We start from the raw sequence: 288,358 nt of genomic DNA on the forward strand, positions 1-288,358 counted from the left end.
TTGCAAAGAGGAGTGGAACAAAATCCCTCCTGAGATGTGTGCAAACCTAGTGGCCAACTACAAGAAATGTCTGACCTCTGTGATTGCCAACAAGGGTTTTGCCACCAAGTACTAAATCATGTTTTGCAGAGGGGTCAAATACTTATTTCCCTCATTAAAATGCAAATCAATTTATAACATTTTTGATATGCGTTTTTCTGGAATTGTTTTGTTGTTATTCTGTCTCTCACTGTTCAAATAAACCTACCATTGAAATTATAGACTGATCATGTCTTTGTCAGTGGGCAAACATACAAAATCAGCAGGGGATCAAATACTTTTTTCCCTCACTGTATATGAAGGTGTTTTTAGACTAAGCTACACATTGATAGATATAGCCCCCTGGGCAGCTGGATTCCATTTAATTTGAAACCTATGAAATATAGCAAAGTCCACTCTGGTCTTTCCAATTTGATGTTTCTAGGAGATATACTATTTAGACCATCGATCAGCATGAAACATTTGATCTTCGGATAAGTCCCATCCCCCTGATTTAGCAATAAACCACACATTGCAGAGCTGATGGCATTTACAAACTTTGGCAAGCGCTTCTTTATTTATATCCAGGCTGTCTCACAGAGTCACAGCTGTAGTTGTCATTTTTCCATTTTTTTCTTCCTTTTTTTGTAGAATGGGGTAACCCAACACATTTGCACAAGTGAGAGCTATATCTCCATGGTGGTGACCAACAGTCAAAACAGTGTAGTAGAGAAAGAGAGCTGTGAGGAACATGAGCTCTCCTCACAAAGTCATGCAGAGACTGCGGTTACCAGCTATCCATTCAGGTAGACCAATATGAATGCTTTTTGTCAGCGAGAGAGGAGCACACAGTTTAGTTACAGTCTATAGTCAGATGACACAAGGTTTCCATCGTGTCAGACTGAGAGGGTGTCCATGAGTTGTAGTTTCTAGAATGCCCAGAAAGGGGAGCCCTAGAGTCAATAATGCTCCATGACTGCCAACCATACAAGACCAATCTGGGTCAAACACAAGTATTGATTGACACATAATTGAATACAACAACGATTATGCTTCCTTGCTTAGTGCGGTTGAAATACATGTAACCTGTAGTAACAAAAACTCTTATGCAGATAACATCTATGCTGGCTGGGTATAGCACACAGGTTTTTAGCAAATGGTTGAAAAAGGCCCCTTCACAATGGAAATTGTGTAAAATCCATTGCTCTCCAGATCCACTTCCATGCATTAGTGAGAGTATTTACATGTCCTGTTTTAAATGTATAAAACCTGTCCATGCAGCATGCATAGGTCTTTAAGAAATCCAACCTCTTTGTTTATGCTGAGTTAGGTCTCAGCCATGTTGAAGAGAATGTTGACACAAAAGAGATGTCACAAGGACACAATTTTGATGTGACTGAACCTTACAGAAGACAGCAGTGTTGACTTCAAATCAGAAACTGATTTCTGAGAAGGCTTATCCCATCGGACACACACACAAAACTAGAAGGGCCCAGAACTGAGTTGCTGTGGAAGTTAGTTAAAGAGATGGGCGATCCCTGTGGGTGGGGAGACAGGGAGGCATCATCACACCCAGCATTACATTTTGTGGTTCTACCCTATTAAAACTCAACAAGAAGGGCCTAAAATACACCCCCCCCAAGTGTACACAGAGGGACACTAGCGTCCCTGTCCTACAGCTTTAAACATATGGACCCCGATCCTTCCCACCCCATATGTCCCGCCGTTCCCTAAACCAAACACACTGACACAAACAGACAGTCATATGCTGTACAGTTGCTTCTCCCTGAAGAAAAGAAAAACTGATTTACATTCAGATGTTTCCTTTAAAAACGTTGTCATATTCACCCTTGAACAATTTCAACTGGTAACGTAGCTTTATCGGGCCTAGACAAAATCACAGTAATCGTTGTTCATTGTCTATTTTAACCATTCTAATCGAGACCATTGGTGACTCTGTCAAAATGTTCAAGGACAAAATATTGTCAGACAGATCCACTTGGGACAGGTAGTTCACAATAGATGTTAACTAAAAATACAATGAACAAATACCTATTTCCCCATTCATTTCGAATAATAGGATTACTAAAGTTACTGGCCAACATTTGTCAGGCTGCAGTTTCACTGCCCACCCCATGATTCTTTAACATAGAAAATGGTGTTGGTTACTCTCACATCATATTCCAAAATGTGTCCTTCGTTAACATTAAAAACACTGATTTGAGTATTGAGAGGGATCTGTAACTAATACCGTTCCCAAACATGACTTTTGTACAGTTATTATGACAGGACAATGAGCCCCTGAAATACATATCTGTCTAAAATAGCAACACAAACGTTATTCCATCTGCACAGTCATTTACCGTGGTCAAAAAGTGCCGTGAGGGGACAAGTCTGTCTGGGTGCTCTGTGTTACAGAGAGTTAGTCTGTGTAAAAACATGCAGGCTGTACTGACTCTAAGGCGCCATGCTATGGCCGCCAAGTGTTACTACATTACTTTGCCTTGCGCCTACCATTACCTCCTCACCTTAACATCTATCCTCTACAGTCAACAGATATGAGTCTTATTCATCTTGATCCCTTTCACCTTTTAATCTGATGGAATATATTCACTTATACAGAGATCTACTTTTACTGTTACACTGTTTAAGGGAATTACTGTAGAAAGGTGGAAAAAATAAGCTAATCTTCGATTGCATCTTGATTAGTTAATAAGGGGGGAAATCTCATTCATGAAAGCTGCCTTCCTTGAACAAGTTCATTTTTTAAATGACAGACCTCAACATTTGAGCTTCAGAAGGGAAATTAGCCCAAGTCCCGACCCATTACTTCATACTGTAATCTTCATTCTGCTGGTGTAAATTTGGTTCCACACATCAAAACACTCATGCACACTCGGAGCATATTGCTCACATGAACTGTACAGCTAATGATACACTAAAACAATGGGCACAATCCAAACTGTGTGTGAGTCAAGACACTTGAAACATTAGGTTACAAACAACCACTTTGGGCTCATCTGAATAAATCGCAGTGGACCATTATGACCGTTCTTTATGTACAGTACTGCTGGACTCAGCAGAAAAGTCCATCTGGTTGAGATGAGAAGGATCTAAAACACAGTGATCATTCTGCAGGCAGCTGGTACAATGACTTCTAGTCTCTATGGAAAGACAGTGACATGCTAGTAGGTCCTAAGTGGTTGACATTAAAAGCAACCCACTGTGTTAGGGTTCTTTTGAGAAACAAAATGTCCGCCGAGGGCCTGTGTTCACAGGAGTATGGAGAGAGATGTTCGGTCCGTCAGAGCTGAACAGATTGAGGGACGTTTTTTGGACACATGCAATTGGGGGATGGGCCAGAGGTCATAGGTCACTACTACAGCGATTTAAAAAACAGACAAAAAACAAACACAACACACAGAAACACAGGTCTGGGGTCAGATAAAGAGTGCAGAGAGAGAGATGTCTGAGACAGGGCATTTAGGTGTTCCTCACGGCCAAGGCCTGCTCCAACTCCTGTCTCCTCTGCTGGATCTGTGAGAGGGTAGAATGGAGGGGTGTCATCACCATTACCATCACACACACAGAGACCACCTGACATCAATACACCTGAGGTCGATACCCAGTATCAATCAATCTGTAAAAAGGGTAATTTAAATAAAGTTGGATTACTTGTGTTATACAGTAGTGGTAAGAATAGTGTAACAGAGCAGGCACAGCTTCAAAGCTAAAGATGACTATTCCACGCTGATCTCAATTCCCAGTTTGTGTTCCTACTTGGATGCTGTGTTGTGTGAGTTGTTGAAAGGTTTTAAGGTGCAATGTTTGACGTGTCTCCTCACCTTGCTGTAGAAGTACCGGCTGACAGCCTCCTGGGACCAGGGCTCGTGGTAAAACTCTGCCCTCCTCTCCTCCTCGGGGTTCCCCACCACATCCGTCATCAGCTGCAGACAATAAGAGAGCATGGTTAGTGATATGTGTGTGTGTGTGTGTGTGTGTGTGTGTGTGTCTGTGTGTGTGTGTGTGTGTGTGTGTCTGTGTGTGTGTGTGGCCCTCACCTTCAGGTCTCTGCTCTGGGACTTGAGCCAGTCCTGGATGTAGCCCTTAGGATCCCTGGAGAAGCTGAGCATAAAGTCCCTCTGGATCTTTAACTGGTTGATGGACTCAATGGTCTCATGGATCTAAAGGGTTCATAATGATCACTGATGTCAGAGGACAGCTTACACAAATCTACTCTACTAAGCATATGAAAATGACTTTCCAATTTCAATACACCAATTGATTTGAGTCACTGCGTTTTCTACGGATTTGTATTCAGATAGTGTAAGAAACGGTGGTGGCAGTGTGAAGAGCAAGGCTTTTCACACAGGAACATGAAGCCACAACACCTTGGTGTCACACACATGGTAAAGATAGATTTACATTGCGGAGATGCGGGAACAACAATCCCGCTTCCGACACCTCAGCTTTTCCCTACACTGCATTGTATACTGGTGAGATTAATGGTTACCCAAGGCGTGCGTAAAAGTGTTAGCAAGTGTTGGGGTCAATTCCATTTAAATTCCACTTAAATTCCAATTCCAAATTTGCCCCATTGAAAAGCATTAAAGAGAATTGGAATTGGAATTTCAGTGTTGAAATGGAATTGACCCCAACCCTGGTGATAGCATGTCAGGCGACAAGATTCTCCGGGAGAATCAGATAGAAATGTATCCAACAGAGTCAGACTGCTCTGAACGGTACTTAGTCGTCCCGCATCTCCGCAATGTAAATCTACCTTAAAAGTCATCTTGGGTAATTGTGATTGGCTATCCTTCCTGTGTGGTTGTCCCACCTTGTTGTCCAGTGAGGCGATCTCCTGCTGGTTGGCAGTGGAGAGCAGGAAGCTGCTCATCTGGCTCTTCAGGGGGTCCTCCACCTCCACGTCGATGTCATAGCACGCTGTCTTCTTCTGGTCGTTAGGGTCCACACTGTAGGTAAACGGGGGGGATGATGGTGAGAAGACTTTGAGGTTGTTGGCAGCATTTCAAATGTAATAAAAATGTATTTAACCAGGTAAGAACAATGAAAAGGTTGGGAGGCGAGAATGCTGGTGGTCTTTCTGTATCTTACCAGTATTCTTGCCTCCCATGCTAGCCTTTTCATTTGTATTGTAATATCTGCCCTTTGGGACGGCATTACCTGTGAAACACTGTACCCACATTCTTATTAATCAGCTGGATTTTTATACTGTATCTTTTTCAACTTTTTTTGTTGAAAGAATTTGTAATTTTTCATGTCGCGTTTTATGACCCGGCATTCACCCTTAAAACCAGGAATTTGCCATGTAGGTATTAAGTGTGAGCTGCTCACCTGATGACGTGGTTGATGACGATGGGGTCAGGGGGCAGGAGTAGGTTGGTGAGACGCTGGGGGATCTCCGAGAACTTGAGCCGCGGGCAGTCAAAGATCTGAGAGGAGACAGTAACATCTCAGAATACAGGCCTAGCACCAGAGATGGGCAAATGTGTGTCCCAAATGGCACCATAGTACCTATTTAGTGCACTACTTTTGACCAGTGCTCCTATGGGGTAGTGCACTATATAGGGAATATGGTGCCATTTGAGACACAGGCAACAACATGGCAACAGCTAACAGGTAATACAGTACCAGAGGAGAACTAGAAGAGTGTAGTCTACCTGCTGAAAGTACTTGTCACAGTTTATGTACTCCTTATCGTGGGAGTCCTGCAGCTTGTTGGTCTTGACATACTGCCACAGGGCCTGGATGATACAGGAGCGGGTCTGGGTGTGGATACCCAGCAGGCGAGCAAGACGAGGGTCCAGCTTAAACTGGGGGGGCTGGGGAGAGGTCAGAGAACACCATCAGTACTAGCCCAGACAGGAACTAGGAACCTCAGACAGGAACTAGGAACCTCAGACAGGAACTAGGAATCCCAGACAGGAACTAGGAACCTCAGACAGGAACTAGGAACCTCAGACAGGAACTAGGAACCTCAGACAGGAACTAGGAACCCCAGACAGGAACTAGGAACCTCAGACAGGAACTAGGAATCCCAGACAGGAACTAGGAACCTCAGACAGGAACTAGGAACCCCAGACAGGAACTAGGAACCTCAGACAGGAACTAGGAACCTCAGACAGGAACTAGGAACCTCAGACAGGAACTAGGAACCTCAGACAGGAACTATTACAACTGCCAGATGACAGCTGCTTTGGGGACACGTTTGACACACTTCTGAATAGCTTTTAGCCTCATGTACTACTGAAACTAGGAAAGCACATGAGTGGACAACAATGTGAATACCCACTGGGCAAAAACTGGTTGAATCAACGTGGTTTCCACGTAATTTCAACCCCAAATTCAATGTGATGATGTTGAATCAACGTGGAAAACTGATTGAATTTGCAAAAAGTCATCAGCATAAGAGATTTTCGTCTTTTTTTCACCCAACTTTTAACCTAAATCCAATGACAGGGTGACATTTTTGGTTGGATTCACGTTAGTTGACAACTCAACCAAATGTAAATCAAAACTAGACATTGAACTGACATCTGTGCCCAGTGGGTAGTGTCTCTATGGCGCCCTCACCTGGTAGTCTAGCATTAGCAGCAGTGTGCAGCGCACGCTCACATCCCCTGGCCTCTTCACCTGGAAGCCGTCAGTCTCCTGGGTGGTGGGAGTGCGGTGCCACTAGCAGGAAACACAGAGACAAAAACTCCACCTTGAACACTACCTACAGGCACCGGCCACGGACTTCCAGAACATTCTGAATGTGTACATACAAACGTGCACACAAAGACGATAAAAGAATACAAAACCAAATGTGTACACTTTCAACGAGCAGCCTTGCTCTCGACCCTTTGTGTTTGTTGTCTTTTGGAAGGCTGAATCGCTGTAAAAGAATAGATCATGCATGGTGTGGTAAGGAACTGAGTGAACTACCAAGACAGCAGAGGGTTGATCATTTGTTTTTGCAGAGTCGCTAACTGATATGTTGGCAATAATGGTCAGATTGAAAATGACAATCTGCAGAGATATTTTGGAACCTAACAAGAGCATGGCTTATCAAGTTGAGACTGTACCCTACCCAAATGAAACCTCTATTTGGCATTACAGTCATTATGTATACATTTTCTCCTCTGTTATCCGGGTCTCAAACCCTCCTTGGTATTTTATCTATGTGGAAATGTTAGTTGAGTCTGCATCTTACCTTCGCTTTACTGGTCAGCAGCTAAAAAGAAAAACACTTAAAGTTCCCTGCGTTTCAGTGCATTGTAGCCACTTAGCATGCAACACTGGGAGGGAACTGGGAATGCTTTTCTACTTCTTTACCCACTAACTCAATGTAGGGTTTCCACAAAGATGTTTTCATAATTGTGTTATGGTACTTTAGGGTCGTGAAACATTTTGTTAAATGGACAGATTCATTCCAAGCAAAGCTTTATCTATGTTGTTTATCCTTGCTAAAATCTTCTAAGGTATTCTCTAAGGTGGGAAACCTTGAGAAGTACTCTTACATCTAACACTCAAGGAAGCATTTTGTCAATCCATAACACATACTGCAGTGCTGGGTGAATTTGATTCCAGTGTCAAAAACATGATTTCTCTCCAAACCATGTTTTTACAATTCAAAGGTCACAGAATTGTATGGTTGGAACCCCAGACACCATTCTCTGGTAAAATCTTCATTCTCTGATAAAAGTGGATTCCTCGAGATCCTAAACCCCTTTAATACTAAAATCAGATGTCATAAACTCGCTATATGAGAGTAATAAGGTGAATAGGACTGGCTGTGATTCTACTGCCTCTTAAGTAAAAGATCTGTTCTCGGATGATGGCATCATCCAGCTAACTGAACAACAGTGATGTCAGGTCTTCCAGTAGCCAACAATACCAAAATAGGCTAAATACATGAGAATAGTGTATTTATTTTCTCTGAATCATAACTAAATGCAAACCATCTGGTATCACTAAACCACACATGTAGCCAATGGCCTAATCTTGTACAGCGGGAGTGCAGCAATATTGTGAGCTGCATTGTAACTAAAGATACAATGCCAAGAGTCTTTAGTGGTTAAAGACTACGGTTAACCCCTTGTTTGCCCAAAACCTGCTGAATAGATCTGGATGAGGCTGAATGGCGGGACCATAGAATTAGAATGAATAGAACGGACGTCTCCATTCAGGTTAATTATGCCATAATGGGTGGACTGGGGGCCATTTTGAGGGTCCCCAAAGCAGTAAAGCACAAAGTGACTACAAAAAATACATTTCATTCTCATTCTATTTCTATGGGCGGGACACAGACAGGGTAGAGGAGACGAGGGTGAGACAGAGAGGACAGAGGGTGCAGGCATACGGTCATCGGTCATCAGAGAACATGAACTCACCTCTACCAGGTGGTTGTCAGGACCATACAGGTCTTTGTCTAGCTCGATCACCAGGCTCTTGAAGAATGAGGAGAATTTCCTCTTCAGCTTCCCAGGCTATGAAACAAAGCGAGGTGGTGAGTTAGTTTAACATGGATGGAACATTTGGGCTGATATGAACATTTTAAGAGTGTAACAAGCAAAAACTCTCACATGCACACATGCACACACACACACACGGGCAAACATGTCTACATTGTAGATAGGGTTTCCCCCTTTTGTAAACCAGTTTGTTGTAGTCTGACCCTATCTTTTTCCTGGCTACTGAACATCAGTCTCCGGGAGTAATTCCAACTAAACCACTACGAAGTACTGTTCAACACCTGCCTTAGAAAACTTGATATATACTGTTGTCATTGACTATAGCAACATTTCTTGGACACCAAAGTAGTGATATCATTGTATCTACTGTAAGCCCTAGGGGACGACCAAAGACGTAGAAGGAGACCACATACAATGTGAAAACAGGATATTCTCAGGGTCCACTTCCTTAAAAGTTGATTCCAAATATATGTGGGCTCTAAAACCTTAAATGGTCCAAACCGCTATGAAATGACAACCCTGCCTCGAAACTGATGAGTGCATTTGAGTCGAGCCACCATTTGAAGTCGAGCTAACTCTGCAAAAGCAATCTATGGCCATCTTGCGTTTCCTGCTGCAGGCATAATCTGTGCAAACATTTTGCGAAACATTGATCATTCCTCCGAAGGCCTAACCAAACAAACAACTCTTGTTGCTGACTGAAGTGGGCCGACGGTGGAGTCATGGACATATGTTAGAACTATACCAGACTGCCGTACATGACTGTGGGGCAAACACACCACAAAGCAGCTCCTGGATCAAAGAGCTAGCAATTTTCATACTTGGTTGAAGGATTAAGACATGGCCTCAGTTTTTATTAAGGTATTTCACCGTGGTCAAAAGTAATTTTAACCCACCATGCTGCCACATTCAAATACCAACCACCAGAAAATATGTCCTGAGGAGAAAATGTAACTGACTTAGTGGTAGGGATACAGTTGAAAAATAACCGTTCATAACCACCAACATCCATAGAGGAGACTTTACAATAAGAGAAAATAGGAACTAAACAAAATCAAAGGATATTTTGCTGAATCGAACAAACCAGTAATGATTAATTGATACAGTGGCATTGCATTGTACTACAGGAAGTAGAACACTCACATCATCCAGCAGCTTCCCCTCAACCCGCAGCTCCCATGATGCAATACTGCCGTCCGAGTCGTCAGCATCAGGCTTGGCAGGGTTGAAGGTGTTGGAGATGTACAGCCTCAGTTTACGCTTTTGCTGTCAACACAAACACAAAGAAGGTCATTTCTCTACACATCAGTCTTGGCACTTTGGTACTAGTATGTACCAGTATCGTAATGATTTATATAAACTGAAGAGTAAAGTATAGTAAACTATACAGTATAGTATAGTGTAGTGCATAGTATAGTGCATAGTATGTATGTAAAGTATAGTATAGCATAGTATATTATACCGTGTTGGGGAAGCTACTCTGAAAATATAGTTTACCAAGCTACCAATTACTTCACACTGGAAGAAGTTAAGCTACACTAAAGCTACCTTTAAGAAAAATATAGTTTACTTAACTAAAGTTACTTTAAAAAGTAGTTTACTACATCCAAACTACTTCATGAAAAATAATCATATGTAAATCTGAAATGGTGGACCATTCTTGATACACAAGGGAAACTGTTGAGCGTGAAAAACCCAGCAGCGTTGCAGTTCTTGACACAAACCGGTGCACCTAGCATCTACTACCATTCCCCGTTCAAAGGCACCCTCTGAATGGCACACATACACAATCCATGTCTCAATTCTTGAACCTGTCTCCTCCCCTTCATCTACACTGGCTGAAGTGGATTTAACAAGTGACATCAATGGAAGGGATCATAGCTTTCACCTGGATTCACCTGGTCAGTCTATGTCATGGAAAGAGCAGGTGTCCTTAATGTTTGTACACACAGTGTAGTATAGTATAGTAGTGAGATACTTTAGGCCTATGATTTGTTACCTTCATGGGTCTCTTCAGGGCTTCCTGGATGTCCACCCGTTTACGCATAATGGTCTGGTCCAGTTTACGTTCAAAGGCCAGCAGGTCCATGTAAGCCTGGGACTCCGGGACCAGCTCCCGGATCTTATCAGAGGGGGGGGAACAAGAACCAATTCTCTCAGTCAGAGTCTCTGACAGCCCACACAGTATACTGTATCATATCCAATGCTATACCTTGCTTTAGAAAAAAAAAATAACTTATATATTTGAGCTTTGGTTTTATTAAGGCACGGTAAGGCATACTGCCATCAAAGCATGTCTGGTGTCTGCACTGCAGCTGTGACTGTATTCTCTAAAGCCATCATTTGCCCCAAAAATATTTTTGTCCTTCTCTAACAGAAGGAGTGACACCTAATGAAGGTGATAGAGCCGGCAGTAGTGCCCATAGGAGCTGTGACTGCCCAGCACCGCTCACTAATTGGTGCACCAATCCAGCTTTTAGTGCTGCTAAGTCCGCATTTGAAATGCAGAGGGTGCAGCAGAGCCAAGACAACCCACCGCCCCTACCCTCCCTGAGGGAGTCGGCACACTGCCAAGGCTGCTTACCAAACTGGGCACAGACTCCCAGATTCTCCCACTGCATTACCCCTCCCTTACTCTTTCTCTCTACCTGTCTCTCCCTTCATTGTTCCCTCGACCATCTCATTCCTTCTCTATCTGCATGTCTGTCTGTCGCCAGGTTGAGGTGTAGTGCAGACAGAATGCATTGACAGACATTCCCTGTCCCTGAGTCATCGTTGTGGCGCCTGAGTCATACAGCTATCTCCATTCCCTGTGTCTGGCTTGTGTTACGATAAGACCCACAGACTACAGAGATGCCTATAGGAGCGACTGAGAGTAGCATGGGGCTCCAGTCCACTGTCACCAACAGCAGCCTTTACAAAATCAACGGCCAACCAATGCAACCACAGGCTGGGCCGAGCTGAGACAGGGCAGGGAGTGGAGAGCGGAGGCTATGGCTCAGGCAGGCAGGCAGAGGACAGAGGCTCGCTGTGGGTTTCTTTTGCCCTGACTGGGACCACACACTGGACACACCCTCACCTATGGAGAGAAGATCAGACCCTACACCCAAACGAGGGCACTACGTTCATCCACCTCTGGCCTGCTAGCCCCCCTACCTCTACGGAAGCACAGTTCCCGCTCAGCCCAGTCAAAGCTATTCGCTGCTCTGGCACCCCAATGGTGGAACAAGCTCCCCCACGACGCCAGGACAGCGGAGTCACTGACCACCTTCCGGAGACACTTGAAACCCTACCTCTTTAAGGAATAACTGGGATAGTATAAAAGTAAAAGTGGTTGTCCCACTGGCTATCATAAGTTGAATGCACCAATTTGTAAGTCGCTCTGGATAAGAGCGTCTGCTAAATGATATAAATGTAAATGTAAGATGTGCCCACTCTATTGCCTCATTCGTTGTGTCATATTCGTTCTGTTTCCTACCAGTCTATTGATTGTTCCATTCGTAAATAAGATGAACAATTGAAAAGCGGCGCCCACTGCCAAGCCTGCGCCAAGCCTCTGATCACCCGGGCATCTCCTTTCGCTCCATTTCTATCAACACATAATCATCTGCCCCTCCAAGCCCTGAGATCAAAACACACACACGCGGTTTCTATTCAACAGAGAATCGCACACACAAACACTCCGGTAACGGGGGGGAAAAAGCAAAATATATGCAATCTCACCCTCTGTGGAAGAATTTTGTCGGCCATTTTCCTTCTCTTGGCGCTACAGAGGGAGAGAAAGACAGAGAGAAAAAGGAAAAGAGAGCATGTTACTATGGTGACTGATAGTGTAGCGCCCAGGCCATCTGCTAAAATCCTGGGCCACATCCAGCACCCCAGTGTCCCAGCTGTGTGTGCGTGTGCGGTGCGCATGTGTGTGCATGCGTGTGTGTGTACGCAATGCAGATGTGTGTATGTGTTTTGGGGGATCCAGCAGAGGCAGGCGTATGGTATGCCACCTGGAGAGCAGGAACCCGTGACATTCAAAGTGTCACATTAAAAACCTCATGCACTAACCCCTCATGACTCATGCTATACCATCCACTGCATATAGATTGTGTGTATGTTTGTGAGTTTTGGCTCCTATGCCAACAGTGGCTGTCTCCAGAGCCCAATATGCTATGTGACCACCAATGACAATGCTTCCGAATCCAACTTTCTTCTTTCCGATGAGGAATAAGATAGTTTCCTATTATCTTTCAGCAGCTCACAGACATTTTCAAATTCTTTGGGTATGAAAAAGTATTGAAAATGTATGGAGAGATATTTCCATTTCCTGTCTTGGACATCATTGTTACGACACCTGATGGGTTACTTACCATGGATCCCTGCTAAGGCAAATGAGGTGTGCTGGTTTGGTTTAGATGCCTTCAGACTCTGCTTGGCTGTCTAGGTAGTGTCTGCAGCTGCAGTCTGTGCCTCCTCAGTGAACTTCGGCTTACATTATGCTTTTGTTATTTTTGTTACAAATCGGTTATCCCCGAAACAGTGGTGCATTGTTAATATTGGGCTCAGACACTGATTTGAGAGAACAAGTTTGAAATAGTATACAGTGTCATTGGTTTGTGCTCTCTCAAGCTCCTCAGCACATCTGGTTGGGGTCCAAGGGAAGCCATTTTGGAAGCCCTGCGTTTAGTATACCATAGGACGGAGACGGACATGTATAATCTAACAGTTTGGGATAGATATAGTGTGAGGAAATGGGAGTGCTGTAAAACTGTATTAGACATTGGTATACCAGCAGGGACCTCAGTCTCACTCAGAAATCTTTTAACGGAGCAGGGCAAAATAATTACGGTATGTTAACGGGCCAAATAGTCAAACACTTTAGAGCAATATCGGGGTCTGGGTTACATTTCAAAGGGATCTGAGGGTCTTAAACTGGGAATCAGTCTAGAGATCATATCTTGGCAAAACAGAAAAAGTTGTAGTTGATAGGAGAGGTTAGGTTAGGGCATCCTTTGGTGTTCAGCTGACATTCCTAAAAGAGACACAGTATAATTTGTTCCCATCATGCCATGCTTCAGTCTACAGCATGCATCAGCACATTCTGATATACCGTTATGAACACCTGGTTAAGCTTTCCTCATGGGGAGAGAAACACAGGGGTTTGTTTGGGGTTACATGTGGGGGTGGGGTGACCGCGCCTACACTAGGAAGTGCTAGGGTCGAGTGTCGGGGGTCAGGGGAGAGGGCAGAGGGCAGAGTGGCGAGAAAAAACCTGTGAAAAAACGGACATGCAGCAGAATATACTCCTACTTTGATCCGAGCGTTGGATCTGATTGGGCATCTCTCATGTCCATCTGCCTCGCTGGCATCTCATTGGCTCCAGGGAATCCCACTGGCTTCCTAAGGGTTGATGGGATTTGAAGGTTGTCCGATTAGAGAGGTTGGTTGGTGTGGCAACACACTGGTAGCAGCAAGCAAGATGTCTGTACTGAAGGACACACTCTGTGGTCGTGTGTGTATGTGCATGTATGACAATGGGTGTGTTAGTATCGGTGCAAGTGTTTCGGTAGTATGTACAGGCAGCAGTGTGGGGGTGCATCTGTGTGCATGCACACACAAAGTGAGAGAGGAGGACATAGTGGATTCTGGTGATCAGTGGATCTGGACGTCTCATTGGACGCTTGTCCAGCAAGGAAGGTTCTCATTGGACCATGGGGAATCATGCTTCACTCACTTCAGTGTTTCAGTGTTTAAATGGCACACTAATAACAGGCAGACACACTGGTAATGAACACACTGGGACAAATACACAGAGTAGCACACGAGGAAAAGGACAGAGAAGCAGAGAAAATGTCACCTCTCTAGTTCTGCTATGATCCAGGTAGTATTGATGAAAGTAGCTTGTGGGCAAACTGGGCATATCTGGATGCTTCTATGTAGGCAGTGTGCTTTCTCTGTAGTGTTGAATATCTGTGGTGCTGTAGCTGCACCTGAACTTTTTCACGACTCAGTATGGACTGTCCTAGAACTCTCAGCCAAAACACCCTGCCTATTGTCTAATGTATACACTGCAAAAAGTATCACATTAAAACTGATCTTTGACTCCACTGCAATTACACAAAACTATTTCTAGCATTTATGTACATTTACATTTGAATATGGCCTATTTTTCAAAGCAGTGGCAGGTTTGTGTGGGTAGGAAAGCGCTGTCTCGACACGGCGAGCTCACATGGGTCTAGCCAATAGCCATATGGTCTCAATGACACTGCAAACTCAGGTGGCTGTGCTCTGCTAGGCAGTTGACTGGGGAGGGGGCCGTCGATTACCAGAGGACAAGCATACACTTTCCCAGAGATAGTGTCACCTACTGGGTCACCCTGGGCCATCGATCAGGCAGGCCCGCCACAGGGAGGGAGCCATGGAGGTGGGGGGTGGAGGACCGAGACAGGACAACATTTCCCTGGCCCTTGTTTGACAAGGCTGCTTAATTGTGAGTGGATCAATTGCACTGCAGAGAGAGGAGTGCATTTTGATCTTCTCTCTAGTAACTATACCTGGCTAATTCACCACCCTCAGGAATTATTCATGAGTCATAACTCTTGGTCTACATGTGAAGCACAACACACTCTGTGGTTGTTCATTGGATAGACTGATTTGTTATGATTATTATTGGGATAGACTGATTTGTTATGATTATTATTGGGATAGACTGATTTGTTATGATTATTATTGGGATAGACTGATTTGTTATGATTATTATTGGGATAGACTGATTTGTTATGATTGTTATTGGGATAGACTGATTTATTATGATTATTATTGGGATAGACTGATTTGTTATGTTTATTATTGGGATAGACTGATTTGTTATGATTATTATTGGGATAGACTGATTTGTTATGATTGTTATTGGGATAGACTGATTTGTTATGATTATTATTGGGATAGACTGATTTGTTATGATTATTATTGGGATAGACTGATTTGTTATGATTGTTATTGGGATAGACTGATTTGTTATGATTATTATTGGGATAGACTGATTTGTTATGATTATTATTGGGATAGACTGATTTGTTATGATTGTTATTGGGATAGACTGATTTATTATGATTATTATTGGGATAGACTGATTTGTTATGTTTATTAATGGGATAGACTGATTTGTTATGATTATTATTGGGATAGACTGATTTGTTATGATTATTATTGGGATAGACTGATTTGTTATGATTATTATTGGGATAGACTGATTTGTTATGATTATTAATGGGATAGACTGATTTGTTATGATTATTATTGGGATAGACTGATTTGTTATGATTATTATTGGGATAGACTGATTTGTTATGATTATTATTGGGATAGACTGATTTGTTATGATTATTAATGGGATAGACTGATTTGTTATGATTATTATTGGGATAGACTGATTTGTTATGATTATTATTGGGATAGACTGATTTGTTATGATTATTATTGGGATAGACTGATTTTTTAACGGGGAGACAATGCATTACAGCCCAGAGCCCAGGTCAGCTCTCATTCTGAGGAGTGTAGATGGTAGACAACAATATACCATGACAGCTAACAGCTAACAGACCACAGACCACAAAACAGACCGAAGACAGCGGTCATACATTGGCTTAACCCAACCGCTCAATGTAGATGAGGGGTGAGCAGTGTCAGAGAGAGTAGTGGAGAGGTTGCAAGACTAAAGCAAGCAGAAGGGGGAGCCCACACAGAGATACTCACTGTACAACAGTGACAAACACTCAGTCTGATAAATGCAGATGGTGAATTGCAGATATCACACACAGAAACATGACCAGAGGCATGGAGAAAACAGGGCTAGGGGACAAACCACAGACACAGAGCCATGCAGTGGTGAGAGGGGACGGGGTTGGATCTTGGATGGATCCTGGACGTGTGACTCACTTTCTGGCCCGGTTCTGGACGTTCTGCTGTTGCTGGACCTGCTGGGAGGGGGCAGGTCTCTTACGGCTGGGCTCCATGACCGGGGCGGGCAGGCCGGGCCGCACCGTGGGGCTCCCACCAAACGGAGGTCCGGGGGGGCCCATGGGAGCACCCTGGTGGGGCATCCTCGCTCCAGACGGCATTCCAGGACGCTACGGAGAGGCGATGGGAGACACAAGGGTTAGTTACTGCACATATCAAATACACAAACATCCTGGTTCGGTAAGTAGTGTACATTCATATGACTGGACTGTATCAGGTGTTTTAATGCAGGGCTGGAACAAAAGCCTGCACATACTGATGCCTTCCAGGACCAGGATTGGGAACAAGCCCAGGATTGTCCTAGCCCAGGTGCAATTTACTCCAGTTATTCCGTTAATAAGACATTGAATGAATGAAATCAAGTCTCATTGTATTAATGTGTGATGATTCCTTTTTCACTCTCTCATCTCTAATTATTGGTGATATCAAGAACACTCAAAACATATCCTGAAGAAAGGGCCAACAGTGCTTCCACACACACACCTGCTGGGACATTAGACTGAAGCCAAATGTCCAAGTGGCTAACAATCTAGCAGTGTGTGTGCTGTTGTGTCTGATGCCCGGGCCCCCACTAGCAGAGAGAGGCCTGCCTGACAACCTTGTGAGTCATGGGAACAGCTGGGTTGCCCAACACCTGTGGCCGTCTATCTGTTGGTCTGTCTGTCTGTCTATCTGTCCCATGGCAACAGCTGTTGTCCCAGGAAAAAGGCTCTGCTCAACGCCTCAGCTAACTGTCTGACTAGAGATGGAATCAAAATGTAACCCAAAGAGCTACCCAAATGAGAAAAGAGAACCCAAAGAGCTACCCAATGAGAGGATCGAACCCAAAGAGCTACCCAATGAGAGGAGAGAACCCAAAGAGCTACCCAATGAGAGGAGAGTTCCGGAACCCTAGGACTCTCTGTGCAACAAGCATGAAAATACAAAGGAACGTGGTTCTATCTCAGTTTTATTACGACATCAACGCTCCATGAGATTAGAAAATAAATAATTACTTTTTTGAGAGGGAAACATTTCCTAATACGGTATTTCCCTAAAATTGTTGACATTCCATTTGAGACTGTGGTAAATCCAACAAAACTACAAAGGAAACACCACGTCATTTTAAGAGGACATTGTATGCCAATTCTAATGACTGATTTTGCTTTTCTTTGTGGATAATATTGTATTATAATAATCATTCCACAAGGAGGAACTGTGTCACATTGGTTATTTCACTGCATTCTTTGAGTGAGGCCTATAATAACCTATTCTTACATACACCTCCTGTCCTGACTCCTTCAATAGCCACTTCTTATTCATAACAAATAGATGACAGAGGAGCCCTTGTGATCTGGCAAATAATCACCTTTACAACTTCGTATCAAAGTGGTCTTGGTAGGAGAGTTTAAAAGCCTTCTAGGCAGCATTCCATATGGTGCCCTATCCCCTATATAGTGCATTACTTTTAACCAGAGCCTTAAGAGCCCTGGTCAAAAGTAGTGCATTATATTGGGAATAGGGTGCTATTTGGAACGCAGGCCTAGTCATTATATCAGTCAGGAAGTGAAGAGTTTCGTTCCAAAAAGCTATATCCACCAATTGTTCATATTTGTTTTTTCATCAGAAATGATTGCGTGTGTAAAATATTACTGCTCTCAGATTTTTTATTCATAGATTTTAAATGTGTATTAATATAGGGTTTGTTGCAAAATGCTATATAATGTTTGTTTCCTGTATATTTGACTGTGATATGTTGTTATCTCACCTAGCTATCTTAAGATGAATGCACTAACTGTAAATCGCTATGAATAAAAGCATCTGCTAAATGACTAAAATGTCAAATGTAAATATTTTACATACAGGTGACAGGTCTCATGTTGCTGTATTGATTCATTTTTTAAAACACTTTTACAAATATTAATGCCACAAATGTACCGTTTGTACAGTTCTTTATTACAAATGTAGTTATTTGTTACATTTGACTGTGTAAAACCTAGCAGTACTACTTATTTCTCTGAGAGTGAGGCGGATATATAGCGTTTTGCAACAAAACATTATTATTTGTCTCTTTAAAATGAAACCATCAAGTGATACATTTACATTTACATTTACGTCATTTAGCAGACGCTCTTATCCAGAGCGACTTACAGTTAGTGAATACATATTTTTTTTATACTGGCCCCCCGTGGGAATCAAACCCACAACCCTGGCGTTGCAAACGCCATCCTCTATCAACTGAGCTACATCCCTGCCGGCCATTCCCTCCCCTACCCTGGACGACGCTGGGCCAATTGTGCGCCGCCCATGATTCTCCCGGTCGCGGCCGGCTGCGACAGAGCCTGGATTCGAACCAGGATCTCTAGTGGCACAGTTAGCACTGCGATGCAGTGCCTTAGACCACTGCGCCACTCAGGAGTTGATAGATTTCAAACAAATACATGTCTGTCATTGAACAGACCAATCTTTTTCAAAGTTCTTTAAAAAGCAAAAGCTAATTCACCAACATTTCTGAAAATGGATATATAGCGTTTTGGAATTAAACTCTTCAAGTGGTTCTGCAGTATGGTGCCCTGGTGGCTGTGAAATGTGGCACCTCACAGAGTAGGAAACTGAGTGACAATGGTACCACATTACTGACCACCACCTCCCTAGTTCTCCTGGGAACAATAACAGACATAACACAGTAACAGGCCATACAGGACTAGCGGTGTACTGCCAAATAAGATCTCTGGGATTATCTCCTATCACCCATGCTCTATTAAGCTAGTGCTTCTGGCATTTCTCATTGGGGAAAGACTGCAGGTTTTCAATAGGCTCTAAACTGTTGTGAAAGCAAGATAAACCCAGTTGGTGTGTATTGGGAGAAAAGATAACATAATGTATGCACATCTACAATTAAAATCAAACAAAGACACTTACTGACATCTGAACAAGCACACCCAAACACTATGAATCAACAGCACTCATAACTATATCTGTTTATTAACTCCACTTATTTGTCTGAGTGACTGTGTGAAATAGAGTTGTGGGAGACGGTGGGAGTAGACAGAGCCGTTTGTGTCACTACTGTGACCTCGGGTTCCCACTGGGCACACCATGTCATTGCAACGTGGATAATTGGGTAATATTTGTTTGAGACGTTGATCAATGAGATTACAAACACATAAAAAAGACAGCCAAAAGTTAGTTGAATTTCCAATGTGTTTTCACTATGCTTTCAACCATCTACAAGCACAACCAAATTCCAATGGAAATGTCTGATATATCGTTTGTTTATACAACAGATTAATGTGTTATCACTGTGCTTCATCTAAAAGCAGAACCAAATGACCTGAATTGCAGTTTAGATTACATTAAAAGTACATGGTGCAAGTGATCAATGCCGTTTGGGAATCTGCACAGATTATTACAGCAATTGTGAAGATCTCCACAGACCTGCGACGGCCTCTGCATGCTATCTTGAACATGATCGCTTATATGATTACCTACATTTATGTTTGGTTGATTTGGAGACTTCTTTAAACTTGTCGACAAGTTAATAGGCTATTTATTGTATTTCAAAAGTGATATTGAATGTTTTTTGGTTGTCACCGCAACCAAATATCAACATTTGAAGGAGATTTATATTCTACTTGGATAGTTCCATCTGTGCCACTGACTTAGTCTGGCTTTAATTCCAGTTTGTTTAGAAATTAATAATTGATCTGAGGACCCATGCCAAATCTTTTCAGTCTCCTGAAGGGGAATAGGCTTTGTCGTGCCATCTTCACGACTGTCTTGGTGTGTTTGGACCATGATAGTTCGTTGGTGATGTTGACACCAAGGAACTTGAAGCTCTCAACCTGTTCCACTATAGCCCCGTCGTTCCACTACAGCCCCGTCGTTCCACTACAGCCCCGTCGTTCCACTACAGCCCCGTCGTTCCACTACAGCCCCGTCGTTCCACTACAGCCCCGTCGTTCCACTACAGCCCCGTCGTTCCACTACAGCCCCGTCGTTCCACTACAGCCCCGTCACCATCACAACCAAGAATCGAAGTTAAAGAGTAGGACTAAATGTAAAAAACTTTAAATGTACTTCAAATAAAGTTTGATTTGATTTAGTTCAATATCACTAAATTCAATCACTAAATATCATTACATTTTAAATTAACCAGAGGTTGAAACACTAGGCCTATTGTATTGTCTATTGTTAGTTGAATTCTGGGTTGAATTGAAACAATAACTGTTGAGGACTTTGCAAACGCTATATAGGCCTAAATAGCATCATTGATGATATATGAGCGATAAAGTTTGTTCACATTTCATTTGCTCTGTTAAACCTACCTTTTGGAATGACTTTGATAGCAACAGTGAATGTATTTCATTTTTAAATGGAGATCTCTCCACAATCATTCTCACAATAGCACTAATAATCTGTTACAAATATCATAGCTAAGCAGGGCTTGTTTAAAACCCTGGATGGGAGACCAAAGGGTAGCTGTAGATAAATTCTCCAGTAGGAGGTGTTGCCCAACCTATAGTTTTTTTTCTTATAGTGGATATAACGTTGAAGATCTGACGTTGTTTTAAAGGTACAAATTCAATATATTGTCTATGTGGTTACCCCGATGACATAATCCTGTGGTTGAAATTTCACCCTCAAAACAACAGTTTGTGTTGGTTACTTTTTTCAAATCCAAAGTAGATTCCAAATTGCACCATATTCCCTTCATAGTGCACTACTTTTGACCAGGGCCCATAGTGCTCTGGTTAAAAGTAGTGTACTATATTGGGGATTATGGTGTCATTTGCAACCATACTAACAGCAGGCCCACATTGGAAAACAGTCGCAAAAACAGCCATTTTATAACCAGTATAACTTGAGGAACAAATGGCAATGGGAAGTAGGCCTACAGTGTCTGTATTTTTTAAAATATATTCTACGCTCAAAGTGCTCAGATAACACCAATAGCCACAACAATGCCATAGTCTGTGACTGTGGCTTTAAATTTCATATGACCTAGTGCCCTTTAAAATGTACATGGAGGGCGAATGTCAATGACATGCCTGTCAATCGTTTCTGGCTCAAAGTTGAGGAGAGATTGACTGCATCACTATTGGTCTTTGAATGAGGCGTTGAGGGTACCAAACTATTTGTTCAAGCAGTTGGCACACAGTTTGGACACTCATCAGTACAACACAAGACATGCAACCAGAGGTCTCTTCACAGTACCCAGGTCCAGAACAGAGGCTGGGAAACACACAGTATTAAATAGAGCCATAACTAAATGGAACTCTCTGCCACCCCAGGTAATTCGAGCTAGCAATAAAACCAGATTTTAAAAAACGGATAAAAGAACACCTTACGGCACGACTGGGACTGTGAAGAGACACACAGAAATGTTTATGCATTTGGTATTGTATTATGTATTGTATTATGTATGTGATACGTGGTTGGGATACGACTGTGATATGTGGTTGTCTCACCTGGCTATCTTAAGATGAATGCACTAGCGGTGGGTTGCTCTGAATGGGAGCATCTGCTGAATCAAATCAAATCAAATTTTATTGGCCACATGCGCCGAATACAACAGGTGCAGACATTACAGTGAAATGCTTACTTACAGCCCTTAACCAACAGTGCATTTATTTTTTAATTAAAAAAGTAAAATGAAACAACAAAAAAGTGTGGAGAAAAAAAGAGCAGAAGTAAAATAAAATAACAGTAGGGAGGCTATATATACAGGGGGGTACCGGTGCAGAGTCAATGTGCGGGGGCACCGGCTAGTTGAGGTAGTTGAAGTAATATGTACATGTGGGTAGAGTTAAAGTGACTATGCATAAATAATTAACAGAGTAGCAGCAGCGTAAAAAGATGTGGTGGGGGGTGGGTGTGGGGGGGCAGTGCAAATAGTCCGGTTAGCCATGATTAGCTGTTCAGGAATCTTATGGCCTGGGGGTAGAAGCTGTTGAGAAGTCTTTTGGACCTAGACTTGGCACTCCGGTACCGCTTGCCGTGCGGTAGCAGAGAGAACAGTCTATGACTAGGGTGGCTGGAGTCTTTGACAATTTTGAGGGCCTTCCTCTGACAACGCCTGGTATAGAGGTCCTGGATGGCAGGAAGCTTGGCCCCAGTGATGTACTGGGCCGTACGCACTACCCTCTGTAGTGCCTTGCGGTCGGAGGCCGAGCAGTTGCCATACCAGGCGGTGATGCAACCAGTCAGGATGCTCTCGATGGTGCAGCTGTAGAATATTTTGAGGATCTGAGGACCCATGCCAAATCTTTTCAGTCTCCTGAGGGGGAATAGGCTTTGTCGTGCCCTCTTCACGACTGTCTTGGTGTGTTTGGACCATGATAGTTTGTTGGTGATGTGGACACCAAGGAACTTGAAGCTCTCAACCTGTTCCACTACAGTCCCGTCGATGAGAATGGGGGCGTGCTCAGTCCTCTTTTTTTCCCTGTAGTCCACAAGCATCTCCTTTGTCTTGGTCATGTTGAGGGAGAGGTTGTTATCCTGGCACCACACGGCCAGGTCTCTGACCTCCTCCCTATAGGCTGTCTCATCGTTGTTGGTGATCAGGCCTACCACTGTTGTGTCGTCGGCAAACTTAATGATGGTGTTGGAGTCATGCCTGGCCATGCAGTCATGGGTGAACAGGGAGTACAGGAGGGGACTGAGCACGAAATCCTGAGGGGCCCCCGTGTTGAGGATCAGTGTGGCAGATGTGTTGCTGCCTACCCTTACCACCTGGGTGCGGCCCGTCAGGAAGTCAAGGTTCCAGTTGCAGAGGGAGGTGTTTAGTCCCAGGATCCTTAGCTTAGTGATGAGCTTTGAGGGCACTATGGTGTTGAATACTGAGCTGTAGTCAATGAATAGCATTCTCACGTAGGTGTTCCTCTTGTCCAGGTGGGAAAGGGCAGTGTGGAGTGCAATAGAGATTGCATCATCTGTGGATCTGTTGGGGCGAAATGCAAATTGGAGTGGGTCTAGGGTTTCTGGGATAATGGTGTTGATGTGAGCCATGACCAGCCTTTCAAAGCACTTCATGGCTACAGACGTCAGTGCTACGGGTCGGTAGTCATTTAGGCAGGTTATCTTAGTGTCCTTGGGCACGGGGACTATGGTGGTCTGCTTGAAACATGTTGGTATTACAGACTCAGTCAGGGACATGTTGAAAATGTCAGTGAAGACACTTGCCAGTTGGTCAGAACATGCTCGGAGTACACGTCCTGGTAATCCGTCTGGCCCTGCGGCCTTGTGAATGTTGACCTGCTTAAAAGTCTTACTCACATCGGCTACGGAGAGCGTGATCACATAGTCATCCGGAACAGCTGGTGCTCTCATGCATGCTTCAGTGTTGCTTGCCTCGAAGCGAGCATAGAAGTGGTTTAGCTCGTCTGGAAGTATTGTGTCACTGGGCAGCTCGCGGCTGTGCTTCCCTTTGTAGTCTGTAATAGTTTTCAAGCCCTGCCACATTCGACGAGCGTCAGAGCCGGTGTAGTATGATTCAATCTTAGTCCTGAATTGACTCTTTGCCTGTTTGATGGTTTGTCGGAGGGCATAGCGGGATTTCTTATAAGCGTCCGGGTTAGAGTCCCGCTCCTCGAAAGCGGCAGCTCTACCCTTTAGCTCAGTGCGGATGTTGCCTGTAATCCATGGCTTCTGGTTGGGGTATGTACGTACAGTCACTGTGGGGACGACATCATCGATGCACTTATTAATGAAGCCAGTGACTGATGTGGTGTACTCCTCAATGTTATCTGAAGAATCCCAGAACATTTTCCAGTCTGTGCTAGCAAAACAGTCCTGTAGCTTAGCATCTGCGTCATCTGACCACTTTTTTATTAACTGAGTCACTGGTGCTTCCTGCTTTAGTTTTTGCTTATAAGCAGGAACCAGGAGGATAGAGTTATGGTCAGATTTGCCAAATGGAGGGCGAGGGAGAGCTTTGTAGAAGTAAAGGTGTGGAGTAAAGGTGGTCTAAGTAAAGGTGTGGAGTAAAGGTGGTCTAGAGTTTTTTTTCCTCTGGTGGCACATTTAACATGCTGGTAGAAATTAGGTAGAACGGATTTAAGTTTCCCTGCATTAAAGTCCCTGGGCACTAGGAGCGCTGCCTCTGGATGAGTGTTTTCCTGTTCACTTATGGCCTTATACAGCTCATTCAGTGCAATCTTAATGCCAGCATTGGTTTGTGGTGGTAAATAGACAGCTATGAAAAATACAGATGAAAACTCTCTTGGTAAATAGTGTGGTCTACAGCTTATCATAAGATACTCTACCTCAGGCGAGCAAAACCTCGAGACTTCCTTAGTATTTGATTTTGTGCACTAGCTGTTGTTTACAAATATACACAGACCGCCACCCCTTGTCTTACCAGAGTCAGCCGTTCTATCCTGCCGATGTAGCGTATAGCCCGCTAGCTGTATGTTGTCCATGTCGTCGTTCAGCTACGACTCGGTGAAACATAAAATATTACAGTTTTTAATGTCCCGTTGGTAGGATAACCGTAATCTTAGGTCATCCAATTTATTCTCAAATGATTGAACATTGGCTAATAGGATTGATGGAAGAGGCAGTTTACTCGCTCGCCGTCGGATCCTTACAAGGCACCCCGACCTACGTCCACGATATCTCCGTCTCTTTCTCATGCCAATGACGGGGATTTGGGCCTTGTCGGGTGTCTGTAGGATATCCTTCGCGTCTGACTTGTTGAAGAAAAAAATCTTCGTCCAATACGAGGTGAGTAATCGCTGTCCTGATATCCAGAAGCTCTTTTAGGTTATAAGAGACGATGGCAGAAACATTATGTACAGAATAAATTACAAATAACGCGGAAAAACACACATAATAGTACAATTGGTTAGAGGGGTGTAAAACGGCAGCCATCTTCTCCGGCGCCATTCTAGTAGATGGCTAAATTGTAATGTAAATGTAGTGCTATGCATGTACAGTCGTGGTCAAAAGTTTTGAGAATGACACAAGTATTGGTCTTCACAAAGTTTGCTGCTTCAGTGTTTTTAGATATTTTTGTCAGATGTTACTATGGTATACTGAAGTATAATTACAAGCATTCCATAAGTGTCAAAGGCTTTAATTGACAATTACATTAAGTTTATGCAAAGAGTCAATATTTGCAGTGTTGACCCTTCTTTTTCAAGACCTCTGCAATCCGCCCTGGCATGCTGTCAATTAACTTCTGGGCCACATCCTGACTGATGGCAGCCCATTCTTGCATAATCAAGGCTTTTGCCTTATGGAAGGTGCTCCATCATGCTGGAAAATGCATTGTTCGTCACCAAACTGTTCTTGGATGGTTGGGAGAAGTTGCTCTCGGAGGATGTGTTGGTACCATTCTTTATTCATGGCTGTGTTCTTAGGCAAAATTGTGAGTGAGCCCACTCCCCTGGCTGAGAAGCAACCCCACACATGAATGGTCTCAGGATGATTTACTGTTGGCATGACACAGGACTGATGGTAGCGCTCACCTTGTCTTCTCCGGACAAGCTTTTTTCCGGATGCCCCAAACAATCGGAAGGGGGATTCATCAGAGAAAATGACTTTACCCCAGTCCTCAGCAGTCCAATCCCTGTACCTTTTGCAGAATATCACTCTGTCCCTGATGTTTTTCCTGGAGAGAAGTGGCTTCCTCGCTACCCTTCTTGACACCAGGCCATCCTCCAAAAGTATTCGCCTCACTGTGCGTGCAGATGCACTCACACCTGCCTGCTGCCATTCCTGAGCAAGCTCTGCACTGGTGGTGCCCCGATCCCGCAGCTGAATCAACTTTATGAGACGGTCCTGGCGCTTGCTGGACTTTCTTGGGCGCCCTGAAGCCTTCTTCACAACAATTGAACCTCTCTCCTTGAAGTTCTTGATGATCCGATAAATGGTTGATTTAGGTGCAATCTTACTAGCAGCAAGATCCTTGCCTGTGAAGCCCTTTTTGTGCAAAGCAATGATGACGGCACGTGTTTCCTTGCAGGTAACCATGGTTAACAGAGGAAGAACAATGATTTCAAGCACCACACTCCTTTTAAAGGTTCCAGTCTGTTATTCTAACTTAATCAGCATGACAGAGTGATCTCCAGCCTTGTCCTCGTCAACACTGTGTTAACGAGAGAATCACTGACATGATGTCAGCTGGTCCTTTTGTGGCAGGGCTGAAATGCAGTGGAAATGTTTTTTTGGGATTAAGTTCATTTTCATGGCAAAGAGGGACATTGCAATTAATTGCAATTCATCTGATCACTCTTCATAACATTCTGGAGTATATGCAAATTGCCATCATAAAAACTGAGGCAGCAGACTTTGTGAACATTTATATTTATGTCATTCTCAAAACTTTCGACCACGACTGTATATTTATGTATTGTATGTATTTTATTTGTTGTGTTGTTTCCTGTTTGGACCCCAGGAAGAGTAGCCGCTGCCTCGACAGCAGCTAATTGGGGATCCTAATAAGTACTAAATACTAAAAAAATGGAGGCCAGCCAGTCAGTGAGGCAGAGAGAGGCTGTGGTGCAATGGAGTCCATGTCCTCTCCCAGTCACAGTCACACAGGTGCTGCTGTCACTTTGCAGCCTGGGGGCTGGGGCCAGGTAAGGAGGTAGGGAGAAGCAGATGTGTGGTTTCTCTGGGGCCTGGGCACAGAGAGACAGAGAGAGTAGCTCTTAAGGCACGGACAGACTGGTAGGATTGTCGAGCGTCTGCCGGCCGAGAGTACTTAGCACCTCTGAACATAGTACCGGCTGCAATTTGCAAACGCGAGTGCAAACCAATTCTACATGTAGAAACGGGCGAAAATGACATCTGTTCTCTATAACACACCGCAAGCGAACAAACAGTGAACTAACACCCCCCTACTGTATAGACCGACAAAGCGGTCTGGTGAGTTTCCTCCAGAACCTTTAACAGCTCTGTGGGGTTCTGGGTCTGGGTGCTGTTGGCTGGTCTCTCTCTGGTTACCTTGACAAGAGGACCCTGGCGCTTCTCCTCCCCCACTGTCCACTTCCTATCTGGGCTGGAGTGTGGAGAGTATCCCCTTACACTGGGCGTGTGGCCAGACCTCAACGTGCCGTGTGGCCACCCAAGGGACTGGGAGCACATAGGGAGAGACTTGACTGAAGTCTAAAGAAGGATGTGCCCTATTGGACAATAAGATGTGCCCTATTGGACAATAATATGTGCCCTATTGGATAATAACATGTGCCCTATTGGATAATAAGATGTGCCCTATTGGATAATAAGATGTGCCCTATTGGATAATAAGATGTGCCGTATTGGACAATAAGATGTGCCCTATTGGATAATAACATGTGCCCTATTGGATAATAACATGTGCCCTATTGGATAATAAGATGTGCCCTATTGGACAATAAGATGTGCCCTATTGGATAATAAGATGTGCCCTATTGGATAATAAGATGTGACCTATTGGATAATAAGATGTGCCCTATTGGATAATAAGATGTGCCCTATTGGACAATAAGATGTGCCCTATTGGATAATAAGATGTGCCCTACTGGATAATAGGATGTGCCCTATTGGACAATAAGATGTGCCCTATTGGATAATAAGATGTGCCCTATTGGATAATAAGATGTGCCCTATTGGATAATAAGATGTGCCCTATTGGATAATAGGATGTGCCCTATTGGATTATAAGATGTGCCCTTTGGATAATAAGATGTGCCATATTGGATATAAGATGTGCCCTATTGGATAATAGGATGTGCCCTATTGGATAATAGGATGTGCCCTATTGGATAATAGGATGTGCCCTATTGGATAATAAGATGTGCCCTATTGGATAATAGGACGTGCTCTATTGGATAATAAGATGTGCCCTACTGGATAATAGGATGTGCCCTACTGGATAATAAGAGGTGCCCTATTGGATAATAGGATGTGCCCTATTGGATAATAAGATGTGCCCTATTGGATAATAAGATGTGCCCTATTGGATAATAAGATGTGCCCTATTGGATAATAGGATGTGCCCTATTAGATAATAGGATGTGCCCTATTGGATAATAGGATGTGCCCTATTGGATAATAAGATGTGCCCTATTGGATAATAAGATGTGCCCTATTGGATAATAAGATGTGCCCTATTGGATAATAGGACGTGCTCTATTGGATAATAAGATGTGCCCTACTGGATAATAGGATGTGCCCTACTGGATAATAAGAGGTGCCCTATTCGATAATAAGATGTGCTCTATTGGATAATAGGATGTGCCCTATTGTATAATAAGATGTGCCCTATTGGATTATAAGATGTGCCCTTTGGATAATAAGATGTGCCATATTGGATATAAGATGTGCCCTATTGGATAATAGGATGTGCCCTATTAGATAATAGGATGTGCCCTATTGGACAATAAGATGTGCCCTATTGGATATAAGATGTGCTCTATTGGATAATAGGATGTGCCCTATTGTATAATAAGATGTGCCCTATTGGATAATAGGATGTGCGATGTGCCCTATTGGATAATAGGATGTGCCCTATTGGATAATAGGATGTGCTCTATTGGATAATAGGATGTGCCCTATTGGATAATAAGATGTGTCCTATTGGATATAAGATGTGCCCTATTGGATAATAAGATGTGCCATGTGCCCTATTGGATAATAGGATGTGCCCTATTGGATAATAGGATGTGCTCTATTGGATAATAGGATGTGCCCTATTGGATAATAAGATGTGCCCTATTGGATAATAAGATGTGCCCTATTGGATAATAAGATGTCCCCTATTGGATAATAAGATGTCCTCTATTGGATAATATGATGTGCTCTATTGGATAATAGAATGTGCCCTATTGGATAATAGGATGTGCTCTATTGGATAATAGGATGTGCTCTATTGGATAATAAGATGTTCTCTATTGGCTGGTCCTCCTCATTAGTATTGTCCCTGAGGCATTTTATCTGACCCACAGCCCACCACGATGGTGGAGAAGCTCAGTAATAGAATATTCTAGGAGGGCAGGGCAAAGTTCATGATAGCAGTCACACACACATACACACACTCCCACACAGAGTGCTGCATGGCCTGTATTCCCACAGACAAAGGCCCTCTGTGACCTCCACATCTAAACATGTACAGGAGGAGGAGAGAGAGAGAGAGAGAGAGAGAGAGAGAGAGAGAGAGAGAGGCTCCAGTTCCCAGGGCCGCCTACCCACCAGGCCTCCAAGACCATCTCCAAGAGACCTCTCCCCCACTGACTGAAACACACACACATGCACACGCACACGTACACACACAGACACACAGACACACACACACACACACACATTCCTGCAGGAGGCTGGAACATCACGACCTTCACAGCTCCACATCAGTGCAACAGTGTATGTGTCTGTTTCAGAAGGAATGTGGCTGGCCTTTCTGATGTTCTATCTTCGGAGGGAGGGTAGTGTTGTCTTTACCTACTGTGGTAAATATTCATAGGGATGAGTCTCAAATGGCACCTTATTCCCATTATAGTGCACTACTTTTGACAAAAGCCCTATTGGACTATAGCCTATAGGGAATAGGGTGCCATTTGGGACGCATCGTGGGAGTGAAACAGAAAGTAAAACGTCACTGCTCCCCACAAATTAACAAACGTTAAAGATTCCTGCACATAAGTCGAAATAGTTCCCTACTCGGCAGTCTACACAGTGAGCCGGAGTCTCGTAACTCGCCGGCATTGCAGTGAATATGATAATCAAGACGATTCCACTCCTCCAATTCTATTGAGAGAAGAGGCAGGCATGAAGGAAAATAAGCAGGGGAAATATTTGGCCTGGAGTAGTGAGAGAGAGAGAGACTCATCAAGGTTAATTGGTCTGTTGAGAGGACAGTCATCTGCTCATTCTTTCCCGAAGTCTGTGCTGGCCTATACCTTATACAGCCCCTACAAAGCCTGAACACAGCCCTGGCAAGGTACTGTACACTTGCCCTATTCCCACTACAAGATATGAAGGAGAGTCTGAGGAGTAGCGTGGCGAAAGATAATTCTACTTTTCAATTGACATTACATCCTTGTCTTACCATTCGTTGTGGCTGGCAACGTCACATTTTTAGTCCGCAGCTCAATTGACCGTAAATATCACAGTAGCCACTAGCCAGTAAGCACAAACTATTTCACAATGACCGAAACTTTTATTCTAAAACATATTACACTATTGAATAATGCAACCAAACCATATTACACTCTTGAATAATGCAACAATTCAAAAGCATGTATGTGCAGACCACAGGCGGCAGGTGGCACCTTCATTGGGGAGGACCGGCTCATAGTAATGGCTGGAACAGAATAAATGGAATGGTATCGAACACACAGGAGGCTGCTGAGGAGAGAACGGCTCATAATAATGGCTGGAATGGAGTGAATGAAATGGTTCCATGTGTTTTGATACCATTCCATTCACTCCATTCCAGCCATTATTATGAGCCGTTCTCTCCTCAGCAGCCTCCTGTGTTGCAGACAATTAAAGGGTTTATTTTCTGGTCTGTAGGCTACACTTTTACATTTTAGCTTCAAGACAAAAGCATAGAGTTGCTCTAAGAGCATGTCTTCATCAGGTAACGTTAGACTATCAAAAATGAACGATTAACCCTCTCATATGAATATAAAAGTACAGTAGGCCTACCTTCAACATTACAACAAACCAGGCTTAATTTTGATCATTTTAGGCTTCAATATCATTCAAATTGTTACTGAAAACATGAGTATAAGTGAATTCACCATGACACCATGCTGTTTTATATGGAAGCCCATACCCACCACCAAAAAAGAAGATATTGCCTCATGATATGTCAACGTGTACAATTAGTCTGTGCTTCATTCTAATCAACTGTAGCCTACTGATAACAAGCACAGCTATATGTAGCCTATGTGCTCTGATCCCATCTGGGCCTGGCCAGGGAAAAAGTAACGTCATGTTTTTATAGCCGAAGCTATGTATTTATAGCCTAAAATAGGCCTATTTATTTGTGTTCTGAGAAAATGTGATCAAATTTGGTTGACATTCACACGTCGGGTGGCTAGGCTACCTAGGCTTTTTTAATCCAAAATAATTGACTAGAATTAATCAATCAACACAATAGTGATGACATATTGTATGAGTATCTTAACTACAGATGCAAAGGCCTACACGATACAACCCTGCATACAGCGAGCTCAGCCCTGTTCGTTTTTGTCTAATCGCAGTTGTTGTCTCTTTGTCGTGTAAAGGGTTTTAATGTTTTCATCCTCCATAGGGCCAGGATTTTTTCTAGGATTTTTAAAAAACCATATGACCTGATTAGAAAAATAATCTGGTCCTATTATAGCCCATTTATATATAATTATTTTTTACAGCTGATTTATTACTACTTCATACGCTACATTTAGGGTCCGGAGTTGGTTAGATTAGCCTATTTCCAGATCAGGAAAAACTCTGGGGCCCAGGAAAACTATTGGATGACCTCGTTGGATAATGCTGGGTAGACCCCTTGATAGCTGTAACTCAAATGCGAGGGGCTGAAGCTCATTGGCTAGAACCTGAATTATTAGGGGGCTGGCCCACGTTGGGGAATTGTAGGGAAAATGGCGTGGCACAGCTTCAAGAAAACAGTCGCTTTCAAACTAGGGATTTCGTTGCTAATTGAGGTAAGACAGTAATTCTGCTCATAGATCACCATGTATGAACTACATATTGACACATCCAGCCCAAAGCGCGAGGTTTAATAAATACTTTCTTAGTCGCCAAAGTACTGGAGCATGTCTTTAATCTTATAGTGCATGAATGTGTCCAATACAATTGATATTATTTAGATGTATATAGTCATACGCCTTATGATTTGTAATAGATGGGTAAGGATTTGCGAAGACATAGATGCCCACTTCGTGGGCTAGATAGGGAACAACTCAATAAATTGACAGTGATCTCTATGAAAGCCTGATGTCTTTGGGTTTTAACTATGTCAGTCTAAACAAAACACACACCCATTCATAACAACTCCACAATCACAGCATTCTGCTTATCATAATTGTACTACCAAAACAAGTCACTATGGTATTCCCAGGTCAGTTAATGCTCCATATGTTATGACAGCAGTGACAACCCTTAGCCTTTCCCCCATGTGATATTCGCTCACTACTATTTATTTTAAATGAGATTAAATAAACTCAATTTCCTGCATTTCAAGCATTTGTTATCCCCACTGAAGCATGCTCCAATAACATTCATTCAAACATTAGCCACATGACCATATATGTTCAAATTATCATAGCAGCGTGCTTATCTTACGACTGCTCTGAAACTGTTTTGAATGAGCTGGTCACTTCCCCCACTCACTCGCTGCCTTTGACTCCAAGCATGCTCAGTGTGCTCTGGTAGCCAGGGGGTTGGCTGCTACTAGCCCCTCTCTCTCTTCTTTCCTTCTCTCTCTTTTTTTGGGGATTACAAAAGCCTGTGACCCTCTGCTCCTTCTCTCTCTCCTTCCATCTCGTCTTCAAAAAGAAAAGAGTGTAAGTTTCAGGGGGACTGGAAATAACCTTCACATGGACGTCTTTCCCAGCGATCTCTCTCACACACAGACTGCCTCTGCTCTGTGCCAACGCTCTCTCTCTCTCCCCCTCACACACACTAACACACACATGCTTGAGTAGTCACACATAACACACGCACACACGCCAGGGTCTCTCAGTCTCAATGAGAGACAGCGCTACTAGGCTACTCACCACACCATGGACCAGGAACTCGAACAGTTTGCTCTTGGTGGCTTTGCGCGCTCCCCCTGCCGTCTCCTCCGTAGCCATTTGCTCTGTCCCCTCGCTTCCCCCTGCTCCTACTACGTCTCCCTCTCTTTCTTTTGTCTTTCCCTCTCCCTCTCTTCCCCTTCACCCGGGCTTTCAAATCCCCTCCCTTGCTCCACTTTCCTCCTCTTTGTGCTCTTTTCCAGCTCTCTCTCTCTCTCTCCTTCTCTCTCTCAACCCTCTCCCCCTCTCTCTCCCTCTGTGTTTTTGCCGTGCAGCCCTGCCGAGGCTCTCACTGTCTCGCAGCACACTTTTTAGTTGAGCTGCCTTTCAGGAGCAGGAGCCCGGCGGAGAGGGGGAGTGGGGGCCCCGGCAGGGGGGTTTGAGCCGGCCCACCCCGCCGGTCCCCCGCCACAGCTGTTGCATTCCATTGGTAGATAAGGGCATGCTGTGTGACTGGCTGCCTGTGCCTGGCTGTTTGAGCACGGGGACTTGGGAGGTTAGCCTCAGTTAGCCATTCCCACCCACTAGCGACGAGCCCAGAGGCCACGGTCAACCCCTCAGCACAACTGATTCTCAAAAAAGGACAAGTGGCTCTTAAAGGGGACACACTGCATATTACAAACCTAGGGCAGACAGTGTCAAACCTAAATCACTACAACCTATGTGTCCGACTGTCCGTACCCCATTGCCTCTCAAGTAACAGGATCACAAATGTAGCGGAAAAGACATCTTCCATCTATACACAATATCATGATATAGATAGACTATCATGGTAATACGGCCTATAGCACAGTCATTGGTCAGTGAGGAAAAGATTCAGACTGTGTATCCAAAAACAAAGAACAGTTCCTGGTTGGACACAACTGTGTGCACCACCATGTCTAATGAGCCTGCTAATATCCATTCTGCCTCCAAAGCCCACTTCACAATGGCTCTGTTGCAGCCGGCCGCGACCGGGAGACTCATGGGCGGCGCACAATTGGCCCAGCGTCGTCCAGGGTAGGGGAGGGAATGGCCGGCAGGGATGTAGCTCAGTTGATAGAGCATGGCGTTTGCAACGCCAGGGTTGTGGGTTCGATTCCCACAGGGGGCAGTATAAAAAAAAAAATGTATTCACTAACTGTAAGTCGCTCTGGATAAGAGCGTCTGCTAAATGACTAAAATGTAAATGTAAATGTAAATGAGAGGGCCTCATTCAGAACACCTTCACTTCCTGTCTTTCAATGGCTGTGTCCCAAATGGCACCCTATTCCCTATATAGCGCACTCAACAGTAGTGGACTACATAGGGAATAGGGTGCCATTTGGGACGCATCCCATATCTGGCTTTAGCCTGGCTTTGTCCGAGGGGCATTCAAAAAGGTCCAGGGGTTCTTCCCCCTCCTCCTTTTTTTAGGTATAGGGTGAAGTTGCCCCTAGACAGTGATCCTGGGTCAGTTTTGCATTTCCCCACTAATGGTTAAGGTTAGGATTGGGGGAGGGGAAGCTGATCCTAGGAATTTCCTAGGGGAAACTTCATCCCGGAGCCTTTGTCAGTCTGTCTCATGGTCGGGTTACCAAAAAGTGAAGAGAGAGCCCTGCCTAGGTTGAAGACATGGCTGCAGGTCATATTTCTGACTCACCGACTTCTCCTCCCCCCTCTTTCTCCTCCCTCCTTCCCTCCATCCGACCAACCGTGGGGTTGAAATATTAATGAGTTGATTTGAATGACAAAGGGCTGTGAAGTGGGGCAGGATCAAAGGGCATCGGCTTATGACACATGCCAGTTGTTACCATTAATCACCAGCAGCTCTGTGATATGTGGCCAAGATGAGAAATGGTAGTGGCCGTGGTGGGTTAGAGATAGGAGGAGGGAACAATATCAACCACTTCAATGAATAAAGGTTTAAAACCAGATGCCCCAGAGTGAAGGATTCGAACAGTTCCAACAAATCCCTATTTCAAACGGATCACAAACCTGACAGCAGAAAAAATTGACAAATAGTCTACCCCAATGCTCTCTGTCATCAGTCTCCTCCTAAATGGATTTGATGCAAGGTTTTTCAATTGAAATGGCAAAGGGGATGGGAGGGGATGGAACAGCACTGGGGGAGGAGAGTACTGTCTGTATTAAGGGGCATCTAGTTCCCACTTCACTCCATACTCTGAGCTTGGTCTGGCAAGCGAGGGAGCCTGTCTTGAACAAGTGACAGCAGCGCGGTTCAGTTATTGTAGTAAAGGGCCAGCTGGTATGTGGGCCTGTAAACGTCTAGGTCAGAGGTCGCAACCCGTGACCTTCGTAGAGTGGCTCTGACCCCTATTGTGGGACTAGTGGCACAAAGCACCCTTCATCATTTAACTAGTTGGTGGAAACTGAGAGAGAGATGTCTGCATGGTCATTATAAGTGTGTCAGAAACACTTTCAGAAACAGACAACCATGTTCAAAATAATAGCATACAGAATCATAAGATAGGTCAGCTAATTGTGTCAAATTATAATTCAATAAAAATCCTTCTTTCCCAGTTATTGACTGGTCTTTCAATAAATGTAACCCATCTATTGAGCAGCGTGCTCTGTCCTCCTCATCCCTGTTTTATTGAGCCCTTGTGGGTTTTCCCTTCTTGGTGGCGACACCTACTGTTGAGATGAGTGAAGTGCCACCTGACGTTGTGATCTACAGTATCTGCTCTGCAAAGCCTCCTAAATCTTGTGGTCTAATGGTTGACTCCATCAATCAGCCCAATAAAATATGTAGTGATGATTATGTTAGTTAACTGTGCATCTCTTTTATACATAGAATAATATAAAATAATATATTATATAACATACATATATATAACATACATATCTGCTCTGGTGTAAGGTCAAGCAAGCACCAAACAAATAACCTTAAAACAAGCAGAGTCAGAGATAAATGTTGTCCTTGTTTCTCCAGCAATGGCACGTGGGCGTCAAAAGATAACAAAGGGATCCAAACGTTCAGGAAGGGGGATTGACTGCTTGTGCGCAGAAGTACCCCTTGCTGGACCCCCACAGTCTCCCTCACCAATAGGCCAACCAGTTTCACCAAATGTCCCATTCTGTAGGAGACAGGGGAAAGGGGGGCTAACAGGGGGTAAGCGCTTGCTGGGAGCAGTTGTAGTACTATAAATGGCCAGTAGAGGAGGCACATACTGCTGCTATATGAGCAGAAAACCCTGTCTAGGAGGGGAATATAATGAGTCTGCATGAATGAAAAGGACCCATCCCTCACTGTCTGTGTGATGCAGTGTGCTGTAGGAATATGTGGAAATATACTACACCCAGTTATGAATAATTTATTTCCAGACTCTCTTTTTTGCCATTTAAAGGGGGAACATACCTTTTTTAACTTTTAAATTAATTTAAATTGAATCACAGATTGCCCCTTTAGTGCAATGAGTACAAGAAATTACCATTCCAAAACCGAACCACCATTCATTCATTCATTCCTACAGTGTCTGTCTGCCTGATTGGGCAGACAGACACTATTCTTGTGTGACCACTAGGGAGAGACACTGAGCACACAGAAGAGTGTGTTGAGCATACTGCAGTACAGTTTCATCAAAGCATCATCCTTAGATCTACTGCTAATTTTCCACACGAGGTAATTGATGACAGTGGTCATCAATGACATTGTCAACATCCCAATCTAAACATAGAACATATCCAACAGGCTACATCTGGTGAATAATTCAATAAATTCAATAAATACTTGGATAAATAATTGAATGGGCTAGAATTACATTGTTCTAAATCTATCATAATCTATTCACAACTATGAAAGTAATCATGCCTTCCAGTATGTAGCCATAAACTAACGCGATTCCCGAGACGCCAATAGCAACTCACTGGATAACGACTTATTTTATTTGACAGCGCTGCTCAAAGTGGTGGTGCAGCAGTGTAACAATAGACTTAGCAAAGAAAAGGGAAAATCCATACACAGTCTGGCCACAGCCAGTCTCTCAATACACCCGCTTTGTCTACATTCTCCAAGCATTCATTAGAGAGAGGCAGGAATGAGAAGAGAGAGAGAACAGAGAATGAGCGAAAGAATGAAAATGAGAAAGGAGTCAGAGAGAGAGAGAGCGAGAGAGAGAGGGGGAGAAATAGGGGGAACATAATAGGTCTTCCAGAAAATGCTGACGCGGTTTCGTTTTACAGTATGCTGCCCCCTTCACATAATTATACCATATATACACAACGTTAGAGTACACACTACACACAAACTCAAACCACTTTATTGTCACAGTTGGGGTGCGAGAGGGGGAATGTAATAAAGACTGGATTCCCTCCTGTCGGGCCCCTTCTCTTTCTTTCTTCAGTGTGAGAGTTGCAAACAAACCCCTGCTCAAGCTGTTTGAGGGGCTGAGCTCAAGGACAGCAGCGTCTCTATAGGCCTTTGGGCCCCACCATCAAAGGAAGGACTACAAAAGCACAAGGAGCTGCACCTTTACTAAGGACTCAGGATTAAGGAGGGAAAAACTCGGGGAAAGATTTCTCTGAGCCACAAATTTGTAATAGTCAGTCAGACTGGTAGAGATGGGAATTCAAGCTGCACAGAAAATACTTGCATACTAACAGGATATTATACACTCCCGGTCAAAAGTTTTAGAACACCTACTCATTCAAGGGTTTTTCTTTATTTTTCCTATTTTCTACATTGTAGAATAATAGTGGAGACATCAAAACTATGAAATAACACATATGGAATCATGTAGTAACCCAAAAAGTGTTAAAGATTTTTGGTTCCAACCGCAGTGTCTTTGTGAGACACGGTGTGGGTGAACGGATTATCTCAGAATGTGTATTTCACACCATAAAGCATGGAGGAGGAGGTGTTATGGTGTAGGGGTGCTTTGCTGGTGACACTGTCTGTGACTTAACCAGCATGACTACCACAGCATTCTGCAGCGATACGCCATCCCATCTGGTTTGGGCTTAGTGGGACTATCATTTGTTTTTCAACAGGACAATGACCCAACACACCTCCAAGGGCTATTTTAACAATAAGGAGATTAATGGAGTGCTGCATCAGATGACCTGGCCTCCAGAATCCCCCGACCTCAACCAAATTGAGATGGTTTGGGATGAGTTGGACCGCAGAGTGAAGGAAAAGCAGCCAACAAGTGCTCAGCATATGTGGGAACTGCTTTAAGACAGTTGGAAAAGCATTCCAGGGGAAGCTGGTTGAGAGAATGCCAAGAGTGTGCAAAGCTGTCATCAAGGCAAAGGGTGGCTATTTGAAGAATCTCAAATCTCAAATATATTTGTATTTGTTTAACACTTATTTGGTTACTACATGATTCCATATGTGTTATTTCATAGTTTTGATGTCTTCTCTGTAGTGTATATACTGAACAAAAATATAAACGCAACATGCAACAATTTCAATGATTTTACTGAGTTACAGTTCAAATGAGGAAATCAGTGAATTGGAATAAATTCATTACGCCCTAATCTATTGCTGGGCCTGGGGGGGCATAGGCCCACCCACTGGAGAGCCAGACCCAGCCAATCAAAATGAGTTTTCCCCACAAAAGGGCTTTATTACAGACAGAAATACTCAGCACCCCCACCCTCAGACGATCCCGCAGGTGAAAAAGCCGGATGTGGAGGTCCTGGGCTGGCGTGTTTACACGTGGTCTGCAGTTGTGAGGCCGGTTGGACGTACTGCCAAATTCTCTAAAATGACGTTGGAGCTGGCTTATGGTAGAGGAATTAACATTCAATTCTCTGGTAACAGCTCTGGTGGACAATCCTGCAGTCAGCATGCCAATTGCATGGAAAACTTGAGACATCTGTGGCATTGTGTCACGAGTTCCTCCGAAGCTGCCTCCCCTCCTTGTTCGGGCAGGCTTCGGCGTTCGTCGTCACCGGCCTTCGAGCCACTGCCGCTCCATATCTCATCATTCCATTTGTCTTGTCTTGTCAATTACACACACCTGGTTCATATTCCCCTCATTAGTACGTGTTTAAGTGTTCCCTCTGCCCCTTGTCCTTGTGGGTGATTGTGCATTGTGAGGATTAGTAGCTCGGTTGAGCTCAGTATTTTGTATTGCCGGGGTATTTTCCCGTGTGCATGTTTGTTCCAGTGCGCCTGTTTTGCGCACTGGACTGGTTATGCTGGATTACAGAATAAACTCTGTATACTGTGATTTACCCTCCTGCACCTGACTTCTTCAAATCACGCATCACACATTGTGTTGTGTGACAAAACTGCACATTTTAGAGTGGCTTTTATTATCATGCTGTTTAATCAGCTTCTTGATATGCCACACCTTTCAGGTGGATGGATTATCTTGGCAAAGGAGAAATGCTCACTAACAGGGATGTAAACAAATTTGTGCACACAATTTGAGAGAAATAAGCTTTTTGTGCGTATGGAAGATTTCTGGGATCTTTTATTTCAGCTCATGAAACAAGGGACCAGCACTTTACATGTTGCGTTTATATTTTTGTTCAGTATATAAGCATAAAGCAGTCATAGGGTAGCAATATGATAGTAATAGAATACTGTATATATTATCGAACTCCATTAGGAAAAAGCTTGATGCTGTAAATGCAGATTAAGCATCATTCTATGTAGAATAAGCATAGGCCTAATACTTTTAACAGGTGGATGACTGCATGCATTGATACCAGTATAAAAGTCCAGCTAATCATCATTCCAGGAGTGGTTTCAGCACCTGACCTGGGCTATTACAGATTTGGGACTAGTTTAGAATAAGACCTTGGGTTGCAGCAGGAGTTGTTTGGGACAAAGCATCTTTATCCAGGGAGCATTTACGGTTGAGCTGCTTGGCAGGAGCCCCCCTCGCACTGAAAGGGAGCATTGTGAGAGTGGATGGAGACTCCGTCCACAGCCTCACAATGAGCTGGTTTTCCCTGCACTGCAGCCTTAGGCAGGCGACAACAATCAACACAGTGCAGGAGCGCTTCTGGACACTACCCGAGGGCATTTCCTGTTTGCTGTTGCCATAGCAACCGCTTGTCCTACCTTTTCATTACAGGTAGCAACTCAACCTGCAGCCAATGAGAAACTGGGACATGGAGGAAATATTGCAGCCGATTTACTTTAACTGTTACAGTAGCTGCTAGTGTAGTGCAAATGTAGACTAGTACAAGCCCTAACATGCCAAAACTTGAGTTGGGTGTTGAGCGAAACCACATACTGTATATGGAGGTATTAGCCCAAATAAAATGGACAGTTTTCTGACAAGCTTTGTGTCTACAGTAAGTCCCATAGTGGAGAGACACAGTAGCTATAACAAGAAACATAGCTAGCCACTGTGGTTACTACGGCTACAGTTCAGAAATCCAGTAACTGGGCCTCCCACCCCTCCCCTACAGGACCTCAGAGCCCTGTGCTGCTAGGTCACCCAATACACTACACTAATCCACAGCGAAACGCAGAATCACAGACAGTCAGCCATCATGAATGTACATGAACTAGCCAGGCGTCTCATCTAAGAAAAATAGCATTGGGACAGAATATTCCGAATATGCACTGGCAACCCTCTCCTTTCGCTACAGAAAGCCTCTCCTCCCCCTCTACTGTAACCTAGTTTGCATTCAGCTATCTAGCCCAGATCCTTCAGCACCACTCTGGCCAGGCAAACAGAATGAGGCCAGGGCTGTGTCCCAAATGGAACCCTATTCCCATAGGGTGTGGTCAAAAGTAGTGCACTATGTAGGGAATAGGTTGCCATTTGGGACGCACTCCAGGTGCTGAAGGACTGTTCCCAGTCCAAGATAGGAATCTAAGGGAGTCTGAAGAGAGACAACAGCAGTGGAAGGTATACCAAAGCAACTGATTGATTCTATGATTAAAGTATCTGGGATAATTCACCATGCCAAAATGGGACATTGGGAGGGAAGTGGTTGAAGTAAACTGGAAACAAGGGGGCAGACAGGACTGGCGGTGGTTCCCCAATCCAGATCTAATGCTGCATGCGCTTGAGACCTAATGATACTCATTAAATATTGTATACTTAACAGTGTTGGTCCCATGATTCATGAGCTGAAATAAAAGATCCCAGAATTTTTCCATACGCACAAAAAGCTTATTTCTCTAAAATGTTGTGCACAAATTTGTTTACATCCCTGTTAGTGAACATTTCTCCTTTGCCAAGATAATCCATCCACCAGACAGGTGTGGCATATCAAGAAGCTGATTAAACAGCATGATCATTACACCGGTGCACCTTCTGCTGGGGACAATAAAAGGCCACTCTAAAATGTGCCATTTTGTCACACAACACAATGCCACAGATGTCTCAAGTTTTGAGGAAGCGTGCAATTGGTATACTGACTGCAGGAATGTCCACCAGAGCTGTTGCCAGAGAATTAAATGTTCATTTCTTTACCATAAGCCGACTCTAACGTCTTTTTAGAGAAATTGGCGGTATGTCCAACCGGCCTCACAACCGCAGACCACGTGTAACCACGCCAGCCCAGGACCTCCACATCTGGCTTCACCTGTGGGATCGTCTGAGACCAGCCACCCCGGACAGCTGATGAATCTGAGGAGTGTTTCTTGAATAAAGCCCTTTTGTGGGGAAAAACTCATTTTGATTGGCTGGGCCTGGCTCCCCAGTGGGTGGGCCTATGCCCTCCCAGGCCAACCTATGGCTACACCCCTGCCCAGTCATGTGAAATCCATAGATTAGGGCCTAATGCATTTATTTCAATTAACTGATTTCCTTATATGAACTGTAACTCAGTAAAATCTTTGAAATTGTTGCATGTTGCGTTTATATTTGTGTTCAGTATAAAACCTAGTGTTGCTCAACATGCACTGTCTGAGTCTGACAGTATGGAAAATTACATCAAAAGGTAATGTACTGAAACTGCTTCTGTCTGTGCAGGTTGGCCGTAGAAAAGTGGTAACAAATACCACACCCACCAACATAAATCAAACCAAATTACAAATCACCCTTACCGCCAACATCAATCCATACAGCTGCTGCTGGCCATATTTGGATGGTTTTCATTTGCAACTCGGCTGCACTGCACACTCTCTGGGTGCACACTCTTTATGGATGCATGGCTCTGGGTGCATGGTGTTGGTGCAGTATTGAGTGTTTGCATTTAAATGGGTGAGCCTTGGTGAACCCAGACAGGCTGTCTCAGACACACAGTCACCCGAGCCTTTCCTGCATCACACCACTGCTCCATATGCCTTCACTACACAGCATGCCTGCTACCATTTAAAGAGAGAAGTACTTTAAAACATCCAGTTTCAAATTACAAAATAAACACTTATGGTAGGATAGTAGTGATTAAGAACACATGTATGTAATATTCTGGCAAAGATGGGTCTTTGCCATCTGTAATTAGGTTAGAGAAATATAGTACTTTTAAACTAAAAGTACATTACATTTCTTGCCCTGAAGTCGAAATTGCATCTCTTTTTTTGTGACTGGTGGTGCTGGTGTATAGCCAGTCTACTGAAACTAGACTAGAACCAAATACATACATTTAACTGTATTTCCAGCCCTGTCTTCTTTGACCACAGTCCTGTACCACAGTCACAGTCTCCTCAGCCATGTCCCATGCTGTATGTGCTGTAGCCAACTGTATTGTTTGTTGTCATGCCACATACAGCATATGAGCAAGCTACAGTCTCCCTGCTGTATTGTACGACTTGCACACTATGCTAGCATGTCATTTCAGTACTTTCAGCGAGTTTAGCGTTTCCTATCAAGCCCAAGTCTACCAAACCAATAATGTAGTTTGTTTCCTGGGTAACAAAAGCTTGGCCCTTCTTTCGTACAGCCAGGGCATTCCTTGCCAGCCAAATAAGGAAGTGCTTATTGTCCAGATCTCCCTGCAAGTAATCCTAAACACAAAAGCCAAGGACCATTCAATAGGGTTACCTAATATTTGGGGAGAGGGGTACAAATTTGTTTTAACTGAGGGCATATGAGGGCATAGTTTCATAGACCCATCTTATCCAAGGTCATCGCAGAATCTGAAATGCCTTGAACATAATGACAGAAAGTGGGTCATGATATGACCAATATCGTACTTATATTCAGGTACCATATAAGCCATGTTCTCAAGAAGTTCTGCTGTGAAGCCAAATCATGGCTCATGAGCAAAAAGAAAACTATGGGCACTCGAACAAAACTTTCATCCTACATCTCTCCCCTGTTGGGATGATGGGTCATCTATCTACCGGTATTTTAAATTCAAGAGAACAGAGAGGGAGAGATGAAGAGAGAGGGAAGGAGGGAGAGGGGAGAAAGGAGAGAGGTAGATGTAGAGGGGTTATATTACTGTTCAGCCATCCTTTAAGTGTCTCTTGTGAAAAAATAGCTGATATTTTATCAGGCCTCTTGAGGTGTGACAGTCCCATGCATACTAATGGCACTTTTTCTTTCCCTGCAGACTTGAATGCAGCAGGGTGGACCATCTGACTCCCTCTCAGGGCTCGAGGTAGAGGCTGACCCTAACTACAGATCTAGGATCAGTTTACCTTACTCACAGCCCTGGCCTTAACCATTAGGTGGATGAAAAAAGATCTGACCACTGGTCTGTACCAATGGCTGATGCTGACCGTCAGGGCTAGGGGTCATGCCTCACCCCTCTAAAGTGACATGTGCCACGCCTCTTCTGTACATAGACAACAACACTTAAATCAAGCTTACGCCATCTTTAAGAAGTTAGTGCGATATGTTACTGCCTTGAGGAAGTTTTCTCCCTAGCACTTATAAGCTACATAAGCAGTTGCAACCCGTTTTCCAATGAAAACTTTTCGGCAGAGCCACAGTAAGTTCACACATTGCAAGGTGAAATGCTGACACTGCACGAGGGACAGTGCAGAAGCCACACATTCCAACAGGGTTATAGCATGGAAATCCACTGTTTTCTTTGTCTGGATGGAATCTAAGCACAAGGGAGAATGAAATGCCGCTCATATATATCATCAAAATGTATTGGATGGAAAACTTCAGTACGACCACAGCAGTTTTTGTAATAATGCATAACGAGTTTGGATATTGAATTATAAAGCTGTAACTGAATCGCCCTCTAACTGACATGCTTTGTAGTAAAATAGGACAAATGATGATCAAGATAAATGCCACCACTAGCCTACATTCGGGCAACAAATCTAGTTCACAGTGTTTTACTAGAAGACCAAGTGAAAGTGCCTTATATCTCACACATACCGGTAACCGACTAAATAAATTACACACCAACATAAAGTGTCTTAACAGGGCGTTGGGCCACCACGAGACAGAACAGCTTCAATGCACCTTGGCATAGATTCTACAAGTGTCTGGAACTCTATTGGAGGGATGCGACACCATTCTTCCACAAGAAATTCCATCATTTTGTGTTTTGTTGAAGGTGGTGGAAAACGCTGCCTCAGGCACCACTCCAGAATCTCACATAAATGTTCAATTGGGTTGAGATCTGGTGATTGAGACGGCCATGGCATATGGTTTACATCGTTTTCATGCTCATCAAACCATTCAGTGACCACTCGTGCCCTGTGGATGGGGGACATTGTAATCCTATAGGGGCATAGCCATGGTAGCCAAAATAATGGCATGATGGGATGTTAATTGCTTAATTAACTCAGAAACCACAACTGTGTGGAAGCACCTGCTTTCAATATACTTTGTATCCCTCATTTACTCAAGTGTTTCCTTTATTTTGGCAGTTACCTGTAGCTACTCCTCGCACTATCCTCACAATGAGTACCACCATTACTTGATTAGTATAGAAGCATTAGTGTTTGAGTTTTAAAATAATCCCAACACATTGCACAGATAATCAAGCCCCCTACATACAGTAGATATAGAGAGGAGCTTGAGTCTCTGCTCCAAACCTTTTCATGAGATGCGATGCATCCATGTAGAAGGCTTCTGAGGCCAGAATGCTATAATGCATTCCACATGCCCCTGTCTCTGCAAACACCACTGAGCCACAGGCAAAGGAAAGTTTTGCATAGAGGCCTACCAAACTACAACCCCCTCACATCACTATCACTAAACCAACACAATCCTAACAGGATTAAGAGGCCAACCTCCAAATATAAAATATAGGTTGAATACATTACATGTTTTACATTTACATTTTAATCATTTAGCAGACGCTCTTATCCAGAGCGACTTACAGTTAGTGAGTGCATACATTTTTCATACTGCCCCCCGTGGGAATCGAACCCACAACCCTGGCGTTGCAAGCGCCATGCTCTACCAAATGAGCTACAGGAGGAATACATGTTGTAGTATATTGGCTTATGTTGTTTCAAAAATATAAAGTAATTTTTTGGGCCTACCACTACACTACACCTGAGAAATACTGTATATCTACCAACCATAAAGAACTGGATCATAAACTTGGGATAATCCTCAGAGCAATGGGTTCAATTACTTACTGACCCATAGTGGTCCCACATTATATTAAGTTCCCAAAAACCACATAGGCAGTTTAGGTAAAGTGAAATAACAATTGTTACACAGTACTTATTACTTAGAACTGTCATCTGTTTGTGGTATACATAATCCCAAGCATTTGCAAATGGAGATAACTGAATATTCTAATCTAAAACACTAATTACATAGTGAGAGGATGTGAAGATATTTGTGTATTGTATAATTACACAACCTACAAACATGGCAGTAAGTAGCCTACAACCTCGATTTTACACTGTAATTACAATGTACCATTTATGTAGCTACAATGTAAATAGGTTTTAGGACACTTCATGTAACATGGGAATTGTATTCATACAACACAACAAATAAAGGCCATGTCAATTTCGTCTAGCCTATTTTATAGCCATAGGGCATAGACAGAAGAGAGCAGTGAATGAGAGTCATTTCACACTTTGGTTGTTCTACATGCGGCAAACAGAGAAGGGGAGTGTTGTCTGTCGGTCTACTCTCTGGTCGGATACAGTGTGCATCTCCCCTATTGCTGCTTAAGTGTCTATTTCTTACACTAGTCAAGGTTAACAAGCCGGCCGTGTCTGCAACGGCGGAAAACGGGGCTGGGTGGTGGTTCAGGGGAGGGGTGAGGTGAGGTGCAGGCTACAACTATTGTATAGCCTTGTATAATTAATTATGTGATGCACTGATGCAGACAGTTTACATGCGGTCGGATGTCAATCTTCACGTTTCAATAAAATACCTAGATAGCATTTTCAAGGAATAAACATGAAAATGAAAGGATAGTTTCAACAATTCATCAAAAGATTTTCAGATACACAAACTAGACCCAGTCGGAAAACTCCCGTGCGCACTAATCCGGCTGGCAATGCGCCTTCTGATTCCGTGGGCTGGGGAGCTCTATAATGGTGGAAAACATTTTTTTCTCACTATGCAGGGGTGAAGCACTGAGCACATAGTATAAAAGAAAACGAATGTCAAGACAATAAAAAACCGTGTGCTGCGGGCACAATTCTTACCTTTCTCTCCATTGCTGAGATCCAGTCCGAGCACTGAAGGCAAACTGTAATGTTTGTAAAGATCTGTCCGGTGTTCACTCCTGAACTTGCTCACGGCTTCCAATAGCAACTCTCGATCACTCCCTCATTAGGTAGACTGGTTCATCGGCGACTGTAGACACAGGGGACGCAGTCTCGGGGATGGAGCCGGGTCTGGTGATTCTTAGTTCGGTTCAAGAAGCGCAGGCGCGTGCTCTGCTGGAGACGGGATAAAATGAAAAATTGGACTAGCAGGGGAATGTCATCAAATTACCCATTCTACCGTTGAAACACACTGTCTGCCCACCAATATTTCACAAGGGATGTAAACAGTCAAGGACTAGTCTCCTATATAGTCCATGGTTGGGTTGCCACCTGGTCTCATACCATTTCGTATTATTCTGTAGGTATATCCGAGACACCATTTAGTATATGTTTCATTTCGTATGGTTACATAAGCAAAAACGAAAGTAGGGTGGTTGAGTGCTAACGCGAACGTCTAGCAACCTAAAGGTTGCTAGTTCAAATCTCATCACACACAATTTTAGCTAATTAGCAACTTTTCAACTACTGACTACTTTTTAGCTCTTTTTCATGTTAGCTAACTCTTCCCCTTTAACCTTAATCTCTACCCCAGCTAACGTTAGCCACTTAGCTAGAATTTGTAACATATCATACTTTTGCAAAATCGTGACATATAATACATTTAGCATTTTCGTAACATATTGTACGTTTCACAAACTCATATATTGTACATTTTTCTCATTCGTAATATAGAATACGAATTGTAATTCGTAACATATCATACGAAATGGGTGATGGACATCCACAAATTATAAATGTAAGGTATAATACTAAATGGAGTGTCTCGTATTTACATACAGAATAATACGAAATGCTCTGAGACCAGGTTGATGAAAAAGGCACAAAGGATGAAGATCTGTCTGCAGCTCGTTTTTTGAAAGATGCAGGGCGTTTTGATCCTGCCCCTTCCATCACCTGAGCATCATAATGTAATTATTTATATACCGGTAGTTAAATGCAACCCAGTTTATGTCCTAAAGTACCAACACATAATGTACTTTAAAGACAGTAGCCAAAGATTATAGCATATAATAAGCCTTCCATCTCAAAATACTTCATTATAATGTAGTAGTATGTTGTGTATAGTTATATTTCATAGTATCTGTCAGTGCATAAGCAAAAACGAATTTTAGCTAATTAACAACTTTTCAACTACTGACTACTTTTTAGCTCTTTTTCATGTTAGCTAACTCTTCCCCTTTAACCTTAATCTGCAATATATCAGCAAGTAAAGTATCAACAAAACCATTGAAAAATTGCTTTATTTAAATAAGGTGTAAGGTATGTCCCCTCGTAGAATACAAAATACTGGTAGTCCTGCGTTGAGAACTTGTGAAAATTGCTACCTATAAAAACGCAATCAATTATTATTTTCAAAGTCTGGAGAGTACGCATTTGCGTAAAGGAAGCGCTGTAATGCCACTGAACAATGATGCTCATGGCACAGTCTCAAACATTACACTTTTACCATGGTTACAAAATAGTATTGTAGTGACATGTTGGCCTTCAAGAGCTAAATAACCTAAATGAGGGAGGGGAGATAGCATCACAGATTTCCCGAAAATCGACGAGCAGCAGAAGCATTCTTTATTTAGTATGATTGTTACACCATGAGGCTTGCTTCTTTTGTTTCTTTATTAATCCTGGACATCGAAGTAGTCGATCACCGGTTCTTCTTTGACTGACTTGGACCAGCTGCTCACACTGTCAGCCCTGATGACAAAAACAACCACAGGTAACTAGCTAGTTACAAGTCATTGGAACATTGAGATGCTACGAACTAAGAACCAAGTGTGTGTGTGTGTGTTTGTGGCGTGATTATATGGACGTTGTGAGAGTGAAAAGACCCAGGCTTACTTGCTGCTATGTTTGATATGGGCAATGGGTAGAGGAGCCCTCGGGACGCCAGTGTCTCTCTCTATCAGGGAGGTCAGGGTTGAGTTAGGACAGGCAGACTTCCCCCTGCGCACAGCAAGAAGCACAAAGTTACTGCACATCCTCAGAATGCCAGACTTCACACATTTTGTCAGTTGTTCACAATACACATCTATTGATACAAAATATACCCAGCTGATACTGTTGCACAGACAGTAATTATGTAGTCTTTTCAAGTTAACAGAAATTTGTCTATTTTGAGGTGGAGTGTAACTTGCCTTACTAAAGAAACGTTTTCCTGTCGAGGTGTTTACCTGATGGCGGTGATGACTATGTTGCGTTTGGGCTCGCTGTCGTAGCTCACACTCTCCACGTTGTAGGCCTCCGCCAGCTCGTGGACCAGCTTCCTGTGCTCCCTGTTCATGGGGGGGAAGCAGTGGCTCCTTTTGGACTGTTTACCCTGCAAACGGGTTCCACACACAGTCCCTTAACAGACTTCATGTTTCCACTACGAAAGATAGTTCCGAATTACCCATTTAAGGTTTAAATAAATACATTTGCATTTCCACTCAGTTCATGACATTTTGTCCTAAACATTGCAAGCTACCGGAGCCGATTCACTTGACGTTATGCTGACTAAAGTAGTCTTTTTCGAATGTTTTCAGAACCAAAAGGGATAACTGACGACAAATAGAACCCATCGTGGATATTATCAATACCCATCATAATAACCAAGGACATTCAAATGTGTTTCAAGCCTTTCCAGCACTCCTTCAACTAAGTGGACCAGAACCTTTTAGCCAAATTCAGTCTCAATGCAAACTGAAGGACCTCTGGTAAACTGGTAGTGGTTTAGGGAAACCCAATCATGTATAGGGAAATGCTGGCCCTGCATTAAGCGTTCCAATCTAGCCCCATTACATCTAACTGCTCTTAGGTAATGCTCTTAATACACATTGTTCTCCGTTTAAGACGTGGGTGACATTTCCTATACCTGTCCTTTTCGAAGGTCAAATCAAATCTTATTCGTCACATGCGCCGAATACAACAGGTATAGCCCTTACCGTGAAATGCTTACTTACAAGCCCTTAACCAACAATGCAGTTAAGAAAATAAGTTAAGAAAATATTTACTAAATAAACTAAAGTTAAAAAAAGTAACAAAATAATAACGAGGCTATATACAGGGGGTACCGGTACAGAGTCAATGTGTGGGGGTACAGGTTAGTCAAGGTAATTGAGGTAATATGTACATTTAGGTAGTAGGTGTAAAGTGACTATGCATAGATAATAAACCGCAAGTAGCAGCATTGTAAAGAAAAAATATGCAAATAATCCAGGTAGCCATTTGATTAATTGTTCAGCGGTCTTATGGCTTGGGGGTAGAAGCTGCTAAGGAGCCTTTTGTACCTAGACTTGGTGCTCTGGTCCCGCTTGCCGTGCGGTAACAGAGAGAACAGTCTATGACTTGGGTGACTGGAGTCTTTGACAATTCTTTGGGCCTTCCTCTGACACCGCCTAGTATAGAGGACCTGGATGGCAGGAAGCTTGGCCCCAGTGATGTACTGGGCCGTACGCACTACCCTCTGTAGCGCCTTACGGTCGGATGCCGAGCAGTTTCCATATCAGGCGGTGATGCAACCGTTCAGGATGCTCTTGATGGTGCAGCTGTAGACATTTTTGATGATCTGTGTAATTCTGTGTGAAAATCACTGTCTGCGTGCAAAATGGCACCCTATTCCCACATTGGGCTCTGGTCAAATGTAGTGCACTATTATTATAGGAAATAGGGTCCCATTTGGGCCACAGATCATGTCTATTGGTCCCTTACCTTGCTGGCGAGCTCAACCAGATTCTTGATCTCCTCTTCTACCTCGCTGACAAACTTAAAATCTTTTCTAAAATGTGAAAAATACAGAAATGACGTGATCGTGGTAAATATTATCCATCAATGAAAATGTGAAAACATGTCTCAAAAAGGGCACCGGTCTTGGCTCGAAGTACATCAGCGCCATAAATCCGCCTTCAATTGGGAAATATAAGCACCACAACAACATGCACATATATATATATATTTGAGAACTTTTTCAGTAGTCATTGTGGTGAAGTCAGACCTTGGCATGCAGAGAAAATACTCTATGTATTGGTACACCACCTGGCATCAACTCTGAGGCTGTCACTGTATGTTGAGGAGGAAGAGCGCATGTTGAAGGGGTTCACTGACGGGTCAATCTGCAAGGCCTCAGCCAATCGCCTGTCAGGACACAGACACACACAGCCAGGTCATAAAACACAGGCAGACAAAGGTCCACAGATCTAAAGATTACAGTCTCTCTCAAGACAGGAGAAGGCTCTCAAGTTGACAGTACATTGAAGGAAACAAATCAATTTGACAGCCTAAAGCTGTGCATATTAAATGTCACGAGAGCTACAAATATCAAGTGTGTGCATGTGTAATAGCAGTGTAACAACTGACCTGTTCCTTTCCAGTGCAGCACAACCCTCGTCACACTCCAACCTGAGCCAGAACACACACAAAAATAAGTTGGATATGGCACACTCATATTTAGTACAAGGTGATTTACTGTAAGTGTTGTATGCTGTAAGCTTGGAGTCAGGTTTGGTCCCATCTTACTTGGTCTGTTTCATCGCCTTCTTAGTGATGAGACCGATGTCTACAGAGTCACCCAGCTGCATGTCAGACAGCTTACTGGCCATGGCAATGGCTGCATACCTACAGTACATTGCTACAGTTATACCCGGTCTGACACCACACACAGTCAAGTTCTGAAAATGTCAGGTGGAATAACAGCAAACTCTGGTTTAGTGCACGCATTCAAGATAGATCTAAAAACCATTGATTCTACTGCACAGGCACGCACACCGACCTCTGATGGGCGCTGGCTGCCTCCGTGCACACTACCGTTTCCTTTCTCCGACCGCAGTCACACTGTAGGGCCACCTGTGGGACAGAGGTGGAAACTCACACAAACCCTGGCCACAAGAAGACTTCTGCTGCTGTCCAACAATGCTGCCTGTATTCCATCTCCATGTCTGATCCATGTGCCCAGTATTTGAAGAGTTACGGTCATTTTGTGGAAAATCTCCACGTTTACTGTCAGAATGTCACCCTAGATGTAGTGCAGTCTCTCTATGGCACAGGGTCAACATATATTTCATTTATTAAGCCTTTTTCTTTTTAAATCCCTTGAGTCAGATGGTTGAACATCTCATTTTCTGTACCTTGGCAGTGCAGGTGCTCCGCGGGCAGCTGCTGCCCTTGTGGCAAGGGGCGTCGCAGGGGTGGCCACAGTCGGGCCGGGGCAGCAGGCAGGGCTGGCTGCAGACGCCCTCGGCCAGACACTCTGCCCGGTGGCAGATGCGGCGGCAGCGGTGGAGGTCACACAGCAGCACCCTGTTGCAGGTCAGGCCACAGGAGATGTCCTGAAGGTGGCACGGGATGTTGCTCCTTTGCTGCAGGGGGCAGGAGAAGAGGGGACGGCTTTAGTGGAAGTGTCGTGACTATGGACGCGTCCCAAATGGCACCCTATATAGTGCACTACTTTTGACCAGGGCCAGTAGGGAACAGGGTTCCATTTGGGATGCACCGTATGCCTTTAAAGGGGTGAAGGTTAGGTAGAGGCAGCTAACATCAGCAACGTTACCTCATGCTTTCCCATGCACCACTTCTGAGTGAGGTAGGTACAGGGTGGGCACTTCTCTTCACTGTGGCAGTTGTGGAACACTGTGGACAAACATCAGAAAGTATGAACCAATGAGGAATAAACTTTTGCAGACAGTTTTGTCAAAGACAGAGACAGTAAAATAGATGGCATATGAATGATGATTCCTAAATGTACATGTATATGCATTTATATTTCTGCTCTCTAATACAGCATATTTGAAACAAAGAGGTAACTAAGTGAAAAAGCAGTAGTCACTACTGCAGGGTTTTACCTGGGTGGTCACACTCGTGTCTCCTGGTACACAGGTTCTTACACTCTGGGGGCTTGGTGCCACAGGCGATGGGTGGGAACAGGATACTCATCCCACAGTGGCAGGCCAGCTCATCAAAACCTACATACAGGAAACAGGCAGAGACTCAGAGGGACGTGGCCTATGAGAACCTACAGTATGTTTGGGGTGTGATGTTTTATTTTTTTATTTTTTGGGGGTGTGACTTTGCGACTGGGGCCATGTGATCTCAATGATCAAGCAATAACATACTGTATCACGACAATTAACACGTTGGATGTCAATAGGAGACTACAGTAAGTGAACATTTGACTGAAGTGGAAGTTATGATTCACAGTCCGCTGGTATAGTAAATGGCCTTCCTAGGAAGTGCTCTAGACTTAAGCAAGGTAAGATAAGGAACATTTGAACTACAAAGAATCCCAAAGACCGGGTAAAATGAGTCAATTGACTTTGGCATCTGCTGGCATGTGAACATCTGTGTTGGCAGTGCCACTGGGAGCAGCACTGGGACCTCTGATTGGAACTCACTGGTTTGCCAGCAGGGTTGGCAGTTCCCACGGTGACAGAGCTCTTGGCAGCGGTGGAGGCCACAGTTGAGCTTGTAGCCACAGATCAGAGAGCACTTGTGTTCCGCGCCCTAGGGAGTGGGGGGGACATATGTCAGTGTGACACTAGTTAGATAGTAGGTAGAGGGGGACATATGTCAGTGAGACACCAGTTCAGCTAATTAGAGTATGACTTGTGGCTTTACCTACTGACTGTGTCCTTTCATAACTGGGTGACACACACGAACGTGCGCACGAACACCTTTCGGTTACTCACCACACAGCACAGCTCGCCACATTTGTGTCGGCCACAGGAGCGTTTTTTGAGGCAGCGCTTCTCACAGGTAAAAATCAGTTCATCTCGAATTGGGAGGAAAGGAACGAGATTTAAGAGAAGAGTTAAGTACAGGAACGTACAGTACAGGAATGTACAGGACCGTATAGTACAGGACAGATCTACTTTTATGAAGTACAGTAGCTATACCCCCTCAAAGAATGATCAAAATCTCACCTTCATTCTGGATAGCTGCACAGGGAACATCCTAAAAACAAAGAGCTAGTCTTCAGTGGTGCTCTTTGGTAGAACAGAATTACACCTCCATTTACAACGGTGCGCAGTCTATACAGAACATTACATTTGAAGATTTGCACTCAAGATACAAGCATGATACAAACACCATAGGTCCTTGTTTTTGAGGACTAACCTTGGTCTTAGAGCCGCATTTGCATTTGATGGTGGAGGTGAGCGAGCAGGGACCACAGCTGCCCTCATGGCACAGCTTCTCACAGATATGGATGGTCTCTGGAATGAAGTGGAGAACAAGTCAACACATTTGAATCCCATAGAGACACTATACATGTGGACACAGTGTCTTGTGTTACCGTTGGAGCCGCAGGGCAGAGGCTTGCTGCAGGTCTTGCCACAGGAGGGGATGGGGTCGGAGCAGCTGCGGCGTTCGGGGTAGCCCAGCTCCAGGAGCTTGGCCAGGGCCGTCTGCCCACAGGGGCAGCTCCTCACCAGCCTGGGGGAGCGCGGGCACGGCAGGCACGGCCCAGGGTGGCACACCTGCTGGCACTGGTGGGCCTCACAGTCCAACATCCTAGGGGGGGGACATATCACAAATCAATAACAAGTAAATCTATGAATAAGATGCAATAGATAATCTATATCTATAATATTATTCTCACAGGAGAAAACTAATTGTATTTTCCTATTAATCTGAAGCTGCTGGTTAGAACTTACTTGCCACATGCTTTCTGACAGGAGAAGTGTCCTGAGCCGTCAAAGTTGTCTTTATCCGTCCCACAGAGTACCTCCCGAGAGACAACACCGCAGTAGCACACTGCAACAGCAGGAAACAACAGATGAGACAAAAACACCAGAATGCATTAGAGTGAAATCCATCACAGTGGCTAAAACCATTAGCCATCATTACTTATCACGGAGTTCCTCATTATTGTCAAGGAATGCCATTTTACTGTTAAGGACAGAAACGTTCTTGGTCAAATCACATGGTCAGGGAGAACTCCTGGCCCAGTAATAAGATATATTGGGACTGAGTATCTCACCTTGCTTGACCTGTAGCGGGCAAGGCTGGCACAGTCCGCTGTGGCACACCTGGATACAGGTGTGTTCCGAACAGTTGAGGATGGCTTCACACTGCTTGTCACAGTGAATGGCAGTGGCCTGGCCACACCGCATTGGCTGACTGCAGAGAGAAATATGGAAGTATTTTACCGTGAGTGGAAGGGGGCACAGGGTTTTTCTTACAGTACCTTCGGAAAGTATTCAGACCCTTTACTCAGTACTTTGTTGAAGCACCTTTGGCAGTGATTACAGCCTTGAGTCTTCTTGGGTATGATGCTACATCAGGGTTCTTCAATTCCGGTCCTGGAGGGCCGAAACACTTCTGTTTTTTATTTCTACCTGGTAGTTAATTGCACTCACCTGGTGTCCCAGGTCTGAATTAGCCCCTGATTAGAAGGAGAGGATGAAAAACAGAGGTGTTTCGGCCCTCCAGGACCGGAATTGAAGAACCCTGCGCTACATGCTTGGCACACCTGTATTTGGGGAGTTTCTCCCATTCTTCTCTGCAGATCCTCTCAAGCTCTGTCAGGTTGGATGGGGAGCGTTGCTGCACAGCTATTTTCAGGTCTCTCCAGAGATGTTAGATCGGGTTCAAGTCCGGGCCACTCAAGGACATTCAGAGACTTGTCCCGAACCCACACCTGCGTTGTCTTGGCTGTGTGCTTAGGGTCGTTGTCCAGTTGGAAAGTGAACCTTCACCCCAGTCTGAGGTCCTGAGCGCTCTGGAGCAGGTTTTCATCAAGGATTTCTCTGTACTTTGCTCCGTTCAACTTTCCCTTGATCCTAACTAGTCTCCCAGTCCATGCCGCTGAAAAACATTCCCACAGCATGTGCTGCCACCACCATGCTTCACCGTAGGGATGGTGCCAGGTTTCCTCCAGACGTGACGCTTGGAATTCAGGGTAAAGAGTTCAATCTTGGTTTCATCAGACCAGAGAATCTTGTTTCTCATGGTCTGAGAGTCTTTAGGTGACTTTTGGCAAACTCCAAGCGGGCTGTCATGTGCCTTTTACTGAGGAGTGGCTTCCGTCTGGCCACTAACATAAAGGCCTGATTAGTGGAGTGCTGCAGAGACGGTTGTCCTTCTGGAAGGTTCTCCCATCTCCACAGAGGAACTCTGGAGCTCTGTCAGAGTGACCATCAGGTTCTTGGTCACCTCCCTGACCAAGGCCCTTCTCCCCCGATTGCTCAGTTTGGCCGGGCAGCCAGGTTTAGGAAGAGTCTTGGTGGTTCCAAACTTCTTCCATTTAAGAATGATGGAGGCCAGTGTGTTCTTGGGGACCTTCAATGCTGCTGAAATGTTTTTGTACCCTTCCCCAGATCTGTGCCTCGACACATTCCAGTCTTGGAGCTCTACAGACAATTCCTTCGACCTCATGGCTTGGTTTTTGCTCTGACATGCACTGTCAACTGTGGGACCTTATATAGACAGGCGTGTGCCTTTCCAAATCATGTCCAATCAATTGAATTTACCACAGCTGGACTCCAATCAAGTTGTAGAAACATATCAAGGATGATCAATGGAAACATAACGCACCTGAGCTCAAGTCTCATAGCAAAGGATCTGAATACTTATGTAAATAAGTTTTTTTTGTTTTTAATACATTTGCAAACATTTCTAAAAACCTGTTTTTGCTTTGTCATTATGGGGTATTGTTTGTAGATTGCTGAGGATTTGTATTTATTTCATCCATTTTAGATTAAGGCTGTAACGTAAAAACAAGTGGAAAAAGTCAAGGGGTCCGAATACTTTCCGAAGGCACTGTATACCAATTGTTATACTTCAGTAATAGTGACACAGAAATTGAGCACATTTGGCAGCCTAAGCTAAGGCATGTAAATTAACAGTCGGTTATTATTTTAGAAATGATAATGGACCTATATGTTTTCAAATAACTGCCCTTTTTCTGGCCCGCAAATCTGTGCAGCCCTCCGCTGAATTTTTAAATCTCGTTGTGGCCCTTAAGCCAAAATTATTGCCCACCCCTGCCATATATAGTGCACTACTTTTGACCAGAGCCCTATGGGCATCATATAGGGAAAATGGTGCCATTTGGGACTCAGACATTAGGTCAGTAGGATATACAGTACCTGGTTCTTCCGCAGATGCAGGCTTTGGTGACAGAGGCAGGACACTGGGGACAAGGTCCGGGGTGACACAAGCTGGTGAGACACAACCAGGGATCTAAATTAACATTTTTCATTGGTAGCACTAATGCTCCCAACTTATACAATTTAGAAGCACCAGAAAATATTTTATTTATTTATTGAGATAGCCTATATTGGGTCTATATGAATTCCAGATACTGTACTTCTGAAGCACTTGTTGTGCCGTAAAACTATTAAGTAACCCTGTAAATACATTTTTGTTTATTATAAAAAGCTTAAATGTTGATACAAATACCTGTCATTGAAATTGCAAAGTCATTTGTGGAATATTAGGTTTCTACATTGTGTAAAAGCACTACTTACCTATTGAGATGCATTACATTGAAAATTGTACACTGTCTCTTTAAAAACATAAAGTTTGTGAGTGATGACATGAAGGAGATCAGTCATTCCTTCATTACTATAATCATTGATCTCCTTAAGAAGCTATCCCTTTTCCTTTCTTTCTTTCCCCCAAATGTTCGGATATAGCCTACTAGTAAAGTTACCAGGTTGTTAGCTAGCTAGCTAGCTAATGAGGTAAAATGACTGAACAAGGTGTAAACAAATGGCCCCCCGGAGTAGTTTTAGAACGTCCCGCGACATGGTTTTTGAATGTAAAATGCGGCTCACCAAACCGCCAAAGGAAGAAAAAAATGTTGTGCCGGTAAAAAGGGTCATATCTTTTCATCTGTTTGGGCTAGAAAATAGCAGTTTCAGCTGTAGTAATGGTACAACCATGATGCTAACGAATATATGCGCTCTAGGGCACTCGGAAACAACGGTAGAGCAAAGCCTAATCATTACAACAATTATTATCTGGGCGAATTTTTTTTTTCTATGCGCACTGGTGCACCCAGCAAAAATATTTAGGAGCATATGCAACCAAAATGGTTACACTTTAGAGCCCTGGACACAACCACATAGGGGACACAATCAAGATAACGACTTAATGTTGTAGAACAACAGATTGTTATGTGGTGGTGGGTTGAGGTGTGTTCTGCATGTATTGGGTTGTGGCTTACATGTTACAGGGGTGCCTGCAGTCCGCTCCGCTCCTCTTCTTCCCACACATGTCTCCACAGCTGTGTGGGATCTCACTACGCTGGAACTCAGGGTTGGTCACTTTGCCTGTCAATCATACCAGAATAATTCAACACAGTATACGGAAATAACTCCAGAACTCGGGACAAGGACATTGATTTCTACTACTTGTTTATGTAACCTTTATTTTACCAGGTTAGTGTCATTGAGATTAATAATTATTTGTAATGAAACTTTCTATTAGTTATAATTCACAAAGCATCTCAAAGAGAGCGAAAGACTAGGGATGCACTACTGTCTGGGAATAATGGCTAAAATGGGCTATTAGCTAATCCCTTACCACAGAAGCACTTGTAGATGTTTGGGGGTTGGAAGACAACATTCTGACAGGCCGGACACCTCCACCCGTCATTTGTTTCTGCAAATGAGAGCAAAGTTTGCATATTACATATACCAATTTACATAGCAATTCATTAGCTAAATGGTGAGTCACAATATTGTACACTATATCTTAGATTGTAATGTTGTACTCTAAGAACCTCAGCCACCCGAGCCACGGTCTGTTCACACTGCTATTATCTATCCTTTAAACTACCACTACTAGTTTGATGATTATAGCTATCAATCGTCCCATTAACAATCACCCATATTAGCAAACATTTAAAGCTTCACATTTCTCTATTATAGGCTACTTATCTTAATGAACGATATCAGCAAAATGCCTGCGATAAGTGATTGGTGTCGATAATTTTCGGTTTATTGTCCGAGCTCTACGAGACTGAAAAACAGCTTCTATCTGCAGGCCATCAGACTGTTGAACAGTCATCACTAGCCGGCTACCTGCCCGGTACTCTGCCCTGAACGTTGAGACTAATGCCCCATGTATTTAGAGTCATTGAACGCTGGTCACCTCATATTCTGTTTATATACTGTTGTTTACTCACTGTGTATGTATATACTGTATTCTCAACATAGCTCATCCTAATATACCTACTACTGTACATACCATTTTCTTTCCAAATACTGTCTAATCACACCACGTATTTATATTCTGGATTCTGACATGCTCACTCTAATATATCTACTCTTTATTGTTAATTGGACTCGTTCAGTCAATTCTTGATTAGATTGTTTTTATTTGTGTACCGTATTTTCCGCACTATAAGGCGCACCGGAGTATAAGCCGCAGCAGCTAAATTGAATGATATTGAATGATGTGTACATATATAAGCCGCACTGGACTATCAGCCGCAGGTGTTTTAATGTTTAATTACCATATGTAAGGGTTCGTGCACAGAGGGGATTGTCGGGAAAGAGACAAACTGACTCGCTCTCGTAATGTCTGTCTGTCTTGCTCTCGTTCTGTCTCTCGTACCACTCTCGGTTCCACTTTTACGCGCTACCTGTCTCACTCTTTTCCGGCCTCCAGCTTTTCCTGCTGGAGCCCGCCGCTTAAAGGTGGGGGGCGCGGACCGGTCATAGAGCCCATAGAGTTAAAGTTGGTGGACTGTAACCTGTAAAATCCATAGATTTAGGAGGTCTTCTAGTGGCCGTTAGCTGTAAAAATCCATAGATTAGCCGCACCGTTATATAAGCCGCAGGGTCGAAAAATGGGGGAAAAGGCGCGGCTTATAGTCCGAAAATTACGGTACTTGTATTGTATTTGTGAGACATTCTACTGCATTGTTGGCGCTAGTAACATAAGCATTTCGCTGCACATGCTATAATACCTGCAAATCGGTGTACGTGACCAGTAAACGTTGATTTGATTTTTAGTACAGTAGTAACATCACTGCACATTAGCTGCCATTAAGATAAGGTCACTGGGATCACACTTTTGCCACAGTGGATATTGTAGCATCATCAATGTACAGAAGTACCATCTGTCGAGCAGAATTTGCACTCCTGTATTGTCTGTGTGGGGGAGCATTGTGCCATCTATAGAAGACTATTGTGTTGAAACTCATGAATAAATGAAGAGCTGAAGGGACTGTTAGGCAGTGCCGAATCGTCTGTGTGTGTTAGGCCTACCATCTGCCTGTGAGGCTGGGGAGCGGGCCCACTTCTTGATGCAGTTGAGATGGAAGACATGGAAGCAGCTGTGGCAGCTCCAGACTGGAGCCATGACTCTGATCACCTCACAGCACACCATGCACTCATACTTCTCCTCAGACAGCTGCTCGATCAGGCAACCTGGACAGATATGGAGGAGAGAGTAACTAGACCAAACGATGGTATCTTCTCAAATGGCACCCTATTCCCTATATAGTGAACTATTTTTGACCAGGGACCATAGTAGTGCATCATGTATAGGGTGCCATTTGGAACACAATATGAACATGATAACTACTCTCAGAACAAACTCATTTACAAATGACAGATCCAATCAAAAATGTTTTCAGATTTTCTTTAGCTTGGCGTTATTTTTATTTTTTTACTGTGGGACTTATTGAAAAGCCATGAAACGTTGTCCTCTCACCTGTCTGAGTCTCCTTGCTCTTGATGGGCACGTTGTCCCACCTCTTCTGTCCAGGCCTGTGGTCTGAGTTAGGTGTTCTCCTCTGGCCTCTGTCCTGCAGGGGGGTGCGTCTCCCCTGGCCTCTCCCCTGACCCCTCCAGCTGGGCTCTTCTTCAGTGCTGGAGCCCGGTTTGTCACGATGGCCAGAGGGGGTGTCTCTGGCTCCCCTCTCAGGGTCCTTCCTCTCCTGGGGATATACTTTGATAGGCCCCTGGCGTCGCTTGGGCTCGGGGAATTTCTTTTGAGCGTCGACGTGGCGGTTCCTTTCCTCGGCTCTCCCGCCTTTCCGGTTTCTGGCCCCCATTTCTGATGGTCGTGTTTCTTCTCTGGGCTCAGCAGGTTCCCAGCCTCCTCCTCCTGTAGAATGGTTTTCCTGGTTCTCCTGCTTTTCCAGAGAGTGAGGAGGTCCTTTAGCGCTCCTTTCCCCTCTCTCTTCTCTCCGCGGCTCCTGGCTGAACCATCTGGGCTTTTCAGGGGAGGTGTCCTGGTGATCTTCGTGGGCAGGCCCTACCTCTTCACCCAGGCCGCCAGGGTCTCGTCGACGCCAGCTAGGCCCGTCTATGGGGGGTGTTCCAGGCCTGTTGCCTCCACCACCACCAAGCAGTCCATGGTGGCCCCCGGGTAAGGCAGGGGGGCCAGTTCCAGTGTCAACCCCAGGCCTATTCCACCTTGGAGGCTGACCCATTGAGCCTCGGCCCCCTCCCCCACCACCTCCGTTACCCCCTCCTCTTCTTCGACCCCTTGGTACATCCTCTTGGTGGTAGGGAGGAGGATGGAAATTTACAGGGAGAGTTAAATTGTCATGGACATGAGATTGTTTGACCCCATGGTGAAAATGGCCTTGCTGCTGCTGTGGTGCTGGGCCGTAATTATTAGAACCACTCCAGTTACGGTTGTGGTTCTCTCTGTTCCAACCCCTCCTGGATTGCTGCTGGTTACGTTTCTGTCGTGATGAAGTCCCATCTGGATTCAAATCCAGAGAGTCTATGCATAAAAAAAATATAGCCTACTTATTAGTGAGTGGCTTGGCATGAAAGATGTGAAGCCGCATCGTAACTAGAGTGTAGACGCAGGCAAGACAGGCTTGACAAGTGACTCCAAAGACAAGGCGTTTAACAGTATTTATGTCTTTAAAACGCCTTGTCTTTGGAGTCATGTGTCAAGGCTATGAGTATGACAGCTCTGAGTATGACAGATATCCTCTTCAGGACGGCCTGGACTTTGATACGAGAGCACGTCATCTAACTAAGTTGGCCTCAACTATCATTACAGACAAGTAAGCAACAATGTGCGCTATTTGTTTGAGGCGCTCACTGGTTGACCTTAGACAAACAAGGCCAGAGCCATTGCTAAAAAAATAGCTATCTGGCTAGCGCATGAGTCAACCAGTACTAGCCTAGGCTATGTAGCGAGCCAGCTTCTCAGGCTAAAGTTTAATGAACATGCATCTCACATAATGTGGCAATAGCAATGACTGTATATAATTGGGCCACACTGACAGACTAGCGAAGTGAGCAGGGTATAAGTGACCAAAAAATAACTAATACATATTATTTTTAGGAACTCAGTTGGGGTCACAAGCTACTGTTGAGTTAGAATAGTAGAATACACAAGGTGCAATTTCGAAATTGTGCATCAGCAGTTTTTCTCATGTTATGTCAGTCACTGACAGTTACTCAATTAGCAAGTCAGCAAAACATTTTAGATTGGTAATTTACTCTAACCAGCTATCTAAACCTGTATCTGCCCAGGGGCCCTGACCTCCAGGGGGCCCCATTTGATATTATTAGTCACGCTCACTCAGATATCACTTACATGGCATAAGTATTGGCAAAATGTGTAGAATTGCAGGACATTAGCTTTAAAATTAAACATTTTATCTCCGCCATCAAGGGGGGGGTGACTAAAATCTTGCTTAGGGCCCCCCGAAAGGCTAGGGCCGGCCTAGCCCCATCATAGACACTAAATAGGGTCAGGGTTAGTGTTCCCACACAGCAATATCTCCATGTTAGAGCGCTTGTTTACGGAAGACAGACAGAAGACCGAGACGACCACCTGCGCTAATTAGCTATCTAGCGTGCTCGAACACCTGTGTGTAAGCGTAACTGGGGAGGAAGTGTAGCGGAAGTATAGTTTGTTGGCTGGAGGCACACAGCCGTTTGGATCTGACCTAATACAGTAAGTGTATATTTTCTATTCGAAAGATTATTTCTCACTGATATGAAAGATAATTCCATATGGTTTTGAAAACTGTATCGCAAGTGATAATTATTGACGTTTGTAAATGTTAAAACAGAGCGTTGGGATTGTTGTTCACATGGTCCCACCGGTAAGCGGTGATTATAGCCAGAGAGAAAGAAGCGAAGCGAGATGTTTTTCTTCGCCCAAAATCTGTGCACGAAAATAAGCATACAAAGTGAGGAATTTTTGTATGGAGGTCAATGAGTGTCGAATTTGGTCAACAAAAAATATATAAAATACAAATACCTTACACTGAGTGTACAAAACATTAGGAACACCTGCTCTTTCCATGACAGACTGACCAGGTAAAAGCTATGATCCCTTATTGATGCCACGTGTTAAATCCACTTCAAAATCAGTGTATATAAAGGGTAGGAGACAGGTTAAAGAAGGATTTTTAAGCCTTGAGAATTGAGACATGGATTGTGTATGTGTACCATTCAGAGGGCGAATGGGCAAGACAAAAGATTTAAGTGCCTTTGAACAGGGTATAGTAGTAGGTGTCAGGCGCACGGGTTTGTGTCAAGAACTGCAAAGCTGCTGGATTTTTCCACGCTCAACAGTTTCCTGTGTGAATGTGTATAAAAAAATAGTCCACCACCCAAAGGACATCCAGCCAACTTGACAACTGTGGGAAGCATTGGAGTCAACATGGGCCGGCATCCCTGTGGAACGCTTGACACCTTGTAGAGTCCATGCCCCGATGAATTGAGGCTGTTCTGAGGGCAAAAGGGAGGGGTGCATCTCAATATTTGGAAGATGTTCAGTGTATATCGGAGTTGTGCCTGTTGTCATAGAGATATATTGAGGACTCATGGATATAACCCATTTAAGCATGGACATTTCCATTGAGGGCTTCCACCATTTTAAAGTAGTCAACCGGGTGGGGATTCCTATGAGTTGGGAGCAATCAGCCAATGAAGATGAAAATGTACTACTTTCAAATGGAGATAGCTTCATTGGCACTGCCCACGCTATAATGTCACGGATAAAGATGAGTCCTCTATCTATCTCTATGGCCTGTTCACAAGCGTATCTGCCCTCTCATTGGCTAGAATGGTCCAATAGACACTTTGTTATAGCTGAGAACCCTTGGGATAAGGCAGAATGCCTTGTTAAAGGTATACTCAGCGAAATGACGTTGCCACGAGCATCACCACAGATATTGAGATGGACGAGATGCAAGACTTCACTCACACACTGTAAATGCACATGTGCACGGGTTCACAGCGTGGTAGCCAGGGCACCAAAACAGCGGAGAAGTTGAGCCTCGTGGTTAAATGTTCTTTGTTGTTGCAGAAATTGACCCACTATGCTGTTTACTTTCTGCATCTACATCATATCGCTGAGTCTACCTTTAATGCCTTGGGTCTTCGAGAAGGGCTAGAAGGGATACAGCTTTTGTCAAATTAACATCAAAAGTTGATTTATTTAGCATTTTAGCTAACCTTAACCTAACCCGCTTCAAAAAATCAAAATCTGACAAAAGCTGTATACCTTCTAATCAAAACCGAGCAAGGGCCGGCCGGCATTGCAAGTGAGTCACTGGGCTTGTTTGAGTGGTAAGGCTGAAGCAACCGACTGCAGACGAAAGTCGAGGAGTGAAGTCGGGGGAAGTGCATCTGCGACAGCTGAAAGTCGGACACTGATGTGGTTTTCCAACAGCAAGGCTCAGTGCAACGTGGCAGTGTTTATAAAAGTTTTTCTTTGTAATGTCGAAATAAACATGTCTCCAACCCCCCTATCACACAACTAACTAAATATAGGCAGTGTGTAAATTGTACCAAAGACAGTACAGTATGACAATAGGCAGAAAGTGCTTCTACAATAGAACACCCCGATCACACTTGTAGGCGATATCATGGCGACGTTGGCTAGCTAAACACATGCATAGAAACACATCATCGGGTCTAACGGTCGTCACCCGCTGAACTGCGCATGTGTAGGCCGTCAAATCAAAGGCACTCCTTCGATATAAAGTTGAGTCAGACGAGTAGTGTGTTTGAAGTAGAGGAAGTACAGAGCTTAGCATGTTTCTCGAAGTGGCTAAAAATAGATTTTGGCTTGGAAAAGTTGAATATTATCAGGAGTCAGGTAATTGGTTAAGGGAGGAGGATTGGAGGGAAAGAGAGAGGAGGTTGAAAAGACTGAGGAAGGCAGACGATGGGTTTGCATCTGTTGAAGCTAGCACTAACAAGGAAGAGGGTATGTCGAGGAGGCTAGGTGTCAAGTTCAAACAGAGTGAGCCAGACGCCAGTTTGAGTTCTGGAGGTGAAATGGAAGGGGTAGAAGATGTTGTGAGGAGCTCGGAGCCCGAGCCCTGCATTGATGGACATGGTTATGATAAAGATACATTTGGTCCAGCGGGAGTGAGATTTTTGAAGAGGGTGGAACCAGGCCTTTTGGCTGATCCATAGGTGGTTTCAGGTTGGGTGGAAAAGATGGTGGGTGCTGTTGAGTCGGTGAAGGTAACCCGACGTGGACTTGTGATGAATGTTTGTGTTTCTTCAGATCAGAGGGAGCAGGCGCTCCATGCGACACAACTTAGATCAAGATCTGTTTCTTACTTTGCCCTTAGGAACAGGGCACCGTTGAAAGGAGTGATTTCTGGGGTAGTGTTAAGTGTGGAGGTGGAGCAATTGAAGTTGAAGATTTCTGGTGTTTGTGATGCCCGCCGTTTGGTGCGACGCAGACCTGGTGGTGAGCATGGTGAAACAGAGGAGTCACTGTCAGTCCTTTTGAGTCAGTCTTTACCCGACAAGGTCATTTTAGGATATATCATTTATCCAGTTAGAGCGTTTGTGGTGAATCCACTGCGCTGTTTCAGGTGAAACGTTTATGGTCATGTTGCAGCTGTGTGTAGGAGGGAGATTCCAAGATGTGGGAAGTGTGCAGGAGGGCATGGGATAGAGGATTGTGTAGTTTTGGTGGATAAAGTTGTGTGTGTCAACTGTAGGGGTGCACATGTTGCTGGGGATCGGAAGTGTCCGGTGCGAGAGAAGCAGGTTGAGGTGGCTAGTCAGAGTAGTGCAGAAGGTGTCGTATGCTGAGGCAGTGAAGAAAGTAGAGGAGGATGGGTCAAGGGTGAGGGATTCTAAGAGGATCCCTGTGAATAGTAGATCTGTGCCAGCACAGAGAGATAGGCCAATGAGTGATATATGCTTCAGTAAGTTTTGCTTCTTCGCATTCATAGCAATGGTTATCAACTGTACTGCAGAAAAGGAAAGGAAATCACAGAAAATAGATGTGTTGGCAGCTGCAGAGAAGTACTTGGGGGTACGAGATGACTTCAGATGAGTTACATGGTGTGTTGAGTGGTAGTATCTTGTCCTCTCAGGCCGTTGGCAGGATCAGATAGGGTTAAAGTAGTGGAATAAGGTGGTGGGTTTTAATGAGTATAGGGTTAGTTGGTATGGTAATTAAAATATGTATTCTTTAGATTTTTCCCCAGTTCCGCATTTGTATCACAAAGTGTAATGGATCTATACTATAGTTCAGTTGGGTGTGGTAATGTAACATATTGGATGCCAACTTCCATTAAACCTCCCCGAAGATGATAGTTGTTTTTGACACAAATGAAAACGTGTCAGATTGTTGAGTAATAACATGTTCAACTACTTAAAGACATTGGCTCGAATCTAGGTTGTGCCTTTACATTTCGAGAAAATTAACTACTAAGGAGGAATTTAACGTCTCTTATTGACTTCTCTAACACTGGTCTAGTCTGCTTGGTCTGTTTCACAAGCGTTCCGGAAGTATCGCGATGTTGAGTCTCTCGGCTTTCAAACTGTACTATCAATTGGGGAGAGAGAGAGAGAGACTCAAATATCATATTAATTTGTACACTGTATACATATGAATCTCGGAAAATTTGCTTCCTGTTTCAGTCATGGCTTTGGTCCTGTTCGCGTGTGTCAAACAAAAACACTAGTTACAGGCCTTTGATCACATGGTTGTAAAGTTCATGCAGTCGACATGTAGGTCAATTTTTATCCCCATAATGAAACACACTGAAAGACGACTTTCCAAAAGTGACCCGCTCGAACGCGTGCACTGAGTGAGCACCCTTAGCTGTCTTGGCAGAAAGCAGAGTTCTGGTTTTCAGGGATACAGTGTTTGTCAACCTAACTTCCGTTTCCCCTGAAAAACAACTCGCTCTGGCGTCTTTCTACGTCTGCTATATTGGGTTACTCACTGAGAGATGGGTGACACTGCCAGTTAGCTTGATAACATTAGCGGAGTGCAATGTGACAACTCAAAACAAACCCTGTAACTTGACTTTGAATTTCTATTTGCTATGATTTAGCTAAATAGCATGGGAGCTAACTAAATGATTAGCCACTCTTAGTTTTAACTAAAGGGAGTGATCTAGTTAGCTAGCCAGCAAGCTAAATTAGCTAACTGCTAGCTAAGCTACTTTACCTGTGACTGAGCCCTCAGCCATTCAATCACACAGCTGGTGGTCGCTCACGTTCTTCTCCCACGCGAAGTTTGTAGCTACGGTTTTTAAACAGCTGTTGGGAGATTAACAACCAGAGATTAAGTGCCACTTTGTATTTATTATTCCCACAAAAAGAATAACATGTCTCCCCTCCTTACATGATTGATTGAGATATCTTGTCTTGTGGTCATTAGGGTATAAACGAAATGTTGTGTGAGGCACGAGCTTTGACGATTCTTCCTGCAAAGGGGTTTGAAGTTATGGAACTTTATTGAGACTCACGGGCAGGACAGCCAAGCCTTCTGGTCGGAGGGGGACGGACCCGTCCCTATCCACAGACAGTGTCACCAGATACCATTGGCTTTTCCTGGAGGAATATAATAAAATATAATTGAACTGGACTGGACTGAATTGAACTTAAATAAATTAAATAGAACAGAAATGAAATGAACTTAAATAAATATAATACAATAGAATAGAACTTAAACGTAGACTCGGTTAAATAACGTTACCATGAGCAGCACCGCAGATATTGAGATGAGCGAGATAAAAGACAGGGTACCAAAACAGCAGAGAAGTTGAGGCTCGTGCTTCAACGCTTTTAGTTGTTGCGGAAATCGACCCCATTATGCTGTTTACTTTCTGCACCTGTCATATGGCTGAGTCTACCTTTAACTGAAGTAGAATATAATAGCATGATCTACTGTCGTCCATGCTAGGTTCAAAATATACCCATCTTCAACCTAGCCTCCATGGAGGAAATTCTTCCCACAGTATTGTACAGACAAAGGATCACACCCTTAGGCCTACACATCCATCACAGCCATAGTGTCTAAGGGAGGCCAGACAGACAGTAATGGAAGGAATCAGGGTCGTCAGAGGCTATGATGGATGTTTTGTGGACTTGGATCACTGGGCTGTTGATTTAAAAATATTTCAGAGATAAAGCAACTCTGAAAAAGGTTAACTCTCTCTGAGATGATACACCAGGCTAAAAGTTGATAACGAGCTAGGTCAAACGCAGTCTATGCTTAATTTTCAGTCAAGACTTTTCGGATAATGATTTGTTATCATGTTAACCTCTCATCATTGTCTTTATATAGATGGAGGTGTCTTAGGGTTGAGTCACTCAGTTATTGTGTGAAGATCAAGATGTCTGGTCAGACAGTCACCACAGTGAAAAACAGTACAATTACTGGAACAACCACTTGTGAGGGGGGAAAGATAGAGCACTGCACTGTAATGGAGAGTTGCCAACTGAGGAGTAACTCAGGGACAGAAAAGGGAAAAGTTAAAAAATAATGTTTTTGAAGAATATGATCCCCCAAAAAATGGTACAACTATTTTTTCCAATAATTAACTTGTAGTTTTTGTAAAATAAATAAACATTTTTAACAAGGAAAATTGGGATTGTGGTTGTGATCAATAACCACATAAAAATAATGTGGTTCAGTTGGTAGAGCATGGCGCTTGCAACGCCAGGGTTGTGGATTTGATTCCCACAGGGGACCAGCACAAATATGTATGCACTCACTACTATAAGTTGCTCTGGATAAGAGTGTCTGCTAAATAACTCAAATGTAAATGTAATAACCTTGACAAACAGCCTTACTTTCGCCCTGTTAAGTGGTACGACCAATCATTTAGTATCGGACCCGCCTTTGCCTCCAGAACAGCCTAAATTATTTGTGGAATGGATTCTACAAGTCGGAAACGTTCCACAGGGATGTTGATCCATGCTGACGCAATGGCATCATGCAGTTGCTGCAGATTGGACGGTGGTACGCCACCAGCCTGTGTCGTCGTCTGCTGCAATAGCCCATCCATGACAAGGATCGTCGAGTTGTGCGTTCCGAGATGCCGTTTTGCACACCACTGTTGTACTGTGCCGTTATTCGTCTGTTTGTGGCCCCCCTGTTAGCGTGCATGATTCTTGCCATTCTCCTTCGACCTCTCTCATCAACGAGCTGATTTCACCCACAGGACTGCCGCTGACTGGATGTTTTTTGTTTGTTGCACCATTCTCGGGAAACCCTAGACACTGTTGTGCATGAAAAGCCCAGCAGGGCTTGCACCTAAGATCATACCACGCTCAAAGTCGCTTAGGTCACTCATTTTGCCCATTCTAACGTTCAATCGAACAGTAACTGAATGCCTCGAAGCCTGGCAGGCTGATTTATATAGCAAGACACGGCCACGTGACTCACTGTCTGTAGGAGCTTTCTGATAACCAGGTGGCGAATCGCATCTCTGCATGTCTGGCAGACATATCAGTATGGATGACGGATCACCACCTCAAGCTGAACCCTGGCAAGACGGAGCTGCTCTTCCTCCCGGGGAAGGACTGCCCGTTCCATGATCTCGCCATCACGGTTGACAACTCCGTTGTGTCCTCCTCCCAGAGTGCGAAGAGCCTTGGCGTGACCCTGGACAACACCCTGTCTGTCGTTCTCCGCTAACATCAAGGCGGTGACCCGATCCTGCAGGTTCATGCTCTACAACATTCGGAGAGTACGACCCTGCCTTACACAGGAAGCGGCACAGGTCCTAATCCAGGCACTTGTCATCTCCCGTCTGGATTACTGCAACTCGCTGTTAGCTGGCCTCCCTGCCTGTGCCATTAAACCCCTACAACTCATCCAGAATGCCGCAGCCCGTCTGGTGTTCAACCTTCCCAAGTTCTCTCACGTCACCCCCCTCCTCCGCACACTCCACTGGCTTCCAGTTGAAGCTCGCATCCGTTACAAGACCATGGTGCTTGCCTATGGAGCAGTGAGGGGAACGGCACCTCCGTACCTTCAGCCTCTGATCAGTCCCTACACCCAAACGAGGGCATTGCGTTCATCCCCTTCCTCTGCGGAAGCATAGTTCCCGCTCAGCCCAGTCAAAACTGTTCGCTGCTCTGGCACCCCAATGGTGGAACAAGCTCCCTCACGACGCCAGGACAGCGGAGTCACTCACCACCTTCCGGAGACATTTGAAACCCCACCTCTTTAAGGAATACCTGGGATAGGATAAAGTTATCCTTCTACCCCCCCCCCCCAAAAAAATTTTTTTTTAATAAAAAATAATATTAAAAAAACGAAAAAAATAATAATAATAATAATAATTGGTAAAGTGGTTATCCCACTGGCTATAGGGTGAATGCACCAATTTGTAAGTCGCTCTGGATAAGAGCGTCTGCTAAATGACGTAAATGTGCCCTTGAGCAAGGCACTTAACCCTAATTGCTCCTGTAAGTCGCTCTGGATAAGAGCGTCTGCTAAATGACTAAAATGTAATGTAAATGTAATGTCCGTGAATGGGGTGGTGTACCTAATAAACTGGCCGGTGAGTGTATGTACACTAGATGACGGATAGGGGGCGCTGTGTTGAAGCCACTGTGCCACCATCTTGGCACTCTCCCACCATCGTATAAAAACATTTAGGAAGCTATAGAAATTCATTTATGAATGTCTACCTTTGTTTTTGCCACATTTATTCTATAAATACACCTTAATGCATCATTTTAAATTATATTATGTGAGCTTAACATAAAAATTAAAAATTAAAACATATATTAAAACAATTTCCTTAAAGTATACTTTTTTTGAGATTACTAATGTTACTGTCCCCACTAAAACAACAAAATACTTATATACATGTAATTTTGTACTTGAAACATTTAATTGAAATAATGTAGAATTCCATTCATTCCTATGCTCCTACTGGAGAGTGCCAACTGCAATATGGCCGACCAGTGGCTTCAAAGCCTCTCAATGGCCAATACATAGCATCAACAATCCAGGGTTTATATACATCATTGGGTACAACAGCTGTAGTTAAAATCAGCTCGAGGGAGCGAAGAAACTTCTTGGCTTCTTCTGTTTACCCAGATCCCACATTTCCTGTTTGAGTGCCTTCTGGGTTTCCTCAGTTCCTGTAGGCCTAACGTTACCAATAGATCCAGCTCATTGTAAGTGGCTATTTTCCTGCTCACATGGTGGGTTTCTCCCTTCCTGCCCCGCGCTGTGACTGATCTTCACGGGATCCATTGCTGGAGGACATCACTCTCTCCTTCTCTCAACTCTTAGGTTAAAAGTATAGCCATTACTGAACTCTTTTGGATGACTATTCAAAATGAACCTGATATGATGCGCCCAGCAAGTATTCTCTTCTGCATCAATCAAGTGTACATTCACTCTGTTCAGATTCCAAATTTGATGTGCATCAATTTCGGTAAGTTGAGGCGTGGCATATAGCCCGTGTTTTTCTTTTTCTTTGGAATTTGAGTGCTCTTGAATGGGTAGAGATGGACATGATATTATTTTCAATAAGTCCAAAATTATAACTTTTATGTTGGCTAACAAATGAACCTATTAAAATATATTTATTAATGTATGCAAAACTATGCTTTCTCATCAGAGTATTATTCCTGTGTGGTAAAATTATTTATGAATATACTATTAGTTGCCTATAGGCATTTTATTAAAGTTGTGTTGTTGTGTTGTCTTGATTCTTCCCCCGGCTATACCACACTCTCTGATGTCTAGAGAGCAACATAACTCTGCTCATGTGATTCTTATTTGATTTAGGTTATAAGGTGACAGTCAAGTCATGAGATCCTCCTCTTCCCGTCTGTCAAATTTCTCCTCTAAAGATTCTTTATGGAATCCGAGTCGGTAAGCCCCTCTAAATTCTGTTGATACTGAAACATTGTATCACCTCATAATATTCAGAGACTATTCTCTTTGTATCTAAAATCCTTAAATCAAATTTCTGTGTGGTATTGCTTTAGTCTAGTAGTAAGTGTACATTGACCAGGAGCCTATGCTATCTGATTGAACACTTATGTTATTCACCACCAATGGTTTTTCTCAATTTTGCAGCGCTAAAACTACAGGCATTCCAAGACTACAGGGACGCACTTCAATGTATCACTTGTAGGACATATTCTAATCCCTGTTATGGGCTATAGAATTTACCATCAATGTTTTACCTATGGATGGATATTTTTTCAGACCTCGTACAGTAACTCAATAGATCTGATAAGTATTTATAGACTTTGCAAGTCCCCAATAATTAGTGTCCAATTAGTAGCCTACAAGAGCCACCATTTAGGTTTTTCAACCAGCTAAATTATGTTTAAATGCGTTTCTTTAGGCTTCAATTAATATAAACTATTTTACATGTTAATAAATAAGCGCCTTTTTTATGAATAACGCAGTAGTACAGTCAATTGCCATTTGTAAATATATCTCATTGGTAAATATCTATAGCTAGATAGGCTATTATGATCATAAACAATAATGTCCATAGCATAGGCCAAATAGTCTTAGAATATTAATTATTGGCCACATTTTCCTTTTCACATAGCATATTATTCGATGACTTCAGTACACCCTCGGTCGCATATGAAACAGCAGTAGAGTTTTTACTGCGGATTGTCTCTGAGTATTATGTCCGAGATCATAGACATGCGCAGAGTTCTTCCTTGTTTGCCTCCGTCATCCGAGGTGGGTGGGTGAGAGAAAGCGCGAGAGAGAGGGAGGGAGAGTGGTTGTGAATGTCAAGACAGCGTTGTGCATTAAAAAGAGAAACGGAGAGAAGAGAAGAAAAAATCCGAAATCCAGCAATTGGAGAGAGCACATATTATAATTGATTACATAGAAAGATTTCTGATTGTAGAAAATATTATCGGGAAAGTATCGTATTGAACATCAGCAAAACATGATGGAATCCGCTATTCTATTTTTCAGCAAGGCAGCATAGGACAGTAATTAAGCGATTGTGTTTTGGTTATATGCGCAAGGGATACGGCGGAGAGGAGAAGCGAGGAAGGGGAGGAATTGTGTCCATTCCATTTTCCCTTGGGGACAGTGAAGTCATAGGAGAACCAACCAAGTAATTCGAGAAGAGACGCATTTTTGTCATTTCGTTATCTAGTTAGTATCCTAAACTATCAGTTTTCCACCCAGTCACACCGTTAGACATCACGTAATTTTCCTCGCCAGTTGTTTTTTCATGATTTAGGATTTTCTCAACAATTGTTGCCATCCTCTTCTGGGCGATTCCCTGCTGAAGGATGCCTGATCAAATATCGGTGTCCGAGTTTCTCTCGGAGACAACAGAGGACTACAATTCTCCTACCACATCCAGCTTCACGACCCGTCTGCAGAGCTGTAGGAACACAGTCAACATTCTGGAAGAGGTAAGGCCACATCATGTTATAACATTGAGTCAGCCATGGCTGCAGATGGAATTGCGTGCAAGAGCAACCATTGCGCATTGATGAATCATGACACCACAGATATGGCATAGATACAAAATGATACAATGTATGTTATTATCCTAAACTCCATATAGTAGTAGAAGGGTCCACAGTTGGTCATTCAAATAGACTCTGCATCTGTGTCCAAATGCCCAAGCCAAAGCCCAAAGTTGTGCTGTATTCTGCAGAATAACCTCAGAAAGGGTTCTACACAGAGAGCACTGTTCTGATGTGCAAACAATACAAAAACAACATTTTCTGTGATGAGCATTCCACCATGGCAAGGTTAGATTGTGAAGGCTAGAATTTGACTGTTTACATGCCTATTATTATAAACTTCCTGTTATCAATTGGCACTGTCTGGCGCTATTGGCAACTTTGTAACACTTCTGTTGCCATTTACACTGTAGCAACAGCACATCAAGGACCATGTGATAATACACGTCTGTTTACTGTCCCTTACAGCAATTGGGATCAGTTCTTTGTCCCTGTACAATCACAAGCTATTATAAGCAAAATAGCCCATTTAACCAGTTAATATGCATTCTATTCTTTCCAAACTGAATCATTTCAACATGCGCCGTAAAAACATAAAGAAATACTGTCATAGAACTTAGTAGTTACATTGTTACAACATACAATAATGGTATCCAAAGGATCAGCGCAATTGTGTTTTGCTTTTATAGTGTAGTGATGATGTCATGATGGCCTCCTGTGGTTTGCTCATACTGAAGCCTATGTTAATTCTGTGCAGTTCGATTGAGCTAGTTTTGCTCCTACTGCTGCTGGCTGGTGTTGCCAGGCAGAGGGGGAGGATTGGGTAGGATAGAGGGAAGGAAGGAGGGTGTGCTTTAGGCCTACAGCTCGCTGGCCTCCCTCTGTTGCATAACTCTGAGCAGAGCAGCCAGGCTGTAACAGTGGAGTGTGCTGGCTGTCTCCACACAGAGTGGGGGTAGGGATGGATGGATGGAGCAGCAAACCCTCCAGCCTCCAGCCACTCTCTGACAGAGATATTGACATTTACAGTGATTCCGAATTAGAATGGCTCCCTCCACACATATGGCGTTAACATCAGCCTGATTCTAAACCTTCTAAGCCTGTTCTTACAATCACAATCAGTGCTGGAAGAGCTCACACGCATGTAGCCTACACACACATGCGCAAACATGCACACACACACACACAAACACTCACAGGATTGCATGTCTGATCAGTGAGGTGAGTGTAATCAGGTGAGCCAGGTGGAGACCATGGAGAGCCATGCTCCCTCACCCCACCCCCATCTGCACTGGCTTTACCATGAGAAAATGGGACAACAAAGAAGTGCAGCAACATGCACATTTGCCATGCCCTATTAAAACCAACACATTACCTTCTTTTTTAATTGAATAAAATAGGAAGGAGGTCTATGTTGCATCTCTTGAAGTCACTGGTTTCATGTTCACACATAGTGTAATAAAATGGCAGCCATGGCAGATGATCAATGCTGATAATCATTCATCTCCCTCTCCATGCTATCACAGGTTGTGTCCCAAATGGCACCCTATTCTCTATATAGTGCACTACTTCTGGGCAAAAGTAGTGCACTACATAAGGAATAGAATGCCATTTGGAACGCAGGCACAGTGTCAGTGGTTTCATCTTCCATTTATGAAGGAGGCAGGAGAGCGAGAGTAGTTCCTGAGATCTTTCAGAGATTTAGAATTTGAATCCATTGCATCGTGCAACTCCTTCAAGCTAAGAAGCAGGGGTTTGTCATGTGTTCTACTGTCATGTACTCTACTGTCATGTACTCTACTGCCAGGCGTGCTGAGAACTAAGAAAGATGTTAGGATGTTGCTGCATCCTCTGAAAATGAGGCTGAAGAAACACTCTAAAGTAGCCGAAAGCTTTGGGTTCAAATGAATAACATAAACCTGTAGGACAATCTCTGTTTATTGTTTCTAACCCAATAGTGATAGCTATGTTATTATCATGTTGTTACAACAGTGTCTTCAAGGAAACTAAGTCCTTCACATAGAAAGAGCCATAGTAACTTGACTTTACAGTATGCTTAAATGATCAATGATATCTACATGATAGTACGTGCTGCACGGTTCTTCGAAATGGTTGACACATTTTAGCATTTTCTCTCTTCATAGATAGATAGCGTAATATGCAGAATGGCTGGTCATGGCCTATGTGTCGTAGCATTTAGAAGTTTTATAGTACAATAATAGAAAAATCTGTAAAACAAAAGCGAAGCCATGTTAATTCTCATTTTACATGATGCTCTTATCCAGAGCAACTTACAGGAGCAATCCATGCTCAAGTGCACATGGACAGATTTTTCACCTTGTGGATTCGAACCATCAACCTTTCTGTTACTGGCCCAACGCTCTCAACCACTAGGCTACCTGCTGCTTCACCACACAGAGCACATTTTTGTTAATTTAGTGTAACAAGAAAAGGCTTGCGTCATGGATCACCTCTCTGGCTCGGTGCCTCCCAGCTCAGAGAGAGAGAGACTGCAGCACAAACTAAAAACATCTGTTAGAAGGGCCGCCATGTGCGCCGGCCCGGGCTGAAGCAGTAGCCACTCTGGAATTGTAGCCCGGATCACATGACGGGGACCATTATACTGGCAACAAAAGAGCAGCAACGTATAATCTTTCTTATTTAAGCAGACAAGATGCCATAGAATCAAGCTTTTCTTAAACATTGATCTAAAATCAGTAGAGAGCAGAACACCTCGTCAGGGTCCTGCACTGGGATACTACATACAGTGGGGGAAAAAAAGTATTTAGTCAGCCACCAATTGTGCAAGTTCTCCCACTTAAAAAGATGAGAGAGGCCTGTAATTTTCATCATAGGTACACGTCAACTATGACAGACAAATTGAGGAAAAAAAATCCAGAAAATCACATAGTAGGATTTTTAATGAATTTATTTGCAAATTATGGTGGAAAATAAGTATTTGGTCACCTACAAACAAGCAATATTTCTGGCTCTCACAGACCTGTAACTTCTTCTTTAAGAGGCTCATCTGTCCTCCACTCGTTACCTGTATTAATGGCACCTGTTTGAACTTGTTATCAGTATAAAAGACACCTGTCCACAACCTCAAACAGTCACACTCCAAACTCCACTATGGCCAAGACCAAAGAGCTGTCAAAGGACACCAGAAACCAAATTGTAGACCTGCACCAGGCTGGGAAGACTGAATCTGCAATAGGTAAGCAGCTTGGTTTGAAGAAATCAACGGTGGGAGCAATTATTAGGAAATGGAAGACATACAAGACCACTGATAATCTCCCTAGATCTGGGGCTCCACGCAAGATCTCACCCCGTGGGGTCAAAATGATCACAAGAACGGTGAGCAAAAATCCCAGAACCACACGGGGGGACCTAGTGAATGACCTGCAGAGAGCTGGGACCAAAGTAAGAAAGCCTACCATCAGTAACACACTACGCCGCCAGGGACTCAAATCCTGCAGTGCCAGACGTGTCCCCCTGCTTAAGCCAGTACATGTCCAGGCCCGTCTGAAGTTTGCTAGAGTGCATTTGGATGATCCAGAAGAGGATTGGGAGAATGTCATATGGTCAGATGAAACCAAAATATAACTTTTTGGTAAAAACTCAACTCGTCGTGTTTGGAGGACAAAGAATGCTGAGTTGCATCCAAAGAACACCAGACCTACTGTGAAGCATGGGGGTGGAAACATCATGCTTTGGGGCTGTTTTTCTGCAAAGGGACCAGGACGACTGATCCGTGTAAATGAAAGAATGAAGGGGGCCATGTATCGTGAGATTTTGAGTGAAAACCTCCTTCCATCAGCAAGGGCATTGAAGATGAAACGTGGCTGGGTCTTTCAGCATGACAATGATCCCAAACACACCGCCCGGGCAACGAAGGAGTGGCTTCGTAAGAACATCACTGCTCTAGAGGAGATCTGCATGGAGGAATGGGCCAAAATACCAGCAACAGTGTGTGAAAACCTTGTGAAGACTTACAGAAAACGTTTGACCTGTGTCATTGCCAACAAAGGGTATATAACAAAGTATTGAGAAACTGTTGTTATTGACCAAATACTTATTTTCCACCATAATTTGCAAATACATTCATTAAAAATCCTACAATGTGATTTTCTGGATTTTTTTTCCTCATTTTGTCTGTTATAGTTGACGTGTACCTATGATGACAATTACAGGCCTCTCTCATCTTTTTAAGTGGGAGAACTTGCACAATTGGTGGCTGACTAAATACTTTTTCCCCCCACTGTACACCTTCCAGATAGCATTCCTCCTCACACACTTTATGGATTTCCAACTCTGTACAAGTTAAGCAGTATTGCCATGGCCTCTGAAAAGAATCAGGGTGAAAAATGTTGGTCATGTAGCATTTGAAGAAACCACCAAAGATGTTAAAGTAGGCCTATTTGGTTTGGGCCGCATTTTCACCATAACCATTGAGGCAAATTGGGAGGCCATTCTCTCATTCTCTCTCTTTTCAGAAAACGTAAAGCATTCCCATAATAACCTTCCCATCTTCATTCACTTGGTTTAAGTGCAGTGCACTTAGAAAGCCACATCCCAAGACTTACTGCTCCTGTCATCATTACAGACCTTCCAATGTCTCTCTGTTTCTCCAAGTAATTTTCCCAGTATGTTGACGAGGTAAATTATGAAAAGGTACAGGGTGAATATTTAATGGTGTAACCTGAGGAGGAGAACTAACCTGCCGGAGGAGTACAACAGTCGTCAGCCTCCCTCCTCAGGCTTCTCAACACACTGAGTCATATAAAGGTGCAGAGAGGGAGATGCAGCGACATCAATACTTGTTACTTCAACTCCACACCTGAATTATTTATGGATGGCTGCTTGGAGAGACAAAGATGTTCACGATTCCCCTCCTCATACCAGCACTGTCCTTATTAACGCAACCCAGTTTGCCCAGTCACAACAGGGAAAAGCTCCCCTACCAACAGTGCATTCGGAAAGTATTCAGACCGCTTGACTTTTTCCACATTTTGTCACTTTACAGCCTTATTCTAAAATGGATGTAATTGTTTTTTCCCCCTCATCAATCTACAAACAATACCCCATAATGACAAAGCAAAAGGTTTTTAGAAACCTGCAGATCCTCTCAAGCTCTGTCAGGTTGGATGGGGAGCGTCGTTGCACAGCTATTTTCAGGTCTCTCCAGAGATGTTCGATCGGGTTCAAGTCTGGGCTCTGGCTAGGCCACTCAAGGACATTCAGAGACTTGTCCCGAAGCCACTCTTGCGTTGTCTTGGCTAAAAATAACCGAAGCCTCGTACTAATTTTATGCACCGTCTTGCATAACAGGAAGTGACATCATAATGGTGTTGAGGGCAGTAATGGAATCTGGTATGGTTAATCCACGTGTGTGCCCAACAATACATGAGGAATGTTCTGAAGAATGGTTAGAAAATATTAATGCTCATCTGCGATTTAATTCCCTGAAAGGTTCAGAAAAATGTGTAGAGAAGGACTTAATGTGCAGGCAGGCTTTAGTTAAGCTTCCCTTCCTTTGTTAGGGAAATCGTAAGAAGATGTTATAGCTTTTTCCAATGGAAAACTTGTAGTTCCAACTTGCCCTGATCTTGGCATCTTTGACTTAGTCTCTTCTTATCCAACATGACTGAATCATGAACATTCGGGACAACCAGCCAGCCTGACTCCCTTGTGAGGCCCTCCCTTGTTTCTGCCCTACAGATGGTGCTTTGCGTAATTGAGTTAGCTTTTTAAACCAGGGAGAAACATTGCCAGGAACACAAGGGAAACCCTCAGTGGATTGGAATTCCTCTGGGTATGCCTCTCACACCACATCAGTGGGGAAGGGCGAGGACAAATCTTTGTCTTTTCACAGTCATCTTATTCAAACACTGTGAATTTCTTGACAGTTACAATTAAATATTTATTTATTCCATCTTTCATTTTAGGAACATCAGATGAGTGACTTTCTGTGAAATTGCTGTCAGTATCCACCTGGCTGAGAGTGAAATTGATAATATGCTATCTTGTCAAAATGACACAATTGGATGGTTTCAAATTAAATCTATTCAATACTGATTCCCCCTAGCCGTTTCAGTGGTGTTATGCTACCAGAGAGAGACAGTTTTGCTCTCATTCTGACCTGAGGAGACAGCATCTGACATGAATTGGACAAGTAGTGGTGTTGTTTGTTCTTCAGTAGAATGAAAGAGAAAAAATGGCACCTCTGTTGACTGGTGCTAATTGTACTGCTCATTAGAGGATTTAAGGACCGCAGCATAGACACACAGACATACAGTCTACACACAGCATTAGGATTTATGATAGCTTCAGGACAGGGTTTCCGTTAGCTGGTAATAGCCGGCTTTTGGCCTATATATATATATATTTTTTAAAGTCAATAAATCAAATTGCCGCTGGCCAACTGTCCGGGAGAAGAAGGAAAAAGTCCCATTGCGAAATAATGCTTTTTAGACTATTCATTGATGGAAATACCAGTCGATGGCAATACATTTGACTGGTCATGCTTATCAGTCAATAGATTAATTTGCATAATTTTGTGTAATTAAATTGGCGCGTGTGTACAGTATATTCATTATGTACCTTATTTATCACACTCGTACAGCATACAGACACAGAGCCTTTGAGCGGAAAATCTGTCAGACAGCAGGAGAGCTGCTGCTACAGCATCTCAAACAGCAAATGCATAGGCAACGGAAGGCAGGCTTCATCAGCGCGTCACACACCACTTTGCAATGAGCTGGAGACAATATGCATTTTGAAAACATATACATCATTGTTTGAAACCTGAACGTTTTACTACATATTATGAGGCATGTTTTACCTTGCTTCAAAGTACCCTAGCCAAAATCACACCATATCTGTGGAGGCAATTATTTTATATCAACTTTCTTTCATCGTCCAGTAGCCAAAGGCACAATCCTAGTTATATTAGCAACCCATGCTAGTTGTTGCATATTAGATCTCCCTTCTTTCTAAATTTGTAAAAATATTTTAATCTCTGTCACATTAAACCGCTTGCATGTGCGCTGCGCATTGACAATGTGTTTTCCTGTTAATTGCATTATGGAATGAACATTCACGCGTAGCCTACTGCTTTGTGCGCATTGCGACGCTTATAATGTGAAGAAATAATAGTTTATCAAAATTTTAAGATAAACATTCTGATCTGTAGCATCAGCCTCATCGTTTTTTACGTATTTTGTTTTATGTAGCCTAAGCCTACTGGTTGTATGAATTTGGGATCTATCGTCCCACAACTGTCCCAGAGTCAGTTTGGAATAGGCCATTTCTTTCTCGACAAGCTGACCAATAGAATAGGTAAACCTTTCTATTATGGGGGATGGTAGATAGACAGGCTAGTGATTCTGCTGTTCGTTACTCGTCTTGTTGGCTGGAGAAAAGTAACTTTGGACAGTTATTCTAACATCTTCATAGTGCGCATCAGAACTCTGTAAGAAAGACCGCACATCGTTGCATCCTCGACTTGCATGTTCTGTAATATGAATTACCATCATCTAAATGGGATATCTGTCATTCTGAGCACCGTGGGTAGACGCCCTAATCAGGTTACGCACCCAATGCATATGGTTCCGGTACATTTCAATTAAAATGTTAATTAATTAATTAATATGCCATTTAGCAGACGCTTTTATCCAAAGCGACTTACAGTCATGAGTGCATACATTTTTGTGTATGGGTGGTCCCGGGGATCGAACCCACTACCTTGGCGTTACAAGCGCCGTGCTCTACCAGCTGAGCTACAGAGGACTGCTTCAGGGTCTACTTTACTGAGAAAATCTGCTGTATACCTCAGGATATGTATGACACATCTTCATGTGTGGGCCTCCGTCCAAACGACATGTAAACTTAACACCGTTGGCCCATGATGACACACATTTGTTTTGACATGTTGTTTACACTTTAAGGAGATTACATCTCAATTTGCCTGAGTGAGATGCACATGTTTAGCCTCACATGCAACATATCTAATTAGAAAACGGCATGCACTGCTATCAATCAGTGGATTCATCTGCCAGCCCCCCATATTAGACTGAGAGAGGCTACCCAAGAGCTGTTGGTAAACCATAAAATTGAGCTTTTTGAATATCTACCTTTAGCGACAGAGTAGGAAACTGTATATCGATTTGGTTTTCTTTGTTTTTTTCTTGCATGGTTTTTCTACTTGTCATTGCATTGCTCAACCAGCGATGAGAAAAATCGGTTCTAGCCTACATTTTTCAGTTTGGTATGATGCAATTTTCATATGAACACTCTGAATAATTAAAGATAATGAGACAGGTTTCATCATAGCCAGGTTTTACATAACAAAGTGAATGCAGGGTATATGCAGGCTTCTTACCTCAACAACATTCACAACTCAGGACAGATGTGGCTAGCTGAATTATTGATTAAGTTGAGGCTTTTTAGAATTTGTCCCCTGTGTCACATGCAGGCAAATTAAACAGGACAGTGTTTAGCGGCATATTGCATGACTTGGCTCTCTCTCACTGATGCCCGATCACATTTTCCATGCTAGTTCAACCGCATAACAAAAAGCGCAAGCAAAAGGCTGTCATATAAAAATGCTCGTTAGGTAAACTGTCAGCATTAGAAATCGGACTCATAATCCCCCGAGCGAGGCAGTATCTCCCATGGTAACACAAGGGGTTTCAAATCGTAGGTCACTGTTTAAAAGTGCCATGTAAGCCTATCGGATCTGATGGCTCTTGTTGTGAGTTCCATTAGGGAGTGAGAGGAGAAGGCGGGCGGTGGGGGTGTCCGAGTCCATGTCCGAGTCCGTTTAACAACAGTGGCCACTCAGCATCCCCCACCCTCCCTTTGCATAAATCAGGGGAAGAGCAGGGATCAGAGCCCTGACAGCCCCACTGCCGGAGCTAAGCCTGGTCAGGGGCTAATCCGCTGTCTGCTAATAGCCCTTGATGATGTATGCAGTGCAGCTGTGGCAGGAAGGGAAGGTAGGCCAACAGCTGGAAGCCCGAGCCAGAGACTGATTATCCAAATCCTCTGGTCTCTCAGACAGCAAACAAACCAACAAACAAGCAACTGAAACAGCATCCGAACACAAAGCCCAAAACCCTCCCGCTGTGAAAGAGGCACGCCACAAATAGATTTGAAATATCGCTGGACGATTTCTTTAAGGAGGTTTGGAAAGGATGTTTTTGGATCTTAACCGGGTCACAAGACCGCTTCATCCTGAGGCGTGGCAAATTGGCAATGGGATGCTTGTCTGAAACAGTATTGAAACAAAATTACTCTACATTTGCTTTTCTTTCCCTTCATTTATGTGATAATGAATGAGCCCCTCCTTTTCTCTATGAGTTTATGAGTGCTGGGGTCAATGGCCTTCCTTTAGGACTGGCCTGGGGGTTGAAGAAGGCAGCACTGCTCAATGCTCACTGATGCATGCTCCTCTCCTGGCCTGAGGGGGAAACACTCCAACGCTGACTCTCAGCTTCAAGAGGACACAATGGTGTTGTGCCCTTGGCTTGTGTGTGTGTGTGTGGTCAGCTGGGCACTTGCTATAGTGTTTCATCTGAAGTGCTGAACATGCCTGCCAGGGGATGGCTTGTTGGCTCAGATGTGGATTTACACACACTGGCTCCATCTGAATGGCAAGGTTTTCCTAGAGCCTACAGAGGTCACCCTGCCCCCCTGGCAGGCCCGGCTCCAGGATGACATGCCCGAGGGGGCATTTTAAATCCATGTGTGGGGGCACAACTAGTATTGCTTTAGAGCCCTAATATCACATTAGGTAAAGTGGTCCTACCACTGCTCATACTGTATGTACAGAAATGTATATGAATTGTAGCCGTACACATCAACAACCGTCACTTTATATAATAACACAAGAAAGATGTGCGCCCCACTACGACGTGTATCCGAAATGCAGCCGTAGCTGCAGTAGGCCTACACATAATTTGCGCCTACCAACACGTGAAGATCAGCTCGATGAGCACCACTAGATTATCAAAGATTCTTACAGGCTTCATAGCTTAAACTTCAATAATTAGATCTATAGGCTACATTTCTGTCAAATTTGTGGCACTGCGCTATAAGCGTAATCAATGCGCCACTTCTCCGTTTATTGTCGTTGTATTTCTGTGCATCTTGGGACAGTATAAAGTTCCAGAAATGCAAACTAAATCAAACTAAGTGCATTTTCTATAGTCATAGCTGGTGTGAAATATATCCTACATGGCAGTAGCTAATTTGAATCTGCTGCGAATAAGAGTAAATACCCATTCAGAGAGAAACTCACACACACGCTATAGCAAGAGAGCAGGGAGGGGGCGACAAAGTAGGCTGTGTCGTTTTCACTTTTACAGTAGCCTATCACACAACGACTGTGTAATGCAAATGTATGATAACAGAGTGAATGTTGGCCTACTTGTTTTAGGCTACACACGGTATTGGTCCTACATACAAAATATACTAAAATGGAGGCCTATCTGAAATGCAGCCATATACACAACAACTGTCATTTTGCACACAAGAAAGCATGCGATGATGAAGAGAAGCCCCACGAAGACTGGTAGCCCAAGATGCACTCATTAAAACAGCACACACCTTAACCATCAATTCAGGAACATGGACAGAAGGCTAACGGCAGTCAGCGCGATGAAAGGGTAACGTTAGATGCACTACCAATTTGTCATTTTAGTCATTTAGCAGACGCTCTTGTCCAGAGCGACTTACAGTAGTAGTGCATACATTTTCATACTTTTTTGTACTGGTCCCCCGTGGGAATTGAACCATAAACCCTGGCGTTGCAAGCACCATGCTCTACCAAATGAGCCACACGGGACCTAGTTTAACATCACCTCAGAGCACAACCAATAGGCTACCTTGGTAATTTTCCCTATATCCGTCAAATAATACAAAGCTGTATATCTGTCAATGGCAATTAGACCCGCAAAAGCAAGCAATAACATTAAGTATCACAGATCAATCTAAAATATTAATTGAAGTAACAAGCAAAGGCCTATACATTACATAAACAAATCTGCCAAATTAGCAGTGGGTTTATATGAGGGTAAACCAATGAATTAATAATTCTGGCACGGCGGCCAGGGCCATAAAGGTTGTAGCTTACCATTTAGATGAGTTGCAGCCTCCTCTATGCTGTGTTGAACCTCATGAGAAGTTTTTGATTCCATTCTCCTTCCTGGCGAAATGTACTTGTCAGGTCCCTCTCAAATGCCTGCTGGACAAGCTGGGCTGTTCGTTGATGTGACATGCTGAACCTCTATGGTTGGGCCAGCAGACTGCTCAGTGAGCTCGGAATTGCACTTGACATGGTGGTCCTCCGTTTCTTTGCTCTTGGCAGTGCCCAGCCATTTTCGGATATCCATGCTGGTTAGCCAGCTATAATTATTCAGCTCGTGGCTACCCAAATTTAACAAAGCTAGTAGCTACTATTTAGCCTATTATTAGCGGTAGTTATCTGTGAGTAAAAAACGGTCAATTTAACCCCGCCCTGGGTGGGATCTTAAACAAGGTAATGAAGGTGGTACCTTATGACATCGCATGGCTAGGTGCCTAATCAGAATGCATTTGGGGATTTTAACTACTAAATATGACATTATTACATCCCCCCTCCCTACTCCTCAGATCATGAGCGACCACCTGGCAAAGCCTTTGTCCCGGTCTGTGCTACTGGCAGGCCCGACAACTCTACATTGGCAAAACTGGCATTGTAATTCATATACCATTTGTTATGTTTATAGGGAAACAAAACTGGGGGAGGTGGGGGCACGAATACTATCTGGGGGTCAATGCCTGGCTTTGCCGCCACGTAGAGCCGGCTCTGCCCCCTGGAACTGCATCAACACTGCCTTAGGACGGTTGATAACAACTAGATAACAATGAGAGGAAGTCTTATAACATGAAAATTATGTTGTCTAGCTGGACTAGGATACACCAATACTTCAGCTATGGCGATCTCCTGAATGACTTTAGTTCTTTAGTGACATTATGCAGTAGAGGAGAGGCCATGTCTGAGGCTGAAAGGAAAGAGTGAGGACATACTCAGTGAACATATCCCTGTTTGATATTTCCTATTGCTCAAGTGTGTGGCTATCACCGTATCACCGCCAGTGGGAATGGATACACCTGTGGTTTTGAAATAGCGTCTCTTTTACCCGATGGACTCCCATAAACTGTGAAACTTGATACACGTCCAAAGAAAACTCCAAGGAATGCTGTAAAGCACAGGAATGTAGGCTGCGACTCTGGTACAGGGCTCAAGGCCATGTGGTGTGAAATGGAACGCAACAACTCAGGGACTAGAAATAATTCCCTACTTCTGATTGGGTGTTTTATTGAAGCGGAGCGAGCGGCTCATTCCTTGGCTGTCACAGCCAGATACCTTTTGATCTACTGCATTGTGGGTTGAGGGCAGGAAGCTGAGGTGGTAGAGATATCCGCCAATCACTGAAAAGATATGGTAACATGGTTACTTTGAGTTGAATGATATGTTTGTGTTACTGGAGGATTTGGTGTTCAGCTTACTGTACTCATATCCTCAGGCCTCATTTCTGGCCTACACCACATTAGTGAGAGAGATTCTTAGAGCCTTTTGTGACAGTCAGTATTTTCCTCCTGGCTGATGGTGTTATAAATCAATCATAAATTGGCTTGATGGTTGATAACAAAAGAAGGTGTTTGTATTGCATCTAAAATATTTATTTTGGATTAATGTCTTTGAATTAAATAGACGGAGAATGAATTTAGCTAAGAGGTCTTCCACTTGAAAATGTAAAGATTTGCTCAAAAGGAATTGCCTCTTAATCTTTGCTTAAAGGGAACATCAAGCAACCGTCAAGTTGACCTGCTCTCCATTGTATTCAGGTGAGTGTAAGCAAGCATATCCCATATCTAGTGAAAGGAGGGTTTAATCATGAACTTGGTACTGTCATAATTGAGGTTACTGGGTTGGTGTGGACAGTTGGGTTTATGAGAAAACATTTGCTTCTCTTGGTCACGGGCAGGCAAATCAGCCTCATGCGGATAGCTTCGTGGTGAATGTTTGCCCTGAAAATCCCTCTGCTCTCCTTGTGTTTCTGTCCTCTAAATGGAGCTACTTTTGGAGATGCGGCTGATGCTGTCATGTTTTAATCATAAGCAGCACTGAGGTACCTCCAGTCCCCAGTCTCAGTTTGTTCCATTCATATGAATAATAATGTATTGGAACTAAATAGGGCTGCTTACTGTTCCTCATTTATGAATTATGACTGACTCCAACATGAGATTGATAAAGTGATGTTTGTTTGAGTCAATGTGGGCAGTGTATACTTCAGTGGTGTATGGCGTGATGAAATACGCTCACAAGAGAAGGATGTAGAGATGTAGGAAGTCACCAGTGTGGTGGCATATGATGGCTTGTGTACTCTACTTCTCCAGTCCTGACAAGCAGTCAGTCTCCTCTCAACACCGGAAGATGCCTCACAGTCCTCCTCCATAGCCTGATCACACCAACCATAGCCAAGCCAGCTGAGCAGCCAGCCTCTACTCAACATATGTTCCTTTCCCTGCCCTGCCTCCCTCTCTGGCCAACACCAACAGCTGAGGCAGGGCTAGGACACTCTCCTTAGTCCCTACTACACTCTCACTGGCATCACTGATTGGTTCTTCTTCCTAAGTCCCTACAAGTGAAGTACCCTTGTTCCATATGTTAGCCTACTGTATAGAATAAGTTCTTGCACCACCAATGTCCCTCAAAGTTGACAGTGTTAGGGTCATTGCCTGAGTTATCCCGGGCATTTGGTTCTCTTCAGAAAAGGAACCATCCACCCAAAATCTGCCTTACATTTTCTGTGTGACATAGTCTGACCTTTGGAAATGTTAAATCCTCTTATTTAAATCTTCCTGACTGGGAAAGTTCAGGCTTCCCCCAGCTCCAGGCCAGAGAAAGGGATGTTCACTTGTGTCCTGCCAATGAAAACTGTTCTCCGCCCTTCCTGTTAGAATCGGTCCCCATTTTCTGACAAAATGCACTGGGGAAGACAATGTTTTTTATGGACTTCAGTTCTAGAGGCATATGCTCTTGTCGAAGTCAAACCACTCTTTGGTGTCTTTGGGATTGACTTACTGAAGCTTGTTTGAGCCACGCAGTCTTTACCCTGGTCTTAGCAAACAGCGTCTATAGAGACGCTGCCAATAGCTGGACTTGCATCCAACTGGACTCTGCAGCAGTCTGCCGGTTTGACCTCCACTCAACACATACATGCTCATCGTGATGCATGATGACACATTTCACCTGTGTCATCAGTTTTGTTCTTGGCTCACCTTCAAGATGTATCTGTCTTTCGATTTTCTGTGTCCTGTGCTTGTGTGCTTGTGTGATCACATTTGAGTGCATAGAGGTGACGTTCTAAAATTAAGGTCTCAAAGTAAGGGGACGTTAAAGGGAAAATCCACTCAAAAACTATAGTTTTTAGTCCACTGTTGTCCACTGTCCATTTTGCATCATGATGATTTGGAAAGGCACACACCTGTCTATATAAGGTCTTACAGTTGACAGTTTATGTCAGAGCAATCACCAAGCCATGAGGTCGAAGGAATTGTCCGTAGAGCTCCGAGACAGGATTGTGTCGAGGCACAGATCTGGGGAAATGTACCAAAATACTTCTGCAGCATGGAAGGTCACCAAGAACACAGTGGCCTCCATTATTCTTAAATGAAAGAAGTTTGGAACCACCAAGACTTCCTAGAGCTGGCCGCCCGGCCAAATTGAGAAATCGGGGGAGAAGGGCCTTTGTCAGGGAGGTGACCAAGAACCCGATGGTCACTCGAACAGAGCTCCAGAGTTCCTCTGTGGAGATGGGAGAAGCTTACAGAAGAACAACCATCTCTGCAGCACTCTACCAATCAGGCCTTTATGGTAGAGTGGCCAGACGGAAGCCACTCCTCAGTAAAAGGCGCATGACAGCCCACTTGGAGTTTGCCAAAAGGCACCTAAAGACTCTCAGACCATGATAAACAAGAATCTCTGGTCTGATGAAACCAAGATTGAACTCTTTGGCCTGAATGCCAAGTGTCACGTCTGGAGGAAACCTGGCACTATCCCTACGGTGAAGCATGGTGGTGGCAGCATCATGCTGTGGGGATGTTTTTCAGCAGCAGGGACTGGGAGACTAGTCAGAGGGGAAAAAAACAATTTAATCCATTTTAGAATAAGGCTGTAACATCACAAAATGTTGAATAAGTCAAGGAGCCTGAATACTTTCCGAATGCACTGTATAGGAAAGACACCAAGAGACAACAAAAATACTATTTATACACTATTCATATATACATATTCTTAATGTAACAGTAAAGTTACATTAGATCTTTATAAAGAGGAGAGGCGCTGTGATACAATATGTTTTTTTAATCTGTATTTTAAAGCTTGCTTTTTGCCTGAGTAACCTCTGGTGGCAGAGCATTTCACGATAGCATAACTGAGCAGCGCATTAAATCTGTTTTTGATTTGTGTACCGTGAAGAAACCCATAGTGGCGTGTCTGGTGGGGTATGTATCTCTGTTTGAAGTGAATGCAAATATATTATATAAGTGTTGTGGCATGGGTAACAGGTACGCTATCTCGCTTTAATAGCTGGGTCCTCTGCCATATATGACAATGACTTTAAATGAAATTCCAAGTTCAAGAACATTGGGATTTCATTTGAAGATTATACAAGTGGTTAGACATTTTCAACACACACATGTTTCTTAAAAAGACTAGAAGAGAAGTAGTCAATTTCTCCTCAACCCTCAACCATGAAAGACTATCATGCATGTTGTTGATGTTAGTTCTGTGTATGCAGTTAGAGGCAAGGTGTCCTGCTTTGTTTTGAGCGAGCTGCAGCTTTGCTAGGTCTTTCTTTGCTGCACCTGACCATATTACTGGACAGTAATCAAGATGGGACGAGATCAAAGCCTAGTATAGTTGATCTTTGTGTCAAAAATGCAGAACATATTTTTATAACAGACATACCTCTTCCCGTCTTGAACATGATAACTGACCATCCAGTGTTACTCCTAGGAGTTCAGCTTCTTCATCTTGTTCAATGGTCACACCCTTTATGCACAACTCCAGTTGAGGTTTAGGTCCAAGAGAATGCTTTGCACCAAATACAATGCTTTTGGTTTTAGATGTATTTAAGACACTGACTGTAACTCCTTGCTAAGAGTCTCAGTGAGCTCATACTGGCTGTAGGTGCTGATGTGTAGAGTGTGCAGTCATCAGCATACATTGTCATTTTAGCTTCTTGTGAGACAAGTGGCAAATCATTTGTAAAGTATAGTGTTGGGCCGCCACCTTGAAGCCAAGACATTTAAGTCAATTAGCAGATGCTCTTATCCAGAGCAACTTATAGGAGCAATTAGGGTTAAGTGCCTTGCTCAAGCGCAAATTGACAGATTTTTCACCTAGTCAGCTCTGTGATTCGAACCAGCGACCTTTCAGTTACTGACCCAACCTGCCGCCCAAGCAGTCTGTCATGACCCACTCTCTGGGTCTGAGAAAGAGAACAGTACACTGGCACATCTGATTCTCAGCCAACTGCTGACAGATAGACAGACAGACAGACAGACAGGGAACTGGTTAGACTAGAGAAACTTCCCAGAATCTACGGAATGAAGAACGTTAAACTGATGTGCGAGGCAGCTCAATCCCATCTCCGTGGCAATCGCACTACTGTCTGTGCCCGTGTGGCTGATCTTGGAGTTGAGGTTAAAGGAAGACAAATGTATGAACTGAGCGAGGGATACCAATTGACAGAGACATTTGTTGTACACAAATTTCACATTTTTACATTTACATTTTAGTCATTTAGCAGACGCTCTTATCCAGAGCGACTTACAGGAGCAATTAGGGTTAAGTGCCTTGCTCAAGGGCACATTTACGTCATTTAGCAGACGCTCTTATCCAGAGCGACTCACAAATTGGTGCATTCACCCTATAGCCAGTGGGATAACCACTTTACAATTTTTTTTTGGGGGGGGGGTAGAAGGATTACTTTATCCTATCCCAGGTATTCCTTAAAGAGGTGGGGTTTCAAATGTCTCCGGAAGGTGGTGAGTGACTCCGCTGTCCTGGCGTCGTGAGGGAGCTTGTTCCACCATTGGGGTGCCAGAGCAGCGAACAGTTTTGACTGGGCTGAGCGGGAACTACAGTGGGGAAAAAAAGTATTTAGTCAGCCACCAATTGTGCAAGTTCTCTCACTTAAAAAGATGAGAGAGGCCTGTAATTTTCATCATAGGTACACGTCAACTATGACAGACAAAATGAGGGAAAAAAATCCAGAAAATCACATTGTAGGATTTTTAATGAATTTATTTGCAAATTATGGTGGAAAATAAGTATTTGGTCAATAACAAAAGTTTCTCAATACTTTGTTATATACCCTTTGTTGGCAATGACACAGGTCAAACGTTTTCTGTAAGTCTTCACAAGGTTTTCACACATTGTTGCTGGTATTTTGGCCCATTCCTCCATGCAGATCTCCTCTAGAGCAGTGATGTTTTGGGGCTGTCGCTGGGCAACACGGACTTTCAACTCCTTCCAAAGATTTTCTATGGGGTTGAGATCTGGAGATTGGCTAGGCCACTCCAGGACCTTGAAATGCTTCTTACGAAGCCACTCCTTCGTTGCCCGGGCGGTGTGTTTTGGATCAATGTCATGCTGAAAGACCCAGCCACGTTTCATCTTCAATGCCCTTGCTGATGGAAGGAGGTTTTCACTCAAAATCTCACGATACATGGCCCCATTCATTCTTTCCTTTACATGGATCAGTCGTCCTGGTCCCTTTGCAGAAAAACTGCCCCAAAGCATGATGTTTCCACCCCCATGCTTCACAGTAGGTATGGTGTTCTTTGGATGCAACTCAGCATTCTTTGTCCTACAAACACGACAAGTTGAGTTTTTACCAAAAAGTTATATTTTGGTTTCATCTGACCATATGACATTCTCCCAATCCTCTTCTGGATCATCCAAATGCACTCTAGCAAACTTCAGATGGGCCTGGACATGTACTGGCTTAAGCAGGGGGACACGTCTTGCACTGCAGGATTTGAGTCCCTGGCGGCGTAGTGTGTTACTGATGGTAGGCTTTGTTACTTTGGTCCCAGCTCTCTGCAGGTCATTCACTAGGTCCCCCCGTGTGGTTCTGGGATTTTTGCTCACCGTTCTTGTGATCATTTTGACCCCACGGTGTGAGATCTTGCGTGGAGCCCCAGATCGAGGGAGATTATCAGTGGTCTTGTATGTCTTCCATTTCCTAATAATTGCTCCCACAGTTGATTTCTTCAAACCAAGCTGCTTACCTATTGCAGATTCAGTCTTCCCAGCCTGGTGCAGGTCTACAATTTTGTTTCTGGTGTCCTTTGACAGCTCTTTGGTCTTGGCCATAGTGGAGTTTGGAGTGTGACTGTTTGAGGTTGTGGACAGGTGTCTTTTATACTGATAACAAGTTCAAACAGGTGCCATTAATACAGGTAACGAGTGGAGGACAGAGGAGCCTCTTAAAGAAGAAGTTACAGGTCTGTGAGAGCCAGAAATCTTGCTTGTTTGTAGGTGACCAAATACTTATTTTCCACCATCATTTGCAAATAAATTCATTAAAAATCCTACAATGTGATTTTCTGGATTTTTTTCCCTCAATTTGTCTGTCATAGTTGACGTGTACCTATGATGAAAATTACAGGCCTCTCTTATCTTTTTAAGTGGGAGAACTTGCACAATTGGTGGCTGACTAAATACTTTTTTTCCCCACTGTATGCTTCCGCAGAGGAAGGGGAGCCAGCAGGCCAGAGGTGGATGAACGCAATGCCCTCGTTTGGGTGTAGGGACTGATCAGAGCCCGAAGGTACAGAGGTGCCGTTCCCCTCACTGCTCCATAGGCAAGCACCATGGTCTTGTAACGGATGTGAGCTTCAACTGGAAGCCAGTGGAGTGTGCGGAGGAGGGGGGTGACGTGAGAGAACTTGGGAAGGTTGAACACCAGACGGGCTGCGGCATTCTGGATGAGTTGTAGGGGTTTAATGGCACAGGCAGGGAGGCCAGCCAACAGCGAGTTGCAGTAATTCAGACGGGAGATGACAAGTGCCTGGATTAGGACCTGTGCCGCTTCCTGTGTAAGGCAGGGTCGTACTCTCCGAATGTTGTAGAGCATGAACCTGCAGGAGCGGGTCACCGCCTTGATGTTAGCGGAGAACGACATGGTGTTGTCCAGGGTCACGCCAAGGCTCTTCGCACTCTGGGAGGAGGACACAACGGAGTTGTCAACCGTGATGGCGAGATCATGGAACGGGCAGTCCTTCCCCGGGAGGAAGAGCAGCTCCGTCTTGCCAGGGTTCAGCTTGAGGTGGTGATCCGTCATCCATACTGATATGTCTGCCAGACATGCAGAGATGCGATTCGCCACCTGGTTATCAGAAGGGGTAAATGAACAAAAATAACCCCTTCTCAGCTGAAGTGTGTTTTGTTTTTAAACTTCTCAATGAACCATGGTTTTTAAGCTGTCAGTGAAATACCATGGTGTCATAACCAATGTTCCCATTTTTTCTGCACTGAGCAAATTTCTGGTCTGCTGAGCACAAACTTGAATGTTGTGAAAATTCTGTGCAACTTCCGGCGCACGTTTACTGTTAACACTGAGGCTGTACCCGCTTTAAGTTACAGTTTTAACAGTAGGCTATTTGATCATAACGTAGGCCTACCAGAGTGGCCTTCCATCAAAAATAATGGAGAAAATGCATCCCATAACATTTTAACATGGAAATAGCTGTTCTATCATCCAGCCTACAGTAGCAGCCAATGTGTGGAAAAAAAGACATACAGGGCTTGACATTAACCTGTTTATCCACTTGTCCTTCAGACAAGAAGGTGACTGAACATGTTGTTGTGTTATTTGATGCAAGAAACTACTTTACAAAATAAAATGCATTATTATTCCCGTACCATTATTATTCCCATACCCTCCACCTATTGGCTACTTAGCTTATTCAAGCCTGTCTCAAAATACAAGACTGCCCCTTTAAGACCAAAAAATGCTCTTTACCTGACTCACTTTTCAAAGATGTCTAGAAATGTACACGTTTTGTGCTTTTGTAGGAAGCAATCACTCCCCCATTGCTGACTACTAATTATTTTTAACTGGGCTAATAACTCACTAACTAGCAAAGAATATGAACAAATGTGCACATGCAGCTCTCGCTTTGATCTCAAAACAAGCGCATCTACTCATGACCGCTCATGCTGTAAACACAGTCCAGTTCAAAGTGAATGGCACAGATCCATATATGGCAATGGTCTATTTGTATATAGGCCTACAGCAGCTCTGATTGGTTATGCCGCACCAGTCTGTGTAGAGTACAGGTGTCACGATCGTTATTAGAGGCAGACCAAGGCGCAGCGTGATAGGCGTACATCTTTTAATGAGTACTTGACACTAACAACAAAACGATACGTGAAGTCTAAAGGTTCACCAACACAAACCTATACAGAACAAGATCCCACAAAACAAAAGTGCCAACAGGCTGCCTAAGTATGGTACCCAATCAGAGACAACGAGAATCAGCTGCCTCTGATTGGGAACCACCCTGGCCAACATAGAAAACACGAACTAGAACACAACATAGAAAATCACCCATAGAAAATCCACACCCTGGCTCAACATATAAGAGTCCCCAGAGTCAGGGCGTGACAGTACCCCCCCCCCTCCCCCCCCCAAAGGCGCGGACTGCGACGGCGCCAACCATACCCAACATGGGAGGGGCCGGGTGGGCATTCCACCTCGGAGGCGGATCCGGATCCGGGCGTGACCACCACTCTCTCACTACCCCCCCCGTAGCGCCCCTGGTCTGGTCGGGGCACCGGTGGAGCGGATTGCTCAGGCTCCGGTGTGGAGCAGCTGACCGGTGCCGTGGAACAGGCACAGGCCGGGCCGGGCTGGCGACGCGCACCACTAGCTTGGTGCGGGGAGCAGGAACGGGCCGGACCGGGCTGGCGACGCGCACCACAGGCTTGGTGCGGGGAGCAGGAACAGGCCGGGCTGGCGACGCGCACCACTGGCTTGGTGCGGGGAGCAGGAACGGACCGGGCCGGGCTGGCGACGCGCACCACAGGCTTGGTACGGGGAGCAGGTACAGGCCGGACCGGGCTGGCGACGCGCACCACAGGCTTGGTGCGAGGGACAGGAACAGGCCGGACCGTACTGGGAACACACACCACTGGCCTTGTGCGGGGATCAGGAACGGGCCGGACCGGACTGGTAACACACCCCAGTACCTCTCGCCGTGCCTCTACACTCTCCTTCCCCCTCATGACCAATGGCCCCCGTAACCTGGTGGCCTCCTCTCCATGTCCGCAAACTCGCCCTGTAGCTGCCTCCAGCAGCCCCGTCGTCCATGCCGTGTGCCCCCCCCAAAAAATTACTTGGGGTTGCCTCTCGCCTGTCCGACGACGGCCCGGTTGGCGCCGCTTCTCCTCTCCTGCCTGGGCATCCTCCCTCATCGCCCTCCGGTAGCGGACGGCCTCCTCCTCTGTGATTCTCCCCCAACCGAGGAGGACATCTACCAGAGTAACCTCCTGTTCCATACCTGGCGTTTGCTCCTGCACACGCTGCTTGGTCCTGTTTTGGTGGGATCTTCTGTCACGATCGTTATTAGAGGCAGACCAAGGCGCAGCGTGATAGGCGTACATCTTTTAATGAGTACTTGACACTAACAACAAAACAACAAAACGATACGTGAAGTCTAAAGGTTCACCAACACAAACCTATACAGAACAAGATCCCACAAAACAAAAGTGCCAACAGGCTGCCTAAGTATGGTACCCAATCAGAGACAACGAGAATCAGCTGCCTCTGATTGGGAACCACCCTGGCCAACATAGAAAACACGAACTAGAACACAACATAGAAAATCACCCATAGAAAATCCACACCCTGGCTCAACATATAAGAGTCCCCAGAGCCAGGGCGTGACAACAGGCTGAGTTGTGAGTGTCAATGCAATAGAATCCTACTCCGATGCATTCTGCCTACAACAAAATATCTTGCATAGGTCGTCTTTTTTCGGTATGTTGCATTGAAAGTGGCTAATATTGCGTTGATTCGATCACAATTCCCACAGTAAAGGGAAACGTTGATAGTGTTAACTAAGGGGGAATACTCTAGAGAGTTGAGTGAAGTTCAGTCTCGTGCTTCTCTGCGCAGGCTGATATTTCTTCTGCGCAGCAGTCCCGGGGGAGCTGCATGCCTGCGCATGTGCGCAGCTTAGAGGGAACATTGGGCATAACTAAGAGAGAGACCAGACCGGGACATAGCGACTTCTCAGTGAAAGTCAGGCCTGCTGCTTCCTGTTTCCTGTGGAAGGAGGGCTGGAGGGGAAATGCCAGGTCTGCTCTGCACTGGGAGGATAAGGCAGGAACTCCAGGAAGTGTTGAAGCTGCAGCATCTCTACCCTTCCGTGTCCCATCACGCTCAGCCACAATGACCAGTGACCAGTGTCCTTCACCTCTGACCTCTCCCTGCTGGGTCCTTGACCTCCTTGGGTTGGGTTCTTGTCCCTGTGAGGTCAGACTGGCGCTTTAACAACATGCTGACACTGACGTGTTGGATTTCACTGCAGCACAAAATGGGCTTTCATGGTCATAGACGTTTCACAGGGGAATCCGCACAGGAACATGTACTTTGAGCTGCTGTAGGCACCCTTTTAGAATATTACATATAAAACATCTCTATCCCCCAACTCTTGTTTTTAGTTGAGTATTCAGATCTAGATCTGCACTCATTGGCCCACACACTCACCAATCACACTAGGCTGTGTCAGAGCTTAACATTGGCCGTTGGTCGATCAGAACAAAGCATTGAATATATTGAATAGTTTGCAGGCTTTGTGAGGCATTCTTGCCAGAGTTGAGATGCATTCTTACTGGTTGCCAGGGGGTGCAGAGGACTCTGTGCCAAGTTAGCTGTGTTCCATTTAACTATTTTGTCCTTTGGAGACTTGAGCTGAATGCTCAAAGCCAAATCTCCTTCCCTCCTACACATCTAGCGTTTCTCCTCCTTGACATTTGCTCGCATATATTACAGCAAACCTACAAATGTGGGTTTCCACGACAGATTGGAATGAGAATGTGTGGATATTGGTTGTGAATTTTCCTGAAAGCATCTCAAAGTCGGTACTGCTGTGATGAATATGTAGGCCTAGCTATTTTGAATGCCAGTAATGTCATCGACGATTGACCTTGTTCAGTCGTAACTGAAATCCATACGGTTGACACATACTGTATGTCGCTTCATCGTCAATTATAAATGGCATCAATGAACATGTGGTTTGCTCTGTGGGAAAACTGATGCTAGTGTTATAGGACAAAGGCCTCTAAGGACCCTGGGTACCCAGCACACACATCATCCGACATCCCTGCCCCTGTAACATCAAGTCGACGTAGCATGTTCCGTACTAATGTAAAAGCATGTTGATATCAAAGCGGAATATTTAATTAGGGCAAAGCAGACACAGACAGGATTATGGGTGAACTTTGGCGGGGGTGCCAGCTGCTTGCTTCTCTCTCTCTCTCTCTCTCTCTCTCTCTCTCTCTCTCTCTCTCTCTCTCTCTCTCTCTCTCTCTCTCTCTCTCTCTCTCTCTCTCTCTCTCTCTCTCTCTCTCTCTGTAACACCATTAGAGAGGCAGTCTGCCTGCTGCTGCCCGCCTTGCCTTAGTTCTCTCTGGAGAAGTCATCTCACTCTACTGCCTCTGAATAATCATTCATGGATTAGGGTGTCAAGGGGTCCACCATGATGTGTATGACCTTGTCTGTGTCCTTGGTCTGCAGTAACCTATGTTCTCATCATATTATCATTATTTAGTATTTCACTAAGCAGAAGAGAGGGATAAACAGGTTGTTTGCCAGATTGTAGACAATGGAGTACTGCGAAAGCCAAAGAAATGTGTTCGATAATATAGGCTAAGATTTATGAAAGGGGTGTTGATTATACCAACATCACTCTCTACAAGGTTGCCTTCTCCATGCGTACACAGCAGACACTCATTTTACTGGTACATACACTTGCGCCAGGTCGTGCTCCTGCGTTAGAGAGAGAGAGATCAAAGCACAGTGCCCTGGGAGAAAGGGCCCCACGGCCATGCACTACTGCAGCCATAATTGGGGAAGAGCCATGTTAAACTGTCCGGGGGCCAACCGAAGCCGGGCTTAATTATAATTTATGAAATGTAATGAGCTCCACTGACGTTGTAGCGTGCCTTCCATCCGACCAGAGGGTCCTAATGTAATGTATTTATGTTGGTGTTTATCTTCTCCATAAGTGAATGTGGCAGTGTGGTTCTGTGAGTTTCCGTTTTAATGAGTGAAATATGGATAGTTTTTTACCTCAGAGAAAGAGGAAAGCATAAATATACCTTGATTTACTGTGGATCAGGATGCATTTAAAAACCAAATGTAGAGTATGTGAAAATGAAACATTTTGAATCTAAGGGATAGAATACCGTAAGTGCTTTCATCGATGATCTGTGTGTGTGTGTGTGTGTGTGTGTGTGTGTGTGTGTGTGAAAGTACTGTTTGTGATGCTATCAAATCTTCTTAACCTGAGCATTTGTTTTGGCAGATCCAACCTCCCAGTCAATGAATCTGGCTCTGTGGCGAATGATACAGAAACCAATATATCGAAAAACACAATTCACTCAACATTAACTGCACAGAGATTCTGCACATAATTCTTCTCCGAGATTTTGATAACAAACACATTTCCATGTAGGCGTTAGTAGTGCTGTGAGCCGAGAACAGAGTTGCAGAGTAGCTTTGCCCTCTGCGGCGATAAAAGTATGACGTCAGCGTTCTCTTAATTGCACGCTCTGTGCGGTGAGAGGATCTGGAGGTCGGTATCGAAGGCTGCGTCCCAACTGGCACCCTATTTCCTATACTGTATAGTGCACTATGAAGGGAATAGGGTGCCATTTGGGATGCAGACACAGGCCAGACCAGGCAGCACTAAACACAACATGGCCGCCCGCCTGTAAACAAACATCTGCCTTTGATTCAATCACTGTGTTACTACAGATCATAATCAAGGAAATATGGCCCTGTAAATGAGTGCTAGAAACTTCATTACTCAAGGTACAGCAGAGCTTGTTGGGGTTTCCCAGTATTTTATCAATACGTAAATCTAAGGCACGGATCTTGACAGATACTATGTGCGCTCGTGTGTGTGCGCATGTGTGTATTTGTGTGTGTGTGTTTAAGATCTCAGACTTGTACGATTTATAGATTTTTTAACACCAACAGAATAGCAGGACTAGCAGAATAGCAAGGTTCATGGTTTTGCTCTCCATTTGTTAAACTCAGTAGAGTGGAGAAGAGATGCATTGTAAGACACAGTTGCACTACCTCAGGCAGTACTGTCCTAATGATGCTACTGTATCTAACCGTTTAGAATTTCGTTGGCCATTTTGAATGCCATATTTAGGTCAACTGGTGCTTTTTTAGCATTTGGTACATTGTTATGCCCGTTTTTATGCATCACTGTAAATAGCTCATAGGATTCAGTGTATTAGCCTCATACTCAGAAATGACTAACATTTACAGTATAACAATGTTGTTCTCTTTTGGTTACAAAAGTCCAGTCTGTGATGCTACGATAAGTCCTTAAAACCCTCTCTCTCTCTCTCTCTCTCTCGTTATGTGTTCACAGGCTTTGGATCAGGACAGGACTGCGCTGCAGAAGGTGAAGAAATCGGTCAAGGCGATCTACAGCTCAGGCCAAGGTGAGAGAAAGCACCCTGTCAGTTTTCTATGCTCGTTAACCAGAGGGTTACCGGTTTCAATCCCAGAGAGGATTTTGAGGAAGGATGTGCTTGTGAAAGACATTGAAAAGCTATTATCTATATATAGACTGGTCTGGGTGAGTAATTATGCCCTCTTATGAAACTAAATATTTCAGAGTTTCAAGCTTCTATCCACATAAAGTCAGTTCATTTGTAGGTTGTTAGTGCCTTGAATAGGGGGTTTCTGGGCCTCTTCTCACCTGACCTCTCTCTCAGGTCTCCTGTCAGAGTCTGGATACAGTTCAAACACAGTCACTGTCCAGATGCTCGGTTTCTGCCTAGTGCCTAATGACAAGTACAGATGGGTGCTACTGTTTGAATGATGGGGAAAGCAGCAATGATGGGGAAAGCAGACCTGCACACACCAAGCACTGACAGGAGACACACACACACACACACACACACACACACTTGTGACGTAGACCCTGGTGGAGCTGTACTCCTATAACCACGAATGGGAGTCTGACCCCATTGCATCATGCATCAATACATTTTTCCTAATGAAATGGCAGTCTACCAATGCTCCTCTTCAACCCATTCACCTACACCCAGTTAACATGATCCACCCCTACATATTGAGCCTGACAGTATGACAATCTGATTTAAGTTGCAAAAGTGATTAGACAGCACACTAAGCTGTTGCATTTGTAACCAGATGGCTAATGTCAACCTTTCCATGCTGGACCACGATCACCTCTCCCTGGGTGTTTCCCAAATAGCACCCTATTCCCTATATAGTGCACTACGTTTGACCAGAGTCCTTTGGACCCTTCTACTGTATATAGTGCACTACTTTTGATCAGAGCACTTTGGGCCCTGATCGAAAGTAGTGCTCTATGAATGGATTAGGGGACGCAGAGCCTAGCACCACTACCCTTGTTGTTGAACCGAATGCTAACCCTGAGTTTCTCCCTCTCTCTTCACTAGACCATGTCCAGAATGAGGAGAACTATGCCCAGGCTCTGGATAAGTTTGGCAGCAACTTCATCAGCCGAGAAAACCCTGACCTGGGAACAGCTTTCGTCAAGTTCTCCACCCTGACCAAGGAGCTGTCGACCCTGCTCAAGAACCTGGTGAGATACATAAGACTGATAGATCAGTTGTTATTGGCCGGTGAATTCCACAATGTTCACAATGTATTTAACAAAAATGTGTCCTTTAAATAAGGGTGTCTGTGTTTTTGTCTATCTTGGGATGGGCATTACTTGGGCTTGTGTGACTTGTGTGTCTTCAATAGATGCGTCTGCAATAGTTTAGAATCCCGCTGAATCATCCACTCTTATCAAGCTATTTCTTCGAAGTAAAATACCACCCTGACTAAAGCGTCATTGCGATCATCCCAATATGGCTGACTGCTGCTGGATCTAACTTTTAGCTTGTCTGCTCTTATCTCTCCGCCATAGATTCCCCTGACGTTTCTGTTGAAAAATGAGTCTTGTTGGAATTCTGTGTGTGTGAGTGATTGTTGTTGGAAGAAGCGGCTGTCCCTTGCTCTCTTCCTGTGTGTCTGGCAGTGAGATTAGACTCCATAAATACACTGAGCCGCTGCAGACTACTGTGTGTGAGCTCCCCTGGAACCCTCTTAATAAATCAGTCACTTGTTGGCACTGCCTGGGGAGGTTGTATACATATTGCATGTAATAGTGGTGAAAGGACAAGCAACTCTCGACATCCCTTATAGCGATGCAAAGTAAAACATATTGTTCTCTCTCCCTTCCTCTCTCTGTCTCTCGCTTTATCATACAGACACACTTAAGTGGATGAGATATTTCTAAGACATACATTTGCCTTTATATGTTCTCGTGTATCACCCATTTAGTGTATGTGTGTGGTCTGTGTAGGTCTAAATTCTTGGATCAATCACCTAGGACACTGAAGCAAGGCTACCAACATGCATGACCAAGCACAGATGCCCACTGATCTATTTTCAGACACAGTTGTCATTTGAGTGTTTATTAAATATATCCTCCGGTTTCCATAACTGCTCCCCAAGGGCTGATGGTCAGTGTGCACTACTATTGGTCAGAGTATTGATGTTAATAACTCCCTCACAGGAACCTGTCATGGAATGATACATTATCATTGGTTATCTACAGAGGTTAAAGATCATTGGAGCAGCCAGCAGTTGACGTTGCTATTAGTCTGACGGCCATTTTGCTCTCACTCTCTCTCTCTCTCTCTCTCTCTCTCTCTCTCTCTCTCTCTCTCTCTCTCTCTCTCTCTCTCTCTCTCGCTCTCTCTCGTTTATGGAGTGAACTCTTCATATGCTGGCATTAGTTTGTGGTATTTACCACACTTAAATAAGGCGCCTCTCTCTGGAGTGCAGTGTGAGAGGAAGGAGACCACCCTGTTGGTCTGCAAAAGTAGTGAGTAGTAGCCAGACAGACCAAGGCCAGCTCTAATATTGGAGCAGCAGCCAGTAAGTAGGTGATTGATTTGGACATAGGGCCTTTGCAACAGAGGCACTTAAGTGGACATTATAAAGTGATGTTTGTTTCCATGACCGGAGCCATGGATCTCAATGGGACTTGGCCCTGGCCATCACAGACCCAAATGGAATAAATGCTCAGGAATAATTACCGGCATTAATCTATGTGGTTAGAGTAAGCAAATTACTTTAGCTGATTCCTAAGTAGCTAATAGCTTAGCACATTTTAAGAGTAAAAAATGCTTTCAGTGGCTCCTAAATAGCCAAGGTTGAGTTCACCCTTAGACTGAAGATAAAACTGTGAAGGTTTCTTGGGTCCGTCAGTAAGTGGTGATGTACTACAGCTGAAAGCTGAAGCAGTAGCTGCTTGACTCTTGCCCTGGTGACCAAGTCACTGTATAACTCTCTCTCTCTCAATCTATTCAGCTCCAGAGCCTGAGCCATAATGTGATCTTCACCCTGGACTCGCTGCTGAAGGGGGACCTGAAAGGCGTGAAAGGGGTAAGATTTACAGTAACCTCGTCTTCTCTCTCCCTCGTTTCCTCACTCCCTCTCTCTCTGCCTGACCCCCTAGGGGAGGAGACGAGTGAGCCCACTCAGCAGATCTGTCCATTCATCTGTGTCTGTGTGTGTGTGTGTGTGTGTGTGTGTGTGTGTGTGTGTGTTTTAGAGAGTGAGAGAGGGAGAAAGATAGAGAAATGGAGAGGGGGAGGGGGCACCAGTGGGCCTGACTGTTTAAAAGATGACACTGTAAATCTTTGTGGAGTAAACAGTGTCCTTGTGTTGTGCCTGAAGGCGAGTGCCACGAATAAACGGGTCATGAACCCGTGAGGTTGGAAACATTGGAAACATGGAGTGGGCGTGGTAGTGGGCTCCAGAACATAAATTGTGAGCCTGAGGCCTTGGCCAGCCAAATGGCCGCGGTCACCGTAATAACAGCAATAACCATTCTAATATTTAAGACGCACATTTTCTCCTCTCCTCCTCTCCTGACTGCATGTGCTGCCATAGAAATAGAATGAGAATAGAATGGGCGTCTCCATTCAAGTCAATGATGGCATAACGAGTGGACTGGCGGCCATTGCGAGTGTACGCATAGAAGCAAAGCAAGATAAAACAGGAAGTGTACCCATCAATAGACAGGGAGCTGACAACATCACAAAAACAATGCACGCGGGTTGATGGGGCAGAGGGCCGTGTGTTGTTATGATTCTGGACGGTCAGATAGCTAGCAACAATGTCAAGAAGCTGCCATGTGGGGAATCGTAGGTGACTCGTTTCAGCTCGTTTTATTTTGTTATTGATACCATGTCTTGTTTTAAGGTGTTTTGACTCTTGTCACGTCTATGCTAATATGGCAAAAATTCGCAAGCTAGCTAACCAACAACTGTAACGATGTATTTGAGACACAACAAGTGGTCATTGTGCAAATCTATTTATGTTTTCAATAAAGATTTGGAGAGGAATGATAGTTTACATGAACAACAATCCTTTGATTCTAAACCAACCCCGTCTGTTTTGCTTCACATTACAAAAAATACATTCCATTGCATGAGCCACATCAGTTAACATAATTTGAATGAACATTTTACATTACAATGGAAATTATTGTATCACAATACCAGGCGGCCATTGCGAGTGTACCCAGTCAAATTGCCAGGGTTAGAGGTTCACACACCTTGCTTCTTTCAGCAAGGAGCAACAAAGTTTCATCACGTTGTTAAGAGTCCATGTCAATGCCCGGCCGTCCCATATTCTGTCAGCTGTTCGTTCCACACACACAAAAAAAAGACAGTTATGATGGTTATTTTATTTTCATGACGGTCTTCATTCCTAACCGTTAATGCTGAGTGATTAACTGAAATGTCGGTTATTTTTATTTTTTTAACCAACTCATTGACCGACGTCGGTTCAATTATTTGAATTCTATTTTGTTCTGTTTTTTCTCCTGTGAGCTCAACGCGCACATTGCAGTTTCTCTAGAGATAAATCAGATCATGCCCGAACTGTGCGATGTAGTAGAGAGTTGTAGTTTCCAACAGGCCAATGTTCTATATAATTATCAAGTTTTCTGCTCTAATCTAACTACAATGACCATAATCCATTGCGTGGCTAAACTTGTCCGGTCTGTGTTTCTTTTACGGCTGCTACGTAAGAGATGGAAGAATGCGCTATCAAGAGGGGATATATAGAGAGCAGTTTCTTCGTGAGGTATCTGTACCTGAAAATACATGATCTAAGTGATTGATAGTTGGTATTCAGCAGTCATAAAAGTATGCCTTATTTACTTTGAAGAACTACAAAAATAGTGATTTTGTCAGACAGCATAGGCAGCAGCTCTATAGAGATGAGATGATGACTTGGAATTAAATAATAATGTCATCAAATAAAACAAATGTAATATACACAACAACTGAAATATTTTATTAAAGTAAGGTAATGTGAATAACTGATGGTTAGTAAGTGATAAGCAGTCATGGGCAGTCACTACCATCATGGGACTTTTATTAATTGTTTTATTCTGTGTTGATGAATTGCCAGAATAGCCAGTAAAGTTTTTCAATGGGATCTATCCATAGCGGGAGCCTGGGCAACTGAAATGTCTGACCTTTTCCAACAGTCTGACTGTGAACATCTGTACGAAAACCAAATTAAGGGAGTCATAGATATTATGTTTTTTTAAATGGGTGGAGGAGATTAATCATAAACCCAAATTGAAAACCTTTTGTTTGATTAAGGGTGAATTCGTTATGTACAACCTACCTAAAAGCAAGAGATCACTATGTGCACAAGTAAGATCAGGGATATTGCCCCTGCGTATTGAAACAGGTTGTTATTGTGGTGAAATGGAAGAGGAAAGACTATGTAACTATTGTGACCTCGAAGAAATAGAGAATGAAACTCATTTTATCCTCTGTTGCCCTTTCTTCCACGATATACGCTTGCTCTTATTCCAGAAAGCCCACCAGATATACCCTGGCATTATGTGGCTGAGCCATGAGGAGAAACTGAAATGGTTTTCTGTCCGTTGTGTATTTCCGTTTGCGGAATATTTAGATAAAGCCTGGAATAAAAGAAAAAGGGCTACCTATAATTAAATTATGAAAATATTTAGCGTCTATGTGGTAAATGGCACGTGTGTATATAGATTGTGAGTAGGCCTGTCTCCCACATGAATCCTCCCTTTGTGCTAGACTGGGTTCAAATGCCTTCTGTTTAATTTTTCTGTATTTATTTGTCTATATGTATGTATGTATATTTTTATACTGCTCTAGGGATATCATTATTGTTTGGATAACCTTATTTACTATTATATATTGATTTCAATTTAATTTTTTTGTGTTCTTTTATTTTTTATTTTTTTCACTCTTTATGCGATGCGCACTGCAGAGAACACCGGAAGAATAATTATCACTGAATAATCACAGTGAATTATTGTAATGTTTGTTTATGTATCAATTAATCCCATAAGGGATGGGTTACCAACTGGCGATTTCACACGAACCGAAACCGAACTGACCTCAAAAAGCACTAACCGTCGGTTATGCGATTATACGGTAATTTTGCCAGCCATATGTGGGGCTGTGTTGGAGAGAGAGAATGCTCAGAGTCAACACTGTACTGTGAGATTCCAGATTGACCTGTTTGCTGCTGATTACTGATACTTTGTTCTCCCCTTTCTGTCAGGATATAAAGAAGCCCTTTGACAAAGCCTGGAAGGATTATGAAGCTAAGTTGTAAGTGTGTTAATAAATGTGTGCATGTACATAGCTGTGTTGGGACACTTGAGGTTTGCACTATACAGTGCCTTCTCCACATCTTGTTAGGTTAAAGCCTTATTCTAAAATTGATTAAAATGTTTTTTCCCTCATCAATCTACCCACAATACCCCATAATGACAAAGCAAAAACAGGTTTTTATAAATGTTTGCTAATTTCAGACCCTTTACTCAGTACTTTGTTGAAGCACCTTTGGTAGCGATTACAGCCTCAAGTCTTCTTGGGTATGACGCTACAAGCTTGGCACACCTGTATTCGGGGAGTTTCTCCCATTCTTCTCTGCAGATCCTCTCAAGCTCTGTCAGGTTGGATGGAGAGCATCGCTGCACAGCTATTTTCAGGCCTCTCCAGAGATGTTCGATCGGGTTCAAGTCCGGCTCTGGCTGGGACACTCAAGGACATTCAGAGATTTGTCCCGAAGCCACTCCTGCGTTGTCTTGGCTGTGTGCTTAGGGTCGTTGTCCTGTTGGAAGGTGAACCTTCGCCCCCAGTCTGAGGTCCTGAGCGCTCTGGAGCAGGTTTTCATCAAGGATCTCTCTGTACTTTGCTCCGTTCATCTTTGCCTCGATCCTGACTAGTCTCCCAGTCCCTGCCGCTGAAAAACATCCCCACAGCATGATGTTGCCACCATGCTTCACCGTGGGGATGGTGGCAGGTTTCCTCCAGACGTGACGCTTGGCATTCAGACCAAAGAGTTCAATCTTGGTTTCATCAGCCCAGAGAATCTTGTTTATCATGGTCTGAGAGTCTTTAGGTGCCTTTTGGCAAACTCCAAGCGGGCTGTCATGTGCCTTTTACTGAGGAGTGGCTTCCGTCTGGCCACTCTACCATAAAGGCCTGATTGGTGGAGTGCTGCAGAGATGGTTGTCCTTCTGGACGGTTCTCCCATCTCCACAGAGAAACTCTAGAGCTTTGTCAGAGTGACCATCAAGTTCTTGGTCACCTCCCTGACCAAGGCCCTTCTCCCCCGATTGCTCAGTTTGGCCGGGCGGCCAGCTCTAGGAAGAGTCTTGGTGGTTCCAAACTTCTTCCATTTAAGAATGATGGAGGCCACTGTGTTCTTGGGGACCTTCAATGCTGCAGAAATGTTTTGGTACCCTTCCCCAGATCTGTGCCTTGACACAATCTTGTCTCAGAGCTCTATGGACAATTCCTTCAACCTCATGGCTTGGTTTTTGCTCTGACATGCTCTGTAAACTGTGGGACCTTATATAGACAGGTGTGTGCCTTTCCAAATCATGTCCAATCAATTGAATTTACAACAGGTGGACTCCAATCAAGTTGTAGAAACATCTCAAGGATGATCAATGGCAACAGGATGCACCTGAGCTCAATTTCGAGTTTCATAGCAAAGGGTCTGAATACTTATGTAAATAAGGTATTCTGTAATTTTTTAAAAATTTGCATACATTTCTAAAAACCTGTTTTCACTTTGTTATTATGGGGTATTGTGTGTAGATTGCTGAGGATTTGTATTTATTTAATCAATGTTAGAATAAGGCTGTAACGTAACAAAATGTGGAAAAGTCAAGGAGTCTGAATATTTTCCGAAGGCACTGTATATGGTTATGTCTGCTTGTGTGATACATACAGTTGTTTTTGGTGTCATTAAAATATCAGAACTGATGTACTATATATTACAACAATAATTTAAGTGGAATGTTCCGCCCTGTGAAAGCTCTCTTTAATGCTGAGAATTCCATCTGATTTAAATGTGAGGTCATGGATTTATTTAACAGTGTCTGTCTTTAACACTGGTTGTCTGTCTGTCTGTCTGTCTTCCTTCCTTCCTTCCTTCCTTCCTTCCTTCCTTCCTTCCTTCCTTCCTTCCTTCCTTCCTTCCTTCCTTCCTTCCTTCCTTCCTTCCTTCCTTCTTGCCTGTCTTGTCTGGTTTCACTAACACTGTCTGTCTGTCTGTCTGATTTCAGTACAAAGATCGAGAAGGAGAAGAGGGAACATGCCAAGCAGCACGGGATGATTCGTACGGAGATAACAGGCGCTGAGATTGCTGAGGAGATGGAGAAGGAACGCCGTCTCTTCCAACTCCAGATGTGTGAGGTTAGAAGTGGGCATTGGGCACAGACTAGTGGGCACTGATTGGGCACTGACAGGGCCCTGCCACCCCAGGCCAAACCTAAGAGGACAAAATAAAATGGGCATACGTGCCAACCTCTGTTCTATAAATGATGATGCTATAAACTAGTTGCACATATCCCCAAAATGACACAAAAAACTATATCATATTGTATTTCTATGCTTCAATCCTCCATATAAAAGGCAGAGCAAAATAACAAACTGTTAGAGCGATGCACTCAGCTGTGCCAACGAGCTGCCTCCCGGTGGGTGTAAACGCCTACTCCTCTCTCCCTCTTTATCTGCAGATTATTTGCTCACTTGGCATAACGGTACTGACAATTTACATATTAACTTAGTGCTTCACTGTGGGATTCTAATTGGAGCAGTTATGGAGTAGCTCAACCCATCAACCTCTATTTCTGTGTACAGCGAAAGGGGGGTGTTTTGTTTCTCTTGGGTTTTTAGGGTGATCTCATTCACTGTGTTGTTGTTATTGTGGATTGTTGATATTGCTTCCAGTGTAGTGCTAGAGTGGCCCAGAGTTTATAACCTCAAGTTTTTCCTGCTCAAGTCATATTGTCAGGAAGAATAGCCGACCCTATAAGCATGACTGACGTAAAATGTATGCATGCATGACTAAGTCGCTTTGGATAAAAGTGTCTGCTAAATGGCATATATTATTATAATTATATATTGATAACATTGCTAGCATTGTGTGGACACAAGCCCAATAACACACAGGCACCAACAGGCATTCACAACACACACTAAACCCACCCCACAGCACAGACAGCACAGACAAAAAGTGGATGATCTCTGAGTCGCACACACTCAGACAGACAAAAGCAATATACGTGTGACTGTGTGTTTGGTTTCAGGGGAGCACACACATGCGCGCACACACACACACACACACACACACATACACAGAGGATCACATGGTAAGCAATGCAGCAGAGAAGCTTTGGGGGACAGGAGGTGCCTCAGAAGGGCTTTCTGGAATAGATTAAATGTCCTCTGTGTGCGGAGCTGAAAATGGTCCTTAGCAGTGATTCTTCACAAGCTGTTCTAGATTGGCACGCCATGGGATAAACTCAGATTAAGATGATGTTTTATTCATTTGTTCGCTGGGCATGAATTTGTCAGAGGAGTTTGCTAATTTGGAGGGCGGAGTGGTTTCTGAAAAATAAATGAAAAACACAATTCTAGTTATCCCTTTCAAACACAGTTTACAATTTACTAATGATATTCTACAGATGTAGGATCTTAATTTGATCACTCTTTTGTTGCTGAGAATGTTCCTGCACAGCAGGAAATGCAAACTTGTAGTGTATTCGAGGTTTAAAAAGGCTTCTAAAAAAATGTCCCACTTTAAAATGTCAGACTTGATTTGCCCTAACGAAGAAAGTATCAACCCCTACAAAAAATGTCCATTAATTATAATCCACATAATAATTCACATTTCCTGTTGCTGCAGGATTATTTTCAAACTGGCTCAAATTAAGATCCTACATCTGTATATTGGCATTCTTTTCAGTGACGTTTAGACGTTAGTTTTTTCGGCTCCCACAGACTCCATGCTGTGTTGGTATCATGAATCAGAGGCTCAGAACCTCTATCGTATGGGCATTCTGATAGGATTATTATAAGTGTTCAGAAGACATATTTGACACAAACAAATAGTGTTTTATTGTGGTTTAATGCAGGGGTGGACAATTCTTCCAGCAGAGGGTTGGTGTGGGTGGGTGCAGACTTTTGTTAAGGCATAGCAGTAACATGACGATTTACTGGTTCATAAATGATATCCTTCAAATAAATGATAGATTTCAAATAAGACCTTGATTAGTATAATCACATGTATTTCTGCTTGGCTCGAACAAAAGCCTTGCCCACACTCAGCCTTCAGTGATTGTCTACCCCTGGTTTAATGTATCACCACTATGTATAAGCGTGGTAATACTCCATATTGCATTTCCAAAATCATGTAACAGAGTATTCTATTTGATGTCAGTTTTCACAGACCACCACTTGTTTTCTCTACAGTACCTGATCAAAGTCAACGAGATCAAGACCAAGAAGGGAGTGGACCTTCTCCAGAACCTCATCAAGTATTACCACGCACAATGCAAGTAAGTAAACAGTACAGAACCTCATCAAGTATTACCACACACAATGCAAGTAAATAAACAGCACCGCAGTATCTCCCTCATTTACCATAGTGTGAGAGTCCCCCAAACACATCTACTGAGATGTGTCTAATTGGTGGCAAACACACTTTTTCGGAGGGAATTATGTCACTGTGTACTCTCACGACTAGCTATATATGTCTCGCCATGATTGTTCTTTGCTCTCTCTCGCTTTCCCTCTCTTTCTTTCATTCTCTCTCCCTGTGTCTTCATCTCGCTCCCTCTCAACCCCCCTCCCTCCATCCCTCTCTCTTGAATGGGGTGATGGTGATGCATGATTCACCAGTCTTGGGTAGGGAGGGTTGCAAAGTAATTTCTAGCTCTCATAAATATGCATGACCCTTCATGACGATGCGGTGTGACAGCCGTGGGGGTTTGTGGGTAAATAATGGGCGCCCCCTGTGCCAGGGCTTGAGCCCAACGCTGTGTCACCGACAGCCCTGACAGCCTCAGTTTTGCTATTTGGTTGTGTCATAACATTGGGGAAACAAAACAATGCAGTTTTCTGGTTATCTACTCAACCCAAGACTATGACTATCACAGTGTAGAGACATGCCTTATAGAACATTGGGAGTTTCAGTAGAATGAGTGGGCTGAGGGAGCTGATGGATACCTGGAGGGTAGGAGAGAGACGGAGAGAGAGGGGGTAGAGAGAGAGAGAGGGGGATAGAAGGGTTGTTAGTGGAGATGAGAGGATGCTGCATTCAGGTAGATGCCACTGGCACTGGCAGATCCATAATGGATGACAGGATGTGCTTAGCATTCCACTCTGGACACAGCCAGAGAGAGACAGGAGAGAGAGAGATCTCTATGCCAAAAGCCAGAGGGCCAAGCAGGGCTATACATTATACATATCCCACTGCATCAGTCTCATTCTCAGTCACCCCTCTATTCATTTTGACCTTCCTCATGGCCATATAAGTCTAGGACACTTGACATTTCTAAATGATGTAAAAGATGCTATGCTCCACCAAATGACTGCCCTTCGTTTCACTTTCATTGGAATTAAAATGAAAATCTCAATGGAATTCTAATATCTGTGCTGTATTCTCTTGCAGCTTCTTCCAAGATGGCTTGAAGACGGCGGATAAACTGAAGCAGTACATTGAGAAGCTGGCTGCTGACCTCTACAATGTAAATACTCACCCACAGGCTTCTCTCTATCTGATTACTGCTACTCTGCAGTCTGACATGTTATCTAGACTGATTGAGTGAGTGAGTGAGTGAGTGAGGGTGTGTGTGTGTGTGTGTTTGTGTGTGTGCGCATGCATTCCTGTGTGTGTTTGTTTGTTTGTCTCTCTTATCTCACCCTGTGTATGTTCTCAGATAAAGCAGACCCAGGATGAGGAGAAAAAACAGCTGACTGCTCTTAGAGACCTGATCAAGTCCTCCCTTCAGCTGGACCAGAAGGAGGTAGGCAGAAACAGAACAATCTAGTCCAAATTGGGCCAAACAGGGCCAAGTGGGCCCAAGCAGACCAGAGTTGACAAACATATAAGTGGCATTCCAATTCTCTACCCTTCTCCTGAAGTGTGCACTTGTACGCTCCCCCTAATGGATTGAAATGGAATAAACTGGTGTTAGGAAAATAGTGGAAACTCCCTCCAGCCATGCGTGCACCAAATCAATGTTTGGTAGAAAATCTGACCGCAGCAGTAGACTCACCCCTAACCTTTGACCCTATGGCAGGTGTAGCTACTAGCTAGTCTCCTGTAGTGCAGAGTGAGGCCTTGGCTGGTAACTACCCTCTGTAGCGCATTATGGTCGGATGCCGAGCAGTTGCCATACCAGGCGGTGAAGCAACCGGTCAGGATGCTCTCGATGGTGCAGCTGTAGAACTTTTTGAGGATCTGGGGACCCATGCCAAATCTTTTCAGTCTCCTGAGGGGGAAAAGGTGTTGTCGTGCCCTCTTCACGACTGTCTTGGTGTGTTTGGACCATGATAGTTTGTTGGTGATGTGGACCAACACTGCCTGAATTTTCAGCCTTTTTTGGAGGGATGGAGTTTTGGCCTACCTGGTTTCAAACCTCCCTGTCAATAACAGCTAGTTTTCCGTTTTCCCCTCCCCACTCAGACCACTCCCAGACAGTCCTAGCAAAATTCTTGCTTGAGAAATTGCTCTTTGCTAAGAAGCTATTTTTGTTTCTTTTTGACCATTTTAATTGAAAACAATCACAGTAAGGTACTTAATTGTTACCCAGAAATGTTTGATATTGAGATAAAAAAGGCTTTCTGAGCACTCACTGGTCACAACTGCCGCATACATCAATGTGGTTTCTCACTCAGTCTCACACTCACTTTTAGTGAATGCTAGCTGCTAACTGTGTTTTGCGTGTTGCTACTGTATAATAGTGAGATGGACTGGCCTGCCGTATCAACACAGCTACAACTATCTGGCTGCGTCCCAAATGGCATGCTATTCCTTACATAGGGCACTACTTTTGACCAGAGCCCTGAGCCCTATGGGCAAAAGTAGTGCACTATATAGGGAACAGGCTGCCATTTGGGACAGAACCTATGATTCACACTAAACATCCTCTGGTTTAGAACACCCACACACAAATGCTGTCACTCACTCACTCACGCACTAACTCACTCACTCGTATTAACCGTGCAACACTAACACCTACACTCTATGCATGCAGGCACTCTCACTCACAACTTTACCGGAGCGGCTTCTTTCACACGCTCTCTCTCTATTTCCCTCTCTACTCGCTGCTTGTCTGGACTCAAGTCTAGAAGAGTAAGTGTTAGCATGCTTCTGACAGATTTTGAAGAGCATGCCCTCCACTGTGTTTTTTACATTAGAAACTTGCTGTGTTTTTCATCTGATAGTGTGTTGGAACATGTGTGCCTCCCAAATGGCTCCCTACTCTCTATATATTGTACTTCTTTTGATCAGAGCCCTTGTGTAAAGTAGTGGCATAAATGGAGAGTTGGGTGCCATTTGGGATGTACACCATGATCCTTTGAACATCAAGTGCGACCCAAGAAATAAGAAAGGCCATGTGGGTCACAAACACACACACACACACGACCCTGGCCTGCACTCTCTGTAAGAGGTATATTTGGTTGGTTATGTGTGGTGAGTTGCTGTGTTTTCTGTGTCTAAACACTGTGTGTGTGTTGCTACAGGACTCCCAGAGTAAGCAGGGGGGTTACAGTATGCACCAGTTGCAGGGCAACAAAGAGTTTGGCTGTGAGAAGAAAGGCTACCTGATGAAGAAGAGTGATGGGTAGGTCACACACACACACATACACTGAACAGTACTGAACATACACAGACATGAAGAGCCTTTTTCTGATCTTTCGTTGTGACTTGGTGTTGTTGTCTTCCTGCAGGCTGAGGAAGGTGTGGCAGAGGAGGAAGTGTTCAGTGAAGGGTGGCATGCTCACTATCTCTCATGCTACGGTGAGTGGCAAACACAAACACACACACACACGTTATGTTCTTCTATCCTCGTGGGGACCTACAATTTTCCTTAACACCTAACCCAAACCCTAAACCTAATTATAACCCTAACCCTAAACCTAACTCCTAAGCTTTAAATAGCCTTTGACCTCATAGGGATGTGGGAAATATCCCCACGAGGGAGAATTTTCTTTGTTTTACTATCCTTGTGGGGACCTTTGGGGATTGTAGGTCCCCACAAGGGTAGCAGAACCAACCCACACACACATACACACAAACACATTTGAGCACCCTTACACATTCCTGTCGAGGTTAGATCAAAGCCAACATCCAGTAGGAAGGAAGCTGTGTAGGGCACTATCAATCTGGCAGTTGGCAGAGAGGAATCAACATGGGTGGGTTACCAAGGCAACCCCTTAGCCCCCCCCCCCGTGCACTGTGCTGCTGAGAGCTAGTACAATAAGCAAGGCTGTGATAGATACACAGACACATACATGCACACAAGAGTGTGTGAGAGAGCACACACACACACACACTAGCTTGCCCCTGTTTTTCTTATTGCAACTCTAGATTGTGGTGAACTCCCCCAAATGTGACTAATCGATCCTCATTTCCACACATATTTCCACCCTCCGTTCCGCTCCATGTTTATTACCCATCAGCTCCTGTGCCAGCCTGGCAGCCTCACCACAGGGCTCATCACAGCCCGTTAACGTTTTGTTAACACCTCTCACCATCCCCACTGCCCGCATGCCCGGGCACAGTCACAATGCAGTGCCCAGTCTACACACGTGCCAACTGGGCACACTGGTATTATCATATTATTACAGTGGGTATTGTAACTGAAGCCAAGCCAAAGTGGTGATGCCTGGACCACAGACAGACACAGTACTGAGGGAATACCTGGGATTCTCCCTAGGCTAGCTACATACACTGTTAAGTCTAGTGTTCAGGCTGCGTCCCAAATCGCACTCTATTCCCTATGTGGAACACCTTCCCCTTTTGCCCTCAGAACTGGCTGAATTCGTCGGGGCATGGACCCTACAAGGTGTCGAAAGTGATTTCTTTATTCAGTCTAGACTAAAGGACATTACCCACAATGCCTTACATCAACAGATTAATTGACCTGTTACTTTACCACCCCAGCCCATCATTTACCAGACGCTTTTATCCAGAGCGACTTACAGTAGTGAGTGCATATATTTTCATATTTGTTCGTACTGGTCCCCCTTGGGAATCGAACCCACAACTCTGCGTTGCAAGTGCCATGCTCTACCAGCTGAGCCACACGGGACCATCCAGAGTCAGGTAGGCTTGTAGCGTTAGTTTCATAGGACCAATACTGGTTGATGTACAGACTCATTTTCAGAATTTCTATCAAATAGCTAAGTCGTCTGTCTCTGTGTGTTTGTGCAGTCCAACAGGCAGCCTGTGAAACTTAACCTGCTCACCTGCCAAGTCAAGCCCTGCGCTGAGGACAGGAAGTGCTTCGACCTCATTTCCCGTAAGTACCTCTTCCTGTAACCCCCCACACCAACACAGTAGTTACCATGGGTGTGAGATGGGCTGTGAGAGATGGGGCCTTATATTACCTTATATGGGCATTCAGAAACAGGAAGCGTCGAAGAGATCATTTTGTGCCACAGGCCGCCAGTAGCTCTTTGACACAAACTCTATTTTCTGGCTTCCTGTTAGAATGGTGTCATGACAATGCCTGAAACACGCTGTGCTTGTGAATTACCCAACATGCATCTCAACAGGGGTATATTATATTACATGATTACACAGTGTCTGCTGGGTCTGAGAGATCACATTCCCGTCTAATCTTCTCTCTGGCCACAGATAACCGGACATATCACTTCCAGGCTGAGGATGAACAGGAGTTTGTCATGTAAGTGTATCATCACAATCACCACATTATAAACATCCAACTACTATTAGTATCCAACTCCAAAGGCAGGTACAAAGTAAGATAGGACTGTGATGGAATTTTGGGTGACGGTTATTTGTCAGCCAAGTCACACAGTCACCGTTATAATAGTTTGAATAGAAAAACATTTTTACAAATAAGGACGCAAATTTTCTCCTCTCCTCTGCTCCTGACTGCATGTGCTGCTGCTGGGAGGGATTGCATACGGGGGGGTTATACAATTACCGTGCCAGCCCTAAAGTAATGCACGCTGAAGCAATGAACCTTGCCCTGATAATGTATGAGTGTGAAAGACAAGATCAGTGAGGTTTAACAAAGAAAGACACCGTTTTCTTTAATGAAAAACGTTTAGAGGTTTTGTCTAGTGTTCATGCTCCATTGACAATGAGGGTATTTTTATCCCTAAGAGAGAGAGGACTGCTAGGTGCTAGCAGCGGTAAGGGTATCCACCTGTATCTGTGGGATCTGTAGTTGTTATTCAGGTCACTGTAACCCAGGGATGGGCAACTGGCGTTGGCCCGCTGATAAATACAATTGTAGTAGAATACACAAGATGCAATTTCGAAATTTGGTTGTGGATCAGCAGTATTTATATTGTTATGTCGGTCACTGACACCTACTCAATTAGCCCATGTCAGCAAAAAAGGTTGGTAAATTAGTCTAACGGACAGCTATCTAAACTTGTAGTAATCATGGTCGAATTACCGACCGTGGGCCCCCATTGATTTTGTTAGTCACTCTCACTCAGATATCATATTAAAAACTGCAAACATTACTCTCCACCCTATGTCAAAATGTGTAGAATTGTAGGAAATAAGCTGTAAAACTGCTAATGAGTAGATGAGTAGAATTGCATTAAATGAGTTATAAAACTGCAACATTTTCTCTGCGCCCTATGGCAAAATGTGTAGAACTGCAGGAAATTAATACTACAACTTTTTTCTCCGCTGTCAAGAGGGGGGGCAGCTAAACGCAAAAATGAAACTTAAGAACGGGAAGCATAGAAATAGCGCACTTAGAACAGATCTACCACTTCTTAGACTTGCTTTCAATGAGAATGACAGATCTATAACTCACATTTCCATGAGAATTTGGTCAGGTAGCCCAAAAAGTTACATATTGCAACTTTCATTATACTGAGACACAATCGGCCTTGCTTTAGGATACATCCCAAATGGCACCATATTCCCTATGTAGTGCACTACACTCTTAGAAAAAAGGGTTCCAAAAGGGTTCTTTGGGGAGGGATAGGGTTCTACCAAGAACTGTTTTGATCAGAAGAACCCTTTTTGGAAGACAAGGGTTCTTTTTTTATTTATTATTTTTTATATATTTTTTTGGGGGGGGGGGGTAGATCAGCTTAATATTGCAGATAGATTGTAACTTCCATCAATGTAATTGTCTGCATCACTTCCCCCATGTTTTTTATATATATACTCCCCTTTATTACTTTTCAACCCCGCCATCCTTTCCCTACTTGGGGTAAATTAGTGAACAACAATGCTTAGGCCTCTACTTCCAGCTTATACGTACTATCTACGGACAAGAGTTCTTTGTAAGGCAAAGGGTTCTACCTAGAACCTTTAACATCCTAAGAACAGTTTTTGGAAGAAAGGGTTCTTTGATGATTCTTTGGAAGGCAAGAAGGGTTCTACATAGAACGATATATAATATTTCCCAGCATGCTCTATTGCAGGGAGATTTTCAGAATTGTTTGTTTTACTGTAATATCTGTGTTTTTGCATGTACATTGCTTGGTTGATTAATTGTATGCTACACAAATATAAATAACAGACAGTAATTGGATTTATTGCACCTGTTACTGAGATGGTTGTTCCAGTTTAGATGATTGAGGTAGTCTCAGTATTCACTCTTCCCTACCCTGACAGTCATTCTGAATGTAGGTTGTAGGTGATTAACAATTCCACTTGTTGGATATCCTAACTCTGGCTGGATTCCAATAGAATTACACATCACTTTGCAAGCCAGCATAATGTGACTTGCAGGCCTGATGTGTCTTGTAAACCCGAAAATTCCTAACACCACTGTGTTAGGGTATAATTAGGCCCTCAAATAAAGGCTTTATGATATATGTAATGTATTGTCATAAATAATAACATTTTAAAGGCTAATAAGGCTGGTGGAACCGTTCATAGACGGTTCTAGGAAGAACCCTCCAAAGATAAAATGGTTCTCGGTAGAAACTTTTACAGACGATTCTGGGAATAACCTTTAGCTGGTAAAATGGTTCTTGGTAGAACCCTTCATAGAGGGTTCTAGGTAGAACCATATACAGGGGGTTATTTGAAGAACCCTACTGCAAAGGGTTCTACCCAGCACCAACAAGGGTTACCCTATGGGGAAAAACCAAAGAAATCTGTATGGTTCCACTTAGCACCTTTTTTCTAAGAGTGTACTTTTCACCAGGGCTCATAGGGCTCTGGTTAAAAGTAGTGCACTTCATAGGGAATAGGGTGCCATTTGGGACACAGCCACATCTCAGCTGCGGGCCCTGATGTCAGTGAGTTCATAAAGTATCTGTAACTAGGGAACACACATGTACACTCATGCACACACACACACAAATGCTGACTCCACACTCTAAGCTCTGTGCTGTCACGCACTTCCAGCTGAGGCAGACCATACAGTGATGAAGTCGCTTCATGCGAGTGTTTGGATTAAAACATTTATCACTTGACAATATAGCATCCCTGCATTACGCAATCACATGCTCCTCCACCCATGTCTTGTGCATCGCAAGTAAACACGCTCACCCTTAAAGACACACATACACCCACATCTCTGCATACCGTTGTCTAATTTCTTGTTATTTCTCACTCGCTCACTCGCACTCACCTGTGCTGTGTCCTGTGCTAGTCTAACTAGCAGTCTAATGGCAGAGTGAGCTGTGCTGTACTGTTCTGTGCTGAACAACAGTAGCCACCGACTCATGTTTGATTGGCAGTTACTTCCTGCTAATTCATGCGTGTGTGCGTGGCGATTGTCCAGATGTGTTGGTTTGAATGTCATGAGAGGGTATCTGGGGCTGCTGGCTGGTTAGATAGGGTTGTGTATTGTACAGTACACTACAGTATGTGGTTGACACTGTAGGCAAATGTAGGTCCCAGGTAGGGTGAATGCAAAGTAGCTGTCAAGATGTCAATGTAACGCAGTATACAGTTATATTAATACATAGAGTATAGATATAGATAGCGTCAGATGGAGTTGGAGTTGTCCCATCTGATGTGATTTGATTTGACCATTCAAAATACATAAAATGGCAACAGACACAAATACCAAAATTGTCAAGGATAAAGAGACTAATTTCCATTGTGGTCCCCTTTGCTAAAAGTCTCTACCTAAGAGGCTTATACACAGAGATCTTATGATACATACTTCTTTATGTAGTTCAATGCTTGTACATGTTGAAAACACCCTTGCTTTGTAATAACTTGTTTTCTCTATTGTCTCTGTGTCGTGTGTAGCTGGATCTCTGTGCTATCCAACAGTAAGGAGGAAGCTCTGAACATGGCATTCCGCGGAGAAGAGGACGGAGTAGGAGGAGAGGATGGCCTGGAGGACCTGACCAAAGCCATCATAGAGGAGGTGCTGCGCATGCCTGGCAATGAAGTCTGCTGTGACTGTGGCGCTGCAGGTACATATAGTATGACATCTATGGGTGCACGTGTGTGTGGTTCCTGGGACATACACAACCTCTATGGTTTTCCAAGGGACTCTCACATTCTAGATTGTCCACTATACCACTACTTTGAGCTTACTCACCATTCACCTTGTCATGGGAGAAGACAACGACACCTTTGCTTCAGCATTTTATCTCGCCCTTGAACTCACACATCCCAATAGAACTCACACATCCCTATAGAACTCACACATCCCCATAGAACTCACACATCCCCATATAACTCACACATCCCCATAGAACTCACACATCCCCATAGAACTCACACATCCCTATAGAAATCACACATCCCCATAGAACTCACACATCCCCATAGAACTCACACATCCCCATAGAACTCACACATCCCAATAGAACTCACACATCCCCATAGAACTCACACATCCCCATAGAACTCACACATCCCAATAGAACTCACACATCCCAATAGAACTCACACATCCCCATAGAACTCACACATCCCCATAGAACTCACACATCCCAATAGAACTCACACATCCCCATAGAACTCACACATCCCAATAGAACTCACACATCCCAATAGAACTCACACATCCCCATAGAACTCACACATCCCAATAGAACTCACACATCCCCATAGAACTCACACATCCCAATAGAACTCACACATCCCCATAGAACTCACACATCCCTATAGAACTCACACATCCCCATAGAACTCACACATCCCTATAGAACTCACACATCCCCAACCATCATCAAGGTTGTCCCTCAGAAATCCCTGCTCAGCCCAACATTGATCCACTCTTCTGCACTGTCATGGCTGCTCCCCATCTCCCTCAGTAGTTAGGGATATTCTATGCAGCCCTCCTGCAATGTCACCGTTAACCAAACAAGCAGCAAAGCAGCACCAGGAGCCTTCTCTGTATTCAGGATGTAACAGTGGTGTTGGTCCTTTCTGGCCCTCTGACTTGATCCTCCCCTGCTGTAAAAACAGAGACTCAGCACTCCCCAAGCAGAGACACCCTGGCCCTCTGACTCCCCCAATACACACACACACTGTCAGCATAAACACACAGAGAGCACTGAGGAGAGTGCAGGCCGCTAGCGAATAAAAAAATACCGGTTTGTTGCGACAACGTCATTATGTTACATAATTCATACACACAGACACAGTTTTGCTGATTTCCCCTCTATGGAGTGAGTTTATTTAACACGTTGATAATGTGCTAGTGTACTGCAGGCTTATTTAGGGTGCTCCTTCGGCTGATCCTGTCTAAAATACAGCTCTCTAGAGGAGTATTAGTGCAAAATATTTTGCAGCTCTAGAGCTCTCACCCCACCCTGAGCTTCCTGTCTTCTCTATGGTCATCTATTGCCTCTATTGCCATCCTGCATGTGACTCATTGGTGTTTGGCCGCCTCTGAAACCATTCCACCCGAGTCCGTCCGGCACAGACCTGTCAAATCCAGACACGCTAGTTAGCCTAACAGCTAACAGCACTCAGCCATCTGTAAAGATAGTGTGTTTACATCTGCGTAGCTGCGTAGGGCTCTCAGGCTTGATATCAGGCTGGGTTTAAGCCTCCTTCAATTGCATCACTCATGCTTGGCTGTGGTGTCAGTCACTGTAGCAGTTTACAGTGAAGAGCCCAAAGCCTCTCTAGCCTTCCACCACATGGCTCTGCTGTCAGAGCATGTACAGGCATTCAGTTTGACACAGAATGATGCAATGTTTTCTAGTTGCTGGGCTCTGGTAGTCCAGTCGGTGTGGTTGGTGGGTCTGATGCTGCCGAGGCCCTCTAGTGGTGTGTGCTGTGCATTGCCGCTGCTCACGTTGATGTGATGGTGGACCTGGGTTGTATTCACTAGTGCACACCGTAGCAAAACGTTTTGCAACAAACATTTCTTATACATTCAGTTTGTCCCTCCCTGTTTCAGTCAGGTTTCTTTCGTTTGGTGCCTAGTGAATACGACCATGAAACAAATTGTCAGCTTATACATTGTCAGTGAATACAAACACGGCACAATGCAAGTGTTCAGATGGAAAATTAAACCCCCTTGTGTTCAGCATTATCGTTCTGGATTTCAATTGTAAATTGTATATTTGTGGTAGTACTTTGAAAAAACATAATGTTATATTTGGAGCCAAAACAGCTGTGCACTAAACTGTGAATTCCAGACAGATTTTTGTGGTTTTGTAGCCAAGACGCCTCTCCGCAAGCCAATGCGCCACAAAATGGCTGCTCTCTAACCTGAGTATATTGTAATGTTGTCTGTGCCCTTAGATCCAAAATGGCTGTCCACTAACCTGGGCATCCTGACCTGCATCGAGTGCTCTGGCATCCACCGGGAGATGGGAGTTCACATCTCACGCATCCAATCCATGGAGCTAGATAAGCTAGGCACCTCTGAACTCTTGGTGAGTGAAAAAAGAAATACATTTGGTGAACATTATATTGAGTTATTTTCACAGTAGATCAACATGCAAAATAGATTCAAAAACAGGATATAAATAAATAAATCTTGATTACGCCGTGATTGTTATGATGGCAATTAGAGCAAAGTGTTTCTAACGAGCATCTTGACATTCATATGAGACTTGATATGTCCTTCACAGCTGGCTAAGAACGTAGGGAACAGTAGTTTCAATGAAATAATGGAGGGGAACCTTCCTTGTCCCTCACCGAAACCCACTCCTTCAAGTGACATGTAAGTACTCAGCGTCATCAACAACTACATGAACTTCTTAGAAACTCCATAGAAATGTTACCTCACTTTCACTTATCACTTGACATCACTGGAAGCATAATCAGGTGTATGTTTGAGCTTATGCAGGTAGATGTGTCTGGCAGGAAAAGCCACAAATAAATAGAACACTAGAATGGACATTGGCATCCTAGCAACATGACTAAAAATCAGCCATCTTGGTCAGGAAAACGTTCATGCTAGAAACTGAATGAAAGGATCTCTATAGGAAAAACTATCCACACAACCATCTCCTTATTCTCCCGCCTCTCTCCCTCCTACAGGACAGTGAGGAAGGAGTTCATCAATGCTAAGTATGTGGACCACAAGTTTGCACGGAAGACCTGTACCTCCTCGGCAGCTAAGACCATTGAGCTGTGTGAGGCGGTCAAGTCCAGGGACCTGCTGTCTCTCATCCAGGTGTATGCTGAGGGGGTGGAGCTAATGGAGCCACTGCCCGAGGGTGGACAGGTGAGTCTGACCTCTGATGTCACAGGCCCTGGACTGTATTATTATCTCATCTCACCTGATCAGGGCCCATATTCATAAAGCATCTCATAGGATTGCTGGTGTAGGATCAGGTCCCCCTGTCCTTGTAATCTTATTCATTATGATCCAAAAGTTAAAACTGATCCTAAGTCAGCATTCATACCCTGACGCTTTGATGAATATGGGCCCTGATCTGGTATGGGGGGTCTGGTTTTACAATATGAGCAGAAGTGTACTGTTTCATAGGGAAATACTAGGTTGTACTGAGTATGTAAGGAGGCTGTACTGTACATGGGCAAAGTAATGAACAGTCCACAGAGAAAAACAGAGTTTTTACTACTGGGCAATGTTGGACAAGACAACAATGCCCAAACGAGAAAAGTGACTCAGTTAAGCTATCACTACTGCCACCCACTAAACGTTAAACCACGTAGCACTGCAGTGTGCTCTCAGAAGTAGTCCATAGGGAATAGTGGCCAGGGATGAGTCACTGACTCTGTTTGAAAGCAGGCAGAGCTTCTAGCCCAGGCTGACTCACTGATATCTAATGCAATCCTGGCTGTGAGAGGCTGCATCCCAGGGCTCTGGTCAAAAGTAGTGCATTATAATATGGTTCCTTTTGGGATGCTGGTTGAGTGTCCCCAGCAGACAGCACATATCATTTACATTTTACATTTTAGTCATTTAGCAGACGCTCTTATCCAGAGCGACTTACAGTTAGTGAATACATTATTTTTTTAAAATATTTTTTATTTTTTATACTGGCCCCCGGTGGGAAACGAACCCACAACCCTGGCGTTGCAAACGCCATGCTCTATCAACTGAGCTACATCCCTGCCGGCCATTCCCTCCCCTACCCTGGACGACGCTGGGCCAATTGTGCGCCGCCCATGAGTCTCCCGGTCACGGCCGGCTGCGACAGAGCCTGGATTCAAACCAGGATCTCTAGTGGCACAGTTAGCACTGCGATGCAGTGCCTTAGACCACTGCGCCACTCAGGACCCAGAGCCGCAGACAGTGAGGGTGTGACAGGAATACATGACAAAGTAGCCCCTCCCTCTTCCCAAACGGATACCCTGCTTCTCTGGTTGACTCATAGTAATTGGTATTGCGTGTGTCACTGTGTGCACACTCTTCCCAATAAGTCTCCATACTTGGGACTCGCAGAGATAAATCAGCGATGTAACTACCAGTCATTTTCAATTAGAGGAGACACAAGGAGACACGCAATGACATGCATAATGTTTGAAGGATACACCCACCAAGGAAGATCTCAACGACTTGATGGCTGATTATCTCGGCAAGTGTGAGTTCAATCACGACCAGTGAGGTGGTGGTGGTGGCCTTTGTTCATGGGGGGGGGGGACAAGCTATTTTTAGGAGCCATTTTGTTGACTGCAGCCTCTTTAAATGCTGAGAGAGAGTGTAGAATGGATGCTGCCTGCTGTTCTCCCCATGTAGAAAGTCTCATGTTTTTGTTGTGTGTGATCGCCCCCTTCAGGAGGCCGGAGAGACTGCACTCCACTACTCTGTGCGCACCGCCGACCAGACCTCACTGCACCTGGTGGACTTCCTTGTACAAAACAGGTAAAATGACCAAATAAGGCCCTGTCAATAAAGTGAAGATATGCATATTATGCCATACAGGCTACCATAGCATTGGGCTAATGTGAAATGGGATTTTAAATGCAGTGAAAGCACAGACTTCATAAGCTGTTGTGCCCATATACTAAAAAACATAACAGAATATTATAAATAAGTACTATTTCCACCATTTGGTCATGTAAATTGATGTGTTAAATGTGAGGTTTCGATGGAATAGCTTCATGAAAGACAGTGTTCTCTTCTCATCTCTCCACCACTGCAAGAGGAAGATGAGCAGACTAGAGCTCAGCACAGCTTAGATTCCCACAAGGCAAACAGAACTGGGTCAGGCAGCCACTTGTTCTCCGCCTTAATTTATTCATCAGTCTTTTCAATTGTTTGCTCCCTGCCTCGCTGCACCTCAGGCAGACCGTTACCGGGAAATGGGGGCTCCTCATTAATTAATAGGTCCACCTTCATGATTTCATGCTTACACTTGGTAATTGGGCTAATTGTTTTCCATTCAGGGATAGGAGGAGATGAAATGAGGACCAACCACTTACCAGTCAACATCTTAGTGTGACTGAAGTACACCTTCCTAATATTGAGTTGCACCCCCTTTTGCCCTCAGAACAGCCTCAATTCGTCAGGGCATGGACTCAACAAGGTGTCGAAAGCGTTCCACAGGGATGCTGGCCCATGTTGACTTCAATGCTTCCCACAGTTGTGCCAAATTGTCTGGATGTCCTTTGGGTGGTGGACCATTCTTGAAACACACAGGAAACTGTTGAGCGTGAAAAACTCAGCAGCGCTGCAGTTCTCAACACACTTAAACCGGTGCGCCTGGCACCTACTGCCATGCCCCGTTCAAAGGCACTTAAATATTTTGTCTTGCCCATTCACCCTCTGAATGGCACACATACACAATATATGTCTCAATTGTCCCAAGGCTTAAAAATCCTTCTTAAACCTGTCTCCTCCCCTTTATATACACTGATTGAAGTGGATTTAACAGGTGACATCAATAAGGGATCATAGCTTTCACATGGATTCACCTGGTCAGTCTGTCATGGAAAGAGCAGGTGTTTCTAATGTTTTGTACACTCTGTGTATATTTTGTCAGCCGTAGTGAAAAATAGGTATTAAAGCAGTATGTGTGATCAAAGCGTGAATGATAATGTGACACCTTTTACCTCTGGGGTGTGACCCGTGACATGTCACAGTGGGAACCTGGATAAGCAGACCGAGTGGGGAAACACTGCCCTGCACTACTGCTGCATGTACGAGAAACACCAATGCCTCAAACTACTGCTGAGGGGCAAACCAGCCACTGACATCAGTGAGTAACACACACACACACACACTCATATGTAAATGTAATCAGACTTGGTTATGTTAACATTACTGTCTGTTTTTGGCTAATCAAAATTGTGTTTTCTACCACAGGATGGCTCGTGTTAATGGCTGGAGCGGAATTAGTGGAATGCTAACAAATACATTAAACACATGATTTCCATGTGTTTGATGCCATTCCATTGCTCTGTTCCAGCCATTATTATTTACATTTACATTTAAGTCATTTAGCAGACGCTCTTATCCAGAGCGACTTACATGAGCAATTAGGGTTAAGTGCCTTGCTCAAGGGCACATCGACAGATTTTTCACCTACTCGGCTCGGGGATTAGAACCAGAGACCTTTCGGTTACTGGCACAACGCTCTTAACCACAGCAGCCTCCACTGTTTTATACACATCGATGGAATGTATGCGTCTAGTGTAACCAATATCATGCCTGTTCTTTTAGCCAATCAGAATGGTGAGACGGCGCTGGATATTGCCAGGCGTATGAAGAACAGTCAGTGTGAGGAGGCAGTAAGTATCTCACTGTGAACATGAGCCAATATGCTCCATAACCACTATATGTTTGGCTATTAATTGCATGAATTGATAGCAATATTTAAAGATGCAATCCTGTTCTTTGTTGAAGTAGCATCCACACAATATCTGATGATGTAGCAGCACAGTAGATAGTCTAGATCGAAGGGACTTGTTGACCAGCACATCTTTGGACACTAGATGGCAGCAGCCAAAGGCCTACCCAGGCTTCTAGTGACTTCAGAGAGGAAACCATTACTGATGTATGGTTACTATTTGCACACAGAAAACTAAGTTGGTGCTTTACCATCAGTGATATTATGGCATGTTTTGCACATCAAAATAAAGGAGGACAACAATCTAATTCATGTTGGAGGTATTCATTGTGGTAGATTGTTCGTTATGACTTGCTTTGTGGGATATAATCACTGTGTGTTAATTTGTATGTCCTCTGTATTTCATTGTTTCATTGTGGATCCAAATGAAGTAATCAACATTTGTGTTCCCCAGCTGGTGCAGGCTGCAGCGGGGAAGTATTACCCTCATGTCCACGTGGAGTATGAGTGGAGCTTGAGGCTGGACGAGCTGGACGAGAGCGATGATGATCTCGATGACAAGGTCAGACTGGGACTGCAGGTTCACACATCTGGACAGAGAACACAACTTGAAATCCATGTGCAAATACTCTATATATACAAAAGTATGTGGACACCCCTTCAAATTAGAGGATTCGGCTATTTCAGCCACACCCGTTGCTGACAGGTGTATATAATCGAGCACACCGCCATGCAATCTCCATAGACAAACATTGACAGTAGAATGGCCTTACTGAAGAGCTCAGTGACTTTCAACGTGGCACCGTCATAGGATGCACCTTTCCAACAAGTCAGTTTGTCAAATATCTGCCCTGCTAGAGCTGCCCCGGTCAACTGTAAGTGCTGTTATTGTAAAGTGGAAATGTCTAGAAGCAACAATGGCTCAGCCACGAAGTGGTAAGCCACACAAGCTCACGCACGTAGCGTGTAAAAATCGTCTGTCCTCGCTTGCAACACTCACTACCACGTTCCAAACTGCCTCCGGAAGCAACGTCAGCACAAGAACTGTTCGTCAGGAGCTTAATGAAATGGGTTTCCATGGCCAAGCAGCCATGGTTTGTCAAGATCGGTATGGAAGAACTTGACTGGCCTGCACAGAGCCCTGACCTCAACCCCATCAAACACCTTTGGGATGAACACCGACTGTGAGCCAGGCCTAATCAACCAACATCAGTGCCCGACCTCACTAATGCGCTTGTGGCTGAATGGAAGCAAGTCCCTGCAGCAATGTTCCAACATTTAGTGGAAAGCCTTCCCAGAAGAGTGGAGGCTGTTATAGCAGCAAAGGGGGGACCAACTCCATATTAATGCCCATGATTTTGGAATGAAATGTCAAAGTTCCTAAGTTGACACTCTTCCAAGTTGACACTTGTCTCTCTCTCCCTCTCTGTCTGCAGCCTAGTCCCATAAAGAAGGACCGTTCCCCGCGGCCCCAGAGTTTCTGCCACTCGTCCAGCCTGTCTCCCCATGACAAGCTGTCTCTGCCGGGCTTCATCAGCCACCGGGACAAACAGCAGCGCATGTCTTACAGCGCCTTCACCAACCAGATGTACTCCGCCTCCACCGACCTCACTTCCTCTTCCCCCGTGGCCGATGCCCCCCCTCTGCCCCCCAGGAACCAGGGCAAAGGTGAGACCTGGTTGTGATTGGCCAGGGTCCAGACTTTTATCAGTGTAGGATGAAGTTGCTTCTAGACACTGATCAGAGGTCAGTTTTGTATTTTCCCCACTAATGGTTAAGGTGATGATTGGGGAGGGGAAGCTGATCCTAGATCTCTATCTAGGTGAAACTTCTACCTGAAATGCAAATGGCCTAAAGGTTATGTGGCCAGTTGTGGAATGTACATAGGATACATAGCAGTATTGTCTGGTTGACCAGAATTTACAAGTATGGAGAATTTGCATGTACTGGCACATTGTCTCTTATCTCTAACACTGGTACTCAGGAAGAACGCAGTAATAAAGTTTACTGTTTTTCTCTGTTACAAAACATTGTAATCATAACACTAGTTAACCAAGTTGCTGATATGATTAGTATTTTCCTCTCTCTCTCAACCTTACACACACACACACCCTTGAGAGGAATGTAATTTGTCAACACGTCGATCAGAGGGCGGGAAGCGGCTGTCATAAAGACTGCTTACACAAGAAAGGCACCTCCAGCAAAAGGATGGCTTCAGGGCTGCTGGCAGGCGGGAGTGAAGGAGAGAGTGGAGACACACACTTAAGTGATAATGCCAGTGAAGCCGGTGTTTGGAGGATACATTGGCACGGGTGTTGTTAGGTCTGAGATGAAGTCGAGGCCAATATATCCTCCAAACACCATGCCAATATATCCTCCAAACACCGGCTTCTCGGGCATTATCACTTTTATACAATGGGTTACCAACATATTTTAAAAATGATTGACATATTTTCATTAAAAACATTATTTTGATTAATGTATTAATACTATTTCATCCTTCCACAAGATATAGTCCCGAAACAAATCTAGGGTTGCTACCCAAGCCGGCTGGCCGATCGTTCTATCGGTTCGGTTGCCAGAGACAAATTCGATCTCCAGCTGTCCCATAGTAATGAACGTGTCGGGAGTCAGTCGTTCAGTCTTTTTGTTCTGTATCTATTTTCGCGACCCAGTTGTTCGTTCTAAATGTTCCATTGCCATACTGGCTGGCAACGTTCTTATCCCTTGCTTGCTAGCTAGTCAACTATGGCTAATTTACAGTCACGTCAAAAAGTTCAGCCAGAATACCAGCAAAGTAGCTGCGTTTGCATTTTTTTAAGCTGTTTTCTAGAGACATTTATTTGGATACATGCATAACAATGAGCAAATGAGGCGCGATTTCGTCTGGCATAGAAAACGTGCTCACTCATCAGGACACTGTTGTTCAGGGGAGCTAGCCAACAACACAGCTAACACAATCACTTCAAACTGAAGCTGGAAAGACTGCAAACTAGCTGTGCTTCGTTTTGTTTAAAAAATAAATAATTGACATTTCTTTGTATATATCCATAAAAATGATGCCTGCCTGTCTGTCTCGTCGCGACTCCCGACACGTTCATTACTATGGGACAGCTGGAGATCGAATTTGAATATTGAAACAATGTTGCAAATGTCGGAGACAGACAGCAAGGTTTATACAAATCTCCCCTGTTGAAAACTAAATGTTAGTCTAAAAGAAATTGAGATAATGTCTAAATGCTTTTTATAGTGGAGATCAAGTTTATAAATTGCTTAGCTGGGCTGATGAGACAGTGGATTGTGCAGTCAGATGGAACAGAGTAAATAGGCATTTTAACATCATAGATTTAGCCGGTGGTAACTTGTGGAATAGACACTGGCTGGAATGCGGTTTTAACCAATCAGCATTCAGGATTAGACCCACCCATTGTATAAAGCCAGATAATACACCAGGCTGTTAATGTTAACGCTTCATTATGGAAATCCAGGGTTGTGTCCCAAATGGCACCCCATGTCCTACATAGTGCAATAGTTCTCTATGGGCCCAGGTCAGAAGTAATGCACTATATAGGGAATAAGGTGCCATTTGGGACGCAGCCCAGGACACATCCTGATCATCAACACTATCTGACAGTACAAACAGACTCCCAGGGGCAAGCAGCACGGTCAGCACAATTATAATGAACCATAACATCCCTCCCGAAGACAGGAGTTAGAACAAAAGCACTCACACCCCAGATTGCTATTCCCTATCCTTGTTACAATACAGTAGGCTACATTGTTGACGCCAATACACTGTTGAGTGGAGCGAAGAGAAACGGCGGTTTCTCTTTACACACAAGAGATGAACAGTTCTCTTTCAGTGGGCATCGGACTGACTTGTTTCCCCTTAGGCATTTCGGTGCAATTTCTCCTCTTTTGCATTTCTTGTCACTAATAAGATTTCATATGGGGGTTTATAGTGGCTTGCGTCTCAAATGGCGCCCTATTCTCTAAATAGTGCACTACTTTTGATCAAGGCCTGCATAGGGCTCTGGTCAAAAGTAGTGCACTACAAAGGGAATAGGGTGTCATTTCAACCGCAGCCAGTGTGTGGGAGAAGCTCTCAGAGCTTGACATACATTCTCTCCCACACTCTTCATCCCTCTTCATCCCTCTCTCTCTCTCTCTTTTTCTCCTTTCTTTCTCTTTCAGCGCCGCACTTGGCATTCCTCGGCTCTCACTCGCACTACGCCACTCTGGCCGGCACTCGACCATACATCAGTGAATATCTTGTTTTTACATTTTCTCCTGCTGTGCCCGCCCATATACTTCTGCTGCCCAGTGGCACTAGTTGCGCTTTACTTCCCATTAAAAATATGGGTGGTGGCGTCTTAAACTTTTAACAATGGCACTGTAAAAGTGTGGTTAATTATACATTTTCTTACACGCAGTTTTATCACGTTTTGTGACGTCGCCACCCCTGAGCTGTAAAGTGCTATCATACCTTATGTAGATTGTGTCCCAAATGGCACCCTATTCCCTATATAGTGCTCTAATTTTGATCAGAGCCCTATGGGATCCAACAGTAGTGCACTATATAGGATATAGGGTTCCATTTTTGGATGCAGTCTGACTCTCCTCTCTGACTGGCTGAGTTCTCTATTAGCCACAATCTTATAGCATGTTTCCAGGCTTACACACAGCTGGGAATAGGACTAGCTGCTTTGGGTTAACGTTACTGTAGGTCCAGAAGTCTCAGGAGCATGTACACCCACCCCAAAATATACACAAAACGACACATACACAATACACACACATTGTTCTGTGTCCATCTTCTCTGTATTCCTATCTGGGCGTTTCTCTGTTCACTGGGAGGTTGTGTTTTACCTGTATTGATGTTGTGTTAACAAATCTCCCCCACATTGTCCAACAATTGTGTTGAACCCAGTCTCGATGGCAAGAAACCTTCCTCTCATCTACCCTCCCCTCTCAAGCCCCTCCCCTTCCTCTTGGTATCACAGGTGACAGAATGAATTATGCCTGTCCCTTCACTGCATGTTTGTATGTTGTCACTCCTCCAGCTCCTCCCTCCACCCTCATCCCCGGAGGCAGCTCCACCCTGTCCAAGAAGAGGCCTCCGCCCCCTCCCCCCGGGCACAAACGCACCCTGTCTGACCCGCCCAGCCCGCTTTCCCACAGTAGAGGGGGCATTTACGTGGGTGAGTCCTCCCTCGGTGGGCCAGACCCAAGCAGACACATCTGAATACTGCTTGGTCGTCTTTATTAGCAAAGGACATGATCCTTAATAACATTAAAGTCTCTGGTCCTGGACAGTTGTAGTGTGTGCAGGCTTTTGGTCCAGCCCAGCACTAACACACATGATTGAACTAAGGTCAGTCTAAATGCCTACCTACACTGAGGCCCTAAAGGACCAGAGTTACCCATCTCTGGCCTAGTATTGAGTGGGTTTCCGACCAGGTCTTCCCCATGACCAGAGTGTCAGTGCTGTTCATGAATGACAGACACATCCTGGTCATTTTATGGTGTGATGGCAATGACACAGACACATCCTGGTCATTTTGGAGGGTGATGGTAATCCTGTGTAAATGTATATGTTAGTGTTGGATGTCAGATCATTATTTTTGTCATCATTTTGTCTCGTCTGTGATGTTTTTTGTATTGTGAAATACAAACACATTCTTACAGTCTCATCTAACAGTGGCCTCAACAGCATTAGTATAGAATAAAATGTAGATTATTAGCTGAATAATACTACACTGAACAAAAATCTAAACGCAACAATAAAGTGTTGGTCCCATGTTTCAAGAGCTGAAATAAAAGTTCCCTGAAATTTTCAATACGCACAAAAAGCTTATTTCTCTCAATGTCTTTAAATCCCTGCTAGTGAGCATTTATCCTTTGCCAAGATAATCCATCCAACTGCCAGGTGTGGCATATCAAGAAGCTGACTAAACAGCATGATCATTACACAGGTGCACCTTGTGCTGGGGAACACAATGCCACAGATGTCTCAAGTTTTGAGCGAGCGTGCAATTGGCATGCTGACTGCAGGAATGTCCAACAGAGCTGTTGCCAGAGAATTGAATGTTAATTTCTCTACCATAAGCCATTTTAGAGAATTTGGCAGTACGTCCAACCGGCCTGACAACCGCAGATCACGTGTAACCATGCCAGCCCAGGACCTCCACATCCTGCTTCCTCACCTGCGGGATCGTCTGAGATCAGCCACCCGGACAGCTGATGAAACTGTGGGTTTGCACAACCAAATAATTTCTGCACAAACTGTCAGAAACAGTCTCAGGGAAGCTCATCCGCGTGCTTGTCGTCACCAGGGTCTTGACCTGACTGCAGTTCAGCGTCGTAACTGACTTCAGTGAGCAAATGCTCACCTTCGATGGCCACTGGCACGCTGGCGAAATGTGCTCTTCACAGATGAATCCCGGTTTCAACTGTCATGTGGGCGAGCGGTTTGCTGATGTCAACGTTGTGAGCAGAGTGCCCCATGGTGGCGGTGGGGTTATGGTATGGGCTGGCATAAGCTACGGACAACACAATTGCATTTTATCAATGGCAATTTGAATGCACAGAGATACCGTGACGAGATCCTGAGGCCCATTGTCGTGACATTCAACCGCCTCCATGTCATGTTTCAGCATGATAATGCACGGCCCCATGTCACAAGGATCTGTACACAATTACTGCAATTCCATGGCCTGCATACTCAACAGACATGTCACCCATTGAGCATGTTTGGGATCCTCTGGATCGATGTGTACGACAGCGTGTTCCAGTTCTCGCCAATATCCAGCAACTTCGCACAGCCATTGAAGACTGGGACAACATTCAACAGGCCACAATCAACAGCCTGATCAACTCTATGCGAAGGAGATGTGTCGCGCTGCATGAGGCAAATGGTGGTCACACCAGATACTGACTGGTTTTCTGATCCACGCCCCTACTTCTTTTTTTTATAAGGTACACTACATGACCAAAAGTATGTGGACACCTGCTCGTCAAACATCTCAATCCAAAATCATGGGCAGTAATATGGAGTTGGTCCCCCCTTTGCTGCTATAACAGCCTCCACTCTTCTGGGAAGGCCTTCCACTAGATGTTGGAACATTGCTGCGGGGACTTGCTTCCATTCAGCCACAAGAGCATTAGTGAGGTTGGGCACTGATGTTGGGTGATTAGGCCTGGGTCGCAGTCAGCGTTCCAATTCATCCCAAAGATGTTCAATGGGGTTGAGGTCAGGGCTCTGTGCAGGCTAGTCAAGTTCTTCCATAACGATCTCGACAAACAATTTCTGTATGGACCTCGCTTTGTGCACGGGGGCATTGTCATACTGAAACAGGAAAGGGCCTTCCCCAAACTGTTTCCACAAAGTTGGAAGCACAGAATCGTCTAGAATGTCACTGTATGCTGTAGCGTTAAGATTTCCCTTCACTGGAACTAAGGGGCCTAGCCCGAACCATGAAAAACAGCCCCAATCATTATTCTTCCTCCACCAAACTTTACAGTTGGCACTATGCATTGGGGCAGGTAGCGCTCACCTGGCATCCGCCAAACCCAGATTAGTCTGTCGGACTGACAGATGGTGAAGCGTGATTCATCACTCTAGAGAACGCGTTTCCACTGCTCCAGAGTCCAATGGCGGCGAGCTTTACACCACTCCAGCCGACGCTTGGCATTGCGCATGGTGATCTTAGGCTTGTGTGCGGCTGCTCGGCCATGGAAACCCATTTCATGAAACTCCAGACCAACAGTTATTGTGCTGACGTTGCTTCCAGAGGCAGTTTGGAACTCGTTAGTGAGTGTTGCAACTGAGGACAGACGGCTGAGCCGTTGTTGCTCCTAGACGTTTCTACTTCACAATAACAGCACTTGAACAGGGCAGCTCTAGCAGGGCAGAAATTTGACGAACTGACTTGTTGGAAAGGTAGCATCCTATGACGGTGCCACGTTGAAGGTCACTGAGCTCTTCAGTAAGGCCAATCTACTGCCAATGTTTGTCTATGGAGATTGCATGGCTGTGTGCTCGATTGTATACACCTGTCAGCAACGGGTATGGCTGAAATAGCCAAATCCACTCATTTGAAGGGGTGTCCACATACCTTTCTATATATAGTGTATCTGTGACCAACATATACATATCTGTATTCCCAGATATGAAATCCATAGATTAGGGTCTAATGAATTTTTCAATTGACAGATTTTCTTATATGAACTGTAACTCAGTAAAATCTTTATCTTTGACATACCTCCTATAGTCCATAATGGTAGCTAATGGAAAACTCAGCCTGACATCTCCCTCCCTTACCCTTTTCTACTATAATGTACAGAATATATATATATATATGTATATGTGTGTGTATATTTATATATATATTATACGGTACCAGTCAAAAGTTTGGACACACCTACTCCTTCAAGGGTTAGGGTTAGGGTTAACCCTAACCCTAACCCTTTATTTTTTACTATTTCCTACATTGTAGAATAATAGTGAAGATATCAAAACTTTGAAATAACACATATGGAATCATGTAGTAACCAAAAAAGTGTTAACCAAATCAAAATATATTTTATATTTGAGATTCTTCAAATAGCCACCCTTTGCCTTGATGACAGTTTTGCACACTCTTGGCATTCTCTCAACCAGCTTCACCTGGACTGCTTTTCCAACAGTCTTGAAGGAGTTCCCACATATGCTGAGCACTTGTTGGCTGCTTTTCCTTCACTCTGCCGTCCGACTCATCCCAAACCATCTCAATTGGCTTGAGGTCGGGTGATTGTGGAGGCCAGGTCATCTGATGCAGCACTTCATCACTCTCCTTACACAGCCTGGAGGTGTGTTAGGTCATTGTCCTGTTGAAAACTAATGATAGTCTCACTAAGCCCAAACCAGATGGAATGGCGTATCGCTACAGAATGCTGTGGTAGCCATGCTGGTTAACTGTGTCTTGAATTCTAAATCAATCACAGATAGTGTCACCAGCAAAGCACCCCCACACCATAACACCTTCTCCTCCATGCTTTACGGTGGGAACTACACATGCGGAGATAATCTGTTCACCCACAAAGCCACAGCGGTTTGAACCAAAAATCTCAAATTTGGACTCCAGACCAAAGGACACATTTCCACCGGTCTAATGTCCATTGCTTGTGTTTCTTGGCCCAAACAGGTCTCTTCTTCTTATTGGTGTCCTTTAGTAGTGGTTTCTTTACAGCATTTCGACCATGAAGGCCTGATTCACACAGTCCCCTCTGAACAGTTGATGTTGACATGTGTCTGTTACTTGAACTCTGTGAAGCATTTATTTGGGCTACAATTTCTGAGGCTGGTAACTCTAATGAACTTATCCTCTGCAGCAGAGGTACAGTGGCTTGCGAAAGTATTCACCCCCCTTGGCATTTTTCCTATTTTGTTCCCTTACAACCTGGAATTAAAATTGATTTTTGGGGGGGTTTGTATCATTTGACTTACACAACATGCCTACCACTTTGAAGATGCAAAACAAGAAATAAGACAAAAAAACTGAACTTGAGCGTGCATAACTATTCACCCCTCCAAAGTCAACACTTTGTAGAGCCACCTTTTGCAGCAATTACAGCTGCAAGTCTCTTGGGGTACAGTGAGGGAAAAAAGTATTTGATCCCCTGCTGATTTTGTACGTTTGCCCACTGACAAAGACATGATCAGTCTATAATTTTAATGGTAGGTTTATTTGAACAGTGAGAGACAGAATAACCACAAAAAAATCCAGAAAAACGCATGTCAAAAATGTTATAAATTGATTTGCATTTTAATGAGGGAAATAAGTATTTGACCCCTCTGCAAAACATGACTTAGTACTTGGTGGCAAAACCCTTGTTGGCAATCACAGAGGTCAGACGTTTCTTGTAGTTGGCCACCAGGTTTGCACACATCTCAGGAGGGATTTTGTCCCACTCCTCTTTGCAGATCTTCTCCAAGTCATTAAGGTTTCAAGGCTGACGTTTGGCAACTCGAACCTTCAGCTCCCTCCACAGATTTTATATGGGATTAAGGTCTGGAGACTGGCTAGGCCACTCCAGGACCTTAATGTGCTTCTTCTTGAGCCACTCCTTTGTTGCCTTGGCCGTGTGTTTTGGGTCATTGTCATTCTGGAATACCCATCCACGACCCATTTTCAATGCCCTGGCTGAGGGAAGGAGGTTCTCACCCAAGAATTGACGGTACATGGACCCGTCCATCGTCCCTTTGATGCGGTGAAGTTGTCCTGTCCCCTTAGCAGAAAAACACCCCCAAAGCATAATGTTTCCACCTCCATGTTTGACGGTGGGGATGGTGTTCTTGGGGTCATAGGCAGCATTCCTCCTCCTCCAAACACGGCGAGTTGAGTTGATGCCGAAGAGCTCGATTTTGGTCTCATCTGACCACAACACTTTCACCCAGTTCTCCTCTGAATCATTCAGATGTTCATTGGCAAACTTCAGATGGCCCTGTATATGGGCTTTCTTGAGCAGGGGGACCTTGCGGGCGCTGCAGGATTTCAGTCCTTCACGGCGTAGTGTGTTACCAATTGTTTTCTTGGTGACTCTGGTCCCAGCTGCCTTGAGGTCATTGACAAGATCCTCCCGTGTAGTTCTGGGCTGATTCTTCACCGTTCTCATGATCATTGCAACTCCACGAGGTGAGATCTTGCATGGAGCCCCAGGCCGAGGGAGATTGACAGTTATTTTGTGTTTCTTCCATTTGCGAATAATCGCACCAACTGTTGTCACCTTCTCACCAAGCTGCTTGGCGATGGTCTTGTAGCCCATTCCAGCCTTGTGGCAGCCGGGGGCGGCAGGTAGCTTAGTGGGTAAGAGCGTTGTGCCAGTAACCGAAAGGTCGCTGGTTCTAATCCCCGAACCGACTAGGTGAAAAATCTGTTGATGTGCCCTTAAGCAAGGCACTTAACCCTAATTGCTCCTGTAAGTCGCTCTGGATAAGAGCGTCTGCTAAATAAATAATAATAATAATAATAATAATTGTGTAGGTCTACAATCTTGTCCCTGACATCCTTGGAGAGCTATTTGGTCTTGGCCATGGTGGAGAGTTTGGAATCTGATTGATTGATTGCTTCTGTGGACAGGTGTCTTTTATATAGGTAACAAGCTGAGATTAGTAGCACTCCCTTTAAGAGTGTGCTCTTAATCTCAGCTCGTTACCTGTATAAAAGACATCTGGGAGCCAGAAATCTTTCTGATTGAGAGGGGGTCAAATACTTATTTCCCTCATTAAAATGCAAATCAATTTATAACATTTTTGACATGCGTTTTTCTGGATTTTTTTGTTGTTATTCTGTCTCTCACTGTTCAAATAAACCTACCATTAAAATTATAGACTGATCATTTCTTTGTCAGTGGGCAAACGTACAAAATCAGCAGGGGTTCAAATACTTTTTTCCCTCACTGTATGTCTCTATAAGCTTGGCACATCTAGCCACTGGGATTTTTGCCCATTCTTCAAGGCAAAACTGCTCCAGCTCCTTCAAGTTGGATGGGTTCCGCTGGTGTACAGCAATCTTTAAATCATACCACAGATTCTCAATTGGATTGAGGTCTGGGCTTTGACTTGGCCATTCCAAGACATTTAAATATTTCCCCTTAAACCACTCGAGTGTTGCTTTAGCAGTATGCTTAGGGTCATTGTCCTGCTGGAAGATGAACCTCCGTCCCAGTCTCAAATCTCTGGAAGACTGAAACAGGTTTCCCTCAAGAATTTTCCTGTATTTAGCGCCATCCATCATTCCTTCAATTCTGACCAGTTTCCCAGTCCCTGCAGATGAAAAACATCCCCACAACATGATGCTGCCACCACCATGCTTCACTGTGGGGATGGTGTTCTCGGGGTGATGAGAGGTGTTAGGTTTGCGCCAGACATAGCGTTTTCCGTGATGGCCAAAAAGCTCAATTTTAGTCTCATCTGACCAGAGTACCTTATTCCATATGTTTGGGGAGTCTCCCACATGCCTTTTGGCAAACACCAAACGTGTTTGCTTATTTTTTTCTTTAAGCAATGGCTTTTTTCTGGCCACTCTTCCGTAAAGCCCAGCTCTGTGGAGTGTACGGTTTAAAGTGGTCCTATGGACAGATACTCCAATCTCCGCTGTGGAGCTTTGCAGCTCCTTCAGGGTTATCTTTGGTCTCTTTGCTGCCTCTCTGATGAATGCCCTCCTTGCCTGGTCCGTGAGTTTTGGTGGGTGGCCCTCTCTTGGCAGGTTTGTTGTGGTGCCTATTCTTTCCATTTTTTAAATAATGGATTTAATGGTGCTCCGTGGGATGTTCAAAGTTTCTGATATTTTTTTATAACCCAACCCTGATCTGTACTTCTCCACAACTTTGACCCTGACCTGTTTGGAGAGCTCCTTGGTCTTCATGGTGCCACTTGCTTGGTGGTGCCCCTTACTTAGTGGTGTTGCAGACTTTATTTAACTAATTATGTGACTTCTGAAGGTAATTGGTTGCACCAGATCTTATTTAGGGGTTTCATAGCAAAGGGGGTGAATACAAATGCACGCACCACTTTTCTGTTATTTATGTTTTAGAATTTTTGGAAATAAGTTATTTTTTTCACCAATTTGGACTATTTTGTGTATGTCCATTACATGAAATCCAAATAAAAATCAATTTAAATTACAGGTTGTAATGCAACAAAATAGGAAAAACGCCAAGGGGGATTAATACTTTTGCAAGGCACTGTAACTCTGGGTCTTCCATTCCTGTGGCGGATCTCATGAGAGCCAGTTTCATGATAGCGCTTGATGGTTTTTGCGACTGCACTTGAAGAAACATTCAAAGTTATTGACATTTTCCGTATTGACTGACCTTCATGTCTTAAAGTAATGATGGACTGTCGTTTCTCTTTGCTTATTTGACCTGTTCTTGCCATAATATGGACTTGGTCTTTTACCAAATAGGGCTATCTTCTGTATACCTTGTCACAACACAACTGATTGGCTCAAACGCTTTAAGAAGGAAAGAAATTCCACAAATTTAACTTTTAAGAAGGCACACCTGTTAATTGAAATGCATTCCAGGTGACTACCTCATGAAGCTGGTTGAGAGAATGACAAGTGTGCAAAGCTGTCATCAAGGCAAAGGGTGGCTATTTGAAGAATCTCAAATATAAAATATATTTTGTTTTAACACTTTTTTCATTAACACATGATTCCATATGTGTTATTTCATAGTTTTGATGTCTTCACTATTATTCTACAAAGTAAACAATTGTAAAAATAAAGAAAAACCCTTGAGTGAGTAAGTGTGTCCAAACTTTTGACTGGTAGTGTAATTGTATACCAGTTACAGTATATGTATAGATGGACTTCAAATACTTTTACATAAGAATAATAGTGAATTCATTATAATAATAATTTAAATCAGGAGAATTCTATCAACCACAAAGCTGTGCTTATTTAGGTGACCATTTTGGTATGTGGGGTAATATGGGGCTGAATATTATATACACTGAGCAGCATATTTCCATATCTCACAACCATCTCGACATTTCAGGAAGTGACTCCACCCCTCCACCTGCTAACAAGATGTCACCGTTATCCAACAAGTTTGAGGGCATTCCACAGCAGCAAAGGTACATAGATATCCATTTTGGATGCAGGCATTTAGAACATTTCAAAAATATGGATCTTAGGCTTGTGTGCAGCTGCTCGGTCATGGAAACCCATTTCATGAAACTCCCGACGAACAGTTATTGTGCTGACGTTGCTTCCAGAGGCAGTTTGGAACTCTATTGTTTAAGTATGATAGAGTTCTGATCTTATTAGAATTTTTCATTAACTTCATATAACCATCTGTTTTCAGCACTACTTCTAGCAACACAAAGTCTACACTTGGTCCAAGGGTTCTACCCAAACTACCTCAGAAAGGTATGTTGAAATGGGATTAGCAATGCCTATAACTGTAGGTGAGACCACCTTATTTCCGGCATATTTCTGGCATACTGCCCAGTATTAGAGTCAGCAAGTGTTTAATATAGTACCTGTGTCCTGGTTCTTTTCTTAGTGGCACTGCGTAAGATCGACACCATACACCCGTCTATGGACAAACCCGGTCTGCCTCCGGAGGTGCTCCAGAAATCCCCTCCAGGACCTGAATGCCTAACAAAAGCCATCCTACCCGACAAGCTCCAACTAGGGGACCTTCCCCCCAAACCCCAGCCCTCTGAGCTGCCCCCTAAACCTGGAGAACTGCCACCCAAGCCCCAGCTCTCCGACCTCCCCCCCAAACCGCAGCTAGGGGACCTACCTCCCAAACCCCTGCTCAAAGACCTACCCCCCAAACCTCAGCTCTCCCAAGACGGCCATCCAAAACCGGGGGCAGCAGATCTGCTCAGTACGAGACCACCCCCTGGAGAGCCTGCGCCGAAGCCCCAGCCCCCGGAGTCACCGGCGGCCAATCAGCAGGCAGAGACTGAGAGCCCATCCCCCCAGGGTAGCGAGGACACCAATGGGAGCCCGGCCTGTGCTCCAGACACACCAGTGCCCTTGCCCAGGAAGAACACGGTAAAGTTCAATTAAGGACACACCGCAGAAATCATAGAGCTTTAATGGTATCATTGAGTAATATCTGGGTCCCACTGGTGGGTTGGGGCCAGTTCATCTTGGGTTGCAGTCACAGACAGGGTTGTGGTGGCATTGTTAATAGGTGGGTCACAACACAGAAACTTTTGGCAACCAGACCATTCCACATACTATTTACTTGTCTCTGGTGACATTTCTGGTAATGTTCATATGTGTGTTTAGGGGAAGACCAAATCTCGGCGGGTGAAGACCATCTATGACTGCCAAGCCGACAATGATGACGAGCTGACGTTTGTGGAGGGAGAGGTGATCATAGTGACGGGAGAGGAGGACGGGGAGTGGTGGGTAAGTAATTGCCCCCTAACAGGCTCACTGGTGTTACCCTAACACTGTTAGATTAGATTAGAAGTTTAATAGTCACATGTACAGGGTTGCAGGGTACAGTGAAAATCTTATACTCCGAGCTCCAACAATGCCAGTCAAAGTGAAATATAAACAATCAATGTAATAATAAAGAATATTTAAAAAAATATATATATACATATATATACACTGTAACAATGGTAAATGTCCATTGGTGTAGGGGCAGGATGTGGACACGGGGAGCAGGGGTGGAGGGGGGCAGGAGGGTGGGGGCAGGTAGTTGACTAGTGGTGGCTATTCAGCAGTCTGATGGTCTGGGGGAAGAAGCCCTTGGCTAGTCTTCCTGTTCTGCCCGCATCTTAGTGATCGAAGCAGGGAGAACAGGCCATGGCTCGGGTGGCTGGGGTCCCTGATTATCTTCTTGGCCTTCCTGCGACACCTGGTGTTGTAGGTGTCCTGGAGGGAAGCCAGTGTGCACCCAGTGGTGCGTTCGGCTGAGCGTTCAGCCTTACTGTTACCCTAACCCTGCTTCACCTTAGCAGGCTCACTGGTTTTACCAATGATGTATATAAACCCTGGATTGCTGATGCTATGTGTTGGCCAATGAGAGGCTTTGAAGCCACCGGTCGGCCATATAGAGCTCACCAGCTTGTAGTCCTTAAAACCGGAAATGAGTTACCTCTGGTTCATTCAGCCATTCCTATGGGGAAAATGAATGGGGAAAGAAAAGGGTTTTGGGGTAAATGCTGAAAATAAGGTCTGAGGTTAACACAGGTTTAGGAAATCTTATACGTTTTGTTCTATGAGATAATATCTGTTAGTTCCCTTTCAGTCAGCCAACTTCGGTACAACATACTATGGGGAGTTGCACTCTTGCGACTTCGGTTGAAGGATCTATAATCACGCCCTGACAAGGCCAATGAAATCCGCGCCTCGCTGGAAGCCCCACCTTGCATAGTTGATAAGCATGAGGCTCTGATTCATTCCTTCACTTATAGCGTGCTCACCCCCTTGACGTTGTAGCTGAAGGTTGTACTTGTTCTCATACGTTTTCTAATCACAAACAATTAGTTCTTCAATTTGCTGGTGCAATGAGTAAGATGGCTAAGAAAACGGCCGAGACGACGATGGCTAAGCCGGATTCGGGGGTCGAGATAATGCCCCCAGTCATGCGGTTATAGCAATTCTCTGAAGCTAGGAATTACTGATGGCGACTTTCCTTTCCCGGATGCCGGTACCTTGGCTGGGACTGAGGTGCAGGAAGCGGAGATGGATTGGGTGGTCAGAGCAAATGTCTTGTCTGCATGGGCACGGGGTATGCGGTGGCCGCCTGCGCCCAACCCGGGTCCTGTGCGCTCTGTTGCCAGTTACGGGAGGGCCAGGTTCGGTGGGTACCCCCCACCACCTGTGTCTGCCTTGGTTAAGCACTGCTTGCCTCTCTTCCCAGACTTGTTTATGAAGGGTCTGGTGATCCGGTCCCATGTCGAATTTCGAGACGGGGCTAGCTAAATGAGCGCTGCGTAGCGCGCTAGCCAGATGGCTAACTCGCCGAGGTGAGCTAGCTATTACTAGCTATTCCTGCCTCCCCACGGTGGAGTTGCTGGGGTAGCTCTCTTGTTTAGTATACATAGCGTTAAGTCGCTTGGTTATTCTAAACGGACCATGCTGCAGTCAAAGAGGCTAGCTAGCCTAGCTTATGCTAAAAAGCCTCCTGGCTAATGTCGGCTAGCAGGCTTAACTTCCAGCGAGTGAAACTGAAATGCTTTCCCCTGACATCATGGCAAACCCTTTCCTATTTTCAGTTCCTGGAGTTGGAGGGAGTGAAGGAAACAGGGTTTGTGTGCACCTCCAATGAAGCAGCCCCCCGAGCACTTGGCTGGGGTAACCCCCGAAGCAAGGGGCCTTGGCACAGGTCTGAGTGAACAGTGTGCCCCTCCACAAAAACATTACTGTGACAACAGTGACCCAATGTTTGGCAAACAGGGTACCACGTCAGCCATTGCCAGAGCCCCCTGTGCCCATAAAGGGGCCGGGATTCATGCAGGCTATACAGTCTCATGGAAGCACAAGTTTCTGGGTCTCGAGCTAGACTCACTCATGTATCATGCTTTTGTATCCCCACGGAGGGTGTCCGGATTCCGGCTCTGCTTAGCCAAATTTCAGCTGGGTCACACAGTGTGTTTTTGCCAGTGCCTATGGCTACTGGGGCTGATGGCGTTTGTGATTGAAGTCGTTCCCGTGGGGCTATTGTTGATACGGCCCTTCCAATGCTGAGTGCTAGCCACTCACCTGGACGCATCTCGAAGCCTAAGCCGGTCGCTTCGGGTGTCCTTGTCAGGCTATTGCCAGGGGGCTCCCATGGGCTGAGTTGTATCCCACAAGGTGATCACAACAGACGCATCCCCCTGAGGGTGGGGTGCGCTGTACGAAGGCAACTTGATTCGGGGGGTATGGACACTGGTGCGGAGTGCACTGCATGTCAATTACCTCAGGTGCTTCCCCCTGTTTTTGTCATGCCCGGCTTGTCAGTGGTGGCATGCATCAACAGATGAAGAGAGACTCTTCTCTCGCTCCCTCTTAACCTTGGCTCGCTATCTATTGCTGGGGAGCAGTGTGCACATGCTTACGCTTTGGGCGATGCATGTCCCCAGTTGCCTCAACTCTGGTGCAGATCTTTTATCCAGATGGGACTCTCTCAGGAGTGGAGGCTCTCCCAGGTATGGGACATTTTCGGCAGGGCCAACATAGGTCTTTACACATCACGATAGAATATGCAGCGTCTTCTATTTTCATCGATGAGGGACCCGAGTACCCCATTGGGAACGGACGCTCTGGCGCACCAGTGGCCTCGAACCCTCCTTTACGAGTTTCCGCCAGTGGTTCTGATTCAGCCCACGTTGTAGTGGGTGCCCGGGAGGGTTTAACATTGATTCTTGTAGCTCCCTGTTGGCCCAGGCAGCCTTGGTTCCGGAGAGCATTAGCCTTTTAGGCGGGACCCATGGAAACGTTCGTTGCGCAGGGACCTGTTGTCCCAGGCACACGGGCAGGTTTGGCAAGCGAGGCCAGAGATTTGGTTCCTATGGGCCTGGCCCCTAAGAGGGTCAATCTGATGGCTAGAGGTTTACCTCTGAATGTTTTTACTACCGTTCAGTCTGCAAGGGCATATAAGTGGCAAGCGTTTGAGCTCTGGTGCCAAGATAAAGAACTTGTTCCTTTTCATTGCTCTGTGAGGGACATCACATTTATTCATAAAGCCCTTTTTCCATCAGCAGATGTCACAAAGTGCTTATACAGAAACCCAGCCTAAAACCCCAAACAGCAAGCAATGCAGATGTAAACTCCCTAGAAAAGGCAGGAACCTAGGAAGAAACCTAGAGAGGAACCAGGCTCTGAGGGATGGCCAGTCCTCTTCTGGCTGTGCCGGGTGGAGATTATTACATCCTTATGTTCCTACAGGAGCTTTTCAAGCATTCTCCACTTTAAAAGGGTGCATGTGGGAATTGACGGAACCTCACCGGGGGCTCAACCCCTGGTGGTGCGGTTCCTGAAAGGTGTACTTCGTCTCAGACCGGTCTCTAAACCTATTGCGCCCACATGGGACTTGGGGCTGGTTTTGGAAGCACTGTGTGCGGCCCCCTTTGAGCCTCTGGAGTCGATTGGTCTCCTGCTCATGGCTTTGGACTTGGCTAAATATGTTGGGGACCTCCAAGCTTTATCCGTACACCCTTTCTGTACCCGGGCAACTCTAAGATGACGTTGCGTCCATATGTGGCCTTCGCCACGAAAGTCATGGCTATGTCCTACAGATCCTTCTGAATATACAGTACCAGTCAAGAGTGTAGACACAGCTACTCATTCAAGGGTTCTTCTTTATTTGTACTATTTTCTACATTGTAGAATAATAGTGAAGACATCAAAACTATGAAATAACACCCTTTGCCTTGATGACAGCTTTGCACACTCTTGGCATTCTCTCAACCAGCTTCACCTGGAATGCTTTTCCAACAGTCTTGAAGGAGTTCCCACAGATGCTGAGCACTTGTTGGCTGCTTTTCCTTCACTCTGCCATCCGACTCATCCCAAACCATCTCAATTGGGTTGAGGTCCGGGGATTGTGGAGGCCAGGTCATCTGATGCAGCACTCCATCACTCTCCTTCTTGGTAAAATAGCCCTTACACAGCCAGTAGGTGTGTTGGGTCATTGTCCTGTTGAAAAACAAATGATAGTCCCACTAAGCCCAAACCAGATGGGATGGCATATCGCTGCAGAATGCTGTGGTAGCCATGCTGATTAAGTGTGCCTTGAATTCTAAATAAATCACAGAAAGTGTCACCAGCAAAGCACCATCAAACCTCCTCCTCCATGCTTTACGGTGGGAACTACACATGCAGAGATCATCCGTTCACCCACACCTCGTCTCACAAAGACACATTGGTTGGAACCAATAATCTCCAATTTGGACTCCAGACCAAAGGACAAATTTCCACCGGTCTAATGTCCATTGCTCGTGTTTCTTGGCCTAAGCAGGGCTCTTCTTCTTATTGGTGTCCTTTAGTAGTGGTTTCTTTGCAGCAATTCGACCATGAAGGCCTGATTCACACAGTCCCCTCTGAACAGTTGATGTTAAGATGTGTCTGTGACTTGAACTCGGTGAAGCATTTATTATTTGGGCTGCAATTTCTGAGGCTGGTAACTCTAATGAACTTATCCTCTGCAGCAGTGGTAACTCTGGGTCTTCCATTCCTGTGGCGGTCCTCTTGAGAGCCAGTTTCATCATAGCGCTTGATGGTTTTTGCGACTGCACTTGAAGAAACTTTCCTAAGTTCTTGAAATGTTCCGTATTGACTGACCTTCATGTTTTAAAGTAATGATGGACTGTCGTTTCTCTTTGCTTATTTGAGCGTTTCTTGACATAATACGGACTTGGTCTTTTACCAAATAGGGCTATCTTCTGTATACCCCCCTACCTTGTCACAACACAACTAATTGGCTCAAATGCATTAAGAAGGAAAGACATTCCACAAATTAACTTTTAAGAAGGCACCCCTATTAATTGAAATGCATTCCAGGTGACTACCTCATGAAGCTGGTTGAGAGAATGCCAAGAGTGTGCAAAGCTGTCATCAAGGAAAGGGTGGCTATTTGAAGAATCTCAACTATAAAATATATTTTGATTTGTTTAACACTTTTTTGGTTACTACATGATTCCATGTGTTATTTCATAGTTTTGATTATTCTACAATGTAAAAAATTGTAAAAAAATAAAGAAAAACCCTTGAATGAGTAGGTGTGTCCAAACTTTTGACTGGTAGTGTATATATATATAAGGTGCCTTTGGAAGGTATTCAGACCCCTTGACTTTTTCCACATTTTGTTACGTTACAGCCTTATTCTAAAATGGATTAAATATGTTATTCCTCAGCAATCTACACACAATACCCCATAATGACAAAGCGAACACAGTTTATTCGATTTTTTTTGCAAATGTTTTACAAATAAAAAACGGATACCTTATTTACATAAGTATTCAGACCCTTTGCTATGAGACTCGAAATTGAGCTCAGGTGCAACCTGCTTCCATTGATCATCCTTGAGATGTTTCTACAACTTCATTGGAGTCCACCTGTGTTACATTCAATTGATTGGACATGATTTGAAAAGGCACACACCTGTCTATATAAGGTCCCACAGTGGACAGTGCATGTCAGAGCAAAAACCCACTCATGAGGTCGAAGGAATTGTCCGTAGAGCTCCAAGACAGGATTGTGTTGAGGCACAGAGCTGGGGAAGGGTACCAAAACATTTCTGCACTATTGAAGGTCCCTAAGAACACAGTGGCCTCCATCATCCTTAAATGGAAGAAGTTTGGAACCACCAAGACTCTTCCTAGAGCTGGCCGCCCAGCCAAACTGAGCAATCAGGGGAGAAGGGCCTTGGTCAGGGAGGTGACCAAGAACCCGATGGTCACTCTGACAGAGGTCTAGAGTTCTTCTGTGGAGATGGGAGAACCTTCCAGAAGGACAACCATCTCTGCAACACCACCAATCAGGCCTTTATGGTAGAGTGGCCAGACGGAAGCCACTCCTCAGTAAAAGGTACATGACAGTCTGCTTGGAGTTTTCCAAAAGGCACCTAAAGGCTCTCAGACCATGAGAAACAAGATTCTCTGGTCTGATGAAACCAAGATTGAACTCTTTGGCCTGAATGCCAAGCGTCACATCTGGAGGAAATCTGGCACCATCCCTACGGTGAAGCATGGTGGTGGCAGCATCATGCTGTGGGGATGTTTTTCAGCAGCAGGGACTAGGAGACTAGTCAGGATCAGCCAAGACAACGCAGAAGTTGCTTCGCGACAAGTCTCTGAATGTCCTTGAGTGGCTCAGCCAGAGCCCGGACTTGAACCCGATCGAACATCTCTGGAGAGACCTGAAATTAGCAGTGCAGCAATGCTCCCCATCCAACCTGACAGAGCTTGAGAGGAGCTGCAGAGAGGAATGAGAGAAACTCTCCAAATACAGGTGTGCCAAGCTTGTAGCGTTATACCCAAGAAGACTCAGGGCTGTAATCACTGCCAAAGGTACTTCGACAAAGTACTGAGTAAAGGGTCTGAATACTTATGTAAATGTAATATTTCTGTTTTTTTTTAAATATATAGATTTGCAAAAAAATCTAAAAACCTGTTTTTGCTTTGTTATCATGGGGTATTGTGTGTAAATTGTTGAGGGGGGGGAATGGTTTAATCAATTTTAGTATAAGGTTGTAACGTAGCGTAACAAAATGTGGAAAAAGTCAAGGGGTCTGAATACAATGTGTTTGCTTATTTTTTTCTTTAAGCAATGGCTTTTTTCTGGCCACTCTTCCATAAAGCCCAGCTCTGTGGAGTGTACGGCTTAAAGTGGTCCTATTGACAGATACTTATCTTTGGTCTCTTTGTTGCCTCTCTGATTAATGCCCTCCTTGCCTGGACCATGAGTTTTGGTGGGCGGCCCTCTCTTGGCAGGTTTGTTGTGGTGCCATATTCTTTCAATTTTTTAATAATGGATTTAATGGTGCTCCGTGGGATGTTCAAAGTTTCAGATATTTTTTTATAACCCAACTCTGATCTGTACTTCTCCACAACTTTGTCCCTGACCTGTTTGGAGAGCTCCTTGGTCTTCATGGTGCCGCTTGCTTGGTGGTGCCCCTTGCTTAGTGGTGTTGCAGACTCTGGGGCCTTTCAGAACAGGTGTATATATACTGAGATCATGTGACAGATCATGTGACACTTAGATTGCACACAGGTGGACTTTATTTAACTAATTATGTGACTTCTGAAGGTAATTGGTTGCACCAGATCTTATTTAGGGGCATCATAGCACGCACCACTTTTTTTTATTTTTTGAAACAAGTTATTTTTTTTCATTTTACTTCACCAATTTGGACTATTTTGTGTATGTCCATTGCATGAAATCCAAATAAAAATCAATTTAAATTACAGGTTGTAATGCAACAAAATAGGCCAAGGGGGATGAATACTTTTGCAAGGCACTGTATATGTGTGTGTGTATATACAGTACCAGTCAAAAGTTAGGACACACCTACTCATTCCAGGGTTTTTTCTTAATTTTTACTATTTTCTACATTGTAGAATAATAGTAAAGACATCAATACTATGAAATAACACATATGGAATCATGTAGTAACCAAAAAAGTGTTAAACAAATCTAAATATATTTTATATTTGAGATTCTTCAAATAGCCACCCTTTGCCTTGATGACAGCTTTGCACACTCTTGGCATTCTCTCAACCAGCTTCACCTGGACTGCTTTTCCAACAGTCTTGAAGGAGTTCTCACATATGCTGAGCACTTGTTGGCTGCCTTCCTTCATTCTCTCTCTCTCTGTTTCCTTTCAGATCGGCCACATTGAAGGGCACCTGGAGAGGAAAGGAGTGTTCCCAATGTCCTTTGTCCACATCCTGAGTGACTGACAGCCAGACGAGGCTTGCACTAACCCCCCGCCCTCACCCTTAGAAGTACCCCTGTACTGTAAATAGCTACTGTAACAACCTGACGTGAAACCAGTGTTCTAAAGAAAAAAACGCAATGTAGAAGCCCAAGTAGGCTCCACTAGCCACTGGATGCTGAGCACATCCATGTTGTAAATAAAAATGTGTGTATTTTTCCTCTTTCCAGTATTATCTTAACCTTAGAGCACGGCCTATGGCTGCCGTAGCCACGCTTACCCTAAAGTGTGTTTATGCTGTTACTGTGTATATATGTATGTAAATATATTTGTGTGTGTGTGTATATACATGTTTTATTGTACAAACATGTAGAAGCATACGTGTTCTCTGCCTGCCAGATAACCAAGTATCAGGGCAGCTGTGTTTGAATTTTATCTGTAATCATTTTACTGGTCATCATTGCTTGCATTTCTGGAGAAGGCCAAATATGAAGGAATGGGAAAGAGCTCATGTCACTAGACTATCCCCGTTTCCTCATCCTACACCACGTTAGACTGGAGGCACAATCCCATACTGGAGATTGTCTCCCACTGAAACCTACCATGATAACTTATGATTAAATATGTATTCCTTGTTCTTGCTCACTTTGTGTACATGTATTCTGATTGTTTTACAGTATTGACACCTGCTGCTACTGTATGGTGGGATATCAGAAACCCCACAGGTCACCAGTAGTAGACTCCTTAACACTGTCACTCTGTCAAGTCATCTTCACTATGTAGACCTTTCTGTGCTGGTGTAAAAATGACTGGAATTGAGCGGAGTGCTATTTAAAAAGCCACTCAAGTCAGGGTTTGAAGAACCACTGAGCCACTAACACACACACATATGGCAAGGTCAATGTCAGTAAGCAAGAATGTGAAAATTGATGGCCTGGGGAAATTGCAAGTGTCCAATGACATTTCATATTTAGTAATAGTGGTGTCAATGATTTCCAGGCGAGATCTCCAGTTAAGGATAAACTCAAATGTAGACAGTTTGTGGATATTTATGAAATCCAGCGAGGCAGTCAAGCAGAAATAAAGTTTGCCTGTCAGACAGGGTTGTCCTTAGAACGCCGAGTACTTATTTGGAAGACAGGCGATTTCAAGTAGTGAACTGGATATGTACCCTTTACTCCCCAGTGACTCCTCTGGTTTACAACCCATGTAAAGGATTATCAACCCCTATCATACCATTGTACTAATAAAAGTGTTGTAATGGATTTGATGTCTTCACCTTTACTATACTGAAAAATAAACTCAACATTTAGAGCAGGGGTGTCAAACTCATTTTAGCTCAGGGGCCACATGGAGGAAAATCTATTCCCAAGTGGGCCAGACCGGAAAAATCTTGGTATATATAACTTAACAACTTCAGATTGTTTTCTTTGTTTTAATACGATCAACATACAACATAAAGCTGGAGCCTGAGGACAGTGTGTCCAAAATAGTACAAGCACAACATCACTATTAATCATAAAACACGTCAAGTTTATTTGAAAATTCTAAAGAAAAAGAACACACAAACACACAATGCCTCAGTGATTAACAGAACTGTTTCACAGATCACAGAACTATATCAGGGTGTCATTTCTCAGGCAGAAATGTAGAAAAAAATCATGAAATCCTGTTCCCCAAACTAGTGCAAGAACCACAGTCAAGAATAGGTTAAATATACAAATAAAATAAAATCAATTAAAAACAATAGCACATCAACATAAAAACATATAAACATAAAGCTGGAGCCTGAGGACAGTGTCCAAAAGCACAACATCACTATTAATCATAAAACACCTCAAGTTATTTGAAAGTTCTGAGGACAAAGAACACACAAACACACAATGCCTCAGTGATTCACAGAAGTATATCACAGATCACAGAACTATATCAGGGTGTCATTTCTCAGGCAGAAATGTAGATAAAAATAATGAAATCCTGTTCCCCAAACAAGTGCAAGAACCACAGAGTCAAGAATAGGTTAAATATACAAATAAAATATAATCAATTAAAAACAATAGCACATCAACATAAAAACATATAAACATAAATCTGAAAGCGTTGCTCAAACTCCCGTAACAGTCCCGTTATTTTATCTTTGAACCGCTTCATGTCTGCCACATGTTGGGTCGCGCACACATTTTTCAGACAGGGGAAGTGAGCTGCATCACCACCGGCAAGTTGCGTCTCCCACAATGACAGCTTCAACTTGAAAGAACGTATGCTGTCATAATACTGCGTGACAACTTTGTTGCGCCCTTGCAGCTGTTTTTTCAAGTTATGCAGGTGCTCTGTAACATCCACCATAAATGCAAGGTCCGGCATCCATTCTGCGGAATGAAATTCTAACACTGGTTTGCCCTTTTCTTCCATGAACTGTTCAATTTCTTCTCGTAAATCAAAGAAACGCCTCAGCACAGCACCTCGGCTTAACCATCTTACCTCAGTGTGGTATGGCAGGCCATAGATGTGGTCTTTCTCTCTGAGAAGGCTGTCAAACTGACGGTGATTCAGGCTTCTGGATCGGATGAAATTAACAGTTTGGATGACCACCTTCATGACGTTATCCATCTTTAATGACTTGCAACACAAAGCCTCCTGGTGCAAAATACAGTGAAAAGTCAAAAAATCACATCCTCCATTTGCAGATTGCACTTTCTCTCTGAACTTTGTCACAACGCCTGCTTTTTTCCCGATCATTGAGGGCGCACCATCTGTAGCCAGGCTGACAGCGCGGGACCAGTCCACTCCGACCCTGTCCAGCGCGCCGACGAGTGCGGTAAAAATATCAGCTGCTGTCGTTGTATCTGTCATCGGCACCAACTCCATGAACTCCTCGGTGACGGTCAATGTGTCATCACCTCCGCGGATGAAAAAATGGCCAGTTGTGCAACATCTGTAATGTCCGTGCTTTCATCAATTGCAACCGAAAACGCAATAAATGACTTTACTTTTTGCTTCAACTGGCTGTCCAAATCCACTGAAAGATCAGAAATCCTGTCTGCAACTGTGTTTCTTGTCAGGCTGATATTTGCAAAAGCCTGCCGCTTTTCAGGGCACACAATCTCCGCTGCCTTCATCATGCATGTTTTTACAAATTCACCCTCACTAAATGGTTTTGAAGCCACTGCGATTTCATTAGCAATGAGGTAGCTAGCTTTCACTGCAGCGTCACTGATGTCTCGGCTGTGAGTAAACACAGACTGCTGTTTCTTCAGACCCGCCAACAGTTCATTCACCTTCTCTCATCTCCGCTGTCCTTGAAAGTTGTCATATTTGTCGGCATGAAGACTCACATAGTGGCGACGAAGGTTATATTCTTTCAGCGCTGCAACATGCTCTGAACACAAACATACAGCGTTCCCATTCAATTCCGTGATTAAATAGGATGACCATTTTTCTTGGAACACTCTGCACTCTGCGTCCACTTTTCTCTTTTTTGACAGAGACATATTGGGGCAATGAGGGTGCCAAAGCACATAATGTTAAAAGTAGAAGCCGTAATAAATATCGCGGGCAAAACAAAGTAGCTCATTGGCTGCACGTGCTTGACCTACTTGCTCTGCCCCGGTATAAACTGTTTGCTTGCTTAACACTATTGCGCCATCCAGTGGACGCAATTGGAACAGCAGTTTATTTTATTGAAAAATTGCAGCGCATTTTTATACTTAATTTTTTTTTTTTCTTCATCATCTCGCGGGCCGGATTAAACCCGTTTGCAGGCCTGATCCGGCCCGCACGTTTGACACCCCTGATTTAGAGTGTTGGTCCCATGTTTCAAGAGGCGTAATAAAAGATCCCAGAAATGTTCCACATGCACAAAGCTTAGTAATATTTTAAGCCATCCACCTGACAGGTGACATATCAAGTAGCTGATTAAACCGCATGATCATTACAGGCACACCTTCTGCTGGGGACTGAAGGCCACTCAAATGTGCAGTTTTCACCCAACGCCACAGATGTCTCAAGTTGAGGGAGCATGCAATTGACATGCTGACTGTAGGAATGTCCACCAGAGCAGTTGCCAGATAATGTTCATTTCTCTACTATAAGCCACCGCAAAAGTTGTTGTACAGAATTTGGCACCATGTTAGTGAAACAGTAACTTTGAAAGGACTTTTATTTGTCAGAAGCTTTTTGCACAACCTTACATGTCTAAAACAGGCCATTCAATTCTTAGTTACTCCAGATGGCAGTCCAATCTAAGAGCAGCAGCATCATTTTCCAAAACGCAACATAGTGCTGTGTTGCAACACAAATTATATATACACAAACAATAGTCAACTTAAAGCTTTATCCTCAAGCTCTTTTTCATACCAGAACTACTGGTAAACTAAAATTAATTCATTTTGAGACTTGGCCTTTGTGCATGCTTCTTTGATCCATGGTCCTTATCCACCGACTTAATGACTCCCACAGCAACAGTCTGTTTCAAGTCCCTCGCTGCAAACCGACCTGAAGAGGGAAGGAACACGTGGAGAACAAATTACTGTCATTGTAAAAACAGTCAGCCATTGTTTAGATAAGGCACATCTTGTGAACAAGCAGTCCTTTATCAAAACACACATGATGCAGAATCAAATCAACACTTGATGGGATAGAAAGCCATGCGCTAGTAAAACATTGCTCTAGAAAATGTTACACTACCAGTTCCAAATGTTCCATGCCCACTACCAGTGATGTTACCCTGAAAATATTGAGGGAAGTGTACCTAAAGGAGGGTAGGTGAAGAAGCTCTCCACACAGAGTGGTCTGTTGGGGCTCATCTTGACAGTGGCAGCGTCACCAGACTGCAGGGTCTGGGGAAAATCCTCCAGCTTCTTCCCTGTGCGACGGTCAATCTTCTCCCGCAGCTCTGCAAAGCGGCAGGTCACATGGGTGGTGTGGCAGTCAAGCACGGGAGAGTAGCCAGTCTTGATTTTGCCAGGATGGTTCAGGATTATGAGCTGTGGGAAGATGCAAAGATGTCAGTGAAACAGTACTAGGCTACAGAACAAGCAAAGTAGTCTGCATTAGTAGGGAACAGATTCACATCCTAGAACAGGGAAGGGTGTCTGGTTTGACAAACCATCAGTCCATTAGAAAATATGGTACTAGGTAATGGGACAATCACATGCAATACTAAATTGCCATGTTCAGATTTGACATTGCCATGTGTACCTGTGCCACAAAGCTGTTGACATCAGAGGGAGGGTCATGCTGGGCATTGCCAGCCACATCTCCACGGCGAAGGTTCTTTACAGACACGTTCTTGATGTTAAAGCCCACGTTGTGGCCAGGCCCGGCCGTCTGCAGACCCTGGTGGTGCATCTCAATGGACTTTACCTCCGCAGTCAGCTTGGCGGGGGAGAACATCAGGATCATGCCGGGCTTCAGAATCCCTGTCTCGATCTTCCCCACTGGAACCGTGCCCACTCCTGCAGCACAGAGGGAAGACAGTCAATACAACTACTCACAATTTGATACATGTAGGCATCATGAGCCACCACTCACCTCCGATCTTGTATACATCCTGCAGGGGCAGCCTCAGAGGCTTGTTGGCAATGCGCACTGGTGGATGGATGGAGTCCAGGACTTCAAGTAGAGTTCTCCCGTTTACATGGCCTGGCCCGCTCTTGACTTTCGATTCTTTGAACCAGGACATCTACACAGCAGAAGAGGGTTCTCATGTGTCGCAGGTGGATAAAAATTATACTTAAATGTTGATCAATGCTATCAAAAAACTCACTTTCTGAGATGGGGCAAGCATGTTCTCCCCGGTCCAGCCAGAGATGGGAACAAATGGCACAGCAGTGGGATCGTAGCCGATTCTTTTGAGGAAAGTGCTCACGCTTTGGACCACTTCACCAAAGCGCTTCTGGCTGTATGGTGGCTCAGTCACGTCCATCTTGTTCACGGCGACAATGATTTGCTTGACACCGAGCGTGTAGGCGAGCAAGGCATGCTCCCTGGTCTGGCCATTCCTGGAGATACCAGCCTCAAACTCCCCTTTGGCAGAAGACACCACCAGGAGGGCAACATCAGCCTGAAATGAAGGGTGAACAAAAGCATAAGATTAGGTTACCACCAAGACCAGTAATTCACATTGGCCTGCGCAAATCCCCCACGCAGATAGGCTACAAGCTGCAGCTTTACCTGTGATGTCCCTGTGATCATGTTCTTGATGAAGTCACGATGGCCTGGAGCATCAATTATTGTGATAGTGTATTTGTGCGTGTTGAATTTCAACAATGAAATGTCAATGGTAATTCCTCGCTCCCTCTCAGCTTTCAGTTTGTCTAACACCCAGGCATATTTGAAAGAGCTCTTGCCCATCTGTAGGATGAGAGAATTTAAATTAGCTACAATTGTAGTTGCTTAATACATGTAAATGTTCCTCCAATTAGTTTGCTTGCAAATTGTTCCTTACCTGGGCTGCAGCCTTCTCAAACTTCTCGATTGTTCTTGGGTCGACACCACCGCATTTGTAGACCAGGTGACCAGTGGTGGTTGATTTTCCGCTGTCAACATGGCCTATGATAACCACGTTTATGTGGGTTCTCTCCTTCACCATTTTCAACTAGCTTCTTTTAACAGAAACTTCACCCAAAGAAGCCTCCAAGAGTATAGTGCTCGAATTTGACTTTTATAAATTGTTTTGCTTTACCCTCTAAATGCTTTCGTACCTCACGGTCGTGAAGGACTGCTGTAAACTTGAGGCGACATTTTATAGCCGGGGGCTGCAGTAATGTTTTGATTGAAGTCAGGCATGTGCACTTATTAATGCAGCCCATCAATCAGCGCACCTGTGCAGCCCATCAATCATCCTTTCCTTTTTCCCGTTCTTGAAGTAGGCTAATCACATATCAGACATGACTGGACAAGCGAAAGCTAAGGAGGATAGCTCTTGCTTAAGGCTAGTCCAATCATGTTAGATCAGTATTTCAAAGAAGGTAGAAAGAAATTGTATTTTCAAAGTATTTCGAACAGTTTTCTTGCATATGCGGTTTATGATAGCCTACTTTAGTTTAGAATATTATGTTCATTCTTTAATTTAATTGTATAAAAATGTAGGCCTAAATTAATTAACGTTTACTTTCCACTTTAGACCATAGCCTATGTATTATTTGTCGAGGTGGTTATTGATTCACGTTCACTAGGCCTAATAATGTGTCAGCATTTTTTAGGCAAACATTGCTGTGGGCTATTCTTTATTTTCTTGTGTATTAGGCTACACGTTAATGTAACAAGAAATTGCAGGACATGTTACATTTTTAAACACAATGTAAATATCATTTGAACTCGGCAACATAGACAGTAATTCCATTCACTAATCTGGCTACTGTAGCAGCGGCCCGTGGGTCAGTTGTGTTCGATTTGCATGCAATGCAAGCTCTCGCGCGGTGTTACTGTTGGAACCTGTCCGTTGCACAATGACGTTCGACCAACCCGGAAATAGCAGACAGCTGAAGCAAATCGTTATTCTTAGAGCTGCTAGCTACCAGGTGGAGGACTACTCCCTTTTCTTGCACTTCGAGCATTAAGGTAAAAAAAAGAAAGTCTCCAACATAATATTGCTTTGTTATTATTGATGTTTGGCTAAGTAAGTGTGCTGCTGTGAATAGGAGCAGAGTATCGTACAGGAAGATCATTCATTGGGGTCTGTATAAGTGCTTTTTAGCAACGAGGATGTATACACTAGCGTTGCTTTCAATTGTATTGGGTTGCACAAAAACAGTACGTGGGAAGCAAGAAGTTAAATAAAATTCCATTTCAACTTACTGTGCCGGTGGCAAGGACGGTTGGTCATTATGACAGGGGAATTTGAGACCAAATATCTAAAGGATAGTATTATTAAACAGACTTTCCAAACGTGGGTCTGTTCCACTTCCTCTCTGCTTATCTCATGTCAAAATAAAAGTCCTGCACGTGCGCCATATGTGGACAAAAAATTGAATAACTTTTGGGGGACACTTATTTTGACATGAGGTAAGCAGAGAGGAAGTGTCCCTGTTTGGAAAGACTGTTTAATAATATCATACACGAGTTTATGACCTAGGCACCTATACCTGGAGATGTGATAAGCATTCATATTAAATGTGAAGATAATGAATTTTAAATAATTTCCATCCCATTTTAACCCCCTTCCATGCCTCTGCTGCAGTGTCTCATACCCTGAACGTGGAAGTGAAAATGTTCAGATAGCAAGTGTTAGGCTTTAAATCTCATGCTTGTAATGTGACTTGGCTGTGGTCTATTGACCTGATGTTGAGTGCAAAATCTGCTGTACAAATCTCACACGCTTAATCTCAATGCTCTGTAGGCTATAGAGTCACATGACTTATAATAGCCTACTTTTCCAAAACATAATACAAATCTGAGATGTAGCCTACAGAGACCAATAATGGAGTGTTATTACAAGTTACCAGCACAACTCAACAACCATATTCCTTTCACTTATGACTGGCACTGTGACCTATAGAGTAGTGTAAAGATGTTTGAGGTGACAGTGCTTAGATTAGGGACATGTGGTTGGCAGTACCACTCATTGTTTCAGAGAGGTACACTGTGGTCCATCATATGACTGTTACCTCCATGGCTCATCAGAGGGTAAACAGGCTTTGCAAGCATGGAGCTTGTATGGGGCAAACATACGACTACTTGTCCACTGTAGGAACAGATGCTGTAAATAAAGTCTCTCTCGCTGTGCTTATTTGTTTCATATACAGTGGGGAGAACAAGTATTTGATAGACTGCCGATTTTGCAGGTTTTCCTACTTACAAAGCATGTAGAGGTCTGTAATTTTTATCATAGGTACACTTCCACTGTGAGAGACGGAATCTAAAACAAAAATCCAGAAAATCACATTGTATGATTTTTAAGTAATTAATTTGCATTTTATTGCATGACATAAGTATTTGATACATCAGAAAAGCAGAACTTAATATTTGGTACAGAAACCTTTGTTTGCAATTACAGAGATCATACGTTTCCTGTAGGTCTTGACCAGGTTTACACACACTGCAGCAGGGATTTTGGCCCACTCCTCCATACAGACCTTCTCCAGATCCTTCAGGTTTCGGGGCTGTCTCTGGGCAATACAGACTTTCAGCTCCCTCCAAAGATTTTCTATTGGGTTCAGGTCTGGAGACTGGCTAGGCCACTCCAGGACCTTGAGATGCTTCTTACGGAGCCACTCCTTAGTTGCCCTGGCTGTGTGTTTGGGGTTGTTGTCATGCTGGAAGACCCAGCCACGACCCATCTTCAATGCTCTTACTGAGGGAAGGAGGTTGTTGGCCAAGATCTCGCGATACATGGCCCCATCCATCCTCCCCTCAATACGGTGCAGTTGTCCTGCCTCCTTTGCAGAAAAGCATCCCCAAAGAATTATGTTTCCACCTCCATGCTTCACGGTTGGGATGGTGTTCTTGGGGTTGTACTCATCCTTCTTCTTCCTCCAAACACGGCGAGTGGAGTTTAGACCAAAAAGCTATATTTTTGTCTCATCAGACCACATGACCTTCTCCCATTCCTCCTCTGGATCATCCAGATGGTCATTGGCAAACTTCAGACGGGCCAGGACATGCGCTGGCTTGAGCAGGGGGACCTTGCGTGCGCTGCAGGATTTTTAATCCATGACGGCGTAGTGTGTTACTAATAGTTTTCTTTGAGACTGTGGTCCCAGCTCTCTTCAGGTCATTGACCAGGTCCTGCCGTGTAGTTCTGGGCTGATCCCTCACCTTCCTCATGATCATTGATGCCCCACGAGGTAAGATCTTGCATGGTGCCCCAGACTGAGGGTGATTGACCGTCATCTTGAACTTCTTCCATTTTCTAATAATTGCGCCAACAGTTGTTGCCTTCTCACCAAGCTGCTTGCCTATTGTCCTGTAGCCCATCCCAGCCTTGTGCAGGTCTACAATTTTATCCCTGATGTCCTTACACAGCTCTCTGGTCTTGGCCATTGTGGAGAGGTTGGAGTCTGTTTGTTTGAGTGTGTGGACAGGTGTCTTTTATACAGGTAACGAGTTCAAACAGGTGCAGTTAATACAGGTAATGAGTGGAGAACAGGAGGGCTTCTTAAAGAAAAACTAATAAGTATTTGGTCACCTACAAACAAGCAAGATTTCTGGCTCTCACAGACCTGTAACTTCTTCTTTAAGAGGCTCCTCTGTCCTCCACTCGTTACCTGTATTAATGGCACCTGTTTGAACACCTGTCCACAACCTCAAACAGTCACACTCCAAACTCCACTATGGCCAAGACCAAAGAGCAGTCAAAGGACACCAGAAACTAAATTGTAGACATGCACCAGGCTGGGAAGACTGAATCTGCAATAGGTAAGCAGCTTGGTTTGAAGAAATCAACTGTGGGAGCAATTATTAGGAAATGGAAGACATACAAGACCACTGATAATCTCCCTCGATCTGGGGCTCCACGCAAGATCTCACCCCGTGGGGTCAAAATGATCACAAGAACGGTGAGCAAAAATCCCAGAACCACACGGGGGGACCTAGTGAATGACCTGCAGAGAGCTGGGACCAAAGTAACAAAGCCTACCATCAGTAACACACTACGCCGCCAGGGACTCAAATCCTGCAGTGCCAGACGTGTCCCCCTGCTTAAGCCAGTACATGTCCAGGCCCGTCTGAAGTTTGCTAGAGTGCATTTGGATGATCCAGAAGAGGATTGGGAGAATGTCATATGGTCAGACTCGTCGTGTTTGGAGGACAAAGAATGCTGAGTTGCATCCAAAGAACACCATACCTACTGTGAAGCATGGGGGTGGAAACATCATGCTTTGGGGCTGTTTTTCTGCAAAGGGACCAGGACGACTGATCCGTGTAAAGGAAAGAATGAATGGGGCATTCTATCGTGAGATTTTGAGTGAAAACCTCCTTCCATCAGCAAGGGCATTGAAGATGAAACGTGGCTGGGTCTTTCAGCATGACAATGATCCCAAACACACCATCCGGGCAACGAAGGAGTGGCTTCGTATGAAGCATTTCAAGGTCCTGGAGTGGCCTAGCCAGTCTCCAGATCTCAACCCCATAGAAAATCTTTGGAGGGAGTTGAAAGTCCGTGTTGCTCAGCGACAGCCCCAAAACATCACTGCTCTAGAGGAGATCTGCATGTAGGAATGGGCCAAAATACCAGCAACAGTGTGTGAAAACCTTGTGAAGACTTACAGAAAACGTTTGACCTGTGTCATTGCCAACAAAGGGTATATAACAAAGTATTGAGAAACTTTTGTTATTGACCAAATACTTATTTTCCACCATAATTTGCAAATAAATTCATTAAAAATCCTACAATGTGATTTTCTGGATTTTTTTCTTCTCATTTTGTCTGTAATAGTTGACGTGTACCTATGATGAAAATTACAGGCCTCTCTCAACTTTTTAAGTGGGAGAACTTGCACAATTGGTGGCTGACTAAATACTTTTTTCCCCCACTGTATGTCATGCAATAAAATGCAAATTAATTACTTACAAATCATACAATGTGATTTTCTGGATTTTTGTTTTAGATTCCGTCTCTCACAGTTGTAGTGTACCTATGATAAAAATTACAGACCTCTACATGCTTTGTAAGTAGGAAAACCTGCAAAATCGGCAGTGTATCAAATACTTGTTCTCCCCACTCTATATGTACCGTATGTGGTTGTCAGCCATGTAAGGATCACTGTCGCAAGATAAATATAGGCTAACTGTAATTTTACTTTAATCTTCAGGAAGTTGAATCTAAAGTTACAAAGTGGGAGTTTTTTCTTCCGTGTGGGAGCATCAAGATCATCACAAGTTGAAGTGCTCGATACGGGTCTGATGGTGTATGTCCTGGCATCTACAGTACCAGTCAAAAGTTTGGACACACCTACTCATTCAAGGGTTTCTCTTTATTTTTACTATTTTCTACATTGTAGAATAATAGTGAAGACATCAAAACTATGGAATAACACATGGAAGTAGTAACCAAAACAAATCAAAATATATTTTATATTTGAGATTCTTCAAATAGCCACCCTTTCCTTGATGACAGCTTTGCACACTCTTGGCATTCTCTCAACCAGCTTCCCCTGGAATGCTTTTCCAACAGTCTTGAAGGAGTTCCCACATATGCTTAGCACTTGTTGGCTGCTTTTCCTCCACTCTGCTTTCCGACACATCCCAAACCATCTTAATTGGGTTGAGGTTGGGTGATTGTGGAGGCCAGGTCATCTGATGCAGCACTCCATCACTCTCCTTCTTGGTAAAATAGCCCTTACACAGCCTGCAGGTGTGTTGGGTCATTGTCCTGTTGAAAAACAAATGATAGTCCCACTAAGCCCAAACCAGATGGGATGGCGTATCGCTGCAGAATGCTGTGGTAGCCATGCTGGTTAACTGTGTCTTGAATTCTAAATAAATCAGAGTGATTGTGACCAGCAAAGCACCACCACACCACCTCCTCCATGCTTTACGGTGGGAACTACACATGCGGAGATCATCTATTCACGCACACGCGGCTCATAAAGACACGGTGGTTGGAACCAATAATCTCCAATTTGGACTCCAGACCAAAGGTCAAATTTCCACCGGTCTAATGTCCATTGCTCATGTTTCTTGGCCCAAGCAGGTCTCTTCTTCTTATTGGTGTCCTTTAGTAGTGGTTTCTTTGCAGCAATTCGACCATGAAGGCCTGCTGCCAATGACTGGAACGAACTGCAAAAATCTCTGAAGCTGGAGACTTATCTCCCTCACTAACTTTAAGCATCAGTTGTCAGAGCAGCTTACTGATCACTGCACCTGTACACAGCCATTCTGAAATTAGCCCACCCAACTACCTCATCCCCATATTGTTATTTATTTTGCTAATTTGCACCCCAGTATCTCTATTTGCACATCATCTTTTGCACATCTGTCATTCCAGTGTTAATACGAATTTGTAACTATTTTCCACTATGGCCTATTTATTGCCTTACCTCCATAACTTACTACATTCGCACACACTGTATATATATTTTCTGTTGTATTTTTGACTTTATGTTTTGTTTACCCCATATGTAACTCTGTGTTATTGTTTTTATCGCACTGCTTTGCTTTATCTTGGCCAGGTACAGCTGTAAATGAGAACTTGTTCTCAACTGGCTTACCTGGTTAAATAAAGGTGATTAAAAAAAATTGAAAAGAAATTATTCACGCTGTCCCCTCTGAACAGTTGATGTTGAGATGTGTCTGTGACTTGAACTCTGTGAAGCATTTATTTGGGCTGCAATTTCTGAGGCTGGTAACTCTAATGAACTTATCCTCTGCAGCAGAGGTAACTCTGGGCCTTCCATTCCTGTGGCGGCCCTCATGAGAGCCAGTTTCATCATAGCGCTTGATGGTTTTTGCGACTGCACTTGAAGAAACTTTCAAAGTTATTGAAATGTTCCATATTGACTGACCTTCGTGTCTTAAAGTAATGATGGACTGTCATTTCTCTTTGCTTATTTGAGCTGTTCTTCTCATAATATGGACTTGGTCTTTTACCAAATAGGGCTATCTTCTGTATACCCCCCCTGCCTTGTCACAACACAACTGATTGGCTCAAACGCATTAAGAAGGAAAGAAATTCCACAAATTAACTTTTAAGAAGGCACACCTGTTATTTTAAATGCCTTCCAGGTGACTACCTCGTGAAGCTGGTTGAGAGAATGCCAAGAGTGTGCAAAGCTGTCATCAAGGCAAAGGGTGGCTATTTGAAGAATCTCAAAAATAAAATATATTTTGATTGAACACCTTTTTGGTTATTACATGATTCCATATGTGTTATTTCATAGTTTTGATGTCTTCACTATTATTCTACAATGTAAAAAAAATTAAAATAAAGAAATACCCTTGAATGAGTAGGTGTGTCCAAACTTTTGACCGGTAGTGTGTGTATATACACTGGCCAGCCATTGCAAGCATTTGCATCTGAGAGAGTGGATGTCCACTTACAATACACTGGGGTAGAGGTGGTGAGGAAAGCTGTAATGTCTAATTTCCATTGACAGAGATCTGTAAGACAGGCTACTTATACCAGTAGCTGTTCCTGCTGATTTGCATTCAAACCAAAAGGAGGAAGCAAGGTCTTCAGCTGGGGTGTGCTTTGAGGTGATTTTTTAAAGAGATGTAGACAGACTTCCTTTGTCACTTCCAAAACTACAGATAACAACATAAATGTGGCTTGGTGATAAGGACGCTGGAGAAGATAATAAGAAGATCAGTATCCATCTGCATCTGATCTATGAGATAAACCGATAAACAGCCTACAGGTTTTATGAGACAAAACATCATTCATTTTCGCTTTCCACTCTTTTCAAAATGCAGGTACAATAAACTGGTGCATGCCCCAACCATGAGAAATGGGCCATTTGAATTAGTCATTATCACATAACTGTAATTTTAATGGGTCGTTAACCTAGAGAAAGATCATTTTAGATTAATCCCATAAAACCAGTGCAGCCAGGCCAGATAGTTCAGTAACAACGATGAGTATTTCTGCTGCCTGTTCTCACTGCTCAGAACCTGGTTGGGTTTGTCTCCTTTATGTGAAATCACCATGAAAGCCTCTCTTCAGTGGTAGCTCAGTTGAGTTGACCCAGTAAATTCTCTCAAATGAATCTCAATCTACTCATCCTGTATAGCACGATGACTCATAAAGGACTGCATTGCGTTTGTTTAGTCTTGATCAATTCTGGAGCAGAATTTTAGAAGATACACATACTCTACATGCTTTGTATTCCCAGTATAGGTTAATTCATTAATTATTTGTTTATCTGACAAATACATTTATTACATTATAATAACTCAACAATATACAATATGTCATCCTAATAAACATAACCTTCCTAACTGAGTGACAGTTCTTTCTTACATTTAGATTTACATGCACATATCTTTATTACTGTAGGCTACTGTTAACAGGCTCTGTCGTAGCCGGCCGTGACCGGGAGACCCATGGGGCGGCGCACAATTGGCCCAGCGTCGTCCAGGGTAGGGGAGGGAATGGCTTGCAGGGTTGTGGGTTTGTTTCCCACGGGGGGGCAGAATGAAAAAAAATAAAACATTAAAAAAAATAATGTATGCACTCACTAACTGTAAGTCGCTCTGGATAAGAGCGTCTGCTAAATGACTAAAATGTAAATGTAATGTTGTTCAGTGCATTTTTATTAACATCTGTAGGCTACTTTGACGTCAGCGTGGATTCGCAGGCTGTAAACCATTTTTCATCCCACTCCCATGAACACGCCCTGTATTACGAAGCGGCGGTGGACTCTGTATCCTGGTTGCTCTTGAGAGAGTAGCTTTCGTCCTGTGATTTACCAGTGAGACAAGACCATTCAATGAATTACCGGGAATAACTGTCCATCGCTATGTGATACACTGGTCATTCTGTTTGCTAATCTCTGATCATAGTTGTAAGTATTGACAACGGATTGCATTGTTGTCCTTTTACTTTGTATCAGTTTCTTTACGGGAGACTGGCGAAGGCTGCGTGGTTGATGGAGGTGCTTGTGGTCCGTAGTAGCCTACATGTGCTTAGAAATACCGTGTTCATATCTTTCATTGCAACTGAAGTTACGCGAAATGTCACTGTACACATGTTGGATAGAATATGAATGACTGCTCGTGCGTCTGCGCTCATTGCCGCGCAACAATAGTAAAAAAAAATAACTGTCCTGTTATTGTGTCACTGCTCACACAAAAACTTTGTAGAGCAGTATTGCAATAATTTTAGTTGACTTGAACTGACTCACTTATAGGGTTCTTGTTCCAACCGACGGTGGGACTGCATACATAGAACGAATCTATGTTGAATTTCACCTATGAAGTAAACCGATTAGGAATGCTAATCTAGTTCTGTACCACCAAGCAACCTTTCTTTGAGTTTTCACTGTGTTCATCTCTTTTTCTGCTGGATACTCACAATCATCAATTCAAAATCAATAGGCAGTCTACAAATATGTTGATATCATAACATTTATGTTGTGTGTTGCATGGCCTGTGGAAGCATTGTATCCACTCACTTCAATGATCAGTGATTACCTCAAGGAAGGGATGCATTTTAAAGGTATTTGAATAGAGCTGGTTGTTGAGTGCAGTGGGTCCTCTTACTTTTTGTCGGACACGTTCTGTCTTGTTATTGTTGGCTCTGCTGTCAAACAGACCTAAAACACATAAAAGAACATGTTGTTATTTTAGGAATGTGTGCCCAAAGTCGACTCAAGTCTAGTGCATTTCTCTTATACTTGCTTTGTTTTTGTTTGGTCCTGTATGAATGCTCCAAATTCCTGACCCTCACATATTGACCAAGGAAGACAGGAATCTACTGGTGCTAGTCTAGGATCCAGCAGGTCTGTTCTTTGCACAAGGGCACAGGGCAACCAAAAAAGCCCTCCTGGCTGTGCTGAACCGTGGTCTCTCAGCTACACTGCATGTCTGTGCATGTCTACAAGCACCTTTTGTGAAGACATGACACTTTACTCATGCAGTGGAAAAAGTCAAGGTTAATCTATCTAGCATACCAAAAACAGCAGAAGCAAGGGTAACCTATTTTAAACTTATTTGCAAGGACAAAGGTATCTCTCGATTGAAACGTAGTAGGTAGTTGCAAAGTAGCTAAAAAAGTAGTAAGTAGTTGTAAAAGTTGCTAATTAGCTAAAATGCTAATGTTGTCCATGATGAGATTCGAACATGCATCCTTTGGGTTGCTAGACGTTCGCGTTAACCTTTTGTCTTATATAACCATACCAAACATAACATATACTAATTTGAGTGTTCCGGATTTACATTTACTATGTTACAGCTAGTCTATGAGACCAGGTTGTGAAAACATATCCGACGGAAGTGCTGTGGTGTTAGCTCGGCCTTCTCTGGTGAGCAGATTTAAAACATGCGTTGGAAGGCGCCTTTGTTGTTTGACTCTTGCTCTGTGCTGTAAAACATCAAAGAAGGATGATGTTGAAATTGTGAAGGCAGGGCCTATAGTTGTTGTGGGGTGTATATTGCCGGGGGTAGTTAAAAGGGAAATGTGTAGGCCTACGTTTTGTATGTTATTCCTCTGATGTGTCTGTGTATGAGTCAGTGTATGTGCCAGCTCTGGGAGATGCTGACTGGTTCTGTGAAGCATTCCTCTTAACTTTCTCACTTCCCAAACCCTTTCATGCCACTGATCAGAGAGGGATAGATAATGTACCCTCATCCTCTCTTGGGTAGGATGCCTGACTGTCCATATGGACCTCAAATATCCTAACTGAAATGTAACCAATCATTCTTGGTTTGAGGAGAACATCTTCTCTCCTTACATGTCAATGGGTTGTGTGATGGCACTGTATTATAGGAAGGTTATGAACACCACCTAACTCTTTCAGCAGATTCTTCATCATTAGCATTCCAGTACCTGATCCAGTTATCAGTCCCTCTCTTGTATGTGGTGTGTATCTTTAGCATGGACATGGAAACATGCAAAATGGCCTTTGCATACAGACACTCAACATTGGGCTATAAATAACCTGGCCTCTCCTAAAGATAAAGGGTTGAGGACAGAGTATCCTGATCTTCCTGGCGAACGGGTGTATTCATTAGTGCTCACCGTAGCGAAACATTTTGCAATGGAAAGTGTTTTACAACGTAAACAAAAGTTTGTTATTGGACAAGTTCAGCTAGTCCCTCCTCGTTTCGGTCCGTTTGCTTCCATTAGGTTCCAAGTGAATACAACCCTGCATCATTCACGCACGTGCACACACCACCACTACCTCCTCCTCCTGTCTTCTGAAGGTTAAGCTGAATCCCATACATACATTTGATGGGATGTTATCATGGGCTGTTAAGCCAGGCATGCTAGCCTTCTGTCCCCCGCCCACGTGTCAGTGGACACCATAGAGCGGGGATGCTACACCACAGATGGCACATCAGCGGGGGAGAAATTCATCTTTCACACCTCCCTGTTGCCACAGCGCCCCCGCACCAAATCTCCATCCTACAGCACATAATGCTGGAGCCATCCTATAGAAAGTAGGGTTTTGATGTCAGCCTAAGCAGTGAATTACCCCTGCATACTGCTGTTTGCAGAATATTTTAATTGCCCCCCTATCAAAGCCTGAAAGCAGCTGCCTCTCCCTTTGAAGCAATTTGTAATTATGCCCTCCGACTGTGAAATAGAGATGACACACGGTGTGATTCCACCAGTTGCATTCTCTTCCTTATTTTCAGTCGCTAGGCTACATGACAGCTCAATCGTGTTCTCAACTTCATTCTTTACTGTGGTAGAGTATAGTGATAGCCCTCTACATTTTGAAAAGGTAATCAGCTTTGCTTGGGTGGGATCTGTCAGAGATTGGTACATTTTAATAGTGCAGTCGGAAAGTATTCAGGCCCCTTGACTTTTTCCACATTTTGTTACGTTACAGCCTTATTCTAAAATGGATGTAATTGTTTTTATTCACCCTCTTCAGTCTACACTCAATACCCCATAATGACAAAGCAAAAAAGATGCGAACAAAAAATACCTGAAATATCACATTTACACAGGTATTCAGACCCTTTACTCAGTACTTTGTTGAAGCACTTCTTGGGTTTGAGGCTACAAGCTTGGCACGCCTGTATTTGGGGAGTTTCTCCCATTCTTCTCTGCAGATCCTCTCAAGTTCTGTCAGGTTGGATGGGGAGTGTCGCTGCACAGCTATTTTCAGTTCTCTCCAGAGATGTTCGATCAGGTTCAAGTCCGGGCTCTGGCTGGGACACTCAAGGACATTCAGAGACTTGTCCCGAAGCCACTCCTGCGTTGTCTTGGCTGTGTGCTTAGGGTCGTTGTCCTGTTGGAAGCTGAACATTCGCCCCAGTCTGAGGTCCTGAGCGCTCTTGAGCAGGTTTTCATCAACGATCTCTCTGTACTTTGCTCCGTTCAACTTTCCCTCGATCCTGACTAGTCTCCCAGTCCCTGCCGCTGAAAAACATCCCCACAGCATGATGCTGCCACCATGTTTCACCGTAGGGATGGTGCCAGGTTTCCTCCAGATGTGACGCTTGGCATTCAGGCCAAAGAGTTCAATCTTGGTTTCATCAGACCAGATAATCTTGTTTCTCATGGTCTGAGAGTCCTTTAGGTGCCTTTTGGCAAACTCCAAGCGGGCTGTCATGTGCCTTTTACTGAGGAGTGGCCACTCTACCATAAAGGCCTGATTGGTGGAGTGCTCCAGAGATGGTTGTCCTTCTGTAAGGTTCTCCCATCTCCACAGAGGAACTCTGTGTTTTTTTCACTGTCATGGAAAGAGTGCATGGTATTTTCAGTAATCAACTTGGGCTAATCTAGATTTCCATCAATGCAGGTTTTCATTGCCTGCCTGGCGCTTGTTATGCGAATGGAGATGACTGAGGCTGCCTCAGAGCTACAATTCTTCTCCACAGTGCCTAATTTGTTTTGACATATATTGTTGGAGTGTCACGTCCATGCATACAGATCTGCCTCAGTTTTTGTCGAGAAAAATCGATGCCAGAGTTAGACCTTAGTTGAGATGAGCTGTGTTTTTTTCCCTAGGGGCTTATGTAACCGGCTCTACTTTGAATATGATCATCCACACCCCCTCAGCTCTAAGCCCTATCTCACTCACAGTGAGGAACTGGAAGCTGTTGCCACGGTAACACACGTTTTAATTGAATATATCCAACGTGTAAAACAACACCAGCTAATTGGATAAATTGTGTCCCTCGCTTCATAGCTAGCTAGCCTTTTTACTACTCTGACAAACGTCTCACTTTTGGCTCATGAGTGAATCATTCTTATTCAGCACGACACGATGAGGGAGAGGGGAGCTGCGACTGCTTTTCCTCTAAAATGCAACGTTGCTTTGTGTCTCGTAATTACTATGTTCAAATTAGCATTGGGATCATCACACAAACCTAATATTCTTGGAAAGTCATGTTCCCAACTGACCCTGGATATACGGACCATGCAAATCATCATGCGTTGACTCCACATGAGGTGCTATTGATTTGAATGATGGCCTGCTTCATAGTGACAGCACATTGTAGTTTCCAACATGTGTTGCCCCACATATTGACCTCTCTGTGTAGTAGAATAAATGGAAACACGTTTGTTGACAGTCCATTATTATCAAAGACTCAAAAGTTCTGTTTTTACACTACAAATTTGCTTTTGTTTCTCTCCACTTAAATAGCCTGTGCATTTATGATGATCATCTCTGTTTTTTCGGTACCATAATTGCGATAAAAAATCCTGACATGCAATGGGTCAATCAATGTTTCTTTCACATGCGTCAAGCACTGACCCTAGGGTGTATCAATAAATCAAAGTTGGGACCGAGAGACTGATAAACAGCTTCTATCGCAAGGCCATCAGACTGTTAAATAGCCATCACTAGCACATTAGAGGCTGCTGCTGCCTATTGAAATCACTGGCCACTTTAAGAAATGGAACACTAGTCACTTTAATAATGTTTACGTATCTTGCATTACTCATCTCATATGTATATACTATATTCTATACTATTCTACTGTATCTTAGTCCATGCCGCTCTGTCATTGCTCATCCATATATGTATATAATAATAATAATAATATGCCATTTAGCAGACGCTTTTATCCAAAGCGACTTACAGTCATGTGTGCATACATATTTACGTATATATATTCTTAATTACATTCCTTACTTAGGTTTGTGTGTATTGGGTATATGTTGTGAAATTGTTAGATATTACTTGTTAGATATTACTGCACTGTCGGAGCTAGAAGCGCAAGCATTTCGCTACACCCGCAATAACATCTGTTAAACATGTGTATGTGACAAATAAAATGTGATTTGATTTAAATACTTTTTCCAGATGCAGTGCAGCTACAACAGGCATAATATGAGACCCATTTACCAGGCCATTATCACAAACAATGTAATTTAGAAAATTAAGTCAACTACCGTCCTACAATCAGTGTCTAAATATAATCTATATTCAAACCGTTTGATTGTTCAGTTCTCTCAGGCTTGATTCTACCTATCATGTTATTACATATTAAGACCGATATAATAGCATAGAAACGACAGGTTGACCCAGCAGTCTCTTGGACAGCCTGTATCTTAGAATAGTGAATACAATCTACACCAAAGCTCTTATTCCACATCACATTGGTGGGGTTAAAGCTTAATACCTCTCCAGTGGTGTTGCTAAATGATGCGTAACTTATTCCATGATGCCCTGGCACCGACGTCCATTTTTATTTGATATACACCTAGAGCCACTTACTATGGAGATACTTCCCCTTTTAAAACCTATAGTGTATCATAAACAAATGATTATTACAGGGGTAATAAGGTTCTACAATTAAACGTAAAGGGCGATCTGAAAGGAAGTAGATATTTGATATCCCATAGCCACCAATGTATTACTATGTAGGCACTTTGAGCACAAAGTTCTTCAAGTTCTACGAATTGTGTGGATTTCAGCCATCTCAAAGCTTAGATATCTTTGTTGACAGTTTGTCTCCAGAGCTCACTCTCAGAGTGACTAGTTCTGTTGTTGTAGGCGAAAGTCAAAGAACTAGAAGTCCAATCACATTCAGGCATGACCACTGCTAGTCCATTATGGCAGGCCATTTGTTTGTAGCCTATTTGTATGCAGGCTGGTGGATAGTGGAATAGTACAGCGCCCCAGTCCTAATTGTCTCAGTCTACTGAACCTGCACTCAACCACACTCCGGAAAGGGCCAGGGAACTCGAGGGGAGTGTGGTTGTGGGTTATGTTAAAGTAACTTTTCAAATCCAAATGGTTTTAAAAGGAAAGATCAAGTTGAAGCACATCTTGCCATGAGGGTTCTCTTCACCAGTGATTCTCAAAGGGTGGGTCAGAAGTCTGGACCCAGTGCTGGGACTGGTCATTCTTGGGTCAGTTAGCTATAAAGCCTGGGTTGTGGTTATCAACATGGTTATGTCTATTTGGTGTGTCATGAAATTCAAAAGGCTTTATGTGGGTGACAATGCAAAAACAGTTTGTTGTGACCTCAAACTATTGGCTGATTTAATTGCAGTTAACACAAGTCTTGGTTGAACTAACATTAAGAATGTTCTGTCCGGGCCCTATTGTAGCCTAACAGGAGGAAGTGGACCAGGGAGTGCAGTGGAAAAGCTGAAGTACCCACTGAATGAGAGGAAGTGTTGCACAATAGGAAGTGGTGTGTGTCTGGCCGCTGTGCCTCCCAGTTTCTGTAAGACTGCTGCAACGTTGCCCTTCTCAAGAAACACAGTCTGCAAGAGAATCACGAAGGGCTGCACCTGTGACTGACTACTGTCCACAAATTCTCAACCTCTGGTAACATTGCATTCATGTGGCCTGGAGTGTTAAAAGTGTTCAGTAATCTATCGATAATCAAGGTCCTAGAGGTTGGAAATGTTTGTTGTGGCCAAGTGAAACTCTTAACCTCATACATGATAATTGGACCAGAGAGGTAGACCAAGAGGAATATCGAATGTTGAATATTGTCCAGGTTAAGTTTTGTCGCAAAACTTGTTGTCAAAAAGAAGGAACAAGGGAATGAATTTATACAGACTTTGTTCATATCTGTTTTGGGAGGATGATTTGACTCACTCTGACTTAATTAGCCTTTGTTTTCAGAACCTGACCTCCGCTGGAGGACTGTAACTTTGGCCACACGCCAGGCTCGGCCTCCTTCCTCCTGACTGACACCTCCAGAGCTTCTTCTGCTGGTTAGTATTAACACAAAGTTGCCCCTATACGCTGATCTTGTGTCAGTTTTGCATTTCCCCCGCTAATGGTAGGTTAGGATTGGGGGAGGGGAAGCTAATCCTAGTTCTGTAAATAGGGGAAACTTCACCCCGGAGCTATCAACACCCACTGCTGTCATGTCCTGACTCATCTAACTTGAGGTTTCAACTGTAACACCACAGCATGCTATTCTGCTACAAGGCCATTATTGGATTCTTTATACCTCAAGTGGAAAATTACTTTGTGGAACTTCAGCTCTAGGACAAACATTGTTGTTTGAACTGTGGTCAGTCTTAAGCATAGTTTTTTTCTCTTCATTTTAAGTTCCTCTTGTGATTATTTTGAGCTAGAAGAACGCTTGCGTTTGACTTTTTCCCCATCAGGGTCACAATGTGAATGCGGTTTGTGTAATGCTGGTACGGAAATGAAGTGCATTGTGGGCCATGGAATGGGTCAGAGTAATACGGGTGCCTCCACTTCCTGCTCTGTTCTCCAAGGCCGGTGGCAGTGCTGCTTATGTAACTAGGGTTCGTCACGGGGTCACTGGTGTTTGTCTGGCCTCACGGAAGTGAAGCTGGCAGCCAAGACAAAGTGTTGGAACGTGTTTTCGACTACAAACGAGCTTAGTCCAGTGGCTTAGGTCTTATTGTTTTTCTATCTGATTTAATAGTTAGTTTGGCCGGGTTTCTGTCTGAACATTTGTGATGGAACTGTTTATTTTTGTTATGCTAGTTTAGCCGATGTAAAATGGCTAGCTAGTTAGCTGTGCGCGCTAGTAGCGTTCAATCGGTGACGTGACCTGCTCTGAGACCTTGAATTAGTTGTTTGTGGAGTGACTGATAACAATGCTTTGTGGGTGACAGTTGTAAGTGTGTTCAGAGGGTCCTTAGTTCGAGCTCAGGTTGAGTCAAGGAAGAGGGACGGAAGCAACACTGTTACACTAGGTCCCTGACCCTCACACATTCAGTATTTTGCATTGTTATATCAAAGGTAAGGTGTTCTTCTGTGGAGGCTAATGTGTCTGTTGTGTCCTAGTGTGGCTGTATCCAGATGGAGGCTTTTACGGTGGTTTTCTGTAGCACTTCACCTACACAACAAGCCCTAACTACAACTAAGCCTAGAATCTTCCATTCTGGAACAGTCAGAATTAGAAATGGGTGACAATATCACTACCCTCTGCTATAGTTCCTGCTTGTGGGATTTCTTCCTCCCATGTTTATATTTTCCCTTCAGTCTCCTTGGAGACCGTTACCATGGCGTGGCAGCGGAGCTGTCAATCTTGGGCCTAATCATAGGTGTCAGAGCACTTGCTACATTACCTGCCCACCTGTCTCGAACCACAGCTTCCCACATGTCTGTCTGATACAGCTAGAGACAATCCAAGCCATCTAGGACTAAATAAGCCAATGCCATTTCATATGTTCTGTGTGGTATGTTTGGTTAAACATCAGTTTATGAAAGGTTTTACATTAAAACAGTAGCCTATCTCATATATCATGAGTATCATGCCATTTGTTAGTTGTTACAGCGTATTACTGCAATAATGGCTTGGCTAAAGCTACATTGGTGTCCCTGCGAGACTCAAATCCACCGGTTTAGCGGGAACGCTAATCTATTTTACCGAGCTCAGACTTCAGTGTGAGACTCTTTGACCAAGAGACAAAGTGGTGAGTTGTAACTACAGAGTGGAGATGATTGAGTGAATGCGGCACTCCTTTCACTGTGAACACTGAGGTAAGATTAGCTTCTGTATGCCAGGGGAGGTGTGTACTGTAGTAAAGTAGCCTGAGGTAAAGCTTTTCACTGTAGCTCTGGTAAAAAAAATGCGGCAGTACTGCCACCAGCTGGTGATGGAGAAAATATTTATAAACCATAGACTATGGTATGATGGGTATCATACAGTGCCTAGTGAAAGTCTACATGCCCCTTGCACAGTCTTCACATTTTGCTGCCTTAAAATTACTTTAAAAAATTGATTACAATTTTTTCCTAGCGATATACACAACCTACTCCACATTTCCAAAGTGAAAGACAAATGTATATACATTTTTCCAAATGAATGCAAAATAAAACATGAAGATGTCTTGATTGTGTATGTCTTCACACCCCAGAGTTAACACTTGGTGGAAGCATCTTATGCACCCATTACAGCTGTGAATCCTTTTGAAAAGATTCTACCAACTTTTCACAACTCTTAGGGCAACATAGATTGTTTTTGTCAAAACAAGCAGATTTAAGTCAGGACTGAGACCGGACCATTTAGAAACACTGGAAAGCCGTCTTTGGCATAAGAAATTGTCTAATTGTCTGGCTGAAAAATAAAACTCTATCCCAGGGTTAGTTATTCAGACGACTGAGACAGGGTTTCCTCTTACTTTTTATCTGGACTTTGCTCCTTTCATATTTATTTCGATCCTGACAAACTCCCCAGTCCCTGCCGGTGGCAAGCATACCCATAACATGATGCTGCCACCACAATACATGGAAATATAAAAGGATCAAGAACACTGCATTTACTCCACATTACTGGCCTTTGTTAAAAATAGATCTACCTCAAATCATCCATTCTGTTTGCAACAAGGCTGTTAAGTAATACTGCAAGACAACACAGCAAATAAATTAACATTTTGGCCTAAATTAAAAACTACAGGCTTGGGTCAAATCCAAAACAACACGGAGTGAAACCCTCTGTATTGTCAAGTATTGTGGTGGCAGACTCGTGTTATGGGTGTGATTTTCACTGGAAGGGACTGGGGAGTTTGTCAGAATCAAAATAAGTATGAATGGAGAAAAGCCAAAGTAAAGAGTTAGAGGAAAACCTGCCTCAGTCTTATGAAAATCTAACCCTGGGATAGTTTTATTTTTCAGCCAGACAATTACACAATTTTTTATGCCAAAGACACACCAGAACGGCTTTCCAATAAGTGTTGTGTTCATGAGTGGTCCAGTCACAGTCCTGACTTAAATTTGCTTAAATCAGAGAAAAGGTTTGAATATTGCTGTACATCAATGACTCCCAACCAAATTTACAGAGCTTGAGCAATTTTGACAAAAACAATGGATAAATATTGCCCTAACAGTTGTGCAAAGTTAGTAGAATTTTATTTAAAATGATTCACAGCTGTATTGGCTGTCAAAGGTGCTTCCACCAAGTATTAACTCTGGGGTGTGAAGACATATTGGTCGTTCCATGAAAAGGGTCCCTTTGATATTTTAAGTAGACATTTTGCACAAATATTGCATTTTAAAAGCCTGTTATATTAAATGAAGTGCCCTTTTCATATAGACCACATGGAAAATTCAATAAATCAGATTTTTTATATGAATAAAGACTCACTAAAGTGCCAAAATGTAATTGACAAGTCACTTAACCCCAACATTTCTCCAAGGTTTCACCATCATTGTAAAGCCCTAGTTATGTTGTTGCTTTTACAAAGTCATTTCTGAAGATTATTATTTATTTCATGTGATTTAGTGATTCATTTTAAGGGAAAAAAAAACAACACCTATAGTGAAACTAGTCCTTTAAAATTTTTTTTTTTCAAAACAAACATTGAACATCTAATAGTCAAATCATAGTGTAAAAGCAGGTGAGCTGGTTCTACTCTTTTTGTGGTGGAAAACGGAGGTGGTTGAGCATAACATGTCAACCCTGGTACCCATAGATAGACAGGCTAGAAATGTTGTAACAATTTCATTTTTTTGTGAAGCTTGCATTCAATTGCCCCTCCCTGTTGCACACAACAAGCTTCCATTCCGTCTGTCACGAGGGGATTTATGGCTGATTTTAAGATGAAGTCATCAACCCTGTTACTGCCAACCCTGTTACTTTATTTGGCTGTTATTAATGGGAACTTACTATAGTATTTTTAATTGAACCTCTTGAGATGGGGAAAATTGTTTTTTATTAAGTTGAGCATGTGCTCTTTATGACAGAATGTAAAAATTTGGTGACATTTCTTAATTTTTATTTATTTAGAAAATGTAAAATAATTTGTCTTTCACTTTGAAAACGTGGAGTAGGTTGTGTAGATCGGTAGGGGGGAAAATTACATTACATTTTAAGGCAGCAAAATGTAAAGACTGTGCAAGGGGTGTGTAGACTTTCACTAGCGACTGTATATGATGGGTTGTGCATTTGATTAGTTGGTACAAATGTGTTAATGAATATGTTTCACATGTTTTGTCAGTGTGTAGTGTCATAACTTTGCTTACTGCCTCCTCCATCCATGGTTTATTGACTTACTCTGTGTAGCCAAGCATTCTCTGATAAGTAGGACTCTTTGGCCTTTGGAACTGTAGTGTTTCACAAAATGGCAACTATTCATACAGTACAGAGAGACACTAATGGATCGTGTGGATGAAGACGATTTAGGCTATGTATTTCACTTGAGAAAATTACCTGATGGCATTTTACCATGTCAAAAATATCTATTACTTTCTTTTCGGCAAACATATGGGAGATGGCAGCACACACAGGCCCCACATCCCCATGCATAGGTAATGAGATATTATATCTGTATGTGGTGGGTGATATGCAGAGTGGCTTGTTGTGTAAACTAAAGCCTCAGCTGACTGCCTGATTATTTATGTTCCTGTAGGATTGACATGCTCTTTACCTCAGCAGCCTCCGCTCCCCTTCACATCACACCAGTTGTTCGCTCTCTCTCGTTCTCTTTGCGCTCTCTCTCGCTCTCTCTGCTCTCTCTGTTTCTCTGCTCTGCTCTGCTCTGCTCTCTCTCTCTGCTCTTCTCTCTCTGCTCTGCTCTCTCTGCTCTGCTCTGTCTGGGCTCGGTCTTTCTCTGCTCTCTCTCTTGCTCTCTCTCTGTTTCTCTGCTCTGCTCTGCTCTCTCGCTCTCTCTCTTGCTCTCTCTCTCTGTTTCTCTGCTCTCTCTCTTGCTCTCTCTCTGTTTCTCTGCTCTGCTCTGCTCTCTTGCTCGCTCTCTCTGCTCTGCTCTCTCTGGGCTCTGTCTTTCTCTGCTCTCTCTCTTGCTCTCTATCTCGGTCTCTCTTCTGTTTATCTTGCAGACATCTGTCTGTCCTATAGGGCAGGTCATATGCAGGCCATAGGAATTACAGTATCACAGTCTGTAATAGTGACAATTGCAAATGTATACTATATACTGTATGTGGACACCCCTTCAAATTAGTGGATTCGGCTATTTCAGCCACACCCAGTTGCTTACTGGTGTATAAAACGGTTAGTCGGTAGCTTCATGAAATGGGTTTCCATGAACGAGCAGCCGCACACAAGCCTAAAATCCCCATGCGCAATGCCAGGCGTCGGCTGGAGTGGTATAAAGCTCACCACCATTGGACTCTGGAGCAGTGGAAACGCGTTCTCTGGAGTGATGAATCACGCTTCTCCATCTGGCAGTCCGACGGACTAATCTAGGTTTGGTGGATGCCAGGAGAACGCTACCTGCCCCAATGCATAGTGCCAACTGTAAAGTTTGGTAGAGGAGGAATAATGGTCTGGGGCTGTTTTTCATGGTTTGGGCTAGGTCCCTTAGTTCCAGTGAAGGGAAATCTTAACGCTACAGCATACAATGACATTCTAGATGATTCTGTGCTTCCAACTTTGTGGCAACAGTTTGGGGAAGGCCCTTTCCTGTTTCAGCATGACAATGCCCCCGTGCATAAAGCGAGGTCCATACAGAAATGGTTTGTCGAGATTGTTGTGGAAGAACTTGACTGGCCTGCACAGAGCCCTGACCTCAACCCCACTGAACATCTTTGGGATGAATTGGTACGCTGACTGCGACCCAGGCCTAATCACCCAACATCAGTGCCCAACCTCACTAATGCTCTTGTGGCTGAATGGATGCAAGTCCCTGCAGCAATGTTCCAACATCTAGTGGAAAGCCTTCCCAGAAGAATGGAGTCTGTTATAGCTGCAAAGGAGGGACCAACTCCATATTAATACCCATGATTTTGGAATGAGATGTTCCACAAGCTGGTGCCCACATACTTTTTGGTCATGTAGTGCATCTTCTATTACCCTGTAGATTTCAAAATAGACACATGGTGGCGCTCTAACCCAATTATTTGACACTAGCCCCTCTTAGCCCTTGATGCAGTGCAAGACAAGATGTTTTCTAATGTGAGGAGTTACTGCAGTGTTTGTGATCCCAGGTGGTATCCCTATGTTAGAGGATAGGTAGCAGCAAGTAGCCCAGGCTGCATGACAACATTTAGAACACTGTCCTCTCCACGGCTTGGAGACCCAACTAGGTTGGTAGAGCATGGAACTTGCAACGCCAGGCTTGTGGGTTCAATTCCCTCTGGGGCCACCCATATAAAAAATGTATGCATGCACTACTGTAAATCACTTTGGATAAAAGTGTCTGCTTAATGGCATATTTTATTAAACAAACAGGTTATGCTAATTAATCCAAAGTGGTTTGAGTAATAACTGACTCCACATTATACATGTCAATGCTATGGTAAGATTTGCACATCAATGTCAGGGTTGATGCATGTGCTATTATGATTTTGGGATGTTTTGATTGGAGACAAACATGTGGGAAATAAAGACAGTTGTTAAATATCTCAATCAATGTCCTTCATCTTAGTTTGCAGTGGTACCTGAAGGATGTGTAGCTGAAGTTGGCATGTGTATCACTACCAGCATGGTTCGGAGTTTGGGAGTGGTCGCTCTCCCTCCGCAACGTCTTCTATGTTCTACTGTCCATCACCTCCAGAGGGCGCTCAATGCATTCTGCATAGATACAGGCACGTCTGTACCAAGAACCATCATCTCCCCAAACCTCAGCAAGCTCCACTGTGCCCCACCCTTAATCCTGTGAGGGTTCTTCTCAAAATACCAACACACATACTGATCTGTGTTACTTAAATGTGCAGAGTACTCTATGAGCTTTTCATCTAAAATGTCAAACACTGTCTCTCAGAAATGCTGATAGGCCTACATTCTGCCGCCTATAGAGTGTGATTTGAAGGATGCTGTGTAGCGTCCATGACTCCGACACAGTCAAAAGGTAATTGATGTGATGATGGTTTGGGGCTGTTTGCAGTGACTGGGGCTGGAGTTGGAGAGCTGCCTGGAGAGGAGGAGGTGTGACCTATGACATGCAGCCTGTGCCCCACTTCACCCCCACCCCTCACTAACTACCACCCCACAGGCAGGAGTTGGAGGATTTGGGGCTGTGGGGAAGTGTTGCTCTCTGCCCCATTACACCCCATTTGTAGCTGTCTGCATGGAGGTCACCAGGTCAGCCCTTATCCACAGCACTGCAGTGATCCAGAGGTTGCTTTGTCGACTTTTGAATTAATAGTATAGCCATTGCGTCTTGAAGAATAGACCTATAACTGTTTACCAAAAAAGTGCCGGGGTGACCTTTGTAGTTGTTTGAATCCCAGATTGCTCATTTACATGTTTATTACATAAACATTTGATAATTAGGTATATTACATGATGTCAAGTGTAAAGTAGTCTACAGTTTTTAGATAATCCTTTGGGACAGTAGCCTAACACACACACACACACACACACAGTGTGTGCTTGATGAGGAAATATGTATTGATGAAAAAGTGTTTGTTTCAAAAGCCCTGTGTATGTATGTATGTGTGTGTGTGTGTGTGTGTAGCCTAGCCTACTGTAGTTGTTTCCATGGTTTCTGGCTTTGATCAGGTGCAGTTCATAGAGGAGGGCTTAGCTGAAGCTCCTGGTTTCATCTCCCTCTCTCTCTGTGATTTCTGCTGCTTTGGTTTGCTCTTTGGATTTCAAAGGTTTATTTTTATCTCAAAATATGCTGTTTTTTTTGATGAATTGTAGTGCCTCAATCTGTGTTGAATTGTAAAAGTAGTAGGCTACTTTGTGATGCAAAGCAGGAGAAAAACATGACTGCAGTTATCCTCCTCAATCAGCAAGGTGCTAGAGATGCAGTGGAATTGTTATGGTGAGATGTAGCCTAATATTGCATGATGATGATGCTGACTGAGTGGCATTAGCTGTCAGTCATGATATCTACTGTGGTTGTTATGGTTTGATCTCTGTGTATTTGACTTGTTTGAAGGTTTGTTTTTATTTTGCCAGTTAAATCTGGTTGGGGCACTTTTTATGGTGTTTACTGCAATATAGCACACGGAGGGGTGTGGCTACGGGTGTAATCAAGTTCAAACCATAAACAAACAAACTGCATGCCCCCTGCCCAGGGCCCCCCTCCCTCCCTCCCCTCACCTCACCATGTGCCCCAGTAAGCTCCCAGAGTCAGCTGGGTGGGGTTGACTCCCTGGGGAGGGTATGGGGGCTGGGGCAATGCGTGCCAGCCCCATTTGGGAAGTTCTTCCCCCTTTTCTGCCTGTCCGATCGGGCTAGCGTCAGCGAGCTCCGGCGGGTCCGGGCCTGGCTGACTGGGCTAATGCGATGTGGCGTGTCACCCGGAGAATCTAGGTCAAGTTTTAAGCTGCCTCTCTCTGCTCTGCTCCCACTACTGCAGCACTCTGACTGATGCTCCGCCATTCCTCCCGAAAATACACACCCACACGCACATATTACACATATTATAGACACAGTCCTACATCCGTATCTAAATACACATTCAAATCATTTCTATCAAATATGTACGTATACATTTTTACACACGTACACAAACACACAACTCTCTCCCCATCCCCCCTCGAAGCCCCAGGCGAGCGCTCAGCCTCTCCACGGCATTGCCCACGTGATGCGGCGGGCTGTCTGAGTCTGTGGCGGGAGGGGATGGAAGAAGGGAGGGCGTTGTTTTTCCCGCTGGCTGGGCATCACTGCCGTAGTAAGACTGGGTTGGCACGTGGACCCTCATGCTGCTGCAGAGAGAGAGCAGCGTAGTAGTAGTGGAATATCAGCACTATCCTCCATTACCCTGCAGCCCTGAGCTGTTTTTATAGGACGCCACTGCAGACCCGGAGCCTCCAGCCCAGGACTGTTTTGATGGGTTTCCACGGAGGGGGTATGGTGGTGTGTGTGTGTGTGTGACTCTGGGAGTGCCATCCAGGGGTCACCACGTTCAATGGGCGTGGCACTAAATATTGGGATCTTCTTCAGTACTGATGCTGCTGAGGTCTCATCACTCATGTTGGTTTTGTTATTCCTCCACAATGTCATTATCATAGGCTGTGCCAGTCCACTCACATTTTTACATTTAAATAATCAAAACAATTTAGAATTGACAGCAATTTGGAAAAATACAAGTCGCAATTTGTTTAGTGAAATTGTGCAGTTAGTTCAGTGAGCGGGATAGTGCTGGGTGCTGGAAAAAAATTCCTTCACTGCTTGTTCACCAGATCCCCTCGCTCCCCTCCTAATCCTCTGTTTTTGGCGCATTACCTCATCTGTATTAATATATTCATGTGCGTTCAGGTCTTACTACTGTACCGTCTCCTCTCCCGGAGCTCGTGTCTGATTGGCTACCCACTTGTTTTCAATGGTACCAGCTTTTTGGGATTCCATGGATACAGCGCATGGTTGGGCAAAGCGGCTCAGCCAATGGGAGAGTGTCGTTGAGCTCGCGGTTGTGAAGCAGTGCCCCCTGGCCCTAGACGAACCCCCCTCCCCTTCCTCTCTGAGGGCACGCGATCGCCCAGTGGGGGGGTCCAAAACAAAAACAACTCCATCCTGTCCTCTGTCCACGGGGTCGGGGCTCCCACTAACATAGCAGAACCTCCAATACCAAGGGAGGGGCTCAAAACCACTCCACTCCTGTCTCTTATCTTGCATTCCTCTACTCTAAACACTTCCAATGCTCTAATCCACTTCACACACCCATTATTTAAAGCAATTGATCATTACCACCAACCATTTACCATAACCATTTACCATTTATCACTGGAACATACACTTATAATTTCTAATGGACCAGTAGATGTATGATATATATATATAGGCTTTTTGGTTACCATTAATAGGTTTAGCTTTTCATTTGGTTTCAATGTGAACCTGGGGTCTGTAATTCAACGTTCACCAAAATAAATTCTGCTGGCGCGGGAAAAAAACTGGAAAACTGTCCTCATTTCAACTCTCATTAGGTTTTACGTAAGCTGGAGGATCCTCTCTTGGACTTTGAAATGCGAAGCCGAAGCCACCGCAAATCCCCAGTCCTTAAAATGACCTCATTGCAGACTGAGGGATGGCGCTGTGGGCCTTTGGTGCTGGCAGCGTTGGCAGTGCCCGTGTTTTGCTCTCTGAGCCTGATGGTGGCACCACGACCACGCCTCCTACTGCTCAGCTCAGTCACTCTGCCTCTCTGAAAGGGGGCAGTAGAGAACTAGGGGAAATGCATAGGTAGCCAGGGCTCACTCACACTGTGCATGTAGGCTAGTAGGCCTATTCATTCAACAGCAGGGTGAGGTGACTGCACCCCTCCCCCTCAATCTGAGGAAAACCAGCGGGGTGATTCCTCCCTTCTCTTCCTCTCATCGCTCTGTTCGCTATGTGGCTACCACAGGTATCAGCTAGTAGGAAGACAGCCAGTGAGTTTCCAATGAGGTGCCAGGGTGTAGCGCCACCATTCAGGTCTCGTTAGTGGAGAGTGTTAGGACGGGGCCGGGCATGGCAGGAGGCAGGTGGGCAGTGGGTCACATGGAAACAGGGTAAGTGTGCAGGGAGAGGGAGAGATTACTAGTGTAGACACAGGTAGAGGCAATGTGTCCTGGATGCCACCTTCAAATGATTAAACCAACATTTGCAGAAAATGGCTTTAAAAGGATAATTGTATTTATTCATCATTACTAATTCAACCACAAGAAGGGAACATTTGTTGGTTGTTACTAGCCTATAGCTTTATCTTGTCTCTAGACATCACTTTGTCACTTACCTTGCTTTCTGCACTCACTCATTCACAATCCCTTGTTGGCAAAGACTTTCGACTTGCCACTGAGTCCCACTCGGTCACCGAGTTCGTTTTAACCTGCCACCAGTAATCAGACTATTCACCCTGTCACCAAGGTTAAGTGTCTCAGCCATCTTCAGCCTGTCACAAAGGTGTCACCTGGCTGGCACCGGTCTACATCACTCTGTCACTGTCACTACTAGCCAGCAGCAGCACTTGAATGTCCAAGACAAATTAACCTTCCCTCTACCCCTGATCCAATGCCATTTCCTAGGAGTCTTGACCTTTGTCTCTCAGCACAGTACAAACCGACCAGGTCTCTGTGCACTCCAGCAAGGTGTTGTCACTCCTGATTACATAACACACAGCTCCAGACGGCGAGACATTATGACCTACATCCCGCTGGCTGCCTGGCGTTTGGCTGTCTGTCTCAGCCTACGGCGGAAGAGGAGGTACAGGTGTAAAACTGCCTGTAGCATAGCCAAGTCATATAGACTATAGGAGCATTATTGTACAGTATTATGACTCTAGTCTGACCACTCATAGGCCCGTATTCACAAAGCTTCTCAGAGTAAGAGTGCTGATCTAGGATCAGTTTTGCCTTTTGAATAATATAGTGAATAAGCTACTACTTAGCTACCAACCTGATCCCAGATCAGCACTCCTACTCTAAGAAGCTTTGTGAATACGGGCAACAGACTACAGTCATAGTAGGAGCACTCATAGACTACAGTCAAAATACTGTAGCAGCAATCAGACTTCTACAGCCCCTGAGTCTGGGCAGTGTGAATGCTCCAGTTTGTCTGATTCTCCAGAACTGTACATGTTTGTGTGCTCCTTATTTTCCCTATTTAATCTATTTCCTCAACATGGCTTTTTATGGAATGACTCAGTGCTGTGACAGACAGTCTAAATTGTACCTCAGGACTGGAAAGTGTTGTTGTACAGTAGCGCATACAGAATGTGTAGTCCTGTACCATACTCCTACTCACTGTCCTCAATATAAGTAATTGGCTAGGAATGAACTTTGACGACATGCTTTGGAATAAGCTCTAACTAATGTGTTCAGCCCTGTCAGTATTAAGAACATCCATAGGGATGTGTCTCTGTCTGTGTGCACACAACACGGGAGACTCTTACCCAACAGTGCCGACAGCAGGGGTTCCTTCTCCCACTGTTCCAACTAGATAAGAACTGTACAGCAGTGGTTTACCTCGGCTCGGTTTGGGGTTGGTTTTACTGTGTTTTCCAGGTACTGGGTGAATCTGTGGCCTTCATATTGACAGCAGAGAGCGAGAGAGAGAGGCTGGGGAAGGATAGGGGGCTTAGTTCTCACACTACTCCATCTGAGGTGAGATTATCTCCCCTCCCCACACGCCCCTCTGCCCTCCTTTTCCAGGAATCGACTGCCTCGCTTCTGGGAAATCTGACTGGTTGCAAACAACTAGAGATTACAATTCAGTGTTTTTGAAGCAATGTTTTTTTGTTGTTGAGTGATTGGAATATGTTCGCGTGAGTGCCTGTCTGTTTCCGTTTTCTTGCCAACCCTGTGTGGAATTGTTATACCAAATTGCCATGTTTTTGGCATGACAATGGGAACATGGAGCTGGCAAGAGAGCAGAAACAGACTGGCACTCAGGCTAGGAAAATGTACACCATGGGGGTTCATGTGAGATTCACAAACAGTGCAAAGTCCTAAATGTCTCACTTTTGTACTGGAAATCAGATCATGGTAAGACATCATGGTCATTTCCTATTGTAGAGACAGTCGTTGGTCGGGATTTAAACTCTGAACCCTGTTAGGTTCACATCTGAATTTATCCATGTGCATGTACAGTGTGTGTGGCCCTCTCTCCCTAAGGAACATAGAAGCTAATTTAACAGACAAGTTTGCATATAACGGCTGTTAGCAATCGCTAGATGTAAATGCTTATCAGGAGGGAATTGAGAAAAGCGGAGAAGTCACACTCGGTTGGACTTCTTCTCCGAGGCAGAGTGATTCCCCTGTATCGGATACTATTTTAGGAGGGGGGTGGGCTTTTTGGGGACATCTGGTGGGCCAGGGCTCGGCACAGGAAAACCACACAGGGTCTCAGAGGGCCCATCTGGAGGGTCTGGGCTACAGGGTTCGGGGCACTGGAGCACAGAGGAGGAACATGAAGGGCACCAGGGTTGTGTGCCCCCTCAATACCACAAGACTTAGCTACCAACACAATGAAGTTGAATCTTATTGTTGTGTTTTCTCTATTTGTCTCCGTAGGCATCGTAACATGGGGAACCTGCTAAAAGTTCTGACTTGCACAGATCTGGAACAAGAGCCAAATTTTTTCCTCGATTTTGAAAGTGAGTTTCATTACCATCTCGCTCTTCACACTTGAGCTTCCAATCTTACCTATTTTAGCTGTGGCTCTTCTTACCTCTCCTCACCTCCTCGTCTGTCTCTGTTCTGCCCAGAGGCTACAGAACCTAATCTATTTCCCATTTGCATCATCAGCTCTTCTGTTAGCTATGCTGTTGCCATTGGGGGTGTCTGGATTGGAAAAACAATCAGAATGGAGATGTAGGCCTGCAGACTAGAGCCTCTTCACCTCTATTTGTAGACTCCCTCCCAGACATAGAAAAACCCACTTGACTGTCTTCCTGTGTCCACTAGATGCCCAGCCCACGGACGCAGAACGAGAGGTGTGGGAGCAGGTGGACCTGGTGCTGAAGGACGCACGGGGAATCCTGGACGAACTGCAAGCATACAAGGGAGCTGGTCAGGAGATTAGAGAGGTACAGGATTTTGGGAGAAGGGCCCGTTTTCTCAAAGTATCTCAGATTAGCAGAGTGCTGATCTAGGATCAGGTCCCCCCTGTCCAAGTAATCTTATTCATTATGTTCTAAAACAGAACCTAGATGAGCCCTCCTACTCTTTATGAATACGGGCCCACGTCAGGAGATCAGAGATACAAGACCCAAAAGGACTCTTAAACATTCATTAGAAACTGGGTGGTTCGAGCCCTGAATGCTGATTGGCTGAAAGCCCTGGTATATCATATACCACGGGTATGACAAAAAAAAATGTTATACAACTAATTACGTTGGTAGCCAGTTTATAATAGCAATAAGGCACCTCGGGGGTTTGTGGTATATGGCCAATAGACCATGGCTAAGGGCTGTTTCCAGGTAAGAACAGCCCTTAGCCATGGTATATTGGCCATATACCACAACACCTAGGGCCTTATTGCTTAATTATAGACCAGTGGCTTGATCAGGCTCCAGAAGTTGATTAAACTACTCTATCTTCAGACTTGATAAAACATCTCGTTTTTCCTGTCTGCCAGGCGATCCAGAACCCCAGCGACGAGGCGTTACAGGAAGCAGCATGGGAAGCCGTGGTCCACCTGGTGGGGAAACTCAAGAAGTTCTACCAGTTCTCCCAGAGATTAGGTATGTGCCTGGGGCCTAATTTTAGGATCAGTTTAACCTTTTTATGGTCCCAATTAATAAAGATGACATTGACCGGCGAGACCTGATCCTAGACCAGCACTCCTACTCTGAGACGAGTGATACGGCCCCTGTCCCGTGCTTCAGGTTAAATATGTAGCCCTACAATACAACACCCACACCTGACTGAGACTAGTGATGTGCGTCCTTCAGAGCTTTGGTACACAATGTCCTAATGCAAAAGGTTAGATACACGCCTGTACCAGAGGTTGACTAGCTCCAGCTCCTCTAGAGGTTATATGTAAGAGACACACACCTCTCATGACCTTAGCCGTCTGCATGCTCGATCACATCGGCGATATCGACTGCTGAGCTGCAGGAAATTAACACGCATGCCCACGCACACACTCCTAGCCCACACAAACAAACATGCAGGGCAAACCCCCATAGCCTTGCATTCATTAACATGATGCTTGCTTGCGTTGCACTCTGACTAGACCTGATACTCCCCTCCTCCCAGAGCTGAGGACTCCTCATTATCATGGAGAGAGAGAGGAGAGAGGGGGATGCTAGCCTAGTGCTGCCGTGCCTGTGACCCCCAGGGAGAGAGGAGCAGCCCGCCCCCTCCTTTGCCGACCTTAACCCCTTAATCTAATAGTGGCAGGCTGAGACTGCAGTCTCTGGGGGGGCGTCATGGTGCTGGTTGGAGGAGGTGTGTGTGTGGGTCACGTTAGCTTTCAAAGTCTGCATTATCAAAACGCAGACCCTCCAAAAATACTGCGTTAATAGATTTCACCTGCATTCTAATTAAACTAACAGACATTACATACATGGCTCCACTCAGTGTTCTAGAATGCAGGAAAATATGGGTCAGTTCAAGAGGGTGCTATCTAAAAACAACAGTTTTCTTTACCCTATGTCATTATAATCAAATACAATAATCATTCATCTGAATGATATTATAGTCTTAATATGCTTGTACTCGACAGTGTTGATGAAATACGAACGCTATACTGTAGGTGCATTGGAAAAATGACACGCATAATTAATTATGAATACGATTTATTTGATTTAGTTATTTTATGTTCTCCATTGTAACCACAATGTAACAAATAATCTAACTGGTTCGAACTTTAGCAAACAAACTAGTGTGAAATTGGCCACGTAAACATTCTCTACATAGAATGTGAGCACTTAGCCTATCTTACCACCTCATCTCCCTCTGTTGCTCTCTATGGTAAAAATGGTGCGTGCCCTAGAAAAGTTTAAAATTTCGGGATACCGGTGCCCCCATTTGAAATTGTCATTAGTTTCTCTAGGTGATCACTGCCTATGCGGGAGTGTTTCTTGGTCAGAATTCCATTTGAGAGCTGAGCGTGCGCTGGGAACACATCGGCAAATCTTGAATGAGAGTTCCCGCCACACACACCCTCCCTGCAGGCAGGCAGAGAGAGAGAGAGTGTGGTTTGGAGGATGGATGAGACGTTTTGGAGAATTGCAGCGAGTCTATTTAAATATAACAAGTTGGAACTTGAAATTGAATGTAATGGTGAAATATACCTGCATTTTCAGAATGCAATACTTTTTTCCTGTGTGAAAAACGCTGAATTCTGGTGTGTGTGTGTGTGTGTGTTATGTAATGAAGTAGGTCATCTCCCCGCCCCACGGGTCCGTCCACTCCACTGCTCTGACTCTGGGGGCCACCTTCGCCTTAGCTGCCTCATGCGAGACGCTCTCCTCCTCCCCCTCCAGACATGATAGTGCTTCGATTCAGATACTAGGCCTAAAAGCAGCCCCATCTCAACTTCTGTTTTGACTGGGGGGGATAAAATAGTGCATCACTAAGGCCATTTTAAATCAGCCCCCTTCTCCTCGCTGCTGCAGCAGCAGCAATACGCTGGCCCAAGCAGATGGCGGTCATCACAAAATAGCCAACGTGCTCAATTTACTGGACTGCTCTGACTGCACTGCCAGCTCGCATTCCGCCTCTGAAAAACCTCCCTCTGCGGATCTCTGTCTCTATCTTAAGTGAGCATCATGGCCAAAGGTCTCCATTTGTTTTTGTCTGGGTTATGGCGGTGTGCGTATCTGTATATGTACTGAAAGTGGTAAGATAAGAGTTAAGAGTTCATGCTCAGAGTATTGATTATGTGCGTCCATGCGGAAGTTGGCGTTATTGTGCAACCAGATTAGTGTGTATGGTTTTGTTTGGTTCTTTAGGGTTATGTCATTATTGTAAATCTAGTCGTCTTAGTGAGTCTAGACTGAGTCCTTCAGTCTCCGACTGCAACCTCATTTTCCCTCATGGATGATTTTGTCATTGTTTATTTATGGTGAGCATCTTAGTGCTTCCGTTGGCTATCTTGAGACATGGAAATGCAGGAAAATCATTTGTTTATCGATTGCATTATCTCACTCACTGCCTTTACAGAAAGGCAATGTTGGGAAATGCACAGTTTGCCTGGATACTAGTGGAGAATTTTTGGGGAGTGATGTATATATCAAATACAATTGTATTTGTCACATGCTTCCTAAACCACAGGTGTAGCTCAACAGTGAAATGCTTAGTTACGGGCCCTTCCCAACAATACAGAGAGAAAGAAAATAGAGAAATAATAGAAAAGTAATAATAGATACACAATGAGTAACGATACCTTGGCTATATACATGGGCTACCAGTACCTAGTCGATGTGCAGGGGTACGAGGTAATTGAGGTAGATATGTACATATAATTAGGAATAAAGTGACTAGGCAACAGGATGAATAATAAACAGTAGCAGCAGCGTATGTGATGAGTCAAAAAGGTTAGTGCCAACAGGGTCAACGCAGATAGTCAATGCAGCTTGTTTTATTATACAGCTTGTATGTTACTACAGAACTGCGTGGTTTACCCCAATAAAGCCATGTGAAGTCTTTGTATTTACCTACTGTCCAAACAATGGCGGTAAGCCTGGATGAATGGAGCACCCCCCTCCTCTCTCGTTACAATGAGATAATTAGGCTCATGTTTCATCTCTATCGGATTAAGAGATCTTCCCATCCCCCACCCCTAGAGACAGCTCTTCCCTAGACCCCTCTCCCCTCCCTCTCCCCACATTGGCATAGGGCCCTGGGCAGCGGGCACAATCACCGCTCAATCGCATGTCCCTGTTTTTACCCATCAGGGTAATTGTATTTGGCACACATTTGATATCATAATGTACATGCCGATTGTTTTGTTTATTAGGCAGATATTGAACTTCTTATTCAACCCACAATTGTACGTTTTCTAGTTGGCATACATTGGATATCATGATGTTCTTCATAATTATTACGTTTATTAGGCAGATATTTAAACTAATCATACACGACACACAACTGTCTCTAACTCTCCTCGTCTGTGCCCTACAGAGGCGGCACTGCACAGCCTGCTGGGAGCCCTGACCAGTGAGACGTACGACGACCCCACTCAGCACCTGGAGCGTGAGCAGGCGCTGGCCAAGCAGTTCGCCGAGATCCTGCACTTCACACTGCGCTTCGACGAGCTCAAAGTACGTCCCATTACATCCCTGGCCTCCATTTACTCAATTTAGCCCAGAGTCCCCGGCATTTAGCCCAGAGTCCCCGGCATTTAGCCCAGAGTCCCCGGCATTTAGCCCAGAGTCCCCGGCATTTAGCCCAGAGTCCCCGGCATTTAGCCCAGAGTCCCCGGCATTTAGCCCAGAGTCCCCGGCATTTAGCCCAGAGTCCCCGGCATTTAGCCCAGAGTCCCCAGCATTTAGCCCAGAGTCCCCAGCATTTTCATTTCATTCATCTCTTGTTGTTGGCCTAAGCTAAAGCTGTAGTTGGCCTAAGCTAAAGCTGCAGTTGGCCTAAGCTAAAGCTGTAGTTGGCCTAAGCTAAAGCTGTAGTTGGCCTAAGCTAAAGCTGCAGTTGGCCTAAGCTAAAGCTGCAGTTGGCCTAAGCTAAAGCTGTAGTTGGCCTAAACTAAAGCTGCAGTTGGCCTAAGCTAAAGCTGTAGTTGGCCTAAACTAAAGCTGCAGTTGGCCTAAGCTAAAGCTGTAGTTGGCCTAAACTAAAGCTGCAGTTGGCCTAAGCTATAGCTGTTGTTGGCTGTACATGGTTCACCTATTCCTTTTGATAACAAGCTAGCTAGTGCCGTCATTAGCATAACGAGGTGTTAATACCCTGTTCATTAGGTTTTTGTGCTGTACATGATTAAGCCTCAGCCACTGAACATATAAGTATTTAATTGATACGTTAGGATCGTTTCCTGGGAGTGCTGTAATACTATAGTCTTCTACACTGCTGGAATGAATGAATGAATGAACAATGAGGTTGTGAATAGGGATGACTAATAGGATAGTGTAGTAAGCTGGTGCTCTTTGTCTGCATCCCAAATGGCGCCCTATGTAGTGCACTACTTTTGACTAAGGTCCATAGGGCTCTGGTTAAAAGTAGTGCACTACTGTATGTAGGGAATAGGGTTCCATTTGGGAAGCACCCCTTAGTTGGGCGCACGTCTTCAACACATAGAAACATGGTTTATAGTTGATCACAGGGAAGAAACCCACAGATTGATTGTTTGGCTCAGTCGCAGACAATACAACAATACAATACAACTCACAAGGCCTCGTTAGGCCCCCTGTTTCCACACACACTGCTCCTCAAACCAGCACCCTGACACTCCCAGGCACTCCGCCGCGACGCCCCCCTGCCCAGCTTCCCCATACCCTGCATGGGCTCTAAAAGCATGAAGGTAGGGGGGTGCAAGGTGGCATGCCAGGCACCATTCATCAATCTTTCACTCCCCGTACCCCGACCACAGGCATTGACCTAGTTAGAACACTCACCCACCCACCCGCCTGCCTATTTTTTTAAAGCCACTCACTGGTGAAATGGGGCTGTCTGGCCCTGGCACTAGCCACTAGCACTGACCGTCTAGCTGTAGCTAAGTGGACACAGACTGGGTACCAGTCCATTATGGTGGAATTACCCTGCTGCTCATGCCGGCCAGGCGTTAAGATACTAAGGGGCTAATAATGTGCTGCAAGGGGTAATTAGGGAGGCGTCTTTCTGCGTTGGAGGAGCAGGAGGTTGATGTGCCGGATGGGGTCCACTGATTGACCAGTGGCTTATTGAAGGTCAGCTCTGCTCAAGGCAAGGTCTAATGATCCTCTTTGCAGAAGGAAGGCAGCAGGGCAGAAGGCTGCAAACCTTCTGGCTTGAGGGCCACATCAGGATTTCGAAATTCAACGGAGGGATGAACAGATTTTTTGGGGACCAATTTGTTTGTCAAAATCAATTTGCGGGCCAGAAAAAGGGCAGTTATTTGAAAATATATAGGTCCAGTATTTCAACATACTTTACTTTCTCAAATAGAAAATTTAATCAACTCCGATCAAGTTTTATTTGTCATGCTTCGTAACCAACAGGTGTAAAATAACAGTGAAATGCTTACTTACGGGTCCTTTTCCAGCAATGCCGTTAAAGATAAAGATGACAAATAAAATAGAAATAGTGACACGAGGAATAAATACACAGTGAATAACAGTAAAGAGCAATAAGAACATGGCCATATACTCTATCTAGTTGTATCTATACTCTATCTAGTTGTATCTATACTCTATCTAGTTGTATCTATACTCTATCTAGTTGTATCTATACTCTATCTAGTTTTAGACATTGAAGAGTGGGATGGAGTGTTTAACTCATAATAATAACACCCCCACCCCCCCACCCATTTGTATTTTATTTGTAAATGTTTTTTTACTCAAACCACCCACGGGCCGAATTGAATGGGCTCGCGGGTCAGATCTTGGCCGTAGTTTGCCAACCCCTGCTCTAACCTGTACGGTCTGTATACAGTGTATAATGAGAGCGTCTCCAGCCTCTCGTCTTCAGTGTTGTTGATGCTTCTGTCACGATGCCAAACACACTGGGCCACTGCCCACTGCTAAAGGGAGCTAACAAGGACTTCATTCATTGACAAGTGAAAATAAATGCATCCTAGTTTAAAGGACTAGTGTGGAAATATCCAGCGGTATGAAATCCGCTTCAGTAAATAAATGGAAGATTTAATCCTATCAATGTCCTTTTCATTCCATCTCCTCCCCCAGCTATGTATCTGCCTCGTTTGCTAAAACATCCTGTCATGACGATGGTGCATTTGATCCAGAGAGCTGAATGTCTGCTGCCGCAGGCCGTGTGTTCTACCTTCACACACACACACACACACACACACACACACACACACACGCCCTGTTTGTAATGTTCACGTTAATCCTTGTGTTGCAGATGACTAACCCTGCCATCCAGAATGACTTCAGCTATTACAGGAGAACTTTGAGCCGCATGCGGATCAACAATACACCGGTGAGCTGACCTATAATCTAAGGGGCTGATGGTCTCCAGTTTGGTGCCTACACCACAGGCCCTCTGGGATACGCTGGTGTTAAAGGAAACCCCCCAGACAGACCCTGTGCCCCAGTCCTCCATTAACATTACAGGCTATATAGGGGCATTAAGGGCTATATGAGAACTACTTCATCATTAGATCTCGCACTTAGTTGATCATCAATACATTTAAAGGCAGTACAAGTTCAATGTGTTATCTTTAACCCCCCCCCCAGTAATTTTATGGGGAAAATGAAGTGTATTGGTGCACCTCAGGGCTCAGTATTATGTTTCCTGATATTTAAATATATTTGGAATGCAGTATTATTCAGATGAGAATATTCTTGCGATAGCATGACAGGCGTCCAAAGGACAATTCAGACTCCTTTCTCCACACAGCCATGCTTCAAAGAGACAGACGGTATACCTTTTTTTAATGGCACCAATGACATCAGAGAAAGGTCTGAATTTTTCAATAGCTCTTTAGTATATAAAATGAACAGAATTCACCCTTGTTCTTGAGACACACGTCTGTGTCTGGCCTGCAGCAGCTTTATTCCCTGTACAACATATGCCATTACGCAAATGGCCCCAGACGGTCCCGACTGTTAAGACCTGTCACTGCTAGAGCCCGTCTCCATGTCTCAAATGGCACCATATTCCCTTTATGTGCCCATAGGGCTCTGATCAAAAGTAGTGCACTATGTAGGGAATAGGATGCTGTTTGGGACGCAGCCTATCTCTACCTAGCCACTGAAAATTCCCTCCAGCTCAGCAGTACAGAGGAGCATTACTTTGCACTCAGCATTCAGGCACTGACTACTGGAATCACTGAGACATTTTATACAAAGACACGAGACGTATCTGTTCCGGCAGAAAATATTTCTTCTTTGATACTTTTTTTTATGTGACATGTCTTGACGTTCTGGGGGATTATTCATTCCTCATTAGAGAATAAAGGCAGTCTTTAAGGCAGGAAAAGCATCTCCTTGCCGTTACTGAACATTTTTCTCTACCAGCAACTACTGGCTCAATAATATCCACGGTGAACGGTGTCTTTTTTTTTTTTAGGCAGAGGGGGAGAATGAAGTCAACAATGAGATGGCCAACCGGATATCTCTCTTCTACGCCGACGCCACGCCCATGTTGAAGACATTAAGCGACAGCACGACAAAGTTTGTCTCTGAGGTGAGAGGGTTCACAGCTTCCTTACCTGGCAACCTTGATATTTGACACTTTTCTCATTAGTAATCGAAGTGACCAATACAACAATGCTGTTTACAGAATAAAAAAACATCCCCTCTCTCTTTCTGTTTGCTCAGAATAAGAACCTGCCCATCGAGAACACGACAGACTGCCTAAGCACAATGGCGAGCGTGTGCAAAGTCATGTTGGAAACGCCGTAAGTGATCCCATCCTCACTAAATCAAGATCATGTCAATGTCATGAAAACTACCGATCTGGGATCAGTTTTGCCTTTTCGATCATAAGGAATATAGTTATATGGACAGGGCGGACCTGATCTAGATCAGCAATCTGTGTCTGTGTTTCCAGGGAGTACCGAAGCCGCTTCACCAGTGAGGAGACAGTCTCATTCTGCCTGCGCGTCATGGTGGGCGTCATCATCCTGTACGACTACGTACATCCTGTCGGAGCCTTCTCCAAGTCCTCCAAAATCGATGTGAGTACAGGGAGGAGCTATGTCCTCCATGCTACCAGTCCCAGAGGATTGGACACGCATGCGCACACACACACAACACTGATTAATCTTACATGCCGTTTTCTGCTTCCCAGATGAAAGGGTGCATCAAGGTCCTCCGAGATCAACCGCCCAACAGCGTAGAAGGCCTTTTAAACGCTCTCAGGTAAGGCCCAGCATTTCTGTAGCATGAACAACGATTTTCTTTAACAGAGAAGATGTTTGAGTGAATATCGTTGTAACCTTTTTCCTCTCACACTTTAACATACAGTAGCATATACTTACTGTGAAATAAAATATTTGGCCACTTTTCCTTCATTATTATTTAGTAGGGATTAGAATCGATATGTGTTTAGTGTTTCAGTTAAATGTCAAATCCCACAGTTTTAGATTTATAGAAGATCAGAGCGGATTACATTTCTTTGAGCCCTGGCCCCCTGCTCTTTTCTCAAATCTAAGTGGCTGATGCTCGCATCTGTTCGCAGCTGACATGGCCATTTCCGTGGCAACCGCGCTCACATCTGCATATCACACCACCAGGGCCTTCGGGCATGCTCAGTCGCTCTCCTCCAGTCGCGTGAGGTCACTCCAAGGCCTCCCGCCTCCAGTCCTCTTTTCTCTCTCTGTCTCTCTGTCTGGGATTTCACATCTGTCTATGAGGGGAGAACGCCAGACTAGGAAATCAAATATCAGAGCTAATAACTGCCGACAAGGCTTTCTCACACTCTTGACACCCTTTCCGGTAGAGCAGTCGTGTTACTTTCACAGATCCTGGAACTGATCCCTCTGTTTCTGTCTGTCTGTTCATCTGTCTTGTCTGGTCTGTCGGTTCATCTGTCCCTCGCAGGTACACAACCAAGCATTTGAATGACGAATCGACCAACAAAACCATCAAGAGCATGCTGCAGCAGCAGTAGGACTGAAACTCTGGAACAACCACTCGCCTCACACCCGGTTCAGGAGACATCGACTCTCTCTCTCCCCAACGACGTCGGTGCACAGAATGTTTTTTTTTTCTTGTTGTGTTTTCTTTTAAATGGAGTAAGAGCTGCAGCTCCACCCCTTTTTATAACGCAAAATGCTACTGCCATTATGTACGTCTTTTCTGTGCCAAAAATATGTTGCTGAGATTTAAATGTTTTCCATAAAGGCCATACAACAAGATGAAGGCTATGGAAGCATTGTGGGTTCTCTTTTTTTTTATTTTATATATATATATATATAGTTTTTGTTTCCCTGTGTAAGGGATGGGAGTGCTTTGACTTGAAAATTTAAAAAAGAGATATATAGAGAAATATATATTATTTTTGATTTATTATTTAATATTACATATTCTGCATGACGAAATTACGTATTTTCCTTCTATTTAAAAAAACGAATGGTTCAAGTTTAATTTGTCTGCTTAGTTGTATGTTTCATGTTTTGTTCTCTGAATGGTACCTGTCGGAATTGAGATTATTAAAAAGTACTGTTAATGTTTTATATTTTTTTATAGGTTTTGATTTGTTGTATGTCATTTTTCATAGTTGTGTTGTATTTTTCATTTGAAAATGTCAAACTGTGATGTGTGCAAATCAATTCAAAATTGGGAGTATGTACTGTTGTTAACAGTATGTTGCCGCTGGAAAAAATAAACAGAGAACTCGTTTTCTACAAATGACTCTCTACTTGCCCCTAAATCTCTTCTAGAAGACACCATGTAGTCAAACGTAGAGTGAGAAAAGCTTTTATACAACCAATTTCTAGTTTAGATTGGCAATTAAATCCATTACAGGAGGTTTGACTCACCAAACAGACTTGCTGAAAATAAAATAATAACATTCATTTGTGAGTCAGTATGGAGTTTCTAGTTTAATGGAACTGCTAAGTCAACAGATGAGTGAGTCACGCTATATCAGCCTCCACCAGTTAAGTCTTATCTACTCGCTACACATGGGAGGCAGGGCCAGAAGGGGTCACCATTTCTTTAGTCTAAAGCAGGGTTTCCCAAACTTGGTCCTGGGCCCCCCCACCCCCCGTTTAGTTTTTTTGCCCTAGCACTACACAGCTGATTCAAATAACCAACTCATCATCAAGCTTTGACTATTTGAATCAGCTGTGTAGTGCTAGGGCAAAAACCAAAACATGCACCCGGGGGGGGGGGGGAGTTGGAGGCACGGGTGGGCAACTCCTAAGAGTAGGAATACTGATTTTAGGATTAGTTTAGCATTTTAGATCACAATTAATAAGATTACATGAATAGGGTGGACCTGATCCTAGATCAGCACTCCTACTTTGAAACTCTTGATAAATAAGACCTAGGAAAGGCGTGTGGGGGTGCAAGGTTTAGTCGTCTTAAGAAAGTTACTGCACAAACATTGCTAATTCAGGTTTTATTGAATCTGGCCCCAAGATAAAGTAGCAATTTAATATTTTAGCCATCATACTTTTGATTTCTTCATGGGGTTTTTTAAGGACACTGATTTTAAAACATCAGCGAAGTAGTGACTTGAGGCTTAAATGTTAAAATTGGCCTTCCCTTTAATGGCACTTAGGTCAACATTGACATATCCAATGTAGTGCACTCTTTTTGTTTTAAATGAACACTTCTCTAAATGAACACTTCTTCTTTACTAAATGAACAGGATGTCAAACAAATTCCATGTCCACCCGTTCATTCATTCATAGAATGTGTCACCCTGTTTGACTCATTATCTTTCCCATTTTATAATCTCCTCCTCCCAATGGGTCATTCTAAAAACATCTGGAAAATCGTCAGTGTACCTCCCTCTCCTTGTACATGCATTCCAGAGACATTGCTCACTTCATTCGGGATCCTCTTTCTAAATGTACTTTTTCCATCTCATCCTCTCATTGCTAAACAATGTGAAGAACGTAACAGAAGAAACACTCTGAAATTCTTCCAAACTGGCTTATTTTCTATGACATTGCCAGAGAGAGTGAGTGAGAGGGGGCTAGTCCTTGGGTGGGTACTGCGGTATTATCTGCAGTATGTTAGAGAAACATTCAGGGTCAGGAGAGAGGAGAAGAGCTTGTTGATGGGTGTGTCCCTTAACTCTGCAGCATCACTGCACTGGCAGAGACCGGGAAAAAGGAGAAGGAAGCGAGGGAGGGAGGTAGAGCAGGCTAGCGTTCGGTGGGGTCTTACATGCTTTGGAAGTTGTTGAGGGAAGTACAAAATTGAAATGAGAGAAAAAGTCTAGAATGTGTAGTGAAAATGGAATGCGTAGCATTTGCCTGGCCCTGCAGCTATATCAAACCACCACAGTTCAGATGCTAAATGTATGACACGCTCGTTGGGCGTGGAACAATCTCCCTTAGAATAGCAGTCCGTCACCCTGACAACATCCCAGCGTGTCGCGGCAACCTTCGTCTTCTCTGGCCCCTCTCCCGCTGTGACCCACAATGCAGTACCTCTCTGCTCTCCGCTCTCCTCTCTTCTCTCATCAGTTATCATGAGGCTCCCACGGAGCTAATGTAGAAAGGATGAACACTGTGCTACCTGCATGAAAGCACCCTTTCTCAGTGGGAAACTGGTCAGATCGAGATCTAACGGTCTAGTACTGTTGTTTTTTGGTTTGTTGTGCATCAGCCACGACCAATAAGCCGTGATTCTTCGAGGATTCCACAATTATTGTAATTGACAAGATGTTACATTACAAAATACTAATTTCCTGTAATTTAGATTATTGTTAGCCTGTACTGTACAATGCTATTCCCTGGTGTTTTCAGGGTACTCTGATCCCAGTTGTTTGCTTTGGAACAGAAAAGAACATTGAAGATAATGACCTTCAGGGCCTCCTGCCAAGCTGAGGGAACAGAACAGAACATAGTTACAGTGGCAGACAGACAAGTCATCATAGCCTCCCTTTGGATGAGGGCTCCCTAAAGGTATACTGAATTATAATGTCGGTCACACCCCACAGCCTTATAGATTTATTTCACATGACCCCCATCACTCATTGGGGGTTTGGGAGCCTGTCACCATGTGGCTTGCATTGTCACAGCTCTCTGAGAAAGAATTGGGATACAGTTGTTGTGGTGGGCTATATTTCAAGGTGACTGATATGGCTTCACTGACAGCCAGTGAAATGGCAGACAGAGGTCAGTCTAGGGTTTGAAACGCCACATTTCTATCTGATTTTCTGATTATGCATGACGCCTCAAGATGGATGGATGACAGTTTGACCTGGGAACTAGATGATGGAGAATGTTTTATGGTACACTCAGAGTGTATATCATGCCATGGATGGTGATGGCTTCTCCTTCTAAAGGGCTTCAATGGGTTTGATCACTTTCTATCACTTTGGTATTGAATCAGGGCAGGTTATTGTAGTAAATGTATAGTACTGTTGTTATTACTAATGGGAAACCTGTTGGAAATGCCAACCTTGAGGGTGAAGGTCTCTATAGCCATCAATTCAATTCCTCTAGTACTAGTGTGCTTAGTACAGGGTCTTTAGTACAGTGTATTCTCAGATCAGATGGGGGCCATAATGGTGACACAAGACCCTGGTAAACCACAAGCTGCAACTGTCTGCTACCCACTTTCACAATATATAGTACAGTGTGACTTTTCCCTCCCAAATGGCACACAATTCCATATTTAGTGCACTACTTTTTAGTGCACTACTTTTGGTTAAAATAATATACTATCTAGGGAATAGGGTACCATTTGAGATGCATCCTCTGACACAAATTAGCGTTTGAGAAGGAGCTGTAAGTGTGTCCTGTCAAGGTTGTCAAATCGAGTAATGAGAACTTACAAGACTGTGTTTCTGGTGTGACTAATCAATGAAGCGTTGATTTGGGCCCTCATCAGCCTCCTTAATACCCAATGACAGGGTTTATTAACAGTCACGCTTCAGGGAGGACGTCAGGGTCAACTAACGCTGTCCAGTCCTCTCCTCCCGCGCTATGTTAAACAATGCTAAGACCGTTTCACATTGGATGTGGTTTCGAGGGGCCTCCGTCAGTTATTTCAACAGGGTATGGGAGAAAACATACAACTCCACAAGTGTTTGTAAGCAATGTTCCCTCTAAACCGTGTGTGTGCGGGCGCGCAGTAGCCCTGAGACTGCAGCGCAGAGATAAGCACGAGATTGAACTTCACTCAACTTTCTAGAGCAGTGGTCGATCTCCAAGGCATTCCTAGTTGTTCGCCAAACATTTCTGTAAAAAACCCAACGATAAAGCTTTGTGTTCCTATTTGTTTTTATTCTTCTCCGGCTGTTTGCAGTAGGTGCACCCGATTCAGCTGCCCTGCCTCCGAGTAGGCAAACTGTGGCCATTTTGAACCATTTCATGTGTCTGGAGATACAAACTCTGCCTTCCCGGCGAGCCCGGAGAGCAAATCAAGTGCACTATAGGCTACCGCTGGCCAATCGGATGGCTCAGAATACTGTGTCTGCAGTATAGTAGCAGGCATAAAAGAAAGCTACAGAAAGTTGATACTGTGAGATTTCAAAACGTTTAAAACCATGACTAGAGACTGTCAACGAATACAGCAAAGAGCTGCTGTTTTTATGAGTGAGTTCATGTTTAAGTTCTTACTCAGCACTGTCAACACTTTTATAAGCCATAAAATGCACGTTCTTCCTATTTCCACTCAGCGCTACAACAAGCACAGCAGCAGTAATTCATTAGTAGGAAAGTGTATCTATAGGCTTGCGTTGTTGTTATTATTAGCGGCTTGGGTCTTTTTTAACACCGAGGAATATTTCACTTTCTCTGTTCATAGGTGTAACAACATGAACTTGTGCATGAGCCAGAAATAATGCGTTGCGACTCGACTTTGGCCATCAGCTGGAAGACGGTGTCCCTTTTCGGTCAGTGTCAGTGGAGGGAAGTGAGAGCAGAGGGACGTTGAGAGGCGGACCCTCAGTCCGCTGCTCTCTACCTCCACTGAGACTGACCATCAGATGCAGGCACCATCAGCCCCGTAAAATATAATTAAAAAGCAAATTATTTAAATGTATGCTGTGCCTCACAAGTAATACAACAACGGATCTATTACCGGTGTGATCATATAGCCTACCTTAAATTTTGAAATGTAATTTTAAAAAATGGCCAGAACAACAATGCATTGGCAGGGCAATTCAAGCAAAGCCAATATGCGGTGATAATGTATTGGGCCTATAGCTTACTGCACAAACCTTATTGCTACAGTACTGTTTTTAATTGGTTAATGTTGCATAGGCTTACATTTTTTAAGTCATGTAAAAAAAAAAAATCTGAGCGGTAGATCTTGGCTTGCATTTTGACTCAGAAAGTGATCTTGACTCAGAAAAGGTTGGTGACCACTGCTCCAGAGTTTTCCCTATCAACGTTTTCCTTTACTGTGGCAATTGTGATCGAATCAACACAATATTAGCCACTTTCAATGCAACATACCGAAACAAAATTAACTATGCAAGAGATTTTGTTGTAGACAGAATGCATCGGAGTAGGATTCTATTGCATTGACAGGCAGGACTCTGGCCCGTACTCTACACAGACCAGTGCGTCATAACCAATCATAGCTGCAGTAGGCCTATATGCAAATAGACCATTGCCATTTATGGATATGTGCCATTTACTTTGAACTGGACTGTGTTTACAGCGAGAGCTGCATGTAGCCACATGTGCACATTTTGTTCATATCCTTTGCTAGTTAGTGAGTTATTAGCCCATTTATAGATCATTTGTAGTCATTTGCTTCCTACAAGAGCACAAAACATGTACTTTTCTAGACTTTGTGTGATTTTTCTGTAATAATGGTATGGGAATAATAATACATTTTATTTTGTAAAGTGGTTTCTTGCATCAAACTATACAACATTTTCAGTCACCACCTTGTCTGATGGACAAGTGAATAAGCAGGTTAATGTCAAGGAATGTAGGCCTACATTGAATACCACACATTGGCTGCTACTGTAGGCTAAATGATAGAACAGCTATTTCCATGTTAAAATGTTATGGGATGCATTTTCTCCATTGTTTTTGATGGTAGGTCACTCTGGTAGGCCTACATTATGATCAAATAGCCACAGTAGCCTACTTGGCCACTGTTAAAACTGTAACTTAAAGCAGGTACAGCCTCAGTGTTCACAGTAAACGCGCTCTAGAAGTTACACAGAATCTTCACAAAGTTCAAGTTTGCGCTCAGCAGAATGAAAGTACTTTCCATTTCTGACTCACATTTCAAATACTGTACAAGTTCAAATCAAATGAATACTCTGACTAATAGTGAACTCCCCCTCTGCATTTCATGCAGTGCCTATCAGTTTATAAAGTGGTTCCAATGTTCAATTTATTTTCCAATGTCTGACACTGACAGCATAATAATATGTGATAAACTGAGGCATAACTGTCAGTTATTTCTCTGTAATGTGTATCTTCTTCATTTCAGTGAAAACCCAGCAGCAAAAAAAGAGTGTTCTCTGTCCATAAACCACAATCTCCTAACACATTGCTCATCTGTTTCTCTAGGGAGATGGGTTAACTTTTCTAAGAAAGACAACGGTTAACCTCCGAGACCACTCTGCACTCCACACACACACACACACACACACACACACACACACACACACACACACAACAACAACAACCCCTCCGCCCCTCCGCCCCCCCACACAGACGCACTTACCCACATAAGCATAACACTCTGGGAAAAAATCTCACTTCCTCCTGAACGTTGCTTTAATCAGGGAGGCTTAGTTAATCAATAGTAAACATTAACGGCTCATTGAAGAGCACGTCGTATGCCTGCAAAATCCTAAACCATAGATGGTGTAATCGTGGTCCATCAAAGCAGATAGTGCCACTTGCTTAGGTTCAGACATCTATGAATTATCTGGAACTTTAAGCAGAAGGAAAACATTACAACACAGTGATGAGGGGGAATGCATACCACTCGTTTCTCTAAAACAGTTCATTTAATAATATAATATAATATTCATATTTGAATAATAACTGTGTTAATATGAATAGTATCAGTGCAGTATACTGAGCTGGGTTGAGCTGAGGTTAGCGTTCAAAAGTGCAGGTTAGCGTTTTTCGTCATGAATCTTGTTCTGGAGACAGCTCTGCAGAGTGGTCTCAAAGTCATAAAATCGGATTTTAAACCTAACCTTAACCTGAACCACACTGGTAACCCTAATTCCTAACCCTTTTTTTCATATGTTTTTACAATAAGCCTATTTTGACTTTGCAGCTGGCCTAAGGGGAAATCGCTCAGTTCTGCCTCCAGGACAAGGCTCATGGCAATAAACGTCAACCTGCTTCAAAAGTAGTGCACTATAAAGGAATAGGGTGCCAGTTGTGACACAACCACTGTAATTTACATTTCTCCCAGTAGATTGTGTTGAATTAGTGCTCCTGTGACATCGTCCACAGATATTGACATTCAGTAGGAGAATGATATGTGACCTTGCCAAAATCAGATAAAATATAGACTATATGCACTGAACACGGGAATCAAATCCCACTGGGCACAGACTTCAATTCAATGTCTATTCAAAGTCCTATCATTGAAATTAGGTAGAAACAACGTTGATTCAACCAGTGTGTGCCCAGTGGGATGTCCTGCAGCTATGAAAATACATACGACGTGTGGACATCTGAAATCGTTGCAAAAGATTACTGCTGTTGGTAAGAAGAAGTAAGTGATGTGTATTGATCCACATTTCACCGATTTGTCCAAAGCGTTCAGAATATCAGATATGCTACAATCAGCATTCCTGAAGAATAGCTTGTTGAGGATAGAAACCATAGAGATCAGTGGAGGCCGGTAGGAGGAGCTATAGGAGGATGGGCTCATTATAATGGCTGGAATGGAATTAATGGAACGGAGTCAAACATGTGGTTTGATGTTTGAGGCCATTCCATTAATTCCATTCCAGCCATTACAATGAGCCCGTCCTCCTATAGCTCCTCCCACCAGCCTCCACTGATAGAGATCCTGTAATTCATTCGATATGTATTTCTATGATAGAAAGGGTATCCTGGGATTTTGACTGACTTTGTGAGTCCCCTAACAACCCCAGATAACCTCACACTCTAGGTCCACACCAGCTGTTCACACTTATGAAAAGGACCAACAACAGTACTGTACAGTAGCTCATATTCTAATTGGGAGTCCAATATTCACCTCTTTGTATTGTCTTTGACTCTGCCTATCTATTTGAATTCCATGGTAATGGCTACCTGCTACCTGGTCGGTGTCCCAAATGGCACCCTATTCTCTACATAGTGCACCACTTTTGCCACAGCCCTATGGGCCTTGGTCAAAAAGTGAATGGATGCCATTTGGGACGTACGGAACCCTAATTTAATCACATCACCAGGACACCCGGACCCTGAGCTAGAGTAGTACAGTGAGGGAAAAAAGTATTTGATCCCCTGCTGATTTTGTACGTTTGCCACTGACAAAGACATGATCAGTCTATAATTTTTATGGTAGGTTTATTTGAACAGTGAGAGACAGAATAACAACAACAAAAATCCAGAATAATGCATGTCAAAAATTTTATAAATTGATTTGTATTTTAATGAGGGAAATAAGTATTTGACCCCTCTGCAAAACACGACTTAGTACTTGGTGGCAAAACCCTTGTTGGCAATCACAGAGGTCAGACGTTTCTTGTAGTTGGCCACCAGGTTTGCACACATCTCAGGAGGGATTTCGTTCCACTCCTCTTTGCAGATCTTCTCCAAGTCATTAAGGTTTCGAGGCTGACGTTTGGCAACTCGAACCTTCAGCTCCCTCCACAGATTTTCTATGGGATTAAGGTCTGGAGACTGGCTAGGCCACTCCAGGACCTTAATGTGCTTCTTCTTGAGCCACACCTTTGTTGACTTGGCCGTGTGTTTTGGGTCATTGTCATGCTGGAATACCCATCCACGACCCATTTTCAATGCCCTGGCTGAGGGAAACTTCAGACGGCCCTGTATATGTGCTTTCTTGAGCAGAGACACCTTGCAGGCGCTGCAGGATTTCAGTCCTTCACGGCGTAGTGTGTTACCAATTGTTTTCTTGGTGACTATGGTCCCAGCTGCTTTGAGATCATTGACAAGATCCTCCCGTGTAGTTCTGGGCTGATTCCTCACCGTTTTCATGATCATTGCAACTCCACGAGGTGAGATCTTGCATAGAGCCCCAGGAATAATTGCACCAACTGTTGTCACCTTCTCACCAAGCTGCTTGGCGATGGTCTTGTAGCCCATTCCAGCCTTATGTAGGTCTACAATCTTGTCCCTGACATCCTTGGAGAGCTCTTTGGTCTTGGCCATGGTGGAGAGTTTGGAATCTGATTGATTGATTGCTTCTGTGTACAGGTGTCTTTTATACAGGTAACAAACTGAGATTAGGAGCACTCCCTTTAAGAGTGTGCTCCTAATCTCAGCTCGTTACCTGTATAAAAGACACTGGGAGCCAGAAATCTTTCTGATTGAGAGGGGGTCAAATACTTATTTCCCTCACTGTATGTGGGCTGCTGGTTTTTTACAATCTGGCCCAGCCAGACCCTTCCCTTCATCAGTGACTGTGCCCTGAATCAGACCAGGGGAGAGCTATCAGCAGCCAGACACTCACTAATGCCCATAGATTAGATAATGGCAGACATACTCAATTTCAAACTAGATATTTTTCCAAATCTCCAAAATAGAGGAGATGAATTATTTTTCATAATCATAAAGTTTTAGTCAGTTAGGATGTTGTTTTTTTCTTCCAGTTTTCAGTGTGTTAGGCTTAACACATAATGGGGCGCTATCACACCCATGCACTTCCACTAGCAGTTTTACTGCAATCTACCTTAACTGGGCTCCGGTTAAAAGCAGTGAACTATATAGGGAATAGGGTGCCATTTGGGACACAGCCCTGGTTTGTTACAGCAGCAAAACCAACTTCCTCAGAGTGTGGTTCAGAAGGGGAGGCGACCGTTTACTGTCAGTCTGGAAGGCATAAATCATAGTGAGAACCCTGATGACTGTGCAACTGTGGTTGAGATCTCCAAAATGGAGGTTAGTCCTCATCTTCCCAGTACTGAGTCATGTCCGATGGAACATCCGAATGAGAGGTCTGGGTGTGTGAAATCTCCCAGGGTGGGCTCTCTCCAAGCCAATGAGATGATTTTCAGCTTGGCCTTCCGTTTCAGTGGCGGTCCTGGTAGGACCTGTGGTACTGTTACAGTTTTTGTGAAAGATGGCAATAAAACAGGGAAGTCCTAGCTACCACAAAGGGGAAGTGTGAGAAGGGTACTTTTGCCATTCAAAAAGATGGAGAAAAATAGGGTACCATATATTGTGCCTTCAACCGGCACATTGTGCCACCACAAGCAAAGTAAGCTATACTTTGCCTAGCTACAATCTAATATGAAATTATGAGGTGAAAAAGAGAAACGCAATGTAACACATGAAGTCTGTGAATGTATTCTCTGCAACATCTGCTACAGTGAGGGAAAAAAGTATTTGATCCCCTGCTGATTTTGTACGTTTGCCCACTGACAAAGACATGATCAGTCTATAATTTTAATGGTAGGTTTATTTGAACAGTGAGAGACAGAATAACGACAACAAAATCCAGAAAAACGCATGTCAAAAATGTTATACATTGATTTGCATTTTAATGAGGGAAATAAGTATTTGACCCCCTCTCAATCAGAAAGATTTCTGGCTCCCAGGTGTCTTTTATACAGGTAACGAGCTGAGATTAGGAGCACACTCTTAAAGGGAGTGCTCCTAATCTCAGCTTGTTACCTGTATAAAAGACACCTGTCCACAGAAGCAATCAATCAATCAGATTCCAAACTCTCCACCATGGCCAAGACCAAAGAGCTCTCCAAGGATGTCAGGGACAAGATTGTAGACCTACACAAGGCTGGAATGGGCTACAAGACCATCGCCAAGCAGCTTGGTGAGAAGGTGACAACAGTTGGTGCGATTATTCGCAAATGGAAGAAACACAAAATAACTGTCAATCTCCCTCGGCCTGGGGCTCCATGCAAGGTCTCACCTCGTGGAGTTGCAATGATCATGAGAACGGTGAGGAGTCAGCCCAGAACTACATGGGAGGATCTTGTCAATGATCTCAAGGCAGCTGGGACCATAGTCACCAAGAAAACAATTGGTAACACACTACGCCGTGAAGGACTGAAATCGTGCAGCGCCCGCAAGGTCCCCCTGCTCAAGAAAGCCCATATACAGGGCCGTCTGAAGTTTGCCAATTAACATCTGAATGATTCAGAGGAGAACTGGGTGAAAGTGTTGTGGTCAGATGAGACCAAAATCAAGCTCTTTGGCATCAACTCAACTCGCCGTGTTTGGAGGAGGAGGAATGCTGCCTATGACCCCAAGAACACCATCCCCACCGTCAAACATGGAGGTGGAAACATTATGCTTTGGGGGTGTTTTTCTGCTAAGGGGACAGGACAACTTCACCGCATCAAAGGGACGATGGACGGGGCCATGTACCATCAAATCTTGGGTGAGAACCTCCTTCCCTCAGCCAGGGCATTGAAAATGGGTCGTGGATGGGTATTCCAGCATGACAATGACCCAAAACACACGGCCAAGGCAACAAAGGAGTGGCTCAAGAAGAAGCACATTAAGGTCCTGACCTCTGTGATTGCCAACAAGGGTTTTGCCACCAAGTACTAAGTCATGTTTTGCAGAGGGGTCAAATACTTATTTCCCTCATTAAAATGCAAATTTTGCGACTTGTGACGGCCGGCCGCCCAACAACCTGCCCGCTTGACCCTATCCCCTCCTCTCTTCTCCAGACCATTTCCGGAGACCTTCTCCCTTACCTCACCTCGCTCATCAACTCATCCTTGACCGATGGCCCTTCCGTCTTCAAGAGAGCGAGAGTTGCACCCCTCCTCAAAAAACCTACACTCGATCCCTCCGATGTCAACAACTATAGACCAGTATCCCTTCTTTCTTTTCTCTCCAAAACTCTTGAGCGTGCCGTCTCTAGCCAACTCTCCTGCTATCTCTCTCAGAATTACCTTCTTGATCCAAACCAGTCAGGTTTCAAGACTGGTCATTCAACTGAGACTGCTCTTCTCTGTGTCACGGAGGCTCTCCGCACTGCTAAAGCTAACTCTCTCTCCTCTGCTCTTATCCTTCTAGACCAGGGGTGTCAAACGTCCGGCCCGCGGGCCGGATCAGGCCCGCAAACGGGTTTAATCCGGCCCGCGAGATGATTTAAAAAAATAAAATAATAATAATAATAATAATTGTAAAGTATAAAAATGCGCTGACATTTTTCAATAAAATAAACTGCTGTTCCAATTGCGTCCACTGGATGGCGCAATAGCAATTGTGTTAAGCAAGCAAACTGTTTATACCGGGGCAGAGCAAGTAGGTCAAGCACGTGCAGCCAATGAGCTACTTTGTTTTGCCCGCGATATTTATTACGGCTTCTACTTTTAACATTATGTGCTTTGGCACCCTCATTGCCCCAATATGTCTCTGTCAAAAAAGAGAAAAGTGGACGCAGAGTGCAGAGTGTTCGAAGAAAAATTGTCATCCTATTTATTCACGGAATTGAATGGGAAAGCTGTATGTTTGGTGTGTTCAGAGCATGTTGCAGTGCTGAAAGAATATAACCTTCGTCGCCACTATGTGAGTCTTCATGCCGACAAATATGACAACTTTCAAGGACAGCGGAGATGAGAGAAGGTGAATGAACTGTTGGCGGGTCTGAAGAAACAGCAGTCTGTGTTTACTCACAGCCGAGACATCAGTGACGCTGCAGTGAAAGCTAGCTACCTCATTGCTAATGAAATCGCAGTGGCTTCAAAACCATTTAGTGAGGGTGAATTTGTAAAAACATGCATGATGAAGTCAGCGGAGATTGTGTGCCCTGAAAAGCGGCAGGCTTTTGCAAATATCAGCCTGACAAGAAACACAGTTGCAGACAGGATTTCCGATCTTTCAGTGGATTTGGACAGCCAGTTGAAGCAAAAAGTAAAGTCATTTATTGCGTTTTCGGTTGCAATTGATGAAAGCACGGACATTACAGATGTTGCACAACTGGCCATTTTCATCCGCGGAGTTGATGACACATTGACCGTCACGAGGAGTTCGTGGAGTTGGTGCCGATGACAGATACAACGACAGCAGCTGATATTTTTACCGCACTCGTCGGCGCGCTGGACAGGGTCGGAGTGGACTGGTCCCGCGCTGTCAGCCTGGCTACAGATGGTGCACCCTCAATGATCGGGAAAAAAGCAGGCGTTGTGACAAAGTTCCGAGAGAAAGTGCAATCTGCAAATGGAGGATGTGATTTTTTGACTTTTCACTGTATTTTGCACCAGGAGGCTTTGTGTTGCAAGTCATTAAAGATGGATAACGTCATGAAGGTGGTCATCCAAACTGTTAATTTCATCCGATCCAGAAGCCTGAATCACCGTCAGTTTGACAGCCTTCTCAGAGAGAAAGACCACATCTATGGCCTGCCATACCACACTGAGGTAAGATGGTTAAGCCGAGGTGCTGTGCTGAGGCGTTTCTTTGATTTACGAGAAGAAATTGAACAGCTCATGGAAGAAAAGGGCAAACCAGTGTTAGAATTTCACTCCGCAGAATGGATGCAGGACCTTGCATTTATGGTGGATGTTACAGAGCACCTGAATAACTTGAACAAACAGCTGCAAGGGCGCAACAAAGTTGTCACGCAGTATTATGACAGCATACGTTCTTTCAAGTTGAAGCTGTCATTGTGGGAGACGCAACTTCATTCCAAGATGGCGTAGTAGTGCAGTTGTGTTTTTATCGTCTGTCTGTAAATAGCCTGTAAATACCCTATTTTTCGTACATATTTCCCTATCAGACTTTTCATCCTTCTACAAGATATACTTTCCTGCAACCCGCCTCACTCAATGTGGAACGCATTCTATTATTGACTTACCTTGACTTACCTTTATCTAGAATCTAGAATCTCCAGTTGAAACTAGCTAGCCAGCTAACTAGCTACTTGCTATTTGCTATTAGCCACAGCTAGCGGTGTTTCACCCAGGACATTGGATTTTTTTCTGCGGGATTAATTTTAATCACTGGACATTGATCACCGGATATTCGGCCAGTCTGCACAGCGCGTTATCGACCCAGAACATATCAGTTTTTCCGCCGGAATCACTGAATCACTGGACCTTTAACTCCGGATTTCATCGCTACCAGCTAGCTACCACCAGCCAGCTACAACAAAACGGACGCTGTGGTCTGGCTAATCAAATCATCCTGAGCTAGGCCCATCGCCCATCTCCCGGCTATCTACCTCTCTGTCAACCGGACGGGACCACCTAGTGTTGACACGGAGCCCCGCCGATCCTACACGACTGGTCTGCGGACGAAATCGTCTGATGTGGTTACGACGTTAACCACGAAGATTCCATCCATCTGCTAGCCCTGGCCCGCTAGCCGTGGCCTCTTACTAGTGCTTCACCACCGGACCTTATGATAACTCAGCTATACAGCTGATATCTGCTGGACTGTTCCTTTTTACGGTACTACATCCTGTTTATGTTTAGCCTCAGCCCAAACATGGTTAGTTTATTGTTGTTTCGGTTATTTCTAATTGTACTATATCACTGTAGACCCCCCAGCCTAGCTAAACCTGCATTAGATAGCTCCTTTGCACCTCCCCCTATACACGCGGAGACCGACTCAATTGATGACTCTAGCGATGCTATCTCTTTCATTGTTACCCAACGCTTAGGGTTACCTCCACTTTACTCATATCCTTCCATATCCTTGTCTGTACATAATGCCCTGAATCTTTTCTATAACACCCGGAAATCTGCCCCCTTTATTCTATGTACCCAACGCACTAGAAGACCAGTTCTTAAAGCCTTTAGCCGTATCCTTATTCTAGTCCTCCTCTGTTCCTCTGGTGATGTAGAGGCTAACCCAGGCCCTGCAGTCCTCAGTATCACTCCTACTCCCCAGGCGCTATCATTTGATGACTTCTGTAATCGCAAAAGTCTTGGTTTCTTGCACATAAATATCAGAAGTCTACTTCCTAAGTTTGAGTTATTCACTGCGTTAGCACACTCTGCCAACCCTGATGTTCTAGCAGTGTCTGAATCCTGGCTCAGGAAGGCCACCAAAAATTCTGAAATTTCCATCCCCAACTATAACATTTTCCGTCTAGATAGAACTGCCAAAGGGGGTGGAGTTGCAATCTACTGTAGAGATAGCCTGCAGAGCTCTATCATACTATCCAGGTCTGTGCCCAAACAGTTTGAGCTTCTACTTCTAAAAATCCACCTTTCCAGAAATAAGTCTCTCACTGTTGCCGCTTGCTACAGACCCCCCTCAGCCCCCAGCTGTGCCCTGGACACCATATGTGAATTGATTGCCCCCCATTTATCCTCAGAGTTTGTACTGCTTGGTGACCTAAATTGGGATATGCTTAATACCCCAGCCATCCTACAATCCAAGCTAGATGCCCTCAACCTCACGCAAATTATCAACGAACCTACCAGGTACAACCCTAAATCCGTACACATGGGTACCCTCATAGATATCATCCTGACTAACATACCCTCTAAATACACCTCAGCTGTCTTCAACCAGGATCTCAGCGATCACTGCCTTATTGCCTGCGTCCGTAACGGGTCCGCGGTCAAACGACCACCCCTCATCATTGTCAAACGCTCCCTAAAACACTTTAGCGAGGAGGCCTTCCTAATTGACCTGGCCCAGGTATCCTGGATGGATATAGATCTCATTCCGTCAGTAGAGGATGCCTGGTTGTTCCTTAAAAGTAATTTCCTCTCAATCTTAAAGAAACATGCCCCATTCAAAAAATACAGAACTAAGAACCGATATAGCCCCTGGTTCTCCTCAGACTTGACTGCCCTTGACCAGCACAAAAACATCCTGTGGCGTACAGCATTAGCATCAAATAGCCCCCGCGATATGCAACTTTTCAGGGAAGTTAGGAACCAATATACACAAGCAGTCAGGAAAGCAAAGGCTAACTTTTTCAAACAGAAATTTGCATCCTGTAGCACTAACTCCAAAAAGTTTTGGGACACTGTAAAGTCCATGGAGAATAAGAGCACTTCCTCCCAGCTGCCCACTGCACTGAGGCTAGGAAACACTATCACCACCGATAAATCTACAATAATCGAGAATTTCAACAAGCATTTTGCTACAGCTGGCCATGCTTTCCATCTGGCTACCACTAACCCGGCCACCAACTCTGCACCCTCTGCTGCAACTTGCCCATGCCCCCCCCGCTTCTCCTTCACACAAATTCAGACAGCTGATGTTTTGAAAGCGCTGCAAAATCTGGACCCCTACAAATCAGCTGGGCTAGACAATCTGGACCCTTTCTTTCTAAAACTAGCCGCCGAAATTGTCGCTACCCCTATTACTAGTCTGTTCAACCTCTCTTTCATAACGTCTGAGATCCCCAGAGATTGGAAAGCTGCCGCGGTCATCCCCCTCTTCAAAGGGGGTGACACTCTAGATCCAAATTGCTACAGACCTATATCCATCCTGCCCTGCCTTTCGAAAGTATTCGAAAGCCAAGTTAACAAACAGATAATTGACCATTTCGAATACCACCGTACCTTCTCCGCTATGCAATCCGGTTTCCGAGCTGGTCACGGGTGCACTTCAGCCACGCTCAAGGTCCTAAACGATATTATAACCGCGATTGATAATAGACAGTACTGTGCAGCCGTCTTCATCGACCTGGCCAAGGCTTTCGACTCTGTCAACCACCGCATTCTTATTGGCAGACTAAATAGCCTTGGTTTCTCAAATGACTGCCTCGCCTGGTTCACCAACTACTTCTCAGATAGAGTTCAGTGTGTCAAATCGGAGGGCCTGTTGTCTGGACCTATGGCAGTCTCTATGGGGGTGCCACAGGGTTCAATTCTTGGGCCGACACTTTTCTCCGTGTATATCAATGATGTCGCTCTTGCTGCTGGTGACTCTCAGATCCACCTCTACGCAGACGACACCATTTTGTATACATCTGGCCCTTCATTGGACACTGTGTTAACAAACCTCCAAACGAGCTTCAATGCCATACAACAATCATTCAGTAGCCTCCAACTGCTCTTAAACACTAGTAAAACTAAATGCATGCTTTTCAATCGAACGCTGCTGGCACCCGCCCACCCGACTAGAATCACCACTCTCGACGGGTCTGACCTAGAGTATGTGGACAACTACAAATACCTAGGTGTCTGGTTAGACTGTAAACTCAACTTCCAGACTCACATAAAGAATCTCCAATCCAAAGTTAAATCTAGAATCGGCTTCCTATTTCGCAACAAAGCCTCCTTCACTCATGCTGCCAAACATGCCCTCGTAAAACTGACTATCCTACCGATCCTTGACTTCGGCGATGTCATTTACAAAATAGCCTCCAACACTCTACTCAGCAAATTGGATGTAGTCTATCACAGTGCCATCCGTTTTGTCTCCAAAGCCCCATACACTACCCACCACTGTGACCTGTACGCTCTTGTTGGCTGGTCCTCACTACATGTTCGTCGTCAAACCCACTGGCTCCAGGCCATCTATAAATCACTGCTAGGCAAATCCCCGCCTTATCTTAGCTCATTGGTCACCATAGCAGCACCCACCCGTAGTCTGCGCTCCAGCAGGTATATCTCACTGGTCATTCCCAAAGCCAACACCTCCTTTGGCCGCCATTCCTTCCAGTTCTCTGCTGCCAATGACTGGAACGAATTGCAAAAATCTCTGAAGCTGGAGACTCTTATCTCCCTCAATAACTTTAAGCATCAGTTGTCAGAGCACCTTACCGATCACTGCACCTGTACACAGCCCATCTGAAATTAGCCCACCCAACTACCTCATCCCTATATTGTTATTTATTTTGCTCATTTGCACCCCAGTATCTCTATTTGCACATAATCTCTTGCACATCTAGCATTCCAGTGTTAATACTATTGTAATTATTCTGCACTATAGCCTATTTATTGCCTTACCTCCATAACTTGCTACATTTGCACACACTGTATATATATTTTCTGTTGTATTTCTGACTTTATGTTTTTTACCCCATATGTAACTCTGTGTTGTTGTTTTATTGCACTACTATGCTTTATCTTGGCCAGGTCGCAGTTGTAAATGAGAACCTGTTCTCAACTGGCTTACCTGGTTAAATAAAGGTTAAATAAAAAAATAAAAAAATAAACTTGCCGGTGGTGATGCAGCTCACTTCCCCTGTCTGAAAAATGTGTGCGCGACCCAACATGTGGCAGACATGAAGCGGTTCAAAGATAAAATAACGGGACTGTTACGGGAGTTTGAGCAACGCTTTCAGATTTATGTTTATATGTTTTTATGTTGATGTGCTATTGTTTTTAATTGTTTTTATTTTATTTGTATATTTAACCTATTCTTGACTCTGTGGTTCTTGCACTTGTTTGGGGAACAGGATTTCATTATTTTTATCTACATTTCTGCCTGAGAAATGACACCCTGATATAGTTCTGTGATCTGTGAAACAGTTCTGTGAATCACTGAGGCATTGTGTGTTTGTTAGTTCTTTGTCCTCAGAACTTTCAAATAACTTGAGGTGTTTTATGATTAATAGTGATGTTGTGCTTTTGGACACTGTCCTCAGGCTCCAGCTTTATGTTTATATGTTTTTATGTTGATGTGCTATTGTTTTTAATTGATTTTATTTTATTTGTATATTTAACCTATTCTTGACTGTGGTTCTTGCACTTGTTTGGGGAACAGGATTTCATTATTTTTATCTACATTTCTGCCTGAGAAATGACACCCTGATATAGTTCTGTGATCTGTGAAACAGTTCTGTGAATCACTGAGGCATTGTGTGTTTGTGTGTTCTTTGTCCTCAGAACTTTCAAATAACTTGAGGTGTTTTATGATTAATAGTGATATTGTGCTTTTGGACACTGTCCTCAGGCTCCAGCTTTATGTTTATATGTTTTTATGTTGATGTGCTATTGTTTTTAATTGATTTTATTTTATTTGTATATTTAACCTATTCTTGACTGTGGTTCTTGCACTTGTTTGGGGAACAGGATTTCATTATTTTTATCTACATTTCTGCCTGAGAAATGACACCCTGATATAGTTCTGTGATCTGTGAAACAGTTCTGTTAATCACTGAGGCATTGTGTGTTTGTGTGTTCTTTTTCTTTAGAATTTTCAAATAAACTTGACGTGTTTTATGATTAATAGTGATGTTGTGCTTGTACTATTTTGGACACACTGTCCTCAGGCTCCAGCTTTATGTTGTATGTTGATCGTATTAAAACAAAGAAAACAATCTGAAGTTGTTGTTTTTAAGTTATATATACCATGATTTTTCCGGTCCGGCCCACTTGGGAATAGATTTTCCTCCATGTGGCCCCTGAGCTAAAATGAGTTTGACACCCCTGTTCTAGACCTATCCGCTGCCTTTGATACTGTGAACCATCAGATCCTCCTCTCCACCCTCTCCGAGTTGGGCATCTCCGGCGCTGCTCACTCTTGGATTGCGTCCTACCTGACAGGTCGCTCCTACCAGGTGGCGTGGCGAGAATCTGTCTCCGCACCACGTGCTCTCACCACTGGTGTCCCCCTTGGCTCAGTTCTAGGCCCTCTCCTATTCTCTCTATACACCAAGTCACTTGGCTCTGTCATATCCTCACATGGTCTCTCCTATCATTGCTACGCAGACGACACACAATTAATTTTCTCCTTTCCCCCTTCTGATAACCAGGTGGTGAATCGCATCTCTGCATGTCTGGCAGACATATCAGTGTGGATGTCGGATCACCACCTCAAGCTGAACCTCGGCAAGACGGAGCTGCTCTTCCTCCCGGGGAAGGACTGCCCGCTCCATGATCTTGCCATCACGGTTGACAACTCCATTGTGTCCTCCTCTCAGAGTGCAAAGAACCTTGGCGTGACCCTGGACAACACCCTGTCGTTCTCCGCTAACATCAAAGCGGTGACCCGAAGCGGCACAGGTCCTAATCCAGGCACTTGTCATCTCCCGTCTGGATTACTGCAACTCGCTGTTGGCTGGACCCCTACAACTTATCCAGAACGCTGCAGCCCGTCTGGTGTTCGACCTTCCCAAGTTCTCTCATGTCACCCCGCTCCTCCGCACACTCCACTGGCTTCCAGTTGAGGCTCACATCTACTACAGGACCATGGTGCTTGCCTATGGAGCTGTGAGGGGAACGGCACCTCCTTACCTTCAGGCTCTGATCAGACCCTACACCCAAACGAGGGCACTACGTTCATCCACCTCTGGCCTGCTAGCTCCCCTACCTCTACGGAAGCACAGTTCCCGCTCAGCCCAGTCAAAGCTATTTGCTGCTCTGGCACCCCAATGGTGGAACAAGCTCCCCCACGACGCCAGGACAGCGGAGTCACTGACCACCTTCCGGAGACACTTGAACCCCTACCTCTTTAAGGAATACCTGGAATAGTATAAAGTAATCCTTCTACCCCCAGTTGTTCCACTGGCTATCATAAGTTGAATGCACCAATTTGTAAGTCACTCTGGATAAGAGCATCTGCTAAATGATGTAAATGTAAATGTAATAACATTTTTGACATGCGTTTTTCTGGATTTTGTTGTTGTTATTCTGTCTCTCACTGTTCAAATATACCTACCATTAAAATTATAGACAGATCATCTCTTTGTCAGTGGGCAAACGTACAAAATCAGCAGGGGATCAAATACTTTTTTCCCTCACTGTATATAATTGTTTTTTCTAATTTCTATAGAAGCCATGTAGTATTATATTTCCAAATTGTATCCAGCACTTGATTCCAGAGCTTCAAAATATGCAACTTTTCAACTACTTACTACTTTTTAGCTACTTTGCAATTACTTAGCATGCTAGCTAACCCTTCCCCTAAACCTAACCATCACCCTTTTAGCTAAACCTTCCCCTAACCCTAACCTTAACCCTTTTAGCTAACCCTTCCCCTAACGTTAACCATTTAACCCATCTCCTAAACTTAACCCTAACCTTAACCCTAACCCCTAACCCTAACCCCAAGCCTAGCTAACGTTAGCCAGCTAGCTAATGTTAGCCACCTAGCTAGAATTCGTAACATATCATACATTTTGAAAATTCGTAACATATACTACATTTTGAAGATTCGTTACATATTTTGCAAATTCGTAACATGTAATACAAATTGCAATTCGTAACATATACAAAATGGGTGCTGGACATCCACAAATACATACCATACGAAAAATAACATATCATACTAAATGGAGCATCTCGGATTTACATACATAATAATACAAAATGCTCTGAGACCAGGTTGGAGAGAGAGACCTATGAGCTCAGGGCTGGGCAGCACAGCTGTTACTGCCTGATCACATTACTGTAATCAAGCCTCATGGCAGTAGTAATCTAGCACTGCCCATGCTGTTTAATTTCAGGTCCACCATTGCTCTTTCCCTCATTGACTCATCTTACATTAGGTTAGAGTGGAGCCTGGTATAACTGTGCTCGTATTCCCCCTTTTGCCTATATCTGTATCCCTGGCTGTCACACTGGCATGTCATTCATCCACTGCCTCTCTGCCATTTACTCTCTCTAGGAAATAAGATCCATAACGGTCTCTTAGAAACGGTTAACTTGTTGTTCTAGTATCTTGTTCTTGCAAAGAGGTAAACAAGTTAACATCTAGCACAAACATCTAGCAACCCAAAGGTTGCGATTTTGAATCTCATCACGGACAATTTTAGCTAATTAGCAACTTTTCAACTACTTACGACTTTTTAGCTACTTTGCAATTACTTAGCATGTTAGCTAACCCTTCCACTAACCCTAACCATAACCCTTTTAGCTAAACCTTCCCCATAACCCTAACCTTAACCCTTTTAGCTAACCCTTCCCCTAGCCTTAACCCTTTAACCTATCTCCTAAACTTAACCTTAACCTTAACATATTTTGCAAATTCGCAACATATTGTACGTTTTTCAAATTCGTAACATATAATACGAATTGCAATTCGTAACATATCATATGAAATGGATGAGGGACATCCACAAATTAATTAATACCATACGAAACGTAACATATCATACTAAATGGAGTGTCTCGGATTTACATACAGTTCTCTGTTCTTGCAAAGCGGTAAACAAGTCTCTGTCCTTGGCATGATGGCATCCAAGCCATAATGATTGAGCATCTATCTATTCTTTGCTTGGGTAGTGGCCAGCAGGGTTTGACCTGGTTGTACTTATTTGGGAGATCCTCACTCCTCACAAGGTTGTTTTTCCATAATGTAACGCTAATTCTAGAAATGGAAGTTGATTTATTTGTTTTGCCTACTTGACAAGAAAGGGGAAATGTGTTCCCTTACTGTACCTACCACACCCCCTCTCTCTTTCTGTCGCTCTCTACCCTCTCAAACACACACGCACGCACGCACGCACGCACGCACGCACGCACGCACGCACGCACGCACGCACGCACGCACGCACGCACACACACACACACACACACACACACACACACACACACACACACACACACACACACACACACACACACACACACACACACACACACACACACACACATACACACATACACACACACACATACACACACACACTCCCTTTACACTCACTATGCATGTGGCCTGGTCCTGCAGGTGGAGCAGTAGCACCAGCTATCAGTCAGTTGGCCTCACCCAGAATGGAAGAGGTGCTGACTGCAACACATTTCCTCTGGCCTCTCCGCTGCGCTGCGCTGTATTGGGAAAACACTGATTCAGCTCTTATAAGAAACCCGTCTCTAGGGGTTAACGAGGCCAGGCTAACTTCACCACTGCTGAAGACACCATCACCCACTCCCCAGACTGATCACTCCTGATAAACTATAGCAACCACACATAACCAACGGCCATGTGAAATATGTTAATATTAATGTGTGTAATGGATATGCACATGATCCCATTAATGATATTGATTTTCAGATGCAGGTCATTGAGGGTGGATACATGTACTATGGTCTGGGTATTAGAATACCTGGGCTCAACATTGCTGAGGAAATCTCTACATTGCAGTATACTATGGCAATGAACTAGAATTATTACAATAGGATTATTTCAATTTTTGTGTTGTCATGAATAAAAACACTTTGTAGGAAATGCATTCGAAAAGACTAATTTCACTTTTCCCCAGCAAAATGCTTTCACTTTCCACACAGTGCCAGTGGATGATGACAGTAGGTGTGATTGAGAGTATTGCAGCTCCCATGCAGTGTGAGTGGCTGGAGTGTAATGTGATGACTGCCCATTCCCTGTTGTTGGGAAGGAGACCTCTGCACACTACAACCCGGCCACGCCCTTGCGACTCCGCATGCCGCCGCATCAACCCCCCCAAACCCCCATCCAGCACCACCTCTAGCCCGCTACCAACATGAATAATGCAGTGCAGTGTGCCTCTTCGATCGTTGCCGCCGACATGCCATCGCATGTTTTATTCACGGCATCTGAGTCAGCCGCGGCGCTCTGCTACAGGGATCGCCTCTCAGGCAGCGGGCGTATCAGCTCTGTGCCTGTCTGGACTCCTATCCTTGACCTGAGCCTTCCTATTAGTGAGAGCAAGCAGACTGGGAAGGGGACTTCAGTGGGAAGAGGAAAATGTATTGCAAATATTTACATTAGTGTTTGAAACCAATGTCATCTTACACAGAAAGAGATCTCCTTGAGATTCAAGTTGAAAGCCTTGGTTTGTATAGAAAGTGAAAGTCATGGGGACGTGGAGAAAAGCAGGGCAGGAAATGTAGTCATAATGGGGATGCTTAGTGGCTCAAATTCAACTGCTGTGTTTGTAGTGTGAACACGTACAGGTAAGTACAGTATGAGTAACCACATGTTCTCTTGTTTCATGTGTACACAGGTCTTGTGTTGTGTCTAACGCACTCCTGAGTTTGTAAAGGACATGCTTCGCTTCCCCTGACAGGCGGTGTGTTGCCATAATAGAGCTACAGCTCCTTATCTCATGACTGTCCAATCATACGGCACCTTATCTCATGACTGTCCAATCATACGCCACTTTATCTGACGGTCCAATAATATGCCCCCCCCATCACCTCATGGCACCTCACAGATGGGATTTTGTCCCACATCACTGCCCCTCTGTAGATTCGTCACAGGTGATGACAGCAGCTCAAAGACTCACTGACGAGTCATACCTTTGTAAATGACTATTATGTATCATTTATCAGATGTTATGGTGTTGAGTATTGTTTTGCATTGCGTCATGTTGCTCATTCATTACACTGCGTTAACAACTGATATAATGTACTACTTGAACTCAACTCAAACAACTTGAAGTCACCTGTCGTATTGGACACACCCCATCCATTCTCCAATCCTCAATGGTCTCAGCTCGGCAATACCAGATAAGATCCTGTTGTGACCATGTCAGGACCTCCTCCCTAGCACTGAGTCTGTCAGGTGTAATTTTAGACCAACAATTCATTTTGTCATATCTCATCCACTCACTGTACCCCAGAAATGTACTGGCAACTGGAATGAAATTTCTAAAGTCCAGATGGCTACTCATGGCAGCTTATCAGGTATGGTAGAAAAGCAGCATGTTTAACATGCCTCATTAAAATGATGAAGAGCTATTGTTCTGCTCAGGATACATCCAAATATGTTTTTCTATTTGAGTAGAAAATGTGCACTCTTATGAAGCAGGGATAAGTAGAGCTTTTAATGTGCACTCTTATGAAGCAGGGATAAGTAGAGCTTTTAATGTGCACTCTTATGAAGCAGGGATAAGTAGAGCTTTTAATGTGCACTCTTATGAAGCAGGGATAAGTAGAGCTTTTAATGTGCACTCTTATGAAGCAGGGATAAGTAGAGCTTTTAATGTGCACTCTTATGAAGCAGGGATAAGTAGAGCTTTTAAGATAAGACTAAGAGTAATTTCACATTCATTTGTGAGGTAGAAAATACATTTTAGCAATTAGACATTACGTTTATTGTCATGTGGCTGAAATCGTTAAAGGTATTTTACTAAAATTGTCCCACTTATGAAGAAAAACAAACTGTTTTGTTGTGTATTGCAATTGAAAAGGAAAACTGCTGTACAGTGTGTTTACAGTCAAGTGGAAATACTGAGTGTGCTGTGATTTTCCTCTGATAAAAAACATGTCACAGCAAGTAATGTTTATATTGTTAACCAACAATAACAATAACTGTGTTTATGTTTTCTTAACTGTCAAAATGGTCAAAAGTGTACAGCTCATTTCTAAATTCACACACGGACACAATCAAACCACTGATTCTCAATAAGACTTTTCAATGATCTACATGTCTTATTACATTCTTATTGATTTGAATGCATGCTCACCAGTTATGCATGTGGCCCCTGTTAACCCATGGGAAGAGAAACATCTGCTACTGTAACCACACATGGGGCGCCAGAGTTGACTAAACAGCCTCTGAAACCGAGTGGTCCGGCACAGATAACTATCAGTCGGAAGAGGCCTGACAGGGAAAGGTCTCAGTAATGTAATGTGGTGGGAGACTAGGGTTCAGTCCCAAATGGCACCCTATTCCCTACGTAGTGCACTTCTTTTGATCAGGGTCCATAGGGTCTTTGTTCAAAATAGTGCACTATGTAGGGAATAGGGAGCCATTTGGGACGCAATCTATGTGAGTGTAACGGAACTCATCACTGAGCACTCTGCTTGACCCGCAGTGAGTTATTGGCTCGAGGTGGGGAGGCTAGGGAGGCCAGGGAAACCTTACACTCAGACCACTAACCTACTGTATAATACACAGAACATCAAAACTTAGCCGCGAGAGAGACAGACACTTCCTGTCGGATAATAATAGAGTGTTTGTAATTGATATAGTGTTGTGATTGTCAAAACACATTTTTCATATATGTTTCACCAGAGCAAGAACTGTGAATTAAATGCATTTTTCACGCTCTCGCCCATCCCTTTTCCACATTCCTTAACGGCCATATATTAAACGTCCTGTATGTACTTCTGCTATACCTTTCGGCTCTTATGAAATGGTCCCCATCATTCACTCCTAGCTAACATAACTCTAATGTAGCTGAGATGAAAGCTTGAACATTCAAGCATCTCCTCCATTCTTTGATGGCCGAGCATGAAGTATGTCTCAGTGCTTTTAGAATTCCTGACTCTGGAAATAAAATAGTCAAAAGGGGTCTCCCCCCTAACAAACACAGGAGGGCAAAAGGTCCTCATGATGTACTGTTTGTCTCTGAGCTGTGACATGGAGACAGGTTGTTCACAAAGTCCTGTGTAAACTCACATACTGTATAACTACATCTCATATATCTACATAGATTACCCAGGCTTATCATGGTTATTTGGTATAGATAGATATCAGGGCCCATGATTTAGGATCAGGTCTGCCTGTCAATGTAATCTTATTCATTATGATCTACAAGGTTAGACTGATCCTAGATCAGCGCTCCTACTCTGAGACACTTTATGAATACGGACCCAGATCTACAGGATAGTACATCAGTACCACAGGAGGTTGGTGGCACCTTAATTGGGGAGGATGGGCTCATGGTAATGGCTGGAGCAGAATAGTGGAATGGTATCAAATACTGTACATAAAACACATGGTTTCCATGGTTTCCATGTGTTTGATGCCATTCCATTTGCGCCGTTCCAGACATTATTATGAACCGTCCTCCCCTCAGCAGCCTCCTGTGTTCAGTACCAAAGACCAGAAGCTTCAGGATAGATAGAAGATGACAAGGCATTCAACTTGTGATCTGTACCAGCCACCTTTCAATGCTACTGTATAGGGTTAGGGTTAATATGTTGCAATGCTTTACTAGACAGTGTATGTCTACTCTGGAGAGTTGGACACTGGCTTTGGACTTGGATCCTGGCTTCCACTCAGCCTTGAACAATGCCAAGTCAGACTGCAACTCACAAGAGGTTTCCTCTCAAAGCTAAACCCCAGTCAGAAAGACAGCGCTCCCCCAGGCCCCCAACCAAAACCACTCATTGCTCGCTATCAGCTGTTACCACCCTGGAGAACACCAGGCCTAGTCAGCTGTTAGTTCCAGTCATGGAGGAGTGTTCTCCTTCTGCTCTCACAAAATGGACACGTTCCCTAATCCTCCACATCACCCCTGTCCTCCGTGAACTCAACTGGCTCCCTGGCTCCCAGTGCAGTCCCCCGATTATAAGATCCTCCTTCATAACCTACAAAGCTCTCAACCACCTCGCCCGCCTTTAACCTCTGAAGCTTCTTCTCCCCTACCAACCCTCACAGTCACTGTGTTCTACCACAGCAGGCCACCTTCTCGTCCCCAGGTCCAAGCTCACACACACACACACACACACACACACACACACACACACACACACACACACACACACTATTCCCTTTCCTTGAGCCCTACTCTTTGTTTCACGTTCTTTCTAGTTAGTCTGGTTGGTATTGTTTTTGTTTTTGATTTTTGTTTCGTGTTTGTCTTTTATACAATTGTAAAATGTGACTTTGATCCTTGAAAAGTGCTATATAAATACTATGTATTATTATAATATTATTATTATAATCCTCCTGTAGAACGGGTGGCATCTGTCATGGTCCGTCATTTGACAGGCTTGAATGTTTGTTTGACCTTAGAGAGGGTCGCCTGGTAGGATTGTAAACATTGTTTTACCATAAGGCTTCCCACTCTTTATTGGTAATGACTAGGGCCAGGCTCATTGACAATAAAGTTTGACCTGATCTGAACAGGAAAAACTCAAGCAATGACACATTATTACCAAAATGTGTTTAGCTTAACTTTTGACAGACCAAAAAGCATTCCCACTCTAAATTCATTTCAAACCAACCTTAGACACCAATACAAACCAACCTTAGACACCAATACAAACCAACCTTAGACACCAATACAAACCAACCTTAGACACCAATACAAGCCAACCTTAGACACCAATACAAGCCAACCTTAGACACCAATACAAACCAACCTTAGACACCAATACAAACCAACCTTAGACACCAATACAAACCAAACTTAGACACCAATACAAACCAACCTTAGACACCCATATAAACCAACCTTAGACACCCATATAAACCAACCTTAGACACCCATATAGACCCACATAGACTGATGTACCTAAATGCATGTCACTCTGGTTCTCACAGACCTATGCTTTCAGGGAATTTAAAGACCAGTCAACAGAGCAGAGAAGTGCCAGAGGGGCTTGGCTCAACGTAAAGAGTGTGAAAGCTTTATGATGCCAGCAGCAGATAGGATCACACCGTTTATCAAAGAGAGATCCCCCCCAGGAGCCTCCTGAGCTGGGGTGGATTTAAGAGTTCCCTCAACCGCTCAAACGATGCAATTCTCATAATTACCCCCTTCTCATTCACAAGGAGGGAAAGCATTTATGGAGAAAAGATTGGTCGCATCTCACGCCTAGTCGCCTTCATTCATGAGTCAAGGGCCTAATCTCAACTGGAAGGGAAAGAGAGAGGGACAATGAGAAAGAGAGAGGGGCCAATGTATTTTTTTTTTAATGAATATTTTTGTTAAGGATTTTCCTACATAAAGACTGGACCTGAGAAAAAAATACAAGAACAATGTCCAAGCAAGGCACAAATTGGCATATCAATAATTATTAAATCGACGATAAAAAAATTATATAAAATTAGAATAACATAAAACAAAACAACAATAACACATCAGAAACAACAACATAAAGAAAAAGGAGAAGTAAAAAGTAGAATATTATTCACAGTTACACCACATTAGCAAAGGATGTAAGACTGCATCAGATTATGCTAAAAAAAAAACGAGATAGGATAGGATGTGCTCAATATTTTAGACTAATACTGTATGTACATGGCTTCCCAAATCTTCTTTCAAGACGTCATCTATTTTATATCCTTATATATTTTCATAATCCTTTATCTTCATATGATTTTTTACTTTTTTGAAACGTGCACGCAACAAAATCAAAACAACATCTGAGAAAAACAACTGCTGGGATGATCTCATATCGTGTGTGGTTGCACAACAGAACAGTAATGCCAGGATTATGCCAGGGGGAAGGAACCTGGCCTCGCCCAGCCTTAGCCCAGAGACCTAATGAACTGCCCGTCACCAGGAAGAACACCACTGGCTGCCTTTTCTCTCTGTCTCTCTGTCTCTCTGTCTCTCTGTCTCTCTGTCTCTCTGTCTCTGTCTCTGTCTCTGTCTCTGTCTCTGTCTCTGTCTCTGTCTCTGTCTCTGTCTCTGTCTCTGTCTCTGTCTCTCTCTCCCTCTCTCCACTGGCTGGCATTTAATGCTTGCCCTCTCTCTCCCCCTCTTTTTTTCTCTCTCTCTTTCGTTCCCTCATTCTCCATCTCCCTCTCGCTCTCTTTCTTGCTCTCTCTCTCTGTTGCTACCAGCTAAGCTACCGCACCAGCACCAGTTGCCTACTTTCCCCCCAAACAGCCAAACACAGCCAGAGGAGAATCTGGTAAATAACACTGTCCCTTCTAACTGGTGGGCTTTCGCTCTACTGGTGCTGTTGCTAGGAGACAGCACCAGACTTCAAATCTGGCCAGATGCACAGCACCTGAATTCTGGTCTCCAGTGCAAACAGTGATATTTTTGGCCACCAGAAAAAAATCTGCTTCTTGTACAGTAGGTTGTCGTTTTTTTCTATTGTACACCATTTTTTCCACACAGAAAACATTGACATCTCATTATGTAGTGATGACAGGTAATTCTTTGGGTACAGCAGGGTTCAGTATAGCAGAGAGCATGAGTGCAGGTGTTGGGGCCTCTGAAGCACATGCTGCTTGGCATAAGGTAGCAAGGCACAACAGTTAGTGTGCCCTTCCATTGTCATTTACGTCTGAGCGAACACAGCATGAACTCTGAGTCAACGAGGACAAAGGACTTAAAAAATACACGACTTCTGTGACATTGCTGCAAACCTCAGAATTCTTTCAAGGGTATCCCAACTGTGAAGTATTGTGCTGTTTGTACTTGACCTAAGTTTATGTTAACGACAAGGGAAAACATTAACACATTATATGTGATATATCTAGTAATTGACAATTTAATGGGAAAAAAACACAGACAGACAAGGCTGCTCAGGATATCAAGGTTTTCTAATGGAAATACTTCTGATGGACCATGAAGTGATAATGTGGGAGAAATTAAAACAAACAAAGCATTTGTGATTATATAACTGTGGATTTGTGGGACATTAGGATAATCTCCCTGGCCTTAGTGTTTATTATTCAGCTGAGATCCAACAGCTGCCTCCTGATGTGACCCAATGAGCTTTAAGAACACACACACACAGGCACACGCACACGCACACGCACACACACACAACAGGGAGGAAATACATCCTGTAGATTACACACACACACACACACACACACACACACACACACACACACACACACACACACACACACACACACACACACACACACACACACACACACACACACACAACACACAGACATACACACACAACCGGGAGGAAATACATCCTGTAGATTACACTATGCATGATCCCAGCTAACCCACATGTCTTCATGTTTATAGCATGTCTGTGTCTCAAATGGGACGCAACCCATCTTTACAGCACAGGCTTGGCTATCTACTCAGAGGACAGAGGTCCACATGTTGTTTTTGTAAGCAGGTCCTGCTAGAAAGGAAAGGTGAAAGAAAGTGAAACATCTGTTACATAAGAAGGCCAAGCAAAGACAAGAGAATGAAAGTGATACCGTCAATGGCAGTATGTGAAAGTGAAGACGACACTACCACTAAGGTGCTCACTTTAACCTAAAGGGTTAACCACAGTCACTTCCTGTCAAAATCATTTCAAAATCTCCCCTTGGTATTTAATTGGCACCTCTGTGGCGACTGTGTGCCTACGTTCCAAATGGCACCCTATTCCCGATTTAATGCACTCCTTTTGACCAGGGGCCATAGGGCTTCAGGTAACCTAGTGGTTAAGAGCGTTGGGGCAGTAACCAACAGGTCGCTGGTTTAAATCCCTGTGCTGACTAGTGAAAAATCTGTAGATGTGCCCTTGAACAAAGCAACTTTAACCCTAGTTGCACTGGATAAGAGTGTCTGCTAAATATAGTAGTACCCTATATAGGGTGCCACTTGGGAGGAAGCCTGTGTTTTTGAGAGTGAAGGTGCTAGACTGAACCAGCTCTGAGCTCCAATATGTAGAGAAGAGGGTCAGCTGGGCATGGGTGGATGTCTGCTGTGAGGGGAGAGAGAATGCCAACAGCCAATAAACACCCCCATGCTACTGAGTGTTAATTGTGGCGTCTGTCGTTAGGCGGAGCAGCATGGGCACATTTTAGACAGGGCCAATAGGATAGATCCAAGGGTTGTCACAAATGGCATCCTATTCCCTATATAGTGCACCTTAGAGGGAATAGGGTTATATTTGGGACGCAGACATGCTATGTTATTGGGTAAGGTTGGATGCCATGGTGCTGTCAGTCTTTATTGGGGGGTTATGACAGAAGTGGCATGCTATAATTACCACTTGTCTATGTGTTAATGGCAATGAAGTCGTGTTCCCAGACCATTCATGGTAATGTACACACAGGGTACTGTACGTTGTATGTTTAACACATTACATTACTGATCAATCTGTCTGTCACCAATTCATTTCACATAGTTAAATGGATAAGAACCCAGCTAGCACATAACGTTCCGAGAACTATATGTTTCTTAGAACTTGGTGAGAGCGTGGTTGTCCTATGGTTATTTTGCATACACCCTTCCCACAACTTTCTGGGAATGTTGCAGGATAGTTGCTTGGCTTTGGAACATTCTCAGCACATTTAAGGAACTGTTAAATATTTCAGAGAACGTTAAGAAGCAACGTTCTTCTGTGGGAATTTCAGTACTTCAGCATAACGTTCCTAAAGGTTTCCTCATGGTTCTTTTTAAAGTAATGTTCTCAAATTGTTACAACAACGTTAAGAAACAACGTTCTTCTGTGGGAATTTCAGTACTTCAGCATAACGTTTTCTGCAGGTTTCCTCATGGTTCTACTTAAAATCATGTTCTCAGAACGTTCAGAGAACTTTAAGAAACAACATTCTTCTGTGTGAATTTCAGTACTTCAGCATTACATTTTCTGCAGGTTTCCTCATGGTGCAATTTAAAGTCATGTTCTGACAAAAAAAATAAACAAACTTTCCATAAGAATCAACAAGAAAACGTTATTAACGTTCAGATAACATTTTAAGAATGTTATTTAAAAACATATATATTCTGTTCTCAGTGTTAACAAAACTCTATCTTGTTAAGTGTGTTCAGGTGTGTTAGCCGCACCCACTAATTGGCTATACCTGATCTTAATGAGTGCTTGTTTCTTTTTAATGGGGTCTGTTTGAATAGACTAAAATTAACAGCTTTGTATGAGTAAAAAAATATGACACGCCGGCTCCATCCTGGTGGCGCAGTGGACTAATGACATGGATAGAGAACAGTGGATCATAGGTCTGAATCTCACTGATGCCACAATACAAAATATTTGTTGATTTACGTACCGGTAATTTAGACCAGTTTCCTCCCACTTGAAAATACTGTATGTTGAGAGGATAGCATTCCTTCAGAGTCAGGTCACTGTTTGAAAAGTTGAAGAAGTGTTACATCCGACTGTACAGTAAATCCATTTCTTCCCTAGAACACATTGTCTGCATCCCAAATGACACCCTATTCCCTTTATAGTGCACTACTTTTGACAAGGGCCCATATTGCACTATATAGGGAATAGGGTGCCATTTGGGATGCACCTACATCAATATATTGTACCTTAACCTCACGCAGGTCAATGGTAGACTCAAAGCGGATCAGTGAGGCAGATGTGCAGCGAAGTACAATAAAATACTTTAGGGAATGTTGAAATCATCCAGTCTAGCTGTTTGATGTGTCTGGGGCAAGGAGGTTGCCAATAAAGGTAGGTGAAGTATATGGATGGCATTTCTGCAGCTGGCATTTTATGTTAGGTCAACCTATTTAAAGGCCTGGTGCTCCAGTTTTGGGTACCCCCAGAACCCTATCCTATATACCCCAAACTGTATGTTGTTTTACCGGTCATACTTTTTTATAAAAAAATAAATGCACTGTTGGTTAAGGGCTGTAAGTAAGCATTTCACTGTAATGTCTGCACCTGTTGTATTTGGCGCATGTGGCCAATAACATTTGATTTGATTTGAATCGGGAGAAATGAAGTGGCATGTCTGTTCGCAGTCACTTCACGTTCCATCAGCATGTCATTGAAGTGGACATAAACCTCCACCTCTTAACCCCCAGTTCCTACTTCCTGAATCTTTGTTCTCCCTCGACCAGGCTTTTAACCTTGACGTGCTCCTCTGCTACTCACTAAACAGTATTGCCATTAGAGAGCATTCAGGACCCCAGTGGTTTGCATTGATGTCACTCTCAATCTCCTGCTACAGGGCACTGGGGACTGAGAGCATGGTGAAATACAGACAGATCAATGAGAGAACAGCTACCCTCAGATCTCATCAGCACACTGGGCGGCATTAATGAAAACCTCCCTACCTACTACAGCCTTACATTTACACTACAGCTCTCCTCTCTCTTCTCTGCCGTAGCACTAGTTCAGGGCCTGTTCAAATACTGTCTAGAAGTGCTGGTCTAGGATCAGGTCCTCCCTGTCCATATAATCGTATTCATTGATCTAAAAGGGAAAACTGATCCGAGATCATTTTTTTTTTTGAATACAGGTCCAGATCATCAGGAAGATTATCAGCCACGCCTAGCCAGCTTCCGTCCCCATGTAGAAGATCCCTTCTCGATTACGCTCCAGGCCTCAGATAGGTGATATAAGACGGGCATGTTTGGTTTGGGATTACACTCTCCTGTCAGCTAATGTTACTTTTGTACACATTCCACTGTGACCTTTGGTATAGCTGCTGTTGAACGATCAGGTGGTGGGGCAGGGCGGTGTGCCTGGCATGATTCCTAGTAGGGCCCCCTCATACCTAGGACTCATATACAGTATATCATATATCCCTCCACCTCCTCTTCCACCCTCACCTGCCACACCATGGCTGCGTTTAGACAGGCACCCCAATTCTGATATGTTTTCCACAAATTGGTCTTTTGACCAATGACATTAGATCTTTTCACATAAGATCGATTAGTGAAAAAAATATCAGAATTGGGCTGCTTGTCAAAACTCAGCAACAGATCTCTCAACATAAAATTCTAGTTCCACAGAGGTCAGTCCCTGGATCCAGTGATTGTCTCCGGTCACTAGATCAATAATGAGGACCAGGTTTAACGTCTCTGTGAGGCCAGAACACCACAGCCCATTGCGTGTGAAAAGGGATCAGCGCTGAAAGGTCTTTCCAGGGCATACATGTAGTATATATCATATGTCACTAGACCATATCCGATGGGATCTGTATGTTCTGTGCCAATGAAGAGGCAAATAATATTGAGATGAACTTGTGAGTGACTAACATGGTTAACATTTAAAAAAGGGACATCACTACGTGAGTGGCATATATGTCAAAATATGTGTATGTCATTTGAAACAGATCCAGTTGGTGTTGTGCCACTGGTGATTCTAGGAAAATAAATATGAACTTTGTCTCCTATTCTCTCAACCAGCTTCATGAGGTAGTCACCTGGAATGCATTGCCATTAACAGGTGTGCCTTGTTAAAAGTTAATTTGTGGAATTTCTTTCCTTGTTAATGTGTTTGAGCCAATCAGTTTTGTTGTGACAAGGTAGGGGGGGTATACACAAGATAGCCCTATTTGGTAAAAGACCAAGTCCATATTATGGCAAGAACAGCTCAAATAAGCAAAGAGAAACGACAGTACATCATTACTTTAAGACATGAAGAACTTTGAAGTGCAGTCGCAAAAACCATCACGCGCTATGATGAAACTGGCTCTCATGAGGACCGCCACAGGAAAGGAAGACCCAGAGTTACCTCTGCTGCAGAGTTCATTAGAGTTACCAGCCTCAGATTGCAGCCCAAATAAATGCTTCACAGAGTTCAAGTAACAGACACATCTCAACATCAACTGTTCAAAGGACACTGCGTGAATCAGGCCTTCATGGTTGAATTGCTGCAAAGAAACCACTACTAAAGGACACCAATAAGAAGAGAGACTTGCTTGGGCCAAGGAACACGAGCAATGGACATTAGACCGGTGGAAATCTGTCCTTTGGTCTGATGAGTCCAAATTTGAGATTTTTGGTTCCAACCGGCGTGTCTTTGTGAGACACAGAGTAGGTGAACGGATGATCTCTGCATGTGTGGTTCCCACGTGAAGCATGAAGGAGGAGGTGTGATGGGGTGGGGGTGCTTTGCTGGTGACACTGTCTGTGATTTATTTAGAATTCAAACACACTTAACCAGCATGGCTACCACAACATTATGCAGCGATACGCCATCCCATCTGGTTTGGGCTTAGTGGGACTATCAATTGCTTTTCAACAGGACAATGACCCAACACACCTCCAGGCTGTGTAAGGGCTATTTGACCAAGAAGGAGAGTGAAGGAGTGCTGCATCAGATGACCGGGCTTCCACAATCACCCGACCTCAACCCAATTGAGATGGTTTGGGATGAGTTGGACCGAAAAGCAGCCAACAAGTGCTCAGCATATGTGGGAACTCCTTCAAGACTGTTGGAAAAGCATTCCAGATGAAGATGGTTGAGAGAATGCCAAGAGTGTGCAAAGCTGTCATCAAGGAAAAGGGTGGCTGCTTTGAATAATCGAAAATATAACATATATTTTGATTTGTTTAACACTTTTTTAGTTACTACATGATTCCATATGTGTTATTTCATAGTTTTGATGTCTTCACTATTATTCTATAATGTAGAAAATAGTACAAATAAAGAAAAACCCTTGAATGAGTAGATGTGTCCAAACTTTTGACTGGTACTGACTGGTGTCATATCTCATTGGACCAAATCTAAAGGGTGTCTTTCTGTGCCAATGAAGAGGCAGCAGGATGAAATCGAGATGAGCTTGTGAATGGAAAAACAAGCATGTGTACAATTAGGAATAGAACATTTAAAGGGGCAGTGCAGTCAAAAACGTGATTTTCCGGTGTTGTTTACACACTCAGTTGTCAGTTTATTAGGTACACCACCCCGCTGTCGAAAATGTTCACTCCTACAGACAGTGAGTCACGTTGCTATGGCTTGCTATATAAAGCAGGCAGACAGGCATCGAGGTATTAAGTTACTGTTCAATTGAACGTTAGAATGGGCAAAACAAGTGACCTAAGTGTGACCTAAGTGTGGTATGATCATCAGTGCCAGGTGCGCCGGTTCCAGTGTCTCAGAAACAGCCTCCTCCTGGGATTTTCACGCACGGCAGTGTCTAAGGTTTACCGAGAATGGTGAGACAAACAAAAAGCATCCAGTCAGCGGCAGTCCTATGGAAGAAAACAGCTCGTTGATGAGAGAGGTCGAAGGAGAATGGCAAGAATCGTGCAAGCTAACAGGCGGGCCACAAACAGACAAATAACGGTGCAGTACAACAGTGGTGTGCAGAATGATGTCTCGGAACGCACAACTTGTCGGTCCTTGTCACAGGTGGGCTATTGCAGCAGACGAACACACCAGGTTCCACTCCTATCAGCTAAAAACAAGAAGCGGCTCCAGTGGGCACGCGATCACCAATACAAACATCCCCTGGTCCGACAAATTCCGATTCCTGTTACGTCTCTCGAGAGGCGCAGTGGTCTAAGGCACTGCATCGCAGTGCTAGCTGTGCCACTAGAGATCCTGGTTCGAATCCAGGCTCTGTCGTAGCAGGCCGCGACTGGGAGACCCATGGGGCGGCGCACAATTGGCGGTGGTGAAATGGTGTGGGGAATGTTTTCCTGGCACACGTTCGTTCCCTTGATACCAATTGAGCAACGTTTCTTAACGTCTGGATTGTTAAATACATGGTACTTTGCTACAAGAGTAGGTTTAGTTGATTTCCATAGGCAGCCTTTAAACAAAAGGGAGCAAGATATCCAGCCACTTGGAGGACAATGGAAGTAGATCTTTATTGTTCAAACAATGGTGTTTCACCATGATGCATGCCTTCATTAGGACCATTAGGGGTTTTCCTTCAGCCATTGAAACAAAGGAAGGATTTAGATATAGGCCACCATGCTACTGCTGGTGGAATCAATTGCTGGTGTCCTGGCTAATCATCCCCAGTGTACGAAGTGATTACTTCCAGTGATAAGGGTAACGTAGCGTGATGCTTGTTACCAGCTCACCATGACCCCTGACCTCTGCAATGATCACTTCAGCTTCCTGAGTTTAGCCATTTGTCATGTTCGTTCATAGACGGGTCAGACCAAGGCGCAGCATGATATGCATACATGTTTATTTGACTATTAAACACAACGACAAAACAAGAAACGAAACGTGCGGTCCAAGGTACACAAACAACATACCTAAAACGGAACAAGATCCCACAACCCACTAGTGCCAATAGGCTGCCTAAGTATGGTCCCCAATCAGAGACAACGAGCGACAGCTGCCTCTGATTGGGAACCACACAGGCCAACATAGATCTATACATACTAGAATGTACAACATGGACAAACACAGCAAGGAAAATACACACCCTGACTCAACATACAAGCGTCCTCTGAGTCAGGGCGTGACACCATTGTAATTCAACGTAATTAAACTGTGATTCCCCGACCTGTTTTCCAACCACGTCACCTGAGAAAAACCCTGTTACAAATCAAACATTTTCAATAAAACAGGATTTACCGATTTTCAATGATTTATTATTTTCAATGATTTAAATGCTTTCATGAGTAAATAAAGTTGTTGTTGACTCAATATCCATATAGTCTGGATTTGTTCTATAAAACGGTAGTCAATCTGCTTTAAAGAAAATGTGTTCTATCTTTCAGCATCAAGTCAGAAGTGAAGACAGGGTTGCCGACACGCTCTGTTGCAGATTTTTCGGGCCATCTCTAAATCACGGCCAAACGACCAGCGAGCCACAAGCAGCCACAAGCAGACGTTTCACAGTCATTCTGATAATAGGAGTTAATAGGCAAGACAGCATAATTAATTTACTCAATAGGGATGACGACCAATCACGTCTCAATGAAGCCAAGGGGGGTCAAATAAGAACAAAGAGGTCTAGAGCCAGCGGGGGAAGTAGACCTCCTGAGTAGGATACTGACTGATGCTCTCTGACTGACACACTCACCCAAATCTAATCACAACACACACATCGACAGACAATACAGCAAATGTGCTACATAAAGGACAATATTGATACCTTTTGTATTTGTGTTAACCCTTTTGGTAGGCTTTCAATATGAGAGTCACATTTTCGTATTTACCAGTGACCCATGGATTATTAGGTGATACAGCTTGGTATGTGCATTGCTCTACGAGGCTGTCAACATTTACATTTACATTACATTTTAGTCATTTAGCAGACGCTCTTATCCAGAGCAACTTACAGTTAGTGAATACATATTTTTTTTATACTGGCCCCCCGTGGGAATCAAACCCACAACCCTGGCGTTGCAAACGCCATGCTCTATCAACTGAGCTACATCCCTGCCGGCCATTCCCTCCCCTACCCTGGACGACGCTGGGCCAATTGTGCGCCGCCCATGAGTCTCCCGGTCGCGGCCGGCGGCGACAGAGCCTGGATTCGAACCAGGATCTCTAGTGGCACAGTTAGCACTGCGATGCAGTGCCTTAGACCACTGCGCCACTCAGGAGTACAAGGTGCAGCTGATTTCCTATCATGTCCACATATGGCAAACATATTAATGTTCACATCACAGCAGCTGCTGAAGAGGAATTTTCACCGTCCCAGATCTTCACCACTAGGTCATTTATTGTGTACCTTGAGCTAAAGGGGTCCCCACAGTTGCTGTTATGACAATGCTATAGGAGCCTGCTTGACAATATTTATTGGCATCACTAATGATGATGTGAGGCCACATTTTGTAACAATATCATCCTCATCCCTAATGTTCTATATACGGACTGTCAAAGAGAGTCAAGATGATAAATGATGGTACATGCTGGTCACGTTCCTGACCTGTAGCTGTGCTCTATGTCCACTGCCCCAGGATATGGTCAACAATGTGCCATTTCATGTTGGGAACAAAAGGGCCTTCCTTCCTTCCTCATGATTTACTGTGTGGGAATTCCAGCCCCCATAACCTGCCTATTAAACTCCCTTACGGAAAACCACATGATTTCACCTGTGGAAAATCATATGATTTCATATATGAAATGTCACATGTAAAAACATACGTATGTGACACACATCACTACATTGTGTATGTTTATTTGTACTGTAAGTATTATTCATTGTGTCCTCACTTGAGGTTTGAACTTACAACCTCTTGGTTCACAGCATTCCATATTTTTCTGCTACGCCACCACACCTGCTTTAAAAACTGATTTCACCTGTATTCTTACACTTTGAACTTCAAAGTGAAACTCAGCTTTGTTAAAAATTAACTCATTAAAACTATTATATTTATCATAGTGATTTAGGAGTAACATTGAAACAGAACAATACACCCCACCAACATTAGAAAACAATACAGAAAACACAGAAATTGTTGAAATTAGTAAATTAAATCAATGATGAGAGAATAGTCAGATTTATTGATAACTGAAATAGCAGTGCAGATGGCACACTTTTGCTAAGTGCATAGATGTATTATAGGTAATGAATGTGTAGGGGAATGCTATAAGTGCACCTCAAGTCCAGAGGTTGTGAGTTCAAATCCCAGGTGAAATGTCACATCTGAAGTGTTCCAAAAACCAAAATGATTTCATGTGGAAAATCACGATTTCACATGTGAAAATGTGTTTTTGGAACATTTCACATGTGAAATTGTGATTTTCTGAAATCATGTGGTTTTTACGTAAGGGGGATGCCAGCAATCTGAATTTCCTGCTACGCCACCAGGTCAGAGATCAGCCACAGATTTATTGCAAGAATACATTTCTGCATTTCTGCACTGCTAAAAGTTGCCCAGAATCAAGTCAATAATTGTGCAATTATCTGACAACACCAACAAAAAATTAGCAGTGCTCAGGGACACTTGACATTAAGGCTTACGGGATTTAAACTCGCAACCTTTTGGTCTGGAGTACATACATGTCTCAGCAGCGCCACCAGATACTTATTCATTAACGAGAACATATATCCACACACTCCTGAAAATAAGAGTATGGTTACAGTGTAATATTGTTCCCTGGTTTACAAAAAGGTCAAAGGTACACAAAAGGTACCTTCAGAGGTACACATAGGAATTCACATGGTCCATTTTCTACACAATATATTCAATATATGGTACAATCATTTGCTGCATTTTGAAATGTAGGTGGGGGAAATGTCCTGGCTCGGGCTCATTTGCAGATTTGGGGGCACAGTGTAAAATATGTTTTATTTGTGCCAACCATCAGTTGAAATGTACAAGTTGAAGTGATATATTGTTGATAGAGGTTGAGCACCTCTTTTGACACCGCCAGTTCTGCAATTGTTATAATAACTTGCAACAATCAAGTAATGCACTCTAAAGAGGTTCCTATGCATTTTCCAGTAGATAGAAAGCTAATGTTTAATTACTCACCATCAACTAGCTGCAAGTTATTTAAATAAAGTTTAGAGACCTGACAGTGTACAAGCCTGGTGATTAACAATGCAATACAACAAAGCAAATTAACTGGGATGACATTCCCTCTCATGGAAGACCAAAAAGAGATAGCCAAAAGCCACACCTCCAATAAGCCACACCTGCAATATTCTGATAGGCTGCCGCTGCTACAGTATGCTGCCAATTAGCAAGTGATGTTGCATATTGTCAACAGAAGAGTCAGTGAAGGTACAGTAGGTTACTGGCATGTACTGCTAGCGGCAGCCAGTTGCATCCCTATGTTGTTACATTAATTTCACGTCACATGTTATCACATCAACTTTACATAAAATCACATGTGATTACGTGAAATTCATGCGTTTTCTCCATAAGGGCTATCCCGGTAATGAAACACAAGCCTCACCTTGGCTTAGGGATAGTCCCCCACTAAAAGGGCCATGCTGTGTGCATGTGCGTGTGCGTGCATGCTCATGTGTGTGTGCATAATTGAGTCATATGATTGCATTCTCTGTAGTGTAGTGTGTAATGTGAAGAGTGGTTGTCATGGCCATGGGGAATATGTATCTTTCTTGTCCTGGATGTCAGTCTGTTTGTCTAGCGATCCTGTTCCCAGCCACTGTGCAGTACAGAGCCTCGCATCTAGCTGATTTACAGGCTTCTCTGAGCAGCATACAAACCTAAACCTCATGTGAGAGCAGCCCCCCCTTTCTCCTCCGGGCTACTACTTTCCGGCCTCCCATGCCCCTTATAGAAATATGCAGAGGGCATTGGGGTCAGCAAATTCATTGCACTGAAGGTGCTAAGCGAGCACAACCTGTTTGATCTCAGTGTGGCGCTTGTCTCTAATAAATTAACCAGCAATCAAGGCTATTTACTTTGGTTTGGGGCTATTTGAGCAGGCATCATTAAATGGCCCAAATTCAAGCATTTATGGGAAAACGTGGGCTTTGTCCTCATTTAGGGGGATTGGGGCTCTTTGTAAAGCCTGAAAGTGCAACGCAGGGGTTCTGGTTAGGATTGCTCTTACTCAAGCCTCTGGATGATGAACTTTGAGTAGAAAACCATATTACTTTTTATGATGGCATTGTGGAGCTAGTGTTCATTCACATCAAAGCCATTGGTTCCAATATAAAGGAGAAAGTCCGGGTCCTTATTGCAAACAGAAGTCTAAGCGTTATGGTCTCTCAATAAATCCGTCATAATGCAGTCATTAAGGTGTTTAAGTTCAGCTACTATGTCACCATTCAGTCCAGATGCTTGGAGGAATCTAGGAAAGCATCAAACACTCCCGATTACCATGGAGGCTGTTTTTGTGAAGTATGGGAATACCTGTGAGGAAAACAAAACGGCTATGGTTAAGTAAGGTATAAGAGTTTTATTTTATGACTTGTAAGACATAGTATAGTATTGGAATTTAGAACAATAAAAAAAGGGCAAGTCTTAAATAAATTGCGAAGAAATTGGGGGCGTTTACCTACCTCCTTATATGGACACCTTAAGAGTGGATGTTTCTATGGCTTTAAATTAGTCATATCGCCCCACACTATATTATGGATACAGTATACAGTAATACCAATACAGTAGTACCACTACCACCACCAGTTTCCTGACTAGATGGTTCCTGCTTCCCAGTCCAGCTGGTTCCTCTGATGGTTCTGAGCCATGGTACTCTAACCATAAGCCCGGGATCAGAGGCCCTGACACACTACTTTTATCGCCTGCTTGCAGGAAGTGAACTGCTTTCATTTGCAGCCAAATCAGCATTGCTGTGGTTTACCGTCAATGGATTTCAGATGGGCTCCTTTCAAAGATGCAGTGAAGCCATCAGTCAACACTCCATTACAGGTGGTCGGGGCGTCTCACAACCCACGTCACACAGCAGCAGCAACATGCAGCCTGGTTCTCTGTGTACTGTAATAGTCACTGAACATGAGCAGGCTTTATCTGTATTGGTGCTCAGGGACTCCTGATAATCCAGTCCCCATACAAAAAAGTAACAGCTCTGATGTCTCATCATCTGGGTCTTGCTGAGCTCTCATTTCCTGTCTCTAACAAGAGATCATGCCTGCGTCCCAAATGGCACCCTAATACCTATAAAGTGCACTACTTTTGACCAGAGCCCTATGGGCCCTGGTCAAAAGTAGTGCACAATATATAGGGAATAGGATGCCATTTGGGACGTATCCCAGTCTCGGAAAGGATCTGTCTCAGGGGCACAGAAAATGACTCATTTGGCTTCCATGTTAAATCTGGATCCTCCTCTCCATTCACCTTTAACCTTGTTTTTAATTGGAGTAATTAACTATTTGATAAGTGGATAACAAGTCCTACTACAAGCATGCTTAATAGAGGTAACTACACTGGAGTGCAGTAAGTCAGTGTTTGTACTAGAACCAGTTTAAGTCTGTTATGTTCTGTTTGCATAATGATGAACCATATAGAAAGTCAACTGAGCAGGGAACAATAGTTAACTAATTATGACCTTATACACTCTACTAACTAACTGCATTTTGACTGTACTGATTATGACCGTAGGGGAGTTTGGGGTATGTTGAGCCAAAGGGGTAGGTTGAGCCACCCTTGTTTCTAGGAAACCTTGAGGCCGATATGCAAAGCTTAATAAAGAACAGTGATACTAGCAAGAGCAGCGTGCGGGTTTTGTTTTTCTCTTAGGAAACCATACACAAAATGTATAATTTGACCAAATATTTAGGAAAAGGTCATTGTTTCATGGAGTCTGTGAAGGAAGAAACCACATGGAAAACGATTTTCACCAAGTCAAATGAATTTATTGTGTTAGAGGTTTCATGATGCTTGTATCTAAACCAAAATAGATTATTTAAAGATTGTTCTATACATCAGTTGGGGTCTCTATAATCAGTTGGGGTCCTAAACCTAGCATCAAAGTGCATCGTTGTAGTTGTGTGGGCTAATATAGTCAAAATGTTTGCCTTGGGATAAGTTGATCCAATGGTTGAGCCAATGGCAAGTTTAGCAAATTAAAGTGTTTTCTTCCCAGGCGTAATGCAAGGCATTATTGCTGGGATATTAGGTAACAACAGGGCCTGGCCTATGTTGAAAGTGTTTAAAAAAGTACAAAGTGCTTGTTAGATGTTAAGCCTGTGTTAAAAGATGCTTACAATTATTAAATGACAAAAATGCGATTGTGATTGTGTTGACTTGTGTTTGGGAAATAAAGAAAGACATGGTTTGAAAAAGGTAGTGGTAATATTTAATTCAGTACTGAAATGTGTAGGCGGCTTAACTTACCCTGTCCCGTGGCTCAACTTAACCCATACCCAGGGTAGTTGTGCGAAGAGACCACTTGTTTTGGACAAGCTATGTTTACAAAACTGTAATGTTTACATGAATTCTGATTATTTCCAGGGATACACAACATCCTGAAATATATGTAGATATCTTTGTTAGAAAGAATACTATATTTCCCTTGACTTGACAGAGTGATGCTGAATGTAAAGAATGGCTCAACTTACCCCACTCTCCCCTATTAAATAACTGCAGTAGTTCCCAGTAGCCTAATATTTACCGCTAATACAGTATGTACCCATAATTGGTGAGTATACAGTACATGATAAATTGATTGCCAATTAGCTGCTAACCCAGTTAACAACACAGCTAACATGGAACATATCCCCTCCCCTGAGGCATCTAAGAGCACTATAATTTATCCCAATTAGGTGCCCTCCTGTAGCTCAGTTGGCAGAGCATGGCGCTTGCAATGCCAGGGTTGTGGGTTAGATTCCCACGGGGGGCCAGTATGAAAAATGTATGCACTCTGGATAAGAGCGTCTGCTAAATGACTAAAATGTAAAAATGTGCCAATGCAATGCATGATACAGAATTGAACTCCCACAGTATGTAGCCTGCAGAGCGGGTATATTTAGCTTTCACAACACCCAAACCCCATAACCCTGTCCTGGTGAGGCTGCAGGATGCTGCAGCATTGTGGTCTCTGAGAGGTAATAAGGGCTGTCTGAGAGGTCATCTGTCCAGGAAGAGGCCCTCTGAAGAGACAGCCATGGTCACTCACAACACAAGGCCAGCAGGCCCTGGAGATGCTTGTCTTTCACCCGTCAGAACACATATTTTCACAGCAATGCACTGTAAAAAGTGAGATTGCTCTGTTGTTCATCTGAAGTACTTTTATTGATAGCAATGATCGAAAATTATCTTTGGTTCCTTCATTCTATTCTATTTAATTTGTCTTAAATCAAATAACGAATTTGTCAGATCAATGTCATTTTAAAAATTGAATGAAAGCTTCTACACTGAACAAAAATAAAAACACAAAATCTAAAGTGTTGGTCCCATGTCATGAGCTGAAATAATAGATCCCAGAAATTTTCCACACGCACAAAAGACATATTTGCAATTGGCATGCTGACTGTAGGAATGTTCACCAGAGAATTGAATGTTAATTTCTTTACCATAAGCTGCCTCCAACGTTGTTTTAGACAATTTGGCAGTACGTCCAACCGGCCTCACAACCGCAGACCATGTGTATGGCGTTGTGTGGGCGAGCGGTTTGCTGATGTCAACGTTGTGAACAGAGTGCCCCATGATGGCGGTGGGGTAATGGTATGGGCAGGCATAAGCTACGGACAGCGAACACCATTGCATTTTATCGATGGCAATTTGAATGCACAAAGATACTGTTATCTGTGACCAACAGATGCATATCTTTACTCCCAGTCATGAGAAATCTATAGATTAGTGCCTAATTTATTTATTTCTATTGACTGATTTCCTCATAATGAACTGTAACTCAGTAAAATCCATGAAATTGTTGCATGTTGCATTTATATTTTTGTTCAGTATAAATTGCTTTCAACACCTCATGCGCATTGAATAGTGGTGGGGGCAATGTAGCGGCAGCAGCCTATTAGAAGAGTTGGAGGCGTGGCTAGTTGGGGGCATTGCTTTCATAGTGTCATTTCTGCCCACCCCTGAGAGGGAATGTCATTCTAGTTAATCTGGTCTATTGTGTTTTATTTTTATTTATTTAAACCTGAACTTGTCTGCTGTTTGCATCTGTAATCATATATGGATGTGATTTTAAAAGCCTTGTAGGGATTCTCTGTTAAAACTGTTGACGGCTGTGGCAATTGACCTATAGGGCTAAATTGAAATGTTTCTTACAGAACAAATGTGGAAAGCATTTGTAAATCTATTGTATCAATCAAAAGGGAACAGTTTGGGCATTTTTATGAAATGATTAGACTAAAGTTGAGGACAAAACAGTTAATCTGACACAAGACTCAGTCCAAACACTACACTGTTGATTTTATGTGCATTTTACATTAACTGTACTTTTCACTGCATTTGTTGATAACGAAATCAGAAAATACTATGGATACATTCAGTAACATGATAATAATATTCATGGAAAATGTGGGGTAAGTGCAACATATGTCAAAAAAATGAAAAGGGTTTGCGTGAGAGGTCTAACTGGTGTCTCCAAGTGGCCAAACACCTCTACAAAGTGTGCACAGTTCCTACATAATATCAATGCACTTTTATGATCCAAAGAAGAGTCTTCAACTGTAAGGTGCTATTTTGAGATCTCCTAGCTGTGTCGTTGACGAACAAGAGCAAGCAGACTTGTAGTTGTTTTCTCTGGAACACAGCACTGCATCCATGCCATCACACAATTACTGTTGTTATTTACGCATTCCAAAAACAGTCCATTATAAATTGTAATCTGGTCAGGTGGGCAACATTTGAAAGTGTGTTCTAGTGCCAACATGGTTGGCTAAGTTACAAAATACGATCTTACATTGTTAGGCTTTCACAAGGCAATTCAGAGAAGCAGATCACAATTTTGGTGCACATAGAATAGTCACGAGAGCATTCAGATGTGTTCCCCAACAAATTTCTTCACAATACAACAAACATAGGCTCATTCTATTCAGAACAACCCAGGGTATGACGCCATGTCATCTCGTAATTGTACATCAAGCATAGTGATCATAAACGTTGATACTGTATATGACATGAGTTTTATGATATGGAAATGTGAAGTGCACATTTGGACTAACCAGTGTTTGGCTTGCTTGTATGGCATCAAAGCAGTATTTATTATAATCCTCAACGTCTCATCTTTCAAAATACTCTTTATTTACAGCATTTCCCTCACTCAGACAATATTTTTTACTGTACAGCCACTGCAAACTTAATTTCTTAATTTAAAGGGAATTTATTGAATTGCTTGTAACCCAATTGAATAAATGTGGGTAGGTAATTGTGAACATGTAACTTGGAAGATGGATTTTTTTGTTGTTATTTATTAGGTTTAACCAAAGACGAAAAGCAGGATGAGTGTTGAAAGAAATAGGAAGCAACTTGAAATATAGGTTTGTTAATAATCAAATATAACATTGAATCATATACTTGGTTTCAACAAATGTCTTTTTTTGTTGTTGAGAAAACCTAACTCCTTCATAACCAGTTGAAGTAATTTATTTGTTTTTAGGTTGATCCAAATAGTAATTTTTTGGCCTGCCTGCCTGTCTCTCTCTCTCTCTGTGTGTGTGTGTGTGTGTCTCCCTCTCCTTGGGACCTGCTGCATGTCTGTTGTTGTGGTTGTGCTCTGGGACAAAGTGCGGTTAATCGGGTCAGACTAATGATTTACAGTAGTCATGAAGGACTCTGCTTTAAACAGAACACCACAGGGGCTGGCATGTGAGAAAGAGGAATATGTATGTACTGGGGTGGTAATGTGTGTGTGCGGGTGCGCGTGTGCTAGCGTGTGTGTGCGTGTGTATTTGTATGCTTGTGCAAGAGAGAGCGCAAGTTTATATTTTGGTATTCAGGTGATGTCTTAATATATTGTACATGTTATGTCTATAAAACATTTTTTTGTCATTTTTGCAGACACTCTTATCCAGAGTGACTTACAGTTAGTGAATGCATACATTTTCATACTGGCCCCCCGTGGGAAACAAACCCCGTTTTTGGAGTACATAAGTTTCACCAGTATCTGTACGGGAGGAAGTTCAACCTTCATACAGATCATCATCCGCTGACGAGCATCTTTGGACCGCATACTGGGATTCCGGCACTTGCTGCCAGCAGAATGCAAAGGTGGGCTTTGTTGTTGTCAGCACACACCTACGACATCAAATACCGCAAATCAGAACTACACTGCAACACAGATGGACTTTCCAGGTTACCACTACCTGTGGTCAAGCCGGAGTCACGCCAAGTTGACATCTTCTACTTCAGACAGGTGGAAAAGGCACCAGTCACTTCAACACAAGTGCGGAGAAACACCATAAATGTGTTATCTGAAGTGATGGACATCATCAAATGTAGAGCCGCAGGAGATGCTCTGGAACAAAAATTGTATCTTTCCAGAAGAACTGAGCTGGTCATTGTGGAATGCTTCGCATGAAGGTAATCGCACAAAGCTACTTCTGCTAGCCTGGATTGGATAGAAGCATTGAGGAGAAAGCAAAAACATGTTCCTCATTTCAGAAGGTTCGCAACGTACCTCAACTTGCACCTCTTCATCCGTGGGATTGGCTGGAAGAGGCGTGGCAACGCATACGCACCGACTTTGCAGGTTCATTCGAAGCCAGAATGTTTCTCGTGGTCGTGGATGCTCATAGCAAGTGGCCAGAGGTTGCCATCATGCCATCTACTGCTGCAGAGACCAACGAGATGCTTGGAGAACTGTTTAATTGATTCGTTTCACCACTCCAACTCGTTAGCGACAACGGACTGCAGCTACTGTCTCAAGAAATGACGATGTTCCTTCAGGTGAATGGTGTACAGCACATCAGATCTGAACCGTATCATCCATCAACCAACGGGCTGGCGGAGTCTCAGGGTCAAGGGACAGATTCCTGCTATCCTACAGGAACACGCCTCACGCAACCACCAAGGCTTCCCCTGCATCACTACTCTTGAAGAGAGAGCTACGCACAAGCTTCAACCTACTCAAACCTACGAATTTATTTTATTTATTTTTATTTCACCTTTATTTAACCAGGTAAGCCAGTTGAGAACAAGTTCTCATTTACAACTGCGACCTGGCCAAGATAAAGCAAAGCAGTGCGATAAAAACAACACAGAGTTACATATGGGGTAAAAACATAAAGTCAAAAATACAACAGAAAATATATATACAGTGTGTGCAAATGTAGCAAGTTATGGAGGTAAGGCAATAAATAGGCTATAGTGCAAAATAATTACAATAGTATTAACACTGGAATGCTAGATGTGCAAGAGATTATGTGCAAATAGAGATACTGGGGTGCAAAAGAGCAAAATAAATAACAATATAGGGATGAGGTAGTTGGGTGGGCTAATTTCAGATGGGCTGTGTACAGGTGCAGTGATCGGTAAGGTGCTCTGACAACTGATGCTTAAAGTTAGTGAGGGAGATAAGAGTCTCCAGCTTCAGAGATTTTTGCAATTCGTTCCAGTCATTGGCAGCAGAGAACTGGAAGGAATGGCGGCCAAAGGAGGTGTTGGTTTTGGGAATGACCAGTGAGATATACCTGCTGGAGCGCAGACTACGGGTGGGTGCTACTATGGTGACCAATGAGCTAAGATAAGGCGGGGATTTGCCTAGCAGTGATTTATAGATGGCCTGGAGCCAGTGGGTTTGACGACGAACATGTAGTGAGGACCAGCCAACAAGAGCGTACAGGTCACAGTGGTGTGTAGCGTATGGGGCTTTGGAGACAAAACGGATGGCACTGTGATAGACTACATCCAATTTGCTGAGTAGAGTGTTGGAGGCTATTTTGTAAATGACATCGCCGAAGTCAAGGATCGGTAGGATAGTCAGTTTTACGAGGGCATGTTTGGCAGCATGAGTGAAGGAGGCTTTGTTGCGAAATAGGAAGCCGATTCTAGATTTAACTTTGGATTGGAGATTCTTTATGTGAGTCTGGAAGGAGAGTTTACAGTCTAACCAGACACCTAGGTATTTGTAGTTGTCCACATACTCTAGGTCAGACCCGTCAAGAGTGGTGATTCTAGTCGGGTGGGCGGGTGCCAGCAGCGCTCGATTGAAAAGCATGCATTTAGTTTTACTAGTGTTTAAGAGCAGTTGGAGGCTACTGAAGGAGTGTTGTATGGCATTGAAGCTCGTTTGGAGGTTTGTTAACACAGTGTCCAATGAAGGGCCAGATGTATACAAAATGGTGTCGTCTGCGTAGAGGTGGATCTGAGAGTCACCAGCAGCAAGAGCGACATCATTGATATACACGGAGAAAAGTGTCGGCCCAAGAATTGAACCCTGTGGCACCCCCATAGAGACTGCCATAGGTCCAGACAACAGGCCCTCCGATTTGACACACTGAACTCTATCTGAGAAGTAGTTGGTGAACCAGGCGAGGCAGTCATTTGAGAAACCAAGGCTATTTAGTCTGCCAATCAGAATGCGGTGGTTGACAGAGTCGAAAGCCTTGGCCAGGTCGATGAAGACGGCTGCACAGTACTGTCTATTATCAATCGCGGTTATAATATCGTTCAGCGTGGCTGAAGTGCACCCATGACCAGCTCGGAAACCGGATTGCATAGCGGAGAAGGTACGGTGGTATTCGAAATGGTCGGTGATCTGTTTGTTAACTTGGCTTTCAAATACTTTCGAAAGGCAGGGCAGGATGGATATAGGTCTGTAGCAGTTTGGATCTAGAGTGTCACCCCCTTTGAAGAGGGGGATGACCGCGGCAGCTTTCCAATCTCTGGGGATCTCAGACGTTCTCCTTTGCATTCAGACGATCTCAGAATGCAAAGGAGACAGTGCAACGTCAACAACATAGCCAAGTCAAACGTTGTGAACTGAGAGCAAAGGACAGAGCTTTCAATCCTGGATAAACTGTCTTAGCTAGGAACCAAAGTGGGTTCCTGCTACAGTCATTGCTCAGATTAGTCATGTGTCCTACACTGTCCAGACTACAGAGGACGTCATCTGGAAAAGGCACACAGATCTCTTACTGTTGAGTAAAGCCACACTGACAGAACTGTCACTGGGTGACATTTTGACCCAGCAGTTGTCACCTAGGGGCTCACAGTCACCTTCTCAGGACACAGACTCAGCCGCACCCACACAAGTACATGACAAGACTGTGGCACAAGCTACTCACATGCCTACACCTGTGTCAATGCCAGTCTAGAGACGTTGTTGAGAGTCAGGTTGACCGCCGTTACCCTAAGAGAGAAAGGTGGGCACCAAGACGATTGGACTTGTAAGGTTGTTCATAATTGTTGTTCATAATGGGGACAATTCAAGTAAGTGGGGAGGGGATGTGGTGTATAGAGCTTGACAGTTTGTAGTACTTAAAACCAGAAATTAGTTGCCTCTGGTTCGTTCAGCCATTCCTATGGGGGAAATAAATGGGGAAAGAATGGGATTTTGGGATAAACGCAGAAAATAAGGTCTGAGGTTAACACAGGCTTAGGAGATCTTGTTCTATGAGATAATATCAGCCAGTTAACATGACCTTAATGAATTATGAAGCCTTTACGTGCTTTATGTGCTTCTAAATTCACAAAAAGTGACGTTAGCTGATGAAGATGATCTCATCGAACAAAACATATAAGATCTCCTAAGCCTGTGTTTACCACACACCTTATTTTCTGCATTTATCCCCAAATCCTCCAAAACCCCCATTCATTTCCCCATAGGCTTTGGCCAACGAGCCATGGCGGAGTTAGTGCATACAAAAAGATGCCATTACTATTGCTCTCTATTGGCATTGTCCCGCAGAGCATCATGGAAGTTGTACATTGAGATGCGCAAGTTCTATATAAATGGTTGAACTGATTCCCGTCTTATCATTATTGAATTGTTATAAAGATGTGGTTATGAAACCCACGAGACATAACACTATCCACATGTAACACCACTCACATTGCATGCTGCTAAAAGTAAAATGAATACATACTGTACTGTTCTGATTTGGCAGAAGTTATTCCGCTATAATTATACACTTATAATAATACACTGCACCTGAGGGTGGATGAGGTAGATCACATCCACATAGATGTTTCACCAACCCAGCAAAGTGTGGAATAATATGTGGATGGACAGCCAATTGTGTTGAAATTGAAAAACATAGGACTTCAACATGGGCAGTAGGGCAACTGCAGTTTCATGGCACTGATGATAATCTAATATGAGCAGAAGTTATGCCAGTGTCACGCCATACTAAAAACATTCTGACATCCATAGATCCTTTGTATGGCTTTCAATGGCTATTGATAGATTTAGCCTGCTTGACTCCTTCAAAACAGTTAGAATGTATGGTGTGGCTCCTCAATTCAGCTTTCAGACTTGAACTTGAGGCTCTTAATGGGGCCTTTTGAAGCATAGGAGAGTAGAGAAGAGAGAGACTGGGGGTCTATAGAAGTGCCCGCTGGGCCCCTGTGCATGGTCACAGTGTGTCCCTCCCGTCCTGCCTCATGCTGAGGGGTCCCGGGCAGGGTGCTGACGGGGGAATGACATCACCAGGGGGCCCTTTGTCCCACTTTTTTGGACTGTTGGAATTTGCACACAAAGGCTGTGTGGTGCTCTATCTCCAGATCTGAGTGGACACAGCACTTTTGAAAAGCCCTAACAAGATTAAACCACAGGGCAATCAGCTGTCAGTCCACACACACAGTACTGAGAACTAGCTACTGAGAATCCCATAGAAACTAAAGCCTACTGCCCAAACGACCTCCCAAAGCCACCTCCCATCTCCCACATCCACCCGCAACACCCGATCTAGGGATGCGTACACAATCATTCTGGTGGCTCTTCCACTTCAGGACATGTTGTAATTGATTGTCATTGGTTATAGAAATTCTCCTCTCTGTTGGGTTGGAAGAGCACTTCTCCTCTAGTGTAATTTGTCTGTGTCTTACTGTGTGTCCATCCCTGCCTGTGTTCTACTGTCTTAATATCCTTTAATATGTGTGTGCTTGTGCTCCCCTCTCTGCTAAGGGTCTGGTTTCCTGTAGCACCCCTGGGTGCATAGCTATAGCTATCCCATTACATCACTGGCAAGCAGCCCAGTCTCTGAGCAAGCTGCTGAGTGGACACAAATCAAGGTCATGCTAGAGGAACCAACCAATCCACTTTAATTTTAAAGAATCTCTCTCCTGTCCTGTCCCAGTACACTTGACCTTTGTAGACGTCTTTATAAATAGATGGTTGGTAGGTGGTTTGGTAGAAGGTTGGCCCGTGTTGCTCAACTCAACTCAACATGTTGACGTTTCTCCGCAATCCAGCATGCCTTCAAGAAAGAAAATAGTTTTCAAATTATTTTGCTAAAGTTTACTTTCTCTGAATTTAAACTTTCAGAAAGAACGTACATAAGCTTTATTTTTTTAGAAAAACAAATGTTGATGCGTTTACCCTTGTTTCATGAGTAGGTTATGCAACTTCTGTTTTGCAACACCACCAAGAATTTATCTAGGAAGATCATTGAAGTTACTCCTGGAATGAAGCTTTGCATATCCAGTTAGAAGAGTCCTTGGTAATCTATTTTGGCCTGAACTACAGTGACACCCCATGATTACCCCAAAATTATGTTTATTGAGAAACGCTGTACTGCATGCTTACACAGATTTGCACAACATCTGATAAGAATTACAGTTTCTGTTTTCTGAAATTATATTTCACAATGGGTGCCATGTAGTGAATATTCCTCTGCTGTTTGAAGTATAAGAATTTGAGATACACTACATGACCAAAAGTATGTGGACACCAGCTCGTCGAACATCTCATTCCAAAATCATGGGCATTAATATGGAATTGGTCCCCCCTTTGCTGATATAACAGCCTCCACTCTTCTGGGAAGGCTTTCCACTAGATGTTGGAACATTGCTGTGGGGACTTGCTTCCATTAAGCCACAAGAGCATTAGTGAGGTCGGGCACTGATGTTGGGCGATTAGGCCTGGCTCGCAGTCGGCATTCCAATTCATCCCAAAGGTGTTAGATGGGGTTGAGGCCAGGGGCTCTGTGCAGGCCAGTCAAGTTCTTCCACATCGATCTCAACAAAGCATTTCTGTATGGGACCTCGCTTTGTGCATGGGGGCATTGTCATGCTGAAACAGGAAAGGGCCTTCCCCAAACTCTTGCCACAAAGTCGGGAAGCACAGAATTGTCTAGAATGTCATTGTATGCTGTAGTGTTAAGATTTCCCTTTACTGGAACTAAGGGGCCTAGCCCAAACCATGAAAAACAGCCCCAGACCATTATTCCTCCTCCACCAAACTTTACAGTTGGGACTATGCATTGGCGCAAGTAGCGTTCTCCTGGCATCCACCAAACCCAGAATCGTCAGTCGGACTGCCAGATGGCGAAGTGTGATTCATCACTCCAGAGAACGTGTTTCCACTGCTCCAGAGTCCAATGGCAGCAAGCTTTACACCACTCCAGCCGACACTTGGCATTTTGAATGGTGATCTTAGGCTTGTGTGCGGCTGCTCGGCCATGGAAACCCATTTCATGAAGCTCTCTTTCGAACAGTTATTGTGCTGACGTTGCTTCCGGAGGCAGTTTGGAATTTGGTAGTGAGTGTTGCAACCGAGGACAGACCTGTTCTGTGAGCTTGTGTGGCCTACCACTTCACGGCTGAGCCGTTGTTGCTCCTAGACATTTCCACTTCACAGTAACAGTACTTACAGTTGACCAGGGAAGCTCTAGCAGGGCAGAAATTTGACAAACTGACTTGTTGGAAAGGTGGCATCCTATGATGGTGCCACGTTGAAAGTCACTGAGCTCTTCAGTAAGGCCATTCTACTGCCAATGTTCTTGTGTGGGATTGCATGGCTGTGGTTTACACAACATCTGATAAGAATGACAGTTTCTGTTTTCTGAAATGATATTTCACAATGGGTGACATTTAGTGAATTTATAATGCATTTGTATAATGCATATAATGCATTTGAGATACAATTTGAGATGTATTTTTTATTTATTTATAGAGGCCCTTAATTTGTATGTGTAGGACAGTGGGGGGCCAAAAACCTCCAAAAGGAACCAAAGTTTTTAGCTAAAAGTGTGCTTGAGTCCTCTTAATGATATGAGTCTGAATGAGCAGGATGTCATCACAGCTATTCAACGTTCATTTGCTTCCAGACGACCTGCTTTGTGTGACCTGCTTTGTGTGTGTGCGGTGACCGTAAACATCTCCAGATCTGAAGACGTGGATGTGTGTTTACATGTGTAGTCAATAGACTGAAAGATAATCTTCAATTAAACATTAAAGAAGGACAATACTGGCTTTTCTCATCTTCAAACACTGATATGTATTTTAAGGATCTTTCAAGAAGATGCATTTCATAGGAATCTCAATATGAATCTTATCACTACTGGATGAAGTTGTGAAGCGACTTGAACTAGGCTATAGGGAATCATTTCTATAGTAATTTATACAGTTAATTGTTATCTTGGCAGACAGATAGTTTTTGTTTCAGTACAATTACATTTTCGTTAATGGTACAGTATTTGCCAATGTCTAGATTTTTGAGGGGGCAATTTGCAATATAACATATTGCTATACTTTGCAAATGTCTGCATTATTTGAGGGGGTAATTTACTAAGTTTTCTTTACAATCCATTAAGACCTCTAGTGAGTGGGGATATAGAGTATACTCTGACAGGATTTGACATGCAATATTTGGGCAGTACCTCTTCCCTTCATTGAGACCTGTGTCATCATATCAAACAGAGGATTTGATGTGAAGCCTTTAATGAGACAAGGTAAACAATGGGGGACTAAATAGGTCAGATAATGTCCTTAATGGCCATCAAGCCCTTCATTAATAAGCCAAGGCAGTTATAGTGCTTTCAATAAGGGCTGCATTGGACATCTACCGACATCCTTCATATTTTGCTCTAATGTGAGGTTGTACTCAATTGACTGAACACCATCACTTGCTCCTGTCTATGTCTTTTTCTACTGTGCATTTATTTGTTTAATAAGCGTATTATTTTTTCTGAAGGACTCAACTTGCTGAGTAGGCTGTATTTCAAATAGCGGCGATCATTTATGATCTTAAATGTCACATATTTCACTTAAAGAGGTTTACTCCAAATGATCTAATGAGTACATGTCTGCATAAGATTACTTAGAGAATCTAATTTTGGAATAGATGAAGACACAGCGGGGTCTGGAATTATTGGATCCTTTGATAAAGATTAGCAAAAAATACTATAAAATATATAATACAAATACTGAGCTATATTGTATGCTTGAATTGAAGAGGGCAGTCCATAAGCACAGATGAAGGATATCAAGGATCTGGAAAGATTCTGCATGGAGGAATGGTCTAAAATCCCTCCCAATGTGTTCTCCAATTTCATAAAACATTTGAGAAAAAGGGTCATTGTCATTATCCTCGCAAGGGGAGGGTGGAGGAGTATTAAAACAGGGGATGCAATAATTCTGACCCCTGTCTTTTTTAGATTTTTTAGTATTACTTGTTTAACAAAATCTCTTTCTCTGAGCAATTGTATTAGCATTTAATAATGTAATATTTGTAAAAAATTTAGCTCAGTATTTGTATTATTTATTTTATACGGTATTTTTTGCTAATCTTTATCAAGGGATCCAATAAATCCGGACCCCACTGTATATCAAAGTATGGGTGAGTCCCCTGCCCCCGTCTCCTAACCCAACAAACCCCCATGCGCCCTGGTTAGGCTGTGTCATGGCCCCTGGTTCAGAGGTGAGGAGAGGATCAGCAGCAGCCTGGTAAATTAGACCACACTAATTGTTCTTCAGTCCACCTCAATTACAGGCATTCCAGGCCAAGCCCTGATCATCCCCAGCAGGGGTGTAGGCTTGACCCTAATTGATGTGCTCTCTGTCCAGCCGGATGGCAAATGGCTCAACAAAACACAAAAGACAATGCCCAAGGACAGTCAGCCCTTCACCCCTCTGAGGGGCCCAAATGTATCTCTCTCTCTATAGTGTCCAGAGGACTGACTATTGATTGTGTGATATAATAATCAAATCAAATCAAATCAAATTGTATTGGTCACATACACATATTTAGCAGATGTTATTGCGGGTGTAGCGAAATGCTTGTGTTTATAGCTCCAACAGTGCAGTAATATCTAACAATTCACAACAATACACACAATACACACAAATGTAAAAGCAAAATAATGGAATTAAGAAATATATAAATATTAGGACGAGCAAAGTCGGAGTGGCATAGACTAAAATACAGTGGAAAAGAATAGAATAACGTATATACAGTGGGGAAAAAAAGTATTTAGTCAGCCACCAATTGTGCAAGTTCTCCCACTTAAAAAAATGAGAGAGGCCTGTAATTTTCATCATAGGTACACGTCAACTATGACAGACAAATTGAGGAAAAAAAATCCAGAAAATCACATTGTAGGATTTTTTATGAATTTATTTGCAAATTATGGTGGAAAATAAGTATTTGGTCACCTACAAACAAGCAAGATTTCTGGCTCTCACAGACCTGTAACTTCTTCTTTAAGAGGCTCCTCTGTCCTCCACTCCGTTACCTGTATTAATGGCACCTGTTTGAACTTGTTATCAGTATAAAAGACACCTGTCCACAACCTCAAACAGTCACACTCCAAACTCCACTATGGCCAAGACCAAAGAGCTGTCAAAGGACACCAGAAACAAAATTGTAGACCTGCACCAGCCTGGGAAGACTGAATCTGCAATAGATAAGCAGCTTGGTTTGAAGAAATCAACTGTGGGAGCAATTATTAGGAAATGGAAGACATACAAGACCACTGATAATCTCCCTCGATCTGGGGCTCCACGCAAGATCTCACCCCGTGGGGTCAAAATGATCACAAGAACGGTGAGCAAAAATCCCAGAACCACACGGGGGGGCCTAGTGAATGACCTGCAGAGAGCTGGGACCAAAGTAACAAAGCCTACCATCAGTAACACACTACGCCGCCAGGGACTCAAATCCTGCAGTGCCAGACGTGTCCCCCTGCTTAAGCCAGTACATGTCCAGGCCCGTCTGAAGTTTGCTAGAGTGCATTTGGATGATCCAGAAGAGGATTGGGAGAATGTCATATGGTCAGATGAAACCAAAATAGAACTTTTTGGTAAAAACTCAACTCGTCGTGTTTGGAGGACAAAGAATACTGAGTTGCATCCAAAGAACACCATACCTACTGTGAAGCATGGGGGTGGAAACATCATGCTTTGGGGCTGTTTTTCTGCAAAGGGACCAGGACGACTGATCCGTGTAAAGGAAAGAATGAATGGGGCCATGTATCGTGAGATTTTGAGTGAAAACCTCCTTCCATCAGCAAGGGTATTGAAGATGAAACGTGGCTGGGTCTTTCAGCATGACAATGATCCCAAACACACCGCCCGGGCAACGAAGGAGTGGCTTCGTAAGAAGCATTTCAAGGTCCTGGAGTGGCCTAGCCAGTCTCCAGATCTCAACCCCATAGAAAATCTTTGGAGGGAGTTGAAAGTCCGTGTTGCCCAGCGACAGCCCCAAAACATCACTGCTCTAGAGGAGATCTGCATGGAGGAATGGGCCAAAATACCAGCAACAGTGTGTGAAAACCTTGTGAAGACTTACAGAAAACATTTGACCTGTGTCATTGCCAACAAAGGGTATATAACAAAGTATTGAGAAACTTTTGTTGTTGACCAAATACTTATTTTCCACCATAATTTGCAAATAAATTCATTAAAAATCCTACAATGTGATTTTCTGGATTATTTTTTCTCATTTTGTCTGTCATAGTTGACGTGTACCTATGATGAAAATTACAGGCCTCTCTCATCTTTTTAAGGGGGAGAACTTGCACAATTGGTGGCTGACTAAATACTTTTTTTCCCCACTGTACATGTGAGATGAGTAAAGCAAAAAGATGTAAACATTATTAAAGTGACTAGTGTTCCATTATTAAAGTGGCCAGTGATTCCATGTCTATGAATATGGGGCAGCAGCCTCTAAGGTGCAGGGTTGAGTAACCGGGTGGTAGCTGGCTAGTGATGGCTATTTAACAGTCTGATGGCCTTGAGATAGAAGCTGTTTTTCAGTCTCTCGGTCCCAGCTTTGATGCACCTGTACTGACCTCGCCTTCTGGATGATAGCGGGGTGAACAGGCAGCGGCTCAGGTGGTTGTTGTCCTTGTAGCTCAGTTGGTAGAGCATGGTGTTTGCAACGCAAGGGTTGTGGGTTTGATTTCCATGGGGGACCAGTATGAAAAAAAAAATGAAAAAAATGTAATGATCTTTCTGGCCTTCCTGTGACATCGTGTGCTGTAGTATCCATGTTTGGTATCTATCTGAAACTTCTTCCCTGAGGAGAACTCTAAAGGCTATCTATATGGATGTATGATCTCTGTTACATGTATGTGTACAGGTTGAACACAGCCTTTAGATGCTGTCACACCCTGTGGAGATTGGGCCTGGCTGATCAGGTTACTGTAAACTTGGTATAGTTTGATTGGTGGTTGGTTTTAGTTTGGAAGAGTTACACCTTCAGATGTTATAAATGGAATGAAATCCCTTTGTTCTGTCTCTTATCCTTATCCTGGCTCAGGTGGTTGTTGTCCTTGTAGCTCAGCTGGTGGAGCACGGCGCTTGTAACGCCAAGGTAGTGGGTTCGATCCCCGGGACCACCCATACACAATAAAAAAAATTATGCACGCATGACTGTAAGTCGCTTTGGATAAAAGCGTCTGCAAAATGGCATATTATATTATTTAATGTTATTTATCACTACAGGGGTATGACACCAGCCGCGGAGGGGGGCTGCCTGCGTTATAAAAAGAGAATGAAATGATGTATGCTACGGCGCACTGATCACAAGAGCCACTTTGTGATTTAATTAACAAACAAAGGCCATAAAGGGCGATGCATGTACTGTAGGGTTACAACAGAGGTAAGTCTGGTCTTGTTCCACGCAGTCTTAAGTCTTTTCGACAGACTTCATGTTTACTCGTAGTTTACAGTGTACACCATCCAACCCAGATCTGGCATAGATTGTGTAATTTGTATTTTTTTGAGCCAACCAAAGTATTTAGTCAGCCACCAATTGAGCAAGTTCTCCCACTTAAAAAGATGAGAGAGGCCTGTAATTTTCATCATAGGTACACTTCAACTATGACAGACAAAATGAGATTTTTTTTCTCCAGAAAATCACATTGTAGGATTTTTAATGAATTTATTTGCAAATTATGGTGGAAAATAAGTATTTGGTCAATAACAACAGTTTCTCAATACTTTGTGATATACCCTTTGTTGGCAATGACACAGGTCAAACGTTTTCTGTAAGTCTTCACAAGGTTTTCACACACTGTTGCTGGTATTTTGGCCCATTCCTCCATGCAGATCTCCTCTAGAGCAGTGATGTTTTGGGGCTGTCGCTGGGCAACACGGACTTTCAACTCCCTCCAAAGATGTTCTATGGGGTTGAGATCTGGAGACTGGCTAGGCCACTCCAGGACCTTGAAATGCTTCTTACGAAGCCACTCCTTCGTTGCCCGGGCGGTGTGTTTGGGATCATTGTCATGCTGAAAGACCCAGCCACGTTTCATCTTCAATGCCCTTGCTGATGGAAGGAGGTTTTCACTCAAAATCTCACAATACATGGCCCCATTCATTTTTTCCTTTACACGGATCAGTTGTCCTGGTCCCTTTGCAGAAAAACAGCCCCAAAGCATGATGTTTCCACCCCCATGCTTCACAGTAGGTATGGTGTTCTTTGGATGCAACTCAGCATTCTTTGTCCTCCAAACACGACGAGTTGAGTTTTTACCAAAAAGTTCTATTTTGGTTTAATCTGACCATATGACATTCTCCCAATCCTCTTCTGGATCATCCAAATGCACTCTAGCAAACTTCAGACGGGCCTGGACATGTACTGGCTTAAGCAGGGGGACACGTCTGGCACTGCAGGATTTGAGTCCCTGGCGGCGTAGTGTGTTACTGATGGTAGGCTTTGTTACTTTGGTCCCAGCTCTCTGCAGGTCATTCACTAGGTCCCCCCGTGTGGTTCTGGTATTTTTGCTCACCGTTCTTGTGATCATTTTGACCCCACAGGGTGAGATCTTGCGTGGAGCCCCAGATCGATGGAGATTATCTGTGGTCTTGTATGTCTTCCATTTCCTAATAATTGCTCCCACAGTTGATTTCTTCAAACCAAGCTGCTTACCTATTGCAGATTCAGTCTTCCCAGGCTGGTGCAGGTCTACAATTTTGTTTCTGGTGTCCTTTGACAGCTCTTTGGTCTTGGCCATAGTGGAGTTTGGAGTGTGACTGTTTGAGGTTGTGGACAGGTGTCTTTTATACTGATAACAAGTTCAAACAGGTGCCATTAATACAGGTAACGAGTGGAGGACAGAGGAGCCTCTTAAAGAAGAAGTTACAGGTCTGTGAGAGCCAGAAATCTTGCTTGTTTGTAGGTGACCAAATACTTATTTTCCACCATAATTTGCAAATAAATTCATTAAAAATCCTACAATGTGATTTTCTGGATTTTTTTTCTCAATTTGTCTGTCATAGTTGACGTGTACCTATGATGAAAATTACAGGCCTCTCTCATCTTTTTAAGTGGGAGAACTTGCACAATTGGTGGCTGACTAAATACTTTTTTCCCCACTGTATGGGCTTCCAAATGTTCACTTTAGGCTAGATTCTATCAGATCTGCGCTAGCCTACACCCGCATAGCGGTTGTTTTCACGGTGTCGAAGGTGGAACTGCGTTAGAACTGTCAAATCCACAAACGTCTCCTTCTGTTAGTTTATCACAGACACTGCCATTGGATGCAGCGAAACCACCCGACTTTATAATCTGACAAAGTTCATGCAGCCGCGTTACAAGTTCAAACACTTGAAAGCTTGATGTTCTATTGCCTACACATCGGTTAAACTGATAGGCTATAAATTCCCCTATCCAAATTAACATGAAAACATGTTTTAGCCTACACCGTTTTGAACTTCTAATGCAGTATGGATAATAAGGAAGGGAGTGGTTTGTGACACACAAGAGCAACCGCTCACCTATTGGTCAGCTCATATCGTAGTTACACCTCCAACACCGCCAAAACATCCACTTTGCAGATGTCTGGTCATTCAGTAGTGGCTAAAGATGGAGACAGGACAACAATGGTGTCTTTGTTTCAGTTGGCACCAAGATCTGTATACAGTACTTGTACATTACATGGAATCAGTAGACAAAATGTCTACACGGATTGCATGGAGATCTGACACGCTCTCATCACTCTACACAAAAGTGTAACGGACGCATGCCTCTTGCTTAGTGAGTACCACTTCCTCTTGATTCGGCTCATACTGAGGCTTGAACCCAGGACCTCTGCCTTGCAAACACACATGACCACCCTCCTGAAGTGTATTACCAGTCGTGCCACGGAAAAGCTAGCTATTCTGCAGCGCAAGTGGGGACCCTTCAGACTGAGGAGTGAGTTTCACACATCCCCATGTGCTACATAAGGGCCTCCATTAGTTCTGAGGAACCTCTCAACTTTGATTGGCTGTCTGGCGGACTGCTTTGCATTATTAATCGCTGAACCTCCAGATTCATTAGTCTGTCAAAACCTTAATCAATAGGGATTAGCATCAGTGAAGCTACTCAGCTACGGATCTTTGATGCTTCCAGAGGTGGAACAAGCCTCAGGTTATAGTGCTATCTATTGGCTGGGGCTAAAGCCCTGCTGTTTCACCAGGGACAAGGTGATTAGCATGCTTATTGCTGGTGTACAGGTCAGGAGATACTCCACATCTTCCCACTGATGCTGCCTGTTGTTTTAGCCACTAACAGCAGACAGACTGACTGGTAGACAGAGTGTGTGTATCGCCTGGAGATGAGTTTCAATGCAGACGCTTCAATCAGATAAATCCTAATGCAATGTGTTGAAGCTGTGGACTACGTTTCTCTTTCTCTCTCATGCTGGGAGCAAAGGCCATTGGCGTAACAAGACTCACATTACGAGAGATTAGAATCAAGCAAGGACTATAGCTCGCAGTGCAACATTACATTTTCAAGTCACGTTTTCTATGCCGAGAAGTGACAACAATCTATCACACACTTAGCTGTTATGTCAGAGGTGCGCCCTGTGCCTGGATCTTTGTCTCCGCATTTTCTCAGCGAGTCACAGACAGCTGTGGAGCGTAGCTTTAAACGGCTCTGAAACATGTGGCCGCCTCCTTTGGAGTGCAATAAAACAGGCTATTTGGGTCTACGTAATTAAAGTCTAGACATGCTTCTGCTACTGCACACCAAAAATCTGTGGAACACCATCAGAATCAAGAAAGAAGCTCGCACACAATCACATTTTGGACAGGAACAATATGAACTCTGACTCCATGAGACTGCTTCGTCACTGAGTCGTTCACTGTGGTTATGGGAAAGAACCGTCAACTCCTTAAATGGTATAGCCTCAAAAACATTTAGAAAACCCCTCTCTCTCTCCGTTCTTGATATGCACCATGCTGCATTCTGTGGCTGTCAGTGGTATGTCTGTATACAGATGAAGAGGCTCCAGCTGTGACCATATTTCAGGTGAAGGTCATAAATCTTCAGCACTAGCAAACCCATTTGCCTTTTGTGGTGTTGTGGCAGGGGGAAGACAGATATAGGCCAAACTCGTACTCTTAAGGTCTTCTACAGGAAATGAAGGTTGTGGAAAAAAATATATCAAGGAATAGCACTTCCTCATTAAGAGATTTTTTGAAGTTGCCTTCAATCTTGGTCAACTTTCACATGAGAGGGTTTGAAACATCGAAGAGCTCCAGCAGCATCACTCAAATGTTCAGCACTGATATAGAGATGACATTCACCTCTGCAATAGCGTCACAGATATTCGGATGTCTAGGGATCAGGAACTGTAATCAATCAAGGATTTTATTTAATCATATAACAGAAGCAATATATTATCCACAGAATATATCATGCCTAAATTAATCCTGTATTGAATAGCTGAAAACGGCATATGAAGTTTAACATGGTTATGTGATTATCAGCTCAATCAAAGAGAAAATTAGACAATGTCACCGCCATCCATAAGGAGTGATTAAGAGTAGGTACACTGTGCCAGGGCTAAATGAGTCTCTGTTAAGTTTCAGTGGCAAATGGTGGTGATATAATCTTAGTGCAGACACTCAAGTAAATCTGCTTAAACAACGTCCTAATTTCCCCAGATGGCAGAGCAACCAGAGGTACTGTACAGTGTGGTATGAATATATCAGCTCAGAGCTGTATTTAAAAAACATATCAGATTAGGAGTGCTGATCTAGGATGAGTTTTTCCTTTTAGATCATAATAAATAAGATTGTATGGACAGGGGGGACCTGATCCTAGATCAGCACTCCTATACTCTGAGACGCTTTATTAACATAGGCCCTGATAAGTTCAAGTCCATGGAGTTGTTCAGTGGATCTCTCATAGATAAAGCCTAGTTCCTCTGTGGAATGACATCCAACAATAAGGGCTCGATTCACTCTGTAGCGTTGAAGAGCTGGGCTACAGCGTGATAGAAATGTAATGTTTCCGCGTTAGCAGAGACTGCATTCACGGTAAATGCTGCATACAGTGAGGGAAAAAAGTATTTGATCCCCTGCTGATTTTGTACGTTTGCCCACTGACAAAGAAATGATCAGTCTATAATTTTAATGGTAGGTTTATTTGAACAGTGAGAGACAGAATAACAACAAAAAAATCCAGAAAAATGCATGTCAAAAATGTTATAAATTGATTTGCATTTTAATGAGGGAAATAAGTATTTGACCCCCTCTCAATCAGAAAGATTTCTTGCTCCCAGGTGTCTTTTATACAGGTAACGAGCTGAGATTAGGAGCACACTCTTAAAGGGAGTGCTCCTAATCTCAGCTTGTTACCTGTATAAAAGACACCTGTTCACAGAAATAATCAATCAATCATATTCCAAACTCTCCACCATGGCCAAGACCAAAGAGCTCTCCAAGGATGTCAGGGACAAGATTGTAGACCTACACAAGGCTGGAATGGGCTACAAGACCATCGCCAAGCAGCTTGGTGAGAAGGTGACAACAGTTGGTGCGATTATTCGCAAATGGAAGAAACACAAAATAACTGTCAATCTCCCTCGGCCTGGGGCTCCATGCAAGATCTCACCTCGTGGAGTGGCAATGATCATGAGAACAGTGAGGAATCAGACAAGAACTACACGGGAGGATCTTGTCAATGATCTCAAGGCAGCTGGGACCATAGTCACCAAGAAAACAATTGGTAACACACTACGCCGTGAAGGACTGAAATCCTGCAGCGCCCGCAAGGTCCCCCTGCTCAAGAAAGCCCATATACATGCCCGTCTGAAGTTTGCCAATGAACATCTGAATGATTCAGAGGAGAACTGGGTGAAAGTGTTGTGGTCAGATGAGACCAAAATTGAGCTCTTTGTCATCAACTCAACTCGCCGTGTTTGGAGGAGGAGGAATGCTGCCTATGACCCCAAGAACACCATCCCCACCGCCAAACATGGAGGTGGAAACATTATGCTTTGGGGGTGTTTTTCTGCTAAGGGGACAGGACAACTTCACCGCATCAAAGGGACGATGGATGGGGTGATGTACCGTCAAATCTTGGGTGAGAACCTCCTTCCCTCAGCCAGGGCATTGAAAATGGGTCGTGGATGGGTATTCCAGCATGACAATGACCCAAAACACACGGCCAAGGCAACAAAGGAGTGGCTCAAGAAGAAGCACATTACGGTCCTGGAGTGGCCTAGCCAGTCTCCAGACCTTAATCCCATAGGAAATCTGTGGAGGGAGCTGAAGGTTCGAGTTGCCAAACGTCAGCCTCGAAACCTTAATGACTTGGGGAAGATCTGCAAAGAGGAGTGGGACAAAATCACTAAATCCCTCCTGAGATGTGTGCAAACCTGGTGGCCAACTACAAGAAACGTCTGACCTCTGTGATTGCCAACAAGGGTTTTGCCACCAAGTACTAAGTCATGTTTTGCAGAGGGCTGAAATACTTATTTCCCTCATTAAAATGCAAATCAATTGATAACATTTTTGACATGCATTTTTCTGGATTTTTTTGTTGTTATTCTGTCTCTCACTGTTCAAATAAACCTACCATTAAAATTATAGACTGATCATTTCTTTGTCAGTGGGCAAACGTACAAAATCAGCAGGGGATCAAATACTTTTTTCCCTCACTGTATGTCGGCTCAACCGGAAGTTACGTTTCAATTCCAATCGTGCTATAGCGCTGAACTTCAGCGATGCGGATTGAATCGGGCCCTTAGTCCAACACCGTAATACTGTAAACACAGGACTAAGTTTCACTAAGAATTCTAGGACCCTTTTCATAACACTAGCATGACACATTTATAGCTCTGTCCCTTTGTCTAACAAGCCTTAAAAAATGTGTCTTTGTCAACATTCATCATAGAAACATTCATCACTGAAAGAAGGTTCAATAGCGAACATCAATTAGAAGTGTATCTATTATGGTTTGTGAATCGTTTGTGAATGGTTTGTGAATGGTTTGTGAATTGTTTGTGAATGGCCCTTCATCATCTTGGGAGATCAGATGGGCCTCAGCTATATGAATGAAGCAGCAGCATCCTGTTGGACAGCTATTTATGAAAGACAATGTCCATCAATCAAAGTGTCCCCGAGGGGAGATCTGAAAGGCTTGACGTTAGGCAAACAGTAATCTGACTCGTCCCTATCTCTGAGAGGCCACATTGTCCCCTGTGTGGCGCTTCTCAGCGGGAGACTTTAGATTGTGACCATGGATTCCTATGTCAAAGTGGGATTGTGTATGGAGCTATGGAATGGTCCCCTCACTGAAGGACCCTGAAGGAAGAGGCCTAATGGGGAAAATGTCCCACCTCATCACCACCTCCTGTGTTGCCATACTGGAGTGTCCACGGCCCTTAATGGAGCCAACCTCCCACCTCAACAGTCCCTATTCATTCACTGTCATCATTCACGGCCATCACTTCCTCAGAATGTAATGGTTTCAGAGGGTCCCTTTTATCCTATTGTCTCCAGGCCTCTGTGTCTCCTTCACATTCGGAACCCCAAACTGGAAAAATAGCCCTGTTAGCGGGGCTCGGGGCCTGACCTCTGAGCCCTTCCAGAGGAGTCTCCTTCAGCTTTGTTTTGGGGCTCTGTCCCCCACCGTCCCCCTTGCCAAGGCGAATCAGACCCCGGTCAGCTCACGGAAAGAGGGAGCCACTGGGGGTCTCATTGTTTTCCCATACATTATATAGACAAGTAGGCCCAAAGTGGACACTTACGCTCCTCATAGCCATACACTCCAGGGACAATGTCCACACAAAGTGACAGCTCCTATTGGGAGAGGAATGCATTTGAATTGAGAGAGGGGTTCAAAGAAGCACACCAGTAAACCAACAACGACATGGGAATATTCGATATGAGAACGCCACGCAGTGTGGTTTCCCTCCATAGTATTTTAGAACATTTAGGGGCCCCACATCAAATGCAATAATATCAGTTAATGCAAGAACACATTAAAATTGGCCATCAAAAGTGATGTGAAATGTGCTACAACTTTGACTGTGTTCTGTGCATCACATGTGACAGAGATGCACCTTGAGTGAATCCTCACAAAGTCAGTATCTTTCCTTCCACACTCCCATCCCCACTACTACCAGAGAGGCAGATGAGGTGATCCTTTAAGGCTCGAACACACCAATAACGTTTGCCTGCAAAGAGTACTTGCGAACCGAGTGCAAACCAATTTTACATGTAGAATCGCCCAACAATTATGTCAGTCAGACGTCAACAGCACGCTGAACGATCGGTAGACGAACGGGAGATCCACATTCGGTGTGATGTTTTCGACCCTTTAGGGCAGGCTGATGTTCAAGGCAGGGAAGCCAGTCACACTCAGTCTGTGGGACTCTGTGCTTTAGGTGGCAGAAGAGAGCCAGGGAAAGAGGGCTTACAGTGAGGGAAAAAAGTATTTGATCCCCTGCTGATGTTGTACGTTTGCCCACTGACAGCAGTGAGAGACAGAATAACAACAACAAAATCCAGAAAAACGCATGTCAAAAATGTTATAAATTGATTTACATTTTAATGAGGGAAATAAGTATTTGACCCCCTCTCAATCAGAAAGATGTATTGCTCCCAGGTTTCTTTTATACAGGTAACGAGCTGAGATTAGGAGCACACTCTTAAAGGGAGTGCTCCTAATCTCAGCTTGTTACCTGTATAAAAGACACCTGTACACAGAAGCAATCAATCAATCATATTCCAAACTCTCCACCATGGCCAAGACCAAAGAGCTCTCCAAGGATGTCAGGGACAAGATTGTAGACCTACACAAGGCTGGAATGGGCTACAAGACCATCGCCAAGCAGCTTGGTGAGAAGGTGACAACAGTTGGTGCGATTATTCGCAAATGGAAGAAACACAAAAGAACTGTCAATCTCCCTCGGCCTGGGGCTCCATGCAAGATCTCACCTCGTGGAGTTGCAATAATCATGAGAACGGTGAAGAATCAGCCCAGAACTACACGGGAGGATCTTGTCAATGATCTCAAGACAGCTGGGACCATAGTCACCAAGAAAACAATTGGTAACACACTACGCCGTGAAGGACTGAAATCCTGCAGCGCCCGCAAGGTCCCCCTGCTCAAGAAAGCCCATATACAGGGCCGTCTGAAGTTTGCCAATTAACATCTGAATGATTCAGAGGAGAACTGGGTGAAAGTGTTGTGGGGGTGTTTTTCTGCTAAGGGGACAGGACTTCATCGCATCAAAGGGACGATGGACGGGGCCATGTACCGTCAAATCTTGGGTGAGAACCTCCTTCCCTCAGCCAGGGCATTGAAAATGGGTCGTGGATGGGTATTCCAGCATGACAATGACCCAAAACACACGGCCAAGGCAACAAAGGAGTGGCTCAAGAAGAGGCACATTAAGGTCCTGGAGTGGCCTAGCCAGTCTCCAGACCTTAATCCCATAGAAAATCTGTGGAGGAAGCTGAAGGTTCAAGTTGCCAAACGTCAGCCTCGAAACCTTAATGACTTGGAGAAGATCTGCTAAGAGGAGTGGGACAAAATCCCTCCTGAGATGTGTGCAAACCTGGTGGCCAACTACAAGAAACGTCTGACCTCTGTGATTGCCAACAAGGGTTTTGCCACCAAGTACTAAGTCATGTTTTGCAGAGGGGTCAAATACTTATTTCCCTCATTAAAATGCAAATCAATTTATAACATTTTTGATATGCGTTTGTCTGGACTTTTTTGTTGTTATTCTGTCTCTCACTGTTCAAATAAACCTACCATTAAAATTATAGACTGATCATGTCTTTGTTAGTGGGCAAGCGTACAAAATCAGCAGGGGATCAAATACTTTTTTCCCTCACTGTAGTTAGTTAGATCTCACAAGCAGGGTCTAGCGGTAGGGGCGGAGGGCTGGGGAGTGATTAGGAGGCAGCTGAGAGGCCACGCGGGACAGGAGCCTGCTCCACTACACACTACACACAACCCTGTTCCCACCATGGCCCAGGACCAAGGATTAATACAGTGGCTTGGCTTGGCAAAGATGGTCCAAATCCTCTGATGTACACATGACCTGCTCAGTGATTATATGTTAATTGAAATTCATTTAAATTAGTGTGCAAAGACTAATTCAGAAGATAGAAAGAATTGGCTGTTCCTCACTCATTTAATTTCCAATTAACTCCTCTCAGCCACGTACAGTGTTTCTAAATTTCCATAGCCTATAGGAGGTTTAGGCTTATGAAAGTATCATCAGCTCTTTAAAGGTACAGAGCGAGACCAAACTACAGAATTGTACCTATACTAATGAAGGTTCTTATAATCCGTAACAGATGGTCTTAATAAACTAAATCACTTTTAGAGTTGTAAATGACCATCAATATGTTCAGATTTGAACATGTTTTTACCTGGTCTGATCCTGGCCATGTGGAGCAGATACTTTTATTGGTACTACATTTTACGTACGGGTGGTCCCAGGAATCAAATCCACTACTCTGGTGTTGCAAGCACCATGCTCTACCAACTGAGCTACAGAGGAGGTATATTACCTCCAATTGTACTGTACAATGGAACTCCTGAAGATACATGTTTTTCTTTAACCTTTTAGTGCAATGGGCTAAATCAGGGTCACACAGACTGTTTCTTGGTAGTCTTAAACAAATCTACTTTGAAACAAAAGTATACACCTCATACACAGAAGAAGACACCTGTACCATGTCAGATATATAGTTGAAATCTATTCAATTTTGAGTTTTCATCCCAATATTACACTTTATATACATCACAGAAGACTGAAATATAACAAAACTGTTTGACATAGAAACACCAGATTTTCGTCGTTAATAAAAAAAAAGTGTATTAATAAAGACATTCTGAAAAATATTAATAACATTCCACCCGTGAGGCCACTAGGTCATTTGACTGCAGGAAAGGACTACTCCTAAGAGGGAGATTAGAATAGAGCATTTACACTGTAGATCTATTGACTACAGTCCACTACCTTAGAAGAATTAGAACACCTCATCTGCCATTTCACTGTTCCATTCTCCTCCTGGCAAGCAGCATGAGAAGGTGAACTCTTTTGAGAGATGGAGCTCAATCAGAATCCCTGGCAGCATCCCAAATGTCACCCTATGCCCTGTGTAGTGCACTACTTTTGACCAGAGCCATATGGGCCCTGGTCAAAAGTATTGCACTATAAAAGTATTGAAAGGCTGGCTCACATCAACACCATTATCCCGGAAACCCTAGACCCACTCCAATTCACATACCGCCCCAACAGATCCACAGATGACGCAATCTCAATAGCACTCCACACTGCCCTTTCCCACCTGGACAAAAGGAACCCCTATGTGAGAATGCTGTTCATTGACTACAGCTCAGCGTTCAACACCATAGTGCCCACAAAGCTCATCACTAAGCTAAGGACCCTGGGACTGAACACCTCCCTCTACAACTGGATCCTGGACCCCAGGTGGTAAGAGTAGGCAACAACACATCTGCCACACTGATCCTCAACATGGGGGTCCCTCAGGGGTACGTGCTTAGTCCCCTCCTGTACTCTCTGTTCACACATGACTGCGTGGCAAGCACGACTCCAACACAATCATTACGTTTGCTGACGACACAACGATGGTAGGCCTGATCACCAACAACGATGACACAGCCTATAGGGAGGAGGTCAAAGACCTGGCAGGGTGGTGCCAGGACAACAACCTCTCCCTCAACGTGAGCAAGACAAAGGAGATGATCGTGGATTACAGGAAAAGGAGGGCCGAACACGCCCCCATTCACATCGACAGGGCTGTAGTGGAGCAGGTCGAGAGTTTCAAGTTCATTGGTGACCACATCACCAACAAACTATCATGGTCCAAACACACCAAGAAAGCTGTGACGAGGGCACAACAACACATTTTCCCCCTCAGGAGACTGAAAAGATTTGGCATGGGTCCCTAGATCCTCAAAAAGTTCTACAGCTGCACCATCGAGAGCATCCTGACTGGTTGCATCAGCGCCTGGTATGGCAACTGCTCGGCATCCGACCGTAAGGCGCTACAGAGGGTAGTGCTTACAGCCCAGTACATCACTGGGGCCAAGCTTCCTGCCATCCAGGACCTACAGTTGAAGTCGGAAGTTTACATACACTTAGGTTGGAGTCATTAAAACTTGTTTTTCAACCACTCCACACCTTTCTTGTTAACAAACTATAGTTTTGGCAAGTCAGTTAGGACATCTACTTTATGCATGACACAAGTAATTTTTCCAACAATTGTTTACAGACAGATTATTTCACTTATAATTCACTGCATCACAATTCCAGTGGGTCAGAAGTTTACATACACTAAGTTGACTGTGCCTTTAAACAGCTTGGAAAATTCCAGAAAATGATGTCATGGCTTTAGAAGCTTCTGATAGGCTAATTGACATCATTTGAGTCAATTGGAGGTGTACTTGTGGATGTATTTCAAGGCCTACCTTCAAACTCAGTGCCTCTTTGCTTGACATCATGGGAAAATCCAAAGAAATCAGCCAAGACCCCAGAAAAAATATTGTAGACCTCTACAAGTTTGGTTCATCCTTGGGAGCAATTTCCAAACGCCTGAAGGTACCACGTTCATCTGTACAAACAATAGTACGCAAGTATAAACACCATGGGACCAAGCAGCTGTCATACCACTCAGGAAGGAGACGTGTTCTGTCTCCTAGAGATGAACGTACTTTGGTGCAAATCAATCCCATAACAACAGCAAAGGACCTTGTGAAGATGCTGGAGGAAACAGGTACAAAAGTATCTATATCCACAGTAAAACAAGTCCTATATCGACATAACCTGAAAGGCCGCTCAGCAAGGAAGAAGCCACTGCTCCAAAACCGCCATAAAAAAGCCAGACTACGGTTTGCAACTGCACATGGGGACAAAGATCGTACTTTTTTGAGAAATGTCCTCTGGTCTGATGAAACAAAAGTATAACTGTTTGGCCATAATGACCATCGTTATGTTTGGAGGAAATAGGGGGTAACTTGCAAGCCGAAGAACACCATTCCAACCGTGAAGCACGTGGGTGGCAGCATCATGCTGTGGGGACTGGTGCACTTCACAAAATAGATTGCATCATGAGGAAGGAAAATTATATGGATACATTGAAGCAACATCTCAAGACATCAGTCAGGAAGTTAAAGCTTGGTCGCAAATGGGTCTTCTAAATGGACAATGACCCCAAGCATACTTCCAACGTTGTGTCAAAATGGCTTAAGGACAACAAAGTCAAGCTATTGGAGTGGCCATCACAAAGCCCTGACCTCAATCCTATAGAAAATTTGTGGGCAGAACTGAAAAAGCGTGTGCGAGCAAGGAGGCCTACAAACCTGACTCAGTTACACCAGCTCTGTCAGAAGGAATGGGCCAAAATTCACCCAACTTATTGTGGGAAGCTTGTGGAAGGCTACCCGAAACGTTTGACTCAAGTTAAACAATTTAAAGGCAATGATACCAAATACTAATTGAGTAGTAGGTAAACTTCTGACCCACTGGGAATGTGATGAGAGAAATAAAAGCTGAAATAAATCATTCTCTCTACTATTATTCTGACATTTCACATTCTTAAAATAAAGTGGTGATCCTACCTGACCCAAGACAGGGAATTTTTAATAGGATTAAATGTCAGGAATTGTGAAAAACTGAGTTTAAATGTATTTGGCTAAGGTGTATGTAAACTTCCGACTTGAACTGTATATACTAGGCGGTGTCAGAGGAAGGCTACCGCACGGCAAGTGGTAACGGAGCGCCAAGTCTAGGTCCAAAAGGCTCCTTAACAGCTTCTACCCCCAAGCCATTAGACTGCTGAACAATTCATCAAATGGCCACCCAGACTATTTGCATTGACCCCCCCCCCCCACCCCCCCCGCTACTCGCTGTTTATTATCTATGCATATCCCTTTACACCTACCTACATGTAGAAATTACCTCGACTAACCTGTACCCCCGCACATTGACTCGGTACCGGTGCCCCTGGATATAGCCTCATTATTATTATTTAGTAAATATATTCTTAACTCTATTTTCTTAAAACTGCATTGTTGGTTAAGGACTTGTAAATAAGCATTTTATGGTAAGGTCTACACCTGTTGTATTCGGCGCATGTGACAAATAAAATTTGATTTGATTTTGATTTTATATAGGGAATAGGGTACCATTTGGGATTCAGACCTGAGTGTTTTAGTAATAGTCTCTACACAGCCAGTTGGAGGTACCTTCAGTCCAAAGCTAATAAGAGCTTCATACCAGGAAACTATAAATCTCTTGTCTGAGTGCTGGCTAAGTAGGAATTAGTTGGTTTCGAGTATGTTTCTCCTCTAGAGGTTTTGCAGATAAAACAGCTGGAGGCGTAATAACGGACAAAGGGTTTCCTTCCTTTGAAAAACCCTGTCAGTGGTCAGACACTCTGCAGCGTGTGCATCTGGTCAGGTTAGTGGGGTTCATTCATAATGTGCCATTTTACTACTCACAGTGTGACCATACTGGGGTATGACTTGATCACGACCTGGGAAAACACAATTTGTTATTTAGGCCAAGTAGACCCAGGTAGAGCTCTAACGAGCCACCACAGGTCTGACCTGTGAGAAGAAACAATAAAGACAATCAGGTTACTACTGCTGTCACAGACAGCATTGCATTCACAGGGACAGTAACCTAATGTAGCAGGCATAGAAAGACCCCTGAGCCGAGTCCCCGCTTCCATTTTTCTGGGAAAACGGAAGTTAGGTTGAAAATACTGTATCCCTGAAAACCGGATGTTTCCTGGTGACTCCGCATAGGCTGCAGGGACGGCAATCTAAACAGCCATTTTACGAGGTTCTGCCGCCTGCCCTCCCCTCTCTACAATAATCTAACATTACAGAGCGAACCCTTGACATATTGTGAACAGTAGCGGTCATACGTCGACGCCGTGGTCTCACACAAGGTATTAGGAGCTCTTTGATCACTACATGGGTCCAGAAACTGAAATCGAAGCTGCTTCTGTAAACGAAAAGCTTACATCAAGAGTAAAGTCTTTGGGCTGCTGGGAAGAAAGCGTGTTTGAACTGGGGAATTAATGAGAGGAATACAATGCTCTGTGGTGTGAAAATGTTTTCTCCCAAAGAGGACTAAGAGAAGTCTTAGGTAAATCTCTTCATGTGGGCCACATACAGTCTTCTTTAAACACCTTGGCCTCTGCTGTGACACAGGGCGCTTAGCTATGACTGTGAGAAGGACTTTAGGTTTAAGTGGAAACAGATTGGTTTAAATACAGGTCCTAATGATGGATTCCACCCATGACTCAAGTAATGAGGCTGTTACCATGTTGCCACTGGACCTGGCTGCAAGGTCATTGGAAGGTGAGTTTTCCTGCTATGAGCACTCTGATTTCATTGAGTAGAGCGATCAATTACTTAGAGATCATTTGCCAAGCTTTTCTTATCAATGTTTTAGTTTTGAAAATCTGGAGTGAAGGTGGGCTTGACTGATACAGTGGGGAAAAAAAGTATTTAGTCAACCACCAATTGTGCAAGTTCTCCCACTTAAAAAGATGAGAGAGGCCTGTCATTTTCATCATAGGTACACGTCAACTATGACAGACAAATTGAGAAAAAAAAATCCAGAAAATCACATTGTAGGATTTTTAATGAATTTATTTGCAAATTATGGTGGAAAATAAGTATTTGGTCACCTACAAACAAGCAAGATTTCTGGCTCTCACAGACCTGTAACTTCTTCTTTAAGAGGCTCCTCTGTCCTCCACTCGTTACCTGTATTAATGGCACCTGTTTGAACTTGTTATCAGTATAAAAGACACCTGTCCACAACCTCAAACAGTCACACTCCAAACTCCACTATGGTCAAGACCAAAGAGCTGTCAAAGGACACCAGAAACAAAATTGTAGACCTGCACCAGGCTGGGAAGACTGAATCTGCAATAGGTAAGCAGCTTGGTTTGAAGAAATCAACTGTGGGAGCAATTATTAGGAAATGGAACACATACAAGACCACTGATAATCTCCCTCGATCTGGGGCTCCACGCAAGATCTCACCCCGTGGGGTCAAAATGATCACAAGAACGGTGAGCAAAAATCCCAGAACCACACGGGGGGACCTAGTGAATGACCTGCAGAGAGCTGGGACCAAAGTAACAAAGCCTACCATCAGTAACACACTACTCCGCCAGGGACTCAAATCCTGCATTGCCAGACGTGTCCCCCTGCTTAAGCCAGTACATGTCCAGGCCCGTCTGAAGTTTGGGAGAATGTCATATGGTCAGATGAAACCAAAATATAACTTTTTGGTAAAAACTCAACTCATCGTGTTTGGAGGACAAAGAATGCTGAGTTGCATCCAAAGAACACCATACCTACTGTGAAGCATGGGGGTGGAAACTTCATGCTTTGGGGCTGTTTTTCTGCAAAGGGACCAGGACGACTGATCCGTGTAAAGGAAAGAATGAATGGGGCCATGTATCGTGAGATTTTGAGTGAAAACCTCCTTCCATCAGCAAGGGCATTGAAGATGAAACGTGGCTGGGTCTTTTAGCATGACAATGATCCCAAACACACCTCCCGGGCAACGAAGGAGTGGCTTCGTAAGAAGCATTTCAAGGTCCTGGAGTGGCCTAGCCAGTCTCCAGATCTCAACCCCATAGAAAATCTTTGGAGGGAGTTGAAAGTCCGTGTTGCCCAGCGACAGCCCCAAAACATCACTGCTCTAGAGGAGATCTGCATGGAGGAATGGGCCAAAATACCAGCAACAGTGTGTGAAAACCTTGTGAAGACTTACAGAAAACGTTTGACCTGTGTCATTGCCAACAAAGGGTATATAACAAAGTATTGAGAAACTTTTTTTATTGACCAAATACTTATTTTCCACCATAATTTGCAAATAAATTCATAAAAAATCCTACAATGTGATTTTCTGGATTTTTTTTTCTCATTTTGTCTGTCAAAGTTGACATGTACCTATGATGAAAATTACAGGCCTCTCTCATCTTTTTAAGTGGGAGAACTTGCACAATTGGTGGCTGACTAAATACTTTTTTCCCCCACTGTACATGCAATGCATACATGCTGTTACTGTACGCCTCCCTCTAAACCCACTCCCTACCTCCTGCAGTTGGCGTTCCACCGTCATGGAATTTATTATGTCATCGACAAAACACACAGAGCACATATTCTCACCTGGTTTCCAGGGCAACCCAACCACAGCAGTGGTTTGCCGTTTCCTTCCTGCATATGTCACATGAGTTACTCAGTAAAAAACCTTAATATATGTTTTTCAAGTTGGAAAGCAGTAACCAGGCGCAAATCACCGTATATCGAAATGTTTATTGAAAGAAGTGGCTTTTCTTACAGGGAGGAAATGCTATAAGTGCCCACAACTGTCCAAACAATGAAAGGATATCAAGCATCATGTAATCAACCTAGCTAGAAGTTCAGAGTGTGTTTGCTTTTTTTACTGAGAATATAGCCTACCTACCAGCAGTGTTAGGATATGTGGTAAAAGCTGGGCATATTTTGTAATAAACAGAGGACACTTTGTATCAGGATTTTAGGAACAGCAGAATATGGAACAGTGACCACACACATACACACACACACACACAGACACACACTCACACACTCACACACTCACACACACACACACACACTACTAAACCACTTGTAAGAACTGGCTCTGACTTCCAAACAGCTGGTAATGGCAGTTCATCAAGTCTTTATTTGGCTCAACGCTCAAACCTTTTATTTCTCTGGCTCATGACAGCAAACCATGGTTTGACTTTCCTCTCTTCAATAACATACACACACGCACACACACACACACACGCATGCACGTATGCACTCACGTATACACACACACACACACAGTTAGACCACACACTCTTGACACTTGGCCGGGCCTTATGTGTGACTGGCATGACCGGGTATCTCCATGGCAACAGGAATGCTGGCAGGCAGTGCCATGGGAGCAGCTGGTAGGTAGCGGCAGATTAGTCCCCAAACAGATTTACTGGTAGTCAAGTATTATACTGTGCACTCTGAATAGTTGAAAAAGAAATAAAAGAAGAAAAGGATCCATTAAACGTGAAGAAAAACAATGAAAGATTTGTAATAGCCCCACTGAATAAAAACAATCTGTCAATCTGTCCAACTGGTCAATCTGTCATTCCGCTCAGCAGGAGATTAGTTGGGGAGTAAGAAAAGGGTGTTAACAGAGATTTGATGAAAGATATCAACGGCCTCTAATAGTATTGAGAGAACTCTGGTGGATGTGGAATCTTCAGACAAGATTGACCCATCAATTAAATCTCTGTAGCACCTGCATTTTATGTGCAGTGCTAGTGTAATTTACACAGGCTCTCGCGCTAATTGAGGATGAGCCAGCCACATTAAATTGCTGTCATGTCGTTTTTTATTCATCTCCACAGGTAGATATATTGTTGGACTGTCGTCATGTCCAGACAATTGACCGGGGCAATGTGAAGCAAGCAAATCATTATTTGATGATTTAAGATTTAAGTGAGGGCTTAGTTGACTGGAGAGATGGTTTAGATGTACTGTACCAGCTTTATGCACTTCTAGCAAGTACATTTTGCAGTGTGTGACATGTTCCTGTTTTCTTTAATGTCTGCATTTCAGTACAAGACCTTTACAATTGCTACAGTATTCCTGAACAAATACACACTGACTGCAAACACAACCCAGTGGGCACACTACATCATTTCAACATGGATAATTGGGTAATATTTGGTTGAGACCTTGATCAATGAGTTCACACCCTATATTCACCCACTCAAAAAGACAGCCAAAAGTGAGTTGAATTTCCAATGTGTTATCACTATGCTTTCAACCATCTAAAAGTACATCCAAACTCCAAAAGAAAAACAATGTCAGATTTTTGGTTTAGTTGTCACCCAAATGCCTATCATTGAGCTTTCAACCATTGTAAAGCACAGCAAAGTTCAAATGGGAATACAATGTCAGATATTTTGTTTATTTATACAACAGATTAATGTGTTATCACTGTTTTTCATCTAACAGCAGAACCAAATGACCTGGATTGTTTTAAAGGTACAAATTCACCATATTTTATACAAGGTTTGTCTATGTTAAAATTTGGTTACCATGATGACATAATCCTGTGATTGAAATTTCACCCTCAAAACAACATTTTACATTACATAATGTATTTTCCACATAAATGTAGATTCCACGTCAGAATACATTGACAAATTACGGTGAAACAACGTTGATTCAACCAGTTTGTGCCCAGTGAATTCCCACAAAGCTATTGGATAACAAAGACCGATACTCTCTGACCATGATCTGCAAACACTTTTCTCATATGAGTATAAGACTATAAGATCTTTGAAGAAATATGTCTGTCAGACGCCATTCAAGCCGGAGTCTAAATGAAACAGCTCCTGCCTGTGTTGAGTAATGGCCTCAGATGAGACACCCTGTTTCAAATTCAGACAGAGTGAGACTGTCTCAGAAGGCTTGCTTTCCATTAGAGCGTTTTATGTCTGCCATTGCTGTGATTTACGGACTTTTACTGCATCCTTGCAAAAAAAAGCATTAGAGAAGTATGCTGTACAGCTGGCGTAATGGCCAGGCTCGCTGCTACACGAGTTAATGAAATCCTTAAATATGCTGATAGACAGGATAAAGGTCTTTGTGCGATGATGTGGCCAATGGTAGGGTAACAGAGACAATATTCGTCCCAAATACCTACCTTTTCCATTTGATAGTGCACTACTTTTGTCCAGGGCTCATAGGGCTCTGGTCAAAAGTAGTGCACTACAAAGGGAATATGGTGCCGTTTGGGACGAAGCCATAATAGACAGGTAGGCCTTTGAAGGTACTGATAGGATCAGTTAAATTGTCCATCTTTTATGAAGTCTCTGTTTCATCAGATGAAGTATTCAGTGATGTTTCATCTGATGTATTTACGCTCCAAGGCAGTAATATATTTGTGACAGGATCACGTACTGTTCCACTTTTAATTTACTGTAATTCACTTCTCACTTCCCTATCGAGACTGAAGACTCTCTCCATGATGTATGGGATTGTAATTATTCTGATAACTTTCCAAGAATTCCCAGGTTTTCCAGAAATCCTGGTTGGAGGTTTCCTGGAAACAGAAGCAGAAAATCAGAAATCCTTCAACCAGGATTTTTGGAAAATCTGGGAATTTGGGGAAGTCACCAGAATTTTGCAACCCTACTTGCAGGCCTGATGTGGCCAAAGGGTTTAAACTGGGGTACAATTATGCACTTATAAAGGTACAAAGGATGACTTTACAGGGTACCTTTACAGTGACAAGTGTTTGTACCCCTTTAGGAACAAATCTAAACCTGTTTTTCTGAGAGTGGAATACAATGGCCTGAAACTCATGATTTACAGGCCACATCAGGCCTGCAAATCACATTATGCTGGCTTGAGAGATGGTGTGTACTTCCTATTGGAATCTAGCCAGAGTGGGGATATCAAACTTTTGGAACTTTTAATCACCCGCAATGTGTATTCAGAATGACCGCCAGGGTTGGGAAGACTGACCTATGAGATGACCTAAACTGGAACAATAATTTCAGTAACGGCTGCAGTAACATATTGGATTCGTTTAGAAAATGTTTGTCATTTATATTTGAGTAGCATAACATTAATTAAGTAATCAATCATTAAATGTACCTGCAATAGAGCATACTGGGAAATATGATAATGATGGTCGTGGTTTTGGTTCAAAGCCATGTGTGTGAGTTTTAGGCTCCTGTATTAGGGTAAAACTAGACCCTCAAAGTAAGGCCTTATGAAATACATATGTTATTGTGTTAAATAAAAACGAATTTTAATGATAACATATTCGCTTAGTATCTCACTTGGTGAAGTCCATAGGACTGAAAATGGATGAATGCAACAACCATGTCTCTGTCACTAACAAATACAGTCATGGGTGGTAACTCTACAATTTACTCGAAAGGCAAGGCACTCTGGGAAATATGTGAATAAGGCATTACACTAAGTAGTGTGTTAATTTAACACTGTTCCAGTGTGTGTATGGGTCCACAGACTCCACACTTGCAGTGTTGATTTTACACTCTCAGTGTTAATTTTAAAAAATGTAACACTGGATAATTTGCTGTGTACTCCCTTTCTTATACTATGTACGAAGCAGTGGAATCATATTAACAAATGTAGCACTCATCCAGCCCTTTTCTCCTGAAGTTGATATGTTCATTGTTGGTCAATATTGTAACGCACCGTTTGGAGTGTTCGGATAGTGGAACATCAACTATAAGGAAACTTAAGACTAGACAGAGCCAGCATACAGGAAAACTTTATTCTTTAGAAGCAACCACCATCTCAATCAGTTCACACCACAGGCAGGAATTTATAAACACCAGTCAGGCATTACTAATCAATGATCATCAACTCCAATTACCACATTTACAGTGTTGCATCACCTGGCCACCCATATAGCTCTAGATTTCTCTGGCTTAATGAATAAATGTCTGTTTATATTAAACCCTTACGGAAAAATCACATGAGTAATCATGTGAAATTTCACATGTGTAATCATGAGAAAGCATGTGGTTTACACATCTGATGATATTTCACATGAAGTTTCACATGTGGATATCTTTCACATTAGATTTTTCACGAGTCGCTAGGATGTCCCCGGAACATCACACAGTCACAGTGTTTTCAACTCACAGTTCCTTCAGAAAGTATTCACAGCCCTTTACTTTTTGTTGTGTTATAGCATGAATTTTAAACGTATTACATTGACATTTTGTGTTACTGATCTACATACAATACCCCATAATGTCAAAGTGGAATTTTGTTTGCAGAACATTTCTTAAATTAATAAAAAATGGAAAGCTGAAATGTCTTGAGTCAATAAGTATTCAACCCCGTTGTTATGGCAAGCCTAAATAAGTTCAGGAGTAAAAATGTGCTTAACAAATCACATAATAAGTTGCATGGACTCATTATGTGTTCACTGGTCTAGACACTGTATTCCTGAAGAGTCACAAATATTATCTGATTGCCCCTATTGTACATCTAGTTCATCTGTCCCTCAAATATGGGTTCTTCCCCAATGCTTGGAAGTCTTCTGCAGTAATACCTGTTTTAAGATCTGGTGACCCAACGCTGGTGGAAAACTACCGACCTATGAGCATTCTTCCAGTTCTATCAAAAGTAGCTGAAAGATGGGTGGCTGATCATCTGACTGATCACCTCAAATCAGGGCAACTCCATACATCAATTGCAATTTGGATTCAGAACTAACCATTGTACCCAAACAGCCAATTGTTATTTTCTGGAGTGCATTCAATTTAAACTGGACATACAGTGGGGAGAACAAGTATTTGATACACTGCCGTTTTGCAGGTTTTCCTACTTACAAAGCATGTAGAGGTCTGTAATTTTTATCATAGGTACACTTCAACTGTGAGAGACGGAATCTAAAACAAAAATCCAGAAAATCACATTGTATGATTTTTAAGTAATTAATTAGCATTTTATTGCATGACATAAGTATTTGATACATCAGAAAAGCAGAACTTAATATTTGGTACAGAAACCTTTGTTTGCAATTACAGAGATCATACGTTTCCTGTAGGTCTTGACCAGGTTTGCACACACTGCAGCAGGGATTTTGGCCCACTCCTCCATACAGACCTTCTCCAGATCATTCAGGTTTCGGGGCTGTCGATGGGCAATACGGACTTTCAGCTCCCTCCAAAGATTATCTATTGGGTTCAGGTCTGGAGACTGGCTAGGCCACTCCAGGACCTTGAGATGCTTCTTACGGAGCCACTCCTTAGTTGCCCTGGCTGTGTGTTTCGGGTCGTTGTCATGCTGGAAGACCCAGCCACGACCCATCTTCAATGCTCTTACTGAGGGAAGGAGGTTGTTGGCCAAGATCTCGCGATACATGGCCCCATCCATCCTCCCCTCAATAAAATCCAGAAAATCACATTGTATGATTTTTAAGTAATTAATTTGCATTTTATTGCATGACATAAGTATTTGATCACCTACCAACCAGTAAGAATTCCGGCTCTCACAGACCTGTTAGTTTTTCTTTAAGAAGCCCTCCTGTTCTCCACTCATTACCTGTATTAACTGCACCTGTTTGAACTCGTTACCTGTATAAAAGACACCTGTCCACACACTCAATCAAACAGACTCCAACCTCTCCACAATGGCCAAGACCAGAGAGCTGTGTAAGGACATCAGGGATAAAATTGTAGACCTGCACAAGGCTAGGATGGGCTACAGGACAATAGGCAAGCAGCTTGGTGAGAAGGCAACAACTGTTGGTGCAATTATTAGAAAATGGAAGAAGTTCAAGATGACGGTCAATCACCCTCGGTCTGGGGCTCCATGCAAGATCTCACCTCGTGGGGCACCAATGATCATGAGGAAGGTGAGGGATCAGCCTAGAACTACACGGCAGGACCTGGTCAATGACCTAAAGAAAGCTGGGACCACAGTCTCAAAGAAAACCATTAGTAACACACTACGCCGTCATGGATTAAAATCCTGCAGCGCACACAAGGTCCCCCTGCTCAAGCCAGCGCATGTCCAGGCCCGTCTGAAGTTTGCCAATGACCATCTGGATGATCCAGAGGAGGAATGGGAGAAGGTCATGTGGTCTGATGAGACAAAAATAGAGCTTTTTGGTCTAAACTCCACTCGCCGTGTTTGGAGGAAGAAGAAGGATGAGTACAACCCCAAGAACACCATCCCAACCGTGAAGCATGGAGGTGGAAACATAATTCTTTGGGGATGCTTTTCTGCAAAGGGGACAGGACGACTGCACCGTATTGAGGGGAGGATGGATGGGGCCATGTATCGCGAGATCTTGGCCAACAACCTCCTTCCCTCAGTAAGAGCATTGAAGATGGGTCGTGGCTGGGTCTTCCAGCATGACAACGACCCGAAACACACAGCCAGGGCAACTAAGGAGTGGCTCCGTAAGAAGCATCTCAAGGTCCTGGAGTGGCCTAGCCAGTCTCCAGACCTGAACCCAATAGATAATCTTTGGAGGGAGCTGAAAGTCCGTATTGCCCATCGACAGCCCCGAAACCTGAATGATCTGGAGAAGGTCTGTATGGAGGAGTGGGCCAAAATCCCTGCTGCAGTGTGTGCAAACCTGGTCAAGACCTACAGGAAACGTATGATCTCTGTAATTGCAAACAAAGGTTTCTGTACCAAATATTAAGTTCTGCTTTTCTGATGTATCAAATACTTATGTCATGCAATAAAATGCTAATTAATTACTTAAAAATCATACAATGTGATTTTCTGGATTTTTGTTTTAGATTCCGTCTCTCACAGTTGAAGTGTACCTATGATAAAAATTACAGACCTCTACATGCTTTGTAAGTAGGAAAACCTGCAAAATCGGCAGTGTATCAAATACTTGTTCTCCCCACTGTAGGTGGTGAGGTCGGCGCAGTGTTTTTGGATCTTAAATAGCTCTGTCAATATTGATACTGTGAATCCAAACTATCCTCCCTTAATGTGTCCACTGAAGCCATTAGTTGGATATATTCCTATCTGACAAACAGAAGTCAAAGGGTTCATTTGGGGGACACTCAGTCGGACTCTCTTTACTATAAAATTGGGGTCTCAAAGGGTCAATATTAGGCCCCCTTCTGTTTACCATCTATATAAATGATCTCCCACTTGCTTGCCCACAAGTTCACATGCAGATGTATGCAGACGATACAGTCCTGTATTTACACATTTTTTTTTTACAAGTAGTTAACAAGTTAACTGAAGCTATGGTACATGTTTCTAAATGGATGACTGATTTTTGCCTGCATTTAAATATCGACAAGACTGTTGTATGTACTTTTCTAAGAAATCCATTGTTTCTTCCCAACGAGCTGTTCTTATTAATGGGGAGAATCTGAAAGCTGTTTATCTTCAGGTATCTCGCCGTCATTTTGGACTCCAACTTGACATTTAGAAACATGTGAAGAAGCTGGTTAAGTTTGGATTATCCAACTTTAGGTTTATAAGACCTTACCTTCCTCTGGAACTATATATGCATGCAATGATCTTCTCACATCTGAGATATTGCCTCACATGCTGGTCACAATCAGGAGCTACTATTCTGAAACCAATTGAATTACTCTACAAACAAACACTTCATTTTTGATAACAAACCAAACGGTTACCACGGTCACATCATTCACAAACATAATTTATTTAGTCTGGATAGCTTTAAGCAGTATGTAGATGCAAGTCTTTAAGATCCTGCATTGTCTTGCCCCTCCACCCCTATGCCGGCATATCATGCTCAAGGAAAGCACCTCCAGGATAACAAGGGCAGTAACTAGAGGGGATTGCGTTGTCCCTTTTCGACACAGTAAATTCGATAAATCTGACTTCTCTGTTAGAGCTACAATATACTGCAATGCCCATGGACTTGAGAATCTGCACTGATTTTTTAAATTGAAAACATGGCTCAAATCTATCCAAACTTGTACACATGAGTTATCTGTGGTTCCTCATATGTAAGACGACAGTTGATGATAGTGTTGCTGTTGTTGTTGTTAGAATGATATATTATTGGATGTAATGTATTTGTATTTTGTATTGTTTTAGTGTGTATTTGTATTGTGGCTGTGTAAATGCCCTTCCCTACCCTGGGACTATGGGTGCAAATTAGCTTTTGGCTAACCCCGGCACATTTACATGGATGTTGCATTATTGAAATATTGGTGTTGATTAATGTGCATTGTCCACTATACATAAATAAATAAAATACATTAATAGTGGTTAACATGATTTTGGAATGACTACACCATCTCTGTACCCCACACATACATTTATCTGTAAGGTCCCTCAATCAAGTAGTGAATTTCAAGCACAGATTCAACCACAAAGACCAGGGAGGTTTTTCAATGCCTCGCAAAGGGCACCAATAGGTAGATTGAAAACGCAGACGCTGAATATCCCTTTGAGCATGGTGAAGTTATTGATTAGGCTTTGGATGGTGTATCAATACAGCCAGTCACTACAAAGATCAGGGATTTCACCATGAGGGCAGTGATGATTTTAAAACAGTTACAGAGTTTAATGGTTGTGATATGAGAAAACTGAGGATGGAAAAGAAAGCCTGTACAAAAGAAAAATATTCCAAATCATGCATCCTGTTTGCAACAAGGCACTTAAATAATACTGCAAAAGATTTGGCAAAGAAATTCATTTTTGTCTTGAATACAAAGCGTTATGTTTGGGGCAAATCCAACATAACACATCACTGAGTATCACTCTTTATAGTTTCAAGCATGGTGGTGACTGCATCATGTTATGGGTATGCTTGTCATCAGGAAGGACAATAACATAAAACACAATGCCAAATATACACTGGAGTTGCTTACCAAGATGACATTAAATGTTCCTGAGTGGCCTAGTTACAGTTTTGACTTAAATCAGCTTGAAAATCTATGGCAAAACTTAAAAATAGCTTTCTAGCAATGATCAACAACCAGTTTGACAGAGCTTGAAGAATTTTAAAAAGAGTAATAGGCAAATATTGTACAATCCAGGTGTGCAAAGCTCTTAGAGACTTACCCAAACAGACTCACATCTGTAATCTCTGCCAAAGGTGTTTTTAACATATATTGTCTTAGGGAGGTGAATACTTATTTTTATACATTTTTCATGTTAGAATTTTTCTTCCACTTCGACATGACATACTATTTTGTGTAGATCGTTGACCAAAAATGACAATTAAATCCATTTGAATCCCACTTTGTAACACAACACAATGTGGAAAACATTATGGGGTGTGAATACTTTCTGAAGGCACTGTACATATTTGACACACCTGATTACATTGTGGATGTTTATTTAGACATTCATTATTATTCAACATGTCCTCACCTGGCATTTGAACTCGCAACCGCTCAGTTCACAGTATTCTGAACTTCCTGCTATACCGCCATGTCTGTGTCAATAACTGAATTCACTTGGATTCCTACACTTCGGACTTCAAATAACAGCTTTGTTAAAAATACACTCAAGAAAAACAGGAGTAAAATTAGAACAGAATAATACGCCCCACCAACATTAGACAACTATACAGAAAACCTTCAACTTGCTGAAATAAGTAAATTAAATCAATTATGAGAGAATAGTCAGAATAACTGATAACTAAAATAGCAGTGCAGATTGCACTCTTTTGCTAAGTGCATAGATGTATTATAGGTAATGAATCTGTAGAGGACTGCTGAGAATGCTACAGACTTTGTGGTGCAGCACCAATCAGTGTACCTCAAATCCAGAGGTTATGAGTTCAAATCCTAGGTGGGGTCATATTGAAAAATCAGCACCAAGTGATCAGGTCAACTGTAATCATCTTGATTAAAGATGTTTACACTTTTTTTTATTTTTAACACATGTGAAATGTGCAGTTTCAATTTTGAAATAGCTGTTGTCACATGTTGAGCTGAAATGTTCACAGGTGAAAACAAAAGAGACATGTGAGGTCAGTTGTTCACTTGTTTACATTTAGAGTTCACCACCTTTTCACGTGAGGAGAATGACATGTTTTTACCTCACGTGAGGAGAATTACATGTTTTCACCTCAGGTGAGGAGAATTACATGTTTTTACCTCACGTGAATTGCAGATTCACATGTGACATTTTCAGTTTCATATATGAAAAACATTCACATGTAAAAATCTAATTTGCAGTTTTATATTTGAAAAACGTTTAAATATTGTCACGTGTAGTTTCATGGTATCACATGTTGAAATTTTGCATCCCCATGTTGTCACATTTATTTCACATGAGATCATGTTTTAATGTGCTCAAATGTTTTCATAGGTGTAGTTTCATGTTATCACATGTTGCTTTTACATGTTGTTACATGTTATCGCATTAAGTTCACATAAGATCACGTGAAATTCATGTGGCTTTTCCGTAAGGGAGGTCCAATCTGAGACCATGTAGTGCAGTATACTCAGCCTGTCTGACTTAGGAATCTCTGCTCTCACTAACAAGGCCCCCATCTCTCCTGAGCTGTTTGTGTTACCTAACGCATCACTGCACATTCACAGAGGTTGTGCTTGCTTTTGAAAACCCAAGGAGGCATTCTGCCTTATCCCTAGGGTTCTCAGCCATAAGTATCGCCCACAGCCGGGACCATGTGAACTACAATACCGACACTCTGTTTGAACTTTTAGAAATGTTCATAATCCTCGCTTGCGATAAGGTTTTGGAAACATAAAGATCTCTACTTTCACATCACATCAAAATAATTTCACAAATGCAAAATATACACTTACTGTACACTGTTTTAATGTATTTTAACAATATGTTTCCTGACCGGTAAAACTGAACGTTTAAAAAAAAACGTTTTGAGGACAGAAGTGAGATAGAGGATAGAGAGAGTTGTGTTGATGCTGAGAAAGGTTTGTATATGTTTTTAAATAACATTCTTAGAACGTTCTCTGAACATTACTAAAGTATTCTTGTGGTTTTTATGGAAAGTTTTCTCAACGTTCTCTTAACAATTTGAGAACATTACTTTAAACAGAACTATGAAGAAACCTGTAGGAAATGTTATGCTGAAGTACTGAAATTCCCACAGAAGAACGTTGTTTCTTAACGTTCTCTGAACTAATTGAGAACATTGCCAATGTAAAAACAGTTGGAGAACATTCCTAGAACATTACTAAAATTGAAATTAAATGTAACCATGTTTGAACTTTTAGGAAACGTTCTGTTAAAGTAATGAAATACTAAGAATATAGCCTTAAATATGCTGAGAATGTTCGAAAGCCAAGCAACTATCCTGCACCATTCCCAGAAAGTTGTGGGAAGGTTGTAATATGGTTCTCAGAACATTATGCGCTAGCTGGGATGCGTGTTAACACTCAGACCAAGGTTGGGGCTCTAATGCTAGCCAGAGCGAAATGAGCTAAAGGCCCAGTGCAGTCAAAAATGTGATTTTCCTGTGTTTTACATATATTTCCACACTATGAGGTTGGAATAATACTGTAAAATTGTGAAAATGATGATAAAATATCCTGTTTTGAAAAGACCGCCTGAAATGTCCGCCTGTTTTGGTGGGATGGAGTTTTGGACTTTAATGGTGACATCACCATGCGGTAAATTAGTTAATAGACCAATAAGAGAGTTCCAAACCTCTCTGCCAACAACAGCTAATTTTCAGTTTTGCCCTCCCACCCAGACCACTCCCAGACAGTCCTAGCAAAATTCTTGCTTGAGAAATTGCCCTTTGCTAAGAAGCTATTTATGTTTATTTTTGACCATTTTAATTGAAAACAATCACAGTAAGGTACTTAATTGTTACCCAGAAATGATTTGATATTGAGATAAAAACGTCTGCATTGGACCTTTAACAAAAAAAACCAGATGGAAGATGAATAGAAGCTAGAGTTAGGTCTATGAATAGGTTGTGCCAGCCCCACAGAGCAAAAAAAAGGTAGGTAGTTCATCTCACCACTGCAGCCATTTGATCTCCATTTGATGTGAGTCGATCCTTCCCTTAGTGATTGGAGTTTGCCTGTCACTTTTACTGTTGTAGATTCAATGATGAACTGACCACAGTTACAGCCATGCGTCAACTCCACTACTTCTTGTTCTTCCTCAAACAATTACCAACATCTGACCAATCAGAATACACCAGATTCATGTTAGGTAGATAATTAATTGACATTACAGTTCACAACAACTGGTTCTCCACATTCATACACAGCAGTGATTTAGAAAATAATATCATCAAATTAACCTACACTGTGATGCGGTACTACTACTTTCTGTATCTGTCACGGGACAACGGCATGTAATAAAGGTCTGGCTTCTTTGAAGTTCAAAATCAAATACATCATGAGGTCTGCCTCCCCCAACCATTTAGCAGGTAACAATGCTTGAATCATAATTTTTTTGCTGAGCAGGTTCAGTCATATCTGAGCTTAAATGACTGTCAACCAACAGTTGAGTTTTCCAGAGGAAGAAAGGAAGGAGGGTTACAATAGAAAACACTTGTGAGGAAGATGTACAAACAGACATGGATATTGGGCAGGAGCAGGACTCCCTACAGTGCAAATGATGTGGACATGTCTGGGCATGTTCCTGTGAGGCCTCTGCCACCCATCAATGGGTATGTACATGTAGAAGCTAACTGACTTTGGGGAGAGGGCCTTGGGGACTCTCTGAGGACCAGCAGCTGCCCTTTGCTTGGAGCGACATGACACAGCAGCTGTCTCTGTATTGGCTGGAGGAGCCATGTTAGATGAAGCAGAATTGGGAAAAACAAAACACAAAAGAGTGGGGGATGACTAACTGTGAGCTGTGCCACCTGCTGCGAATGGGTAAGAGGGCTTACTAGCCAGATTGATCTGAAAGGGACGACAAGGCTATTTACCTGGGAGGGAAATTGTTTTCATGTTTTATTGAAATTGACCGTTTTTAGACGCTGCAATTATGTAATTTAGACTAGAGCAGTGGTTCCCAAACCTTTTCACTCTGGGCCCCCTTTCCATCGTTGGGGAACATCCAGCACAATTTTGAAGGTTTAAAGCTTATTTCCTGCAATTCTATACATTTTGGCATAGGGTGGAACATTATTGTTTTGCAATTCTAAAGCTCATTTCCTGTAAATCTACACATTTTTCCATGGGGTAGAGAAAACATTTTGTGAGTTTAAAGCTCATTCCCTGCAATTCTACACATTTTGCCATGTCTTATGTGTGTTCATGTGATATCTGAGTGACTCAAACATTACAACAAAATCAATGGCCTGAAGAATCTAGCAAAAAAACGTTAGCTGACATGGGCAAGATGATCTGGACTATTCTGACAAGTTATAAATAGCTCTCTAAGGTCTGCAATGACTAACATGACAAGAGGAAAACTGTTGATGCACTACCCAATTTAGAAATTGCACCTTGTGCATTCTACTATTACAACTTTCAAGATTAAGTGGAAAACTCAACTGAGTTCCTTAAAAAAACTCTGCGACCCACCGTTTGGGAACCACTGGACTAGAGCATTATACTGTCATTCTCCTAATTGTGAATAAATCATAAAGCTTCAGGGTCATTCGCTTTAGTCCTTAGAAACACACATAAAAACGGCTAGTGGCCGGGATACTTTTTCCAAAACCTTCTCATGTAACCCTATAGCCTGTAAACTGGTTCCTCTCTAGGCCTCAAACCCACTAATGAAAAGCCTTACAGAGTGGTTTGGCTATCGGAATAAAGTCTATAGTCCACACAACATATTACTTACTTGTCTTAAACACTGGGGGAACAGTAGAGATAGCTTTCACTTTACACACATTCATACTGGGGATTTTAATAGAGAATAAAGAAGGTGTTTCTGTAACAGTTAACCCATCGTATTTCTGGACGCTGGCCTATTACTGGTAGTGATAGTCTGCCAGTCAAATATGTAGTCAGGATGGAAATGGTTTCTAGCACTGTGCACGTCAAATTCAGCTCAGATAATTGGAGTGCTGTGTCATTTTTCTCAAATCCCGTGGAACAGAGAAGATGTGTGCCTACTTTTTATTTATTTTATTTTTATTTAACCTTTATTTAACTAGGCAAGTCAGTTAAGAAGAAAGTCTTATTTACAATGATGGCCTACCAAAAGGCAAAAGGCCTCCTGCGGGGACGGGGGATTAAAAACCAAAAAAATATAGGACAAAAGTTTGATTCACCAAAAATGTTCAGCTTTACAAACAATTTCGAATAACACTGTTAGACATCTCCAAAACATACTGTAGCATAATGAGGTAGCATAGCCACAGGAAAATACATTATCTTGGAAAGAAACCCGGACATTGATCTTTGGTCTTCAGGAATATTACTCTTTCCATTTGACAGAACCTGTTATTACTTCTAGAACTACAGTACAGTAAAGTGAGTCACTCACTTTCTTTAAATGTTCGGAATGGGGTAAAAAGTCAGAATAGTGTTATTTTCTTTTTATAGCTCTCTGCCTGAGGTTTGGGCTTTTCATTTGGCTTCCCAGCTAGCACATAACATTCGGAGAACCATACAGTGCCTTCGGAAAGTATTCAGACTAATATACTTTTTCCACATCTTGTTATGTTACTGCCTTATTCTAAAATGGATAAAAATAAAAATAAACAGCAATCTACACACAATACCCAATAATGACAAAGCAAAAACAGGTTTTTAGAAATGTTTGCAAATTTAACAAAAATAAAAAACTGAAATACCTTATTTACATAAGTATTCAGACCCTTTGCTATGACACTCGAAATTGAGCTCAGGTGCATCCTGTTTCCATTGATCATCCTTAAGATGTTTCTACAACTTGATTGGAGTCCACCTGTGGTAAATTCAATTGATTGGACATGATTTGGAAAGACACACACCTTCCTATATAAGTTCCCACAGTTGACAGTGCATGTCAGAGCAAAAACCAAGCCATGAGGTCGAAGGAATTGTCCGTAGAGCTCCGAGACAGGATTGTGTCAAGGCACAGATCTGGGGAAGGGTAGAAAATGTATTTAGCATTGAAGGTCCCCAAGAATACAGTGACCTCTATCATTCCTACATTTACATTTTAGCAGACACTCTTATCCAGGGTGACTTACAGTTAGTGAGTGCATACATTACTTATATTTCTTTTCATACTGGCCCCCCATGGGAATCAAACCCACAACCCTGGCGTTGCAAACGCCATGCTCTACCAACTGAGCTACATCCCTGCCGGCCATACCCTCCCCTACCATGGACGACGCTGGGCCAATTGTGCACCGCCCCATGGGTCTCCCAGTCGCGGCCAGCTACGACAGAGCCTGGATTCAAACCAGGATGCAGGCGATGCAGTGCCTTAGACCACTGCGCCACTCGGGAGTTAAAGATTGGAACCACCAAGACTCTTCCTAGAGTTGGCCGCCCGGCAAAACTGAGCAATCGGGGGAGAAGGGCCTTGGTCAGGGAGGAGCACTAGAGTTCCTCTGTGGAGATGGGAGAACCGTCCAGAAGGACAACCAATCAGGCCTTTATGGTAGAGTGGCCAGACAGAAGCCACTTCTCAGTAAAAGGCACATGACAGCCCGCTTGGAGTTTGCCAAAAGGCACCTAAAGACTCTCAGACCATGAGAAACAAGATTCTCTGGTCTGATGAAACTAAGATTGAACTCTTTGGTCTGAATGCCAAGCGTCACGTCTAGAGGAAACCTGGCACCATCCCTATGGTGAAGCATGGTGGTGGCAGCATCATGCTGTGGGGATGTTTTTCAGCGGCAGGGACTGGTAGACTAGTCAGGATCGAGGCAAAGATGAACGGAGCAAAGTACAGAGAGATCCTTGATGAAAACCTGCTCCAGAGCGCTCAGGACCTCAGACTGGGGCGAATGTTCACCTTCCAACAGGACAACGACCCTAAGCACACAGCCAAGACAACGCAGGAGTGGCTTTGGGACAAGTCTCTGAATGTCCTGAGTGGGCAAGCCAGAGTCCGGACTTGAACACCATCAAACATCTCTGGAGAGACCTGAAAATAGCTTTGTAGCAACACTCCCCATCCAACCTGACAGAGCTTGAGAAGATCTGCAGAGAAGAATGAGAGAAACTCCCTAAATACAGGTGTGCCAAGCCTGTAGCGTCATACCCAAGAAGACTCAAGGCTGTAATCGCTGCCAGAGGTGCTTCAACAAAGTACTGAGTAAAGGGTCTGAATACTTATGTAAATGTCATATTTCAGTTTTTTTATATTTTTTATTAGCAAACATTTCTAAAAACCTGTTTTATGGGTTATGTAGATTGATGAGGAAAAAAATAATGTAATCAATTTTAGAATAAGGCTGTAACGTAACAAAATGTGGAAAAAGTCAAGGGGTCTGAATACTTTCCGAAGGCACTGTATGTTTCTTAGAGCTTGGTGAGAGCATGACTCTCACTGGTGAGTTATTTTCTTGGTATTTCATTAAAGTTCAAACATGGTTACATTTCATTTCAAGGTTGATAATGTTCTAGGAACGTTCTCCAAATGGTTTGACATTGGGAATGTTCTGAAATAGTTCAGAGAACCAGGTGGCGAATCGCATCTCTGCATGTCTGGCAGACATATCAGTATGGATGACGGATCACCACCTCAAGCTGAACCCTGGCAAGACGGAGCTGCTCTTCCTCCCGGGGAAGGACTGCCCGTTCCATGATCTCGCCATCACGGTTGACAACTCCGCTGTGTCCTCCTCCCAGAGTGCGAAGAGCCTAGGCGTGACCCTGGACAACACCCTGTCGTTCTCCGCCAACATCAAGGCGGTGACCCGCTCCTGCAGGTTCATGCTCTACAACATTCGGAGAGTACGACCCTGCCTTACACAGGAAGCGGCACAGGTCCTAATCCAGGCACTTGTCATCTCCCGTCTGGACTACTGCAACTCGCTGTTGGCTGGCCTCCCTGCCTGTGCCATTAAACCCCTACAACTCATCCAGAATGCCGCAGCCCGTCTGGTGTTCAACCTTCCCAAGTTCTCTCACGTCACCCCCCTCCTCCGCACACTCCACTGGCTTCCAGTTGAAGCTCGCATCCGCTACAAGACCATGGTGCTTGCCTATGGAGCAGTGAGGGGAACGGCACCTCTGTACCTTCAGGCTCTGATCAGTCCCTACACCCAAACGAGGGCATTGCGCTCATCCACCTCTGGCCTGCTGGCTCCCCTTCCTCTGCGGAAGCATAGTTCCCGCTCAGCCCAGTCAAAACTGTTCGCTGCTCTGGCACCCCAATGGTGGAACAAGC

At 43.6% G+C, this 288,358-nt stretch overlaps 5 protein-coding genes across 12 annotated transcripts; 2 read left to right on the plus strand and 3 right to left on the minus strand.

Annotated features, from left to right (window-relative positions):
• Positions 1-562: 562 nt before the first annotated feature.
• On the minus strand, positions 563-33,568 carry LOC311100296 (SWI/SNF-related matrix-associated actin-dependent regulator of chromatin subfamily D member 3-like). The gene is made up of 13 exons (XM_084141158.1): positions 33,194-33,568; positions 16,425-16,615; positions 12,219-12,261; positions 10,495-10,617; positions 9,639-9,761; positions 8,415-8,510; positions 6,613-6,714; positions 5,700-5,861; positions 5,374-5,471; positions 4,856-4,991; positions 4,080-4,202; positions 3,864-3,965; positions 563-3,555 (listed from the first exon to the last, which is right to left on the minus strand). Exons 1-13 carry the CDS (start codon positions 33,269-33,271, stop codon positions 3,502-3,504), a joined length of 1,431 nt encoding a protein of 476 aa, XP_083997284.1. The 5' UTR covers positions 33,272-33,568; the 3' UTR covers positions 563-3,501.
• Positions 33,569-47,983: 14,415 nt separating this feature from the next.
• Positions 47,984-67,358, minus strand: LOC311100199 (transcriptional repressor NF-X1-like). Its single transcript, XM_084141005.1, has 25 exons — positions 67,275-67,358; positions 67,098-67,189; positions 60,396-61,418; positions 59,948-60,109; positions 58,257-58,334; positions 57,898-58,003; positions 56,816-56,887; positions 54,706-54,845; positions 54,380-54,479; positions 54,019-54,236; positions 53,841-53,938; positions 53,648-53,678; positions 53,414-53,496; positions 53,120-53,228; positions 52,571-52,690; positions 52,279-52,358; positions 51,857-52,087; positions 51,502-51,575; positions 51,249-51,347; positions 51,090-51,131; positions 50,769-50,867; positions 50,445-50,511; positions 48,929-49,074; positions 48,597-48,701; positions 47,984-48,452 (listed from the first exon to the last, which is right to left on the minus strand). Exons 2-25 carry the CDS (start codon positions 67,117-67,119, stop codon positions 48,377-48,379), a joined length of 3,381 nt encoding a protein of 1,126 aa, XP_083997131.1. The 5' UTR covers positions 67,120-67,189; positions 67,275-67,358; the 3' UTR covers positions 47,984-48,376.
• Positions 67,359-71,176: 3,818 nt separating this feature from the next.
• Positions 71,177-149,651, plus strand: asap1b (ArfGAP with SH3 domain, ankyrin repeat and PH domain 1b). The gene is made up of 31 exons (XM_084140994.1): positions 71,177-71,334; positions 71,691-71,777; positions 73,180-73,306; positions 99,104-99,176; positions 100,164-100,309; positions 102,091-102,165; positions 105,352-105,401; positions 107,372-107,501; positions 109,563-109,648; positions 110,764-110,839; positions 111,032-111,118; positions 112,842-112,942; positions 113,049-113,118; positions 114,535-114,622; positions 114,961-115,009; positions 118,534-118,703; positions 120,997-121,130; positions 121,329-121,420; positions 121,741-121,927; positions 123,447-123,532; positions 124,753-124,868; positions 125,333-125,400; positions 125,914-126,021; positions 126,896-127,127; positions 129,654-129,722; positions 130,523-130,660; positions 139,002-139,080; positions 139,311-139,375; positions 139,512-140,011; positions 140,252-140,374; positions 148,288-149,651. The coding sequence occupies exons 2-31, from the start codon at positions 71,713-71,715 to the stop codon at positions 148,360-148,362; spliced, it is 3,465 nt and encodes a 1,154-aa protein (XP_083997120.1). The 5' UTR covers positions 71,177-71,334; positions 71,691-71,712; the 3' UTR covers positions 148,363-149,651.
• Positions 149,652-152,720: 3,069 nt separating this feature from the next.
• eef1a1l3 (eukaryotic translation elongation factor 1 alpha 1, like 3) lies at positions 152,721-156,238 on the minus strand (the record flags this gene model as incomplete). Its single annotated transcript, XM_084141260.1, is given in 8 exon segments — positions 152,721-152,742; positions 152,744-152,831; positions 153,088-153,322; positions 153,537-153,793; positions 153,870-154,020; positions 154,105-154,401; positions 154,512-154,691; positions 154,786-156,238. Coding segments are annotated over 8 exon segments (1,374 nt in total). The 5' UTR covers positions 154,930-156,238.
• On the plus strand, positions 155,822-195,078 carry LOC311100315 (CYFIP-related Rac1 interactor B). Of its 8 annotated transcripts, none has more exons than XM_084141177.1 (13): positions 155,827-155,900; positions 170,455-170,677; positions 170,981-171,072; positions 184,181-184,263; positions 184,574-184,695; positions 185,247-185,352; positions 188,741-188,880; positions 191,627-191,704; positions 192,797-192,913; positions 193,048-193,127; positions 193,280-193,406; positions 193,520-193,590; positions 194,272-195,078. In XM_084141177.1, exons 4-13 carry the CDS (start codon positions 184,191-184,193, stop codon positions 194,339-194,341), a joined length of 984 nt encoding a protein of 327 aa, XP_083997303.1. In that variant the 5' UTR covers positions 155,827-155,900; positions 170,455-170,677; positions 170,981-171,072; positions 184,181-184,190; the 3' UTR covers positions 194,342-195,078. The 8 variants fall into 8 exon arrangements, with proteins under 8 accessions (XP_083997306.1, XP_083997303.1, XP_083997309.1 ...); XM_084141178.1 differs by lacking the exon at positions 155,827-155,900 and adding an exon at positions 163,669-163,780; XM_084141180.1 differs by lacking the exon at positions 170,455-170,677 and having other exon boundaries at positions 155,822-155,900.
• Positions 195,079-288,358: the final 93,280 nt, after the last annotated feature.

The sequence above is a fragment of the Coregonus lavaretus genome (genome assembly GCF_964263955.1).
Source record: "Coregonus lavaretus genome assembly, chromosome: 2".
NCBI lineage: Eukaryota > Metazoa > Chordata > Actinopteri > Salmoniformes > Salmonidae > Coregonus > Coregonus lavaretus.

Bases quoted from the DNA above. Each gene is read 5' to 3' on its own strand.
- LOC311100199 (XM_084141005.1), bottom strand. From the start codon at position 67,119: ATGGCTGAGGGCTCAGTCACAG. The intron at 54,846-56,815 runs GTACTGTATATC...TTCTCTCTGCAG, and splicing joins TGCATCTGCGGAAGAACCAG to TCAGCCAATGCGGTGTGGCC. The intron at 54,237-54,379 runs GTAAGTTCTAAC...TCCCCCCCCTAG, and splicing joins TGTCAGAAAGCATGTGGCAA to GATGTTGGACTGTGAGGCCC.
- LOC311100296 (XM_084141158.1), bottom strand. From the start codon at position 33,271: ATGGCTACGGAGGAGACGGCAGGGGGAGCGCGCAAAGCCACCAAGAGC. The intron at 12,262-16,424 runs GTGAGTCACACG...CTCCCTCTGTAG, and splicing joins GTCCAGAACCGGGCCAGAAA to CGCCAAGAGAAGGAAAATGG. The intron at 5,862-6,612 runs GTGAGGGCGCCA...ACCTCTCCCCAG, and splicing joins TGCTAATGCTAGACTACCAG to CCCCCCCAGTTTAAGCTGGA.
- LOC311100315 (XM_084141180.1), top strand. From the start codon at position 184,191: ATGGGGAACCTGCTAAAAGTTCTGACTTGCACAGATCTGGAACAAGAG. The intron at 185,353-188,740 runs GTATGTGCCTGG...TGTGCCCTACAG, and splicing joins CCAGTTCTCCCAGAGATTAG to AGGCGGCACTGCACAGCCTG. The intron at 191,705-192,796 runs GTGAGCTGACCT...TTTTTTTTTTAG, and splicing joins TGCGGATCAACAATACACCG to GCAGAGGGGGAGAATGAAGT.
- asap1b (XM_084140994.1), top strand. From the start codon at position 71,713: ATGAGATCCTCCTCTTCCCGTCTGTCAAATTTCTCCTCTAAAGATTCT. The intron at 71,778-73,179 runs GTAAGCCCCTCT...TCCCTGCTGAAG, and splicing joins TCTTTATGGAATCCGAGTCG to GATGCCTGATCAAATATCGG. The intron at 140,012-140,251 runs GTAAAGTTCAAT...ATGTGTGTTTAG, and splicing joins CCTTGCCCAGGAAGAACACG to GGGAAGACCAAATCTCGGCG.